The sequence below is a fragment of the Mobula hypostoma genome, chromosome 11 (assembly GCF_963921235.1).
Source record: "Mobula hypostoma chromosome 11, sMobHyp1.1, whole genome shotgun sequence".
NCBI classification, from domain to species: Eukaryota; Metazoa; Chordata; class Chondrichthyes; order Myliobatiformes; family Myliobatidae; genus Mobula; species Mobula hypostoma.
Genome location: NC_086107.1, coordinates 86,202,609 through 86,476,630, shown reverse-complemented (window position 1 = coordinate 86,476,630; position 274,022 = coordinate 86,202,609). Strand labels below are relative to the sequence as shown.

The 274,022-nt window shown below is 45.0% G+C and overlaps 8 protein-coding genes, 1 long non-coding RNA gene and 4 other non-coding genes across 19 annotated transcripts; 8 read left to right on the top strand and 5 right to left on the bottom strand.

Annotated features, from left to right (window-relative positions):
* Positions 1-26,960: 26,960 nt before the first annotated feature.
* On the top strand, positions 26,961-32,888 carry LOC134353896 (histone H1-like). The gene is made up of 2 exons (XM_063062413.1): positions 26,961-27,604; positions 31,914-32,888. The coding sequence occupies exons 1-2, from the start codon at positions 26,988-26,990 to the stop codon at positions 31,999-32,001; spliced, it is 705 nt and encodes a 234-aa protein (XP_062918483.1). The 5' UTR covers positions 26,961-26,987; the 3' UTR covers positions 32,002-32,888.
* Positions 27,607-29,573, top strand: LOC134353899 (histone H3). The gene is made up of 2 exons (XM_063062417.1): positions 27,607-28,144; positions 29,068-29,573. Exon 2 carries the CDS (start codon positions 29,093-29,095, stop codon positions 29,501-29,503), a length of 411 nt encoding a protein of 136 aa, XP_062918487.1. The 5' UTR covers positions 27,607-28,144; positions 29,068-29,092; the 3' UTR covers positions 29,504-29,573.
* A 12,793-nt stretch (positions 32,889-45,681) lies between the features above and the next one.
* Positions 45,682-46,790, top strand: LOC134353893 (histone H1-like). Its single transcript, XM_063062410.1, has one exon. The coding sequence runs from the start codon at positions 45,709-45,711 to the stop codon at positions 46,330-46,332; it is 624 nt and encodes a 207-aa protein (XP_062918480.1). The 5' UTR covers positions 45,682-45,708; the 3' UTR covers positions 46,333-46,790.
* Positions 46,791-47,026: 236 nt separating this feature from the next.
* LOC134353486 (uncharacterized) lies at positions 47,027-69,381 on the top strand. The gene is made up of 5 exons (XM_063061490.1): positions 47,027-47,723; positions 54,853-55,004; positions 66,048-66,699; positions 67,672-68,648; positions 69,260-69,381. Exons 1-4 carry the CDS (start codon positions 47,314-47,316, stop codon positions 68,087-68,089), a joined length of 1,632 nt encoding a protein of 543 aa, XP_062917560.1. The 5' UTR covers positions 47,027-47,313; the 3' UTR covers positions 68,090-68,648; positions 69,260-69,381.
* On the top strand, positions 66,055-67,186 carry LOC134353892 (histone H1-like). The gene has a single exon (XM_063062409.1). The coding sequence runs from the start codon at positions 66,080-66,082 to the stop codon at positions 66,701-66,703; it is 624 nt and encodes a 207-aa protein (XP_062918479.1). The 5' UTR covers positions 66,055-66,079; the 3' UTR covers positions 66,704-67,186.
* A 9,684-nt stretch (positions 69,382-79,065) lies between the features above and the next one.
* Positions 79,066-81,694, bottom strand: LOC134354340 (zinc finger protein 229-like). The gene has a single exon (XM_063063273.1). The coding sequence runs from the start codon at positions 81,298-81,300 to the stop codon at positions 80,107-80,109; it is 1,194 nt and encodes a 397-aa protein (XP_062919343.1). The 5' UTR covers positions 81,301-81,694; the 3' UTR covers positions 79,066-80,106.
* Positions 81,695-92,046: 10,352 nt separating this feature from the next.
* LOC134353895 (zinc finger protein 239-like) lies at positions 92,047-103,548 on the top strand. The gene is made up of 3 exons (XM_063062412.1): positions 92,047-92,070; positions 93,034-93,401; positions 94,676-103,548. The coding sequence occupies exon 3, from the start codon at positions 95,601-95,603 to the stop codon at positions 96,363-96,365; it is 765 nt and encodes a 254-aa protein (XP_062918482.1). The 5' UTR covers positions 92,047-92,070; positions 93,034-93,401; positions 94,676-95,600; the 3' UTR covers positions 96,366-103,548.
* Positions 103,549-112,422: 8,874 nt separating this feature from the next.
* trnat-cgu (transfer RNA threonine (anticodon CGU)) lies at positions 112,423-112,496 on the top strand. Its single transcript has one exon. It is a non-coding gene; the product is annotated as a tRNA-Thr (tRNA).
* A 558-nt stretch (positions 112,497-113,054) lies between these two features.
* Positions 113,055-113,136, bottom strand: trnal-aag (transfer RNA leucine (anticodon AAG)). Its single transcript has one exon. It is a non-coding gene; the product is annotated as a tRNA-Leu (tRNA).
* Positions 113,137-118,191: 5,055 nt separating this feature from the next.
* trnal-aag (transfer RNA leucine (anticodon AAG)) lies at positions 118,192-118,273 on the bottom strand. Its single transcript has one exon. It is a non-coding gene; the product is annotated as a tRNA-Leu (tRNA).
* Positions 118,274-138,275: 20,002 nt separating this feature from the next.
* Positions 138,276-138,349, bottom strand: trnat-cgu (transfer RNA threonine (anticodon CGU)). Its single transcript has one exon. It is a non-coding gene; the product is annotated as a tRNA-Thr (tRNA).
* A 7,644-nt stretch (positions 138,350-145,993) lies between these two features.
* On the top strand, positions 145,994-236,508 carry LOC134353890 (uncharacterized). Of its 6 annotated transcripts, none has more exons than XR_010019696.1 (3): positions 145,994-146,229; positions 203,652-203,912; positions 235,674-236,508. XR_010019696.1 is itself a non-coding variant. In XM_063062405.1 (3 exons), the coding sequence occupies exons 2-3, from the start codon at positions 173,800-173,802 to the stop codon at positions 190,204-190,206; spliced, it is 675 nt and encodes a 224-aa protein (XP_062918475.1). In that variant the 5' UTR covers positions 145,994-146,400; positions 172,100-173,799; the 3' UTR covers positions 190,207-192,748. The 6 variants fall into 6 exon arrangements, 3 of the variants coding, with proteins under 3 accessions (XP_062918475.1, XP_062918476.1, XP_062918477.1); XM_063062405.1 differs by lacking the exons at positions 203,652-203,912; positions 235,674-236,508 and adding exons at positions 172,100-174,081; positions 189,814-192,748 and having other exon boundaries at positions 145,994-146,400; XM_063062406.1 differs by lacking the exons at positions 203,652-203,912; positions 235,674-236,508 and adding exons at positions 172,100-174,081; positions 189,814-192,748 and having other exon boundaries at positions 146,087-146,117.
* Positions 193,632-207,694, bottom strand: LOC134353891 (uncharacterized). Of its 2 annotated transcripts, XR_010019699.1 has the most exons (4): positions 206,988-207,694; positions 203,117-203,254; positions 200,202-200,367; positions 193,632-197,865 (listed from the first exon to the last, which is right to left on the bottom strand). It is a non-coding gene; the product is annotated as an uncharacterized LOC134353891 (long non-coding RNA). The 2 variants fall into 2 exon arrangements; XR_010019700.1 differs by lacking the exon at positions 203,117-203,254.
* Positions 236,509-274,022: the final 37,514 nt, after the last annotated feature.

Here is a 274,022-nt window from a genome sequence, read left to right as displayed (position 1 = left end):
GATAGACTTATAAGCAACATTTTCACAAAGAGGCCAAAGATATATCCAACAAGGACGTTGTCAATGAGAGTACAATTACCACATTTAAAAGATATTTGGCTTTCCCCGAGCACAACAAATGATAGGAAGGAATGTAAAATAGTGGTGGGGTGTGTTGTACTGTTGTTTAAGCAGACCATCACAGCAGTAATGAGGTCGGGACTTTACGAGGTCATGTAGGTAGGGCTTAGAAATCAAACAAGGGACAATAATTTTGCTGGGATTATACTGCAGGACTTCCAACATTTGGTGGGAGATTGAGGACATAGAGGTGTAATGGGAACAGAGTTGCAGTGGTTCAACTTCCACAATATTAACCAAATCGTTTCCAACTGTTGTGAAGGTCTGTGTCCTTACAGTATGGTGCTGGCTGTTTATTTATATTAATTTGGCAATACAGCACAGTTACAGGCCCTTCCAGCCCAATGAGCCCACGCCACCCAATTACACCTTTGTGACCAATTAACCTACTAACCTGGCTTTCTGTCTTTGCAATGTGGGAGAAAGCTGGAGCACCTGGAGGAAACCCATGTTGTACAAACTCCTCAGGGACAGTGGCGGAAACTGAACCCAGGTCATTGCTGCTGTATTAGCTTTGTGCTAACCACTATGCTACTGTGCTGCCATTGTGGAGGGTATTAGATGGTATTTGAAAGGATCTGGCAAGTGTTGATTGGGATAGGTTGTTTTCTGGCAAAGGGATGCTTGTTAAGTGGGAGGCCTTCAAAAGTGAAATTTTGAGAGTGCAGAATTTGTCAAGACAAACAGCAAGGCTGACATGTTTCGGGAACTTTAGCTTTCAAGACAGAGGACCTGGTTAAGAAGAAGCCGCAGATGCAAAGCAAGTACAGGCAGGTAGAAACAAACGAGGGTTGTTCGCTTGGCACTCAGTATGAATTGGATTCGACATTGGATTGTGCGAGAAACCAGGGAGTGGTAGTAGATGGTTGCCTCTCTGACTGGAGGCCTGGGTCCATTGTTTTCCATCTATATCAACAATGCGGATGATAATGTGGTAAACTGGATCAACAAAATTGCAGGTGAAACCAGTGTTGAGGGTGTAGTGGACAGAAAGGAAGCCCATCAAAGCTTGCAGCGGGATCTGGACAAGTTAGAAAACTGGGCTGAATAATGGCAGATAGAATTTAATGCAGACAAGTGAGAGGTGTTGCACTTTAGGAGGACAAACCAAGATAGGACTTGCACGATGAGTGATAGGGCATTGAGGAATTTGGTAGAAGAGGGATCTGGGAACATAGATCCATAATTCCTCGAAAGTGGGGTCACAGGTAGATGGAATTGTAAAGAGAGCTTTTGGCACATAGGCCTTCATAAAGCAAAGTATTGAGTACAGGATATGGGATGTTATTTTGAAGTTGTATAAGATGTTAGTGAGGTCTGAATCTAGAGTATTGTGTACACTTCTGGTACCTACGTACAGGAAAAATACCCACTAAGATTGCATGGGTACAGAGAAAATTTACAAGAATGTTGCCAAAACCCGAGGACTTAAGTTACAGGGAAAAGTTGAATAGGTTAGCACTTGATTTCCAGGAACATAGGAGAATGAGAGGAGATTTGATAGGGGTATGCAAAACTATGAGGCGTATAGACAGGGTAAATGCAAGCAGGTATTTCCACTGAGTTTGCATGAAACTAGAGCTAGAGGTCAGAGGTTAAGGGTGTGTACGGGGTCTTTTTTTTTGTTAAATTTAAAATGGCTTCTCTTGTTATGTTATACTGAGGAATGCTGAGAAAGTCTCTAACTAGACATTTGCTTGGGTTATTATAGATAGCAGGGTGCTATTAACCAATGGGTGGTCATGTATCGTTTTGTTTTCGGATACAATGCTGTATCATATGACTGGGAACGGAGTTTTTGGCGGGGAGTCAGAGGAGAGACGGGGAGTCGGAGGAGAGACGAGGAGGAGGGCGGATGTGCAGAGGCTCCGGTCGATCACTTCGGGTGGTCCCGAGCCGTGAGTCGACAGGATTCGGGTGGTCGTCCGGATTCGATTGAGCTCCAACGGTTGCGCGCGAAGAACTTGGACATTGATAAGTGCTGGTGCCTTTTTTTTCATTACTTTCCTCTCTGTATCAAGTTTATATTAATGTCATAGAATTAGTAATATCTATAAAGTGTATTTGTTAAAATTTACTGGGTTTACTGATGATTGAGGTTTGGACTTGATTCGGGCTGCGACTGACCCTGTGGGGAGTGTTGAGGCAGATGCTGGGTGGGATTTCCCCTGGACATATACGAGCCAATATAACGGAACGTTACAAGTGGGGGCTACCGTCCTGGATTTGGATTTTCGGTAAAGTGGTAATAGTCGTCACGTTAAGTGGTGCGAAGATGGATCGAGATAAGATTGTAACTTGGTGTGAATTGGAGGAGGTACCGGTGAATCATGCGTGCGTGTTAAGTGGGGTCGATTATCGCATTCCGGAAGATGTACTGGTGCGAGGGTTGAGTTTGATTAAAAGTATACGGGGCCCAGTTTGAGGTGAGAACTGACAACAACCCCCTCACTTATATCCTGACCTCAGCAAAGCTGGACGCTACTGGGCACCGGTGGTTAGCAGCCTTGTCTCCCTATGAGTTCAGCTTGAAGTACCGCCCAGGGAGTCGGAATATCGATGCAGATGCCCTGTCTCATCGGGCATGGCAGAGGAGTGGAAGAGTGTCCCTGCCCCGGGAGTAAAGGCCATGTGTCAAGTTGGGAGCGACGGGGAAGTAGGAGCACAGATGGGAACGGATCGGGTAGTAGATCAACTGGGGGCTGACGATGACGCGCTACCCACTGTTTACTGTAATGTGACTGCTCTGAGGAGCAGGCAGCTGCCGGAGTTGAGTCCCCAGGAAGTGGAGGCGGCTCACTGTGATGACCCGAGCATTGGCACTATCTGGTACGCGGTTAGCCAGGGTGATATGGGGCAGGTGGAGAAGGCGAAACATGCCTCCGTTCCCCTACTACTGAAGGAGTGGCCCCGGTTGAAGCTGAAGAACCACGTCCTGTACCGGGTCACGTCGCCTCCGGACCACCCCCGGCACTGGCAGCTGGTCATGCCTGAGAAGTATCGGAAGACTGTGCTCCAGGCTCTACATGATGATTCCGGGCTCTTAGGGGTAGAGAAGATCTATGGATTACTCAAGGACCGGTTTTACTGGCCCCGGATGAGGGGGGAGGTGGAAGAATACTGTAAGACCTGTAGCCGTTGCGTCAGGAGGAAGACCCTGCCTGTGCAGGCGGCCCCGTTATCCCACTTGCAGAGTGCAGGACCCATGGACCTGGTGTGTATGGATTTCCTGTCTATTGAGCCAGACACCAGCAATACCGCGAATGTCTTGGTCCTCACGGATCACTACACTAGATATGCGCAGGCTTTTCCTACTAAGGACCAGAAAGCGACTACAGTGGCGAAGGTGTTGTGGGAGAAGTACTTTGTTCATTATGGCCTTCCCCGGTGGATCCATAGTGATCAGGGACGGGACTTCGAGAGCAGGCTTATCCATGAATTACTGGGTATGTTTGGGGTTGAGAAATCCAGAACCACCCCCTATCACCCGCAGGGTGATCCTCAGCCCGGGAGGTTTAACGGGACCCTGCTGGACATGCTCAGCACTTTGGAGATTGGACAGAAGAGTAAGTGGAGTCAGCACATCGCCCATTTGGTTCACTGTTACAATTGTACTCGCAATGATGCTACGGGGTACTCGCCCTACTATCTGATGTTCGGACAGGAAGCGAGGTTGCCCATTGATCTGTGTTTTGGGACTGAAGCGGGTGAAATACCTTCGAAGCCATGTCTGAAGTACGTGTCCGATATGAGGAGAGAGTTGAAAATGGCGTACGAGTTGGCTGAGGCGGCAGCCACCAAGCAGAACCAGCGGAATAAAAGGAGGTATGATCAGAAAGTAAAGTTCGTCCAGCTATTGCCGGGAGACCGAGTCCTTACCCAGAATTTAGGACTAACTGGTAAGCACAAGTTGGCGGACCGTTGGGCAGCCATCCCCTATGTGGTGGAGAGTCAGATGCCGAATCTCCCGGTTTACCGGGTGAGACCTGAGGGCAGGAAGGGGCCTGTCAAGGTATTCCATCAGAACCACCTGTTACCTCTGGGTCAAGAGGTGAAGGTAGACCCAGAGCCCAAATGGGACTTTACGCCTAGTACGAGGACTCTGCGAGGGCGCGGGGCGAGGGAAGAGCCCACTGCGAAGGAGACAGGGCCGGTCCCCACCTCAAAAAGGGATACGTCATTGGAAGACGATGATTCGGACGTGTGGTACCTGTTTCCATTCGCTGATTCCCCAGTGCTGGGAGAAGAGACTCCTGGCCCTTCCAACACTGAGTTAGGGGAACCGAGGGAGGGTGTTGCAGAGCCGCCTGTATTACAGCCGGGATTGGGGGAGGAGAGGGTGGAGGCAGAACCCGAGCCAGAGGGCTCACAGGGGCAGAGGGATCCCGGTGAGGGGGAAGGTCCGACAGATAGGCCCGGGGTGTCACCTGGGTGTCTAAACAGGGAGAGTCAGCAGAGGAAGTCCAGAGGCCTCAGAGGAGTAGACATCCCCCCGAGAGACTGACGTATACAGCGCCGGGAGAACAGGGTGTGATCTCTACTGCCCTGGAAAGTTATGTCACTGCTTTATACACCTGGGTTGGGTTTTGTGTTTTACAAGGAGCAATGGTGAACCCTGTTAACATCATGAGGGCATGACTTTTATTGGTAGGGGGAGAGTGTACGGGGTCTTTCTTTTTTGTTAAATTTAAAATGGCTTCTTTTGTTATGTTATACTGGGGAATGCTGAGAAAGTCTCTAACTAGACATTTGCTTGGGTTATTAGAGATAGCAGGGTGCTATTAACCAATGGGTGGTCATGTATCATTTTGTTTTCGGATATAATGCTGTATCATATGACTGTGGACGGGGTTTTTGGGGGGGGAGTCGCTGGAGAGACAGGGAGGACGGCGGACATGCGGGGGTTTTTGGTGGGGAGTCGGAGGAGAGACGAGGAGGACGGTGGACGGGGTTTTGGCGGGGAGTCAGAGGAGAGACGAGGAGGACGGCGGACATGCGGGGGTTTTTGGCGGGGAATCGGAGGAGAGATGGGGAGGACGGTGGACATGCGGGGGTTTTTGGGGGGAGTCGAAGGAGAGACGGGGAGGACGGTGGACGGGGTTTTTGGTGGGGAGTCAAAGGAGAGATGGGGAGGACGGGGGACGTGCGGGAGTTTTTGGGGGGAGTCCAAGCAGAGACGAGGAGGATGGTGGACGGGGTTTTTGACGGGGAGTCGGAGGAGAGACAGGGAGTCAGAGGAGAGACAGGGAGGACGGTGGATGGGGTTTTGGTGGGGAGTCGGAGGAGAGACGGGGAGTCAGAGGAGAGACGAGGAGGACGGCGGACATGCAGGGGTTTATGGGCAGGGAGTCGGTGGAGAGACGGGGAGTCGGAGGAGAGACGAGGAGGACGGTGGAGAGACGGGGAGTCGGAGGAGAGGTGGGGAGGACCGCGGACGTGCGGGGGTTATTGGCGGGGAGTCGGAGGAGAGATGGGGAGGACGGTGGACATGCGGGGGTTTTTGGGGGGAGTCGAAGGAGAGACGGGAAGGACGGTGGACGGGGTTTTTGGCGGGGAGTCGGAGGAGAGATGGGGAGGACGGTGGACATGCGGGAGTTTTTGGGGGGAGTCCGAGCAGAGACGAGGAGGACGGTGGACGGGGTTTTTGGCGGGGGGAGTCGGAGGAGAGACGGGGAGGACGGCGGACGGGGTTTTTGACGGGGAGTCGGAGGAGAGACGGAGAGTCAGAGGAGAGATGGGAGGATGGTGGATGGGGTTTTGGTGGGGAGTCGGAGGAGAGACGGGGAGTCAGAGGAGAGACGAGGAGGACGGCGGACGTGCAGGGGTTTATGGGCAGGGAGTCGGTGGAGAGACGGGGAGTCGGAGGAGATACGAGGAGGATGGTGGAGAGACGGGGAGTCGGAGGAGAGGTGGGGAGGACGGCGGGCGTGCGGGGGTTTTTGGCAGGGAGTCGGAGGAGAGATGGGGAGGACGGTGGACATGCGGGGGTTTTTGGGGGGAGTCGAAGGAGAGACGGGAAGGACGGTGGACGGGGTTTTTGGCGGGGAGTAGGAGGAGAGATGGGGAGGACGGTGGACGGGGTTTTTGGCGGGGAGTCGGAGGAGAGACGAGGAGGACGGTGGATGGGGTTTTGGTGGGGAGTCGGAGGAGAGATGGGGAGAACGGCGGACGGGGTTTTTGACGGGGAGTCGGAGGAGAGACGGGGAGGACGGTGGATGGGGTTTTGGTGGGGAGTCGGAGGAGAGACGGGGAGGACGGTGGATGGGGTTTTGGTGGGGAGTCGGAGGAGAGACGGGGAGTCAGAGGAGAGACAAGGAGGACGGCGGACGTGCAGGGGTTTATGGGCAGGGAGTCGGTGGAGAGACAGGGAGGACAGCGGATGTGCGGGGGTTTTTGGCGGGGAGGGAGTCGGAGCAGAGACGGTGAGGACGGTGGACGTGCGGGGGTTTTTGACGGAGAGTCGGGGGAGAGACGGGGAGTCGGAGGAGAGACGGGGAGGACGGCGGACGTGCGGAAAGGCTCCGGTCGATCACTTCGGGTGGTCCCGAGTCGTGAGTCGACAGGATTCGGGTGGTCGTCCGGAATCGATTGAGCTCCAACTGTAGCGCGCGAAGAACTTGGACTTTGATAAGTGTTGGCGCCTTTTTTTTTCATTACTTTCCTCTCTGTATCAAATTTATATTAATGTCATAGAATTAGTAATATCTATAAAGTGTACTTTGTTAAAATTTACTGGGTGTGCTGGCTGATGATTGATGTTTGGGATTGATTCGGGCGGCAACCGACACTGTGGGGAGTGTTGAGGCAGGTGCTGGGCTGGATTTCCCCTAGACAATACACGAGCCAATATAACGGAACGTTACAAGTGAAAGATGAAATATTTAAGGGTAACATAAGGGGGCACTTATTCGCTCAGAGAGTGGCAAGAGTGTAGAAAGAGCTGCCAGTAGAAGTGGTGGATAAGGGTTCAGTTTAACCATTTAGGAGTAAGTTGGATAAGTACATAAATGGGAGGGGTATGGAAGCTATGGTCTGGGGGCAGGTTGATGGGACTAGGCAGTATAATAGTTCAGTACAGACTCCATTGGCCAGAGAGTCTGTTTTTGTGTGGCAGTTTTCTATGACTCTGTTTGCTACTCCTTGTCCCACTTCTCCAACTGATCAAGATCACCTGTCATCTACGATAACTTTCTTCACTATCAACAAAACCTCATTTTGTGTCGTCCATAAACATACTGATGAAACCTTGTGCATTTACACCTAAATCATTTATACAAGTAATAAATAACAAAGGTCCCAACATCTTCCCCTGTGGCATACCACTAGTCACCCACCTCCACTCCAACAAACATGGTTAATAAGACTGTAGATTACATCAAAATTTGTGGCACTTTGTACCAATGTGGACCATGGCTTCTGGCTGTTCACCATCCCACCACCTTAAGAATGATCTAATAAGTCTCTGACCCTGGCACCTATAGAGTTAACATACAATCAGGAAGGCTTGTTTTCACCCACAGAATCTCCTGTCTGTTTCCGTAATCAGAGAATTCCCTATCACTACCACTCCTTTGTTCCCTTCTCCCTTCTGAACCAGAGACAGTCCCAGGGCCAAAGATCCACTAACCCACTTACCTAGAACAATTTCCAATGCACTTTTCCAAATATCTTTCAAATGTTGTTGTTGTGTCTGCCTCAACATTTCCCCTGGCAGCTTATTCCATGTACCCACATTAAGTCAAAATGTAGCTCGTTAGGCCCCATTTAAATCTTGCCCATCACCTTAAACTTCTAGTTTTTCTATCCCCCACCTGGAAAAAGACCATGCTAACATCCTCTATGTGCCCCTTGTTATTTTATGCACCTCAGTAAGACCCCCTCAGTCTCCTATGTTCCAAGCAATAAGTCCACCCCTGCCCAACCTCTCCCTAGGAATCAAGGCCCTCGAGTCCTAGTGAAATTCTGATCAATCTTCTTTGCACTCTTTCCAGCTTAATAACATCTTTCTTACAACAGGGCAACACAATACTCTAGATGTACAACTGCAGTGTAATGTAACAACACCTATACTCATACATAGTCCTGCGAGTATGAGGATTATAGTATGGGGTTGCTTATAACCAGTGATGTACCACCGGATGAGTGCTATATCCCTTGTTAATTGTCATCTAAATGAACAATTCAGATGTGAATGGGGGGCATGTTCTGAAAGTTTGCAGATGACACAAAATTAGTGATGGTGTTGCTGGTGAGGAGGGTGCTGTCAGACCACACAATGATATAAATCAGCAGGTAAATTGGGCACAGAGTTTAATCCAGATAACTGTGAGGTGATGCATCATGGAGAGTTAAAGGGATTATAGACAGTGAGGTCAATGGGATACTAGCCTTCATTAGCAGGGGCACAGGAAAGAAGCTTGGAAGAACTTTTTAAAGAATTAGTTAGGCCAGAGCTAGAGTCGTGTTCAGACTTCTGATGCCACACTGCAGGATGGATGTGCTTGCATGAAACATAGTTACTGTGGAGGAGAGCTTGGATTATAAATAGAGATTGAACAAATCGGACATATTATACCTGGACCATAGGGAATGAGGGCTTGGATTACAAGTAGACATTGGACAAATTAGGATTTTTAGCCCTGGACCATAGGGGACTGATGGATGAACTTCAAGATGTATATAAAGTCCTGAGGGTATAGATAGGTGAACAATCAAGGTCTCTTGTTGGCCACAGAGTAGGTGAGTATAATACTATGGAGAATAGGGTTAAGGTGAGAGGGGAAATATTTGAAGGGCATCTGGGGGACAATTCTGTTACACAGAGTGACAGTTATGTGGAACAGGCTGCCAAGGAAGCAGTTGAGATGGGGACAAATAGAATAATTTCAAAAGCATTTAGATTGGTACAGGGATAGGAAAAGATCAGTTGGATATGGGTTACATGCAGGCAAATGGGACCAGCTAATGTCGGCATTGGAGATCGAGGTTAAATGTCTTGTTTCTGTGCTGTAGAACTCTGACTGTAGAAAGAAGTGTGTCAGACAAGAGGTAGAGGTTTCAGGAGAGGATTAAGAGGTTTAGAGGGGATGTGATGAAGAATTTGTTCTTCACCCAAAGGGATGTTATAACCTAGAACATATTCCCTGAGGGGGTGTTGTAGGCACTTGTTTAAGGACCACCTTGAGCCAAGGCATGATAGATGAAAGGCCAAGTGCTGAACTAGTGAGGTCAGATACTCAGTCCCTACTACACAAACCTCTGACTGTGAAAGTGCAGTGGGAACCTGGTCAATCAGGATTCAGGAAAGATTCACAAAGATTCTGCCTGGATCAGGGGACTTGAGTTAAATGAGAAATTGGATAGGCTGGGTCTGTTTTTTCAAGATCAGGAGTGGAGAGGACTGAGAGGTGACATGGTAGAGCTGTATAAAATTATGAGAGGCAAAGATAGGACAGCCAGAGTCCTTTTCCCATGGTGTGGGTGTGTAAAGCTACAGGTTTCAGGGTTAAGATGACAGGTGGGGTGTTTAAAAGGGATCTAATGAGTAAATATTTCACCCAGAGAACAGATGGCATCTGGACTGAGCTGCCAGAGGAGGTGGCGGAGGCAGGAACCAAGAAAGTCTGCGTTCAACATCACTCCACAGGACTCTCCCATTCACTGCTCTGGTTTAACTAACCAAAGTGCAACATTTTGCATCTGTCTAACCTAAACAGCACCTCCCATTTCTTTGCCCACCTTCCTGGTTGATCAATATGGTATTTGTAACCTTGCCACCAAGTTTCATGTCATCTGTAAACTTGTCAATCATGCTACCCACATCATTAACAGAAATGACAAAATATGAGGGGATCAGTGTCAATCCCTGTGGTCACAGGCCTGCAGACAAACAAATCAGGGACATTAGGACACAAGCAGGACCACAAACAGTGGAGAGTAGAGTTGAGAGGGAGCCAGGGTAGAAGGAAGTTACAGAGAGAGCGAGGGGTGAGGACCAAGGAAGATGTGAACCCAAGGATGAGAACTGGACACCTGAGGGAGGGAGGCATTGCAGTAAGGCACTGACAGACACTCACTGTTCCCAGAGTGGCAGGCAGGAAGAGAAGAGACTAATGTCCACATTAGAGGAGCAACCGGGCCTACCAGATTCCACCAGTCCGTTCCTACATCCAAAGGTCAATAGAAAAGAGCAAGGAGCAGCTCATCTGCCTTCTCCGTATCTCCACGTCAACCTGCAAACCACAGGAGAAGCCCACTACAGCACCTCTCACCCTTCAAAACCACAGCAAGTATTGACCGACCCCACTTAAGTCCCTGCCTCACCTCCATCCCCGGCCCATGCCATTCCCCACTCCGAGGCCCTTTCCTCTGCCCCATGCCCACACCGGGCCTCCTCCTTCTTGTAATTTGTAATGGCATTTGGTAGACCAATGTAAGATGCATTACCACCACCCGAGCATCAGTCAAGCATCCCAAGCACTTTTCATCCAGAAAATCTTCCACCACCATCCTATTCATATCACTACAACCCAGATAGTACTATCAGCATTAACCACACCATATCACCTACTTAAGACCATAACATACATGAGCAGAATTGGGCTATTTGGCCCATCGAGTCTGCTCTGCCTGATCCATTTCCCTCTCAGCCCCAATCTCCTGCCTTCTTCCCATGTCCCTTCATGCCCTGACTAATCAAGGATTTATCAACCTCTGCCTTAAATATGACCAATGAATTGGTATCCATGGCCACCTCTGGCTCACCATTCTCTGACGAAAGAAATTCCTCATCTCCACTCTAGAAAGACATCGCTCTGTTCCGAGGCTGTGTCCTCTAGTCTTAGACTCCCCCACCACAGGAAATATCCTCTCCAAATCTACTCTAGTGAGGCCTTTCAACATTTGATAGGTTCCAATGAGATTACCTCCCCTCAATCTTCTGAATTCCAGTGAGTAAAGGACCAGAGCTATTAAACTCTCTACATATGACTGGCCTTTCAATCCCAGAATAATTTCTGTGGACCTCCTTTGAAACTTCTCCAATGTTAGCACATCCATTCTTACATAAGGGGCCCAAACCTGCTCACAATACAGTACTCCAGATGAGTCCTCACTAACCCCTTATAAAGCCTTAACGTTACATCCTTGCTTTTATATTCTAATCCTCTCAAAATGAATGCTAACATTGCATTTACCTTCATCATCACTGGCTCAATCTGCAAATTAACCTTTAGGAAATCCTGCACAAGGACTCCCAATCCTCAAATTTTTGAATTTTTTCTCCATTTAGGAAATAGTCTACTCTTTTATTTCTTCTACCAAAGTGCATAATCATACATTTCACGACACTGTATTCCATCCCCCACTCTGCACATTCTCCTAATCTTTTTAAGTCATTCTGTAGCCTCTCTGCTTCCTCAGCACTACCTGCCCCTCCACCTACCTTCGTACCATCTCCAAACTTGGCTACAAGGCTATCAATTCCTTCATCCAAATCATTACCATATAACATAAAAAGAAGCAGTCCAAACACAGATACCCGTGGAACACCACTAGTTACCGGTAGCCAGTCAGAAAAGAATCCCTTTGTTCTATTTGCCTACTGCCAACCTCCAATGCTCTATCCATACAAGTATCTTTCTTGTAATACCATGGGCTCTTAACTTGTTAAGCAGCTTCATATGTAGCACTGTGTCAAAGGACATCTGAAAATCAAAATAAACATCAACCAATTCTCCTTCGTCTTTCCTTCTTGTTTTTTTTCCAACAAATTCCAACAGATTTGTCGGCAAGATTTACCCTTAAGGAAACCATGCTGACAATGGCCTATTTTATCATCTGCCTTCACGTACCCCAAAACCACATGCTTACCAATCAACTCCAACATTTTCCCAACCGCTGAGGTCAGACCATCTAATTTCCTTTTTTCTGCCCCTCTCCCTTCTTGAAGAGTGGAGTGACATTTGCAATTTTCCATTCCATTGATCCTTGAAAGATTATTACAAATCCCTCCACATTCTCTCCAGCCACCTCTTTCAGAACCCTGGAATGTAGACCATCTGGTTCAGGTGAATTATCTACCTTCTGACGTTTTAGCTTCTCAGGGCAACTTCACTCACTTCTGCCCCGACACTCTCAAACTTGCGGCATACTGCTAGCATCCTCCACAGTGAAGAGTGATGCAAAATACTTATTCAGTTCATCCATCACTTCCTTGTACCCCATTACTATCTCCCCAGCATCATTTCCAGTGGTCCAATATACACTCTCACCACTCTCACACTTTATATATCTGAAGAAACTTATAGTATCCTCTTTAATATTATTGACTAGCTTACCTTCGTATTGCCTCTTTTCCTTCTTTATGACTTTTTAAAAATTTCCTTCTGTAACTTTTTAAAAACTTCCCAATCATCTAATATCCCACTAATCTTTGCTCTATTATATGCCCTCCCTTTAGCTTTTATGTTGACTTTGACTTCTTTTGTTAGCCACGGTTGTGTCATCTTGCCTTTAGAAAATTACTTCTTCTTTGGGATGTATACATCCTGCACCTTCCAATTTGCTCCCAGAAACTCCAGCCATTGCTCCACTGTCATCCCTGCTTGTGTTCCCTTTCAATCAATTTTGGACAGTTTTTCTCTCTCATGCCCCTTTACACCACTGTAATACTGATACTGTGGCGACCCACTTTCTACACAAGTGAACCGGCTCACAAAATATCCTGCGCGTGGGGAGAGACTTTTGTAATGCACTTTTGACGTCATTTCCGCCGGGAGAGGGCTGGAAGGCAACTGCTTAAAAGCCAGTGCCACAAAGTTTGAATAAAGTGGTCTCGAGTGCGACTTAGCAACTGCGTGTCATTATTGCTAGCTCTGTGTGTGGCACATCACTACAATACATCTGATTTTTGCTTCTCCTTCTCAATTTGCAGGGCAAGTTCTATCATATTATGATCACTGTCTCCTAAGAGTTCCTCTACCTTGAGCTCTCTAATTCCAATTTTTTTGCACAACACCTAATACAGAACAGTTGACCGACTAGTATGCTCTACCATGAGGTGCTCTAAAAAAGCCATCTCGTACACATTCTACAAATTCCCACTCCTGGCATCCAGCACCAACCTGATTTTCCCCAATCTAGCTGCATATTGAAACCCCCCATTACTATTGAAATACTGCCCTTTTGACATGAATTTTTATCTCCAGTTGTAAGACCACTTCTTTGCTACTATTTGGATGTCTGTATATAATTCCCATCAGGGTCTTTTTACCTTTGCAGTTTCTTAGCAAGACCCAGAACAATTCTACACCTTACAATTCTATGTCATTTCTTTCTAAAGATTTGATTCTTTTTTTTAAAAAACAGAGCCACCCACTCCTGCCTACCTGCCTATCTTTTCGATACAATGTGCATCTAGGACATTAAGCTGCCAGCTATAAACTTCTTTCAGCCACGATTCAGTGATGCCCATATCTACAGGACACCCTACACAAGCAGAGCTATGTTCCCCTGCATAATTACATTTTATACCATGCGACACAGAAGAATTAGGCCATTTGGCCCATCAAGTCTGAATGGCCATTTCATCATGGCTGATTGATTTTCCCTCTCAGCCCCAATCTCCTGCCTTCTTTCCATATCCCTTCATGCTCTGGCCAATCAAGAATTTGTCAGACTGTGCCTTAAATATACATGAAGACTTGACCACCACAGCCACCTGCGGCAACAAATTCCACATAATTCTCCATTCTGTCTAAAGAAATTCCTTCTCTTCTCCATTCTAAGAGGACACCCCTCTATTCTGAGGCTCTGTCTTCTGGTCCTAGACTCTTCCGCCATAGGAAACAAGCTTTCTACATTCACTCTATCAAGGCCTTTCAACATTCAAAGGGTTTCAATTACATCACCCCTCATTCTTCTGAATTCCAGTGAGTGCAGGCCCAGAGCCATCAAATGCTCTTCATATGTCAAGCCATTCAATCCAGGAATCATTTTCATGAATCTCCTTTGAACCCTCTCCAGTGTCTTAGATAAGGGGCCCAAATCAACTCAACACTCCAAATGAGGCCTCACCATTGCTTTATAAAGCCTCAACATTACATCCTTGCTTTTATATTCTAAGCCTCTTGAAATGAATTGTAACATCGCATTTGTCTTCCTCACCATAGGCTCAGACTGCAAATTAACCTTTAGGGAATTCAGCACAAGGACTCACATGTCCCTTTGCACCTCAGATTTTTTGAATTTTCTCTCCATTTAGAAAATAGTCTTCTACCCTTTTATTTCTTCTTCCAAAGTACAGGATCATACACCTCCCAACAGTGTATTCCATCTGCCACTTCTTTACCCATTCTTCTAATCTAAGTCCTTCTGCAGCCTCTCTACCACCTCAAAACTACCTGCCCCTCCACCTATCTTCATCTCGTCTGCAAACTTTGCAACAAATCCATCAATTCCATCATCCAAGTCATTAACATATAATATAAAAAGAAGCGGTCCCAACACAGACCCCTGGGGAACACCATTCGTCACCTGCAGCCAACCAGAAAAGGCCCCTTCATTCTTACTCATTGCCCTCTGCCAATCAGTCACTGCTTTATCAATGCTAGTATCTTCCCTGCAATACCATGAGCTCTTAACTTGTTAAGCAGCCTCACGTGTGGCACCTTATCAAAAGCCTTCTGAAAATCCAAGTACACAACATCCATCGATTCTCCTTTTGTCAATCCTGCTTATTATTTCTTCAAAGAATTCCAACTGATTTTTGCTTGAGAAAACCATGTTGACTTGGCCTATTTTATCATGTGCCTCCATGTACCGCTTAACTATCGACTCCAACATCTTCCCAACCACTGAGGTCATTCTAACTGGCCTATAGTTTCCTTTCTTCGTTTTCCAGTGGTTCGATATCCAATCTCGCCTCTCTTTTACACTTGATGTATCTGGAAAAACTTTTGGTATCCTCTTTAATATTATTGGCTAACTTATTTTTGTATAGTATTCCATCTTTTCCTTCTGTATGACTTGTTTTTTTAGTTGGTTTTTCAAAGCTTTCCAATCCACTACCTTCCCATTAAATTTTCCTCTTATTAGATGTTCTCTTATTAGCCATGGTTGTGTCAGCTTGGCTTTAGAATACTGCTTTCTCTTTGGGATATACATATCCTGTGCTTTCCGAATGCCTCATGTCTATTACCATAGTCATGTTCTCCACCATATCCACTGCACTGCATTTTACCCCTACACACAGCTGCAACATGGGCAAATGTCTGACACTGAAAACATCTTTATTTCCATTATGTTTAATCAAAAATTGCGCGGTTGCATACTGATGCAGAGGTTAGCACAATGTTTTACAGTACCAAGATCCAGGTTCAATTGCAGCTACTGTCTGTAAGGGGCCTCACCGTACGTAGTTGATCAGCACATTCTGCGTGGGTTTGCCCTGAGTGCTTCAGTTTCCTCCCACAGTCCAAAGGCCTACCAGTTGGTAGGTTCATTGGTCATTGGAAATGGTCCTGTCATTAGGTTCGGGTTAAAGCAGGCGTTGCTGGGCAGCACGGCTCAAAGTGCCAGAAGAGCCTATTCTGCACTGTAACTCAACAAATAAAATCTACCACAGATCATTTCACCCATACACACAGCTGCTGCATGACCAAACTCCTGACACTGAAAACATCCCACAGCAGCGGCACATAGACTTGAAACATAGAACTTATATAACCTAAATTAGCCTGATCCATCAAGCTTTTTTCCATCAAACTTAATCAATAAGCCATCAATAAGCTACCTATTCTAACCCACCAAGATACACTTTTAAACGTTCAGCATCCAGAACTTTTCCCCAAACTAAATTTCATAAACAAATCCAGAGGCACTCCTGGAATTACTCTCCAAGCCACTATCATTCAATAGAATTACTTGGTATTATTTTGCTTCCTCCCACAGCTTTTAGCCCCAGTGCTTTCTCACATTGCTTGCTATCTTTACAAAAAAACTAACAGTGCCCTGTCTCTTAAAGATTTTGTACCCACAATAACTCCTAACTCTTTTTCAAATCCTTAGTCTATCTAATTGGATTAATATCAGAAACAGGTCCATATTCAAAGCTCAGCACACATCCTCGCTGGTGCCCCAACTCCCATAGTCCACTTTCCTCTGCTATCAGATTCCTTCTTCTACAGCCCTTTTACCTTTTGCACATATCATCTCCCAGTTTCTTACTTCATCCACACCACCTGGTCTCACTTATCACCTTCTATCTTGTAATCATTCCCCGATATTTCCCCCTCCTTTCCAGACCTAATGAGGCGTCTCAACCTGGAACATTGGCTGTTTATTCATTTCTACAGACGGTGCCTGACCTGCTGAGTTCCTCCAGCACTTGGGTGTGTTGCTCTGGATGCCCAGCATCTGCAGAAACTCTTTTATGTTTTTAATCTCTTCCTTCCTTCGTTTATTTATATCCGGTCGACTGCCTTCAACACTTCCATCTTTTTTAAAGATTATCGTTATTTGGCACATGTACATTGAAACATACAGAGAAATATCTCATTTTTTAAAATTTAAAACCTGTCTACTTAACTTCATCACTGGATGATAAACCACTACAATCCTCAATCGCCCGCTGATTATTATTTCCATTTACCACAAACCTGCCATTCGCCTTCCTCCATACAACTCCTATCACCCAACACCACCTCCCGGTCACTACCTCCATCTTCTTGGCCATTTGCTGCCAAAGTGCTTCCTCTTCCTCCCCGCTGCGCGTTGCGAGGAAACGTTAGGTCGCTCTGTGACGTCAACACAAATTGTTCGGCAAATCGCAGCCCCGGGAGGAGGGGCAGAGAGAGCTGTCAATCAGAGGAGCCGCCGGGAAACCAGCTAAAGTTGCAAATCAATTACTGAAGATCTCTTGCAAAATAGGCCCTCCATGCGGAGATGTGTCCATGCGAAATCCTTAAATGTGAAAGTTAATCGAAATTTTAACCAAGCGTGAAGATGATTTCGATTTTATTTCTAATTGTGTTTTCTTGTACAGTATATTATTTAAATTTACTTTATTCTGCTGCCAAGTGTATTTTTTTAATTCGCCTGTGCACTTGACAATATGCTCACTTTGACTTTATAAAACAAAAGATAAGAAGGAGACCGAAAATTAGAATGGAAGAAGCAAACACGAGGAATTCTACAGATGCTGGAAATTCAAGCAACACACATCAAAGTTGCTGGTGAACGCCTGGCCTGGTGCGTTCACCAGCAACTTTGATGGAAGAAGCAGCTGGTCAGAAAGTTGAAAAATAAATAGGAAGAGTTTCCAGTGAGAATTCCTTTGGGGGGAGAAAAGAAAGTGAGTTTGAAGGGTTAATGATGGAAAAAACCATTGCGTGAGGTATAACTGGAGCTTTGGTCACCACGCAATAGGAAAGCGTGAATACACGGGAGGGAATGCAGAGGAAATTGACTCGGATTTTTTAATGAGATGGAAAGTTTCAGGTATTCAGAGAGACAGGCCATTAGGATGTTTTCCTTAGAGGTGGGTGGGGGAGAGGAGATGGAGGACGTTGTACAAGATTGAGAGGAGCATCAATATTGAGAATCATTACCCCATGGAGGACGGATATAAAAGTGAATGTCAGAGTTTTCAGGTGATGAGTCAGAGGGTTAGAAGGGAAACGATTACAATCAGTAATGGATTATATTCCATGTTTGGTGAAGCCAAGTATTCTCATACTTTTCAAAAATATCACATCTGAGAGTTGAAACACATCCAAGCTAACAGAACAAGAGCTGAGAAACTGCATTCAGGCTGCAAGATGCAAGATTTAAGATTGTTTATTGTCAGTTTTCAGTACTTAAGTGTAAAGGAGAACAAAATTATTGTTACCCCTAGTCCGATGCAGCATAAAAAACACAAAAAGCCTAAAGGACACAATAAAAATCAAAAAAAATCACAATAAATATAAATATAAAAGCAATCCTACCAAACACAATCTACAAGTAACTGATATATACGTACACTGTTGCATGTATATAAAGAGACACTAGGTGACATGTATATTGTAGTCATCATCATTTTGTGCCATGTTGTACGACGTGGGTTATCGTGGTCTACAGAAGTGGTTTGCCATTGCCTGCTTCTGGGCAATGTTTTTGCAAGAGATTGTCTGCCTGGCGTCAATGGTTGCATAACCAGGACTTATGATTTGCAACATCTGCTCCCATGGCTTCATATGACTATGATCGGGGGTGGCGGTGGTGGGCTAAATGGGTGCTATTCCTTGCCCAAGGGTGACCTGCTGGCTGGCAGAGGGATGGAGTGCCTTGCACCTTTTTTGGCAGTGGTGTTGGGTGGGTTAGTGGGTGGAGGAGTTGATCAACCTGGCAATTTGAGGGAAGTAACTGTTTTTGAGTCAGGTGGTCCTGGTGTGGATGCTGCGTAGCCTCCTCCCTGATTGGAGTGAACAATCAGTCCATAAACAGGATGGGTGGGATCCTTCATAATATTGCTGGCCTTTTTCTGGGACCTTTCTGTATATATGTCTTTGATGGTGGGTATGTTGGTGCCAGTGATGTATCGGGCAGTTTTAGCTAACTATTGTACTGCCCTCTTGTCTGATGCAGTGTGGCTTCTGTACTGCACAGTAATGCAAATTGTTAGGATGCTCTCCACTGCATCTGTAGAAGGCTATGAGTATTGATATGCATGGACCAGCTCTCTTCAGCCCCCTCACAAAGCAGAGGTATTGATAAGCTTTCTTGACTGTGGGGGTTCTGTTCTGAGTTTGAAACTGCATACACTTTCCTCTGCTGTGCCACCAATGTGAAAGGGGGTGTGAGAGATGCAAGTACTCCCGAAGTCGACAACCATCTCCTTTGTCTTGTTGACATTGAGGAAGAGGTTATTTGCCTGGCACCAGGCCCTCAACCTTTTTCACCTGCTCTCTGTATGCTGTCTCAGCATTGCTGGTGACGAGCCCCACGACTGTCCTGTCATCGGCAGTCTTGACAATGTGATTACTCAGGTGTTTGAGACTGCAGTCGTATGCGTAGTGGTAGTCAATAGCGTTAATCCTATGCCATCCAGTTAGCCACTCCCACATAGGGAGGAGTTCACATTCTGTACAAGCAAGGTTAACAATAGAGTTCAGCTGAATATCCTGCAGGTTGGTGTCCTGGTGTGCAGAGTCTGCACACTCCCTCAATAACAAACACAACACGGTGTCAGAAGTGGTTGATCGTCGATGAATTGGTAATGCAGACCAAGTGAGATCCCCAACAAGAAAGAATTAACAGTAAGGCTATGCAAACAAGCATATGACAATGAAAAATAGCCAGAGACTTGTTAACCTAATCTGTCCATGCTAGTTTGCTAACTGTGTGCACCATGAGACATGAGCTGAGAGCTGGCCAGAGTTGCTAGGCAATGCCTTCAAGCTACACCCAAAGTTGTATATATTGTAATAATCTGTGGGCCACTAGCCTGGGGAAATTCATAGAGACAGAGACACAGCACAGAAGACAATCAAACTCACAGGGAGAGACAAGAAGACTATTGCAATTGAAATAAATAAAGTAATAAATGAACAAACAGGAAAATGGAGCAAATACCTCCAGTACTAACATCTACTTACCTAATAAAGCCTCCGATACATTTGCTTTCTCTGAACCAGGGGACTTTGAAAGATATCTCAGACGCTTTGAGAGATTTAGAGTTGCAAACAATCTCACTTGGGCTTCAGAAAAGCTTCAAGTAACCACACTGATGCACAGCATGGGTGGCAAAGCAGAAGACATCATGGGTGGATCAGAACTGATAGATGCTCAGAAAAAGGAGTACAAAACAGTGCAGGATAAATTCAAAGAGTATTTCACAGGAAAGTAAAATGTGATATAGGAGAGGGCAAAGTTCAACTCCAGAAAACAGGAGCCAGATGAAAGTGTAAATGACTTCATCACAGCATTGTGTGCCCTCTCAGGTAACTGAAGATGAGATGAGATACTCTCTGATCACAGCTAGGCATATAGCAGACCCATTGATGAACAAAGTCAAAGCTGAACTTGAGCGAATGGAGGCACTTGACATCATAACTAGAGTGAATGGATCCACGGATTGGCGCCTGGGCATTGTTCCTGTTCCCAAGCCAGATGGAACAGTGACAATCTGTGTTGATCAAACAAAATCGAATAATGCAGTGTGGCGGGAGTTTACTCTGCCCTCTGCTGAGCACACATTGGGTGTGCTGGGTGGAGCTAAGTTCTTTATCAAATTAGATGCAAACTCATGGTTCTAGCAAATCTGTTTAGCTCCTGAGCCACAGAAGCTCACAACCTTTATTACACTATATGGATGCTATGCCTTCTAGAGGCTCTCTTTTGGTATCTCATCAGCCCCTGAACTCTTTCAGATGAGGATGAATTAGATTAGGGAGGGGCCGGAAGGAGTAGTCTGCCACATGGATAATATACTGATCTTCAGGCACTGGGGATTTAGCCCTGCGAATTTCACTTTCGAAGGCCTTCCTCTTACCAAGTACACTTTTGCCAGTAAACAGCCTGGCTCAATTCACACTTGGCAGATTCTTTCTGATACAATCAAATTTGGACTTCCTCCAACCTTCAGACCAGACCTGTCTTTTTCCATATTTACTTTGAAACTAATTTGATGCAAAGAATTCCCCTGCACAAACTTCTGTCACCCGCCTTGCCTCATTCCCTAATAGTAGATGAAGTATTACACACTCTCTCATTGGGACTTCTATGTACTGATTAATGTCCTCAACACATTTGACAAACTCTATCTAATCTCGTCCTTTTACACTACAAGATTCATCATCAATATGTGGGAATATAAAATCACCCACTATCACAGCCTTATGTTTCTTGCAACAGTGTACAATCTCTCTACAAACGCATTCCTTTACATCCCTCACACTGTTTGGTTGTCTATAACATAGCCCAATTAATGTGGTCATACATTTCTTATTCCTCTGTTCCACCTATAATGCCTCACTGGTTGAGTTCTCTCGTATGTCCTGATGGAGTACTATTGTGACATTTTCTCTGACTAGTAACACCACCTTTAATCCCTCCTGCTATGTCATGTCTAAAACAACAGAACCCTGGAATATTCGACTGCCGGTCCTGCTGCCTCTTGCAATGAAATCTCACTAATGGCTACGGTATCAAAATTCCATGTGTTGATCCATGCCCTGAACTCACCTCCCTTTCCTACAATACTTCTTGGATTGAAATATACACAGCTGAGGACGTTATTTGCACCGTGCTCAATCTTTTGATTCCTGATTTTGTCTGCAGTCTTACCAAGATCTGTCTCCACGACCTCTCCACTATCTGTTCTGGTACTCTGGTTCCAATTCAATTGCAGCTCTAGTTTAAACCCCACTGTTGCAGCACTGGAAACCCTTCCCGTTATGTTATTATTCTCCCTCCAGTTCAGGTGCCAACATTCTCTTCTGGGCATTCCTTGTAAGAGAAACCAAAGATCCAAAAATCTGATGCCCCCTGTCCTACACCAACTTTTTAGCCATGTCTTCTCATGCCTTGGATCTCCAGTTGGCCATGCTGTTGTTCATTGGGATCTCTTCTGGGGAAGGTATGGCCTGTACAAAAAGGGTGGGTTGCACTTGAACCTGAAGGGGACCTTACAGGCAAGTTTGCTAGAGTAGATGGAGAGGGTTTAAACTAATTTGTCAGGGGGATAAGAGCCTGAGTTATAGAACTGAGGATGGAGCAGTTGTTATACAGGTAGATGTACTTTATACTTTTATATAATTTATACTTTATTGTCGTCAAACCATTGATACTAGAGCGTACAATCATCACAGCGATATTTGATTCTGCTCTTCATGCTCCCTGGAGTGCATATCAATAGTAAATATTAAAAATTTAAATTATAAATCATAAATAGAAAATAGAAAAGGGAAAACAAGGTAGTGCAAAAAAAAACCGAGAGGCAGGTCCGGATATTTGGAGGGTACGGCCCAGATCCGGGTCAGCATCCATTCAGCAGTCTTATCACAGTTAGAAAGAAGCTGTTCCCAAATCTGGCCGTACGAGTCTTCAAGCTCCTGAGCCTTCTCCGGGAGGGAAGAGGTACGAAAAGTGTGTTGGCTGGGTGGGTCGTGTCCTTCATTATCCTGGCAGCACTGCTCCGACAGCGTGCGGTGTAAAGTGAGTCCAAGGATGGAAGATTGGTTTGTGTCCTGGGCTGTGTTCATGATCTTCTGCAGCTTCTTCCGGTTTTGGACAGGACAAATTCCATACCAGGTTGTGATGCACCCCAGAAGAGTGCTTTCTACGGTGCATCTATAAAAATTAGTGAGGGTTTTAGGGGACAGGCCAAATTTCCTTAGCTTCCTCAGGAAGTAAAGGCGCTGGTGGGCCTTCTTGGCAGTGGACTCTGTTTGGTTGGACCAAGTCAGGTCATTTGTGATATTGACCCCGTTGATGTGAGGAAGAACAGGCAGGTGATAGGGCAAAATTGTAGTAATGGGATGAGTTAGATTAGATTAGATTATGAGGACATGCAGTCCTCTTTTATTGTCATTTAGTAATGCATGTATTAAGAAATGATACAATGTTCCTCCGGTGTGATACCACAGAAACATAAGACAGACCAAGACTGAAAAACTGACAAAGACCACATAATTATAACATATAGTTACAACAGAGCAAGCAATACCGTAACTTGATGAAGAACAGGCCATGGACATGGTAAAAAACGTTCAAAGTCTTTCGAAAGTCCCACATCACATGCAGATGGGAGAAGGAAGAAAATTCTCCCATATCCGACCACAGTCCAACTCTGAGTCATCCGTAAACTTCAAGCCTCCGACACCGAGCACCGAACACCATCTCTGCCATGCAATTCGACCCCAGCCCCGGCCGCCAGCAGCAGGCAAAGCCGAGGATTTGGAGCCTTCCCTCCAGAGATTCTCAATTGCACAGTAGCAGCAGCAGCGAACCGAACATTACAGAACTTTCTCCAGATGTTCCTCTGTGCTTCTCACGGCTGTCTCCATCAAATCAGAATTGTGCACGGCCCCTATTTAACAGATACGATATCATTTCACCAGAGAGGCTGCGTGCGCTGCGTCGTGCCACCATCTTCTCCTCCATCCTATTGAAGTGTAATATGGAGGCAAATTGAAAATAGTGATGAACACAGGATTAAAGGTGTTATATTTGAATGCACACAGTATCCAGAATAAGATAGAAGGTTTCTGGTGCAGTTAGAGATTGGCAGTTACGATGTTGTGGGCATCAATGAGACATGGCTGAAAGAAGATCATAGTTGGGAGCTTAAAATCCTAGGATACACATTGTATCAAAAGGATGGGCAGTTAGGCAGAGAGGTTGGGGTGGCTGTATTGGTAATAAATTAAATTAAATCCTAGAAAGAGGTCACATAGAATTGGAAGATGCAGAGCCCTTGTGAGTAGAATTAAGAAACTACAGGGGTAAAAATACCCTGATGGGAGTTTTAGGCAGACCTCCAAATGGTAGTCAGGATGTGGGAAACAAATTATATTGGGAGATAGAAAAGGGATATAATAAGGGCAATGTTACAATAGTCATGTGGAAATTCAATATGCAGAGCGATTGGGAAAATCAGGTTGGTACTTCTTCCCAAGAGATGAGGGAGGATATTGCTCGATGGGAAAAAGACACAGGAGAGGTAGTAATGGGTGACAAAGAAATGGGAGGTGAACTTAATAAATATTTTGTGTTTGCTCCTCACTGCAATAGAGAACTAGAAGTCAGAAACAGTATGCCAGACATTCAAGACTGTTGGAGGCAGAGTGAGGGTAGTTGCTATGACTAAGGGGAAGGTACTTGGAACGTTGAAATATCTAAAGGTAGATCTGATAGCCAACACCCCAGAATTCTGCAGATTGACTGACAGGGAGAATAAAGGAGGTCTTTAAAGGAGACTGAACACAATGCCAAAGGAAACTGAATCTCTTCTGTCTGCATGTGATTCATATCTTTCCATTTCCTGTCTAAAGGCTTCTGAAATGTCATAATCATATCTGCTTTCACCATTCCCCATGGCATACTGTACCACTCTGTAAATAAAACCAAACTATTACTTACCCTGCATAACTCCGTTAACTTCTCGCCCTGTGATCTTAAAGCAATGTCTTCTCATGTTTGATATTTCCACCCTGGGAAAATGATCCTGATTCTCTATCCTATCTAGACCTCTCATAGTTTTATAAATTTCTATCAGATTTTTCTTCAGCTTCTTTCGCTTCAGGGAAAACAGTCCCAGTCCATCCAATCTTTCCTTGTAACTCAAGCCCTCCAGCACAGGCAATATTTCTGTGAATCTTTTCTGCATCTTTCCAGTTTAATCACATCCTTCCATTAGTGTGGTGTCGGAACTGCACAGGGAACTCTGGGTGTGGCCTAATGAATGATTTGTACAATATGATGTCCCAACTCCTCTCACAGCCTTTGCTGATGAAGGTAAACATGCTGTGCACCTTCGTCACTACCTTGTCTCCCGATGTTGCTACTTTCAGTGAACCAGGTACAATATCACTATCCGAAGATCTCGCTGTTCATTCACACTCCCCAGGACCCTGCCATTCACTGTGTATGCCCTGGCCTGTTTTAACTTCCCAAAATCTATCTCTTCACTTGTCTGACACTGTAACAACAGTTCTCCGTTTCTCTGCACCAACCATCCAACAATAAACATCAATGCACCATTCACCATTGGCCACTCACTGTACCTGTCTGCTGTTTGTATGTGACTTAACACCCAGACCCCATGTACTTCACTCATGTGCAGTCTCGCTCCACATAAATTATAGTCTCTCTTTTGATTCCTCCTACACGGGGCATAACCTCACATTTTCCCACATTAAACTCAATTTAATAAGTGTCCTCCCACTCACCCACCTCTCTGGTGGAGACACTGGCTTCATCATTAGCCACTGCTGAAGATGCTGAAGACCAGAATGTGCTATTGTCATTCAATTGTTTAAAAAATGCAGCAAGGATAAGCCAGGGAACGACAGGCCACTCAGACTGACATCAGGAGTGGGGCATTTACTGGAGGGGATTGTGAGGACAGAATCTACCAGTATTTGGGCAGATGGAGTCTGATTGTGAGTAGTTGGCATAGCTTTGTGTGTGTGAGGAATCGAGGCTGGGGTCTTGTGATGTACCACGGGTGTCAGTGTTGGCACCCTTGTTATTCTTTTGTAATATAAACGCTATATTACAGACGCTCAAGGTTTTTACCAGTAAGTTTGTGGAGGACACAAAATAAGGAGGTATTTTTGATAGTGAAGATGATTACAGGGAAATCTTGCTCAGTTACTGAAGTGTAACTGAGAATTGACAAACGGATTACAATTCAGATGACGTATTTTGGAAAGTCAAATCAAGACAGGGTTTATACATGGAATGGTGGGGAACTCGGGAGTGTCACGGGAAAGAGGGATTGAGGAGTACAAGAGAATTGTTCATTGAAAGTGGCGTCACCGGCAGACCGGGCCGTGAAAGACGTGTTTAGCATCAATCAGTCGGGGCATTTAATCCGGGAGTTGCGACGTTATGTCGACAATTTATCTGCGCTGTGTTGCTCTATGACTCTACCGCCTAGCTTAGTGTCATCTTCAAACTTTCCATCGGTGTGTTGTACACTCTCATCCAAATCCTTTATATGAATGATGAAAAGCAATGGGCCCAGCGCCGATCCTTGTGATACGTCACTACTCACTGATCTCCAGTCCCGTAAACAACCTTCGACCATCTTCCTCTGTCTCCTAACATCAAGCTGAGTATCTATCCACTTCTACCTCTCCCTGGATCATCTAACCTTCCAGACTCCAGTTCCATGGGGTCTTTGTCTAATTTATGTTTCATTGATGCTTTTCTTGTGATGATATAATACGATGTGGCTGTGATACCCTCATCAAATCTCTGGGTTACCTCTTCAAGGAACTAGAACAGATTTGGGAGATTAACTGAGGAATTGAACAGAAAAGTAGGCAGGTCAATTATATCCAAGATTGCTGATCAAACAGCTGGAGACCATAACGGCCTTGGTCTCCTGTTTGAGCCGAAAATGTAGCCCACGTAAAGAGGAGATGAATCCAACCCTAACCCAAGGTTTAGGGGCAGTGAGGAGCGCCGGCCTCGGGGTGTTACTGAGCTGGGAATCTACAAATAACACGCGATAATCCGGAGAGCAGGTCGAGCGGAGAGGAAAACCTGCGCTGGGAACGGTGCACCGGGCCAACAGTTGGTGCTGTGAATGTACAGATCTGAACGGTGTGTCAGGGAGAGTGTGCTAAGAGGCCTGACGGCTTAGACTGGTATCACTGTGTTTGTGAGTCCGGACACATCGCTGGATTTTTCATCCCCACCGAGAGAAAATAAAACAATTTGCCTGCTCCGGGATAGTACAGCTCCCCAGCTCAGTCCTGAAGTGGGAATTAACCGCGATTTTTTAGTTGATTTCAATATTTCAGTCGGAAAACAGAGAAAATGTCGCGATCCCGGGGAAGAATGAGGTCAGTGCAGCAGTGAAACGGGTTGATATAGAAACTGCTGCATTTAATTCGGACCAAACTTTCTTTACAGCAGGGAATCCGGCCTCGGGCACAGACAGAGAGCGGTCTGGGTCTTGGGGATGTCCTATTTTAATCGGAATCGGAGAGTTTTTCGGGAGAGAGAAACACAGAGAGACGGAGCGGCCGGGAGCTGACTGCAGGATGTCTCCGCCCCGTCCGCTCGCTGCCTTTAAATTGCTCAGCACCGCCGCCTCTCGCTTCATTTCTCACTCACTACAGAGTTCGAGAGAGTTTGTGCAGTTTCCGACGATGACCGAGACCGCAGAAGTGGCTCCACCAGCGGCACCCGCCACCACACCCAAGGCTGCCAAGAAGAAGAAGGCCGCCGTCCGGACAAAGTCAGCCGGTCCCAAACTGGGCGATCAAATCGACAAGATTGTGGCCGATTGCCGCAGTCAGCGAGGGGTGTCCGTAGCCGCGATAAAGAAGAGTTTGGCCAGCAGCGGCGTCGATGTACAAAAGCTGAAAGGTCAGATCAGGTTGACCATTAAAAGAAAATTGGATAAAGGCACCCTGGTTCACACTAAGGGCGCAGGTGCCTCCGGCTCCTTGAGAGCCGCTAAAAAAGAACATACCGGGAAAGTCGTGAAAAAAGCGAAGAAACCAGCGACCAAGGCACCTAAGACCAAGAAGGCAGTGACCAAGAAATCTGTGGCCAGGAAAACGGGTGCCAAGAAATCTCCCGCCAAGACCAAGGGGGTTAAGAAAACTGCGGTTAAAAAAGCGGCAGCTAAGAAAACAGCGACCAAGAAGACCGCGCAGAAGCCCAAGAGTCCGAAGAAAGTCGCAGCCCCCAAGGTGGCCAAGAAGTCGGCAAAACCCAAGCCGAAGGCAAAATCTGTGAAAGCCAAGACAGCGGCCAAAAAGTAAATACAGTAAAGACCCGAAACCAAAGGCTCTTTTAAGAGCCACCCACATCTCCCAGATAAGAGCTGATCCAGAATCGCGCGATTCCAGATCCTGGTCGGTTTAGATGTCAGTACCAACTACTTTCAGAAAACCCGGGATCCCCGGTGCCCCGCTGACATTCGGCGATACCGTCCCTTCCCTACTATCTGAAATAAAATACAGTATCGGATGGTCGGACCGAGACTCAGTCGGACACGGATGTGTTCCGCTTCAGTCTCCGTTCAAAGGCCGTTTCTTTCTCATTTGATGTCGGGAGATGGGAACACTGGCGGAGAATCCCTGTCTCACAGCTCAAAGCCCACCAGAGAAGTTCCCTAATTCATGGTTAATATGAATAAACTGCTGAACTATCTGTGAGGAGAGATTTAGGGAGAGGGATCGGCCTCTGGGAATGGACTGGAGAGGGATGAAACATACAGAAATTACCCGATGGCATGCTATGACTGTCTTTGTACTATTTGTACTTTAACTATTTAATATACATATCTATACTTACTGTAAGTATTTATTTACTTTTCCTATATTATCATTTCCTATATTGCATTGTACTGCTGCCCGTTAAGTTAATAAATCTCACGATATATGCCGGTGATATTAAACCCGATTCTGATTCAATAAAGAAATCGCGCATCTGAAGGATTGTGCGGAGCGCTGAATTTCCATTGTATGTTGGGATTAAGCGTTGGAAATTCGCGGTTGGGACGGAGCTGGAAGATGAGGGGCTTCTCTCTGCTCTATAACTCCGACTCTGTCTCTCTCCGGCAGGTCAGGTCGCATCAGTTTGCAGGGACTTGGTGCGAGACGAGATAAAGAATGTAATTATTTGTTTGCAATTATTTATATGTTTCTATAAATACTTCAGTTCAGTGTGGGCTCATGCAATCCTTTTGCGGCTTTGTTTTCTCCAAAAACTCTTCAGTAAACGCAATAAATATAATTGATCTCAATCCTCTGCCTGTCCTGTTTCCGGCAGAAGCGAATGCACTCACCTCGAGAAGCTATTCGCTGAATATGCAAACATTCGTTTCAGCGAATTGAAAGAAAACGATTCTTTAAATGAAAGTAATATTTGATAATTCATGATTTCTATTCATTGTAAGAAACTAGCTCCGGCTGCTTTAGAAATTGGCGGGCGATTTGAAATTGACCGGGGATCCAATCTGCAGCCAGATTGGTGGAATTCTGACCCTCAGTCACCAGTTTCCATATTTGGTAACAAGTAATAATTTCACCCCCACGCCCCCCCCACCCCGTCGGCCAGCTTCAAACTAATTAAGCAAAGGCATCCAATCGCACCGTTGGGACCCTATGATGGACATCTCCATTCCAACCAATCAGAAGGGGAGATGGGCGGCCCTTCATCAACTCTTTAAAAGCCAGACCCAGCGTCTGCTCTGACACTTCAATCCTGATATTTCAGGCTGTAATCGCACTGCTGAAGGAGAATGGCTCGGACCAAGCAAACAGCGCGTAAATCGACCGGTGGCAAAGCTCCCCGCAAACAACTGGCGACCAAAGCGGCGCGCAAGAGCGCTCCGGCAACAGGCGGAGTGAAGAAGCCCCATCGCTACCGGCCCGGCACCGTGGCTCTGAGGGAGATCCGGCGCTACCAGAAATCCACCGAGTTGCTCATCCGCAAACTGCCCTTCCAGCGCCTGGTGCGCGAAATCGCTCAGGACTTCAAAACCGATCTGCGCTTCCAGAGCTCGGCCGTCATGGCCCTGCAGGAGGCCAGCGAAGCTTACCTGGTGGGGCTCTTTGAGGACACCAACCTGTGCGCCATCCACGCCAAGCGAGTCACCATCATGCCCAAAGACATCCAGCTGGCCCGGCGTATCCGCGGCGAGCGCGCCTAAACCCGACCTCGGCACCAAGCACAACAAAAGGCTCTTTTCAGAGCCACTAATCCGGCAGAGAAAAGGGCTGTCAATTCCTGTTCACTGCCCTTTTGTTAATCACGCCATTCCCTTCTGTCCTTTCCCTGTGGGAGTTTTCTTCAATAAGACATTACAGCTGCTCACTAACCCTTCTAACACGGCCGACCACACTCAAAACAGAGAATCAGTAGTTGGGTGTCGCTGGGTTAACAGGAGTCATAACTGTTCGTGTGTCCCTGTCCCACACCCCAACCATGGTTATTGTGCGCAAGTGTTCCAGGTATTTGGGGCTGGAGAATGGGTTTTAATAATTGCAGTTCTTCCATTTGGTAACCAGTCCCATTTCTGACCAAGTCCATGATAGTTTCATGGGGATACGAGTCTGCAGATGTTGGAATTCCGGTTTTTTCACAGAAGGAAAATAGTCTCGTTGGAACCTCGCCTTCGCCCGCAGTTTGAGAAGAGACCGGTATACACGGACCCACCGCCAATATAAACTGTGGGTCGAATTTTCGAAACTCAATAACTAGAAACATTCCAATTGCTAAGTAAAATAAGTCTTCACCGAATTAGTGATTCAATGCATACTTTTCCAGACTACAGATCAATAAATAACTTTCGGCGGGCTTTTCAAATCTCGGGAGAACTGGCGGTTACTTTCGGCGCTTTCCTTTCTGCTCTCTGTTCATTGGTGAATAAGGCAGCTCTCTGATTGGCTTACTGGGCTCGTCAGCAGTGAATCGGAATTTCACCTGCAGACCCTTCATGTATCGGGTGCTCAAGGCCCGATACCACCCACCCTGGCCTATTTAGTCATGAGTCTCCAAATATCCCGAAACCACGTCCTTAACAATCGATGCTCAACAACTGAGGTCAAACTAACCGGCCTATAATTTCCTTTCTTCCTCTCTCCATTCTTGAAGAGTGGAGTGATATTTGCGATTTTCCAGTCCTCCAGAACCATGGCAAAATCCATTGACTCCTGAAAGATCATTACTCATGCCAGCTGGCCCTGTCTACCTTCTCCTCTTTCAGTTTCCGAAGTATCTTCTCCCTAGTAATAGCAATTGCACGCACGTCTGCTCCCTGACACTCTCGAATTTTAGGCATATTGCTCCTGTCTTCCACATGCAGAAAATTGAGGAGAAACCACTTCACCCACAGAATGGTGTCTGTTTGGAACCCACCACAGAGAGCGAGGGGGGAACAGCAGGGATGGATTCAAAAGGGCTGTTGTGAAACAGAAACGGTGGCAAGGACCAGCTCGGCCGATTTATATATATATATATATTCTCCGGACTGCACACAAGGTGTGTGTGCTGTAAATTCACTAGGTACCTGAGACAGAGTTTGAAATAGAACTGATTTATGTGTCAGAGATCCAGAACATTAAACTCCAGTCCCATTACAGGTGAACTTTAGTAGAAGCACCTCCCAGTCCCAGTGACCAGGGTGCAGAACTGGATGTGGTAAGCAGCAGCAATAATTGCAGAGTTCGACACCAACAGTCAATTGTGAACTTGCCTCTGGATTCAGCATGCAGCTTATTTAAACATTTTCCCCAGTGCGAGCTTGCTTGTGTGTCACAAGGTTGGATGACAGAGTGAATCGGTTCGGGCAGTCTGGGCAGGTGAATGGTCTCTCCTCGGTGTGAACTGACTGGTGTGCATGTAGGGTGCGTAACAGAGTGAGCACCTTTCCACAATCAGAGCATGTGATCACTCTCTCCTCAGTGTGAGGTGACTGGTGTGGTCGGTAGGTGGGATCAGTGAGTGTACCCCTTCCCCCACATTCTGAGCTGCTAAATAGGGGCCACTCATTTCAAACGGAGACGTGTGGAAATTTCTGGAATTCTATGTCTGAGTGTACAGTCTCTGGGATTCTCTACCCCTGTGGGTGGGGAGGCCTCATGTCTGGGTATATGTCAGGCAGAGATAGATAAATATTTAAAGAATTGAGGAACTGGCGGTTAGAGGAACAGGTACAGGAGCTGGGATCAGTGACAATTGTGTGAATAACCACAAGACTATAAGATACAGGAGCAGAATTAGGCCATTCAGCCCATTGAGCCTGTTCTGCCAATCCATCATGGCTGATTTGGCATCCTTATTGACACCATTCTCCCGTCTTCTCCCTGTTATTCTTCTCCCGGAGTTATTCATTATGGACTGTGCTTTCAAAGAGAGAGAGAGAGAGCATGCAGTTGTACAGCACAAACAGCTTATTATTGAGAGAGACAGAGAGGAAAAGGCTGCTCACAGTTTGTCTGGGATTTCAGCAAGGACACTGCCAGCTTCTGAGTTCCTACAGAGAGAAGGGAGGAGCTACTTGATGGACACTGGTGTTCAGCACAACAGTATTTAAACCAGTATAATTTTGTGTTTTGCAGGACACGCAGAAGTTACCACTATCCTGTTCAGGTGCCCACGAGTGTGGGACTGAGGATCAATTTTGAGGGATCAATCTGTAATTATTAGTGCATGAAAGAGCGACACTGTGGAGTCTACCCGTGTGTCTGTCTAACCTTTGCCTGGGTTGGTGGACTATCACTTGAAGACGTTGCTCTTAAGTTGGTCAAGTTTGGTTAACTTGGAAGTCTCGGAGGACAACGGGAAGATTGGCATCAGCTCACCTGAAGAACTAGACATCTCTCTCTCTCTCTCTCTCTCTCTCTCTCTCTCTCTCTCTCTCACTCTCTCTCACACTCTCTAACTCAACTCAGCTCAACTCAACACCACAAACAGAACTGATTTCATTTACCAATCATTGTAAGGCTGTATCCATTTACCTCCTAAGCTTGAAGAAGCTTGGCTTTTACATATTTCCACACTTATATATATATAAAATCATTGCTAATCTGTTTGATATCCAAGGTGTTTTCCATTTATGCTCATTCTTTAACCCGTTACAGGGTATGTAACAAAAATTGCAGCCTGCGTCTGGGATTTGAACAAATTGTTCGGGGCTTATTTGAAATGATTGGGGAAAATCCCTTTTGATTTGGTCACGTGGAAAAACGGCAGACATGGATGATCAGGATTTTCTGGCAGGGCCAGACCCTGTGGTTTTGAAGAGAGCTAGAAAGGATGAGTTGTGGAAAATTGTTGAGGAACTCGAACTTAAGGAGGTCAAGAAAGGTATGACTAAGGTAGAAATTCAAAGAAAAATAGTTGAATATTATATTTCGAAGAAGCAATTTACTGAGGATGTGTTGAAAATGTTCGCAGAAGGTAAACCTACCAAGGCTGAGCTTTTGCATTACATAAACACAAAATAATCTGCAGATGCTGGGATCAAAGCCACAGTCACAACACGCTGGAGGATCTCAGCAGGTCGGGCAGCATCCGTGGAAATGATGAGTCAACGTTTCAGGCCAGAACCCGAGTCCTGACAAAGGGTTCCAGCCCGAAGTGTTGACTCATTGTTTCCACGGATGCTGCTTGACCTGCTGAGTTCCTCCAGCATGTTGTGAGTGTTGCTGAGTTTTTGCTTTAGATGGCAAAATAAAGGATGAAGCATGAATTGCAATTAAAACGACTCGAGGCTAGGAAGGCAGCAAAACAGAGAAAGTTCGGGAGGGAGATGTGGCAGCTGGGAGGTCCAGTGTTGGATCCTGATGATATTTGCAGCTCGAAAGAGCTTGTCTTGATTGAAGAAGTTAAGAAGTGTGTCCCCGATGATGTAAGGGAATACCAAGATGAATACCAAGAGGATGCCGCTACCTTGCGGGGGTCTGCTAAGACAGCAGACAAAGTTGTTTTAACCCACAAGGTTGAGTTTACTCCAGATGAGTTTTCTGGAGAGTAGCTGGGAGGTTCAGGGTAACCTTGAATTTGAAACTGGCACAAGTGATGATAGCCTAGAAGAGGCAGCTGTCCCAATTGCCTGTGTTCAGGTTGTTGAAGTACCTGTGGATTCACAGGGTACTGAACCTTGTGTTGAAGCTCAGTTAGGGTCTGAGGTGTCTGATTCGGTTGACAAGGAATGCATTCCTTTTGTGTCAGGTGATCTTGGTTCAGTGAACAAGGGGCTAACCTTGGTACCAGTGGAAATTGAGGATTCTCCCAGTCACTTGTATTAGACTGTGTTCTAAAAGTTGGTGATGAGATGAAAATTGCTGAGGTAAATATTATTGAAGATATTGAGGAATATGTTTCTGGACTTTTGAATAAAGAACTTGTGAAGTTTGGATTGATTTCATGACCTTTGACCCTGCATTCCGGACAGCAGCCTGCTGAAGAAGTATGTGCCACTCTGCTGAATTTTGGTTTAACATTTGGATGTAAACACCTTCAAAGTTGTGGAGTTGCTTTTCACGATTGTGATGTGGAGAAAAAGGATTGTTTTGGTTTTGAGAGGCCATTTGAAGAGGTTACTATGGAGACGGATTGAGCTGAAGGTTGTAACAATGGAATAAATGGATTGTTTGGAATTTTCACAATATACAAATGGTTTTCGTAAGTCTGGTAATAGTGCTGAGTTTAGTAAACATTGGGGGTAGGTTGACGCTTATCCAGGGTGATGTTTATTCAGCAGTGCAGCTAACGAGCAAGCCTGCTGCTGAAGACCCAGCCATGGATACTGATGTTCACCCCGCACGCGCAGTAACTCGAAGCTTGTCAAAAAAGTCTGCTGATGCTCATGATGATTTATCAGAGACTTTCCTACTATCCCTATTCCAACAGGACTTAGAGGGTAGTAAGGCTGATGAGAAAGGCTTGTCCTTATCTAGAAAGGAATTCATAGACGAACAGAAGCGAGATTCTGAAGTTGTGGCTTTAAAGGAGACATCCCTCTCTGATGATGAAATTCAGAAAGAGTCAGTGGGATACTACCTTAAAGATGGGGTGTTACTGAGGAAGAGGAGACCAACCACTGTGCTTGAAATTGAGGATTGGGCTATTGTGAACCAAGTTGTGGTCCCAAATGTTTACGGAGCTGAAGTTTTAAACCTAGCCCATAATAACCCTTTAGGTGACATTTTGGGGTAAAGAAGACAGTGCACAGGATTATGAGGGAATTTTATTGGCCCAGTGTGAGGAAGGATACTGTGAATTATTGCAAAATTTGCCATATGTGCCAGGTGGTGGGAAAACCTAATCAGGCCATCCCAAAAGCTCCACTTTGGCTAATACCTGCTTTTGGTGAACCGTTTTCCCGAATCATAGGGAATTGTGTTGGCCCACTGCCAAAAACTGCAGCTGGCCATCAGTATGTGTTAACTAAAATGTGTGCCACTTCTAGGTTCCCCGAGGCAGTTCCTCTTCGAAATATTAGGCTAAAACAGTGGTGAAGGATCTCATGAAGTTTCTTACCATGGTTGGTTTGCCCAAAGAAATTCAATCCGGCCAGGGCAGTAACTTTACATCGGGAGTATTCCACCATATAGTTTCTGAGCTGGGGGCTAAACAAATTGTGTCATCTACATGCCACCCGGAGTCCCAAGGAGCCTTGGAACGGTTCCATTCCACTTTGAAGACAACGATTAAAACCTACTATTATGAGAATAACAGGGAGTGGGATGAAGGTATATACTTACTTCTCTTTGTTGTTAGAGACTCAATTCATGAATCATTAGGGTTTAGTCCGTTTGAGCTTGTTTTTCGTCACGGGCCCAGAGGATCTTTGACCTTGCTCAGAGAACAGTGGTCTGATCCGAAGGTATGTGTTAGTGTGCTGGATTATGTTTTGGAGTTTCGAGATAGGCTTAACAAGGCTTGTGACCTTGCAAAGCAGAATTTGCGAAACTCTCAAATTAAGATGAAGTTCTGGTATGATTGGAAAGCGAGGTTTAGAAAATACAGGGGCTTATAATGATGATTTGGTTGTATGGAATGACATGTGGGAAGAGCACATTGCGGCTGTAGAAAAGCTACTTGACAGCCTTTCTAAGGCCAATCTTACTGTTAACCTTGCCAATAGTGAGTTTGGTCATGCTACTGTTACTTATCTTAGCTACGTATTAGGCCAGGGCCAACTGGCTCCGGTACAGGCCAAGATTCAAGCTATTGCTGAGGTTCCCATTCTGACAGGCAAGAAAGCTTTAAGAAGGTTTTTAAGAATGGTTGGGTATTACTGTAAGTTTTGTAGGAACTTCGCAGATATCGCACTCCCCCTAACGAAACTACTTGTGAAGAGTGAAAGGTTTGTATGGAGTGAGCTTTGCCAGGAAGCCTTTGAACGACTAAAAACTATTGTGTTACCAACTTGTGCTAAAAGCACCTGATTTTTCAAAACCATTCTCTATAGCGACAGACGCTAGTGATGAAGCTTCTCGAAGAAATATAACGTGCACCAGAAAAATTATTCCACTGTTGAAAAGGAGTTGCTATCACTCATTCTGCCTTTACAACATTTTGAAGTCTGTTTGTCGTGCCCAGAAACCACTGGTGATTTACACGGATCGCAATCCATTAGTGTTTCTAACTAAGATGAAGGATAAGAGTAGAAGTTTATTAAACTGGAGTCTGATCTTGCATGAATACGACCTGAAAATAAAACATGTGAAAAGTACTGACAGCATTAGAGCTGATTGTTTATCCAGATGTTAAGTTAGAAGTTGTACACATATTACTCTGCTGTCTGATAATTATACATGTATTGTTTCAAACTTTGTAATCTACTTTTAAACCAAAAATTCTGCTCTTTGATCAAAATTTTTCACAAAAGGAGGGAACTGTGACGATATCCGGAGTTATTCATTATGGACTGTGCTTTTAAAATAAGAGAGAGAGCATGCAACTGTACAGCACAAACAACTTGTTATTGAGAGAGAGAGAGAGAGAGAGAGAGGGGCAAAGACTGCTCACGGTTTGTTTGGGATTTCTGCAAGGGCTGCCAGCTTCTGAATTCCTACACAGAGAGAGAAGGAAGGAGCTACTTGATGGACAGCTGGTGTTCAGCACAACAGTATTTAAACCAGTATAATTCCTTGTTTCGCAGGATACGCAGACGCACTAAGGTGTGGTGAAGTTACCACTATCCTGTTCAGGTACCCATGAATGTGGGACTGAGGAGCGATTGTGAGGGATTGATCTGTGATTATTAGTGCGTGAAAGAGCGACCCTGTGGAGTCTACCTGAGTGTCTAACCTTTGCCTGCGTTGGTAGACTATCACTTGAAGATGGTGCTCTTAAGTTGGTCAAGTTTGGCTAACTTGGAAGTCTCGGAGGACAATGGGAAGATCAATGGGATCAGCTCACCTGAAGAACTAGACACCTCCCTCTCTTTCCAACACTACTCAATTCAATACCATGAACGGAACTGATTTCATTTACCAATCATTGTAAGGCTGTATCCATTTACCTCCTAAGCTTGAAGAAGCTTGGCTTTTATATATTTCCACACTTATATATATAAAATCATTGCTAACCTGTTTGATATATCTGCATTTATATTACTGTATTGTGTAGTTACTAATAAACGAGCATTAGTTAACAGCAATACCAGACTCCAAGGTGTTTTCCATTTCCGCTGGTTATTTAACTCCTTCTGGGGTACGTAACACACCCTTCCTAATCAAGAACCTATCAATCTCCACTTTAAATATATCCAATGACATGGCCTCCATGGCCACCTGTAGCAAAGAATATCACAGATTCACCACCCACTGGCTAAAGAAATTCCACATCTCTGTTCCAAAAGCTGTGCCCTTTGGTCCTGGACTCTCATCTGTACGGAAACATCCATTCTATCGAGGTCTTTCAATATTCAAGATCCTTCTCATTCTTCTAAGCTCCAGCAGCTACACGCCCAGGGCCATCAAGCACTCCTTGTACATTGACCCTTTCAGTCCCAAAATCATTCTCACTAAGTTCCTCTGGACCCTCAAACTATCCACCACCACCACAAATCTGGAATAGTCCATCAATCCCACCCCCAAGTCTGCTACGCCTCCACCCCCTTGAAACTCTAACTGAGCTATATTTCCCTTTCTTTTGCCTCCCTCCTTTCTTAAAATGTGGAGTAAAATTTGCAGTTTTCCAGTCCTTCAGAATCATATCAGAATGCAGTGATTCTTGAGAGATCATTACTAATGCCTCCACAATCTCTTCCGCCTCCTGTTTCAGTACTCTGCGTACTAGTCCATCTGGTCCAGGTGGTTTGTCAACTTCTGCCCCCAACAGGTTCTGGCATATTCCTAGTTAGTCTCACTGAGTCGTGGCTGAAAGAAGATCATAGTTGAGAGCTTAAAATCCAAAGGTAGGCAGTTAGGCAGAGAGGATGGGGTGGCTCTGTTGGTAATAAATTAAATTAAATCCTAAAAAGAAGTCACATAGAATTGGAAGATGCAGAGCTCTTGTGAGTAGAATTAAGAAACTACAGGGGTAAAAATACCCTGATGGGAGTTTTAGACAGACCCCTGAACAGTAGTCAGGATGTGGGAAACAAATTATATTGGGAGATAGAAAAGGGATATAATAAGGGCAATGTTACAATAGTCATGTGGAAATTCAAAATGCAGAGCGATTGGGAAAATCAGGTTGGTACTTCATCCCAAGAGATGAGGGAGGATATTGCTCGATGGGAAAAAGACACAGGAGAGTTAGTAATGGGTGACAAAGAAATGGGAGATGAACTTAATCAATATTTTATGTTAGTCCTCACTGGTATAGACAACTAGAAGTCAGAAACAGTGTGCCAGAAATTCGAGAGTGTTGGAGGCAGAGTGAGGGTAGTTGCTATGACTAAGGGGAAGGTACTTGGAATGTTGAAACGTCTAAAGGTAGATAAATCAACCAATTTGATGGACAACACCCCAGAGTTCTGAAGATTGGTTGACAGGCAGAATAAAGGAGGTCCTTTGGCTGCTGATGTCTAGTGATTTTCCACAGGGTTCAGTATTAAGATCACTCCTTTTCATATTATAGGTCAATGATTAAGATGACAGTATTGATTGCTTAGTGGCTACGTTTGCAGACAGTACAAAGATAAGTGGAGGAGCAGTAAGTGTTGAGGAAGCAGAGAGTCTGTAGAAGGGTTTGGACAATTTGGAAGAAGGAGCAAAGGAGTGGCAGATGTAATATAGTGCAGGGAAGTGCATGCTCATGCACTTTGGGAGAAGGAATAAAGGTGTAGACTATTTCCTAAATGGGGAGAAAGTTCAAAAATCAAAGGTGCATAGAGACTTGGTAGTCCTTGTGCAGGATTCCCGAAAGGTTAACATGCAGGTTGAGTTGGTGGTAAGGAAGGCAAATGCAACGTTCGTATTCATTTCAAGAGGTCTAGAATATAAAAGCAAGGGTATAATTCTGAGGCTTTATAGTACATTGGTGAGATTACGCTTGGAATATTTTGAGCATTTTTGGCCCCTTATAAAGTCATAGAAAAGTACAGCACAGAAACAGGCCCATTGGCCTATCCTAGCCTGTGCCGAAACCAGTTAAACAGCTTATTCCGATCGACCTGCGCTGGGACCATAGTCCTTCATAACCCCACCATCCATGTACCTATCTAAACCTCTCTTAAACATTGAAATCAAGGTTGCAAGCACCACTTGCACTTGCAGCTCGATCCACACTCTACCAAACCTCTGAGTGAAGAGGTTCCTCCTCATGTTCCCATTAAACTTTTCACTTTTCACCTTTCACCCTAATCCATGATCCCTAGTTGTAATCCCACCCAACCTCAGTGGAAAAATCCTGCTTGCATTTATCCTGTCTATACCTCTCATAATTTGGTATACCTCTATCACATGTGACGAGAATACACATAAAATTAAGATGTTTGCTGGCCTGGGTTAGCATCAGTGGCATCAGCAGTTGGTCTGCCACCTGTCCTCAGGGGAAGGAGAGATAAGGAACAATGAAGCAGCATCTGGAGATGTGTAATGAAGGGACGGGAGAGAGAGAGCTGTCTGGAGCGGCTCCCCCCTTTGAACCCTGAACTGTTTGAAGTAATGGACAGGCGATCTGGAGATGTGTAATGAAGGGACGGGAGAGAGAGCTGTCTGGAGTGGCTCCCCCTTTGAACCCTGATCTGTTTGAAGTAATGGACAGGCGATACCCCAGCAGGGGGATAAAAAGGGACAGGTTCGCTAAGGCAGGACACACACACGACACCCGAGGTAACGAGACCCTGGAAGCGGTGCGCCTCTCACGAGTCGGTGGGAAGTACCGGGCCACAAACGCACAGGGTGGAAAGGTACGATCAGCGGGAACCCGGTGTGTGTCCACCCTCGCTTGGGTGCCGGGTTCACTGCAGAGGATTGACCGCATCTGGAGGAAGGGTCACAGTCGGTGACCTCAGGTGACATCACAAAGGACCCGCTCGAAAGCTGCTTATGAGCAATATCGCCGGTCTGTGAGTGGAAGCCGTTTCTGAATGATCAGTCGTTCCCGTTCTCTCTCTCTCTCTCTCTCCCCCACCACCACGTTGTCCATCGCCATGGCAACGATTACTGTGAACTGAACTATTAAATCGAACTGGACTTTTGTGTCACTTTGAAATTGGTCATTTACCCCTAGACAACGATAGAGCTTGATTGATGCTGTTATCTTAATTCTGTGCACATGTATGTTTATCATTGCTGAACTGTTGCATTTATTATCCTTTCGATTACTGTGTTGCTTGTTTCTTTAATAAAACTTTCTCTGTTCTAGTAATCCAGACTCCAACTGAGTGATCCATTTCTGCTGGTTTGGCAACCCAGTTACGGGGTACGCAACACACATCTCCTCTCATTCTTCTATGTTCCAAGGAATGAAATTCTAACCTATTCAATTTTCCTTTAACTCAGGTCCTGAAGACCTAGCACTGTCCTTGTAAATTTTCCTTTGAACTCTTTCAACCTTATTTACATTTTTCCTGAAGATAGGTGACCAAAACTGTACACAATACTCCAAATTAGGCCCCACCAATGTCTTTTCCAACTTCAACATAACATCCTATCTCCTGTACTCAATACTTCGGTTTATGAAGGCCAATGTGGCAAAAGTTTTCTTTACAAACCTATCCAAATATGATGCCACTTTCAATGGAATATAAACCTGCATTCCCAGATCCCTTTGTTCTACCACACTCCCAAGTGCCCTACCATTCACGTGTAAGACCTACCCGGGTTGGTCCTACCAAAGTGCAACACCTCACACGTGTCTGCATTAAATTCCATCTGACATTTTTCAGCCCATTTTTCCAGCTGGTCCAGATTCCGCTGCAAGCTCTGAAAGTCTTCCTCACAGTCCACTACACCCCCAGTCTTGGTGTCATCTGCAAATCTGCTATTCCAGTTAAACACATGTGTCATCCAGATCATTGATATAGATGACAAACAGCATCAGACCCAACATCAATCCCTGCAGCACATCATTAGTCACAGGCCTGCAGTCAGAGAGGCAACCGTCTACTACCACTCTCTTGCTTCTCCCACAAAACTAATGCCTAATCCAATTTACTACCTCATCTTGATTGCCAAGTGACTGAACCTTCCTGACCAGCCTCCCATGCTGGTCCTTGTCAAATGCCTTGCTAAAATCCAGGTAGACAACATCCACTGCTTTAACCTAATTTCCTGCTACTTCCTGAAGAAGGTATGCATGAAGTGATGCTGGTTCTCCTTAATTAGTCCATGTCTAGTCAAATACTCGTATATCTGGTCCCTTAGAATACCTTTCAATAATCTTCCCACTACTTCTGGCAAGATGCTGGTGTGACTGGTTGCAGCATCTTCTATGGGGTCAACAAAAGGTGCTAATGTTCTACTTAAACCTACTTCAAATGATCACAAGATATTGCTAAATGTTGAGATCTCAAAGTAGCTCAGGTGTGCAGCATCAGCGAGTTGCTCATTGGTGGAGATAATGAAGGAGCTGCTGCCCAAGTCGATGGAGGCTCACAGTCAAATAGCGAGTGGCCGTTATGGTCGATTTTCTTGTGATCACAAGACCCCTTTCCTTTCGACATTGTTAATCTGGTACACCGCAAGTTCAGTTCGCTGATTTATTGGATGAGAGCAGGGGCGGAGGCAGGGAATCTTGCTGACCTCAGTTGCAGCGAGGTCTCGGGCTGAAACCATGGTGTCACCTGTTTGCAGCCACAGGAGTGAAGGGACAAAGCCACGGTGCTTCACCGCGGGTGGTGTGGCACAGGATCCAGAATGAAGTTGGCACTGCCCTCCCAGGGCTTTACTCGGCAGAAGACAAGCTCTGTTGAGGTCTGCTGCAGATTTGTTGGCATCACTCAATGGAATTGGGCCTCAAGCTGCAAAGTCACTTGATTTTCAGCCACTGGGGGCATGCGCTACAGGTGGAAGAGTAGCACAGATGTGGTCAGCTGAAGATTTCAATTGGAGTGCGGGGTCTGGACTATATACAGATATATTTGTCTGGTTGTATTGGGCGTCAGGCATTGTGCCAGTCGAGAGATGATCTCAGAGGACTTGGAGGTCTGGATTATATACATACATATTCTGTGTTGTTGTATTTTTACTAATATTCTATATGTGCCTGTAGATGCCAGGAGTGGTCCTCTAACCCACAGTAACACCTAGTGGGTATTGGGGCAGATTGACAGATGATACTGAGGGGCTGTGGGGTCTGGACTATATACATGTGTAATCTGCATCGTATTTTACTGATATTCTAAACGAGTTTGTTGATTTGTATATACCAGGCATGGGCATCAAGCTGCAATGTTGTGGGTGTGGGGACCTTGGGATTCTTTTATTCCGTGAATGAGTTTTTGTATGTGACTGTTGTTAATGTGTTTTTAGCACCTTGACCTGCAGTAACGCTGTCTTGTTTGACTGTATTCATGAGTATTCATGTATGGTTGAGGACAATGAAACTTGAATTGACGTCTGGCTCACTGGCCTGTAATTCCTGCTTTATTTTCAGAACCTTTCTTAAACATAGGAAGAACGCTGGCTACCCTCCAGTCCTCTGGTGCCTCACTTATCCAAGAAAAGATGTGCTGGGCACTAAAGAGGATCGAGAGGAGGTTCACAGAAATTATCCCGGGCTTTAAAGTGTTAACATACGAGGAGCATTTGATTGGAAGAATTATGGGGTCTCATAGAAAACTTTTGAATATTGAAAAGCTTAGAGTGGTTGTGGAAAGGATGTTTCAATAGTGGGGCAGACTTGGACCAGAGGGCATGCCTCAGAATATGGGGACATCGATTTAAAACAGAGATGAATTCTTCAATACTCTTGAGGGCCCCACTCATTTCCACAGATATACCTGTGCTGTGCCTCCAGCTAAAGAGTTTTCTGTCACTGTTGCTCACCCAGAGCACAGAACAGTACAGCAGAGGAACAGGCCCTTCTTCCCACAACGTCTGTGCTGAACACAATGCCAAAGGAAACTGAATCTCTTCTGCCTGCATGTGATTCATATCTTTCCATTTCCCATCTAAAAGCTTTTGAAATGTCATAATCATATCTGCTTTCACCATTCCCCCATGGCAGGCCGTACCACTCTGTAAATAAAACCAAACTATTACTTACCCTGCATAACTCCTTTAACTTCTCGCCCTGTGATCTTAAAGCAATGTCTTCTCATGTTTGATATTTCCACCCTGGGAAAATGATCCTGATTCTCTATCCCATCTAGACCTCTCATAGTTTTATAAATTTCTATCAGATTTTTCTTCAGCGCTTTCGCTTCAGGGAAAACAGTCCCAGTCCATCCAATCTTTCCTTGTAACTCAAGCCCTCCAGCACAGGCAATATTTCTGTGAGTGTTTTCTACATCTTTCCAGTTTAATCACATCCTTCCATTAGTGTGGTGTTGGAACTGCACAGGGAACTCTGGGTGTGGCCCAGTGAATGATTTGTACAATATGATGTCCCAACTCCTCTCACAGCCTTTGCCCATGAAAGTAAACATACTGTGCACCTTCGTCACTACCTTGTCTCCCGATGTTGCTACTTTCAGTGAACCGAGTACAATATCAGTATCCGAAGAGCTTGCTGTTCATTCACACTCTCCCAGACCATGACATTCACTGTGTATGCCCTGGCCTGTTTTAACTTCCCAAAATCTATCTCTTCACTTGTCTGACACTGTAACAACAGTTCTCTGTTTCTCTGCACCAACCACCCAACAATCAACATCAATGCACCATTCACCATTGGCCACTCACTATACCTGTCTGCTGTTTGTATGTAACTTAACACCCAGGCCCTATGTACTTCATTCATGTGCAGTTTCTCTCCACATAAATTATAGTCTCTCTTTTGATTCCCCCTACACGGGGCATAACCTCACATTTTCCCACATTAAACTCAATTTACTAAGTATCCTCCCACTCACCCACCTCTCTGGTGGAGACACTGGCTTCATCATTAGCCACTGCTGAAGTTGCTGAAGACCAGAATGTGCTATTGTCATTCAATTGTTTAAAAAGTGCAGCAAGGATAAGCCAGGGAACGACAGGCCACTCAGACTGACATCAGGAGTGGGGCATTTACTGTAGGGGATTGTGAGGACAGAATCTACCAGTATTTGCACAGATGGAGTCTGATTGTGAGTAGTTGGCATAGCTTTGTGTGTGTGAGGAATCGAGGCTGGGGACTCGTGATGTACCACGGGTGTCAGTGTTGGCACCCTTGTTATTCTTTTGTAATATAAACGCTATATTACAGACGCTCAAGGTTTTTACCAGTAAGTTTGTGGAGGACACAAAATAAGGAAGTATTTTTGATAGTGAAGATGACTACAGGGAGATCTTGCTCAGTTACTGAAGTGTAAAGGAGAATTGACGAATGGATTACAATTCAGATGATGTATTTTGGAAAGTCAAACCAAGGCAGGGTTTATACATGGAATGGTGGGGAACTCGGGGGTGTCACGGGAGAGAGGGATTGAGGAGTACTAGAGCTTTGTTCATTGAAAGTGGCGTCACCAGCAGACTGGGCAGAGAAAGACGTGTTTAGCATCAGTCAGGGCGTTTAATCCGGGAGTTGCGACGTTATGTCGACAATTTATCTGCGCTGTGTTGCTCTGTGACTCTACCGGCTAGCTTAGTGTTATCTTCAAACTTACTACCCATGTCTTGTACACTCTCATCCAAATTCTTTATATAAAATGATGAAAAGCAATGGGCCCGGCACGTCACTACTCACTGATCTCCTGTCCCGTAAACAACCTTCGACCATCACCCCCGTCTCCTAACATCAAGCCGAGTATCTATCCACTTCTACCTCTCCCTGGATTCCCATGTCATCTAACCTTCCAGACTGCAGTTCCATGGGGTCTTTGTCTAACTTATGTTTCATTGTTGCTTTTCTTCTGAATGATATAATACGATGTGGCTGTGATACACTCATCAAATCTCTGGGTTACCTCTCCAAGGAACTAGAACAGATTTGTGAGATTAATTGAGGAATTGAACAGAAAAGTAGGGCGGTTTGTGTCAATTCTATCGAATTTTGTTGATCAAACAGCAGGACACAGCAAATGGTCTTCATCTCCTATTTAAACTGAACGTGCAGCCCACGTAAAGAGGAGATGAATCCAACCCAAACCAAGGGATCAGGGTGGTGAGGAGCGCCGGCCTCTGGGTATTACTGATCTGGGAATCTACAAATAACACGCGATAATCCGGAGAGCAGGTCGAGCGGAGAGGAAAACCTGCGCTGGGAACGGTGCACCGGGCCAACAGTTGGTGCTGTGAATGTACAGATCTGAACGGTGTGTCAGGGAGAGTGTGCTAAGAGGCCTGAGGGCTTAGACTGGTATCACTGTGTTTGTGAGTCCGAACACATCGCTGGATTTTTCATCCCCACCGAGAGAAAATAAAACAATTTGCCTGCTCCGGGATGGCACAGTTCCCCAGCTCAGTCCTGAAGTGGGAATTAACCGCGATTTTTTAGTTGATTTCAATATTTCAGTCGGGAAACAGAGAAAATGTCCCGATCCCGGGGAAGAATGAGGTCAGTGCAGCAGTGAAAGGGGTTGATATAGAAACTGCCGCGTTTAATTCGGACCAAACTTTCTTTACAGCAGAGAATCCGGCCTCGGGCACAGACAGAGAGCGGTCTGGGTCTCGGGGATGTCCTATTTTAATCGGAATCGGAGAGTTTTTCGGGAGAGAGAAACACAGAGAGACGGAGCGGCCGGGAGCTGACTGCAGGATGTCTCCGCCCCGTCCGCTCGCTGCCTTTAAATTGCTCAGCACCGCCGCCTCTCGCTTCATTTCTCACACACTTCAGAGTTCCAGAGAGTTTGTGCAGTTTCTGACCATGACCGAGACCGCAGAAGTGGCTCCACCAGCGGCACCCGCCTCTGCAACCAAGGCTGCCAAGAAGAAGAAGGCGGCCGTCCGGACAAAGTCAGCCGGTCCCAAACTGGGCGATCTAATCGACAAGATTGTGGCCGATTGCCGCAGTCAGCGAGGGGTGTCCGTAGCCGCGATAAAGAAGAATTTGGCCAGCAGCGGCGTCGATGTACAAAAGCTGAAAGGTCAGATCAGGTTGACCATTAAAAGGAAAGTGGATAAAGGCACCCTGGTTCACACTAAGGGCGCAGGTGCCTCCGGCTCCTTGAGAGCCGCTAAAAAAGAACATACCGGGAAAGTCGTGAAAAAAGCGAAGAAACCAGCGGCCAAGGCATCTAAGACCAAGAAGGCAGTGACCAAGAAATCTGTGGCCAGGAAAACAGGTGCCAAGAAATCTCCCGCCAAGACCAAAGGGGTTAAGAAAACTGCGGTTAAAAAAGCGGCAGCTAAGAAAACAGCGACCAAGAAGACCGCGCAGAAACCCAAGAGTCCGAAGAAAGTCGCAGCCCCCAAGGTGGCCAAGAAGTCGGCAAAACCCAAGCCGAAGGCAAAATCTGTGAAAGCCAAGAAGACAGCGGCCAAAAAGTAAATGCAGTAAAGACCCGAAACCAAAGGCTCTTTTAAGAGCCACCCACATCTCCCAGATAAGAGCTGATCCAGAATCGCGCGATTCCAGATCCTGGTCGGTTTAGATGTCAGTACCAACTACTTACTTTTCCTATATTATCATTTCCTATATTGCATAGTACTGCTGCCGCTAAGTTAATAAATTTCACGATATATGCCGGTAATATTTGACCTGATTCTGATTCAATAAAGAACTCGCGCTTCTGAAGGATTGCGCGGAGCGCTGTATTTCAATTCCATGTTCGACTCTGTCTCTCTCCGGCAGGTCAGGTCGCATCAGTTTGCAGGGACTTGGTGCGAGACGAGATAAAGAATGTAATTATTTGTTTGCAATTATTTATATGTTTCTACAAATATTTCAGTTCAGCGTGTTGTTCATGCAATCCTTTTGCGGCTTTGTTTTCTCCAAAAACTATTTTGTAAATGCAATAAATAAAATTGATCTCAATCCCCTGCCTGTCCTCCCGTTTCCGGCAGAAGCGAATGCACTCACCTCGAGAAGCTATTCGCTGAATATGCAAACATTCATTTCTCTAATTGAGAGAAGTAAAAACGATTCTTTCAATGAAAGTAAAATTTGATAATTCATGATTTCTATTCATTGTAAGAAACTAGCTCCGGCTGCTTTAGAAATTGGCGGGCGATTTGAAATTGACCGGACATCCAATCCCTGCAGTCGGATTGGCTGGATTCTGACCCTCAGTCACTAGTTTCCATATTTGGTCACAGATACTATTCCTCAACCCCCACGCCGGACAGCTTCAAACTGATTAAAGAAAGACAGCCAATCGCACTGCTGAGACCCTATGATGGACATCTCCATTCCAACCAATCAGAAGGGGAGCGGGGCGGCCCTTCATCAACTCTTTAAAAGCCAGACCCAGCGTCTGCTCTGACACTTCAATCCTGATATTTCAGGCTGTAATCGCACTGCTGAAGGAGAATGGCTCGGACCAAGCAAACAGCGCGTAAATCGACCGGTGGCAAAGCTCCCCGCAAACAACTGGCGACCAAAGCGGCGCGCAAGAGCGCTCCGGCAACAGGCGGAGTGAAGAAGCCCCATCGCTACCGGCCCGGCACCGTGGCTCTGAGGGAGATCCGGCGCTACCAGAAATCCACCGAATTGCTCATCCGCAAACTGCCCTTCCAGCGCCTGGTGCGCGAAATCGCACAGGACTTCAAAACCGATCTGCGCTTCCAGAGCTCGGCCGTCATGGCCCTGCAGGAGGCCAGCGAAGCTTACCTGGTGGGGCTCTTTGAGGACACCAACCTGTGCGCCATCCACGCCAAGCGAGTCACCATCATGCCCAAAGACATCCAGCTGGCCCGGCGTATCCGCGGCGAGCGCGCCTAAACCCGACCTCGGCACCAAGCACAACAAAAGGCTCTTTTCAGAGCCACTAATCCGGCAGAGAAAAGGGCTGTCAATTCCTGTTCACTACCCCTTTGTTAATCACGCCATTCTCTTCTGTCCTTTCCCCGTGGGAGTTTTATTGAATAAGACATTACAGCTTCTCACAAACCCCTCCTCCAACCCCCCACCACCACACACACACACACACACGGCCGACTCCCCTCAACACATAATCAGTAGTTCGGTGCAGCTGGATTAACGGGAGTCAGCTGTTAGTGTATTCCTGTCCCACACCCCATCCGTGTAGGGTTGGTTATTGTGGGCAAGTTTTCCAGGTATTTGGGGCTCGAGAATGAGTCTTAATAAATGCAGTTCTTCCATTTGGTAACCAGTCCCATTTCTGACCGAGTCCATAATAGGTTCACGGGGACGCAAGTCTGCAGATGCTGGAATTCCGGGTTTTTCACAGAAGGGAAAAAAGTGTCGTTGGAAACTCGCCTTAGACCGCAGTTTGAGAAGAGACCGGTACACACAGACCGACCGCCAATATCGACTTTTCGAAGTTCAATAACTAGAAACATTCAAATTGGTAAGTAAAATAACGTCCGGGTTGTTCTTGTAAAATAAATCTTCACCGAATTAGTGATTCAATGCATACTTTTCCAGACATCCCACCTCTCCGGAAGTTCCGGGAGTCTCCTGCATTATAATAGTCGCTCCCTGATGCCCACAAATTATATACAATATTCCCGAAATCATTTTTTTGAGAGCGACTACGAGAGAGAGAGAGCGCGTCATGGCGGAGTGTTCCAAAAAAAGGAAAATATAAAATGTACGTCACCCCAGACTACACTAAAGTGTACCCCTGCCTAATAGGGGTCAAAAATAATGAGTGTTGCTCGTTGCACTGTTTGCAACAGTGACTTTTCTATTGTCTATGGTGGGTTAAAATGTAAAAGACAAGTTGAGGTGAGTTTAACAGCTGTCATTCGTTCGTTAGCATAGCTAACGTTATTTAAACTAGCTGCTCTAGTTTTCCAGACTACAGATCAATAAATAACTTTCGGCGGGATTTTCACATTTCCGGGGAACTGGCGGTTACTTTCGGCGCTTTTCTTTCTGCTCTCTGTTCATTGGTGAATAAGGCAGCTCTCTGATTGGCTTACTGGGCTCGTCAGCAGTGAATCGGAATTTCACCTTCAGACCCTTCATGTATCGGGTGCTCAAGGCCCGATACCACCCACCCTGGTCTATTTAGTCATGAGTATCCAAATATCCCGAAACCACGTCCTTAACAATCGATGCTCAACAACTGAGGTCAAACTAACTGGCCTATAATTTCCTTTTTCTTCTTTTCTTCTTGTGTTGTTTATGAAGGTTGGCAAACCAGTTTTAGGTGCATTACCGCCACCTGCTAGACTGGAGTGTGGATTGTTGGATAAATAGGAGAAGGGAAAATAATTGCATTCCCTATGTTCTATATAATAAACCTGAGTCTTTCAGATACTTCATGATACGGATCTGTATTTCTCTTGAATTCCCACTTAAAATGTCTTCTATACCCACATCAGTTTTTTTGTTTATCTTTAGCGCTCCTATCATGTTCACTCTTTCTTTTTGAAACTTCTTACATGTTATCAATACATGTTCAACTGTTTCTGGTTGATTATAGTATTCACATAACCCAGTTGGATGTTTCCCTATTTTGTGTAATGTGTAATTAAGATTAGTGTGCCCAATTCTCAAACGACTGATGATCACTTCTGTCTTTCTATATCCACTTGACAATCTTTTGTATCTGACTTGCCTCTGTATTTTGTACAGTTGTCTCCCTGTTTCATTCTCATCGCAATGCTTCTGCCATGTCTCCTGGATCCTAGCTATGCCTGCCTTTTTGTTGGCTTTGTGGAACAATCTATGTTTCAAACCTATTCTGGTATCTGTCCCCCACTTTTCCTTCGCTACATCAACGACTGCATTGGTGCTGCTTCCTGCACGCATGCCGAGCTCGTTGACTTCATTAACTTTGCCTCCAACTTTCACCCTGCCCTCAAGTTTACTTGGTCCATTTCCGACACCTCCCTCCCCTTTCTAGATTTTTCTGTCTCCATCTCTGGAGACAGCTTATCTACTGATGTCTACTATAAGCCTACTGACTCTCACAGCTATCTGGGCTATTCCTCTTCTCACCCTGTCTCTTGCAAAAATGCCATCCCCTTCTCGCAATTCCTCCGTCTCCGCTGCATCTGCTCTCAGGATGAGGCTTTTCATTCCAGGACGAAGAAGATGTCCTCCTTTTTTAAAGAAAGGGGCTTCCCTTCCTCCGCCATGAACTCTGCTCTCAAATGCATCTCCCCCATTGCACGCACAATCTCACTCCATCCTCCCGCAACCCTAGGAATAGGGTTCCCCTGGTCCTCACCTACCACCCCACCAGCCTCCGGGTCCAACATATTGTCCGTAACTTCTGCCACCTCCACCAGGATCCCACCAATAAGCACATCTTTCCCTCCCACCCCTGCTTTCCATAGGGATCGCTCCCTATGCGACTCCCTTATCCATTCTTCACCCCCATCCCTCCCCACTGATCTCCTTCCTGGCACTTATCCTTGTAAGCGGAACAAGTGCTACACATGCCCTTACACTTCCTCCCTTACCACCATTCAGGGCCCCAGACAGTCCTTCCAGGTGAGGTGACACTTCACCTGTGAGTCAGCTGGGGTGATATACTGCGTCCGGTGCTCCCGATGTGGCCTTCTATATATTGGCGAGACCCGATGCAGACTGGGAGATCGTTTCGCTGAACACCTATGCTCTGTCCGCCAGAGAAAGCAGGATCTCCCAGTGGCCACACATTTTAATTCCACGTCCCATTCCCATTCTGATATGTCTATCCACTGCGTCCTCTAATGTAAAGATGAAGCCACACTAAGGTTGGAGGAACAACACCTTATATTCCATCTGGGTAGCCTCCAACCTGATGACATGAACATTGACTTCTCAAACTTCCACTAATGCCCCACCTCCCCCTCGTACCCCATCCGTTATTTATTTATATACACTCATTCTTTTTCTCTCTCTCCTTTTTCTCCCTCTGTCCCTCTCACTATACCCCTTGCCCATCCTCTGGGTTCCCGCCCCACCCTTTTCCTTCTCCCTGGGCCTCCTGTCCCATGATCCTCTCATATCCCTTTTGCCAATCACCTGTCCAGCTCTTGGCTCCATCCCTCCCCCTCCTGTCTTCTCCTATCATTTTGGATCCCCCCGCTCCCCCACCCACTTTCAAATCTCTTACTATCCCTTCTTTCAGTTAGTCCTGATGAAGGGTCTTGACCCGAAACGTCGACAGTACCGCTTCCTAGAGACGCTGCCTGGCCTGCTGCGTTCACCAGCAACTTTGACGTGTGTTCCCTGTAATACCAAGATATTTCTCTGCAGACTTGTCTATAATTTTAATTTTTTTCTGTTCTTTTGTCTGCTTGCACTGAACAGTTAATTGCATCTACCATAAACAGTACAAAATCTTTTCTTTTTATTATTAGTGTGTCCTTATTTATCATATTACAGCCCTCACAGTTCACTAGTTTATTATTCCCTGTATTTGTTTGCTTAGTAGCTTTCTCCTTTTCAGCGAAACCTTTCACTGCCTCAGCGTAACTAATCCCTTGAGTTACTTTAACATATTGTATCTCAGCTGCCTTCTTGCTAATAATGCACCCTCGATAAGCTGCACTGTGTTCCTCACCACAATTGCAACATTTCAGCCTAGCTCCCGCCTCACACTTTCCGTATTCATGTTCTCCAGCACATCTCCCACATCTTTGTTTCCCTCTGCAGACCGCTGCAATATGCCCAAATTTCTGACATTTAAAACATCTTAAAGGCAGTGGTGTATATATATATTTTGACCTCATAACACATATACCCTAAACAATCTCTCTTCATCAAAGTTAATCATCACCGATAAACTATCATACTTTTTTCCATCTCTTGTAACTTTCAAATGTTTGGTCTCAATAACCTTTGCTCCTTTTATGTTCTATTTAATCTCATCCATAGTAACTTTTGTTGCTATCTCTGAAATAACTCCTCTAGTCCACTTTCTATTGTCGAGTATTGAACATTGTACTATTTTGCGGTCTATTTTATTTAATCTTATCACTTTGCCTTGCTGAGCGCTATCCCGACATATCACTAATAGCAATCCATTTTGTAATACCTTGGTTCTTTTAACTTCACCTGTATATTTGTTGATTACTTTCATCAAATGAATTGGGTTCCAATCCCCGAAAGATGCTCTGTCTTCACTCAGTTTTATAATTGCTTTAGTCTCATCTTCTTCCATTCTTTTCAATCATCCCCTGGCCCCTCAGAATTTGGCTGCTCATACCTCTGTTTTCTTTTCTTACTCTTTACACTCCATTCCTCTTTCCCGCCATCTTCCATCTCTAACTCACTTCCCGAATTGTTACTTCCTCCTGCCATCATCTGTCCATTCACAGTCTAGTTGTTTAGCCAACCACCATCGTCCTCCGAAACACCAGCAAAAATCCAAAGCAAAACACTGCAGGCAAAACTCCAGTCGTCTCCCCTATAATTTCCTTTCTTCCTCTCTCCCTTCTTGAAGACTGGAGAGACATTTGCAATTTTCCAGTCCTCCAGAACCATGGCAGAATCCATTGATTCCTGAAAGATCATTACTCATGCCAGCTGGCCCTGTCTACCTTCTCCTCTTTCAGTTTCCTAAGTACTTCCACCATAGTAATAGCAATTGCACGCACTTCTGCTCCCTGACACTCTGGAATTTAATGCATCCTGCTCATGAGTTCCACAGGCAGAAAATTGAGGAGAAACCACTTCACCCACAGAATGGTGTCTCTTTGGACCCCACCACGGAGAGCGAGAGGGGAACAGCAGGGATGGATTTAAAATGGCTGTTGTGAAACAGAAACGGTAGCAAGGACCAGCTCAGCTGATTTATATAGATATAGATATATAGACACACACATATATATATATATAGAGAGAGAGAGAGATAGATATATAGACATATATATATATATATTTCTATCTCCTGACTGCACACAGGGTGTGTTGTAAATTCACTAGGTACCTGAGACAGAGTTTGAAATAGAACTGATTTATTTGTCAGAGATCCAGAACATCAAACTCTTGTCCCATTACAGGTGAACTTTAGTAGAAACACCTCCCAGTCCCAGTGACCAGGGTGCAGAACTGGATGTGGTGAGCAGCAGCAATAATTGCAGAGTTCGACACCAACAGTCAATTGTGAACTTGCCTCTGGATTCAGCATGCAGCTTATTTAAACATTGTCCCCAGTGCGAGCTTGCTTGTGTGTCACAAGGTTGGATGACAGAGTGAATCGGTTTGGGCAGTCTGGGCAGGTGAATGGTCTCTCCTCGGTGTGAACTGACTGGTGTGGTCGGTAGGTGGGATCAGTGAGTGTATCCTTTCCCCCACAGTCTGAGCTGCTAAATAAGGGCCGCTCATTTCAAACAGAGACGTGTGGAAATTTCTGGAATTCTATGTCTGAGTGTACAGTCTCTGGGATTCTCTACCCCTGTGAGTGGGGAGGCCTCATGTCTAGGTATATGTCAGACAGAGATAAATAAATATTTAAGGAATTGAGGAACTGGGGGTTATAGGAACAGGTATAGGAGCTGGGATCAGTGACAATTGTGTGAATAACCACAAGACTATAAGATACAGGAGCAGAATTAGGCCATTCAGCCCATTGAGCCTGTTCTGCCAATACACCATGGCTGATTTGGCATCCTTATTGACACCATTCTCCTGTCTTCTCCCGGAGTTATTCATTATGGACTGTGCTTCTAAAAAGAGATAGAGAGCGTGCCGCTGTACAGCACAAACAGCTTATTATTGAGAGAGACAGAGAGGAAAAGGCTGCTCACAGTTTGTCTGGGATTTCTGCAAGGACACTGCCAGCTTCTGAGTTCCTACAGAGAGAAGGGAGGAGCTACTTGATGGACAGCTGGTGTTCAGCACAACAGTATTTAAACCAGCGTAATTGCCTGTTTCACAGGACACGCAGACACACTAAGGTGTGGTGAGGTTACCACTATCCTGTTCAGGTACCCACGAGTGTGGGACTGAGGATCGATTTTGAGGGATCAACTGTGATTATTAGTGCATGAAAGAACGACCCTGTGGAGTCTACCCGAGTGTCTAACCTTTACCTGCATTGGTAGATTATCACTTGAAGATGGTGCTCTTAAGTTGATCAAGTTTGGCTAACTTGGAAGTCTCGGAGGGTAATGGGAAGATTGATGGCATCAACTCACCTGAAGAACTAGATCTCTCTCTCTCTCTCTCTCTCTCATTCTCTTTCTCTCTCCTCCCCCCCCCCAACAATACCACGAACGGAACTGATTTCATTTACCAATCATCGTAAGTCTGTATCCATTTACCTCCTAACCTTGAAGAAGCTTGGCTTTTATATATTTCCACATATATATATATATATAAAATCGTTGCTGACCTGTTTGATAGATCTGAATTTATATTACTGTATTGTGTAGTTACTAATAAATGAGCATTAGTTAACAGCAATACCAGACTCCAAGGTGTTTTCCATTACTGCTGGTATGTTAACCTGTTACAGGGTACATTACAAAAATTGTGGCCTGCGTCCAGGATTTAAACAAATTGTTTGGGGGCTTATTTGAGATGATTGGGGAAAATCCCTTTTGATTGGTCGTGTGGAAAAACGGCAGACATGGATGATCAGGATTTTCTGGCAGGGCCAGACCCTGTGGTTTTGAAGAGAGCTAAAAAGGATGAGTTGTGGAAAATTGTTGAGGAACTCGAACTTAAGGAGGTCAAGAAGGGTACGGCTAAGGTAGAAATTCAAAGAAAAGTAGTTGAATATTATATTTTGACAAAGCAATTTACTGAGGATGCGTTGAAAATGTTCGCGCAAGGTAAACCTACTAAGGCTGAGGTTCAGCTTCAGTTGGCAAAATTAAAGATGGAGCATGGATTTCAATTAGAAGGGCTTGAGGCTAGGGAGGCAGCAAAACAGAGACAGTTCGAGAGAGAGATGTGACAGCTGGGAGGTCCAGTGTTGGACCCTAATGATTTTTACAGCTTGAAAGAGCTTGTGTTGATTGAAGAATTTAAGAAGTGTGTCCCTGATGATGTAAAGGCATACCAAGATGAAGAGGGTGCCGACACCCTGCGGGGGTCTGCTAAGACAGCAGATGAGGTTGTTTTAACCCACAAGGTTGAGTTTACTCCAGGTGAGGGTTTCCCAGAGAGTAGCTGGGAGGTTCAGGGTAAACTTGAACTTGAAACTGGGACAATTGATGACAGCCTAGAAGAGGCAGCTGTCCCGATTGCCTGTGTTCAAGTTGTTGAAGTACTTGTGGATCCACAGGGTACTGAATTTTGTGTTAAAGCTCAGTTAAGGTCTGTGGTGTCTGACTCAGTTGACAAGGAATGCAGACCTTTTGTGTCAGATGGTCTTGGTTCAGTGAATAAGGGGTTAACCTTGATACCAGTGGAAATTGAGTATTCACAGTCACTTGTAATAGACAGTGTTCTAAAAGTTGGTGAGGAGATGAAAAGGTAAATGTTACTGAAGATATTGAAGAAAGTGTTGTTTCTGGACTTTTGAATAAAGTACTTGTGAAGTTTGGATTGATTTCATGACCTTTGACCCTGCATTCCGGACAGCGGCCTGCTGAAGAAGTATGTGCCACTCTGCTGAATTTTGGTTTAACATTTGGATGTAAACACCTTCAAAGTTGTGGAGTTGCTTTTCACGATTGTGATGTGGAGAAAAAGGATTGTTTTGGTTTTGAAAGGCCATTTGAAGAGGTTACTATGGAGACGGATTGAGCTGAAGGTTGTAACAATGGAATAAATGGATTGTTTGGAATTTTCACAATATACATATGGTTTTCGTAAGTCTGGTGATAGTGCTGAGTTTAGTAAACATTGGGGGTAGGTTGACGGCTATCCAGGGTGATTTTTATTCAGCAGTGCAGCTAACGAGCAAGCCTGCTGCTGAGGACCCAGCCATGGATACTGATGTTCACCCCGCACACGCAGTAACTCGAAGCATGTCAAAAAAGTCTGCTGATGCTCATGATGATTTATCAGAGACTTTCCTGCCATCCCTATTCCAATAGGACTTAGAGGGTAGTAAGGCTGATGAGAAAGGCTTGTCCTTATCTAGAAAGGAATTCATAGACGAACAGAAGCGAGATTCTGAAGTTGTGGCTTTAAAGGAGACATCCCTCTCTGATGATGAAATTCAGAAAGAGTCAGTGGGATACTACCTTAAAGATGGGGTGTTAATGAGGAAGTGGAGACCAACCACTGTGCTTGAAATTGAGGATTGGGCTATTGTGAACCAAGTTGTGGTCCCAAAAGTTTACAGGACTGAAATTTTAAACCTAGCCCATAATAACCCTTTAGGTGGACATTTTGGACTAAAGAAGACAGTGCACAGGATTATGAGGGAATTTTATTGGCCCAATATGAGGAAGGATACTGTGAATAATTGCAAAATTTGCCGTATGTGCCAGGTGGTGGCCATCCCAAAAGCTCCATTTTGGCCAATACCTACTTTTAGTGAACCGTATTCCCGAATCATAGTGGATTGTATTGGCCCACAGCCAAGAACTGCAGCTGGCCATCAGTATGTGTTAACTAAAATGTGTGCCACTTCTAGGTTCCCCGAGGCAGTTTCTTTTCGAAATATTAGACTAAAACAGTGGTGAAGGCTCTCCTCAAGTTTTTTTCCCATGGTTGGTTTGCTTAAAGAAATCCAGTCACATCAGGACAGTAACTTTACATCGGGAGTATTCCACCATATAGTTTCTGAGCTGGAGGCTAAACAAATTGTGTCATCTACATGCCACCTGGAGTCCCAAGGAGCCTTGGAACGGTTCCATTCCACTTTAAAGACAATGATTAAAACCTACTGTTATGAGAATAACAGGGACTGGGATGAAGGTATATACTTATTTCTCTTTGTTGTTAGAGACTCAATTCAAGAATCATTAGGGTTTAGTCCGTTTGAGCTTGTTTTTCATCACAGGCCCAGAGGACCTTTGACCTTGCTCACAGAACAGTGGTCTGATCCGAAGGTATGTGTCAGTGTGCTGGATTATGTTTTGGAGTTTTGGGATAGGCTTAACAAGGCTTGTGACAAAGCAGAATTTGCAACACTCTCAAATTAAGATGAAGCTCTGGTATGATCCGAAAGCGAGTGAACAGGTGTTTCAGCTTGGAGATAAATTCTTGGTTTTGTTTCCCCTTTTGACCAATCCCTCCAAGTGCAATTTCATGGACCGTACCAGATTATTAAGAATATTGACACTCTGAATTATGTTGTTGAGACTCCTGACTGGAGGAAAGCTACTCAAGTGGTACATGTAAACATAGTAAAGCCTTATTATTATGACTCGGAGATAGCACCTGTGAGTACTGTTATGAGAACAAATGGAGTCGTGGAGGCTGGTAATCAGATACCAGGTAATTTTAACAAGCTGAATATAGTCGCAACCAGGCTCGAGAATTCAATTGTCTTGAAAAATATTAATAACAAAGTTCATCATTTGGAGCCTGCACAGCAAAAACAATTGAAAGAATTAATTGGCAATTGTGAGGATTTGTTGTTTGATGGCCCCAGACGGTGCACAGCTGCAGTGCATGATGTCATTGTAGGCTCAGCCGAGTTGATCAAACAGCATCCTTACAGGCGCTCAGCAGAGGATGGTGCTCAGGAGGCTGTATCGGAGACGCCTGTCGGAAGCTTGAAGTTTTCGGATGGATGGACTCAGTGTCAGCTGCTTCTAAGGCATCGGCAAGTTGACGGTGCCTGGAGGTTTATGGCAGGGAGTTTCTCCCTTTTGCCGCCTGCTATCGGGGACTCAGGAGACAATCAACTCGGGACTTTGAGACTGTTTTTTACTGTGCCCATGGTCTGTACTTCATTAAATTATGGTATTGCTTTGCACTGCTGTAACTATATGTTATAATTATGTGGTTCTGTCAGTGTTGGTCTTTGGTTTGTCCTGTTTTCTGTGATGTCACTCCAGAGAAACATTGTATCATTTCTTAATGCATGTATGCATTTCTAAATGACAATAAAAAGAGGACTGAGTGTTCTCATAATCTAAATACTTGGGAAAAGTGAAAGATTTGTATGGAGTGAGCTTTGCCAGGAAGCCTTTTAACGACTAAAAACTATTCTGTGTTACCAATATGTGCTAAAAGCACCTGATTTTTCAAAACCATTCTCTATAGTGACAGACGCTAGTGATGAAGCTGCTGGATCAGTATTGTTACAGAAGAGTGAGGATGACATTGAACATCCTGTAGCATATTTCTCGAAGAAGTTTAATGTGCATCAGAAAAATTATTCCACTGTTGAAAAGGAGTTGCTATCACTTATTCTGGCTTTACAACATTTTGAAGTCTGTTTGTCCTGCCCAGAAACCATTGGTGATTTACACGGATCACAATCCGTTAGTGTTTCTAACTAAGATGAAGGATAAGAATAGAAGTTTGTTAAACTGGAGTCTGATCTTGCAAGAATACAACCTGAAAATAAAACATGTGAAAGGTACTGACAACATTAGAGCTGATTGGTTATCCAGATGCTGAGTTAGAAGTTGCACACGTTTTACTCTGTTATCTGATAATTGTACATGTATCGTTTCAAACATTGTAATCTACAGTTAAACCAAAACTTTTGCTCCTTGATCAAAATTTTTCCCAAAAGGAGGGAGGTGTGATGATATCCGGAATTATTTATTATGGACTGTGCTTTTAAAAAGAGAGAGAGAGCGAGCGTGCAGCTCTACAGCACAAATAACTTGTAATTGAGAGAAAGCGAGAGGCGAAGGCAGCTCACAGTTTGTGATTTCTGCAAGGACACTGCCATCTTCTGAATTCCTACAGAGAGAAGGGAGGAGCTACTTGATGGACAGCTGGTGTTCAGCACAACAGTATTTAAACCAGCGTAATTGCCTGTTTCACAGGATACGCAGACACACTAAGGTGTGGTGAAGTTACCACTATCCTGTTCAGGTACCCACGAGTGTGGGACTGAGGATTGATTTTGAGGGATCAATCTGTGATTATTAGTGCGTGAAAGAGCGACCCAGTGGAGTCTACCCGAGTGTCTAACCTTTGCCTGCATTGGTAGATTATCACTTGAAGATGGTGCTCTTAAGTTGGTCAAGTTTGGCTAACTTAGAAGTCTCAGAGGACAATGGGAAGATTGACAGCATCAGCTCACCTGAAGAACTAGACACCTCTCTCTCTCTCTGTCTTCAACACTACTCAACTCAATACCACAAACTGAACTGATTTCATTTACCAACCATTGTAAGACTGTATCCATTTACCTCCTAAGCTTGAAGAAGCTTGGCTTTTATATATTTCCACATATATAATCATCACTAACCTGTTTGATATATCTGAATTTATATTTCTGTATTGTATAGTTACTAATAAACTGTAGCAAAGAATATCACAGATTCACCACCCACTGGCTAAAGAAATTCCACATCTCAGTTCCATAGGCTGTGCCCTCTTGTCCTGGACTCTCACCTGTAGGGAAACATCCATTCTATTGAGGACTTTCAATATTCAAGGTCCTTCTCATTCTTCTAAGCTCCAGCAGATACATGCCCAGGGCCATCAAGCACTCCTTGTACATTGAACCTTTCAGTCCCAGAATCATTCTCATTAGGTTCCTCTGGATCCTCATACTATCTACCACCACCACAAATCTGGAATAGTCCATCAACCCCACCCCCAAGTCTGCTATGTCTCCACCCCCTGAAACTCTAACTGAACTATATTTTCCTTTCTTTTGCCTCTCTCCTTTCTTAAAAAGTGGAATAAAATTTGCAGTTTTACAGTCCTCCAGAATCATACCAGAATGCAGTGATTCTTGAGAGATCATTACTAATGCCTCCACAATCTCTTCAGCTTCCTGTTTCAGTACATCTGGTCCAGGTGACTTGTCTACTTCTGCCCCCAACAGTTTCTGGCATATTCCTAGTTAGTCTCACTGAGTCGTGGCTAAAAGAAGATCATAGTTGGGAGCTTAAAATCCAAAGATAGACATTGTATCGAAAGGAGGGGCAGTTAGGCAGAGAGGTTGGGGTGGCTCTATTGGTAATAAATTAAATTAAATCCTAGAAAGAGGGCACATAGAATTGGAAGATGTAGAGTCTTTGTAGGTAGAATTAAGAAACTACAGGGGTTAAAATACCCTGATGGGAGTTTTAGACAGACCTCCGAACGGTAGTCAAGATGTGGGATACAAATTACACCGGGAGATAGGAAAGGCATGTATTAAGGGCAATGTTACAATAGTCATATGGAATTTCAATCTGCAGAGCAAGTGGGAAAATCAGGTTGGTGCTCGATTTAAGAGATGAGAGAGGATATTGCTCGATGGGAAAAAGACACAGGAGAGTTAGTAATGGGTGACAAAGAAATGGGAGATGAACTTAATCAATATTTTGTGTTAGTCCTCACTGTTATAGACAACTAGAAGTCAGAAACAGTGTGCCAGAAATTCAAGAGTGTTGGAGGCAGAGTGAGGGTAGTTGCTATGACTAAGGGGAAGGTACTTGGAATGTTGAAACGTCTAAAGGTAGATAAATCAACCAATTTGATGGACAACACCCCAGAGTTCTGAAGATTGGTTGACAGGCAGAATAAAGGAGGTCCTTTGGCTGCTGATGTCTAGTGATGTTCCACAGGGTTCAGTATTAAGATCACTACATTTCACGTTATAGGTCAATGATTAAGATGACAGTATTGATTGCTTAGTGGCTACGTTTGCAGACAGTACAAAGATAAGTGGAGGAGCAGTAAGTGCTGAGGAAGCAGAGAGTCTGTAGAAGGGTTTGGACAATTTGGAAGAAGGAGCAAAGGAGTGGCAGATGTAATATAGTGCAGGGAAGTGCATGCTCATGCACTTTGGGAGAAGGAATAAAGGTGTAGACTATTTCCTAAATGGAGAGAAAGTTCAAAAATCAAAGGTACATAGAGACTTGGTAGTCCTTGTGCAGGATTCCCGAAAGGTTAACATGCAGGTTGAGTTGGTGGTAAGGAAGGCAAATGCAACGTTCGTATTCATTTCAAGTGGACTAGTATATAAAAGCAAGGATATAATTCTGAGGCTTTATAATGCATTGGTTAGGTTGCACTTGGAGTATTTTGAGCATTTTTGACCCCTTATAAAGTCATAGAAAAGTACAGCGCAGAAACAGGCCCATTGGCCCATCCTAGCCTGTGCTGAAACCAGTTAAACAGCTTATTCTGATCGACCTGCGTTGGGACCATAGACCTTCATACCCCTACCATTCATGTACCTATCCAAACCTCTCTTAAACATTGAAATCAAGCTCGCAAGCACTACTTGCACTTGCATCTCAATCCCCACTCTTCCGACCCTCTGAGTGAAGAGGTTCCTCCTCATGTTGCCATTAAACTTTTCACCTTTCACCCTAATCCATGACCCCTAGTTGTAATCCCACCCAACCTCAGTGGAAAAATCCTGCTTGCATTTATTCAGTCTTTACCCCTCACAATTTGGTATATCTCTATCACATCTCCCCTCATTCTTCTATGTTCCAAGGAATGAAGTTCTAACCTATTCAATCTTTCCTTTAACTCAGGTCCTGAAGACCCAGCACCATCCTTGTAAATTTTTCTTTGAACTCTTTCAACCTTATTTACGTTTTTCCTGAACATAGGTGACCAAAACTGTATGCAATACTCCAAATTAGGCCCCACCAATGACTTCTACAACTTCAACAAAACATCCCATCTCCTGTACTCAATACTTTGGTTTATGAAGGCCAATATGCCAAAAGTTTTCTGTACAATCCTATCTAAAATATGATACCAATTTCAATGAATTATAAACCTGTATTCCCAGATCTCTTTGTTCTACCACACTTTTCAGCCCATTTTTCCAGCTGGTCCAGATTCCGCTGCAAGCTCTGAAAGTCTTCCTCACAGTCCACTACACCCCCAGTCTTGGTGTCATCTGCAAATCTGCTATTCCAGTTAAACACGTTCATCCAGATCATTGATAGAGATGACAAACAGCATCAGACCCATCATCAATCCCTGCAGCACATCATTAGTCACAGGCCTGCAGTCAGAGAGGCAACCGTCTACTACCACTCTCTGGCTTCTCCCACAAAACCAATGTCTAATCCAACTTACTACCTCATCTTGATTGCCAAGTGACTGAACCTTCCTGACCAGCCTCCCATGCTGGTCCTTGTCAAATGCCTTGCTAAAATCCAGGTAGACAACATCCACTGCTTTAACCTAATTTCCTGCTACTTCCTGAAGAAGGTATGCATGAAGTGATGCTGGTTCTCCTTAATCAGTCCATGTCCAGTCAAATACTCGTATATCTGGTCCCTTAGAATACCTTTCAATAATCTTCGCACTACTTCTGGCAAGATGCTGGTGTGACTGGTTGCAGCATCTTCTACGGGGTCAACAAAAGGTGCTAATGTTCTACTTAAACCTACTTCAAATGATCACAAGATATTGCTAAATGTTGAGATCTCAAAGTAGCTCAGGTGTGCAGCATCAGCGAGTTGCTCATTGGTGGAGATAATGAAGGAGCTGCTGCCCAAGTCGATGGAGGCTCACAGTCAAATAGCGAGTGGCCGTTATGGTCGATTTTCTTGTGATCACAAGACCCCTTCCCTTTTGACATTGTTAATCTGGTACACCGCAAGTTCAGTTCGCTGATTTATTGGATGAGAGCAGGGGCGGAGGCAGGGAATCTTGCTGACCTCGGTCGCAGCGAGGACTCGGGCTGAAGCCATGGTGTCACCTGTTTGCAGCCACAGGAGTGAAGGGACAAAGCCACGGTGCTTCACCGCGGGTGGTGTGGCATGGGATCCAGAATGGAGTTGGCACTGCCCTCCCAGGGCTTTACTCAGCAGAAGACAAGCTCTGTTGAGGTCTGCTGCAGATTTGCTGGCATCACTCAATGGAATTGGGCCTCAAGCTGCAAAGTCACTTGATTTTCAGCCACTGGGGGCATGCGCTACAGGTGGAAGAGTAGCGCAGATGTGGTCAGCTGAAGATTTCAATTGGAGTGCGGGGTCTGGACTATATACAGATATATTTGTCTGGTTGTATTGGGCGTCAGGCATTGTGCCAGTCGAGAGATGATCTCAGAGGACTTGGAGGTCTGGATTATATACATACATATTCTGTATTGTTGTATTTTTACTAATCTTCTATATGTGCCTGTAGATGCCAGGAGTGGTCCTCTAACCCACAGTAACACCTAGTGGGTATTGGGGCAGATTGACAGATGATACTGAGGGGCTGTGGGGTCTGGACTATATACATGCGTAATCTGCATCATATTTTACTGATATTCTAAACGAGTTTGTTGATTTGTATATGCCAGGCATGGGCATCAAGCTGCAATGTTGTGGGTGTGGGGACCTTGGGATTCTTTTATTCCGTGAATGAGATTTTGTATGTGACTGTTGTTAATGTGTTTTTAGCACCTTGACCTGCAGTAACGCTGTCTTGTTTGACTGTATTCATGAGAATTCATGTATGGTTGAGGACAATGAAACTTGAATTGACGTCTGGCTCACTGGCCTGTAATTCCTGTTTTATTTTCAGAACCTTTCTTAAACATAGGAAGAACGCTGGCTACCCTCCAGTCCTCTGGTGCCTCACTTATCCAAGAAAAGATGTGCTGGGCACTAGAGAGGATCAAGAGGAGGTTCACAGAAATTATCCCGGGATTTAAAGTGTTAACATATGAGGAGCATTTGATGGCTCTGGGCCTGTATTCCGTGGAGTTTAGAAGAATGAGGGGGTCTCATAGAAAACTTTTGAATATTGAAAGGCTTAGAGTGGTTGTGGAAAGGATGTTTCAATAGTCGGGCAGACTTGGACCAGAGGGCATGCCTCAGAATATGGGGACATCGATTTAAAACAGAGATGAATTCTTCAATACCCTTGAGGGCCCCACTCATTTCCACAGATATACCTGTGCTGTGCCTCCAGCTAAAGAGTTTTCTGTCACTGTTGCTCACCCAGAGCACAGAACAGTACAGCAGAGGAACAGGCCCTTCTTCCCACAACGTCTGTGCTGAACACAATGCCAAAGGAAACTGAATCTCTTCTGTCTGCATGTGATTCATATCTTTCCATTTCCTGTCTAAAAGCCTCTGAAATGTCATAATCATATCTGCTTTCACCACTCCCCATGGCAGGCCGTACCACTCTGTAAATAAAACCAAACTATTACTTACCCTGCAGACCTCCTTTAACTTCTCACCCTGTGATCTTAAAGCAATGTCTTCTCATGTTTGATATTTCCACCCTGGGAAAATGATCCTGATTCTCTATCCTATCTAGACCCCTCATAGTTTTATAAATTTCTATCAGATTTCTTCAGCTTCTTTCGCTTCAGGGAAAACAGTCCCAGTCCATCCAATCTTTCCTTGTAACTCAAGCCCTCCAGCACAGGCAATATTTCTGTGAGTGTTTTCTGCATCTTTCCAGTTTAATCACATCCTTCCATTAGTGTGGTGTTGGAACTGCACAGGGAACTCTGGGTGTGGCCCAGTGAATGATTTGTACAATATGATGTCCCAACTCCTCTCACAGCCTTTGCCCATGAAAGTAAACATGCTGTGTACCTTCATCACTACCTTGTCTCCCGATGTTGCTACTTTCAGTGAACCGAGTACAATATCAGTATCCAAAGAGCTTACTGTTCATTCACACTCTCCCAGACCATGACATTCACTGTGTATGCCCTGGCCTGTTTTAACTTCCCAAAATCTATCTCTTCACTTGTCTGACACTGTAACAACAGTTCTCTGTTTCTCTGCACCAACCACCCAACAATCAACATCAATGCACCATTCACCATTGGCCACTCACTGTACCTGTCTGCTGTTTGTATGTAACTTAACACCCAGACCCTATGTACTTCACTCATGTGCAGTCTCGCTCCACATAAATTATAGTCTCTCTTTTGATTCCTCCTACACGGGGCATAACCTCACATTTTCCCACATTAAACTCAATTTACTAAGTGTCCTCCCACTCACCCACCTCTCTTGTGGAGACACTGGCTTCATCATTAGCCACTGCTGAAGATGCTGAAGACCAGAATGTGCTGTTGTCATTCAATTGTTTAAAAAGTGCAGCAAGGATAAGCCAGGGAACGACAGGCCACTCAGACTGACATCAGGAGTGGGGCATTTACTGGAGGGGATTGTGAGGACAGAATCTACCAGTATTTGCACAGATGGAGTCTGATTGTGAGTAGTTGGCATAGCTTTGCGTGTGTGAGGAATCGAGGCTGGGGACTCGTGATGTACCACGGGTGTCAGTGTTGGCACCCTTGTTATTCTTTTGTAATATAAACGCTATATTACAAACACACAAGGTTTTTACCAGTAAGTTTGTGGAGGACACAAAATAAGGAAGTATTTTTGATAGTGAAGATGATTACAGGGAAATCTCAGGACACAGCAAATGGTCTTCATCTCCTATTTAAACTGAACGTGCAGCCCACGTAAAGAGGAGATGAATCCAACCCAAACCAAGGGATCAGGGTGGTGAGGAGCGCCGGCCTCTGGGTATTACTGATCTGGGAATCTACAAATAACACCCGATAATCCGGAGAGCAGGTCGAGCGGAGAGGAAAACCTGCGCTGGGAACGGTGCACCGGGCCAACAGTTGGTGCTGTGAATGTACAGATCTGAACGGTGTGTCAGGGAGAGTGTGCTAAGAGGCCTGACGGCTTAGACTGGTATCACTGTGTTTGTGAGTCCGGACACATCGCTGGATTTTTCATCCCCACCGAGAGAAAATAAAGCAATTTCCCTGCTCCGGGATAGTACAGCTCCCCAGCTCAGTCCTGAAGTGGGAAATAACCGCGATTTTTTAGTTGATTTCAATATTTCAGTCGGGAAACAGAGAAAATGTCCCGATCCCGGGGAAGAATGAGGTCAGTGCAGCAGTGAAACGGGTTGATAAAGAAACTGCTGCGTTTAATTCGGACCAAACTTTCTTTCCAGCAGAGAATCCGGCCTCGGGCACAGACAGAGAGCGGTCTGGGTCTTGGGGATGTCCTATTTTAATCGGAATCGGAGAGTTTTTCGGGAGAGAGAAACACAGAGAGACGGAGCGGCCGGGAGCTGACTGCAGGATGTCTCCGCCCCGTCCGCTCGCTGCCTTTAAATTGCTCAGCACCGCCGCCTCTCGCTTCATTTCTCACACACTTCAGAGTTCGAGAGAATTTGTGCAGAGTTTCTGACCATGACCGAGACCGCAGAAGTGGCTCCACCAGCGGCACCCGCCACCACACCCAAGGCTGCCAAGAAGAAGAAGGCGGCCGTCCGGACAAAGTCAGCCGGTCCCAAACTGGGCGATCTAATCGACAAGATTGTGGCCGATTGCCGCAGTCAGCGAGGGGTGTCCGTAGCCGCGATAAAGAAGAATTTGGCCAGCAGCGGCGTCGATGTACAAAAGCTGAAAGGTCAGATCAGGTTGACCATTAAAAGGAAAGTGGATAAAGGCACCCTGGTTCACACTAAGGGCGCAGGTGCCTCCGGCTCCTTGAGGGCCGCTAAAAAAGAACATACCGGGAAAGTCGTGAAAAAAGCGAAGAAACCAGCGGCCAAGGCATCTAAGACCAAGAAGGCAGTGACCAAGAAATCTGTGGCCAGGAAAACAGGTGCCAAGAAATCTCCCGCCAAGACCAAAGGGGTTAAGAAAACTGCGGTTAAAAAAGCGGCAGCTAAGAAAACAGCGACCAAGAAGACCGCGCAGAAACCCAAGAGTCCGAAGAAAGTCGCAGCCCCCAAGGTGGCCAAGAAGTCGGCAAAACCCAAGCCGAAGGCAAAATCTGTGAAAGCCAAGAAGGCAGCGGCCAAAAAGTAAATGCCGTAAAGACCCGAAACCAAAGGCTCTTTTAAGAGCCACCCACATTTCCCAGATAAGAGCTGATCCAGAATCGCGCGATTCCAGATCCTAGTCGGTTTAGATGTCAGTACGAACTATTTACTTTTCCTATATTATCATTTCCTATATTGCATAGTACTGCTGCCGCTAAATTAATAAATTTCACGATATATGCCCGTAATATTAAACCTGATTCTGATTGAATAAAGAACTCGCGCTTCTGAAGGATTGCGCGGAGCGCTGTATTTCAATTCTATGTTCGACACTCCTCTCTCCGGCAGGTCAGGTCGCATCAGTTTGCAGGGACTTGGAGCGGGACGAGATTAAGAATGAAATTATATGTTTGCAATTATCCATATGATTCTGTAAATATTTCAGTTCAGCGTGGGTTCATGCAATCCTTTCGGGGCTTTATTTTCTCCAAAAACTAGTTTGTAAATGCAATAAATAAAATTGATCTCAACCCTCTACCTGTCCTCCTGTTTCCGGCAGAAGCGAATGCACTCACCTCGAGAAGCTATTCGGTTAATATGCAAACATTCATATAACTAATTGAGAGAAGTAAAAACGATTCTTTCAATGAAAGTAAAATTTGATAATTCATGATTTCTAGTTATTGTAAGAAACTAGCTCCGGCTGCTTTAGAAATTGGCGGGCGATTTGAAATTGACCGGGGATCCAACCTGCTGTCGGATTGGCTGAATAGTGACCCTCAGGCGCCAATTTCCATATTTGGTCACAGATACTATTCCCCGCCCCCACCGTCGGCCAGCTTCAAACTGATTAAGCAAAGACATCCAATCGCATCGCTGGGACCCTATGATGGACATCTCCATTCCAACCAATCAGAGGGAGCTGGGCGGCCCTTCATCAACTCTTTAAAAGCCAGACCCAGCGTCTGCTCTGACACTTCAATCCTGATATTTCAGGCTGTAATCGCACTGCTGAAGGAGAATGGCTCGGACCAAGCAAACAGCGCGTAAATCGACCGGTGGCAAAGCTCCCCGCAAACAACTGGCGACCAAAGCGGCGCGCAAGAGCGCTCCGGCAACAGGCGGAGTGAAGAAGCCCCATCGCTACCGGCCCGGCACCGTGGCTCTGAGGGAGATCCGGCGCTACCAGAAATCCACCGAATTGCTCATCCGCAAACTGCCCTTCCAGCGCCTGGTGCGCGAAATCGCTCAGGACTTCAAAACCGATCTGCGCTTCCAGAGCTCGGCCGTCATGGCCCTGCAGGAGGCCAGCGAAGCTTACCTGGTGGGGCTCTTTGAGGACACCAACCTGTGCGCCATCCACGCCAAGCGAGTCACCATCATGCCCAAAGACATCCAGCTGGCCCGGCGTATCCGCGGCGAGCGCGCCTAAACCCGACCTCGGCACCAAACACAACAAAAGGCTCTTTTCAGAGCCACTAATCCGGCAGAGAAAAGGGCTGTCAATTCCTGTTCACTACCCTTTTGTTAATCACGCCATTCCCTGTGGGAGTTTTGATCAATAAGACATTACAGCTTCTCACAAACCCCCCACACACACACGGCTGACTCCCCTCAACACAGAATCAGTCGTTCGGTGCAGCTGGATTAACTCGAGTCAGCTGTTAGTGTATCCCTGTCCCGCACCCCATCCGTGTACAGTTGGTTGTTGTGGGCAAGGTTTCCAGGTATTTGGGGCTGGAGAATGGGTTTTAATACATGCAGTTCTTCCATTTGGTAACCAGTCCCATTTCTGACCGAGTCCATGATAGGTTCACGGGGACACAAGTCTGCAGATGCTGGAATTCCGGTTTTTTCACAGAAGGAAAATAGTCTCGTTGGAACCTCGCCTTCGCCCGCAGTTTGAGAAGAGACCGGTATACACGGACCGACCGCCAATATAGACTGTGGATCGACTTTTCGAAGCTCAATAACTAGAAACATTCATATTGGTAAGTAAAATAACGCCCGGGTTGTTAATGTAAAATAAATCTTCACCGAATTAGTGATTCAATCCATACTTTTCCAGCCTACAGATCAATAAATAACTTTCGGCGGGCTTTTCAAATTTCGGGAGAACTGGCGGTTACTTTCGGCGCTTTCCTTTCTGCTCTCTGTTCATTGGTGAATAAGGCAGCTCTCTGATTGGCTTACTGGGCTCGTCAGCAGTGAATGGGAATTTCACCTGCAGACCCTTCATGTATCGGGTGCTCAAGGCCCGATACCACCCACCCTGGCCTATTTAGTCATGAGTCTCCAAATATCCCGAAACCACGTCCTTAACAATCGATGCTCAACAACTGAGGTCAAACTAACTGGCCTATAATTTCCTTTCTTCCTCTCTCCATTCTTGAAGAGTGGAGTGACATTTGCAAATTTCTAGTCCTCCAGAACCAGGGCAGAATCCATTGATTCCTGAAAGATCATTACTCATGCCAGCCGGCCCTGTCTACTTTCTCCTCTTCCAGTTTCCTAAGTATCTCCTCCCTAGTAATAGCAATTGCACGCACTTCTGCTCCCTGACACTCTCGAATTTAATGCATCCTGCTCATGTGTTCCACAGGCAGAAAATTGAGGAGAAACCACTTCACCCACAGAATGGTGTCTCTTTGGACCCCACCACGGAGAGCGAGAGGGGAACAGCAGGGATGGATTTAAAGTAGCTGTTGTGAAACAGAAACGGTAGCAAGGACCAACTCGGCTGATTATTTATATATATATATATATATATATATATATATATATACTCCTGACTGCACACAAGGTGTGTTGTAAATTCTCTAGATACCTGAGACAGAGTTTGAAATAGAACTGATTTATTTGTCAGAGATCCAGAACATCAAACTCCTGTCCCATTAAAGATAAACTTTAGAAGAAGCACCTCCCAGTCCCAGTGACCAGGGTGCAGAACTGGATGTGGTAAGCAGCAGCAATAATTGCAGAGTTCGACACCAACAGTCAATTGTGAACTTGCCTCTGGATTCAGCATGCAGCTTATTTAAACATTTTCCCCAGTGCGAGCTTGCTTGTGTGTCACAAGGTTGGGTGACAGAGTGAATCGGTTCTGGCGGTCTGGGCAGGTGAATGGTCTCTCCTCGGTGTGAACTGACTGGTGTCCATGTAGGGTGCGTAACAAAGTGAGCACCTTTCCACAATCAGAGCATGTGATCACTCTCTCCTCAGTGTGAGGTGACTGGTGTGGTCGGTAGGTGGGATCAGTGAGTGTACCCCTTCCCCTACAGTCTGAGCTGCTAAATAGGGGCCACGCATTTCAAACGGAGATGTGTGGAAACTTCTGGAATTCTATGTCTGTGTGTACAGTCTCTGGGATTCTCTGTCCCTGTGAGTGGGGAGGCCTCATGTCTGGGTATATGTCAGGCAGAGATAGATAAATATTTAAGGAATTGAGGAACTGGGGGTTATAGGAACAGGTACAGGAGCTGGGATCAGTGACAATTGTGTGAATAACCACAAGACTATAAGATACAGGAGCAGAATTAGGCCATTCAGCCCATTGAGCCTGTTCTGCCAATCCATCATGGCTGATTTGGTATCCTTGACACCATTCTCCTGTCCTCTCCCAGTAACCTTTGACACCCTTCCTAATCAAGAACCTATCAACCTCCACTTTAAATATATCCAATGACATGGCCTCCATGGCCACCTATAGCAAAGAATATCACAGATTCACCACCCACTGGCTAAAGAAATTCCACATCTCAGTTCCAAAGGCTGTGCCCTCTGGCCTTGGACACTCTCCAGTACGGAAACATCCATTCTATCGAGGTCTTTCAATATCCTAGATCCTTCTCATTCTTCTATGCTCCAGCAGCTACAAGCACAGGGTCATCAAGCACTCCTTGTACATTGGCCCTTTCAGTCCCAGAATCATTCTCATTAAGTTCCTCTGGACACAAACTATCCACCACCACCCCAACTCTGGAATAATCCATCAGCCCCACCCACAAGTCTGCTACACCTCCACCCCCCTGAAACTCTAACTGAACTATATTTTCCTTTCTTTTGCCTCCCTCCTTTCTTAAAAAGTGGAGTAAAATTTGCAATTTTCCAGTCCTCCAGAATCATACCAGAATGCAGTGATTCTTGAGAGATCATTACTAATGCCTCCACAATCTCTTCAGCTTCCTGTTTCAGTACCCTGCGTAGTAGTCCATCTGGTCCAGGTGGCTTGTCTACTTCTGCCCCCAGCAGTTTCAGCAATACTCTTAGTGACTTCTACGGTGAACAATGACACAAAATACTTAAGTTCACCCACCATTTCCTTGTCCCGTTGCTACCTCTACAGCATCATTTTTCAGCAGTCTGATATCCTCTCTTGCCTCTTATTTACTCTTGATATTTCTTTGGTGGGGGGGGGACTTTTGGTGTGCTTTCTCTGTATTATTGGCTAGTTTATCTTCCATCTTCATTATTGCTCTCTAGTTGCCTTCTGTTGCTTTTTAAAAGCCTCTCTGTCCTTTACTTTCCCACTATTTTCCTCCATTACATGCCCTCTCTTTTGCTTTTATTGTCTTTGACTTCCCTTGCCAGCTACGATTGCCTCATCCTTCCTTCAACCTACTATTTCTTCAGATGAAGCTATTCTGCACTTTGTGAACTGTTCAGAGAAATTCCAGCTATTGCTGCTCTGCCATAACCCTATTGATTGGAAGGGGAAAGCAGCTTTGGCCAGCTCCTCTCTCATGCCCCTATTATTCCCTTTACTCACTGTAATGCTGATACATCTGATTTTAGCTTCTGAAACAGCAGGGTGAACTCTATCGTATTTTGATCACTGGCTCCTGAGAGTTCCTTGTGTTAAGCTCCTTTATCAAGTTCAGCTCATTGCACAACACCCAATCCAGAATAGTTGATCCCCTAGAGGAATCAACCACAAGCTGCTCTAAAAAGCCATCTTGCAGGCATTCTAGAAATTTCCCTGTTGTGATCCGGCACCAATCTGATTTTGCCACTCTACATACATATTGAAATCCTCCATGACTTCCATACATGTGTCATAAGGTGGTTGCTGGGAATGGACCCAAGTGCAAGACACAGACACTGAAGTACTAGGGACAGGACTAGGATACAGGGCGATGGCAAGGACATGGACAGGAAAACCAGGAACCTGGAAGAGGACTAAACAAGAGAGTTAGGAGCCCGGGCTTGGACTCCGAGCCAGAGACTGTACAAGGACCCAGTACCTGGGTCTTGCCTCTGGCTTGGACCCCAGAACTAGGCAAGGACCAGGCTTGGCAGGCAGGCAGGACGAGGCTGGACTCTTCAGGCTAGAAGCTAGGGGCTAGAGACTTGGCTTGGCTTGGCAAGAGGCTAGAGACTTGGCTTGGCTAGAGGCTGGAGTTTACAGGCTCGAGGTTTGGCAGGAGGCTGGAGACTTGAGACTAGAGGTGAGGCTTCTCAGGAGGCAGGAGACTTGAGGTGAGGCAGTCTCCACCTGGGCAGGGTGCGGATCACCACCCGACAGAGGCAAGGGACAGAACCAACCCCATGTAACAGCAAGATGACCTGGCTTACCTGGGCGGAGGCAAGGGACAGAACCAACCCCAGGTAACGGCAAGATGGCCTGGCTTACCTGGGTGGAGGCAAGGGACAGAACCAACCCAGGTAACGGCAAGACGGCCTCACTTACCTGGGCAGAGGCAAGGGACAGAACCAACCCCAGGTAACGGCAAGACGGCCTGGCTTACCTGGGCAGAGGCAAGAGACAAGAAAGGAGCTAGGTACAGGGTGGCTCCAGGACCAGACAGCAAGAGAAGGCAGGCCTTCTGGCAAAGTAAGGTGAGACAAAACTTCAGGCGAGGCGAGAGTTACCGGCAAGACAAGGCACGGCTTCAGGTAAGGAAACAGAAGGCAGAGGAAGGGATCCCAGGAGTAAGAACAAGAACAATCCAGCGACCATGCCCTGGTCTCTGGAGGTATTTATGCAGCCAGCCCCAACGAGCATCAGCTGCCTCAATTAGCTCCACAAGGACAGAAACAAGGTAGATAGGAAAACCTGGAGCAAGGGTCGATGGACTGGACCGTGAACCGGAATACGGACTTCACGGACCGGACTATGACAACATGACCTTTCCACATCTTCTCTACATCATATCTTAATTTGTAATCCACATCGTGACTACTGTATATAACTCCCAACTTTTATCCTTGTAGTTTCTTAACTCTACCCACAATGATTCTACATCTTCCAATCCTATGTCACCTCTTTCTAAGAATTTGATTTCATCTTTTTAGCATAGAGCCATGCCACCCCCTCCGCCCAACTGACTCTTCTTTTGATACAATGTGTATCCTTGGATGTGAAGCTCCCAATTATGATCTTTTTTCTGCCATGACTCAGTAATGACCATAATGTCACACCTGCTAATCTCTAACTGCAGTATTAGATCATCCACCTTATTCTGTATAGTGTGTGCATTCAAATATAATAACTTCAGTCCTGTATTCATCACCCTTTTTGACTTTGCCCCCATGTTACACTTCAACTCATCCCACTGACTTCCAATTTACCCCATCGTTACCTCACTGCACACTGCATCTAATTGCATACCACCCTCCCCATCCTCAGCCATATCACTCTGGTTTCCAACCCCTGCAAAATTAGTTTAAACCCTACCCAAGAGCTTTAGCAATCTGCCTGCAAGGAAATTGGTCTCATTTAGGTTCAGGTGTGACCTGTCCTCATTTTGGCACAGGTCATACCCTCCCCAGAAGAGATCACAATGATGCAGAAAGTTGAAAACTCGCCCCCTCAACAAAAACTTGTGATATCTGCGCTACAAATTAAAATAATCAAAAAACAAGCAACACACACACAAAATGCTGGTGGAATGCAGCAGGCCAGACAGCATCCATAGGAAAAAGCACAGTCGACGTTTTGAGCCAAGACCCTTCGTCAGGACTAACTGAAAGAGAGAGAGTAAGAGATTTGAGAGGGGGAGGGGGAAATCCGAAATGATAGGAGAGGACAGGAGGGGGAGGGATGGAGCTAAGAGCTGGAAAGTTGATTGGCAAAAAGGGATACAAGGCTGGAGAAGGGAGAGGATCATGGGACGGGAGGCATAGGGAGAAAGAAAGGGGGAGGGGAGCAACAGAGGAAGATGAAGAGCAGGCAAGGAGTTATTGTGAGAGGGACAGAGAGAGAAAAAGAGGAAAAAATAATAATAAATGAATAAATAAGGGATGGCGTAAGAACAGGAGGAGGGGCATTAACAGAAGTTAGAGGTCAATGTTCATGCCATCATGTTGGAGGCTACCCAGACAGAATATAAGGTGTTGTTCCTCCAGCCTGAGTGTGGCTTCATCTTGAAGACATATCAGAATAGGAATGGGACGTGGAATTAAAATGTGTCACCACTGGGAGATCCTGCTTTCTATGGCGGACAGAGCGTAGGTGTTCAGCAAAACAGTCTCCCAGTCTGCGTCGGGTCTCACCAATATATGAAATATCAAAGTGTATATATTCTTCAGTCATAGGATTATGCCATAGTTAGGCAAATTAGTAGGCACACCTGAGTTTGAACTATTCTGTTAATGGTTGCCTTTAAACAAAAAATAAAGATGTAAATTACAAAAAGATTATATTAGTGTAAATAATATGACATAATATTGAATGACCCTGGTTTCCAAGACTTAAAAATGAATCCAAACAAAGAAATCCCATCCATCACTTCAAAATTCAAAGTTAAATTATTATCAAAGTACATTTTTGTCACCATATACAACTCAGATTGATTTTCTTGCAGGCATACGAAATAAATCCAATAACCATAATAGAATCAAGGACAGACAACACCAGCAGGGCAGACAACCTGTGTGCAAAAAAAAAAGAAACTGTGCACACAGATGTATTTTCAACTGATTCTTTACGAATGATCAGCCAAATTATTTACAGTTTGTCTTCAGACTCGTCAGGTATAGCACTGTGCAAAAGTCTTAAGCACATATTTAAGCTCTTAAACAAGAGAAAATCTGCAGATGCTGGAAATCTGAACAACACACCAAATGCTGGAGGAACTCAGCAGGCCAGGCAGCATCTATGGAAAAGAGTACAGCTGATGTTTTGGGCCGAAACCCTTTATAAAGCTAGGGCGCCCTAAGACTATTGCACAGTGCTTTATTTGTCAATGTAGAGTGGGAGCAAGGGATGTTGGGAATAGGGAAGGTGGAGTGCTGCAGGAGTTGGTGTGGGACAGGTGGCAGAGGAGGAGTGCCAGGGACGAAGCTTGGCATCGGCTGCAAACTCACTTGGTTCCTGAGACTCCAGGTAAGATAATTTCATTCCAATAGAGACAAATATCAGAATCAGTTTTATCATCACTAGTGTATGCCATGAAATCTTTTTTTGCAGCAGCAATGCAGTGCAATATATAAAATTACTACAGTACTGGGCAAAAGTCTTGGGCCTCCAAGCTCTATCTATCTATATATACGAGGGGTAATTGATAAGTTCATGGCCTAAGGTAGAAGGAGTCAATTTTAGAAAACCCAGCACATTTATTTTTCAACATAGTCCCCTCCTACATTTACACACTTAGTCCAGCAGTCGTGGAGCATACGAATCTTGGACCTCCAGAAAGTGTCCACAGCAGGGGTGATTGATAAGTTTGTGGCCTAAGGTAGGAGATGAGTTATACAGCTCTAGTTACATGCACATGCAGTTTAACTCTTTGAGTGATTATGCAGAAAGTTTAAGGTTAATAACTCACCAGGGGTGATTGATAAGTTAGTGGACTAGGGTAGAAGGGGTGAAGGCTCTATTCCCTCACAAATTAGGTATTGTTCCATGAACTTAGACCATTTCATATTACTTGACAAGGAGCTTTATTGAATTGTAATATTTTACTAATTTTTCAATAAAAATTCCAGAATGACTACCCCATTTAGGACATTATGACGTGTAATTGCACAAACTATTCCCTACTGGAATGGTAGCTTCTGAACTCAAGCAAGTTGTCGCTTAAATAGTAAACATATGAAAAGATTTAACAGCTTTGTCATGAACATTAGATGTGGCATATCACAGGGTAAGACATGAATCAGGTCAGATATGATATTCCCTCAATCACGCTGATTATATTTACATAAATGATCCTGTTTAATACGATATGAGGGAGCGTGATCATTGTATATTTATAAATACAAGAAATTCTGCAGGTGCTGGAAATCCAAAGCAATGCACTGGAGATCAAACAGCATCTATGGAAATTAATAAACAGTGAATCACAGGTATAATGTTTCCATTATCATTTCTGGAATGTCTAATAAAGGGGGCAAATGTTTGTTCTGGATCGTCAGGAAGCCCACACATTAAAGGCCCAGCACTAGTGAATATTTTGATGCGTGCGGTATATTATTTCATCACTGTCGTCCTCACTTGAGACACTAGAGGTCGCTGCAGAGTCCATGCATGTACATGCTGCAGTTCTCGTGTCTCTGTCTCGGACAGTCCAATGTCGGCTGTAATTCCTTGGAACACCACCCAATTCAATATGTCAGTCCATGGCCTCCTCTACTGCCATGAATGGGCCACACTCAGGTTGCATGAGTAACACCTCATATTCCGTATAAGTAGCCTATAACCTGATGGCATGAACATCGTTTTCTCGAACTTCCTGTTATTGCTACCCCTCTCCTCTCCTTCACCATTCCCCATTCCTGTTTCCCTCTCCCACCTTATCTCCTTACCTGCCCTCATCACCCTCTGACGCTCCTCCCCCTGTTCTTTTTTCCGTGGTCTTCAGTCCTCTCCCGGCTCTTTACTTCTCCCCCTCACCTGGTTTCAACTATCACCTACTACCATGTACTTCTTCCTCCCCTCCCCCCACCTTCTTACTCTGACCTCTATTCCTTTCCTGTCCTGATGATGGGTCTCAGCCCAAAACGTCTACTGTCTACTCTTTTAAATATATTCTTCCTGGCCTGCTGAGTTCGTCCAGCATTTTGTGTGTTTTGTATTAGATTTCCAGAATTTTCAGACTTTCTTGTGTTGGCAATTCTTTGGAGTTAGCAAAGAAAATCCTTTCCTCATGTGAGCAATTCTTTGGATGGTGTCGCTGTCTCAGACAGTCTAATATAGGTTGTAATTCTCTGGAGTTCAGTTGTGGCGCTGTACAGGGAGACTGTTCAATGTTAGCTCTCCCATTTCACGCACCCCATCCTCCCGCCACCCCACTAGGGATAGGTTTCCCCTTGTCCTCACCTACCACCCCACCAGCCTCCGGGTCCAACATATAATTCTCCATAACTTCCGCCACCTCCAACAGGATCCCAACACCAAGCACATCTTTCCCACCCACCCCCCTTTCTGCTTTCCGCAGGGATCACTCCCTACGTGATTCCCTTGTCCATTCGTCCCCCCATCCCTTCCCACCGATCTCCCTCCAGCACTTATCCTTGTAAGCGGAACAAGTGCTACACTTGCCCTTACACTTCCTCCCTCAACACCATTCAGGGCCCCAAACAGTCCTTCCAGGTGAGGCGACACTTCACCTGTGAGTCGGCTGGGGTGATATACTGCGTCCGGTGCTCCCGGTGTGGCCTTCTATATATTGGTGAGACCCGACGCAGATTGGGAGATTGTTTCGCTGAACACCTACGCTCTGTCTGCCAGAGAAAGCAGGATCTCCCAATGGCCACACATTTTAATTCCACGTCCCATTCCCATCCTGATATGTCTATCCACGGCCTCCTCTACTGTAAAGATGAAGCCACACTCAGGTTGGAGGAACAACACCTTATATTCCGTCTGGGTAGCCTTCAACCTGATGGCATGAACATTGACTTCTCTAACTTCCGTTAATGCCCCACCTCCCCTTCTTACCCCATCCGCTATTTATTTTGCCCCTTTTTTTGTCTCTCTCTGTCCCTCTCACAATAACTCCTTGCCTGCTCTCCATCTTCGTCTACTGCTCCCCTCCCCCTTTCTTTCTCCCTAGACCTCCCGTCCCATGATCATCTCCCTTCTCCAGCCTAGTATCCCTTTTTGCCTATCAACTTTCCAACTCTTAGCTTCATCCCTCCCCCTCCTGTCCTCTCCTATCATTTCAGATCTTCTCCCCCTCCCACTTTCAAATCTCTTACTATCTCTTCTTTCAGTTAGTCCTGACGAAGGGTCTCGGCCCGAAACGTCACTGTGCTTCTTCCTATGGATGCTGTCTGGCCTGCTGTGTTCCACCAGCATTTTGTGTGTGTTGTAATGTTAGCTTTAGTTCCTGGGGCAGGGTTTTAGAAGCAGCTGTTTCCCTGGGTGGAGCGCCAGGTAAGCATCTCAAGCAGGACTTGGTCGCAGCTACACGTTCTGACATTACATACACGAGGAAGTCTGCAGAAGCTGGAAAATGCAAAGCAGCACATAGCAAACTTCCTGACATTGTTTCAGTTTGTTTCTGAGCCCCGAATAATGCACAACTATTGATTTAAAAACACAAGAGATTTTGCAGATGCTGGAAATCCCAAGCAAAACACAAAAAGTTCCTCCAGCATTTTGTGTGTATGACTGATTGAATCACCGTCTTGTTTTTTCACTCATCAGGTTAATGTGAAGATTTACTCTTTAGACTTTGTACTGTCTCCATCATGCTGTTTTTGTAGTGTTTCTTCAGTAAAATACTTCCCCCATTCCGTTAACTCACTCACATTCCATTAAATCAACAGCAGCCAATTTCTATTTTTAACATGCATTCTTATTGTTAATAAACTTAACATTTTTAGTATTACTCAATGGACTTTTTCAATCATTTATCAAACTTAAATGTTTATTTAGGTAAAAGTTCTTTGTAGGTTTTATGACCTTAGCCATTTCCTTGATTCTATCTTGATTGGTACCTACTTTTTATTACTTTGACTGCAATCTCAAAATTTTAAGTTTGAAACTGAAATTTTAACAGGTTTCTTGCAACTCAAATTTATGTTTTTCCCCATTCCTCTGCTAGCTTATATTCAAGTTTTCTCACGCACTCCACTGGCTCACACAAATTTATTATAAATTAATCCATGCTCAACTGGTTGTACGAAGTTATTTTTTGACCGTCTACTGACTTGCATATTTAACTTGCGCTCTACTGTTTTGTATGTGGCTCTACAAATCTGTTTTTAAAAATAGCAAGGGAAGCAGTAATCAATCCTGATTTCCATCTGATGATGAAAAACTCAGAACTGCTTTTTGTTCCTCAGACAATTTGGAACATAAAATTAAGTTCTTACAACTTTTGTTGCACACTGAATATTCTCTCTCTCTTGGGTTGTTCCAAGCTGTAAATCCTGCCAACTACACCAAATGACGGATTTTGGTGTTTAAATCCAAAGTTCTTTTAGGAGTCAGGAACGAGGCATAAAACTTGTTGCTTCACGATGGTTTTATTCAAAGTTGATAGAACAAAGACAGGGGTCTGTTACTTGAAGAAGAGAGAGAAACTAAATATGGCACCTAGCATAAAACAGCTACTTTTTATATCCAGAGATAAGAAAAATTCCATTCAAATCTATAGATAATAATAAACCTGTTAGAAATCACTTGATCAAAACTGCAGTTAAAATTAACCAATAAGAAAACACTCATTTAATAAAGTACAAGCTTCAGAGTTATAGTTTGTACAGCCACAAGAGGAATATTAAACTCCTATGCACATAAAGACTACTTAAAATACAAGCAGATAATGAATTGTTAAACTGCAAAGAAAATGACCATTAAAATTTAACAGTTGGATCCAACAGACTCTCAGGCCCTGTGCACTCGATCCACAGAGATAATGCATTCTGAAGCTCAGATTTCTGGGTAAGAACAGTGCCACTGAAAGTGTTTACAAGCATTGCCTCCCCAGTCAACATATTTTATGAGAATTGAGTAGCCAGTTTAACACAGCAAGCTCCCAAAAGGAGTATCCTCAATGTAAACAGGCGTTGTGTTTGTGTGTCAACAGTCAAAGTCAACCCAATTGTTTTTTCTGTCATTCAGCTTCCAAATACTGCTACTCTGTCATTCATCGCCATCCACCCCACCCCTTGCTCTGATTGGCTGTTCCTGATCACATGCTCCTGTCCAGAGCCCCGAACTCTGCTCTCTGCCACTCATCACTGGTTTCTGACCCTGCTCCACACAACATCCAACTAGTGGTTCTCCTTTCAGACTTTAGAGGGCAGTGGTGTGTTCTAACAACCCAGCTCATTGGAAGCAGTGACAACGACCTATAACATTGATATTTGCAGGGAATAGGAGATGAACTACCAATGTCATTCTTTCTCAGCACAGACACACGAGGGATGAAGAACATGTCAGACATACCTGCAGTCAGTTTGGCTTCTTCAGTCAGCAGGAAATCCAACCAATAGTCACTTTTGAACTTTCCTCTGGATTCAGCAACTGTGATGTTTAAATATCCAGCTGCTTGTTTAAACATTTTCCCCAGTGTGAACTCGGTAGTGAGCCACAAGGGTGGATGACCGAGTGAATCCCTTCCCACATTCAGAGCAGGTAAACGGCCTCTCCCCAGTGTGAATTCTCTGATGTAGCTTCAGTTGAGATGACCGACTGAATCCCTTCCCACAGTCTGAGCAGGTGAATGGCCTCTCCCCACTGTGAATTGACTGGTGTGCATGTAGGGTGCATAACTGAGAGAATCCCTTCCTACACACAGAACAAGTGAATGGCCTCTCCCCAGTGTGAACTCGCTGGTGTGTCTGTAGGTTGGACAACACAGTAAATCCTTTCCCACATTCCGAGCAGGTGAACGGCCTCTCCCCAGTGTGAACACGCTGATGATCCTTCAGTTGAGATGACTGTGTGAATCCCTTCCCACATTCTGAGCAGGTGAACGGCTTCTCCCCTGTGTGAACTGACTGGTGTGTCCGTAGGTGAGATGACCAAGTGAATCTCTTCCCACAGTCTGAGCAGGTGAAAGGCTTCTCCCCAGAGTGAACTCGCTGGTGTACCTTCAGTTGGGATGACTGAGTGAATCGCTTCCCACAATCTGAGCAGACGTACGGCCTTTCTCCTGTGTGAAATCGCTGATGTGTCTGTAGATGGGATGACAGAGTGAATCCCTTCCCACAGTCTGAGCAGATATACGGCCTCTCCCCAGTGTGAACTCGCTGATGTACCTTCAGGTGTGAGGACTGAGTGAATCCCTTCCCACAGTCTGAGCAGGTGAACGGCATGTCCCCAGTGTGAACTCGTTGATGTACTTTCAGATTAGATGACCGAGTGAATCCCTTCCCGCAGTCTGAGCAGGTGAACGGCCTCTCCCCAGTGTGAACTCGCTGGTGTGCCAGTAGGTGGGATGACAGAGTAAATCCCTTCCCACAGTCTGAGCAGATGAATGGCCTATCCCCAGTGTGAAGTCGTTGATGTACCTTTAATTGAGATGACCAAGTGAATCCCTTCCCACAGTCTGAGCAGGTGAATGCCTTCTCCCCAGTGTGAACTCGCTGATGTGTCAGTAGGTGGGTCGACTGAGTAAATCCCTTCCCACATTCGGAACAGGTGTACGGCCTCTCCCCTGTGTGAACTCGCTGGTGTTTCAGCAAATCAGATGACCGAGTGAACCTCTTCCCACATGTGGAACAGTCGAAGTGTCTCTCTCCCATGTGAACTCACTGGTGAGTCTGCAGGCGGGCTGACTGAGTGAATCTCTTCCCACAGTCTGAGATGTACAGCCTCTCCCTAGTGTGAACTTCCTGTGTGTCAACAGATCAGATGACCAAATTAATCTCTTCCCACACAGGCAACAGATGAATGTTCTCTCCCTTGTGGAACTCACAAGTGTGTCTGTAGGTGAGATGACCAGTGAATTTTTTCCCACACACACAACACATGCACGGTCTCTCTCCCTTGTCAACTCACTGGTGTGTCTGCGCGTAGGATGACTGAGTGAATCTCCTCCCAGACACACAACAGGTAAGCGGCCTCTCTCCCCACGGTGAACTCACTGCTGGGTCTGTGCGTCAGCTGAGTGAGTAAATCCCTTGTTGTGCTTGAAACTCCTGTACATAATTTTTTTTTGTTGTTTCTAACCTGTAAAAAGAATTACAAAAGACATCAATGGGTGAAGTCAGAATTTCAGACAAGATCATTCTATGATCTCTGACATCACACCATTACAACAAGTTGGAGGAACAACTCCATCTTCTAACTGGGCCTGGATCAGGGATTTGGACTAACCATCAAATTCTCTATTTTGTCTGCATCACAATGGGACATTTCTACCCACCTTCAATCCATAACGTGGCTAAGTTTGGCTCCCTCCATTAATATTATTTCAAGATCTAGTCATGTCCCACAACGCTGCAAAGAGCACATGGTTGATCCTGGTGACTTTCTCATTACTCTGACCCCCTGGCCTCTCAGGTGATTGATGGTGGTGAATTCATCGATGGCAATGCCAATGAATATGAAGGGGAGGGTAGAGGCCTTTCTCATTGGAGTGTGGCACTTCTGTGATGTCAAAGCTACAGGTTACTTGTTACCCAGGACAAAGGTGTTTGATATCAATAGGTACCCAGAAAGAATGAGACAAAACATGCTCTCATAGGTAGAAAGGACCAGAACAAGAGAAGGTCGGACAAAGGTGATTTTCTCAAGAACTGAAACTGTTGGGAAGATTTTCTTTTTCCCATGCAGCACTAATTGGCGTTTTCATTGACTGGAAGGTGGACTCTTCATCCAAAATTAACTCGGAACTATATTTTTGTTCCGAATTCTATAATTCTTGGATTTAGATTGCTGGAGCTTTGTAGTGCCTGATAGATCCACCTGCACGTTTCCAATCTACACTTCAGACTAGCGGGGAAAGCGTTGGGAGTGTCACCCATGGCTGCTTCTATACCCAGAAACCCCCACGAACGAGAACCCCATCTATCCATCAATGTACCGGCGATGCGCATGCGCCACAGCCATGACGCGAGCGCTTTAGCCTATCAGCAGAAAACCTCCCCAGGGCCCGAGTACGGATCGTGGGGCTGACAGAGAGCAAAAAGACCACGACTGTCGAGGATTTGCGGTGCCACTTGGTGTCCACAGCTCACGACAATTGACCCTCAGTCACGGTGCGGACGCCGGCTCCAATGAACACGCACCGGAGCCCCGCTCCTACCTGCTGCCGATGCGCCAAAGCCTGTTTTCCACTACGCGCATGCGCGATATTCGGCGATATCAGCGACCTGCACGCTTGCGCAGTCGAGGGGCCACTGATGGTCAACTCTAAACGTGGAGGGGGCTGAGTTGATAATAGTGTCTACAAGCAACGGCTCCATGCCGCACGCTTCAAACACAGTCAAAACTGTTACTTTAATACAGCAAGCTCCCACAGTCCTACAGTCAACATCAACAGGCATTCCGTGTGTCACAAGCACGAGAAAATCTGCAGATGCTAGAAATCCAAAGCAACACATACAAAATGCTGGAGGAAATCAGCAGGGCCGACAGATTCTATGGAAAATAGAGTAAACAGCCGACGTTTCGCGCTGAGATCCCTTATCGCGACTGGAAAGGAGATAGGTGGAACCGGGGTGAAGTGAAGAGCTGGGAAGTTGATTGGTGAAAGAGATAAAGGGCTGGAAAGGGCGGGGGGGGGGGATCTGGTAGGAGAGGACTGACGACCATGGAGGAAAAGGAAGAGAGAGGAACACCAGAAGGAGATGATGGGCAAGTAAGGACATAAGGTGTGAGAGGGAAACAGGAATGGGGAAGTGAAAGAGAAGGGGGGGGCAGATACCCAAAGTTCGAGAAATCCATGCTCTTGCCATCAGTTTGGAGACTAACCAGATAGTAAGTAAGATGTTTCTCCTCCAACCTGATAGCATTGTCATCTGTTCTTATAATTTAGAGGAGAGTGGTTTAGAACAAACCAGCTGTGTGAAGTACAACCCTTTGAAATCAGTGAAAACAACCCATAACATCGAGGAGAGCAGGGAAGAAGTTGAACCACCCAGGATATTGTCCCTTCGCCCTGAGGGAAGAGGAATATTTGAGACAAAACCCCAGTGAAATTGTTTTCTGCTCTCTGCAGAAAGTCATAGAGGAAACTTTAGGGAAACCAACAGAGTGGAGACCAGTTGTAACCTGTCATCACAGGGAGAGTGAGAGGTGAACAGCAGGGGTGGGTTTGAAAGTACTGTTATGGAACAGAAACACAGACAGTGACCAGTTGGACTGAGTGGCCCCTCTACCGCACAATGGGTGTGTGACAAGAGACAGACAGTAAGCACCAGGTTAATTTAAGCCTGACATCAGCAGAGCAAACCCCTCCAATGCTCAGTGACCGGGGTTCAGTCCTGGATGTGATAAGCAGCCTGCAGAATCTGACATTAACGATCGGTCAGGAACTTGCAAGTGAATTCAGTCACTATGGTGGTTAAAAATGTTAACATGCATATTATTTGAACTTTCTCCCTGGTGTGAAGTTGCTGGTGGGACGAATGAGTAAATCTCTTTGCTCACTCACAGAAGTGTTGCCTCTACTTATTGCTGACTCACTGAAGCCTCACAAATGTGAACTGTCTGGTGCTTTTGCAGGTCAGATGCTGGGATGAATCCCTACCTACATGAAGCAGGTGAACGGCCTCCCCCCATTGCAAACTTGCTGGTGTTTCTGCTTGGATGAAAGCAGATGCATGTTTCCAGCTGGGATGAGATTTGACTTCTGTTCCAAGGATCGACAACTGTAGGAGCCATGGAGGTTAATTTCTGTCTGTCTGTATTGTATTTTGTGTTGCGTGTTTTTTTATGGGCATTTGTCACGTGGGTTGGGGTGCGATAGAAGCAAATGAGTATAGTTTCATATTCTTGCTTTCTCTCAGGTAGTCAGTTTAGTCTAGTTGAGAGTTAGAGGCAACCGGGGAATGGTCCCCCCACTGACTGTACGGAGGTTGTACGTTCTCCCTGTGGTTGCGTGGTTTCACCCTGGGTGCTCCGGTTCCCTCCCACAGTCAAAGCCGTACCAGTTGGTAGGTTAATTGCCCATTGTAAATTGTCCCGAGATTAGGCGAGGATTAAATTGTGGGATTGCTGGGCAAGGCAGCTCAAAGGGCCAGAGGGGCTAATCCACACTGAATCTCAATAAAAAAAAGTTTATTTTTGTTCTCTGCTAAGTACGCTTATTTATTACTTTCACTTAATTATACTAATTGGGACACGTCATTAATTTTAGTTTTGTTAGTTTTTGTCACTGCAGATTGCTCATTTTGGCTGGTTTGATAACAAAGGATCGATCATACCTTTTTTGACTTGGAACTCAGCGAACTGGGAGCACGTCACACAGTGCCAACTCCTGTACACCGTCTCAGCTGTTTTGGTTTGTTTTCAAGTAACCGCAGCACGTAGTTATTCCAAATGAATACCAGTCTCTGGCAAACGATTGCCCCGGACCCGTTGGAGAAATTGGAATCACAACACTGGGAAGACTGAATGCCAGCAACTGGAGCAGCTTGCTTTCAGATGTTCCTCAGACTTTTGTTCGTTCATGCTGTGTATTCATGGTTTGAACACAGTTTTGATTGGTCAGCGCTGCCTGTCCATTGGGGACCGTTGCTCGATTGCACGGAGTTTGCCTGAGGATTTTGTTGCTTCGCTGTATTGAAGTGCTGAAACCTGGTCCTGGTTGCCGATATTTGAAATAAACACTGTTTGTTTGCCCTGGTTTAAACTCTGTGGATGCGCGATCAGTCTGATTCCTAGGTTTATTGAACAGGATATCGCTGGTGTGTTTTGCAGATGCGCTGCAGGTGAACAAAGAGTTAATTGCAAGAGGCTCAATAGGGAGAAAGTAACATGAGTGCATAGAAGTGTGAAACTGTCGTCAGTGACCTTGAAGTTGGGGTTTGCAAAAGAGAAGTTAAACTTAATTTGAAAGCTTTAGCAAATAGAATCAAAAGTCTTCAAAAAGAGTATACATGTAAAACAAATGTGAACAAAATTAAAGGATGAAAATCACTAATTAAGGATTTTATGGGAAATAAGGAAAACAACTTACAAGTGCTAACTTGACTTGGGGATTTGACCAGTCACTGTGAAGCTGTTGTTAAGCAACATCACATGCTAATCCCATTATTTCCCAGGGACAAACAGGTGAAAGCAAAATAGTTGTTTTTCAAACATTTTTAGCCTTAGTACTGCTTTCATAGAACGTATGAAACAATGGTTGACTCAAATAAGTTGTATTGAAAGTCATGTTTCTTCAGATTTTAAACAGTAAAAGAGAGTCAAATGTCGATGTCAGACCACTAAAACATAATTCTGGAGAGGTAGTAATGAATGAGGAAATGGTGGATGAGCTGAATACTGTGAGTATTTTGCATCAGTCTTCATGGTAGAAGACACTAGCAGTATGCCTGAAGTTCGAAAGTGTCAAGGCAGAAGTGAGCAAAGTTGCCATTATTAGAGAGAAGCTGCTTGGGAAGGGTCTGCGCCCCAGGGTTCCAAAAGAGATGGCTGAAGAGATTGTGGAAGCACTAGTAAATGAACTTTTGAGAATCAATGGATTCTGGCGTTGTCCAGATCACAGGGAAATTGCAAATGTCTCTCCAAAAAGGGAGAGAGGCAGGAGAAAGGAAATTATGGGCCAATTTGGCCTGAAGTCAGTGGTTGGGAAGATATTGGAGTCAATTGTTAAGAATGATGTTTCAGGGTACTTGGAGGGAGATGATAACATGGGCCAAAGTCACATAGTTTTCTCCAAAGAAAATCTTGTCTGACACATCTTTGAAGAAATAACAAGCAGGATAGACAAACAATAACTGTTGTACGCTCATAATTTGTGTACTTGGATCTTCAGACAAAGTGCCACATATGAGGCTACTGAATAAGTTAAAGGTCCATGGTATTTCAGTAAAGGTCCTAGCATGGATAGAGCATTGGCTGATTGGCAAGAGGCAAAGAGTGTTAATAATAGGAGGCTTTTCTAGTTGGCTACTGGTGATTTATAGTATTCCACAGGGGTCCGTGTCGTGACCACTCTATGTTATATGTCAACAATTTGGATGATAGAATTGATGCCTTTGTGGCCAAGTTTGGGAATGGGGAATGGTGAAGGAGAAGAGGGGTTGTATTCCAACTAGGTAACCTCCAACCTGATGGGATGAACATCGATTTCTCGAACTTCTGGAAATTACTCCCCTCCTTTCCTTCACTATTTCCCATTCTTGTTTCCATGTCACACATTCTCTTCTCACCTGCCCATCACCTCCCTTCAGTGCTCCTCCCCTTTCCCTTTCTTCCATGGTCTTTTGTCCTCTTCTATCAGATTCCCCCTTCTCCAGCCTTCTAGCTCTTCCACCAATCAACTCCCAGGAAGAAGGATCATATTACTTCCACCAATCAACGCCCGGAAGAGGGACAATATTACTTCTATCCTGGCCTCTCTCCACTGGCTAGTACGGTTTAGAATTGATCTTAAGGTTCTCCTGTTTGTTTTTAAAGCCCTAAATGGGCTGGCTCCCCCTTATATCACAGACCTTCTGACCACTTACTCTACTTCCAAGTCCCTTAGGTCGGCTGACTTGGGGCTCCTGGCTGTCCCGCGATCTAAATGTAAGTGGAACAGCATTCCCCTCCCTATCAGATCTGCCCCCTCCCTTGACTCTTTTAAGTCCAGGCTCAAAACTTACTTTATTCACTGGCATTTGAATCTTCCTGATGTGGCTGAATTTTGGCTTGTACCCATAAGCTGTGTTCCTTCTTGTTTATATCTGTTTCTTGTATTTGTGATTTTAGCTACCTGTTATGGATTGTACAGCACTTTGGTCAACATGGGTTATTTCAAATGTGCTTTATAAATAAATTTGACTTGATTTGACTTGACTTTAATTCACCCCTCCTCCTCTCCCAATTTCGCCCATCACCGGTCACCTTGTACTTCTTCGTCCCCTCCTCCCACATTCCTATTTTGACTTCTCCCTTCCTTTCCAGTCTTGACGAATTGTCTTGGCCTGAAACGTCACTGTTTATTCCCATCCATAGATGGCATCTGACCTGCTGAGCTCCTCCGGTACATTGTGCGTATTGTTCTTTTAGTTCTTCTTTCAGATATGATTCTGCTACTAAGCTGTGTATGATTGAGACCTGTAATTTACATTTTAATGGTGTGTTTTTAGACTGGTTGAGTGTTCTGTTGCTTCGACGTCTCCGAGGGAGTTCAGTGAGAATTCGGAGTGGAGTTTGTGGCCTGGAGGCCTGTTAGCTTAGAGACGGGGCACAAACCCATGATGGGCTGCATTGCTTCTCTCTGACTGAGGCATCAAGCGAGGTTGAAGCTGACGAGGAGGAATGGGTGTTCAGTGCCGTCTGCTAGCATCTGACCAGCTTTCCTCTCCCCCTTGCCAGCTGCTGTCGAAGGAAAGTGTGGGAGTCTTGAAATCCATGTTGCAGCAATTGACCAGAGAGGCAGTGGACTCATTTTGGGGGACATGGGTGCTCATGTTACATTTTTCCCTGAATTCTGGTTATTTTTTTTGCTGTTTTTGAGCAGTTTGATTGGGGCGATAGGTACAGACAAAAGCCGTAAGACCTGCATTCGGCCCGTGGCATGATGCTGAACCGAACTAAACAGAATACTATAGAACTCCTGGTTTAACATTTGAAACTCTATGTGTTATCTGCTTGCTTTTTGCCATTTGCACAATTTATTCTTTTTCACGAGTTGGGTATTTGATGTTTTCTTCAATAGTTTCCATGGTATTCGTGGCTACCTGCAGGAGGACGAACCTCAGAGTTGTATTCTGTAAACGTAATTTGATAATAAATGTACTTTGAATCTTTGGTAAGAGCACTTTGTGACAAAGTATTATGACTTGGAATTTACCATGTAAAAAGGGATTCAGTGGGACCCTGCTGCACTACAAATTTAAACAAGTTAATATTGGAGGCCTGTCACATAATATGTTACATCTGGTCAATCTTGCTGTGTGCTTCCGAGACATGGACTATAACACCAGAACTCCAAAGAAACTTAGAAGCAACAGAAATGTAGCTTCTTAGAAGAATGGTGAAAATATCATATAGAGATAGGGTAACTAATGAGACTCCAACGTGCCCATACAAAAAGATCTTTAATGAGAACATCAAGTGAGAGGAAACTTAGATTCCTGGGCCATGTCATCAGAAAGGGAGAAATAGAATGCCTTACGTTATAAGGCTGTATACCTGGGAAACGCGGAAGAGGAAGGCAAAGAAGAAAATATTGTTGTTGTGGCTATCCCTCGAGGTCGGGGATGATGGTCTTCATTCCGTACAGAGCGAAGATGCCTGTGCATGTATTTGTTTAATGTGTACTTGATGTTGCACTCCAAGAAGCACACGATATTTCACAAATCAACCAACTGATTCCAATGACATGGAAACCACAACAATTGGAGCTGATGGATTTGTTGTAGCCTTCATCCGCCTTCACAGCCATTGAGTTCGAAGTAACTTCGCCTGCCTGTTCCACCGTTGAGGTCTTGGTTGGATTGTTCTTTGTCAGGGACCTCACCCTCGACCTTACCGCCATGGGTGACCCTACCAGGAGCATAGCTCCAGACGGCATCGCTCTCGGGATCTCAGGACCACACGAGCTTCTCCACCGCAACAAGGTGACAATCCACAGAGAAGAAAATATATGGACACTGTGAAAGAACTAATGGATCTAAGTGTGTGAGATATCATTGACACTGCATGGGATCATTCGACGTGGAAAGCCATGATCACCCAAGCATGTAACACACAAGGCACATGAAGAAGAAGAAGATTGGAGGCAAGACTCCAGTACAGCACCACAAGTCCAGATTGTAAAAGAGGAGGTTGCATCACTTATGATCAAAAATGTTCATATAACATTTAACAAAAAGAATATAAGATATAAATAGTGACAGGTCAGAACCCAGGAATAAATACTGCAAAGAATGACTAAGAGATTATTTTACTACATTTTAGAAATACATCGCAGAATAGGCCCTTCTGGCCTTCGAGCTGCACTGCCAGCAACCCACAGATTTAACCTTAGCCTAACCACAGGAGAGTTTACAATGAACAAATAACCAACTACCAACGAGGATGTCTTTGGACTGCGGGAGGAAACCATAGCACCCAGAGGAAACACACACACACACGGGCAGGAATGTACAGACTTGCTTACAGTGGACACCAGAATTGAACTCTGCCACCATAAGCTTTAATAGCATCACACTAACTGCTACGCTATTAGGCCACCAATTAGGAAGGGGAAAAAAATCACAAATCAGCTGGAAATGTAAAACATACTGTAAGTTTGTCTGTGGGTACTGCATTCTAAGTGAAAATAAAGGGAGGTGCAGAGGGATAAACAGATGTTCTGTATCAGTCTTACTGTAGAGAGTACAAGGAAAATCCCACAACATGCTGGAGGAACTCAGCAGGTCGGGCAGCATCCGTGGAAACGATCAGTTGATGTTTTGGGCCAGAACCCTTCGTCAGGACTGAAGAGGGAAGGGGCAGAGACCCCACCTTCTTTATAGGTCCTCTGCCCCTTCCCTCTTCAGTCCTGACGAAGGGTTCCAACCCTTTGGCTCTTCAAGGCTTCAGCAAGGATAGGCTTGAGTGAGAGAAAGTGAAAAGCTGCAGGTAGACTTTCTCCCCACAGCTTATTTCTTGTTATTTTTTTTTCCTTTTTTATGTATGCACAGATAGAACAGTAGAGATGCCAGGCAGGATAGTGTTATGTGGGAAGACAGGGAGACCTCCAGTGTCCCGGACGACTACACCTGTGAGGAGTATATTCAACTGCAGCTTCTAGCACTCTGTCAGGGAATTGGAGCTGAAACTGGATGAACTCCAGATCATTTGCGAGGCTGATGGGTTATAGATTGCAAAGAGGTAGTTACACCCAAGATGCAGGACACAAGACACTGGGTGATAGGAAGGGGAAAGGGTTAAAAGCCAGTGCAAAGTTACACAGTGGTCATCCTCCTTAGTAACAGGTGTACCAATCCGGATAGGTTTGTGGGGGGGGGGGATGAGGAGGGGTTGGGGCAGAAATGACCTATCAGAGGAAAGTCACAGCAGTCATGTCTCTGGCACCGAATATTGTTCTGTGACTCAGTGTGAAGGGAGGGGGGGAGAAGAGGTGAGCTGTAGTGATAGGGTATAAATTAGTTAGGAGATCAGAAAGGAGGTTTTCTAGATGAGAATGAGGTTCCTGGATGGTACGTTGTTACCATGTGGAAGGTCCAAGACATCGCCAGTCGAGTCCTCAGCATTCTTAAGTGGGAGGATTAACAGTCGGAGGTTGTTGTCCATGTAGGTACCAATGACATTGGTAGAGAGAATGACAAGGTTCTGTAAAATGAGTTCAGAGAGTTTGGTGCTAAGTTAAAGGGCAGGACCTCTAGGGCTGTAGTTGCACGATTGCTACCCATGCCGCATGCTAGTGAGGCCGGAAGTAGGAAGGTTATACACTTTAATACGTGGCTGAGGGTTTGGTGTAGAAGGGAAGGTGTCAGATTTTTGGATCACTGGGCTCTCACCCCGGGGAAAATGGGACCTGTACAGGAGAGGTGGTTTGCATCTGAAATTTAAACTGGAGTCGGGCTAACATCCTAGTGAGAATGTTTGCTAGTGCTGCACAGGTTGCGGGGGTTCAACTAGAGTTGCAGGGGATGGGAACCAGTGTGCTAAAACAGATAGTGTAGAGGTTGTGGAGACACAAACCTTAGACAAAGTCAGGAATCAAAAGATTGAGTATTATGCGTCTAATGTCCTGAGCTGCGTATCTTCAATGCAAGAAGTATCGTATGAAAGGCAGATGAGCTCAGGGCATGGATCAGCACGTGGAAACGGCTGGAAAGAAATAAAAAAGGTTGTTTATTTTTGAAGAAACGCTGGAGGAACTCGGTGGGTCAGGCAGCATCAATGGAGAAGAATAAACAGTCGAAGGTTTGGGTCAAGACCTTTCCTTCAACATGTTGGTGACTGGTGAAAGGGTTCGGATTGAGCCTCGGCTGTTTATTCTTCGGCATCGATGCTGCACAACCTGCTGAGTTCCTCCTGAATTTGTGTGTCACTTAATGTTTCGAGAATCTGCGGAATCTCGTGTTTTATATCTGCGTTTGTAAGTAGGGTCCGCATTGACAGTTGACACACAGAATACCTGTTGATATTGAGTATATTGTTTGTGGGACCTTGCTGCGTTAAAGTAGCTGCTGAGTTTTCTTCATAAAAGCATTGACTGTTCTTGAGGCGTGCGGCGTGGAACAGGTGCTTGCGGGCACTATTAATGGCATCTTGTTTACCCAAGAACCTCCGCGCTTCAGAATTCACCTTCGATCTAATACGCAAGCGTCAGGGTCGATACATTCCCGAATGTCGCGCATGCGCTCAGTGGCCACCAGGCTCAGGAGGATCCACCGCAGGTAAGGGCGAGGTTCCGGGCGATGGTTCAGTTGGCACTGGCGTTCGCACCGCGACTGGGGGACAATTGTTGCGATCTCCGAACACACCGTGGCCCTGCAAACCCGGGAGAGTCCTGGTCCTTTTTCCTCTCTCAGCCTCAAGATCCGTACCCGGGCCCCGGGGAGCTTTCCGCTGATGAGCGAAGCTGCTGGCGCCATTTCTGCAGCGCATGCGTATTGCTGGGACTGACTTTTGTTTCTTATTCAAAGTACATTTATTATCAAAGAATGCATGCAGTATACAACTCTGAGATTCTTCCCCACGATAACCATCGAACCCATTCAAAGAAAAAAAACATCAAGCCCACTCCACCCACGCGAAAAAGAAACAACGAATCGTGCAAAAAGCAACATAACGAGCTGGGAAACAGAATTAAAAGCCATAGTTCAGTTCAGCTCAGTGTTCATTATCTGCAGGCCACTCAGCTTCGAAATTGCCCAAACTAGCAACAAAAAGGGGCAACCAGAAAAGCTAGAAACACATCATACATGAATTAGAGTCCAAAGTCCACAAACTGCATTGATTAAACCTTGCTCCAGCACCGTCTTCTGACAGCATCGAGGGACAGAGGTCATTCAAATGCAAGGACCTTCCCTCTGGTGCATAAAGAGAGAGAGAGAGACCTTCCTTTGGCAGCAGCCAAAGATAGATGGTGCTGAACACTCGCTCGCCCTCTGCGTCCACTTCAATGATTATAATCTATCTCAGTGCGTTAATCAGTGGGAGATGGAGTCAGTCATGGGTCCACGCCCTGACTCCAGGCTGTACACTTCGCTGGAGACTTCAGCCAACTCCCTAAGAGGCAGCAAAGTGCTAGATCGCCCAGATCACCTTGTGGATGGCGCTAAACGGTGAATCCTTTGCTTGCATCTTCGAAAACAGCTCTATTTCTATCTTTAATATCTCTATTTTCTTCTTTCAAGGTACTTTTGAAGACCCTGACCTGCAGTTACATGCTGACTTTAGTTCTTTGAGAGAATGGGACCCGCTCTTGGAGTTTCATGACTGGCTGTTATTTGACACACCAAGGCGGCGGCCTGAGAGCTTTGCTCGCCTTCGTATGTCCAAGATCTCCTGGCTCTGGAGACAGGCGGATCGAAGGTCGGTGTCCCGGCAGGAGATCATGGGAGTCGGAAGATCTGTGGCTGTGTGCCCAGAGACCTGAGATCTTTGGACACAGAGCTCAGAAAAAGCAAAGCAACAGACTTTTAACATCATAAACCAGCAAGTTGTTTGTTATGTCTCCCCTCTCGCTGTGAAACGGGGACACCCCTTTCTCCCTTGTTAGATGGTATGTCGAATACTGGGTGAATGAGTAGTCCTTGGGGTACTGCAAGTCTGTGTCTTTGCTGTACGCTTGAGTGCTTGGTGGTGGGTGCTGATTTTTTTTTTGCTGATGGGGAAGGGGGGGTCGCTGCTGCTTACACACGGGAGGGAGGGGAGCCTGGGGGACTTTGGGGTTCTAACATTTAACTGTCATTCACTCTTTGGGGGCGCTCCTCTGCTTTTGTAGATGGTTGTGAAGAAAAAGCATTTCAGGATGTATATTGTATACATTTCTCTGACATTAAGTGTATCTTTGAAGGACACACCATCAGAATGTAAATAACAGGCTCCAATGGTAGCAGAATCACATCTGATAGGAAATGAAGGGACTTGCTTCATGACCCATCTTGTGGACTTCACTTTTGGTAGAGTTGTTCACAGGCAGTTCTAGTACAGAGGCAACTGTTGTTGACACTACCACGGCATTCACTGTCAGTCCATAGGGTGTGTTTGGAAGTGCAGGCAGGGGGAATAGGAGTGGATGGATCTCAGACACTGCTGAGCTCCGGTTATTTAATTCAAGGATTAGGAACTGGACAGAAATGTATCTCTGAGTTAGTCTCAAGTGAAGAGTCTACCATTCAGTCAATGAAAATGGCAATTAGTGTTGCATGGGAAACAAGCACAAAATCCTTCCATCAGATTTAGTTCTTGAGAAAATCAAGTGTGTTCCACCTCCTCTTGCTCTGGACCTTTGTACCTGTGAGGACATGTGTTGTCCCATTCTCTCTGGGTACATAATGATATCAATTATCTTGTCCTGGGTAACAAGTGACCTGTAGCTTTCACATGACAATAGTGCTACACTCCAATGAGAAAGACTGCTGCCCTCCCCTTCATATTCATTGGCATTGCCATCGATGAGTTCACCACCGTCAATCACCTGAGGGGGCAAGGGGTCAGAGTAATGAGAAAGTCTCCAGGATCAGCCATGTGCTCTTTGTACCGCTGTGGGACGTGACTAGAACTTGAAATAATACAAATGCAGAGAGACAAACTGAGTGACATCACAGATTGGGAGTGGGTAGAGATGTCCCATTGTGATATAGACAGGAAAATAGAGAATTTGATGGTCAGTCTGGACGCCTGATCAGGGCCCATTTAGAAGATGGAGTTGTTCCTCTAGTGTGGGTTGAACCTTGTAACAGTGTGATGTCAGATCTCATCATCGAGACTAAAATGATCTCATCCAAAATGCTGTCCTTCACCCACTGATGTCTTTTGTAAATCTTTCTACAGGTTAGAAACTGCAAAGAATTTGTGCACGGGAATTTCAAGCACAACAACAAGGGATTCGCTCACTCAGCTGACCCACAGACCCAGCAGTGAGTTCATTGTGGGGAGAGAGACCATTCACTTATTCTGTGTCTGGGAAGAGATTCACTCACTCAGCCAAACTACAGACACACCAATGAATTCACCATGGGAGAGGCCAGTTACCTGTTACCTGTCTGGGAAGAAATTCACTCACTCAACTGACCAGCAGACACGCTAGTGACTTCACTGTGGGGACAGAAGCCATTCACCTGTTGTGTGTCTGGGAAGGGATTCACTCACCCAGTCTACCCACAGTCACTCCAGGGAGTTTAGTGTGCAGATGCCATTCGCCTACTCTGTGTGTGAGAGAGGATTTACTTACTCATCCAGCCTGAAGGTACATCAAAAGTGAGAGGGTTCACCTGTTCTGATGTATTGGCGCGTGGCCAAGTGGTTAAGGCATTGGACTAGTAATCTGAAGGTCGCGAGTTTGAGCCTCAGCTGAGGCACCGTGTTGTGTCCTTGAGCAAGGCACTTAACCACACATTGCTCCTGCACGTTTATAGCCCAGTGGCAGCGGTTGGTGCAGTATGGACAAGACAAGATGGTGGGAAGCGAATCATTGGGTCATTCATGCTGAAGACACATCAGAAAATCCACTCCATTGAGAGACTGTTCGCCTGTTCCATATGTGGGACGAGATTCGCTCAGTCAGCCCACCTGCAGAGTTTACAAGGGAAAGAGACACTTCAGCTGTTGCGTGTGGGAAGCTATTTACTTGGTCATTTGATCTCCTGATCAAATGCGATTTCACACTGGGGAGAGGTTGTTCACCCGCTCAGATTGTGGGAAGGGATTTACGCAGTCATCCCACTGACAGACACACCAGTCAGTTCACACTGAGGAGATGCCGTTTACCTGCTCAGACTGTGGGAAGGGATTTCCTCACTCATCTCAACTGAGGGTACATCAGCGAGTTCACACCGGGGAGAGACCATTCACCTGCTCAGACTGTGGGAAGAGATTTACTCAGTCATCCCACCTACAGAGACACCAGCAAGTGCACACTGGGGAGAGGCCATTCACCTGTTCTGTGTGTGGGAAGAGATTCACTCAGTTAAGCAATCTACATGCACATCAGTCAGTTCACACTGGAGAGAGGCCATTCACCTGCTCAGATTGTGAGAAGGGATTCTCTCGGTCATCTCACCTACTGGCACACCAGTCAGTTCACACTGAGGAGAAACCATTCATCTGCTCAGACTGTGGAAAAAGATTCACACGGTCATCTCATCTGAAGGTACATCAGCAAGTTCACACTGGGGAGAGGCCATTCACCTGCTTGGACTGTGGGAAGGGATTCTCTCGGTCATCTGACCTACTGGCACACCAGTCAGTTCACACTGGAGAGATGCCTTTCATCTGCTCAGACTGTGGGAAGGGATTTCCTCGATCATTTCAATTGAAGCTACATCAGCGAATTCACACAGGGGAGCGGCCGTTCACCTGCTCTGAATGTGGGAAGGGATTCACTCAGTCATCTACCCTTGTGGTCCACTACCGAGTTCACACTGGAGAGAGGCCGTTCACCTGCTCCGAATGCGGGAAGGGATTCACTCACTCATCCAACCTCGTGGCACACTACCGAGTTCACACTGGGGAAAAAGTTTAAATAAGCTGCATGCTGGATCCAGAGGCAAGTTCAAAACTGACTGTTGGTGTCAAACTCTGTAATTATTGCTGCTGCTCATCACACCCAATCCTGCACCCTGGTCACTGGGCATGGGAGGAGTTTCTGCTGCTGATGTTCACCTTTAATGGGACTGGAGTTTAATATTCTGGATCTCTGACAAATAAATCAGTTCTATTTCAAACTCTGCCTCAGGTACCAAGTGAATCTACAACACACCTAATGTAGAGTAAGGTCAACTCAGCCCAGCTGTTCCCTACCAGTGTCTCTGTTCGATGACAGTCCTTCTAAATCCATCCCTGCAGTTCACCTCCTGCTCTTCCTGTGGCAGTGGGTTCCAAGCAGTCACTCTGTGGATGATGTGGTTTCCCTTGCATTTCCTGCAGGACTTTCTCCAGACTGAAAAAGATGAGGAGCTGACTGCAGTTATGTCTGACATGTTCTTTGCCCTCAAATCTCTGAGCTGAGGAAGAATGACACTGGTAGTTAATCTCTTTTTTCGGCTCATTTCAGTGTTATGCAGCATTTTCACTGCTTCTGAAGAACTGTGTCTCTCGCAGCTGGGTTGTTAGAATATACCACCATCATGTAAAGTCTGAAAACAGAATGGAGAATGATAGCTGGATGTTCAATGAAGCAGGGTCAGAAACCAGAGACAGGTCAGCGCAGGGCAGGGCTTGGGGCTCTGGACAGAGGTAATGGTAAGAGCATGTGATGAACAGCAGGGGCGCGGCAACGAATGACTGGGTAGCAACATTTGGAAGCTGATTGATAGAGAAAAAAATTAGATTGACTTTGTTGACACATACAGTACCTGTTTGTGAGGCTTTCGACTGGTTGAGAAACTCCTATGCTTTGATTGACTATGTCTGTTAAGTAAGTTGTTCTTGCTTCTTTATCCTGTAATATTAAATCCGGATGGTTGTCATCTCTATAGCAAAAGATTGGTGGTAATATAATTTGTAAGGCACTGTCTCTAAAACTGGACCAGGTTTATATTTATAGTAAGTTATGGTGTCTTTTATGAGTTTGTATTTTAAAGCAAGATTTTAGTGAATGATGTTTGCAACTTGATTGTGCCTATGTCAGTAATCAGGTTGAGTTAAACTGCTGCAGGATCCTGTAATGTGTTAGATTGTTTCTGTTGGCATTTTCTGCATTTATTATCTTGAATTTGTGGGTCTTTTATTATGTATATTTGATATTTTTTTTGTGGTAACCACCTGGTTCTGTATTGCCACAAGGGACCCTTCTGTTTCTGGGAAGAGGTTTCCAACACTGAGCCAGGCATTCTTGTCGACACCTAGTCTGTTCAGATTCTTGGGATGTCTTCCATGGAGGGTCGTGCTCTTCAGTTGGTTAACATTTTCTTCTATAGTGATAATTTCTTCATTTTTCTGGGTTCTCCTTTCACTTAAGTTTTGTGGTGTGTACTTCCTATCAGAAATACATACTTGTGTGGAGCGCTGATTCCTGTTTCCGTTGATGAAAATATATCTTCATAATTTTTTTCTGACTTCTATGTCTGTTACTCTTCTTGCTCCTCCTGTCCTAGGTTGTGTTAATCCAAGTGCATTCAAGTGTACAATGTTATTTAAAATTTGTCATTTCAGTCCTTATTTTATCTTATGTTAATATGGGTATAACAAACGTGTCTATTGCCTTTGTTAAGTTTTTACAATTGAGCTCTGTTTGGCAGCTTTTCTTAAGCCTTGAAGTAAATTCTGTCATGAGTTTTCCCTTTATCGCACTAAAATCAATTTTATAATCATCCATTGGTTGTATTGTATCATGTCGCTCTATTTTGTATTCTAATAGCTCTCTTACACTGATCTTTGTGTTTAAAATTCTGCACGTATCAATTCACATCAAGTCAAATTTATTGCCATTTAACTACTTGCATGTATACTGTCAAACAAGACGTTTCTCTGGACTAGAGTGTAAAGCATGGTAGTACACATAACACACAATAAGTTAGGAAAGCAAGGATAAAATCTGCAAATGAGTTATGCATAAATAAACAAAGTAAAGTGCATAAATTAAATATTGAGTACAGAACAGATTAACCGGTGACACTTCAAATACGATGCAGCAGGGAGTTCAGAAATCCAGCGGCCTGAGGGAAGAAACTGTTCCTCATCCTGACCGTTCTTGTCTTTATGCATCACAGTCTTCTGCCTGATGGTAGAAAGTCAGAGAGATTCTGGATATATGGGTGGGATCCTGAATAACATTAAGGGCCCTGTATACACAGCAATCCTAATAAATGTCCCTGATGGATGGTAAGGAGACCCCTATGATCCTCTCAGCTGTTCTCACAGTCCATTGTAGGGGCTTCTGGTTTGATGCTCGCTGCTCCCAGACCAGTTGGAGATGCAGCTTGTCAGGATGCTGTCAATGGTGCTCCTGTAAAATGCAGTTAAGATGGTGGGGGGGGGAGGGGGGGGGGAGAAGTCTCACTTTCCTCAATCTCCTCAGGAAGTGGAGGCAATTATACACCTTTTTAGGGACCAGGTGAGGTCACCCATGACGTAAACTCCCAGGAACTTGGTGCACTTAACTCTCTCTACGGAGAAGCCAAGTGTTTGCAGACAGAGTTGGTTCAACTGCACCTTCCTGAAGTCCACAGTGATTTCCTTGGTCTTCTCCATGGTCAGACTTGGGTTGTTCTCTCACACAGTCCATCAGCCGCCTCACTTCCTCTGTGTACTTTGACTCATCATTGTTGTTGATAAAACAATCCACTGTTGTATCACCTGAAAACTTACTGACACGGTTTGAGCTGAATCCTGCGACACAGTCATGCATCAGCAGCGGGCTGAGTTCACAGCCTTGGGGAGTGCCAGTGCTCAGCATAATGGGACTAGGGACATTGCTGACTACATGGATCGTGCTTTTTCTGTGAAGTTCAGGATTCAGTTGCAGAGGGAGGTGTTGAGACTCAGCAAGGATGGTTTCCCCACCAGTTTCTGGGGTATGATGCTGCTGAACACTGAAATGAAGTCTATAGAAAGCTGTCTGACATATGAGACCCCATTTTCCAGGTGAGACAGGACAGAGTGGAGAGCAGAGGCTATTGCAACATCAGTGGATCAATTCGAGTGATAGGCGAACTGGAAAGGTTCCAATGCAGCCGGGAGAAAGGCTTTAATGTGCTCTATGATAATTCGCTCAAAGCATTTCATAATGGTTGATGTCAATGCCACCAGACGATAGTCATTTAGACAGATCATTGTCACCTTCTTTGGCACTGGAATGATGGTTGCCACCTGGAAAACTGAGGGGACAATGGACTGTTGCAGAGAGGTATTGAATATATCTGTCTGCACATCAGTCAGCTGGGCTGTGCAGTATTCCAGAACCTGACACCACGACTTGGCATGGGTTGACTGTGACCTCACCTCAGCTTCAGCCGAACAGAGTGTCTGCTTCCTTGGAAGGGGTGAGAGGCCTTCCTCACCAGCACTTTGTTTTGTGCATCAAACCAGGCGTGAAAAATATTTAGCCTGTCGTGGAGTGAGATATCCTGGTCACCGATGTGCAAGGTAAACTCGTACTCCGTAATCCTCTGAATTCCCCACCGCAGGCGCAGTGTGTCTCTGGTATTGCAGAAGTGGTTGTATACTATATTCTCTGAGAATGCTTCCATTTTGCCGCCTTGATGGAGCGAGAAAGCACGGTTCTTGCTTTCCTGAGAGCTGTAAGGGCAGCATCACAATGTGTTTTGTGATGATAACACAAAATACACCAGTTCTTATTTATGTAAATACAGATACCGCCACCGCGGGTTTTGCCTGAGATCGCTAGATTCCCGTCAACCCGAAACCTTCCCGTTGGGTGGCCACATCCAGAATGGTGCCCTGAAGCCATGTTCCCGTGAGAATGAGTACACGGTTGTTCCTCATCTCTTGCTGATTCACAGTCTTAAGCCCAAGCTGTGGAGCTAGTCCAAAGTTCATGTTTATATCTTCAGAAAACAGTTGTACTGTTTGAATTAATGGCTTTAGCTGTACTGATGAAGGAGCATGTAGTTTCAAATCGTCCATGGGTAGAAGCTGTGTCAAGGTATTATTATACTTTTATTTTTTTCTCATCAAGCTGGTTAAAACTGAGGTATATGCATAGCCGAACGTGGCTTATTTCTCAATTGCTAGGAACTTTTTGACTATTCTAATGGTGTTTAGTATTGTAGCTTTCTGAGGATCTACATAAATATTGTGTGGCCTGATTGTTTAATGCTATTGTGTAGTGACTATGGGACGATAGTTGTATATATTACTGTTGGGACAATGTATACCCTGTTCATGTTCCATAGTGTTTCAATTCGCTCTTAATTCAGTATATTTCTGGTAGTTTTTCACGACTGATTTATTTATGTTATGTGTGTTTGGATCAGCTAAATCTATTAAGTAAGTTGTCTTTGCTTGTGTTTCCTGTAGTATTATATTTAGATTGGTATTATGGATTGCCCTATCTGTAACAATAGCTAGGTCGTAATATAATTTGTAGGGCCCTGACTCTAAAACTGGATTAGGCTTTAGTCATCAAAGATCTCACCGTTAAAGGAGTGGACATTGTCATTGGATTTCGATGGACAACCGGAGAGAGATAGTAAGGTATGGTGCCTTCTATGAGTTTGTATTTTAAAGCAAGATTTTGGTGAATGATATTTGCCACTTGATTGTACCCGTGTAAGTAATCAGATTGAGTTAAACTGCTGCAGGATCTTGTTATGTATTGGATTGTACCTGGCTTCTCTTGGCATTTTCTGCATTTATCATCTTGAATTTGTTGATCTTTTATTACGTATATTTTATAATTTTTTGTGTTAACTAACTAGTCCTGTCTTGCTGCAAGGAAGTATGATTATGCTTTTCTATTATCTTTTGCGTGTTGATTATTGTCCGTCTCATTCGGTCAGCTGTTTTGTGGATTCTGTTGTGTTTCTTGGATTTACTGTATATGCCCGCAAGATAACCGATCTCAGGGTTTTATATGGTGATATAAATGTACGTTCATAATAAATTTACTTTGATTTTTGAACTTTGCAGAGACACCCAAGATTTCATACTGAGGAGAGTCTGTTCACCTGCTCCATCTGTGGGATGGGATTCATTCAGTTATCTGGGCTACTGACACATCAGAGAGTTCACACTGGGGAGAGGCCATTCACCTGCTGGTTGTGTGAGAAGGAATTTCTTGTTCATCCCACCTGCAGGCATACCAGTGAGTTCACACCAGCTCAGACTGTGGGAAAGGATTCACTCAGTGATCCCACCTTGTGAGGCAATAGTGAGTTCACACCAAGAGACTGCACACTTGTCCTGTATGAGTAAAGAGGTTTACTCCATCATCTCACCTGCTCAAATACCAGCAAGTTCACACAGGGGAGGCAGTTTTAAAAACTCTTTGTTGAATTTTTAACCTTCACATTTGATGAATCCAGTTTCAAGTTGAAGAGTGACTGTTGGGGTCAGATTCTGCAGTTATTGCTGCTGTTCATCACACCTGGAACTGAACCTTGGTCACTGGGCATGGCACGGGCTTGTTCTGATGACATTAACCTTTAATTGGACTGGAGTTAAATATTGTGGATCTGTCAAAAATAAATTTAGTTCAAGTTTAAACATCATTTAGCCATACATGAATGTAGCCAAATAAAACAGCGTTCCTCCAGGGCCACATTACCAACAGTCATACACAGCCCAAGGTACATATAGCACATAAGCGATAGCAAGTAAAGATACAGTCACACAAGAACGTGTCTGTAGCTAAAGATCCTAAGAGACATCTCCTGTAAACTAATGTGCATGAGTGTTACCGACAAGAACGAGCAGTCATCTGCAGACAAATGTACACATGCTGTCAAGCTTGTCCTTCCACCAGCGAACATTGGATATGAAGATTGGTGCCATTGTGGATAGTGCAGGAGGCTGGCAAAGAATACAGCAGGATATAGATCAGTTGCAGATATGAACAGAGAAATGGCAAATGGAGTTTAACCTAGCCAAATGTAAAGTGTTGCAGCTTAGTGGGTCAAATGTAAAAAGGCAGTACACTATTAATGGCAAGACCCACAGCAGTGTTGAGAGAGATTTTGGGGTCCAAGTTCATAGCTCCCTGAAAGTGGCTGCATTGGTTGACAGGGTGGATTAGAAGGCTCATGGCGCACCTGCTTTTATGAAACATTGGGTTCAAACGTCAGGAAGTTGTGTTGCAGCTTTATAAAACTCTAGTTAGGCCACATCTGGAGTGTTGTGTACAGTCCTGGTCACCCCCATTTTAGGAGGGATGTGGAGGCTTTGGAGAAGATGCAGAAAAGGTTTCCCAGGATGCTGCCTGGCTTAGAGGGCATGTGCTAAAACAAGGAGTTGGACAAACTTGGGTTGTTTTCTCTAGAACAGCGGAGGCTGAGGGGAGATCTGATGGAGATTTATAAGATTATCAGAGAGTAAACAGGCTTATTTTTCCCAGGGTTGAAACGTCTAATATCAGGGGGCATTCATTTAAAGTGGGAGGTGGTAAGGGGCAAGTTTTATATACAGAGAGTGGTGGGTGGCTGGAACGCACTGCCTGGAGTGATGGTAGTGGCACTTTAAGAGGGGCTTTTAAGAGACATTTATGTAGACACGTGGGTGTGAGGATATGGACGTGTCAGCAAAAGAAATGAGTGTAGTTGATCATTTGGTCACTAATTGGTTCAGCACAACATTGCGGGCCGAAGTGCCTGTTGCTGTGCTGTACTGTTGAATGTTCTATCATTTCTTAGATAAGGGGTCTAAAAATGCTCTCAATATTCTAAGTACAATCTGATCATTGCCTTATAAAGCCTCAGCATTACATTCTTGATATAATGTCGAGTCCTTCAGAATGTCCAGTCCTTAACGTCAACTGTTTATCCCTTTCCATAGATGCCACCTGACCTGCTGAGATCCTCCAGCAATTTGTATGTGTAATTCTGGATTTGCAGAATCTCTTGTGTATGACATTACATACTACTCTATACTCTAGCCCAGGGTTTCTCAACCGGGGTTCCAGCGAGAGATCGTGATTAAAATAAAATAAACATTCTGTTTTTGAACTTAATGTAGCATGCGGTGCGAGCGCTCGTGGTGGTGGGCCATGACCGAGCAGCCCCATTAGCGGTCTCTCAGCTCAGTCAGGCAGTGTGCAGTAGGACCGTATTTATGTGGGTGAGTCCATTCTCAGTTTTTGAGATGAGATAGGGAGGCTGTTGACAATTGGTGAGCACTGTATTGCACGGAGGGGAGGGTAGTAGGCTGATAATTGGTGAGGGCTGTATTGCACACAGGAGAGGACGGTAGGCTGATGAGGAACATGAAGTGCATTGTCCGAGTATTGGATGGACTCGCCCATTTTTATATTTTATTAACCCATGTTTTACAGACATGTCTGACAGTCGGAAGTAGCTATTTTTGAATTACAATCTTCTGAGTCATTTCACTACAGTAGTGCAACAATGGATACAAAAAGTCTGACTACAATGAAAGCTACTTATCAGTGGGTTTTACATGGACTGGTGATCCAAGTTGTCCTATTCCATTGTGCCTAGTCTGTGGTAAACAACTTACAAATGCAGCAATGGTTCCAGCAACATTGAAAAGACACTTAACTACAAGTTACAGCCCTATGACTCATAAAAGTGCTGATTATTTTTAATGGCTATTTGAATCTTAAAGCAAACAGAGCAAAACTTTTGTTAATAAAGTTACTGTTAGTAAAAGCATAAAGGAAGCAAGTTATTTAGTAGCAATGCTTATTACCCAGAAAAGGAAAAGTGAGAACCTAATGATACCAGCATGTAAAATTACAGTGCATAAAATGCAGTACGAGAAATTGAAAAGGTTTCATGTTCAATGATGATGAGTCCTGGCCAGCGGAGCTGCCTGAGGAGCAAAGTGGCTTCAATGCTTGGAAGATGAGCCTTCTCCAGGACCTCGTTGTTGGAGACATGATCCTGCCATCTGAGCGGAGGCAATGCTGATAGAAGTGCAACCTGATTGCGGTACAAGACCTAGGGTTCAGAGCCGTACAGCAGTGTTGTAGCAATGGCAGCCCTGTACACCTGGATTTTTGTGGACAGACACAGCAGGTGGTTCTTCGCACACGTTTCTGAAGGCACTACTAGCTCTGGTGAGTCGATTGTCAACATCCCTTACAACTGTCGTGCTGTTGGAGACTACACTGCCCCGGTAGGTGAACTGCTCAACCATGGTGAGGGGGCCGTCATTAATGATGATCCAAGGTAGGTTGAAATGCCATGAGGGAGGATCTTTGTTTTCTTCAGACTGATTGCTATCTCAAAGCCCTTGTAGCCTTGGTAAACTGTGACTGCAGCCTGTAGCGCGTCTTCTGCATGAGAAGAGCACAGTCATCGAAATATAGTAGCTCAAGAATGGACTCTTGCGTGGTTTTTGGTCAGGCAAGAAGGCGGCCACTCAATATGATAAGTCAACGTATCGATGACATGTCATATGATGCTGAAGAAGTTTTGTGTGATAAGCTGGAGAAAAAAAAACAACAGTTTCTCTATCCAGGTTGATGAGTCAACAGACTTCACCAATAAATGTCATGTCATAGCATTTGTAAGGTTTGTAAATGACAGTGAAATTCAAAGAAACATTTTCTGTTGCAAAGAGCTGCCCAAAACAAGAAAAGGCCAAGGTATATTTAATGTATTGTCTTCATATCTGGAAACATCTTGAAGGAACTATGTTGGCATCTGTACTGATGGTGCCCCATCAATGGTTGGCTCCATGAGAGATTTTGTCTCTTGTAAAAAAAAAAAGAAAATCATGAGGGTGTCACTACACACTGCTTTCTTCATAGAGAAGTGCTGATGTCAAAAACTCTTGGAGATGAAATGAACTAAGTTCTGGATGATGCTACAAAAATGGTTGACTTTATTAAACAAAGACCAGATCAATCGAGAATGTTTTAAAAAAACTGAAAACCTGAGCAAAGAGCACACCAATCTTCTGCCACATACAGAAATCCATTGGCTTAATAGAGGAAGAGTTTTCAACAGGGTATTTGAGATGAAAGGTGAATTGCAAGAGTACTTTGAAGAAAATAAGCCAGATTTTGCTGAGTACTTTGAAGATGAAGAATGGCTGCAGAAACTAGCCTACTTAGCAGACATTTTCATCATATGAACCAGTTGGACAAGTCTGTGCAAGGCCCTGAAGAAAATAGTTTGACTTTGTAAAAAAATTATTGGATTTAAAAGGAAACTGAATCTTTGGAAAAATCATGTTGCAGAAGGAAATCTTGAATTGTTTCCACTGCTGCTTGGGCTTGAGAATAAGCAAGAATCAGAAAGTCTCGAGTCTTATTGAAAACCACCTGGAAGAACTGCAAAACAAAATTGAATAGTATTTTCCTACATTTGAAAGAAGAGAAAGAACTTTGTAAGATGCAGTTCTTGTGTACTCAAGATGAGATTTACTGACCTGGGCCTGGACAAGTTTTGGATTTCTGTGAAAGAAATGTATCCTGACATTCCTATTCATAGGAAAGCAATGAACATTTTGCTGCAGTTTTCAACTTCTTACATGTGTGAGCAAGCTTTTTCTTGATTAACAAGCATCAAGAGCAAGGCTAGAGATTGTCTCATTCCAGTTGAAGGTGAAATCTGTGTGTGCTTATTTCAAATTCGACCCAGAACTCAGTATTTGTTCAGTAAAAAGACAAGCACAGGTTTCACATGCTAGGCCTATATTTGAGCCTGATGATGTCACTTAGTAAGAAAATGGTTTTTAGTATTTTACTATTCAACATTGTCAATATTTTTTCATGTTGTAAATAGCATTAAATAAAATCAATTTACAACCTTAAATTAAATCTACCAAACCTACTTTTAGAAAAATTAAATCCCATTTTGGCTTAAGCCAGTTATTTAATAGATACTTATTATGTTTGCCTTATGAGTTTTTAAAATTCATGAAAGGGAAAGAAAGAGATTAATTTCAAGTAAGGCCACTGCAGACTGAACATAGGTACTCGCCAAACCTACCGCTTTCCCCCACCAGCATCTGGTTTCAGTACATCATTTTCACCATTATCTATTCCCAAGTCTGGAGGCTGCTGCTCACACTAAATTCCCAAAATATTGCTGTCAGCTGGTTCCTTTGTACACATTCCCACATCCCACATTAACACCACTTTGTCTTACAAACTTCCAGTTTATGGTGCACATTTTGGTTATGACAAGGAGGAATCAAATTTAAGTCCTTACAAGGACCAAAAGCATATGTTACAATAAATAAATTGTGTTATAGGGGAATTGTGAAGTCATGTTTATAGGTTTGTGGACCCTATAGAATCTGATGGCAGATGGAAAGAAGACTGCTGATGCGCATCGAGAATAACTTTGGATGATGAGCACAGTGCCAAGAACTCCAGTAAACAGGAACTATTGCCCTGGAGCCAGGAGGGAGGATGCGTCTGGGGGTAGATTATGAGTCCTGATAACAGGAACCAAAGATGACTATTAGACCCTCGCTGAGAGATAATTAACATGTCTTTTAAACGATTGATTATATACTGACTGTGGGATACTGAACAAAGTTATATGAAGTTGTTTGTCTTGCTCTATAAATCTGAGTGTAGTATAACCTAAATATCAGAACTCTGGTGGCGGTTTAGACTGACGCAGGCTCTCCGTGATATCATGTTAATAAACTTAAAACGAAACTCGAAGTCACTCTGGTGTTCTTAGTGTTTCCACGACAAACCTTCCTGGGAGTCAGCTGATATGACAGGCTCAAGGACAGCTTCTATCCTGCTGCTATCGGACTCTTGAACACATTTGTTATACACTAAAGGTGAACTCTCCATCACCGAATTGGCCCTTACATGATTTTATTTTATTTAGCGATACAGCTTGGTAATGACTTTTCCTGGCCTTCAAGCTGTGAAACGAGCAACCCACTGATTTAACCCTAGCCCAATCATGGCAGCCTCGGGGGAGACCCAGACAGCACATCCGGAGTGAAACCCCTAAGGAACCTGTTTGTCATTGAGCATCTTTCTGGCAGTTTCAACAGTCAAGCTGGTGCCAAATGTATTGCTTCATAAGCTTTCCTTTGGACTACACTGGTGAGGCCGAGAGGGGGATCTTGATAACTGGGCATCTCAGGATCTCCATACCTTCCGCCCAGGCTTGTGATGGTAATTATCATCACCCATTGTGCTTCGAGACAGACGGATGCCAACCAGTCATGGGACAATTTATAATGATCAATTAACTTCATAACCAGTACATCATTGGACTGTGGGAGGAATCTGGAAGATCTGGAGGAAACCCACAAATTTCATGGGGACGATGTACAAACTCCTTACAAAGGATCACAAACAGAATGCTGGAGGAACTCAACAGGTCAGGCAGCGTCTATAGAAATTAATAAACAGTCAACATTTCAGGCTGAGACCCTTCTTCGGGACTGAAAAGGGAGGCAGAAGATGATAGAATAAAAAGGTGGGGAGGAGGGGAAGGGGAGCTAAGCTGGAAGGTGATAGGTGAAGCTAGATGGGTTAGAAAGGAAAAGGGCTGGAGAAGGAGGAATCTGATAGGAGAAGAGAGTGGACCATAGGAAAAAGGGAAGGAGGAGGGAACTCAGGGGAGGTGAGCAGAGGTAAGAGGCCAGGGTGGAGAATAGAAGAGAGGAGGGGAAGAAAAGATTCTTTTACAGGAAGGCGAAATCGATTCACATGCCCTCGGATTGGAGGCTACCTAGACGGAATATAAGGTGTTGCTCTTCCACTCTATAGTTGCCTCAACTTTGGCACGAAAGGAGGCCACGGGTCCACATGTCGGAACAGGCATGGGAATGGGAATTACATACGATGTTTGGTCACCGCGAAATTCTACTTTTGGCTGATGAAGCGGAGGTGCTCGACGAAGCAGTGCCCCAGTTTATGACGGGTTTCACCAGTGTAAAGGAACCTCGATCGGGAGCACCCGACCTCAGAGATTAACAGGTGAGGTGTTGCCTCGCCCTGAAGGTAGTGTTTTGGGCTCTGAAGGGAAGTGAAGGAGGAGGTGAATGGGCAGGTGTAGTGTAACTGGTGGATCCATACAGAATTCGCAACCACCTACATTGAGTTGGGGTTCCCCTTAAGTGGCAGGTCTGACGTGCTGAGGTAGTTACGTAAAGGATTTTTACCGCGCTTCGTGTTCAGTTTTTGTTGTTCGATAGATAAGTTGCTATGATTTTTCTCATACATAAAATACTAATGCAGTTTTATTTGTGAAAATTGGCATTGGTGATCACGATGCGCTAGGACAATTCCAGAATTATTGAGAATGTCGGCCGACGCGGTCGCCTAGAAACTGCTGGATTTTTGGGAGCAAACTGCCGTTGCTCGGTTCGTACAAGCCAAAGCTCAATTTGCGCTGCAAGAAATCACCGCTGGCAAGACCATTTCTATGTGGTAGCATCGCTCAGTAACTCCACAGCTGCGAGAGTAGCGCGTCCACTGAACATGATAAATACAGATGGCTGAAAACTCACCTTTCGCAGACTTTTGGACTGTCGGAGTCTGAGCACACCACACAGCCTCTCTCCTTACCTGGTCTCGGCGATGCTAGGCCTTCAGAGCTAATGGACCACATGCTGTCCATCTGAAACAAAAGGTTTCAAAGGTACATTCAATGTCAGAGAAATGTATACAACATACATCCTGAAATGCTGCCCCAAAGAATGAATGACAGTTACATGTTTTCATGCAGCAGATTCCTGATCCAGTTCGAGTAGCCCTCGCTAATGCATCCAAGAAGTTTGCTAAAATGGCTGTTAGTCTACACTCAGCTAGGCAGCGGAGCATCATTCCTCCTCCTTTCTCTACTTCAATAAGCTTAGCCAGCAAGGCCCCTAACATAAGGACGCCCTTGGCTGCGAAACAGATAACACTTGTGTGTTTACCACGGTTGCTTTGGTACAAGCGCTAGGAAGTGTCAACCGCCTTGCAGCTACCACAGTGCCATTGCTTCGGGACATCAGAGGTCGGGGGACATCACGGATTCCAGCTGCCAGGTTTCACGGAGCACGGTTTCAGGGCAACACTTTTTATGTGACACGGGTGCTCAAGTGAGTGTGCTGCCAGCATTGCCTATTGAAGAGAAGGCAAACGGCGACAAAATCTCGCTGGAGGCCGCCAAGGGCAGCAGGATCCAGACCTAAGGGACACAACAGGTGATGGGCTGCTTCAGTGGGCGACATTATACGTGGGACTTCGTCTTGGCTGAAGTGGCTGCAACTGCTTGGTGCGGATTTCCTGTGTGTCAAAGGACTGTTAGTCGATCTTAAGAACTGCCAGCTTGTGTATGTCAAGGACTTCGGGTCATTACCAAGTAAGCTCCCCACAACGACTCTGTCAAACATATGCACCACCGCATGTGAGCTCACTCGACTGCTGGGCGAATTCCCAAACCTCACCAAGCCCACATTCTCCACTACAGTCACAAAACATGGGATCAAGCACCACATTCTCATAACTAGCCCACCAGTCCATGCCCGCGCACCCAGTCTGGACCCAGAAAAGTTGGCAACCGTGATGGCTAAGTTTGCCAACATGGAAAAACTTGGCATTGTAGGCCGGTTGAATTGCCCCTTGGGTTTGCCCCGCCATGTGGTCTCTAAGTCCACTGGTGGCTGCTGCCCAAGTGGCAATTACCGACACCTTAATGAGGCCACCAACCCAATTGTTACCCGATCCCACACTTTCAGGAATTTTCGACGCATTTAGCCGGAAAGTTAATTTTTTTCCTCAAGGCGGTCTAGTTAGGGGCTGCCATCAGGTGCCTGTGTGCTCGGAGGGCATTCCCAAAATGGCTGTGATAACCCCAGCCTCTTTGAGTTTCTGTGCATGTTGTTTGGCCTGATGGATTCTATTTTTTTACAATTTTTTAATTGAGCTTTCAAACTTGGTTACATAGAATAATAATATCTACCCTCCCCCTCCCTTTAACCCTTCCCCCCGATACATACCCCTACCTAAAAGAAAAAGAAAAAAAAGAAAGAAAGACTGCCTGGATATTGGAAGGCCTCCACATGCTCCATGGCATTGATTCTGTATTAAAATACTCAGATTTTCTTTTTGTTGATCTGGATGACATACAGTTCTCGTCACCAATGTACCCAAATGCGGGAACACGTATCTCACCTAAGCACATTTTTCGAGCACTGAAGCCAACACAGTTTGATTCTTAACCCTGCTAAGTGCCAGTTTGGGTTGTCAACCATTGTCTTTCTCGCCCATCGCACCTCTGCAGAAGGCGCGAAGCTCCTCCCATCAAAGGTAGCCGCTATTATGGATTTCCCACTGTCCCGAATCATGGACTAGACTGGTCAGCTGACATGACCAGGGCATTTGATGATACCAAACAAGCTCTTTCCAATGCGACCCTGCTGGCACACCTGCTCTCCACCGCACCTATAGCCATTACTACTGAAGCTTCAGACTATGCTGTGAGCTCTGTGAACAAACAGTTGGTCGAAGGCGTGTGGCAGCCGCTCGCCTTCTTCGGCCGGCAGCTTCGTCGGCCTGAAAGGAGTACGGCACGTTTGACCCTGATATGGTAGTATGGCGGCGCGATTTGTTGTACCAGTTTCTACAGGGTCAACAAAAGCTACTACCATTATACTTAAACGTACGTCTAATCATCGCAAGATCCTGCTATATGTTAAGAACTCTAAGTACCTCAGTTCTACACCGTCAGCGAGTTGCTGGCTGGCGGAGATAATGAAGGAGCTGCGCTAGGTGCTGCTGCCCGAATCGATGGGGGCTTACAGTCCACTAGCGAGTGGCCGTCATGCTCAAGGCTGATTGCGAGACCCTTTTGGACATCGTTAATCTGCTACACTGCAAGTTCAATTCGCTGATTTATTGGATGCGAATGCAGAGAGCCCAGTCCTCAGTCTTAGCGAGGGCGAGGCGTGAAATCACCGTGTCGCCCGTTTGCAACCTCTCGGAGAGAGGGGACGAAGTCGTTGCCGTGGTGCTATGTCCAGAACAGAGTCAGAGCTGCCCTCCCAGAGTTTTGCTCACCACAAGACAAGATGTTGCTGTCAACTGCAGAGTTTTTAGCGGCACTCAGTGGACTCGGCCTCAAGCTGCGGGGTCGCTTGCTTTTCAGCTGCCGGGGAAGCCTCCGAGCTATCACGCTCTAAACAGGGTGCTGACCGAACATTTAAAATGGGCTGAGGGGGCTGGAAAATGTATCTATATATATTTGGTTGTGTTTTTACTAATATTCTATATGTGCTTGTATATGTGAGTACTGGGGGATATGGACTGCATATATATATATATTCTGGGAAGTGGTGGGGGGCGTGTAGACGAGGAAGAGAAGGGTTCAAGACGGGAGAAGGGGCCATCCGTGCGCGACGTGGAATTCTTTCCAAAGAAGTGGGCGATGGAAGAAGAGCTCAGCGTCGTGATGGGCAGGGAACACGTTGGGTTGCGGGCAAAGTGGGGCGGGGGGAGAGAGATAACGCTTTTGCTAAGGACAGAGCGTTCTGCATCTGAGTCTCCAGGGCTGGTAGATCCATCACTGCCTTCCGGCTGAATGTCTGTAATTGGATCAATGTTCTGAAAACTAGTCAGCTGTGGTGAGGGTAGGAACCTATTTTATCCATGCAGACTACATAGGAGTGAGTCTCTCAATACGGTTCGCTTTGTTTTAACTTATCTTTACAGTCTGAGTCTGAAGAATTTGCCCCGCTAGTCGGCGAAGAAGAGATGTTAATGCAAGTGAACTGTCATTATTCCATACACGACAAAAGCAGCTGATGCTTGAAATCCAAGCAACACACACACACACACACACACACACACAAAATCCTGGAGGAACTCAGCAGGCCAGACAGCATCTATGGAAAAGAGTAAACAGTCGACGTTTCGGGCCGAGACCCTTCATCAGGACTGGAAAGGAAGGGGAGAAGTCAGTGTAAGAAGGTGTGGGGAGGAAGGGGTGAAGTACAAGGAGGTGGCTGAAGAACAAGGTACACGCGAGGGTTCCGTGGCTTAACTGGTCAAAGCGCCTGTCTCGTAAACAGGAGATCCTGGGTTCGACTCCCAGCGGAACCTTTAAGTTATGGGGTGAATTGAAGGCCGTTTCAGCAATCCAATACATACACTGCAAATTAAAGTTTACATTTCACAATGCGGAGCAAGACCGGCTAGCTTGTTTACGTTGTTATAGCGTTTTTACAGTGTAAGGTTGTTTTATGGTGACAATCGTTTACAAAATGTGGCCGTTTTCTGCTTAATGAACTTGTCCTGGTCTTACTGAGAAACGATCTCACGCTCTGTTTCAGAAGTCTTTCCAATCAAACTCTGACTAGTTCGCTACATAGATCAAGAAACTGGATAGACGACGTTACAGAAATGAGAGAGAATACATATAGATGTTAAATACGTTCATACCCGCTATTTTCGAAACACGGAGGCGACGAGCCCCACGTGCCGCAGCGCAATCTGAAGTGTTCTGCAGCCCACAGTAATATACTAAACCCTGACACCAATATTGCATTGTAGTCATGGTGATCTGTGATTCTTCGATTTTGTTCTGAAAAACGTTTCGGAATTCACTATAATAGTGCAACCAAAGTCCTCGTGGAAAAGAGAGAATACGTGTATACACGATGGCAGTGGTGGGATTCGAACCCACGCCTCCTTGGAGACTGGAGCCTTAATCCAGCGCCTTAGACCGCTCGGCCACACTACCACGCTATTTTATTCATTACACAATGGCAAGGATTGGTTGACCACGTTAATTTTGAAAGTGTTATACTTGTGGCGAATGCTTTGAAACATTCTCCCACACAATGTACTTGAGACTTGATGTTTTTCCTATTTTCCAACCCATTCAATATTTCTGCAAAATGCACCAGACAGAACGGTGCCACAGATTTCACGCTCCGTTTCAGAAGTCTTTCCAATCAAACTCTGACTAGTTCGCTGCATAGATGAAGAAACCGGATAGACGACGTTACAGAAATGAGATCGAATACGTATAGATGATAAATACATCCGCTATTTTCGAAACATGGAGGCCACGAGCCCCGCGCGCCACATCGCAATCTGAAGTCTTCTGCAGCCCACAGTAACGTACTAAACCCTGACACTTCAAACTGCCGGGTGGCAGACAATGCTTTTCCAGATGTCAGTGCAAGGACGCTAATTTTCTGACTATTCTCACTTTACACATGGGACATTAGGTTAAATGTTCACATTTCCAACAGATGCGAAGAGTAAAATTACCCCCTATCAGCCTATTGTCATGTTCAGCAACTATCGCACGTGTACTCCAAAGATTAAGAAACACGGGATAAAATGATAATATCCCTCGTACTAGTAGGTCGTGAGCACTCGTTCAAGGCTGCGTTGGTCTTGGGAGTGGCACAGGGTTAACACGCGGGGGTTTTCCTCTTTCCTCAATGTTTCATCGATTAGTCCACCACATCTCCGGAGGGCTCGACGATGAGTTTTGGCGTCCCAGAACCAACCCCACGCACCCCGCCCAGTTGTGTCTTTCCATTCTCTTGGTGCGCTATTAGAGCCTAGGAGAGTTTTTTTTTTCGCTTGATCCAAAGCCAGTGACTGCTTGTTTCCGCCACCTGTGATGGTTTGCAGTAGAGTCTGACCATAGATCCCTAGCTCCTTCAGCAATTTGACGGTGTATGTGGCTATAAAGGACCGACTTTGGTTCTCCAGCCCCGTCGCTGAGCTTTAACTCCTAGATCTGCATAGCGTAGCCTCTTGCGCTCATATGCTTCCGCCACTGAATCCTCCCACGGGACTGTGAGTTCCACGATGTAGACGATCCGCAATGAACTGGACCAGAGAAACAAGTCCGGTAGCAATCTCCGCTGGAAAGCTTAGTTGTTCATTGGCACCCACCAGCATTTTCCCCAGTCGCGGGTCATGTTCATCTGGCCTGTTTCTGGCTTAGGAGAGGGATTGGTTGGTCCTTTCCCTCCCTCCTGGATGAATGCTGCTGGTGTCAGAGCGTTAGTCGTTCTAGGGGGCAAGGAGCTGGTTGCTATCCTCTTGGTCTCGATTGCCGCTGTCAGACTCAGCAAGGCCTGGTTGGGACGCCAAGTGTATCTGCCTTGTGTGAGGCTGGTTTTGCAGCTTGCCGGGATATACGTGAGGGTTGCCGGAATCGTGCGCAGGGAACAAGCTGGGTATTCACCGAAACGCCGGTGGGGTTTATTTTTGTGAGGGAAGCATATCGGAGGTAAGTCTGATGAGAAAGACTTTGCTTCCATCTCCCATATGTCCTTCCAGATGATTTTCCTCTTCTTAATGCTTCCCGCCGCCCTTCATCGACCAACATCTTCCTCCGCTCTGGAATCGTGGCCTTGTGCCAAGTAGGTCCGCCTGCTGCCAGACCAAAGCCATCCCTGCCCTGTTGGACTTGCTCCACACTGTCTCCGGGACTAACGGCATCAGCTGGGGTCCATTTCCACCCAGTTGATAAGGTCCATGCAACGTTACTGATGGTCTTGTCGCGAGAGTCACCCGCAGACGCACCTTAGAAAACTTGAATCCCTCTGTAAGGCCAGTGAAAGGCAGTTTCCTTTACCAAAGAGACTGATGTTACTGATACACTTTGGGACACTGACACTTCTTTACGAACGACTTATGGTTCATTCGAGCTTCTTCACAGTGAGTGACCCCATCTCTCGCGATAGGAGTCCAAACTGTAAGCACTAGAGCATCAGTTTTCCTGGCAGCATGGTCTTGTCGATGTTATCCAGGCCGTTGGCGATGTGTTGCTTTAGTTGCTGCACCTGCTGTTTGTCCGTAAGGCTGGTGTTGTACCATCTACCCAGGCCTTTGACAAGCTGTTCAGACACTGTTGGAAATGGGTCATCGCCAATGAAGAACTTTATGTCTTTCAGCATTCCCTTGACCATGAGATGCTTCGTGACTTGCTGGGTTTGATTTTCATTTTGGCCCACTTGGTGTTTTCCTGCAGCTTTCCGGGTAGTCGCTTGGTGCATGCTGCAGTAGTAGTCAGTGTTGTTATATTCTCCATGTATGCCCTAACAGGGGGAAGACAAAGACCAGCGCCTGCTCCTTCACCGGCTACCATCCATTCTGAAGTCTGATAATGACCTCCATGGCCATTGTGAAGGCCAGGGGTTATATAGTGCACCCCACCATAATGCCTTCTTCCAGTCTCTGCCATGGTAGTATTTGCTGTTGTGAGGCACAATTGCAGGTCTTAAAAGTACAATTTCACCAGCGTTGTGATAGGCTCTGATATCTGGAAGAAGTCAAATGCTTCTCAGAGAGGTGAATGGGGAATTGAGCCAAATGCATTAGCGAAGTCCAGGAAGATCACATGGAGATTCCTTTTACCATTCCTAGCTGCTTGGATTTGGTGCCATGTCATGCTTACATGTTCCAAACACCGGGACAACCCTGGAATTCCTGCTTTCTTAATTATGTGGTTTTTGTCAGTTTCTCAGTCTTGGTCTGTCTTGTGTTTCTGTGATATCACACCGGAGGAACATTGTATCGTTTCTTAATCCATGCATTACTAAATGACAATAAAAGAGGACTGTGTGTCCTCATAATCTAATTAATTAATTCTGTACAGATGTATCAACGTACATCTTTCTCTCCAGGAAGCTGGCCAGCCTCTGTACTATTACAGTGAAGAAGATTTTCCCCTTGAAGTTCAGAGGGCAGAATGGTCGAAACTGACTTATGTTTTTCAGCATCCTTTTCTTTTGGAATCTGGACACCTCCGGCCCTTCGCCACGCGTTGGCTATTATTCGCTTCTGCCGACAACCCTCAGCCTTCAGAGAAACCGCAAAACGTCCGGTGTGTTATTTAAAAGGCTATATGGTACTCCATTAGGCCCGGGAGCAGACGCCGATCCTGCCCGTCGGACTGCCTTCGCCACTTCGCTCCATTTTGGAGGATCAAAATCCAGGTGGTAGGTAGGGGGTTGATTTGGCCGGATGTCGGATAGAATGGTCACATGTTCTTGTCTTTTCAAGTCAGTGCGAATCTTTTCCAGGTGCTCTTCTGGTGCCTGCTTAGATGTTTTCAAAGTTCCACTTTTTTTTCGGTCTGAAGAGATCTTTAATAAACTTAAAGGGTCTTTGTAGAACTGTGTTCTTGTTTGATCTTTCTTTCTGTGCTGCTTCCTTAGATTCTAAGCTCTTCTCAACTTCGTCAGCGGAATCTTAATGTCTGCTTGAAGTTGGCCGAGGCCTTCCCTTTCACTGTCTGGGGTTTTCTTCCACTGTTTCCTCGGCTGTCTCCTTTCTCGAACAAGTCAAATTCCTGCTGTCTCCAGTATTTATTTGTGGTGACGTCGTTCCAAAAGACTTCCCAATAGAACTCAGACTAGTTCGCTGCATAGATCAAGAAACCGGACAGACGACTCTACAGAAATGAGCTAGGATACATACAGATGTTAAATACTTTTACAACCACTACTTTCAATAAATGGAGGCCACGAGCCCTAAGCGTCCACAAGCAGCCCCAGCGCAATCTGAAGTGTTCTGCAGCCCACAGTAATATACTAAACCCTGACACCAATACTGGATCACCGTCATGATTTGTAATTCTTATTTTTTTCCTGCAAAGCATTTCGGAATTCTCTATAATAGTGCAACCAAAACCCTCGAGTGGGCAAACTCATGGCAGATGCAATTTAATGTGGATAAATGTGAAGTTATCCACTTTGGTGGCAAAAATAGGAAAACAGATTATTATCTGAATGGTGGCCGATTTGGAAAAGGGGAGGTGCAACGAGACCTGGGTGTCATTATAAACCAGTCATTGAAAGTGGGCATGCAGGTACAGCAGGCAGTGAAAAAGGCGAATGGTATGCTGGCATTTATAGCGAGAAGATTCGAGTACAGGAGCAGGGAGGTACTACTGCAGTTGTACAAGGCCTTGGTGAGACCACACCTGGAGTATTGTGTGCAGTTTTGGTCCCCTAATCTGAGGAAAGACATCTTTGCCATAGAGGGAGTACAAAGAAGGTTCACCAGATTGATTCCTGGGATGGCAGGTCTTTCATATGAAGAAAGACTGGATGAACTGGGCTTGTACTCGTTGGAATTTAGAAGATTGAGGGGGGATCTGATTGAAACGTATAAGATCCTAAAGGGATTGGACAGGCTAGATGCGGGAAGATTGTTCCCGATGTTGGGGAGGTCTAGAACGAGGGGTCACAGTTTGAGGATAGAGGGGAAGCCTTTTAGGACCGAGGTTAGGAAAAACTTCTTCACACAGAGAGTGGTGAATCTGTGGAATTCTCTGCCACAGCAAACTGTTGAGGCCAGTTCATTAGCTATGTTTAAAAGGAAGTTAGATATGGCCCTTGTGGCTACAGGGGTCAGGGGGTATGGAGGGAAGGCTGGGTTCTGAGTTGGATGATCAGCCATGATCATAATAAATGGCGGTGCAGGCTCGAAGGGCCGAATGGCCTACTCCTGCACCTATTTTCTATGTTTCTATGTTTCTATGACCGAGATTAGGAAAAACTTCTTCACACAGAGAGTGGTGAATCTGTGGAATTCTCTGCCACAGGAAACAGTTGAGGCCAGTTCATTGGCTATATTTAAGAGGGAGTTAGATATGGCCCTTGTGGCTACAGGGGTCAGGGGGTATGGAGGGAAGGCTGGGGCGGGGTTCTGAGTTGGATGATCAGCCATGATCATAATAAATGGCGGTGCAGGCTCGAAGGGCCGAATGGCCTACTCCTGCACCTATTTTCTATGTTTCTAAAAGAAAGTGGAGACACGTTGGCAGTGGTGGGATTCGAACCCACGCCTCCTGGGAGACTGGAGCCTTAATCCAGCGCCTTAGACCGCTCGGCCACACTACCGCGGTTTTAAATTTATTACACAATGATGTGAATTAGTTGATCGCTTTAGTCTTGAAGGTGTCCTATCATAAGCGTATGTTTTAAAATAATCTCCCACATACTGAGATTGAAGCTTGATACATTTTCTATTTTTCCAACCCACTATTTCTGCAAAACAAACCAGAAAGAACCGTGGCACCGAGTTGCCTCTTCACACTGCCGGGTGGCAGATAATGCTTTTCCAGATGTCAGTGCAAGGACGCTAATTTTAACGACTATTCTCAGTATATACGTGGGACATTAAGGTTAAGTGTTCATATTTACAGCGGATGCGAAGAGTAAAACCGCCCCCTATCGGCCTATGTTGTCATGTTCAGCGACCTTTGCGTGTGTACTCCAAAATGCACAGGTTTTCATTCGGATGAAGCGATCCCAGCTTCCGCAGCCTAACAATGCAGATTAAAACAATTATATTGACAAGAGTTCTGGAATATCTGTACTCAGCCCTTTCTGGGATTTTTAAAGCCGTTCTAAAATACAAACGCAAATCTCCGATATGAGCTAAAACTGTTTTTATGAAGTTATTTGATGATTAAATAGTATTAACTCGCACCAGGACCAGTCAGCGCTATTCTGCCGCTTGCCCTCCAAGTCCGGGTTTTTAATTATAAATAGTAATGAAGATACCTATCTTCAAACAGTGTTTATGCGGGCACTGGGTATCAGGTAAATTGGACACTTGGCTTTTTGGGAGGCGACAAATTCCGTGTTGTATCCTGAACCACAGAAAACGCAAAACATCTGTACGCATCAGCGGGAAGAAGACTACCCAGACCTGTCATTACATTATGTGATGGTTGATCAGATTGTCTGCACAACTCGTCACTTCCACCATTCTTGTTAATATATCACCTTCTTTTCGTTAATATCTTTTTCCATCTCATGAACAAACGAGCACGCGGTTCCGTCGCATTTTCTCCGATCATTTCCGAGACAACGACGCGCTGAGAGAAATGCAATCACCTGGTTGGCGTGTTGAGTGAATGATTCGATTACTCCAAACTATGGAAAGTGTACAGTCATTCCTTCTACCAAAGTGCATGACCATACACTTCCAAACACTGTATTCTATTTGCCATTTCTTTGCCCATTCTCCTAACCCGTCTGTCTTTCTGTAGCCTCTCTACTTCCTCAAAACTACCTGCCCCTCCACCTATCTTCATATCGTCTGCAAACGTTGCAACAAAGTAATCAATTCCATCATCCAAATGATTGACATATAACGTAAAAAAGAATCTGTCCCAACACAAACCCCAGTGGAACACCACCTGTCACCGGCAGCCAGCCAGAAAAGGCTCCCTTCATTTCCACTCTTTGCCTCCTGCCAATCAACCACTGCTTTATCTGTGCTAGTACATTTTCTGTAATACATGGGCTTCCAGCTTGTCAAGCAGCCTCATGTTTGACACCTTGTCAGAGGCTTTCTGAAAATCCAAATACACAACAGCAACCGATTCTCCTTTAACCATCTTGCTTGTTATTTTTTTCAAAGTATTCCAACAGATTTGTCAGGCCAGATTTTCCCTTGAGGAAACCATGCTGACTACATGTGCATTCAAGTACCCTGAGACCTCATCCTTAATAAACGACTCCAACATCCTCCCAACCACTGAGGTCAGACTAACTGGCCTATAGTTTACTTTCTTCTGCCTCTCTCCCTTCTTGAAGTGGAGTGATATTTGCAATCTTTAGACTTCCAGAACCATTCGAGAATCTAGTGATTCTTGAAAGATCATTACTATTGTCTCCACAATCTCTTCAGCCACCTCTTTCAGAACTCTGGGGTCCTGGTAACTTAACTACCTTCAGACCTTGCAGTTTCCCAAGAACGTTCTGTCTAGTTATGGTAATTTCACACACTCCATATCCCCTGACAGCTGGAACTTCCACAATACTGCTAATATCTTCCACAGTGAAGACTGATACAAAATACTTATTCATCCGCATCGTTTTCCAGTGGTCCGATATCCACTCTTGCCTTTCTTTTACACTTCATGTATCTCACGAAACTTTTGGTATTCTATATTATTATCTTGATTACTTTCATATTCCATCTTTATTTTCTTAATAACTTTTTCGTTGCCTTCTGTTAGTTTTTAAAAGCTTCCCAATCCTCCAACTTCCCGCTGATTTTTGCTCCGTTATATGCCCTCGCTTTGGCTTTTATGTTGGTTTTGACTTCTCTTGTTAGTCACGGTTGTGTCATCTTATCACCCATTTTTTTTTAATCCTTAGTTAATTTAATCGGATTGATATCAGAAACAGGCCTATATTCCAAACTCAGCAATATCTTAAATTCTGCCTTCCTTCTTTAATTTAAACCCTGTCTACTTGCCTTCACCACTGGACGATAAACCACTACAATCCTCAAGTAACACACACACACACACACACACACACACACACACACACACACAATGCTGGTGGAACGCAGCAGGCCAGGTGGCATCTACAGGAAGCAGTACAGTCGATGTTTCGGGCCGGGACCCTTCGTCAGGACTAACTGAAAGAAGAGATAGTAAGAGATTTGAAAGTAGGAGGGGGAGGGGGAGATCCGAAATGACAGGAGAAGACAGGAAGGGAGGGGTGGCATCTTTTCTGTGAGTCACCTAGTTGCCTGTTTCCTGCAACCGAGCGGTGACTACCTCCCTTCAGCTCCCATCTATCACCTCTTGTTTCTCCCAGATGAGCTAAGGGTCACTGAGCTGCATCTCCAGTTCCATAATATGTTCTCTCAGGAGACGAAGATCGGTGCACTTAGTGCAGATGTGGTTTCCGGGAGTCTGAGAATTCCCGCATCTCACACACAGAACAAAACACTGCCCCTGGCGCCATTCACACAACTCTACGGTGCCCTAACGGACGAGGAATTAACAAATAAGAACAAAAAGAGAAACTTGCCAAATATCTTACTTCACCCAAGCCTGATGAGCGAAAGCCACTCTAACCACTGGGACACTCAAAAGAATGGCCGCTCCACTTACACTTGCAGTTATTCTTATTCGCCATTGCTAATAAATCCCGATCGATGATTGTTTGCAGTGCCAAAAGAATCTGCCATGAAGCCCTGCCTTTTAAATCTTGATTGTGGACCTGATTGAAAAGGCAACTCTATTTGCGTAATCTTGCTTGGCGACTGGTGGCAGTGCAACACCCTGCACTCTTCTGCATTAAATTCTATCTGCCATGTTTTCAGCTGGTCCAGATCCTACTACAAGCCATGATAGTTTTCCTCGCTGTACACTACATCCCCCAATCTTGGTGTCATCGTCAAATTTGCTGATCCATTTAACCACATTACCATCCAGATCATTGATATAGATGACAAACAACAACGGACCCAGCACCAATCTCTGAGGCCTCCAGTCAGAGAGGCAACCATCTAGTACCACACTCTGTGGCTTCTCTCATAAAGCCAATGTGTAATCCAATTTACTACCTCATCTTAAATATCAAACGGCTGAACCTTCTTGACCAACCTCCAGGCAGAACCTTGTCAACTGCCCTGCTAAAGTCCATGTAGACCACATCCACTGCCTTGCCTTCATCAACATTCCTGATGGCATCCTTGAAAAACTCTGTAAGATTGGTTCGACATGACCTACCACACACGAAGTCATGCTGACTGTGCTTAATCAGTCCATGCCTATCCAAACACTTTTATATCTGGTCCCTTAAAATACTTTCCAATAACCGTCCCACTACTGATGTCAGGCTCGCCGGCCTATAGTTTCCCTGTTTATTTATAGAGACTTTCTTAAACGGCGGAATAACATTAAGTTTTCCTCCAATCCTCCTACACCTCACTTGTCGGCTAAGGATGATTTAAGTATCTCTGTCAGGGCCCCGATAATTTCTGCACTTGCCTCCTGCAGTGTGTCCGAGGGAAAACCTTGTCAGGCCCTGGGGATTTATCCACCTTAATTTGCTTCAAGGCAGCAAGCAACTCCACCTCTGTAATTCTTCGGCCTCACTTCTACAGACTCCGTGACCATCTCCTGAGTAAACACAGATGCAAAAAAAAAGTATTTCAGTTCAGTTCACAAAGCGGAATTCTGCAGATGCTGGAAATTCAAGCAACACACATAAAAGTTGCTGGTGAACGCAGCAGGCCAGGCAGCATCTCTAGGAAGAGGTACAGTCGACGTTTCAGGCCGAGACCCCCACCGTTTTATTCTGGCACATCTCCCCCTTCCTTGCCAGTGCTGGAGAAGGGGCTCGGCTCGAACCGTTGACTGTTTGACCTGCTGAGTTCCTCCAGCATTCTGTGTGTGACGGTTAGGAAAGATCTGCCGAAGTGGCCCTGTCATTTATCTACTGCCTTATCGGCCACGACATAAACCTGACGTAACTGCAAATGGGGCATTGAGATGACATTTTGCACCTTGCACCACCCAGCCCCTCTCCCCAAGCCCCGCCCCTTCAATTCAGACATCGGTAACAGCAGAACCTCGCCCTTTACTCACAGCCTCTGTCGTCCCGCTACACATCGGCAGCGGAGTCCGTTCACCACTTTAACAGCTTTCCCAAAGTTTCTCTCCATTTAGCAGCGCCCGATTGATAAAATAATCAGTTTCCAAGGCCATTCACTCAAACGGGTTGTACGTAAGTCGTACATTCGCAGCAATATTCAGAATTACCAGCTCGCCGAAGTTGAGGTGCGTCTCGGTTCGCCTTCCGACTGTCAGCAAATATGCCCCGCGCTGCGCTGACTGTCCATGTCGCAGATTTCTCCGATACGCTCCTGTTTCTGCACCCGATTCGTAACCATAGTGAGCTCAGCATCGAGGAAAGGAATATAGAAAATTCAAGACAAGAGTACAGATCAAGCTGTGAAAATGTAATGGAAACAGTCCCGTGTTCTGCTGAGACACAACGACTGCCCGTGTCCCACCCTATCAGAGGGAAGCTCCCCGACTCGGCCATTTGTCATCGCACACAGAAAGAAAAGAATACGAAATACAAGACGTACTGCAGATGCTGGAAATCTAGAACAAAACACAGAGTGCTTGGCAGCTCAGGCAGCATCTATGGATCGACGTTTCGAGCCGAGATCCTTCATCGGGACGAGAAGAAAGAATAAGCAGTCTGAACGGCCTCCAGCTGGAAAATCTGGCAAACGGCGCCAGCAATGCTTGTTTTTTTTTTAAATCAATAACTGTATGTAGATTCAGAAAGAGAGAGGGAAAGAGGGAATGGGAGAGATAGGGAGGCAAAGAGGGAGAGGGAGAGACGGAGGGTGAATGAGAGGGTGAGTGCCAGGGATAACGTGAAGGAGAGGTAGAAGAAGAGGGGGACAGAGTGGGGGAGAGGGGGAGAGAGTGAGAAATGGGGACGGGGAGTGGGAAAGAGGGGATAGCGAGAGGAAAACAAATCAGATTTAGAATCAAGTTTAATATCAAAGGGAGATGTCGTGAAATGTGTTAACTTTGCTGCAGCAGTACTATGCAATACATAATAGAGAAAAAAAAGAAAACTGCAAATTACAGTAAGTCCTATATTTAGTTAAATCAAATAAGTAGTAGACAAATAGGGAATTTAAAACAAAATCAGTGAGGTAGTGTTCATGGGTTCCATGTACGTTCAGAAATTGGATGGCAGAGAGGAAAAAGCTGTTCCTGAATTGTTGAGTGTGTGCCTTCAGGCTTCTGTACCTCCTACCTGACGGTAGTGTTGGCCAGAAGGAACTACAATCTTGAAATCAGTGGATTCGAGTGAATCAAGGACAGGGGAAGCAGACAAAGCAATTATCTCCTCCCCCACCCCCCCCCCCCACACTCCACTCTGCCATTTTGTGAACGCAGAACAGATACTTGCTCTGGGATAATCTAATCAGAGCCATCGAATATGGACACAAAGAGCTTCAACTAAATCTGACACCATTCTTAGTCGAGTTTATATTTATTATGTAAGTGACAGACTTTCTAAAGAAGTGATCTGTAATCTCGTTAGAGTCAGTGTCTGGGTCAACTAGTTTAACTAGTTTGGAGCAGTCAGTTGAAAGGTACAAAGGCGAGGGGCTAGGGGACAGAACCATAGAACAACGTTGGCTGTAGCCCTGGCCTAGAGCCAGTAAGAAGGTGACCTTGAGCCAGTGGGGTGGAGATCCATCAGTTCAACTGATGAGGAACATTATAGAGTCAGGAGCTCCAGATACGTAACGGCAGTAACCCTTCAGCAACCAGTAGGCTGCGGAGAAACCCCGGAAACGTGGTGATCAGGAGCACGATGAACGCCTGACCAGCATAGTCTCCACTCCCGGGTACTGTCACTTCCCTTCTTTGACTGTTCATGGAGGGTCAGGAAATTCTAGTGGGTGTGTACGCAGGTAGTTAGTTTGTGAACCCACGTGCGTTTTAGTTGAGACGGTAAAGGTAAATACAGATTCTGTCTGTGCCTGTCTGATCATTATTACTAAGGGGGCAGATCTTTATAACAGTAGCAATGAGAAGAGGCCATGTCCTGGACGGTGGGGGTCCTTAATGACGAACACCTCCTTTCTGAGGCACCGCTCCTTGAAGATGTCCTGGATACTACGGAGGCTAGTGCCCATGATGGAGCTAGCTAACTTTACAGCTCTCTGTAGCTCACTCCTATCCTGTGCAGTAGCAACCCCCACCCCCCGCGCCCCGCGATACCAGACGGTGATGGAGACAGTTCACGGTCATCTGTAGAAAAATTAGAGAGTTCTGGTGACATACCAAATCTTCTTGAAACTCGTAATGAAATAGTCGAGTCAACATACATTTACTATCAAAGTATATATACTTTATTCAACCTAGACTCGTCTTCTTACAGACAGCTACGAAACAAAGAAACCCAACAGAACCCATTAAAAGAAAAAAAAGATCGTCAAACACCCAAGACGCAGAGAAAAAAAAGTGCAAACAATAAAAGTAACCAACAGCTTTCAGAACTGAAGTTCACAAAAGCGATTTTACATCGTGATAGTTCCAAAGATGAGTAAATCTCGCGGTGTAACGTGTTGAAGTTCAGTGCGGAGACGGGTAAACCTCGCGGAGCAGCGACTTGAACTGGCCGGTGCCTCGCCCCCGGCCCCGACACACTGTCCTTTTCAACCTGGCCCTGCACTTAGGTAGGTCAGACCTCGCTCTCGGACCTGGACTCTGCCGCTGCGATACGCTCTCGGGCCGGTGGCCGCCACCTTAATTCGGTTCGGCGCTTAAATCGATCTTTCCTCGCTCTCATGCCCACCCCACCGCCTCGACTCTGCATCGCCTCTGTTGGCTTCGCCTCGTTCTGCCAAATCGAAATGCCTCCAAGTTGGTTCCAGGAATGGCCGAACATTGGCTCACTCACTTCCCGCTCTCCGACCCGGACCCCGCCGCCTCGATTCAGCCCGTGTACACAACGCCGCAGCCGTCCTGCTCCTTCGAGACTTCAGTTCCCACTGCAAAAATGCCAGGCGGTTTGAAAGCTCAACCCTGTCAGGGAAGTCTATCGTTTGCAGTGAACTTTTAGCAGCAGAAGTGTTTTTAATGAAGGGATTACTTGTTTTCTTTGTTTCATTTGCCACCAGCAAGTAGTCGCTGATCTTCACCAGCGCCATCATAAAACAGATCTGCTGTCTTATTGAGTGCATCGATATGTTGGGTTCAGATTCGGTCTTAAGAGAAATTAACATCCAGGAACTTGAAACTGCTTTCTCCAGTTCTGATCCCTCTACGAGGTTCCGACGCCTAACCATTTCTGAAGTCCACAATCAGTTCTTCGGTCTTACTGGCGTTGAGTGCAAGGTTGTTAGTAAGACACCACCCAACTAGCTGGTATATCTCGCTCCTGCATCCCCTCCGGTCGCTGAGATTCTGCCAACAATGGCTGGATCGTCAGCAAATTGATAGATGGCATTTGAGCTGTGCCTGGCCACATGGTCATGGGTGTAGAGAGAGTAGAGCAGTGGGCTGAGCACACATCCCTGAGCTGCGCCAGACTGTGCTCTTCCAGTTAGGAAGTCGAGGGTCCAGTTGCCGAGACCCAGTTCTGGAGAAGGAGAGGCAGAGAGGGGAGGGAGAGAGAAAGGGAGAGGGAGAGACTGAGAGCGGAAGGGGAGGAGAGTCGGAGAGAGGGGGTAGGAGGGGGAATTGGGAGAGAGAGAGAGAGAGAGGGAGAACAGAGAGGGCTGTAGAGAGGGAATGTGAGTTGGAGGGTGTTTGGGTGGGTGAATGGGAGGGTGAAAGTGAGTGTGAGTGAGAGGGTGTGGGAGAAGAAAATGGAGAATTCGTGCAAGAGGGAAAGGGTCACTGATGGGTGAGAAACTTTAGAACAGGGTTCAGAGAGACTCTCTTTAACTCTCCCAGATAAGGGAGGGAATCTCTCCTGGTAATCCAAAGACTCCTACGTTAACAGGATTTCCGAAGAGGGATTTCCTAACAGAGAAGGGACTCCCTCTTTATCAGGGGTCTCTGATGGAGGAGGGGGTCTCTCTTTAACAACAGTGTCTGATGAGGGTGAGACTCCCTCTTTAACAGGAGTCCCTGTTGGGGAGAGACCCCCTCTTCAACAGGAGTCTCTAATGGGGAAGAGGCTCTCTCTTTAACAGGATTCCCTGATACTTTATACTTTATTGTCGCCAAACCATTCATACTAGAACGTACAATCATCACAGCGATATTTGATTCTGTGCTTCCTGCTCCCTGGTTTACAAATATTAAATATTAAAAATAGTAAAACTTAGTAAATATTAAAAATTTAAATTATAAATCATAAATAGAAAATAGAAAAATGGAAAGTAAGGTAATACAAAAAAAAACCAGGAGGCAGGTCCAGATATTTGAAGTGTACGGCCCAGATCCCGGTCAGGATCCGTTCAGCAGTCTTATCACAGTTGGAAAGAAGCTGTTCCCAAATCTGGCCGTACGAGTCTTCAAGTCCCTGAGCCTTCTCCTGGCAGGAAGAGGGATGAAAAGTCTGTTGGCTGGTTGGGTCGTGTCCTTGATTATCCTGGCAGCACTGCTCCGACAGCATGCGGTGTAAAGTGAGTCCAAGGAGGGAAGATTGGTTTGTGTGATGTGCTGCGCCGTGTTCACCATCTTCTGCAGCTTCTTTCGGTCTTGGACAGGACAACTTCCATACCAGGTTGTGATGCACCCGAGGAGAATGCTTTCTACGGTGCATCTATAAAAATTAGTGAGGGTTTTAGGGGACAGGCCAAATTTCTTTAGTTTTCTCAGGAAGTAGAGGCGCTGGTGGGCCTTTTTGGCAGTGAACTCTGCTTGGTTGGACTAAGTCAGGTCATTTGTGATATTGACCCCGAGGAACTTAAAGCTTTTGACCTGTTCCACTTGCGCACCACCGATGTAAATTGGGTCGTGTGGTCTGCTACTCCTTCTGAAGTCAACAACCAATTCCTTCGTCTTGCTGACGTTGAGGGATAGGTTATTGTCTTCGCACCATGCCGCCAGGTTCTTAATTTGCTCTCTGTACTCAAACTCATCATTACCCGAGATACGGCCTACAATTGTTGTGTCATCAGCAAACTTATATATTGAGTTTGATGGAAACTTGGCTACATAATCATGGGTGTACAGTGAGTACAGCAGGGGGCTGAGTACACAGCCTTGTGGGGCACCGGTGCTCAGAGTGATTGTAGAGGTGAGCTTGTCCCCTATTTTTGCAGCCTGGGTTCTGTCTGTGAGGAAGTTGAAGATCCAGCTGCAGATCTGAGTGCTAAGGCCCAGGTTCTGGAGCTTAGGAATCAGCTTATTTGGAATGATAGTATTAAAGGCAGAGCTGTAGTTAATGAAAAGGAGCCTTACGTATGCAACTTTATTCTCCAGGTGTTCTAAGGAGGAATGTAGGGCCAGAGAGATGGCATCTGTCATTGGCCTGTTGCTCCGGTAGGCTATGGTTGATGTGTGCCATAACCAATCTCTCGAAGCACTTCATAGCAATTGATGTCAGAGCCACAGGTCGATAGTCATTCAGGCATGTCACCTTGCTCTTCTTCAGCACTGGGATTATCGTTGCCTTCTTAAAACACGAGTTGATCTTAGACTGAAGCAAGGAGCAGTTGAAGATGTCAGCAAACACTCCAACTAGCTCGCTTGCACAGGCCCGGAGAACCCGTCCTGGGACGCTATCTGGTCCCGTCGCCTTCCTTGGATTTATCTTCAGGAAGGCCCTTCTAACGTCCTCCTCGGTGACGATGAATCTCGATGCCACCAGGTCGGGTTCATCCGGAGGGAGCGGGACGCTCCTCTTCTGTTCGAATCTTGAGTAGAATAAGTTAAGATCGTCAGGAAGAGAAGCGCCACAGTTATTGATATTCCCAGCCTTTTCTTTGCGCCCAGTGATCTCATTTAGACCCTGCCATAGTCTACCGGCATCCCTCTGGTTAGCCTGGGCTTCCAACTTGGCTCGAGATTGCCCCTTCGCGCCCTTAATGGCTTTCCGGAGTTCACGCCTGGATTACGTGTAGCGACTGGTATCCCCGGACCTAAAAGCCGCAGCTCTAGCCTTTAAAAGGGTCTTGACTTCATAATTCATCCAAGGTTTCCGGTTAGGGAATACCAGGATCATCTTGCGAGACACACAGTCTTCCATGCATTTCCAAATAAAGTCCGCGACCGCTGAGGTATACTCATTGAGGTTAGCTGCTGAGTCCTTGAATACTAACCAGTCCACCGATTCAAAGCAGTCACGGAGGACCTCATCTGCTTCCTCCATCCAACTCGACACCACTTTTGACACCGTGACCTCCCGCTTCAGTTTCTGTTTGTAAGTCGGGAGGAGGAGTACGGCCTGATGATCCGATTTTCCGAAGTGAGGTCGTGGGAGGGAACGGTAGGCATCCTTGACTGCTGTGTAGCAGTGGTCAAGTATATTCGGGCCTCTAGTGAGGCAGGAGACATGTTGGTATTACTTTGGCAGCGCCTTTCTGAGGTTGGCCTGGTTAAAGTCCCCGGCTGTAATGAGCAAAGCCTCCGGATACCTGGTCTCAAGTTCACTGATGTTGGCATACAGTATGTTCAGAGCACACTCCACGTCCGCCTGGGGGGTGGGCGGGGGAATGTAGACCGCTGTCAGTATGACCGAGGTGAATTCCCGTGGCAGATAGTAGGGACGGCACTTCACCGACAGGTGTTCCAGGTCCGGGCTGCAGGAGCTTGTCAGTGCCACTGTCTTCGAGCACCACGTAGTGTTGATCAGTAGGCAGACACCACCTCCCCTCGTCTTGCCCGAAGACGCCGTGCGGTCCATCCGATGGATCGAAAATCCCTCCGGTCGGATGGCACAGTCTGGGGTGGCAGGGGAGAGCCAGGTCTCGGTGAAACAGAATACACAGCAGTTCTGCATCTCCTGATAGGGGAGAGTCTCACGCTTTAGAAAAGGCCGCGATGGATAATTGTTAAATTGTTACACCGGGCTACAGTGAAAAACTTTGTTTCCATGCTATCCATAGAGATTATTTCAACAGACCTCTACCTTCCGGTGGTACAAAGAAAACGAATAACAAAATGCAGAATGAAGTGAGACAGTTACAGCACACTGAGGGGATTTCATGTAGTGACGCTTCTTTCTGTGACGTCACAAACCATCCCCATCCTGCCGTTGAAGTGATATTTGGAATGAACATTATGACGTCAATGCTGTGACATTGCCCACTCTGTGACGTCACAGAGCTGTCCCACACGGCCGTTTGGGTGATGCGCCGGACAGACTCTCACTGGCCAAGCACATAGAGCATCGCGGATACTCTCGGTCGCTGTCACTTCCCGCGAAATCCTATGTCCAGACAGCTTCCAGTTTTGTCCGGTAGAGCGGAAAAAGTCCTCGCAATCGGAGAACGTGGGGAAGGTAAGGGAGCCAGAGACAGAAGGGACTGCGCCCAGTCAGTGAGCGAGAGCACGAGAAGCAGCGATTTCACTTGGCGTAGTGGCATCAGTGCCGGACTTCCCAAGGTCCCAAGTTCGAATCCAGCCGTCTCCCCTGCACGCTTTCCATCTGTGGGTTACGAGCTGGTGATCTCTTTGGAAACTCACCCGGCAGAAGGCAATGGCAAACCACTGCTGTAACTTGCTTCGTACGCAGTTCACCAGAAGGGAAATCGTCCGCTAACCGGAGAAACTCCAGATGCGACGCACCTTTCCTTTTCCTACTCGGCTTAAGATTTTAAAAAGCAGCGCTTCGCAGCAGTTTTCGGAGCTGAACTGCGCTCAATCAATGAACGGGATTTATTAGAAAAGAGGAATAAAAAATAAGGCAGGGGCAAGCGGAACGGCCTTAATTAGGGTGGGCCAGTCTAGATGTGGAATTGGTTCATCAGACTTGGGCAAGATCAGGCTTGGGCGAGGTAAATATCTAGAAAGTTTCTTTTTCTTATTCTTTATTCTCCCGGGGCTAACTGATGAAGGAGGAGGATAAGATGGCGGCGCGACCTAGCGCGCAGCGGCCACTCCGGTGAATGATGTCTGTTATTTGTCGTAGGGTGCCATGCACAATCCTGATTTGATGGAGACAGACGTGAGAGTACGGAGGAACATCTCGAGAAACTTCTGAAATGCCTGCTTCGCTGCTGCTGCTACTGTGTGATCCGGAATCTCCGGAGGAGAAGGCCCCGAGTCTTCGGCTTTCCTTGTTGCTCGGCGGCCGGGCAGCGTCGAAGCGCTCGGCAGAGAATGGTGCTCGGGAGGTTGTATCGGAGGGGCTGGTCGGACGGACTCAGAGTCGGCTGTGGTCGGGTGCTTCCAAAGCATTGGCAGTTGTCTGCGACTGGAGGTTTATAACAGGGAGAGTTTCTCCCTTTTGCCGTCTGCTATCGGGACTATCGGGAGTCGATCGGAACTTTGAGATTATTTTTTACCGTGCCCATGGTCTGCTCTTTATCAAATTATGGTATTGCTTTGCACTGCTGTAACTATATGTTATAATTATGTGGTTTTTGTCAGTTTTAGTCTTGGTTTGTCTTGTGTTTCTGTGACATCATACCGGAGGAACATTGTATCATTTTTTAATGCATGCATTTCTAAATGACAATAAACGAGGACTGAGTGTCCTCATAATCTAATCTAATCCCCCCGGATAACCACATCCGCACCAGGTGCACCGAGCTGCAGCTCTTCAGGGAACGTGTCAAGGTACTGGGGCCGCTGCTCGATGACCTTCGTCTCATACGGGAGAATGAGAAGGTGAGAAAAGCTATAAGGAGGTGGCCAGCCTCAGGTTGCAGGAGACAGGTAGCTGGTTGACGGTCAGGAGAAGGAAGCACAGAGGACCATTGTGGCTGTTCCCCTTAATATTAAGTATACAACTTCAGATACTGTTGAGGGAGACGGCCTACGGGGTGGGGGAGGGGGTAGCCATAGTGTGACCGGGTATCAGGGTATCAGGGTATCAGGCAATGAGTCTGTTGCTTGCCTCAGAAGAGGAGAGAGCTTAAGAGGATTCGAGTAGGAATAGGAGATTCCATAAGGAATAGAGAGCGTTGGAGAGAACCAGGTGCCAGGCTCAGCGATGTGTCAGATCGGGTCCACGGCATTATAAAGGGGGAGGGAGAGCAGCCAGAAGTCTTCGTATATATTGGCACCAATGACATAGATAGGAAAGATGAGGTAGTCCTAAAGAGAGATTTTGGGGAGCTGGGCAGAAAGCTGAAAAGCAGGACGTTCAGGGTAGTAATCTCTGCATTGCTACCTGGGCCACGCACCGATGAGGGTGATTTGGCCGATGAATGCGTGGCTGAGGAACTGGTGCAGGGGACAGGAGTTCAGTTGTCTGGATTATTGCGATCTCTTCTGGTGGAGGTTTGAACTGTACAAAGAGGGCGTTTGTTTGTCAGAAACTGTAATTTTCTCTTCAGTAAATTTATCTTTCTGCACAAAAGAGTGTTCCCGTGTGCTCTGCGGCGCAACGGCTAGCGTATTGGGCTTCTACTGATGAGTGACCAAGTACTGAGTAAAAAGGTTTTGAGTTCGAGTCCCACCAGAGACGGTATTTTCTCTGCACTCGTTACATTGATAAACATGGCCAGAAATCGAGTGGCTGATGACGTGGCATGATGGTGGAAATGACGAGTTGTGCAGACAATCTAATCAACGATGACATAATTTAATGACAAATCTGGGTAGTCTTCTTTCTGCTGATGGGTACAGATGTTTTGCGTTTTCTGTTGTTCAGGATACAACACGGAATTTGTCGCCTCCCAAAAAGCCAAGTGTCCAATTTACCTGGTACCCAATCCCCGCATACACACTGCTTGAGGACAGTAATCTTCATTACTTTTTAAATTACAAACCCGAACTTGGAGAGCAACCTGCAGAAGCGGGCTGTCGAACAGTTTCTGAAGCGGTGCAAATGCAGGTCAATGATGTTTAAATCATAAAACAACTTCATAGAAACTATTTCAGCTTGTATTGGAGGTTTGTGTCTGTATTTTAGAATGGCTTTAAATATCACAGAAAGGGTTGAGTACAGATATTCCAGAATTGCTGTCAATGTGATTGCTTCAATTTGCAGTGTTAGGTTGTGGAAGCTGGGATCGCTTCATCTGAATGAAAACCTGTGCATTTTGGAGTACACATGCAAAGGTCGCTGAACGTAACAACATAGGGGGTGATTTTACTCTCGCATCCGCTGAAAATGTGAACATTCAACCCTAATGTCCCAGGTGTATTAGAACATTAGAAAGTTTTTGACAGAAACGGGCATTCGGCCCAACAAAGCTTGCCAAATTCCTATTCACATAGTGTGTGAAAGTAACTATCGAGTTTAGATTTGAAAGTCTCTAAGGTAGTTCTCTCAACTACACAATTGGGTAGTTTGTTCCATTTGTCCACAACTTGCTGTGCAAAGAGATGCTCCCTTATGTTAGTATGAAATCTCCCTTTAACCATTCTCCATCTACAGCCCCGTGTCCTTGATGATGGATTAATTTTGAAGTAGTAGCTGGCATCCACCCGACTTATATCGTTAGTGATTTTGGACACTACTGCCATGTCTACTCTCATTCTGCATCTACTTAGGCTGAAAAGATTTAATTATTTCAATTTTTCTTCATAGTTCATAATCTTCGGACCTGGAATGAGTCTAGTCACCCTTCTCTGAACTCTCTCCAGTGCCTTCACATCCCTCACACAATATGGAGACCAAAATTGTACACCATATTCAAGGGGTGGCTTCACAAGCACATTCTGCAGCTTAAGGAGAACGTTTCTCGGAGTTCTAGACGCAAACTACTCTGAGCGCATTACATAGCCCAACAGCCTATTAGCCTTCCTAATCGTTCCTGTGCATTGTCTAGATGTCGTCTACCAGGACACCCAAATCCTTTACATAAAACACACTTTCTAACTCAAGAGCCCCCGATGTATATTCATATCTAATATTTCTACTTCCTATATGTAGTACTTTAAATTTACTTGCATTAAATTTCATGTGCCTACATCTCGCTTTTGTTTAGATCTAACTGTATTGATTTTGCTACCTGGATGTTACCAGCCCGACCCCCTAATTTTGTGTCATCGGCAAACTTTACAAGTTTATTTGTTATGTTTATCCAAATCATTTACTGTAAATTAAAAACAGCAGTGACCCCAAAACTGATCCCCGTAGAACTCTACTTTTAACATCTTCTAGGTCCTCTCACCATATCTTGGTGTTTTCTGTTTTTGAGCCAACCCTGTGCCCATTTGCACACCTTACTCGTGAATCGCTATCTCCTGTAATTTGATTATTAATCTTTTCGTGGGGTACCTTGTCAAAAGCCTTCTGAAAGTCAAAGTAAATATATCAACCGTTCTATTGTTGTCGTAAACTTTAGATGCATCTTCATAGAAGTTCAGCGTATTTGTAAAACATGATTTCCCCTTTCTGAACCCATACTGGCTTTCTGCTATTGTGCCTGTTCTTATCAGCTGCTTCACCATCTCATTCTTTACTATTGTTTCCATTATCTTGCCTGTGATATGCGTTAAGCTCATTGGTCAATAGTTACCAGGGTCAGTGCTGTCAGCCTTTTTATATACTGGGACAACATTAGCCCATTTCCAGTCCTAAGGGATTTCACCAGTTTTCACTGACTTTTGAAAAAAAACATGTTAGGGGTTTAAAAATATAATCACAGACCTCTAAGTACTGTTGGATATATGTTGTCTGCCCCTGGAGATTTTTTAACTTTCAGCCCTTTCAGCTGTAGCAGAACCTCGCTCTCTCAGTCACAGAACAGCCATTTTTTTCTCTACACTTCCTGGCATATTGCTAATATCTTCGCAGGTAAATAGTTGAGCAAAATATGAGTTGAGTTTCTGCTATGTCCTCTGCATAATTTAATTCCCCACTATTACTCCTAATACAGAAAGCTTTCTCCTTGTCTTTTATTTTACTAATGAAATATTGAAAGAAAAAATCCCTTAGCCCCAGTCTTAGCATTATCAGCAATATCCTTCTCAACCTACCTTTTGGCAATCCGAATTCCCGTCTTGACTATAGCGTTCACTTTTTCATGTGCCCTACAGTTAATATCATAGAACACAGAAGAACATAGAATAATACAGCACAGTACAGGCCCTTCGGCCCACATTGTTGTTCCGACCCTCAAACCCTGCCTCCTATATAACCCCCACCTTAAATTCCTCCATGTACCTGTCTAGTAGTCTGTTAAATTTCACTAGTATATCTGCCTCCACCACTGACTCAGGCAGTGCATTCCACGCACCAACCACTCTCTGAGTAAAAAACCTTCCTCTAATATTCCCCTTGAACTTCCTACCCCTTACCTTAAAGACATGTCCTCTTGTATAGAGCAGTGGTGCCCTGGGGAAGAGGCGCTGGCTATCCACTCTACCTATTCCTCTTAATATCTTGTACACCTCTATCATGTCTCTTCTTATCCTCCTTCTCTCCAGAGAGTAAAGCCCTAGCTCCCTTAATCTCTGATCATAATGCATACTCTCTAAACCAGGCAACATCTTGGTAAATCTCCTCTGTACCCTTTCCAATGCTTCCACATCCTTCCTATAGTAAGGCGACCAGAACTGGACACAATACTCCAAGTGTGGCCTAACCAGAGTTTTATAGAGCTGCATCATTACCTCGCGACTCTTAAACTCTATCCCTCGACTTATGAGAGCTAACACCCCATAAGCTTTCATAACTACCCTATCTACCTGTGAGGCATGTACCCCCAGATCCCTCTGCTCCTCCACACTACCAAGTATCCTGCCATTTACTTTGTACTCGGCCTTGGAGTTTGTCCTTCCAAAGTGTACCACCTCACACTTCTCCGGGTTGAACTCCATCTGCCACTTCTCAGCCCACTTCTGCAACCTATCAATGTCTCTCTGCAATCTTTGACAATCCTCTACACTATCTACAATACCACAAACCTTCGTGTCGTCTGCAAACTTGCCAACCCACCCTTCCACCCCCATACCCAGGTCGTTAATAAAAATCACGAAAAGTAGAGGTCCCAGAACCGATCCTTGTGGGACACCACTAGTCACAACCCTCCATTCCGAATGTACTCCCTCCACCACGACCCTCTGCCTTCTGCAAGCAAGCCAATTCTGAATCCACCTGGCCAAACTTGCCTGGATCCCATGCCTTCTGACTTTCTGAATAAGACTACCGTGTGGATCCTTGTCAATTGCCTTTCTAAAATCCATATAGGTCACACCCACTGCACTACCCTCATCTATATGCTTGGTCACCTCCTCAAAGAACTCTATCAGGCTTGTTAGACACGATCTGCCCTTCACAAAGCCATGCTGACTGTTCCTGATCAGACCATGATTCTCTAAATGACCATAGCCCCTATCTCTAAGAATCTTTTTCAACAGCTTTCCCACCACAGATGTAAGGCTCACTGGTCTATAATTACCCGGACTACCCCTACTACCATTTTTGAACAAGGGGACAACATTCGCCTCCCTCCAATCCTCCGGTACCATTCCCGTGGACAACAAGGACATAAAGATCCTGGTCAGAGGCTCAGCAATCTCTTCTTTCGTCTCGTGGAGCAGCCTGGGGAATATTCCGTCAGGCCCCGGGGACTTATCCGTCCTAATGTATTTTAACAACCACAACACCTCATCTCCCTTAATGTCAACATGCTCCAGAACATCAACCTCACTCACATTATCCTCACCGTCATCAAGTTCCCTCTCTATAATGGCTACTACATCATAATTCCATGTATGTATCCAAGCTCTCAGTTCATCACATTTGTTCCTGTTGATCTTGCATTGAAGTACACGCACTTTAGCCCTTCTACCTTCCTACCTTTACACCCTTTATTCTGCTTCTCTTTCCTCAAACCCTCTCTATATGTTAGATCTGGCTTTACTCCATGCACTCCTTTCACTGCTCTATCGCTCTGGGTCCCATCCCCCTTGCAAATTAGTTTAAACCCTCCCGAACCATGCTAGAAAACCTACCTGCAAGGATATCGCTCCCCGGAGTTCAGGTGCAATCCATCCAATCTGTACAGGTCCCACCTTCCCCAGAAGAGATCCCAATGATCCAAAAATCTAAAACCCTGCACCCTGCACCAACTCCTCAGCCACGCATTCAACTGCCATCTCCTCCATTCTTCCCATCACTGTCACGTAGCACTGGCAGCAATCCTGAGAACGCCGCCCTTGAGGTCCTGTTCTTCAGCCTTGTGCCTAGTTCCCGAAATTCACACTTCAGGACCTCATCCCTCTTCCTGCCTATGTTGTTGGTGCCAACATGTACAGTATTACGACTTCTGGTTGCTTTCCCTCTCGTACCAGGATGTCGTGCACCCGGTCAGAGACATCCCGGACCCTGGCACCCGGGAGGCAACAAACCATGCGGGTGTCCTTCTCACGTCCACAAAATCTCTGTCTGCTCCCCTGACTATAGAGTCTCCAATGACGACAGCTCTCCTCTGCTCTGTCCCACCCTTCTGCACCACAGGGTCAGACTCAGTGCCAGAGGCCCTGCCACCGTGGCTCATTACTACTTTTTCTGTATTCCTTATATAGTTAAGAATATTCGCGAAATTTGGCATCCTTGCATTGACATCTGGCAAACTATTGTCTGACACCCGGCAGTTTGAAGAGGCAGCACTGTGCCTCTGTTCTCCCTGGTCTGTTTTGCAGAGATACTGAATGGGTTAGAAAAATAGAAAACGCACAGTATGTGGGGAAATGTTTCAAAGCTTAGGCCAAAGGTCTAACACTTTCAAGATTAGCTGGTCAACCAGTCCACGCCATTGTGCAAAGAATAAAAAGCGTGGTAGCGCGGCCGAGCGGTCGAAGGTGCTGGATTAAGGCTCCAGCCTCCCAGGAGGCGTGTTCCACTGCCATCGTGTGAACGTGTATTCTTTCTTTTCCACGGGGATTTGGCTGCAGTATTAAAGTGAATTCTGAAATGTTTTGCAGAACAAAATATAAGAATCGCAGATCACCATGACTACGATCCAGTATTGGGGTCAGGATCAAGGATATAACTATGGGCTGCAGAACACTTCAGGTTGGGCGGGGGATGTTGTGGATGCGAGGGGTTCGGGGCCTCTACTTATCGAACGAAGTGTGTGTAAAGTTCTGAATATCTATATGTATTCTAGTTCATTTCTATAACGCCATCTGTCCCGTTTCTTGGACTATACAGCGAGTTAGTCGGAGTTCTTGGAGCGCAGTGTGAAATCGTTTCTCAGTAAGACCAGGTCAAGTTCATAAAGCGGATGATGGACGCATTTCGTAACCTTACACTGTAAAAACGAGGCAAACAAGCTAATCAGAAATGTCACTATCACAGAAACGTCCTGTTTCTTGCTCCGCACACACCGCCAGACTTGCAACGTTTTCGAGGAATCTTAACCTTCTCTGAAGTGTAATTTTGATTTGCAGGGTTTTTGGCGGTATTTGCTGACCACCCCCCCCCCCCGCCCCCATCACATGGCAATTCATCCCATAACTTACAACGTAATACGCAAAATACACTGTAATTCAATCACATGGTAATGCATCCCATATCTTAAAGGTTCCGCTGGGAGTTGAACCCAGACTCTCCTGTTTACGAGACAGGCGCTTTGACCAGTTAAGCCACGGAACCTTCGCTGAAATAATGATAGCTCACTTGCGTTAATTTTCCTCTTCGCCGACTGGCGGGGACAGTGCTTCAGATTCGGACTGTAAAGATGCGATAAAACAAAGTTTTATCCTCCCCTCCTCCCCCTAAATAATAGCAACTAATTCTGCTATATATATATATATATATACTGATAACTGATTAGTAAGATGTTTCTTTATTGTTACCTATATTTCAGGCAGAAAAACAGCCACACCAACATTCCTAGTTAAATGATCTTTTGATCCATCAGTAAAAATGGTTATCGTATCACAATAATTTTCCTTAACTTATTGATAAACTAACAGACCCTCAGGCATATCAGGATCCTTGGACTTCATTAAATCAACTACAATCAACTGTTGTTGTTGTTCGTCCTTCGTAGTCGAAGATGACCATGGCTTCAAAGTCAAATGGGAGATTGGTGGCTGTGGGTCCGGAGGTGACAGAAGGCTCTCCCACATGTGGGACACAAGTGGGTGGGTGCTGTCGTGGCAGTGGGTGCTGCTCGGGCCTTGCGCACAGCACGCTTTCGTTGCGCCTCGATGATGCGCCTGACTTCAGCTGCACGGGTTCCCGTGGTGATCTACTGCGCCAAGCTGGATGGTCGAGGGCAAGCGTCTCCCACGTGTTGATGTCGACACCCAGGCCTTTGAGGGACGCTTTGAGGCAGTCTTTGTAACGTTTCTTCTGCCCCCCGACTGAGCGCTTGCCCTGACGCAGTTCTCCGTACAGCAGCTGCTTAGGCAATCGGCTGTCTGGCATTCTGACCACATGTCCAGCCCACCTGGCTTGGGCTTTCAGCAGTAGGGTGTAGACGCTGCACAGCCCAGCTCGTTCCAGGATTTCCGTGTCGGGGACTTTGTCCTGCCACCTGATGTGGAGGAGTCTGCGGAGACAGCTCAGGTGAAAGTGGTTGAGCTGTTTGGCATGTCTGCTGTAGACAGTCCAGGTCTCGCTGGCGTAAAGGAGGGTGGTAAGGACCACTGCACAGTAGACCTTCAGCTTGGTGGTAAGGCTGAGGCCTCTCCGCTCCCAGACGTTCTCACGGAGTCTCCCAAAGGCGGTGCTGGCTTTGGCAATCCTGTTGTTGACCTCAGCGTCTATATTCACTGGCGAGAGAGTATGCTGCCCAGGTAGGTGAAGTTGTCGACTGCCTGGAGGTTCTGGCCCTTCACCGTGATGCGCGGCTCCTGGTATGGTTTTCCTGGGGCAGGCTGGTACATAACTTCGGTCTTTTTGGTGCTGATAGTGAGACCGAAGTTGTCGCAGGCTTGTGAGAAGCGGTCCATTTCACGCTGCATCTCCTGCTCTGTGCTGGCGTTGAGTGCGCAGTCATCAGCAAACAAGAAGTCTCTGATGACAGTCTCTCGCACCTTTGTAACTGCCTGCAGGCGCCTAAGGTTGAACAACCTGCCGTCAGTCCTGTATCTGACGTGGATTCCTTCTTCGTAGTTACGGAAGGCATCTGTCAGCATGGCAGAGAATACCATACTGAACAGAGTCGGGGCAAGAACGCAGCCTTGTTTGACGCCATTTGTCACTGGGAAGGCCTCCGACTCGTCGCCGTCATCCAGAACTTTCACCATCATACCGTCGTGGAACTGCCGGACGATTGTGATGAACTTGCTGGGGCAGCCAAACTTCTCCATGATCTTCCACAAGCCTTCTCTGCTGACCGTATCGAAAGCCTTGGTTAGATCGACAAAGGTCACGAAGAGGTCGCTGTGTTGCTCCTGGCATTTTTCCTGGAGATGGCGCGCAGCAAAAATCATGTCCGCGGTCCCACGTTCAGCAGCGAAGCCGCACTGGCTTTCTGGGAGCAGACCTTGCTCAAGATGTTGGAGAAGACGGTTGAGCAGGACGCGGACCAGAATCTTCTCCACAATGGACAAGAGGGAGATGCCTCAGTGGTTGTCGCAAGACTGGCGGTTGCCTTTCCTCTTGTAGATGTGGACTATCCTGGCATCTCTCAGCTGTTGCGGGACCTGTCCCTTTTTCCACATGGACTGGAAGAGAACAGTCAGCTTTTGCATCATGACAAGGCCTCCTGCTTTGTATACCTCAGCAGGGATTGCATCGGGTCCTGGCGCTTTGCCACAGGAGAGTTGCTTCACTGCCTTCCTGACTTCATCTACTGTGGGGAGGGTGTCGAGGTTCTTGTTGATCTCTACCTGGAGCAGGCGGGCAATGGCCTCGTCGTTGATGTCGGCAGGGCGGTTAAGGACGTTGTTAAAGTGCTCAGCCCACCGATCCAGAATCTGCTTCTTCTCTGTCAGCAGCTGCGTCTCATCTGCGTTGAGGAGAGGTGAGTAGCCGGAGGACTGGGGTCCGTATACAGCCTTAAGCGCATCGTAGAAGCGCTTTATGTCGTGGCTGTCTCGTCCTTCTTGCTGAACCAGCTGTCCTGCATCTCGCGAAGTTTTTTCTGCACCTTTCTTCTTGCGTTGGTAAAGGCATCTTTCTCGGCTAGCGACGTGGGGTCGTTCTGATGCGCTCTGTAATGTTGATGTTTCTCCGTTAGTAGTGCCTGTATTTCTTCATCATTCTCATCGAACCAGTCTTGGTTTCTTCGGGTTGCTGGTCCGAGATGTTCGAGGGCGGTAGTGTAGACAGCATCTCTGAACGCTGTCCACTGTTCCTCAACGCTGGTCCCGTCTTCCTGTGGTGTGTCTGGCAGTCTGCCTTCAAGGTCATCGACGAATTCTTCTGCAACCCTGCTGATTTTCAGCTTGGAGACATTCAGCCTCTTTGCAGTCTTCTGCCCTTGGGGTCTTCTCATGGGCAGAATGCGAAGCCTGAACTTGGACACAATGAGGCGACGAGCGCAGCCCGATCCTCGGCTTCCTCCGCAAGAACCCTGGCGGCTGCACCCACCACATTTGCCTGGAGGTGGACCACATGGCCGCCGTCCTTCAGCAGCTGTGGGCCCAGCAGGTGCGTACCCTGATGCCGTCTCTTGGTGAGGCCGAGGCCGGGGCCCGGCCCCGGGCCGCCCGCCGCCACCGCACCGTCGGCGGCCTGCAGCCAGTGCGAGGCGGCGGCGGGCGGAGGGGGCGAGGCCCGAGGCCTGGAGCTGGCCTGCCGCTCGTCGCGACCACCGCCGTCCGCCCCCGCCGCCTAGTACGGCCAGCGCGGCGGCGAGCTGCGAGCCCACTTCCATAGGCCAGTAACCAAGGTGATCATCCCAACGGCGGAGCAGGCGGAAGAGAAGACATCTCCCAGCGGCCGCAAAGGCGGATGAGGATGCCCAACAATGGGTCGGGAGACTTGCGAGCACGCCGCAAGAACTGCCGTAGACCCACAACACTCAGGGCTTGTCTACCTAGCGTGTGAAGCCTGGATTCGGTGGACTGCGCGGAAGAAACCATCACTGGTTCAACGGGCAGAAAGGCGATTCTCAGCAATGCGTCGTGGAGTGCTAAGAGGGCACAGTGAGACACACAGAACACTGCTGGCCATCCACTGCATCCTGACCTATCTCCAGCCATCTCGACTATGTCTTGCCACTGGGTCCAGATAGGTTGGGACGAGAGAGTGAGGCTGACGACCTGCGCAACTCTCCCTCACTTTAATCCAAGTCAAGCGCAAGTCATGACTTCAAACCCAACGCGCAACCTAAAGTCCTGTGGCGATGGGGGAGTGGCGAAGCAGCAGGTACGGATACACTGGAAGCTGTAGTCACAAACCTGCACACAGGCGGCCCAGGGCATAGGGTCGCTCTCTACTGGACTGAAGTAGCAGTTGAGTTCAGCAGCCCCCTGGGTGTCTGAGCAGCCCTCTTTAGGATCACTCTGCTCGCCTCCATGGAGGAATGGGCTGGAGAAGGTGCCTCAAACATAGTCTGCTTCACTTCACCCTGGCCAGCTTACCGCGGCTGGTGGGGATCCCTCATAGCGGTCGACCTACAACAGTGAAGAAGAAAGTGACGGTGCTCAACCTTGGCACATGGAACGTGAGAACTCTGCGAGATAACATCAAGGCAGACAGACCAGAGAGAAGAACTGCACTGGTTGCAAAAGAGCTAGCTCGCTACAACGTGGACATAGCAGCTCTCAGCAAAACCTGCCTAGCAGACAAGGGCCAGCTGACAGAACGTAGTGGTGGATACACGTTCTTCTGGAGCGGTCGCAGCAGCGCTGAACGATGAGAACCAGGCGTGGGATTTGCCATCAATTCTAACCTCGCCCGTAAACTCACCAAGCACCCAGAGAGCATCAATGACTGCCTGATGACACTTCAGCTCCCACTTGCAAACAAGAAGAGTGCTACGCTGATTAGTGCCTACGCTCCCACCATGACCAACCCAGATGACATTAAAGACAAGTTCTATGAAGAACTCGACGCCCTCATCTCAGCAATCCCACGGTCAGAGAAGCTCATGGTTCTCGGGGACTTCAATGCCAGAGTAGGGACAGACTACCAAACCTGGGAAGGGATCATTGGAAGACACGGCACTGGCAAGTGTAACGACACCGGCCTTCTGCTCCTCAAGACATGTGCCACACACGACCTTGTCATCACCAACACCCTGTTCCGCCTACCCACCCGTAAGAAGACGTCATGGATGCACCCACGCTCGAAGCACTGGCGTCTGATTGACTACAATCAACTAAACTCATTGGTAAATAACAAGGTGGGGTTACCGAGAACTCTGCAGTGGGCTAATCCAGCAAACCCATATTCCTAACGTGATAAGAATCCAGCCACTCAAAACTAAAAACACTCTTCATGTGATGTTCCCAGCGGTCCTCTACATCCCTTTAACAGGGTGGTTATTCTCTGCACCTCAAATTAATCCAGTGTGCAAACATCAACTTCACCTTCCGCAACTGTATGGGTAAAGCCAAACCAGGAGACGACCTTCCTGCACCACAACACAGTCTTAAAGCATGTGCTTGTATTACATCCAAACACTTTAAAATTGAAGATAAAGCTGATCCATAAGCAAGTACAAACAAATATAAATGATCAACTAAGATTTTCGTGTAGCACCCCAAGAATTTTTTAATATACAGTATTTCCTTTTTTGCACATTTCTTAAAATTTATTCAATATACATAATTGATTTGCTTGTTTATTTATTATTGTTTTATTTTATTATTATTATTTGTTCTCTCTGCTAGATTATGTATCGCATGAACTGCTGCTGCTAAGTTAACAAATTTCACGTCACATGCCGGTGATAATAAACCTGATTCTGACTCTGTATACTCACATAGACATCTGAGGACATTTAGTGCTCCTATATACTTATCAATTATTTTACTGGTATGGCGCTTCCATGTCAGCTTATTATCCAGCCACATGCCGAGAAATCTTACTACTGACACTTCAAAAGTTTGACCATATCATTTCAAATCAAGGGCAGATCTATTGATCCATTTTGTATAACACGTAACTTGTGTTTTAGCTACTGAAATCTTAAAACCCCACATACTTGCCCACTGTTCGACCTTATTAATTGTTAATTGCACCTTATATACAGTTACGTGGAAATTTCTACCTCTAATCCACAAAGCTCCATCATCTGCAAAAAGTGATTTACTCAACCCAGTATCTATCGCAGAGAAAATATCATGAATCATAATATAAAACAATAAAGGGCTACAAATACTCTATCTCATCATCATCATCAGGTGCCATGTCCAGTTTGAGTTTGACTGCCATGGCCCACACACTCCTGTTTCGGGTCAAGTGGGTCAGTTCATTGGTATTCATTTCCAGTTCTCTGGCTGCTGTCTCCATCATCATTTGTCTTTGTCTTCCTCTTGCTTTCTTCCCTTCAATCTTTCCTATAATTACCGTGTATTCTAACTCCTCTTTCCTAATCACATGTCCAATGAAGTTACGTTCCCTTTTCATGATCTCATACATTATTTCTCTTTTTGTGCTTGTTCTGTTCATGACATCCTCGTTAGATATTCGTTTCGTCCATGATATTCTTTGCATCCTCCTCAAAAACCACATCTCTGCTGCTTCAATTCGTTTCCTCATGTTACTAGATATTGTCCAGCATTCTGAGCCATATAACATAACTGGATAAACGTAACATTTCAATACTCTGAGGCGGGCTGTCATGCCTAGTTTAGTGTTGGTCAGTATACTCTTCATTCTCGTAAAGGTGTCTTTTGCCATCTCTATTCTTCTTTTGATGTCCAAGTCGCACCTGCCATCTGATGTCACCCAGCTTCCTAAGTAGCAAAAGTTCTGTACTTGTTTTATGTCTTTCCCCATTTATTCTCAGCTTGCAGATAGGATTCTCCTTTTTGGATATCACCATACATTCTGTCTTTTTGCAATTGATAGATAGACCCATTTTTGCACTTTCTATGTTACGTGACCACGGGTTTCGTTTACTGTGGGTGTCACTTTAAGCGCCTGGACGAGGCGGGAGTATGACGTCAGTATAACAAAAATGCGGACAGACTGCTGGGGGGGGAGGGGTGGAGAGCGAGAGAGAGATTCGGGTGTGTTATGTGGTATCCATTTGTGCTGAGGAATATTCCGTGACTGTCACCTTGTAATATCTCTACGTGGATTTCGGAGTACAACTCGACGCTGAGATCTCCTGTGACTGATACTTCGTTTTTCCAGCGTGGAAATGCTAATCACCTCTCCTTTCCAAACTAAATTCAAACGCTCTATTACCAAATTTTCCATAAGTTTACACAAACGGGATGTTAATGATATTGGTCTATAACTAGAAGGATCTGACTGGGGATTTCCCAGGTTTTAGAATAGGCCGTTTTCCATGAGGAAAAAGATGGTCCAATCGACAAATATGATCCAAAAATTCTAATATTCACAAGAGAGTTTTCAGTCATATGTTTAATTATAACATCCTTTCCTGGAGACATCGGACCTGCCTTCTTAAATTCACGCAAAGAAAACTCTACATCATTGCTTCAGCTGATTTCCAATACACTAGGGTATTCACTTAAAACCTCATCCCTATGTTGCTTAACCTCTTCACTTCAGTTCGGGTGCTCTTTGAAGATGGCAAGCCCGGCACCAAAACATGGCCGCCAATTAGCGGGGTGGGCCTGAATCTTTAAAGGGGCCGCACCAACTACCCATATTCCGTAAAGTCGGAGTCTCTAAACGCCGGGAGCTGGCGTGGTCGAAAGCATATCGTAACAGCTAACAAGTCTTCTTCTGGTCTCCCTCTGTGAGATTATTGAAGTGCCCTGAGCCCACCCCTAGGCTCTTACCAGTTTCTCCCACGTAGAAGATGAGGCATTATTTACGCTGAATTACTTACACTAAATTCAGCAACTTGCAAATTATCCTCTTCTCTGGGTCCACTTTTAAGTGGCGCTTGTTATTTACGCTTTTAGTATTTTCTAATATTTATTTGCCTGACATTGACTAAGAACCTTCCACTTCGTCTGGGACTTCCTCCAGTACCTTGTGTGTATTTTTGCGGCATCTGGAGGATCTCTTATGTTTTATATCCGCATTTTTAAGTGAGTTGGCTTTGACATTTCACACTCAGAATGTCTGTTGCTTGTGGGAGTTTGTTGCGTTAATATAGCTGCTGTTTTTTTCTACGTAAAAACGGTGACTATTTTTGAAGCATATGACTAGAAGCGATGCTTACGAACACTTTCAATGGGACTTTGCCTACCCAGAAACCTCGAGGACTTAGAATTCGCCGTCAGTGACCCAGCTATCAAATGCGCAGGCGTAAAGGTAGCAGAAAATCGCGCATGCGTTCGGTTGACAAGAGGCTCCAGAGGATCGACCGCAGGTAGGAGCAGACTCTGGGTGGGGATTTCTTCTCACCGGCGTCTTCACCGCGACTGAAGGACAATTGTTGTGAGATCCGGACACAACGTGGCAGCGCACCCCAGGACAGTCCGGTTCGTTTCCCTCTCTTTTGGACCCACACTCCGTACCCGGGCCCCCGAGAGCTTACTGTTGTTGTGCGAAGGTGCTGGCGCCATTTTGTGACGCAATGCGTATCGCTGGGTCCACGACGGATAGATGGGTCTCTCGCTCGTGGGGATTTCTGGGTAAAGGAGCAGCCATAGGTAACACTACTAGGGCTTTTCCCGTCAGTACTGGTAGAGAGCGGATGGACCTCTCAGACACTGCCGGGTTCCAGGTCTCGAACTCCAAGCATTAGGAACCCGGAACAAAACATAGTTCCAGGTTAATTGTTGATGAAGAATCAACCTTCTAGTCAATGAAAATGTCAATTAGTGCTGAATGGGGTGGGGGAGGGAAAGCAAAACCTTCCATCAGCTTTAGTTCTTGAGAAAATCAGCTTCGTTCAACCTCCTCTTGTTCTGGACCTTTCTACCAGCAAGAACATGTCTTGTTCCATTCTCTCTGGGTACATAATATCAAACACCTGTGTCCTGGGTGACAAGTGACCTGTAGCTTTCATGTTACAAATGTGCCGCTCTCCAATGAGGAAGACTTCTGCCCTCATATTCATTGTCATTGCTGTTAATGAGTTCACCACTGTAAATCACCTGGGTGGGTGGGGGGGTGTTGGAGTAATTAATCAGGAACCCGATACCCATTAATCTCCACCTTAATGACTTGGCCTCCTCAACTGTCTGTGGCAATGAATTCCACAAATTCATCATCTTCTGTTAAAGGATATTTTCCTATCTCTGTTCTAAATGGATATGTTTCAATTTTGAGATACAGCCCTCTGGTCCAGACTCTTCCCCCGCCCCCCCCCCCATAGGGAACATCCTCTCCACATCCACTGTATGGAGGCCTTTCAGTATTCAAAAGGATGCAATGGGATCGCTCTTCATTCTTCTAAACTCCAGCAAGTACAAGTATAGAGCCATCAAAATCTCCTCATGCATTTTAACCCCTTCATTCCTGAGATAATTCTCATGAAACACCCCTGGACCCTCTCCAATGCCAGCACATCTTTTATTAGTTGAGGGTCCAAAACTGCTCAGAATATCCGGATGCAGTCTGACCGATGCCTCAGCATAACATCCTTGCTTTTGTATCCTAATCTTCTCAAAATGAATGCTCACATTGCATTTGCCTTCCTTACCACTGACTCAACCTGCAAATTAACTTCTAGAAAATCCTGCACGAGGACTCCCAAGTTCCTTTGCACCTCTGATTTTTGAATTTTTCTCACTGTTTAGAAAATAGTCTATACTTCTATTTCTTCTACCAAAGTGCATGACCATTACTTCCCAACTCTATTCCATCCACCACTTTGTCTATTCTCCCAATCTGCAGACACCCTGCTTTCTCAGCACTACCTGCCAACCCCCGCCCACAGCTATCTTCATATCATCTGCCAGCTTGGCCATATCATGTAAAAAGAGGTCTCAACATAGACCCATCTGGAACACTACTAGTCGCTGGTAGCCAGCCAGAAAAGGCCCCCTTTATTCCCACTGTTTGCCTCCTGCCAGTCACCAAACCTTCTATCCGTGCTGGTGTCTCTCCTGCAATACCATGGCTGCTTCTTGTGTTTAGCAGCCTCGTGTGTGAATCCTTGTGAAGGGCCTTCTGAAAATCCAAATAAACAGCATATATTGACTCCTTTGTCTATCCTGCCAGTTATTTCCTCAAAGTATTCCAGTAGATTTATCAGGCAAGGTATCCCCTTGATGACTTTGGCCTATTTTATCATGTGCCTTCAAGTACCCCAAAACCTCATTCTTAATAATAATCCCCAACGTCTTCCCAACCACTGTGGTCAGACTAATTGGCCACTAATTTCCTTTCTTATTCTTCTCTCCCTTGAATAGTGGAATGACATTTGCAATTTACCAGTCCTCTGAGGATAAAGGGGAAGCCTTTTAGGACCGAAATTAGGAAAAACTTCTTCACACAGAGAGTGATGAATCTGTGGAATTCTCTGCCACAGGAAACAGTTGAGGCCAGTTCATTGGCTATATTTAAGAGGGAGTTAGATATGGCCCTCGTGGCTAAAGGGATCAGGGGGTATGGAGAGAAGGCAGGTACAGGGTTCTGAGTTGGATGATCAGCCATGATCATACTGAATGGCGGTGCAGGCTCGAAGGGCCGAATGGCCTACTCCTGCACCTATTTTCTATGTTTCTATGCCAGAATCCATTGCTTCTTGAAAGATCATTAATGCCTCCACAGTTACTTCAACCACCTTTTTCAGAACCCGGGCTGTAGTCCACCTGGTCCAGGTGACTTGTGTACATTCAGACTTTTCAGCTTCCCAGGCATGTTCTCTTTAGTAATAACAATGGCACTCACTTCTGGGCCCCCCCCCCCCCCGACACACTCATTTCTGGCATTTGGCTAGCTTCATCCACAGTGAAATAGTTAAGCTCCTCTGCTGTTATGTTGTTCCCCATTGCTACCTCTCCAGCGTCATTTTCCAGCAGTCCAATATCCACTCTCGTCACTCATTTACTGTTTATATATCTGAAAAAAACTTTGTATCATCTTTCATATTATTGACTAGCTCACCTTCATAATTCTCTTTTTATTCCCCTTTATGGCTTTTTTTTAGTTGCCTCTGTTAGTTCTTAAAAACTTCCCAGTCTTCTACCTTCCTCTCTTTTGCTTTTATGCTGTCTTTGACTTCCCTGGTCAACCAAAGTTGCCTCATCCTACCTTTAGAATACTTCAATTTGGGATGCATCTATCCTGCACCTTCTGAATTGCTCCCAGAAACTGCAGCTATTGCTCTTCTATCATTGTCTCTGCTAGTGTTCCCTTACAACCAACTTTGGCTGCCTCCTCTCTCATGCCTCTGCAATTCCCATTACTTCACTGTAATACTGAGCATCTGACTTTATCTTCTCCCTCCCAAACTGCAGGGTGAATTCTATCACATTATGATCACTGGCTCCTACTTTGTTTGCTTACCTAAGCTTCACAATCAAATCTGGGTCATTACATAACACCCAATCCACAAATGTGATTCCCCTTGTAGGCTCTACCAGAAGCTGCTCTCAAAAACCATCTCGTAGCCATTCTACAAATTCCTCCTCTTTCGAATCCAGCACCAACCTAATTTTCCCAATCCACCTGCATATTGAAATCCCCCATGACAATTGCAACATTGCTCCTTTTACATTCATTTGCTTGCATTATAATTTGTAGCCCACATCCTGGTTTCTCTCCAGAAGCCTGTATATAACTCGCATCAGAGTCTTTTTAGTCTTGCATTTTCTTAACTCTACCTGTAACGATTCTACATCAATTCTGATCCTATGTCACCTCTTTCTAATGATTTGATTTAACTTTTTGACAAAACAGCCACCCCTGTCTGCCCTTTTGATACAATGTGTATCCTTGGATGTTAAGCTGCCAACTATGATCTTCTTTCAGCCATGACCCAGCGATGCCTACAACATCAGGCCTGTCAATCTCCAACTGCGCTACAAAGTCATCTAACCTAATCCACATACTGTGTACATTGAAATATAACACCTTCAATCCTGTTTTCATCGCCACTTTCGATTTTGGTCCCCTGTTTCACTTTGACTGCAATTTTGCCCCAACATTAAATAGAGCTAAAGTCGCAGATTGAAGATGGGCAGAAATGGCCTCTTTGGATACTGTCTGTCTGTCTAGGTACCATATCCGATGTGGACGTTGGTGACCATGGTTTTCCATATAGATCTATCCCTCATCTTTGGATGCTTCCATTTCCTCGGTGTGTAGCCACCTGGCTATGCTTTTGATGTACATAAGCCAAGGTCTTCCTCTGGGTTTACTCCCATCAATCTTTCCAGAGAGTATGAGTTCTTCTAGTTCATCTTTCCACATGATGTGTCCTAGGAATCTGAGTTGTCTTTCTCTTATTGTTGGTATGAGTGATCGAACTGCTTGGGCTCTTCTGAGAACTTCTTCATTTGATGTGTGTGTGGTCCATGATATTTTTAACATTCTCCTGTAGAACCATAATTCAGCTGCTTCTAGTCTCTCTTCCATTGCTGGAGAAATGGTCCAGCATTCACTTCCATAAGTCAGGATAGAATAAATGTAGCACTGCAGTATTCTGTTTTTAGTGTACGTGCTCATCTTTGGTGTCTGTTAATATGGCCTTCATTCTTTGGATACAGACAAAAAAAAAGTCAGTGAATTTGATGAACACTAGAATGTCTGCAGATGCTGGAAATCCAGAGCAACACACACAAAATGCTGGAGGAACTCAGCAGGTCAGGCAGCCTCTATGGAAATAAATAAACAGTCAACATTTCCTCAACCAGTATCTTTCAGTCCTCTCTAGCACAGGTGAGGTTCCAGAGGACTGCCAATTCACTAATGTTGTACCTCTGTTTAAGAAGGAAATAAGGGAAAATCCTGGGAACTAAAGACTGTTGAGTCTCACATCAATTGCAGGGAAATTGCTGGAGAATGTTCTTAGGGATGGGGTAAATGAGCATTTGGAAATCCACTTGACTGAGTTTTTTGACAAGGTGACGAGAGAGATTGATGAGGGTAAGGTAGTGGACATTGGCTGTTTGGATCCAGAACTGGCTTGTGCATAGAAGTAGTGGTTCAAGGGACATTTTCAAACTGGACGTCTGTAATTACTGATGTCTCACAGGGATTTGTGCTGTCACTTTTGCTGTCTGTGATGTATATAAATGACTCGGATGAAAATGTAGAAGGATGGGTTACTAAGTTTTTGGATGACACCAAGATTGGTAGAGTTGTAGATGGTGTAGAAGACTGGCAGATATGGACAAAGAGTGTCGGGTGGAGTTTAACCCAGATAATTGTGAGGTAGAAAAACATAGAAAACCTACAGCACAATACAGGCCCTTCAGCCCATAAAGCTGTGCCGAACATGTCCTTACCTTAGAAATTACCTAGGTTTACGCATAGTCCTCTATTTTTTTAAAGCTCCATGTACCTATCCAAGAGTCTTAAAAGATCCTATCATTTCCGTGGGAAGGTGTTTACTCAGTCATCCCACCTACAGAGACACCAGCGAGTTCACACTGGGGAGAGGCCGTTCACCTGCTCTGAATGTGGGAAGGGATTCACTCGGTCGTCCAACCTTAAGGCACACTACCGAGTTCACACTGGGGAAAACACTTAAATAAGCTGCATGCTGGATTTTTAACCATCACAGTTGCTGAATCCAGAGGCAAGTTCACGAGTGATTGTTGGTGTCAAGCTTCGCAATTATTGCTGCTGTTCATCACATCCAGTTCTGCACCCTAGTCACTGGGACTGGGAGGAGTTTCTGCTGATGTTCACCTTCAATAGCACTGGAGTTTAATATTCTGGATCTCAATCATTCAATTTCAAACTCTTGTCTCAAGTACCGAGTAAATCTACAACACACACAGTGTAGGAACTCAGCAGGTCGGGCAGCATCCGTGGAAAAGCAGTCGACGTTATGGGCTGGAACCCTTCGTGATGAAGGGTTCCGGCCCGTAACGTCAACCAATCTTTTCCACGGATGCTGCCCGACCTGCTGAGTTCCTCCAGCGTGTTGTGAGTGTTGCTTTGACCCCAGCATCTGCAGATTATTTTGTGTTTACACCCAGTGTAGACTGGGAGTCAACTCATCCCAGCTGGTTCCTGCCAGTGTTTCTGTTCCACAACAGTCCATATAAATCCATCCCTGCTGTTCACCTCTTGCTCTCCCTGTGGTGATGGGTTCCAAACAGTCAGCACTCTGCGGGTAAAGAGGTTTCCCTTGAATTTCCTGCTGTCTGAAGTAGCCAAGCTGACTGCAGCTGTGTCTGACATTTTCTTCGTCCCTCAATTCTCTCGGCCAAGGAAGCATGACATTAACCTCCTTATTCCCTGCTCATTTTAATGTTACGGGTCATTTTCACTGCTTCTAAAGGGCCGTGTTAGAATATATTACTGTCCCTTCAAGTCTGAAAACAGAATGGAGAACCAGTAGTTGGATGTTCAATGAAGCAGAGTCAGAAACCAGAGATGGGTCAGCACAGGGCAGGGCTTGGGGCTCCAGATAGTGGTCAGGGTAGGAGCACGTGATGAGGAGTGGGGAAACCAAGCTTGGGGGGGGGGCAGCGTGGCGACAATGACAGAGTGGCAATATTTAGCAGCTGATTAACAGAGGGAAAATTTTAGGTTGACACACACAATCCCTGTTGACATTGAGGATATTGCTTGTGGGAGCTGGTTGTGTTGAACTGGCTACTGAGTTCTCATTAAAAATATTGACTAGATAGGTGCTATTTGGCTGAGGGGAGGTAATGCTTATAAGTGCTTTCAATGGCACCCGCTCTTGCCCAGAAATCTGTGACCTTCACTATGTACTATAACTGCGAGCCGAGTAAGGGTGCCGAGAGGCCAGAGTTGTGCCGAAACGCGTCTATGGGGTCAGTGGACACATGGCTCTGGGACGAAATGCACTGGACCTCAGGCACAGCTGGGATCTTTCTATCTAAATCCAAGGATCTGGGACTCGGGCAAAACATATAGTTCCCAGTTACTTATAATGTTTCTATAAGTAGATAAGCAATTTTCTACCAATTGAAGTGGAACTTTGAGATCAGGTCCAATGTCCAGAACTAGCTGATGTCCATACCTCAGCAGATAATAGGAATAGTTGAAAGAGGCCTAAAAGAAAGATCTAGGCCCAACTTGCAGTGAATTAAATACCATTTGGAGCTGAAAGGGATAAATAAACTATTTTCATCGCTTTTGGTTCTTTAACAGATGGACTCTGTTGAACATCATCTAGTTCTGGATCCTTCTACCAAGTGAGATCACGGTTTCTTCTCACTTGTCTGAGTGTATTATGATAATAAACACTTCTGCCTTGGGTAACGATTGACCTACAGCATTCACACCACAAAAATTCCACACACCAACAACTTCCAGCGAGAAAGTCGAATCACCTACCCTTGACATTAATGGGTATTGCCATTACTGAGTTCACCACTGTCAATCACCCCTTCACCCTCCACCTATCCTTGACACATTTTCCAACCTGACTCTGAGACACACCCTCTACCCCACACCCCCATTCCAGTACTCCCCCACCCCCAGCCTTCCAGTCTCTGCAACTGAACCAACCCCAACCCCCATCTTCGTTCCTGATATCCCCACTGTCATCCGAGTGATGCCCCCCTTCTGGGACTCTTCATACACACTCCGTGTCTCTGGGACGACACCTCCCCTTCCTCCTCCTTTTGCCCCAATTCCTGCCCCGGTCACGTCTCAGGATTGGCCCCCTCCTGTTTACTGGAGCACCCGCTCTTGGGACAACCACTCCCTCTCCATTTCCAGGATGCCTCCCTCCCCCCCACACACCCTGTCTTTGGCTCAGTACCATCAGTCCTTCCCCATGTATCTGGGATGCCCTCCACACCCCATCTCAGCAATACCCCCTTCCCTCCTACACGGCCCCATCTCTGGGATGCTCCCTTTGCTCTCCCCATCCCCTGTCTCTGGGGCACCATCTTTCCCCTCCTTATCCCCCATCTCTGGGATGCTCCCTTCCCCCTACCCATCTCCTGTTTCTGGCACGGCTACTTTTCCCATGACTTTGCCTGCTACCCTTATCCCAATCCCTGTCCTTGGACTGAAATAAACTTCCTTGCACCATCATGTTCCTGAACCTATCCCTGGAGTAACCTCTACCTTCCAGACAATCCCTGCATCTGCTGTTTGTATCCAGAACCTTTCCAACTCCCTCACACTCTAAACTCCGCCAACCAGGAACAGCACCAGCGAACCTTCCTGCAAGGATGTTGTTTCTCCTCCAGCTTAGGTGCAACCTGTCCCTCTGATACAGGTCCCACCTGGCCTTGAAAGGAGTCAGCAATACATGTACCTGAAGCCCTCTCTCCTGCACCAGCTACTAAACCACATATTCAACTGCACTATATTTATTTCTTGGTGAGGGCTACTGTAGGAGGTCCCTCCACCTGCCCCATCCCATGCTGGGATTGGTGGACAAGCTGTATAGTTGGTCAGAGTACAAGGAGTAGGACCAGCTCACATTTTAAGGGGGAAGAATTTTCAGACCCCTCCATCTTCATGACCTCTCAAATTGGATTATAAAACCATAACTTATGGGTGCAAAATTAGACAATTTGGCCCAACTATTTTGCTCTGCCATTTTATCAAAGCTGATCCATTACCCTTTCAGCCCCAACTCCCTGCCTTCTCCCCATATCATTTTGTACCCTGACTAATCAAACATCTATCAACCTCTGGCTTAAATATACCCGCTTACTTGGCCACCACTGCTGTCCGTGGCAACAAATTCCATAGATACACCACTCTCTGGCTGAAAAAAATTCCTTCTCCTCTCTGTTCAAAATGTACATTCCTTTATTCTGAAACTGTGTCCTCTGGTCTTAGATTCTCACACCATAAGAAATATCCTCTCTATACCCACTCTATCAAACCCTTTCAACACTCAGTGGATTTCAATGAGATCCCCTTTCATTCTTCTGAATTCCAGTGAGTACAGGACCAGAGCCATCAAACACTCTTCATATGATAAGCCTTTCAATCCTGGAACCATTTTTGTGAACTTCTTTGAACCCTCTCCAATGTCAGCACATCTTTTCTTAGATAAGGGACCAAAACTACTCTCAATAATCCAAGTGAGACCTCACCAGTGCTTTATAAAGCCTCATTATTGCATCCTTACTTCTATATTCTAGTCCCCTTGAAAGGAAAGCTAACATCGCATTTACCTTCCTCACCACAGACTTAACCTGCAAATTCACCTTCAGGGAATCCCGCACAGGGACTTCCAAGTCTCTTTGGACCTCAGTTTCTTGTATTTTCTCTCCATTTAGAAAATAGTCTACACTTTATTTCTTCTACGAAAGTGCATGACCATATACTTCCTGATGCTGCATTCCATATACCACTTTGCTCCTTCTCCTAATCTGTCTTAGTTGTTCTGTAGCCGCTCTGCTTCCTCATAACTACCTGCCCCTCTATATATCTTTGTATTGTCCAGAAACCTGGCCACAGAACCATTATTTCAATCATCGACACATAATGCAAAAAGAAGCAGTCCCAACACAGATCCCTGAGGAGCATCATTAGTTTGTCAGTCAACCAGAAAAGGCCTTTTATTCCCACTATTTGCCTCCTGTCCAACATCCAATGTTCTATCCATGTTGTTACCTTTCCAGTAATACCATGGGCTGTTAACTTGTTAAGCAGTTATCAAAGGCCTTCCGAAAATCCAGGTACCTCAACATACCCTGGTACCTTATCAAAGGCCTTCTGAAAATCCAAGTACCTCAACGTACCCTGAAACCACATCCTTAACAAACAATTCCAACATCTTCCCAACCACTGAGGTTAGGCTAACTGGCCTATAATTTCCTTTCTTCTGCCTCTCTCCCTCTTGAAGAGTGAAGTGACATTTGTAATTTTTTAGTCTTCCAGAACCATTCCAGAGCCAGCTAGAAAAGGCCCCCTTCATTCCCACTCTTTGCCTCCTGCCAATCAGCCACTGCTTTATCTGTGCTAAGAAATGCGCTCTTAGCTTGTTAAGCAGCCTCATGTGTGATACCTTGTCAAAGGCTTTCCGAAAATCCAAGTACACAACATCAGCTGATTCTCCTTTGTCTATCCTGCTTGTTATTTCTTCAAAGAATTCCAACAGATTTGTCAGGCCTGATTTTCCCTTGAGGAAACCATGCCGACTAAAGCCTATTTTATCAAGTGCATCCAAGTACCCTGAGACCTCATCCTTAATAAATGACTCCAACATCTTCCCAACCACTGAGGTCAGACTAACTGGCCTGTAATTTACTTTCTTCTGCCTCTCTTCCTTCTTGAAGAGTGGAGTGACATTTGCAATTTTCCATTCCTCTCAAACCATGGCAGAATCGACTGATTCCTGAAAGATCATTGCTAATGCCTCCACAATCTCTTCAGTCACCTTTTTCAGAGTCCTGGGTTGTAGACCATCTAATCCAGGTGACTTATCTACCTTCAGACCTTGCAGTTCCCCAAGCATCTTCTCACTAGTAGTAATGCAACTTCACTCGCTTCTGCTTCAGCACTCTCAAAATTCAAGCATATGGCTAGTGTCTTCCACAGTGAAGACCAGAAGACATAGGAGCAGAGTTTGGCCATCTGGCCCATTGAGTCTGCTCCGCCATTCAATCATGGCTGATCCTTTTTTTTGATCTCCACAACTCCAGTTCCTGGCCTTCTCCCCATAACCTTTGATGCCATGTCCAATCAAGAACTTAACCATCTCTGCCTTTAATATGCCTAACGACCTGGCCTCCACAGCTGTATGTGGCAACAAACTCACCACCCTTTGGCTAAAATAATTTTTCCGCATCTCTGTTTTGAAAGGGTGCCCCTCTATCCTGAGTCTGTGCCCTCTTGTTCTAGACTCTCCCACCATGAGAAACATCTTTTCCACATCTACTCTGTCTAGGCCCTTCAACATCCGAAAGATTTCAATGAGCTTCCCCTCATCCTTCCGAATTCCAGCAAGTACAGACCCAGAGCCATCAAACATTCCTCATACGATAACCCTTTCATTCCTGGAATCATCCTTGTGAACCTCCTCTGGACCTTCTCCAATGCCAGCACATCTTTTCTAAGATGAGGGGCCCAAAACTGTTCACAATACTCAAGGTGAGGCCTCACCAGTGCCTTATAAATCCTCAGCATCACGTCCTTGCTCCTGTATTCTAGTCCTCTTGAAATGAACACTAACATGGCATTTGCTTTCCTCACCACCAATTCAACCTGCAAGTTAACCTTCAGGGTGTTCTGCACAAGGATTCCCAAGTCCCTCTGCATCTCAGATTCCTGGATTTAGTCCCGTTTAGAAAATGGTCTGCACATTTATTTCTACTACCAAAGTGCATGACCATGCATTTTCCAACATTGTATTCCATTTGCCACTTTCTTGGCCATTCTCCTAATCTGTCTAAGTCCTTCTACATCCTACCTGTTTCCTCAACAGTACCTTTCCCTCCACCAATCCTTGTATCAAGTGCAAACTTGGCAACAAAGCCATCTATTCCATCATCTAAATCATTTATATACAGCATAAAAAGAAGTGGTCCCAACTAGCGGAACACCACTAGTCACTGGCAGCCAACCAGAAAAGGATCCTTTTATTTCAATTCGCTGCCTCCTACCAATCAGCCAATGCTCTCACCACGTTAGTAACTTTCCTGTAATACTATCGGTAACTTGGTAAGCAGCCTCATGTGTGACACCTTGTCAAAGGCCTTCTGAAAGTTCAAATATACAACATCCACTGCATCCCCTTTATATATCCTACTTGCAATCTCCTCAAGGAATTCCAACAGGTTTGCCAGGCAGGATTTTCCCTGAAGGAAACCATGCTGACTTTGTCCTATCTTGTCCTGTGTCACCAAGTACTCCACCTCATCCTTAACAATTGATTCTAACATCTTCCCAACCACTGAGGTCAGGCTAACTGGTCTATAATTTTCTTTCTGCTGCCTTCCTCCCTTCTTAAAGAGTGGAATAACATTTGCATAGACTAATCCAAAATACTGATTCAATTCATCCACCTGTTCCTTGTTGCCCATTATTACCTCTTCACCATCAGTTTCCAGTAATCCAATATTTACTCTTGCCTCTCTTTTACACTTTATATATCTGAAGAAACTTTTGGTATCCTCTTTTATATTATTGGCTAGTTTCCTTCTTTATGAAAGTGTGGGAGCGTTTGAACTAACTTGGCAGGAGGAAGGGAACTGGAGTGATAGTGCTGAAGATGAGGTAGTTGGTTTACAAATAGAGGCAGTGTACAGTGACACTGCTAGCAATGAGAGGCCTATGACAGGGAGAATTTGCAGTCAACCGTAAAGTGGACAAAATCAAAAAGAGTGAATACAGGAATGATGGTTTTATTTTTGAATGTGCACAGTACATGGAATAAGGTAAATGAACTTGTAGCACAGTTACAGATTGGCATGTCAGACGTTGTGGATATCACTGAATCACGGCTGAAAGAAGATTATAGCTGGGAGCTTAACATCCAAGGCTACAAATTGTACCAAAAGGACAAGCAGGTAGGCAGAGGAGGCTGGATGGCTCTGTTGGTAAAAATAAAGAAATCACATCATTAATTAGAAAGAGGTGATGTAGGGTTGGAAGGTATTGAATCAATATGGGTAGAACTAAGGAACTGCAAGCGTTTAAAAAAAACCCTGATGTGAGTTATATACAGATCCCCAAACAGTAGTAAAGATGTGTTCTACAAATTAAAACAGAAGATAAAAATTGCATGGCAAAAAGGTAATGTTATAATAGTCATGGGGGACTTCAGTATGCAGGCAGTTTGAGAAAAATCAGGTTGGTGCTAGATCCCAAGAGGGGGAATTTGTAGAATGCCTACGAGATGGCTTTTTGAAGCAGCTCGTAGTTGAGCCCACTATGGGATCAGCTTTCTGGATTGGGTGTTGTGCAACGAACCAGAATTGATTAGAGAGCTTAATGTAAAGGAACCCTTAGGGGGAATTGATCATAATATGACCGAATTTACCCTGCAATTTGGGAAGGAGCTGAAGTTAGATGTATCATTACTACAGTGGAGTAAAGGGAATTAGAGAGGCATGAGAGAGGAGTTGGCCCAAATTGATAGGAAAAGAACACTGGCATGGATGATGGCAGAGCAGCAGTGACTGGAATTTCTGGAAGCAATTAGGAAAGCATAGGATGTACACATCCCAAATAGTGAGAAGTATTCTAAAGGCAATATGACACAACTGTGGCTAACAAGAGAAGTCAAAGCCAACATAAACACCAAAGAGAGGGCATATAATAGAGCAAAAATTAGTGGGAAGTTAGAGGATTGGGAAGCAACAGAAGTCAACTGAAAAAAACATAAGAGAGAGAAAAGATGCTAGCCAATAATACAAGGGGTGATTGATAAGTTTGTGGCCTAAGGTAGAAGGAGCTGAGTTATTAACTTCAAACTTTCTGCATAATCACTCAAAGAGTTGACCTGCATGCGCATATAACTCACCTCCTTCTACCTTGGGCCACGAACTTATCAATCACCCATTTGTGGACACTTTCTGGTGGTCCAAGATCCGTATGCTGCACGACCACTGGACTAGGTGTGCAAATGTAGGAGGGGACTATATTGAAAAATAAATGTGCTAGGTTTTCTAAAATTGACTCCTTCTACTGTAGGCCACGAACTTATCAATCACCCCTCCTATAAAGGAGGATACCACACAATTTTTTTTCAGAAATATAAAGAGCAAAAGAGAGATGAGAATGGATGTCAGTCCATTTGAAAATGATACTGGAGAGGTACTAATGGGGGGCAAGAAATAACGGGTGAACTTAGGTCACCTGGCCTATATGGACTAAAGAAAGAAAATCAAAGGCTATTTTCTAAATGGGGGAAAAATCCAGAAAACAAAGCTGCATAGGCACTTCTCATTTCAAGGGGGCCAGAAGATTCAAGTTTCAAGACTGTTTATTGTCATTCTTCAGTAAACAAGTGTAAAAAGAGAGTGAAATGATTGTTGCTCCATATCTAATGCATCATGTAAACATGTAAATGCATAATGAAAACATTACATAAGATTGGCTTACATACATGGACTGATTACATGTCCATAAGTGACACAAATGTAATGTTAGCATTTATTCTGAGGGGACTAGAAGGATGTAATGCTGAAACTTTATAAGGCATTGGTCAGACTGCGCTCAGAATATTGTGAGCAAGTTTGGGCTGCTTAAGTGGATGTGGAGAGGATGTTTCCTATAGTGAGGGAATCTCGGATCACAGGGCAAAGCCTCAGAATAGAGAGACATCCCATTAGAACAGGAATGAGGAGGAATTCCTTTAGGCCAGAAAAGTGGTGAATGTGTGGAAGTCAGTGCCACAGGCAGCTGTGAAGGCCAAATCATTGGGTATATGAAAGTAGAGGTTGATAGGTTTTTGATTAGTGAGGGCATCAAAGGTTATGGGGAGAAGGCAGGAGAATTGGGTTGAGAGGGATAATAAATCAGCCAAGATAGAATAGTGGAGCAAACTTGATGGGCTGAATAATCAAATTCTGCTTGTATACCGCACAGTTTTATGGTTATATAGCAAGATTGGGGTTAATCTACAGCGATCCCAGCTCTTGTGCCTGTTCCCCTACCCCTCAGTTCCTTGCTCCCTTAAACTTTTATCTATCTCCGACCTCAAATATACCCAGTCACCTGGCCTCTCCTCCAACTGGAACAGAGAATCCCAGAGATCATACACTCGGACAGAATTGCAGAACTTTCCACGCGCCTCTGTTTGAAATGACTGACCCTTTATTTAGCAGCAATCGATCCCTGTCCATGGCTCTCTCACTGATGGAGGGATGCTCGATCAATTCCCCTCAGGATCGTATGTGAATATATTCTAAATTCGTGCCCAAATTGTCTCACCTCTGCTGATCAAACATCCCAGGAATTTCCGTGGTGAATCTCCTCAGGACTGCCTCCAATGTCACTCTTATTGTTTCTTTTAGGTCAGGGATTAAAAGCATGAGTGGCCTCACCAACACCGTGTACAATGGTAACTACACTGCCCCATTCCTAAACTCCACTCCCTGTGCAGTAAAGGCCAAGTGCCGTCTGTTTTCTTCATACAGAATCACAATGATTTCCTTCCTCTGTTTCTGTGTCAACAGTGGACTTAGAAATCTCGCATCCCATTCCCCCCTGGTCATCAAACAGTGAACCTCTGTGACTAGAACCAATCCCTGGGGTACTATAAAAGTTGCCTCTTTCCAGTCTGAAAATGACCCACTTATTCCAGCCACACACACAACACCAGAGGAACTCAAAAGTTCAGGCAGCTTCTATGGAGAGGAGTGGATATCGACAAAATCCTTGAGAAACCTTTGCTCGTTTAGGAAATCACCTCTGTTCAACATCCTGTGGTTCTGACTGTCCACCACTGACACCATGTTTCTCTTCTATTCTCTCTTGGAACATAATAATGTACTGGGTAACACGTGATGGGCAGCATTCACACCACGGAAGTGCCACACTGAGAAAACCAAATCTCCTACTCTTGAGGTTAATAGCATTGCTGGCTCTGAGTTTACCACCTTCAAATGCCAGGAGGGTCACAATAATCAGAAAGTCTCCAGAACCTGCTATGTAAATACAATGCACTCTTAGTAGGTCTATGGGATATACCCAGAATGTAAAACTAATGGAGAGAGGCAAACTGAGCCAAGTCACAGATTGATGAAGGGCAGAGATGATCCATTCTGATACAGACAGGAAGACAGAGAATTTGATGTTGTTCCTGGATCTCTGAACTGTGTCCAGTTAGAAAATGAGGTGTTTTTCCTCCAAATTCCTCACCGTAACAGTGCAATATCAGGGGTTACCATTGAGACTAAAGTTATCTTTGCTGAAATGGCTTTCGCCCATTTTTGTCCTTTGTTAAATTTTTACAAGGTAGAAAAGGCAAGAGATTTGTGTATGGGGATCTCAAACACAACAGCTTGTTACTTCTGCTGTCTTGTCAGTTCACCAGCATCTGAATGGCACCGATCCATGAATATGGAGGAGGAGATCCTTGAGAAGACGTCACACCAGTCGTAGCAAAGAGAACCAGAATACATGTACACTTCAGTGATCTGACCTGATAAATCACTGTAGAGTTGGTAGCAGTGAGATGTCATTCACTGGCTCTCATTTTGTCAGGGATTCACTAGGCCACTGCACCTGCAGATGCACCAGCAAGTTCACACCGGAGGAGAGACTGTTCACTTTCCCCATGTGTAGGAAGGGATTCGTCCAAGCATCCGATCTGCAGAAACAGCAGAGAGTTTACCCTGGGGAGTGACCATTCATCCAATCCAAGTGTGGGGTGAGATTCATTCAGTCACCTGAGCTACTGAAACACCAACCATATAATGCAGGGGAGTAGCTCTACACAGCCATAGAGTGGGAAGAAATTCATTCAGTTATCCCAGCTTGTGAGGCTCCAGTGAGTTAACAATAAGCAGAGGCAATACCTCTGTCCTGAGTGAGCAAAGAGATTTACTCAATCATCCCACCTGCTGAAACACCAGCAACTTCACTTCAGGGAGGAAGTTCAAATAAAATATATGTTTTTTTTTAACCACCAGTCACAGAATCCAGTTGCAAGTTCATGAAGGACCGTTAATGTCAGATTCTGCTGATCATCATACTCTGGAATGAATCAAATTCAGAATCAGAGAATCAGGTTTGATGTCACTGGCATATGTTGTGAAATTTGTTGTAATATGGCAACAGTACATTGCAATACATAAAAATAAAAGCTGCAACTTACAGTAACAAATGTATATATATATATTTAAAAAGGTAAATTAAATAAATAGTCCATAAAGGGGAAAAACAAATTAATGAGGTAGTGTTGATAGGTTCAATGTCCATTCAGAAATCTGATGGCAGAGGGGAATGAGCTGTTTCTGGATCATTATGTGTGTGCCTTTAGGCTACCTAATGGTAGCAACGAGAAGAGGTCATGTGCTGGATGATGGGGGTCCTAAATGATTGAAGCTGCCTTTTTGAGGCATTGCTCCTTGATGGCCTGGATGCTGGGGAGGCTAGTGCCCATGATGGAGCTGGCTGGGTTTATTCTGCAGCTTATCTCAATCCTGTACAATTCCCCCTCCCCATACCAGACTGAGTTTATTCTGCAGCATATCTTGATCCTGTGAAGTGCACCCTCCCCGCCCCATACCAGACAGTGATGCAGCCAGTTAGAATCTCCACAACACTTCTGTAGAAATTCACAAGTCTCTTTGCTGACATACCAAATCTCCTCAAATTCCTGCTGTAATATAGCCGCTGCTGTGCCTTTTTTGTAACTGCATTGTTATGTCGGGCCCAGGCTAGATTCTCAGAGATGTTGACACCCAGGAACTTGAAATTGCTCACTCTTTCTACTTCTGATCCGTTGATGAGGAATGGTGTGTGTTCCCTCATCTTACCCTTTCTGAAGTCTACAATCAATTCTTTTACACTGAGTGCAAGGTTGTTGTTCGATACTCAACCAGCTGATCTATTTTGCTATTGTATGCTTTCTTGTCACCATCTGAAATTCTGCCCTAATAGCTGAGTGTTGGAGGGGTTTGTTCTGATGATGTTACCATGAAATTAGACTGGTGTTTAATATTGTGGATCTGTGACAAATAAGTCAGTTCTATTCTGAATCATGTGTCTCAGGTGCTTACTGTCTCGGTTGCATGCCAAATGTACAGTAGAGAGGCCACTTGGATAAACTGGTACCTGCTTGTGTTCCTCTTCCACATCAGTGCTTTTAAATCCATCCCTGCTGTTCACCCCTCGCTCTCCCTGTGATGACAGGTTACAACTGGTCATCACACTGCAGATGAAGAGGTTTACCTTGAATCTTCTCTATGACTTTCTGCAGGCTGCAGTAGAAAACGGATGAACTGTTTTTTCTCCCAAATAATCCTCATTCCTCAAGGCATCATGGGCGATTAAACTCATTCTTCCCTGGTCTTTCCAACTATTTAAGTCCTTTTTACTGGTTTCGAAGGGCTGTGGCTCATACAGCTGGGTTATTGCAATAAACCACTCCCCTCTAAAGTGTAGCAGCAGAATATTGGGTATATCTTCCATGGAGCAGGGTCATAAATTTTCTTAAAAATCCAGAACGTGAAGGGGGTTAGGAGGAGGAGGGAATCAGACCAGAAGATGTGACTACAAATGAAAGATCAGCAACATTTGGAAACTAATTGACTGAAGGAACTCAGCGGGCCAGGCAGCATCTATGAAGATAACATTTCAGACCGATACCCTTCACAATGCCTTGAGTGTTTAGTCCTCTGCTTAGATGCCTCCTGATCTGCTGTGTTCCCCCAGCGCTTTGTGCGTATATTCTCAGTATCTGCGGAATATCTCGTGTTTTATATCAACATTTCATTTCTTGGACTTTGACACATAGAATGTCAGTTGATATTAATTACATAGATTGTTTGCGGGAGTTTGTTGCTTTAAAGTAGCTGCAGAGATTTCTGCTTAAAAACAGTAACTATTTTTGAGGCACATGGCTTGGAAGCGGTGCTTGCAGACAATTCTAATGGCACCCTGCTTACCCAGAAACGCCCGCGCTTCAGAATTCGCCTTCAGGGGCACAGCAACACACTCAAAATGACGCAGCCCGAAACGTCGACTGTACTCTTTTCCATAGATTCTACCTGCCCTGCTGAGTTCCTCCAGCATTTTGTATGTGTTGCTTTGGATTTCCAGCATCTACAGATTTTCTCATGTTTGCAATCAAATGCACAGGAATAAATTAAAGGGCGCAGAAAATTGCGCATGTGCTCTCGTGAATCAGCAGCAGTTAGGAGCGGAGCTCGGTGCGGGGGTTTCGTTAGCACCAGTGACTGAGGGACACATAACGTGAGCCCGGACATGCCATAGCTCTGCAAACTTGGAACATTTCCAGTCCTTCCCCTCTCTCTCTCAGCTCCACGTTCTGTTCCCGGGCCTCGGGGAGCTTTCTGCTGATGAGCGAGGCTGCCGGAACATTTCGAACCGTGGCGGAGAGACGTGTTTCACATTCGGAGCAAAAATAGTTCCGAGTAAATCTTTAATGATGAGTCTACCTTCTAGTCATGAAGCAGTCAATTACTGTTGCATGAGAAAATAAAAAGAATCCTCCCATCAGCTTTAGTTCTTGATAAAAATCACCTTTGTTCTACCTCCACTAACGTGAAAATCTGCAGATGCTGGAAATTCAAACAACACACACAAAATGTTGGAGGAACTCAGCAGGCCAAGAAGTATCTATGCAGAAGAGTAAATAGTCGACATTTCGGGCCGAAACCCTTCGTGGTGACTGGGCCCGAAACGTCGACTGTACTCTTTTCCATAGATGCTGCGTGGCCTGCTGAGTACCTCCAGCATTTTGTGTGTGTTGTTTGTTCTACCTCCTCAAGTTCTGGACCTTAGTACCTGTGAGGACATGTGTTGTCCCATTCTCTCTTTGTACATAATGATATCAATCACCTTTGTCCTGGGTAACAAATGACCTGTAGCTTTCACATCACTGGATTTTCAGAAGGCCTTTGACAAGGTGCCATGCATGAGGATGCTTAACAAATTATGAGCCGATGGCATTACAGGAAAGATTCTAGCATGGATAAAGCAGTGGCTGATTGGCAGGAGACAAAGAGTGGGAATAAAGGGCACTTTCATGGTTGGCTGCCAGTGATTACTGGTGTTCCACAGGGGTCTGTGTTGGGACCGATTATTTTTACATTAAATGTCAATGACTTGGATGATAGCTTTGTTGCAAAGTTTGCAGATGATATGAAAATAGGTAGAGGGGAGGATAGTTTTGAGGAAACATGGTATCTGCAGAAGGACTTAGACAGAATGGGAGAATGGGCCAAGAAATGGCAGATGGAAAAAAGTGTCGGAAAGTGTACAGTCATGCACTTTGAAACATAGAAACATAGAAAATAGGTGCAGGAGTAGGCCATTCGGCCCTTCGACCCTGCACCGCCATTTATTATGATCATGGCTGATCATCCAACTCAGAACCCAGCCTTCCCTCCATACCCCCTGACCCCTGTAGCCACAAGGGCCATATCTAACTTCCTCTTAAACACAGCCAATGAACCGGCCTCAACAGTTTGCTGTGGCAGAGAATTCCACAGATTCACCACTCTCTGTGTGAAGAAGTTTTTCCTAATCTCGGTCCTAAAAGGCTTCCCCTCTATCCTCAAACTGTGACCCCTCGTTCTGGACCTCCCCAACATCGGGAACAATCTTCCCGCATCTAGCCTGTCCAATCCCTTTAGGATCTTATACGTTTCAATCAGATCCCCCCTCAATCTTCTAAATTCCAACGAGTACAAGCCCAGTTCATCCAGTCTTTCTTCATATGAAAGACCTGCCATCCCAGGAATCAATCTGGTGAACCTTCTTTGTACTCCCTCTATGGCAAAGATGTCTTTCCTCAGATTAGGGGACCAAAACTGCACACAATACTCCAGGTGTGGTCTCACCAAGGCCTTGTACAACTGCAGTAGTACCTCCCTGCTCCTGTACTCGAATCCTCTCGCTATAAATGCCAGCATACCGTTCGCCTTTTTCACCGCCTGCTGTACCTGCATGCCCACTTTCAATGACTGGTGTATAATGACACCCAGGTCTCGTTGCACCTCCCCTTTTCCTAATCGGCCACCATTCAGATAATAATCTGTTTTCCTATTTTTGCCACCAAAGTGGATAACTTCACATTTATCCACATTAAATTGCATCTGCCATGAGTTTGCCCACTCACCCAACCTATCCAAGTCACCCTGCATCCTCTTAGCATCCTCCTCACTGCTAACACTGCCACCCAGCTTCGTGTCATCCGCAAACTTGGAGATGCTGCATTTAATTCCCTCATCCAAGTCATTAATATATATTGTAAACAACTGGGGTCCCAGCACTGAGCCTTGCGGTACCCCACTAGTCACCGCCTGCCATTCTGAAAAGGTCCCATTTATTCCCACTCTTTGCTTCCTGTCTGCTAACCAATTCTCCACCCACACCAATACCTTACCCCCAATACCGTGTGCTTTAAGTTTGCACACTAATCTCCTGTGTGGGACCTTGTCAAAAGCCTTTTGAAAATCTAAATATACCACATCCACTGGTTCTCCCCTATCCACTCTACTAGTTACATCCTCAAAAAATTCTATGAGATTCGTCAGACATGATTTTCCTTTCACAAATCCATGCTGACTTTGTCCGATCATTTCACCGCTTTCCAAATGTATAGGTATAGGAATATTTCCTTTGGTATAGGAAATGAAAGGGTTGACTATTTTTTAAATGGAGAGAAAATACAAAAAGCTGAGGTGCAAAAAGACTTGGGAGTCCTTGTGCAGGATTCTCTAAAGGTTAATTTGCAGGTTGAGTCTGTGGCGTGGAAGGCATTCCTACAATGTAGGCATTCTTTTCAAGAGGACTAGAATATAAAAACAAGGATGTAATGTTGAATCTTTATAAAACACTGGTGAAGCCTCACTTAGAGTATTGTGAGCAATTTTGGGCCCCTTATCTTAAGAAAAGATGTGCTGAAACTGGAGAGGGTTCAAAGGAGATTCACAAAAATGATTCCAGGATTGATTGGCTTGTCATATGAAAAGCATTTGATGGTTCTAGGCCTGTATTCACTAGAATTCAGAAAAATAAGGGGTGACCTCATTGAAACCTATCGAACGGTGTAAGGTCTTGATAGAGTGGATGTGGAGAGGAGGTTTCCTACGGTGGGAGCGTCTAAGACCAGAGGACATAAAATAAAGAGGTGTCCTCTTAGAATGGAAGTGGGGAGGATTTTCATCAGTCAGAGTGGTAAATCTGTGGAATTCGTTGCCACCAGCAGCTGTAGAGGCCAAGTCTTTTTGTATATTTAAGGCGGAGGCTGATCGGTTAGGGTATGAAGGGATATGGGGAGAAGGCAAGAGTTTGTGGCTGAGGGGAAAATGGATCAGCCATTATGAAATGGTGGAGCAGATTCAATGGATCAAATATCCTAATGCTGCTCCTATATCTTATGGTCTTATAAAGTGCCACACTCCAGTGAGAAAGACTTCTTCCCTCCCCTTCATATTCATTGGTGTTGCCATCGATGAGTTCACCACCATCAGTCACCTGAGGGGGCAAGGGATCAGAATAATGAGAAAGTCCGCAGGATCAGCCATGTGCTCTTTGTAGCGCTGTGGGACATGGCCAAAACTTAAAATAATACTGATGAAGAGGGTCCGTAAGACATAGAAACAGAACTAAGCTGTTCGGCCCATCCAGTCTGCTCTGCTATTCTATCATGGCTGATTTATTATCCCTCTCAGCCCCATTCTCCGTAACCTTTGACACCCTCATTAATCAAGAACTTATTAACGCCCACCTTAAATATACTTAATGACTTGGTCTGCACAACTGTCTGTGGCAATGAATTCCACACATTCGTCACCCTCTGGTTAAAGAAAATATTCCTCTTCATCTCTGTTCTAAATGGATACATTTCAATTCTGAGGCTGTGCTCTTGGGTTCTAGACTCCCCCACTGTAGTAAATATCTTCTCCACAACCAGACTATATGGGGCTTCCAACGTTTCATAGATTGCAATGAGGTTCCTTCCCCCTGACCCCCCCCCCCAATTCTTCTAGATCCTCTCCATTGCCAGCACATCTCTTCTTAGATAAGGGTTCAAAACTGCTCACAATACTCCAAGTGAAGCCTCACCAGTGGTTTATAAAGTGTCAGCATTACATTCTTGCTTTTGTATTTTAGTTCTCTCAAGATGAATGCTTACATTGCATTTGCCTTCACCGCATTGCACTGACTCAACCTGCAAGTTAACCTTTAGGGAATCCTGCTCATCCCTCCGCACCTCCAGTTTTTAAATTTTCTCCCCATTTAGAAAATAATGTATGCCTTTATTCCTTCTGCCAAAGTACACGACCATGCACATCCCTACACTATATTCCATCTGCCCATTCTCCCAATCTGTCTATGTCCTTCTGCAGACACCCTGCTTCCATCAACACTTCTACCTATCTTTATATTGACTGCAAACTTGGCCACTAAGCCATCAATTCTGTCATCCAAATCATTAACATAACACAAAAAGAAGCGGTCCCAACATCAACCTCTGCAGCACACCTTAATGAGTTCCAACAGATTTGTCAGGCAAGATTAACTCTTAAGGAAACCATAATGGCTTTGGCCTATTTTGTCATGTGCTTCTAAGTACCTTGAAACCACATCCTTAATAATCAACTCCCAACATCGTTCCAACCACTGAAGTCAGGCTAACTGGCCTAACTTGTCATGTGCCTTCAAGTACCCCAAAACCTCATTCTTAATAATAGACTCCAACATCTTCCCAACCACTAAGACTAATTGGCCTACAATTTCCTTTATTCTGCCTTTCTCCCTTCTTAAAGAGTGGAGTGACATTTGCAATTTTCCAGTTCTCTGGAACCATTCCAGAATCTAGTGATTCTTGAAGGATCATTACTAATGCCTCCACAATCTCTTCAGGTACCTCTTACAGAACTGTGGGCTGTAGTCCATCTAGTCCAGGTGATCTATCGACTTTCAGACTTTTCAGCTTCCCAAGCTCCTTTGTAATAAAAACAATACTTCTGCCCCGACACACTCACATTTCAGGCATGTGGCTAGTTTCTTCCACAGTGAAGACTGATGCAAAACACTGATCAGGTTCCTCTGCCATTATTTTGACCCCAGTACTACCTCTCCAGCGTCATTTTCCAGTGGTCCATATCTGCTGTTGTCTCTCGTTTACTCCTTATACATCTGAAAACAACTTTCTGTATCCTCTTTTAAATTATTGACTAGCTTACCTTCATATTTCTTCTTTTTTCTGTTTACAACTTTTTTTGTTGTCTTCTGTTGATTCTTAAGTTTCCCAGTCTTCTACCTTTGCACTATTTTTGCGATATTATATGCCTTCTCTTTTGCTTTTATGCTGTCTTTGACTTCCCTTATCAACCATAGTTACCTTATCGTCCCTTTTAAATACTTCATCTTTGGGATGCATCTATCCTGCATCTTACGAATTGCTCACAGAAACTCCAGCCACTGCTGTTCTGCCGTCTTCACTGCTAATGTCCTCTTCCAATCAACTTTGATCAGCTCCTCCCTCTCATTCCTCTGCTAATCCCTTTACTCCACTGTAATAATGGTACATCTGATTTTAACTTCTCCCTCTCAAAGTGCAGGGTGAATTCTAACACATTATGATCACTGGCTCCTATTTGGCTCGCTTACCTAAGCTTCCCAATCAAATCTGAGTCATTACATAACACCCAATCCACAAATGAGATTCCCCTAGTGGGCTCTACCAGAAGCTGCTCTCAAAAAACATCGTGTAGGCATTCTACAAATTCCCTCTCTTTCAGATCCAGCACCAATCTAATTTTCCTAATTGACCTGCATATTGAAATTCCCCCATGACAATCACAACATTGCTCTTTTTACACGTGTTTTCTATCTTGCATTATAATTTGAGTGGGTACGTGGCCAAGTGGTTAAGGCATTGGACTAGTGACCTGAAGGTCGTGAGTTCGAGCCCCAGCCGAGGGAATGTGTTGTGTCCTTGAGCAAGGCACTTAATCACACATTGCTCTGTGACGACACTGATGCCAAGCTGTATGGGTCCTAATGCCCTTCCCTTGGACAACATTGGTGTCATGGAGAGGGGAGACTTGCAGCATGGGCAACTGCTGGTCTTCCACCTTCCACTGCTGGGCAACCTTGCCCAGGCCTGCGCCCTGGAGAGTGAAGACTTTCCAGGCGGAGATCCATGGTCTCGCAAGACTAACAGGTGCCTTAATAATTATAATTTGTAGCCCACGTCCAGGTTCCTGTTCATTTTCTTTTACTCTTGCAGTTTCCTAACTCTTCTAATCCTATGTCACCTTTTTCTAAAGATTTGATCTCATTTTTTATGAACAGACTCATGCCACCCCCTCTTGCTATCTGCCTGTTCATTTGATACCATGTGTAACACTGCCAACTTAAGTTCCCAACTATATTCTTCTTTCAGCCACGACTCACGATGCCGACAACATCATACCTGCCAATCTCAAACTGCGCTACGCCATGTACCTTATTCCGGATACATTGAAATGTAACACTTTCAGTACAGTATTCATCACCCTTTTCAATTTTGCCCCCCCCCACAGTTCTCGTTAACTCACAGTGACAGTAATTTTGCCCTTTCATCAAACTGAGCTTAAGTCATCAATTGAAGATGGGCAGAAATTGCCCATTCTGATACACAGGAAGACAAAGAATTTGATAAACACTGGAGATTCTGCAGTTGCTGGGAAATCCAGAGTAACATACACAAAATGCTGGAGGAACTCAGCAGGTTAAGCAGCATCTATGGAAACGAATAAACAGTCGATGTCTCAGGCTGAGACCTTTCTTAAAGACTGAAAATCAAGGGGGGAGACACCAGAATAAATAGTTGGGGGGAGGGGAGGGAGTATAGCTAGAAGGATAGGTGAAGCCATGTGGATGTGAAAGAAGGAATCGGAGAGGAGAGTGGAACATAGGAGAAAAGGAAGGAGGAGGGTATCCAGGTGATAGAGAGGTGAAAAGAGGAAAGAGGCGAGAGTGGTGAATAGAAGAAGAGGGGTTGGAGGGGGAATATTTTTTACTGGAAGTAGAAATCAATATTCATACCATCAGGTTGGAGGCTACCAGACAGAATATAAGGTGTTGCTCCTCCACCCTGAGCGTGGCCTCATCTTGGCACGGGAATGGGAACAGGAATCTGAAATTAATATGTTTGGCCACTGGGAAGTTCTGCTTTGGTGGATGGAGCAGCGATACTCAACAAAGCTGTCCCATAATTTCAGAGTAGTCTCACAATGTAGGGAGGCTGCATTGGGAGCACTAGACACAATAGATAATCCCAGCAGATTCTCGGGTGAAGTGTTGCCTGACCTGGAAGGACTGTCTGGGGCTCTGAATGGAAGTGAATGGGCTGCTTGCACAGATAAGTGCTGGGAAGGATGAATGGACAAGGTTATCACAGAGGGAATGATCCCTGTGTGTGTGTGTGTTGGGGGGGGGAGGCGCACTAAAGATATGAAGATAATTTGATTATCAGTCTGGCTGCCTGAGATTCGAGCCCAGTTAGAAGATGGAGTTGTTCCTCCAACTTGGGTTGAACCTTACTGTAACAGTGTGATGTCAGAGTTCACCATTGAGACTAAAATGATCTCATCTGAAATGCTGTCCTTCACCCATTGATGTCTTTTGTAAATCTTTTTGCAGGTTAGAAATGGCAAAGAATTTGCTTACGGGAATCTCAAACACAACAACACATCAGATTTGCTGTCTCTGTCCAGATATTTAATGAGTGACCAGATATTCCCTTTATAACACCAGTATATCTTTTGTTGATCTTTGGGGATGAAGAAGTATCTGACTCTAGCTGGAAACGTGCTTTGTGTCTGAAATGAAGCTTTCTGGTGTAACTCAGCGAAATCCACTCGAACCGGCATTTGATCACTGGAGATCAGTTCTTCATCTGCATCAATTGTGCGAGGGATTCACTGTGACCAACATCTGACTTGAATTGCCAGAGAATTGATCGCAGGGAGATATCATTTATCTGCTGCCAGTGTGAGAAGGAATTCTCACTCAGCCAACCCACAGATAGAGTAAGTAGAGGCCTTTTACCTGCTGTGTGTGTGTGAGGGGATCTACTCAGTCATCCAGCTTTAAGAAACATCAGCAAACTTACACCATAGTGAGAGCGTTCACCTGTTTTGACTGCAGGAAGCGATTCATTCAGCCGTCCAAGATAAAGGTACAGATCAGAAAATGCACAGTGGTGCGAGGCTGTTCACTTGGTCCCTGTATAGGAAACGATTCACTCATTCCACCCACAGACACAGTGACCACTCAACTGTTCTGTGCGTGGGGAGATATTCACTCGCTCATCTGACCTGCTGACATACAAGTCCGTTCATACTCAGAGAGGTCTTACATCTTCTATGATTAGGGGAAGTGATTCACTCAGTTACCCCTCCTAGACACCCCAGTTGACTCACACTCAGGAGAGGCCGGACATCTGCTGAGACTGAGAAGAAATTTGCTTGGCCATCTAACCTACTGGCTTATCAGTCAGTTCACACTGGGAAGATAATATTCACCTGTTCAGATTGTGGAAAGGGTTTCACTCAATCATCTCAACTGATGAAACATCACCGAGTTCACACTGGGGAGAGACTGTTCACCTGCTCAGACTGTGATAAGGCATTTACTCAGTCATCCAGCCTACATTCACACCAGTGGGTTCACACTGGAGAGGGGCCGTTCATTTGCTCAGACTGTGGAAAGAGATTCACTCAGTCAGCTAACTTACTGGCACACCAGTCAATTCACACTGGGGAATCTGCCCAGACTGTGTGAAGGGATTCCCTCGGTCATATCAACTGAAGGTACATCAGCGAGTTCACGCTGGGGAGAGGCTGTTCACCTGGCCAAAATACGGAAAGAGTCATCAGTCATTCAGTCATCTAACCTAGTTTCACACTACCGAGTTCACATTGGGGAAAATGTTTAAATAACCTGCATACTGGAAAGCTAACCATCACAGTTTCTGAATGCAGAGGCAAGTTCAGAAGTGACTGTTGCTTTCGAACTCTGCAGTTAATGCTGCTGCTCTTCACACACAGTTCTGCACCCTGGTCACTGGGCATGAGAGGAGTTTCTTCTGATGTTCACCTTAAATAGCACTGGAGTTTAATATTCTAGATCAGTGACAAATAAATCAGTTCTATTTCAAACTGTCTCAGGTGTGTTCGTCTATCGTCAACGTCAATGAGGACCTCGACACCATTATGATGGTGTCGAGACTAGCGCTTGATTTGGATTTAAGTGACGGAGAGTTGCGCAGCGTCAACCTCACTCTCTCTTCCCAATTCCCATCTTGATCCAGTGGAAAGACAGAGTCGAGACGGCTGGAGATGGGACTAGGCGCAGTGGATGACCAGGACGTCATCTGTGTCTTGTCCTGCTCTACACGTTCCATGATGCTTGCAGAGACCGCCTTCTTGACCGTTGGACCTTCCATTGGTCTCGTCCGCTCAATCCGCCGGAGTCTGTCTTCACATGCTGGGATAGACAACTCCCTATCTCACCGAGGGTTTGAGACCCGTCGGCTACCCTCACCTGGTTTAGCCGGCTTGTTGAAGCCGTTGCCCGGGGTGTGGCCGCTGTCGCATGCAAACAGCTACAGGGAGCCACAGGTGAGAGCTGAGTGCCAGGTGGGGACCAAAGGTGGACAAACCACTTTGAAAAGGACGCGACATGTTCCCCCACCAGAGGTGCTACCCCTCCCTGACACCCATACATCCCATGTCTCAGGTACTTAGTGAAACTACAACACACCCAGTGTACATAAGGGAATCAACTCTCTGTTGCTGGTCCCTGCCAGTATTTCTGTTCCACAATAGTCCTTTTAAACCCAGCCCTCCTGTTTACCTCTCGCTCTCCCTGTGGTGATCGGTTCCAAACAGCCACCACTCTGCGGGTGAAGAGGTTTCCTTGAATTTCTTGCATGATTTCCTGCTGACCAAAGAAGACAAACTGACTTCAGTTGTGTCTGACGTGTTCTTCATCTCTCAAATCTCTGGGCTGAGGGAGATTGTCATTGGTCATTTCATCATTATAGGTTATTTTCACTGCTTCTAAAGAGCTGTGTCTCACACAGCTGGGTTGTTAGAATACACTACTATCCTCTAAATTCTGAAAGCAGAATGCAGACCCATATGTTGGATGTTCAGCGGAGCAGCAACAGAAACCAGAGACAGGTCAGCACAGGGCAGGGATTGGGGCTCTGGACAGTGGTAGAGGTAGGAGAATGTGATGAGGAGCTGGGGGGGGGCGGAGTGTGATGATGAACGATTGAGTAGCAAAATTTGGAAGAAGACTGACAGAAAAAAATTAGGTTGGCTTTGACTGTTGACACACACAATCCCTGTTGACATTGAGGATATGCTTATGGGAGCTGGTTCTGTTAAACCGGCTACTGAGTTCTCATAAAAAACATTGACTAGATTGATGCAATTTGGCAAAGGGGAGGCGATGCCTGTAAATGCTTTCAATGGCTCTGTTCTTACCTGGAAATCTGTGAGCTTCACAATTATCATCACAGCGAGTTGAGTGAGTAGGTGCTGAGAGTCCACAATTGTGCCAAAAAGCGCGCGTGCAGTCAGTGGACAAATGGTTCAGGGAATGGGTGCACTAGACCTCTTGGGCATAACTGAGATCCTGCTATCTAAATCTAAGGATCTTGGACAGATGAAAAATATAGTTCTGAGTTTATCTTGCATTAATAACTTGTGATGAATCTTCCAGATAAGTAGATAAGCAGTTTTCTACCAATTGAAGTGGAACATTGAGATCAGGTCCAATGTCCAGAACCAGCTGATGCCCATACCTCAGAAAATAATGGGAATATTGACACTGAGGACTAAAAGAAAGAACTGGGTCCAACTTCCAGTGAATTATAATGCAATTAGAGCCAAGCGCGACAAAGAAACTCATTGCCTCACTTTTGGTTCTGTAGCAGATCACCTTTGTTGAACATCATCTGGTTATGGATCCTGCTACCAAGAGGAACCATTGGTTCTTCTCACAAACAAGAGAAAATCTGCAGATGCTGGAAATCCAAGCCACACCCACAAAATGCTGGAGGAACTCAGAGGGCCAGGCAACATGGATGGAAAAAAGTAAACAGTCGTCGTTTCGGGCCGAGACCCTTTTCATAGATGCTACCTGGCCTGCTGAGTTCCTCCAGCTTTTTGTGGGTATTCCATTGTTACTTCTATTCTGTCTGGGTGTATAATGATAATATACACCTCTGCCTTGGGTAACAATTGACCTGTAGCATTCGCACCACAAAAATTCCATACATTAACAGTCTCCAGTGAGAAAGTCCAGTCACCTACCCTTGACATTCATTGGTAATGCCATTACTGAGTTCACCGCTGTCAATCACCTCAAGGTCACAGTGATCAATCAGGAAGTCTCCGGGAGCAACTGTGTAAATACCCTGTGCCCCTCGTCAGGCAGTGGCACATGTCCAGAATTGTTAAAGTATAGAGACACACTGAGCCAAATCATAGATAGATGACAGGTAGGATTGACCCACTATTATACAGACAGGTAGATGGCCAGGGAATGTGGTGCTGATTGCAGATGCCTGAGCCATGTCCAGAAAGAAGTTGAGGATTAGTTCTCTTAACTTGCACTGAGCTTCACTGTACGAGTGTGAGGATAGTGATCACCACAGAGACTGAAACTATCACCTGAACCCCACTCTCCTGCCTTCTCCCCACAACCTTTGACATCCTGATTAATCAAGACCTTATCAACCTCTGCCTTAAATATGTACCCAATCACTTGGCCTGCAGAGCTGTCTTTAGCAGTGAATTCCAGATTCACCACCCTCTGGTTACAGAAATTCCTCATTTTAAATAGAAACCCTCTATTCTGAGACTGTGCCCTCTGGTCCTAGACTCCCTTACCTTAGGAATCATCCTCCATAGGTTTCAATGAGATCCCTCCACCCCTCATTCTTCTAACCTCCTGCAGGTACAGGCACAGATTTATCATATGGTCCACATATGTTAAACCTTTCATTCCTAGGATCACTCTCATGAACCTCTTTGGACCCTCTCCAATGCCAGCACATCTTTTATGTAAGAGGCCCAAAACTGCTTAAATACTCCCAAGTGTGGTCTGACCAATGCCTTATAATGCCTCAGCGTTACATCCTTGCTTTTGTGTTCTAGTTGTCTTGAAATGAATTCAAACACTGCATTTGCCTTCCTTACAACTGCTGGAGTCCTGCTTGACGACTCCCAGGTTCCCCTGCATCTCTGATTTTTGAATTTTCTCCCCATTTAGAAAATAGTCCACACATTTATTCCTTCTGCTGAAGTACATGACCCATGAATTTAGAGAAATTATATTTCATTTGCCACTTCTTTGCCCATTCCCCAAATCTGTCTTAAGACCTTCTACAGATACCCTGCTTCCTCAACACTACCTGCCCTTCCAGCCATCTTCATATCATCTGCAAACTTGGCCACAAAACCAACAATTCCTTCATCCAAATCATTGACATACGACGTGAAAAGAAACAGTCCCAACATTGACCTCTGTAGCACACCACTAGTCACCGGCAGCCAACCAGAAAAGGCTCCCTTTATTCCACTCTTGGCCTCCTGCCAGTCAGCTGATCTTCACAGTGGGAAAAGGCCATTCGCCTGGTCTGTGTGTGGGAAGAGATTCACTCAGTCATCCAGCCTGAAGGTACATCAGAAGTTTACGCCACAGAGCAACTGTTCACCTGATCTGACTGCGGGAGTGGATTCTTTCTGTTGTCCAACCTGAAGACACATCAGAAAATTCACACCAGGGAGAGACCATTCACCTACTCCATGTGCAGGATGGGGTTCCCACTTTTTTTTGCTCTTTGGGGGTTTGATGTTTTTCCTCAAACAGGTTACATGCTTTTCTTTGTTTCATGGCTGTCTGGAAGATGAATCTCAGGGTTATATACAGCATAAATACTTGAATAATAAATGTACTTTGAATCTTTTAAAACAGTGCTTCTGCAGGGTGATTTAATATATTTCACAGCATTTTCAAACAATTGAAAATTTATCAAAAAATATAACTCATGTAAGAGACAGCTGAACAGAAACAGGCCCATGTTCAAAAACACAAGATATTCTGCAGATGATATTCTCAAGGTCAAAGTCACTTTCTGACTTGGTCGTTAATTATAAACAGCGTTTTAAATCATTGCTTCTGCAGGGTGATTTAATAGATATCACCTTATTTCAAACAATTGATAATTTATCAGAAAATATAACTCATGTTGACTGTCTCGAAGCAGTCTGCATTCTTGAACAAATACCTGTTCTTTAATCAGCAGGATAAAGAATGAGGAAGAGAGACAGTAGAGCAGAATCCTATGATTGCCCTTCTCTTTATGCACCTGAGAAAGTACAGGCCAGACCAGTGACCACAGGAGAGGACGACCAGGAACGTGTGAGGAGTTGTACAGTGGGCCCCTCAAAGATGACAGACGCCAGGAAGTTCTCCGTCAAGGAACTTGCTGGATTTAGGGCAAGGTACAGGCCAAAGCCAGGAGAACTTCTGACCACGTTGCTACCGAGCATTTGGAACCTGGGGGGAGAGTGGAGGGAATGCTGAAATGGTTTTATATCATAGATAGATGAGCACCTTTGGGGCGGGGCTGTCATCACATTGCATGATAAAGATTGTACTGAGAATGCTGCCTGCTTCCAAGGGGGTAACACATAATTATGCAATCAAGTGGCAATGACGGTCAATCCTTGAGTGGGATTAAAAGTACCAGGAGGAATAGAGCACAGTGCCTAATATTTTGGTAATGGTTTAAGAGCAAGTTATTTTCTGAAATGGTTTAAAGTATGAATCGCTTGTGTTTCAAATGTTGTGTGAGGTGTGGCCGTGTGTGGCTGTATTTAAGTTAGCAAGCACGAAGGCTCTCGTGTTTGCTCAGTCGATATTGGAAGTTTGAATTAATCCCATGCTTCAGTAGTAAAGGTGACCAAATGAAATATTTCGCAACTCGGTGAAGTGAATTTTCAGGAGCTCTTATCTTTTAAGAGGGCAATGTGAGTCAATGTGTCGGGGCCACCACCCATCAGACTTTACTTTGTTCTTTGAGAAATGTGTTAAGGTTTTGCAATTAATTGTTTGTTCTAAGTTTTGCAGTTACTTGTGAAGGTTCTTACCTTCGGTGAGTACTTATTGCAAGTACTTACTGTGGTAAACCACGTATATATGTTGTAACTGGGTTAACTGTCTGGACACGCCCCTCTGCTGACTGCCACTGTGGCTCCTTCCACAGAGCCCTGAATAAAGGTGATTTTGCCTTGCCCCTCCCCCTCAGACCAGGGACAGACATTCAGCATGGAGGTCACGTCTTACTGCGAATAAAACCCTTTCAGTATTTACCTTACTTCAGTCTTTTGGAATTATTGAAGGTGCTTCACTTACCAAATCCACAAATTTGTTTCCCCATAACAAAGCTATTTAGCAGTCTTTGGCCCACTTATGCAGCTGATCAAGAACCTCCTGTAACTTTCGATAGCATTCTTTACTGCCTTCAGAACCACTTATTTTAGATTCATCCACAAACTTACTATGCATTTTACATTCACACACAAATCGTTTATATCAATAATGAACAAAAAGTCACAGGATTCCAGTGTGAGTAACAAAATTTAAGCCATCACTCTACTTCCTACATTGATTCAAAGATTCAAAGTATATTTGTTATCAAAGAATTCAGCAACCTTGAGATTTGTCTACTTAGAGGCAGTTGCAAGGCACGAAACGTGAAAGAATGCAAGAAAAGACCAACACCCCCAATGCACAAAGAGTGAAAACCACAAATCATTTAAACAATAGAAGCAAGCAACATTCCAAACCAAACTGAGCCGATTATGAATCTAGTTAGCAATTTCTCCCTGGGTACCACGGGGTCTAACCTTCCACATTAGCCTGCCATGGACGACCTCGCTGAAATCCAAATAGAGTTATCCACCTTAATGCGCTTCAAAAGACCCAACAATATTTCCTCCATCTCAAAATATCCAATTTCAGCATCTTCCATGTCCTTGGTGAACACGTGCAAAGTGCTCATTTAGTACTTCGCCGACATCCTTGCACTCCAAGGATAAATTCCCTCATTTATCTTTGAATGGCCCTACACTTTGGCAACTTAACCTGTTTTTAATGCACATAAAATGATGGTGCATGGCCAAGTGGTTAAGGTGTTCATCTAGTGATCTGAAGGTCACTAGTTCGAGTCTTGGCTGAGGTAGCATGTTGTGTCCTTGATCAAGGCACTTAACCACACATTGCTCTGCGACGACACTGGTGCCAAGCTGAATGGGTCCTAATGCCCCTCCCTTGGACAACATCGGTGGCGTGGAGAGGGGAGACTTGCAGTATGGGCAACTGCCAGTCTTCCATACAACCTTGCCAAGGCCTGCACCCTGGAGACCTTCCAAGGTGCAAATCCATGGTCTCACGAGACTAACAGATGCATAAAAGAAAGAAAATGATAAAGTATGCAAAGAGTTAACACAGTCAGGTAAACACAGCAATCTGTTTTTCTGCAAGAAACGCTGATGATCAACAGATGTGCTAATCTTGCTATTCAATGCTGAGCCATACTTCTTCTTGCAGTTAGACAGTCAGTGCTTCAAGGTCCTTGTCTCTTTGTGCAGTCATGCGCATAGATAAGACCGGCTTTAGCCTGTCCTGTGTAAGTGAGCAACTATATCTATCCTGCAAGAGGAACTGCCAGTTAGTTGGTGGACCAAGCAGGAACAGTCACTGACTGTTCCTGTTTGAGCGACAATCCGAAGTGTCCCGGAGGCTTTGAATAAAGGGTTTATACTTTATTCTCTGAGTGAGTTTATCCGGATTTGACTTCCACAAAAATGCCTTGGGATTCTTATTTCATGCCCATTTTGGTCTTTCTAATTCCTTACTTGTGTTCTCAGCTTTCTTTATATTCTTCCACTGTCCATCCTAAACCTTATATGCTTCCTTTACTATTTTGACTAAATTCACTATTGCTGTCATGTTTCCTTTAACTTACTACCTTTGTCTGTCCTGAACCCTTGTCAAATGTTTTATTTTTAAATGATTCCACATGTCAGATGTGGACTTACCCAATAACAACTCTTCTTAATTTGCTCTGCCAAGGGACTGCCGAATAATTTGCAGGACTGTGATACAATACTCTTCCAATCCCCATCCAGACATTAACAATTATTGCAAACTTTAAAAGGTTGTGATCACTGTTTGCAATATAGTCTTCCACTGAAACCTGGCCAGGCTCATTTCCCAGTACAGCGTTCAATGTGGCCTCTCCTCTCGTTGGATTATTCACATACTATTTGAAGAAACCTTTTTGGATGTACTTAACAAACACTTCCCCATCTCTGCTGCTAACACTAAGGATGACCCAGTCAATATGAGGTTGTTAAAAATCTCCTGCTTCAACAATCTTGTTCCTTTTAGATTTTTCCATAATCTGCCTACATATCGGTTCCCCTCTCTCCCAGTGGTTCTCCACTCTTTAAGAAAGGAGGAAGGCAGCAGAAAGGAAATTATAGACCAGTTCGCCTGACCTCAGTGGTTGGGAAGATGTTGGAATCAACTGTTAAGGATTAAGTTATGGAGTACTTGGTGTCACAGGACAAGACGGGACAAAGTCAGCATAAGGGAACATCCTGTCTGATGAACCTGTTGGAATTCAATTCTTTGAGGAGATTACAGGTAGGATAGATAAAGGGAATGTAGTAGATGTTATATATTTAGACTTTCAGAAGGCCTTTGACAAGGTGCCACACATGAGGCTGCTTACCAAGTTAAGAGCCTATAGTATTGCTGGAAAGTTACTGGCACGGTTAGCACACTGGCTGATTTGTAGGAGGCAGTGAGTGGAAACAAAAGGGTCCTTTTCTGTTTGGCTGCCAAAGGTGTTCCGCAGGGGTCAGTGTTGGGACCGTTTCTTTTTATGCTGTATATTAATGACTTAGATGATAGAATAGATGGTTTTGTTGCCAAGTTTGCAGATGATACAAAGATTGGTGTAGTGTTGAGAAGACAGGTAGGCTGCAGAAGGACAGACAGAGCAGAAGAATGGGCAAGAAAGTGATAAATGAAATATAATGTTGGAAAATGCATGAACATGTACTTTGGTTGCAGATATGAAAGTGCAGACTATTTTCTAAATGGTGAGAAAATCCAAAAATCTGAGATGGAAAGAGACTTTGGAGTCCTTGTGCAAAACACCCTAAAGGTTAACTTGCAGGTAGAGTCAGTGGTAAGGAAGGCAAATGCAATCTAGCATTTATTTCAAGAGGTCTAGAATACAGGAGCGGGGATGTGATGCTGAGGGTTTATAAGGTATTGGTAAGGCCTCACCTTGAGTACTGTGAACAGTTTTGGGCTCCTCATCTAAGATAAGATAAGCTGGCATTGGAGAGGGTTCAGAGGAGGTTCACAAGGATGATTCTGGGAATGAAAGGGTTATCATATGAGGGACATTTGATAGCTCTGGGTCTGGACTCGCTGGAATATAAAAGGGGATCTCACTGATACTTTTCAAATGTTGAAAGGCCTAGACAGAGTGGATGTGGAAAAAATATTTCCCATGGTGGAGGAGTCTAAGACAAGGGGGCACAGCCTCTGGTTAGAGGGGCATCCATTTAAAACAGAGATGCGGAGAAATTTCTTTAGCCAGAGGTTGGTGAATTTGTGGAATTTATTACCACAGGTAGCTGTGGGGGCCATGTCATTGGGTGTATTTAAGGCGGATTGTTAGGTTCTTGATTGGTCACACTATACGGCCAGAAGGTGGAGGAGTGGGGCTGAGGAGGGGAAAGAAGGGTCATCCATGATTGAATGGCAGAGCAGAGCTGATGATGGCCTAATTCTGCTCCTATGTCTTATGGTCTTATCAGGAGGTTTGTAGTATAATCCCATAAGAGTGGTTACACCTTTCCTATTTTGAGCTCTACCCATATTGTCTCAGTGGATGAGTATCCTGTGTGTCCTGTCTGAGAACAACTGTGACGTCCTCCCTGGTGAGTAATGCAATTGTCCACTCTTTACCTCCTTTCTCCATCACATCTGAAACATTGGTATCTGAAATGTTGAGCTGTCTCCCTCACAACCATGTCTCTGTGATACCCATACCATCACAGTCCTGTTCACTGATACAGACACTTAAGTTCATCTGCCTCACCTCCACTACTCCTCGGACTGCAATAAACTTCCTTCCACCCATCAGTCCCACCAAGTTCCTAAACCCATTCCTGACCTAACTCTGCATACTATCAATCCTTACCTCTACTCATCTGCTGTTTGTTTCCCAGCACCTCCCCCAATTCCCTCACACTCCAATGTAAACTCTTCCTACCAGGAGTAGCTTCTGCGAGGATGTTGATTCTCCTTTAGTTTTGGTGCAGTCCGTCCCTCTGGTACTGGTCCCACCTGACTGGGAAGGGAGCTAGCAATATGTGTACCTCCTGTACCAGCTCCTAAATCACATAATCAACTGCACTGTGTTTATTTACTGCAAAGGGTAATAGTAGGTCCCTCTACCTGCCCTGTGCTGTGCAAGGGATTGGTGGACAAGCTGTGGGGGGTCAGGATGCAACGGGCAAGGCCAACCTACATTTTAAAGGGAAAAAGTTGCAAGCCCTCTCCCTCAAGCTCTCCCTCCCCTTGACCTCACAAAGGGAATTGTCTTGGGCCATCTCATAGTCTGTGACCTAACAGAGCTCCTGGCCCTGGCAACAGTTAGTGAGGTATGGGACCAACGTTAAAGAGTGAGCCCAGATAGTGAAAAGCATTGCAGAGCCTCTCTCTGTCCACTCCAGAAGTTCAGCCAACCTCGGACATCACTTTGTCCAACAGGAACACAACTCTTCTTTGGGTATTTAATTCCTGTCTGCCAGACAACAGAGGGAAGGGATCGTCAGAGGTCTGTGTGGTCATGGTTCAAGAACTACCCTCGGAGGCTAAAAATGTGATGTTGTGGGCAAGCCCCTCCTCTGGGGTTGGGCAAAAGCTCTAGCAAAACTGTCCACAAGGTTCAGGTGTAACCCATCCTTTTTATACCTTCTCCAAAAAAAGATCACAAATATCCAGAAATTTGAGACCCTGTGCCCTACACGAATTCTTCAGCAATAAATTCATCTGCCACATCATCCTACCTTACCCTTACTGGCACATGTTGAAAGCTTTACAAAATTCTATATAGACAACATCCACTGCCCCACCCTCAATTACCTTTGTCACCAATGCAAAAGATAACTAAATGCTGTCTCTAACTATTTCCTCCAGTAATTTCCAAATCGTTGATGCGAAGCTCACCACCTCAGATGCATGTCACTGTCTGTGAAAAAGAAAGAGGGCAAAGAATATTTAAAAAGGACTGGAGGGACAATGCTTTCATGTAGATGGTGATGAATATATGGAATGAGATAATGAAGAGAGACGAGCTTTATTTGTCACATGTACATTGAAATATCGAACATACGGTGAAATATGTCCTTTACAGCAAATCAAATCAGCAAGGATTGTGCTGGGGCAGCCCAGAAGTGTCAGCATGCTTCCCAATACAGCATTCCCACAATTCAGTCAACCTAGCCATAAGTTTTTGGAATATGTAAGGAAAACAGAGCACCTGAAGAAAAGCCACGCAATCATGGGGAGAACATACAAACTCCTTGCAGGCAGTGGCAGGAATTGAACTCTTGATCTGTGTTGCTGGTGCTTCAATAGCTTTACACTAATGCAAAACAGATGCCGGAGGAAGCAATTGAAGCAGATATTATGGGAAAAGAAAACACTCCTACAAATTTGCTGACGATACAACCATTGTTGGTGGAATCCCAGGTGGTGACGAGAGGGCGTACGGGAGTGCAATATGCCAGCTAGTGGAATGGTGCTGCAGCAACAACCTGGCACTCAGTGTCAGAAAGATGAAAGAGCTGATTGTGGACTTCAGGAAGGGTAGGACGGAGGAACACATACCAATCCTCATAGAGAGATCAGAAGTGGAAAGAGTAAGCAGTTTCAAGTTCCTGGGTGTTAAGATCTCGGAGGATCTAACCTGGTCCCAACACATTGATGTACTCATAAAGAAGGCAAAACAGCGGCTATACTTTATTAGGAGTTTGAAGCAACTTAGCATGTCAACAAATACACTCAAAAACTTCTATAGTTGTACCGTGGAGAGCATTCTGACAGGCTGCATCACTGTCTGGTATGGAGGAGCAACTGCACAGGACCGAAAGAAGCTGCAGAAGGTTGTAAATCTAGTCAGCTCCATCTTGGGCACTGGCCTACAAAGTACCCAGGACATCTTCAGGGAGCAGTGTCTGAGAAAGGTAGTGTCCATTATTGAGGACCTCCAGCACCCAGGGCATGCCCTTTTCTCACTGTTACCATCAGGTAGGAGATACAGAAGCCCGAAGGCACACACTCAGCAGTTCAGGAACAGCTTCTTCCCCTCTGCCATCCAATTCCTGAATGGACTTTGAAGCTTTGGACACTACCTCACTTTTTTAAATATACAGTATTTCTGTTTTTGCACATTTTTAAACTATCTATTCAATGTGTGATTTACTTATTTATTTATTATGTTTTATTATTTTTCTGTCTCTGCTAGTTTACGTATTGCATTGAACTGCTGCTGCCAAGTTAACAAATTTCACATCACATGCCGGTGATAATAAACCTGATTCTGATTCTGAGAGGGATATGGGTCAAATGCCAGAAATTGCGACTAGCTACGAGGGCACCATGGTCAGCAGGAACTGGTTGGGCCAAAGGTCTGTGTACTTGCTGTATTGCTCTATGACCGTATCTATACCCATCTAAGTCTTATACACTTCTTCCTGGTCACCCTGCATTCTCCTTCACTCCAGGGAAAACAAGACCAGCTTACCCATCACTTCCAAGAACTGAAGTTCTACAATCCAGGCAATGTCTTGGAAAATCTCATCAGCATTCTCCAGCACAGCCACACCTTCCTATAGAGTAGTGACCAGAAATGTACATGTACTCCAGGTGTGGTCAAAACAGTTTTTCAGGTAACATAATATCCCAATTCTCATAACCCATGCTGAGCTGCATATATATATCAATGCAAGAATTTCGCAGGAAAACCGGATGAGCTCACGGCATGGAATTATGATATATTGTAGCCTTTTTTTTTGTACGTGTGCCATACTCTGCCATAGTCTCAGCGATAACTTTTTCAAGTGGTTGTCTTGGAGGAAAGATTCTGTGAGTGGTCCCCCACATCCTTCTCACAGCGCAGTTTTTTTTAATGAGGCTGAGTTGTGAGCTCGACACTCAACCTGGCACGGATGGAAAGCGTGCCCGGGAGCAGCCTAACTGGGTTCGAACTCGGGAACCTTCACTCTGGTGTCCGGCGCTGATGTCACTGAGCCACCAGCCGGCCTATTGTAGCCATCAGTGAGACTATTGCAGGAGGGGCAGGACTGGCAGCCCAATATTCCATTGCTTTAGATACAACAGAGCAGGAGGGATTAAAGGAGGAGGGGTAGCATTACTAGTCAGGAAAAATATCAAGACAGTGCTCAGTCAGGATAGACTGGAAAACTCATCTAGTGAGGCATTATGGGTGAAACTGAGAAATAAAGGCATGACCGCATTAATAAGGCCATATTACAGACCACTCAGCAGTTTGAGGGACTTGAAGGAACAAATTTGCAGACGGATGCAAGAAGCATCTTAACTAGGAACCTCATGCTGTAAAAGGACTCAATGTGATGGAGTTTGTCAAATGTGTTCAGGAAAGTTTCCTTAATGAGTATGTAGAAGTCCCAACGAGTGTATGAAACTTGATATTAGGGAATGAAACCGGGAAGGTGACAGCAGTTTCTGTAGGGGAACACTTTGCATCTGGTGATAATTTTTTAAAGGCATCTGTTAGTCTCATGAGACCATGGATTTGCGCCTTGGAAAGTTTCCAGGGTGCAGGCCTGGGCAAGGTTGTATGGAAGACCAGCAGCTGCCTATGCTGCAATTCTCCTCTCCACACTATCGATGTTGTCCAAGGGGAGGGCATTAGGACCCATACAGCTTGGCAACGGTGTCATCACAGAGCAGTGTGTGGTTAAACGCCTTGCTCAAGGACACACACTCTGCCTCAGCCAAGGCTCGAAGTAGCGACCTTCAGATCACTAGATGAACGCCTAACTAGTGATCATTACTTTCAAAATAAATATGCAAAAAATTTCAATGGGTTGAGATTCTAAATTGGAGAAAGGCCAATTTTGGTAGTGTCAGAAAGGATCTGGCACGTGTGGATTGGAACTGGCAAAATTGTACTTGGTAAGTGGGAGGCCTTGAAAAGTGAAATTTTTAGAGTACAAAGCTTGTAGGTGCCTGTCAGAACAAAAGGTAAAGATAACAGGTGTAGGGAGACTTGGTTTTCAAGAGATAAATAGAACAATAGTACAGACTTATCTAAGTGGGGAAAAAATTCAAACATCAGAGGTGCAAAGGGACTTAGGAGCCCTTGTGCAAGACTTCCAGAAGGTTAATTCACAGGTTGAATCTGTGGTAAAGAAGGCAATGAGGTGCTTATAGAGTATTTAAGTGCCTCACATGAGGCTGCTTAACAAGATAAAATCCTGTGGTGTTACAGGTAATATATGCATGAAGAGAGGAATGGCTGACAGGCAGGAGGCAAATAAGTGGGAATAAAGGGGGCCTTTCTGGTTGGCTGCCAGTGAGTAATGGGGTTCCTCAGGGGTCCATATTGGGACCGCTACTTTTCACATTGTTTGTCAATGATTTAGATAGTGGAATTAATGGCTTTGTGGCAAAGTTTGCGGGTGGTATGAAGATAGCTGGAGGTAGGATGTGCTGAGGAAGCACTGCAATTGCAGCAGGACAAATTGGAAGAGTGGGCAAAAAAGTGGTAGATGGAATACAGTGTTGGGAAATGTATAATAACGCATTTTGGTAAAAAGAACAATAGTGTAGACTTATCTAAATGGGGAAAAAATTCAATCAGAGGTGCAAAGGGACTTAGGAGTCCTTGTGCAAGACTCCCAGAAGGTTAATTCACAGGTTGAATCTGTGGTAAAGAAGGCAAATGCAATGTTGATATTTATTTCAAGGGGAAAAACAAAAGATAATGCTGAAGCTTTAAAAGACACGAGTCAGGCTGCACTTGCAGCCTGTTTTGGGAGCCTGTCAACAGTTTTGGGCCCCTTATCTCAGAAAAGATGTATTGTCATTGGAGAGAGTCCAGAGGAGGTTCACAAGGATATTTCCAGAAATGAAGGGGTTAACATGAGGAGCATTTGGCAGCTTTGGGCCTGTACTCACTGGAATTTAGAAGAATGCAAGGAAATCTCAATGAAACCCACCGAATGTTGAAAGGACAAGATAAAGTGGATGTGGAGAGGATGTTTCCTCTGTTGGGGGTATCCAGAACTAGAAGGCACAGCCTCAAAATTGAGGGGTAACCTTTTAGAACAGAAGGAAAAATGATTTTTTTTTAGCCAAAGTTGTGAATCTATGGAATACTCTGCCACAGACTGCAGTAGAGACCAAGCCCGTGGGTTTTTTGCATCTGTATTTACTCAAGAGATGGACACTGTATCTATAGAAGAGAGGCAAAGTGGTATCAACTTCATGGACCCGCGGTGTTTGCTGTCCTGAGGGAAATTAGGGTGGATAAATCGCCAAGGCCTGACAAGGTATCCTTCAGACCCTGCAAAAGGCAAGTGCAGAAATTGCTGGGCCTTAGCAACAGGTGAGGATTGGAGGATAGCCAATGTTGTTCAGCTATTTAAAAAAAAACTCTAAAAATAAACCAGGAAATTATAAGCCATTATAATTTGCAGATATAAGGAACCAGATATACGAGTATGTGGATTTAAGAATAGTCAGCATGGTAGGTCATGTCTAACCAATCTTATATAGTTTTTTGAGGAAGTTACCAGGAAAGTTGGTGATGGCAAGGCAGTGGATGTTGTCTACATGGACTTTAGCAAGGCATTTGAAAGGGTCCTGCATAGGAGGTTGGTCAAGAGGGTTCAGTTACTCAATATTCAGGATGAGGAACTAAATTGGATTAGATATTGGCTTTGTAGGAGAAGCCAGAGAGTGGTAGATGGTTGCCTCTCTGAATGGAGGCGTATGACTAGTGGTTAACACAGGAATTGGTGCTGGGTCTGTGTTGTTTGTCATCTATATCAGTGATCTGGATGATAACGTGGTCAACTGGATCAGCAAATTTGTGGACAACTCCAAAATGGGAAGTATAGTGGACAGTGACAAAGGCTATCATGGCTTTCAGAGGGATCTGCATCAACTGGAAAAAATGGCAGATGGAACCTAATGCAGACAAGTGCGAGGTTTTGCACTTCAGTAGGTCTTACACAGTGAACAATGGGACATTGAGGAGTGTGTTACAACAAAGGAATCTGGGAATACAGGTACATAATTCATTGAAAGTGGTGTCACAGATAAAGGGTCATAAAGAAAGCTTTTGGCACATTGGCCTTCATAAATCAATGTATTGAGTACAGAAGATGTGATGTTATGATGAATTTGTATAAGATGTTGGGGAGGCTTAATTTGGAGTGTTGTGTCCAGTTTTGTTCACCTACAAGAAAAAAGTAAACAAGGTTGAAAGAGTACAGAGAAAATTTACAAGGATGTTGCCAGGTCTGGAAGACCTGAGTTATAAGGAAAGATTAAATAGATTAAGACTGTATTCTTTTGAACATAGATTAAGTGGAGATTTGATAGAGATATACAAAATTAATAAGGATATAGATACAGATGCATGCAAAAGTTTGGGCACCTCTGGTCAAAATTTCTATTACTGTGAATAGTTAAGTGAGTAGAAGATCTCCAAAAGTCGTGAAGTTAAAGAAGAAACATTCTTTTCAACATTTTAAGCAAGATTAGTGTATTATTTTTGTTTTGTACAATTTTAGAGTGAAAAAAAGGAAAGGAGCACCATGCAAAAGTTTGGGCATCCCAAGAGATTTGAACGCTCAGATAACTTTTACCAATGTCTCAGACCTTAATTAGCTTATTAGGGCTATGGTTTGTTCACAGTCATTGTTAGGAAAGGCCAGGTGATGCAAATTTCAAAGCTTTATAAATACCCTGACTCCTCAAACCTTGTCCCAACAATCAGCAGTCATGGGCTCCTCTAAGCAGCTGCTGAGCACTCTGCCCATAAAGTAGGAGAAGGCTGTAAGAAGATAGCAAAGTGTTTTCAGGTAGCTGTTTCCTCAGTTCATAATGTAATGGGAGGAGAAGATGGCGATGCAACGCAGTGCGTGCAGCCGTTCCGAATGAACATCAATATGTGTTAACTACAGGGCCATGCACAATCCGGATTTGATGGAGACAGCCGTAAGAAGCACAGAGGAACACCTGGAGTAACTCCTGAAATGCCTGCTTTGCTGCTGCTGCTACTGTGCAATCAAGAATCTCCCGAGGAGAAGGCCCTAGATCCTTGGCTTTGCCTATTGCCTGTTGCCAGGGCCGGGGTCGAAGCGCTCAGCAGAGATGGTGCTTGGTGCTCGGTGTCGGAGAGCTGGTCGGAGGCTCGAAGTTTTCAGATGGACTCGGAGTCGGACTGTGGTCGGATGCTTCCAGTATGCTGCATTGGCAAGTTGGCGGCACTGGAGGTTCACCGTCTGCGTGAGATGATGGGGCTTTCAAGAGGCTTTGAGACTTTTACCGTGCCATGGTCTGTTCCTATCAAATGACGGTATTGCTTTGCACTGTTGTAACTATATGTTATAATTATGTGTTTTTTGTTAGTTTTTAAGTCCGTTTGTCATGTGTTTCTGTGATATCATTCTGGAAAAATATTGTATCATTTCTTAATGCATGCATTACTAAATAACAATAAAAGAGGACTGCGTGTCCTCATAATCTAATAATTAAGAAATGGCAGTTAACAGGAACGGTGGAGGTCAAGTTGAGGTCTGGAAGACCAAGAAAACTTTCCGAGAGAACTGCTCGTAGGATTGCTAGAAAAGCAAATCAAAACCCCCGTTTGACTGCAAAAGACCTTCGGGAAGATTTAGCAGACTCTGGAGTGTTGGTGCACTCTTCCCCTGTGCAGCGACACCTGCACAAATATGACCTTCATGGAAGAGTCATCAGAAGAAAACCTTTCCTGCATCCTCACCACAAAATTCAGCATCAGAAGTTTGCAAAGGAACATCTAAACAAGCTTGAAGTTTTTTGAAAACAAGTCCTGTGGACCGATGAAGTTAAAATAGAACTTTTTGGCCGCAATGAGCAAAGGTATGTTTGGAGAAAAAAGGGTGCAGAATTTCATGAAAAGAACACCTCTCCAACTGTTAAGAACGGGGGTAGATTGATCATGCTTTGGTCTTGTGTTGCAGCCAGTGGCACAGGGAACATTTCACTTGTAGAGGGAAGAATGAATTCAATTGAATACCAGCAAATTCTGGAAACAAACATCACACCATCTGTAAAAAACTGATGAAAAGCAGATGGCTTCTACAACAGGATAATGATCCTAAACACACCTCAAAATCCACAATGGTGTACCTCAAGAGGCGCAAGCTGAAGGTTTTGCCATGGCCCTCACAGTTCCCCGACATCATCATCAAAAATCTGCAGATAAACCTCAAAAGAGCAGTGCATGCAAGATGGCCCAAGAATCTCTCAGAACTAGAAGCCTCTTAAATCCCCCAAACAGGAATTGAAAGACTCTTAGCTGGCTACAGAAAGCGTTTACAAGCTGTGATACTTGCCAAAGGGGGTGTTACTAAGTATTGACCATGCAGGGTGCCTAAACTTTTGCTTTGGGCCCTTTTCCTTTTTTGTTATTTTGAAACTGTAAAAGATGGAAATAAAAAAGTAATCTTGCTTAAAATATTAAAGAAATGTGTCATCTTTAACTTCATGCCTTTTGGAAATTAGGTCATCTTTTACTCGGCTATTCACAGTAGCAGAAATTTTGACCAGGGGTGCCCAAACTTTTGCATGCCACTGTAGGGTTAATGCAAGCAGGCTTTTTCCACTGAGGTTGGGTGGTATTACAATCAGAGGTCATGGGTTATGGGTGAAAGATGAAAAGTTTAAGGGGAACGTGAAGGGAAACTTGTTCACTCAGAGGGTTGTAAGCACATGGAATGAGTTGCCAACACAAGGGGTGTATGCGAGCTCAATTTCAACACTTAAGGGAAGTTTGGATATGTAAATGCATAGTAGGGAAATGGAGGGATATGGTCCCAGTGCAGGTTGATGGGAGTAGGCAGTTTAGATGGGCCAAAAGGCCTATTTCTGTACTGTACTCTATGACTCTAAGTTCTTGGATATCTGCAGGCTTCAGTTTAGTATATCTGAAATGCCATTCAAACTCATTTTGTGGAATGACAAACAGCTGAACCAGTATCTAATTCCACTTTAATTAATTTGAGGAAGTGCTAGATAGGAGCTACAGGGAGGGTAGTCACTCCGAGATTGCAGTAGGCAGTTAACTAACTGGTTGACTTTTAGGAGCAGGAAAGAAAATGCATAGCCAGTGCAGAGTACCTCTCTGGTCATTTCCCTCAATAATAAGCATACCACTTTGGATACTATTGAGGGGGGACCAACTGGGGGGAGCCACAGCCATCAAGTCTCTGGCATTGAGTCTTGTGCTGTGGTTCAGAAGAGAACAGAGGTGAAGAGGACTGCAGTGATACTAGAAAATTCCATTGTCAGAGGAATAGAGAAAGATCCTGTGTGCACAAGAGACACCCAGGTGCCAGTGCCAGGGGTCAGGGATGTGTTGGATCAGGTCACGGCATTCTAAAGGGGGAGGGTGAGTAACCAGAAGTCTTGGTACATATTGACACCAATGACATGGGTAGGGAAAGGTGAGACTTTGGTAGAAGAAAAGCAAAGACCATTTTCTAAATGTGGAGAACATTCAAAAATCCAGGGCAGAGAAACTTAGGGTCCTTGTGCAGGATTCCCTGAAGGTTGGGTTGGTAATGAAAAATGCAAATGCAATGTTAGCATTCATTTCGAGGGGACTAGAATCTAAGAAAAATAAGGATGTAATGCTGTGTCTTTATAAAGCACTGTTAAAGCTTCACTTGGGAGTACTGCGATCAGTTTTGGGCTCCTTATCTAAAAAAGGATGTGCTGACATTGGAGAGGATTCAAAGGAAGTTCATAAACATGATTCCAGGATTGAAAGGCTTATCATATGAGGAACATTTGATGGCTCTGGGCTTGTACTCAAATTTAAAAGAATGACAGGGATCTTATTGAAAACTATCAAATATTGAAATGCCTAGATAGAATGGATGTGGAGGCAAATCTTCCTATGGGGAAAGGTTGGGGGGGGGGGGGTGGAGTCCAGGACCAGAAGGCACAATCTCGGAATACAGTGATGTCCATATAGAATGAAGATTAGGAATTTTTAAGCTGGATGGTGGTGAATCTCCAGAATTCATTGCCACAGAGGGCTGTGGAGGGCAGGTCACTGGGTGTATTTAAGTTGGAGGTTGATATGTTCTTGATTAGTCAGGGTGTTAAAAGTTATGGGGAGAAGGCAAGAAAATGGAGTTGAGAGGGAAATGGATCAGACATGATCAAATGGCAGAGAAGACTCAATGGGCCAAATGGCCTAATTCTGCTCCTATGTCTTAATGATCACTATTGGATAAACATTAATACAATTTAACTATAAAAACACTTAATAACCTCTTCTGTTATTGTTGCTATCATTTCCATTTGCACTCCCTCAGTGTGCACTACAATCTCTGCATCTTTATTTTACTGTATTTATTATTACCATGTACACTTTAGTCTGAGCTCCACACAAGCAAGGAATTTCATTGCCTGCTGGAGTATGTCACAATAACTAATCTGACTTTAAATTCTTCCAATCCCTCCCCTTCTCCTGAGTTCCCATCCCCAAACTCCCCACAGCAATGTTCTAATTTTTTTTATTATATACACAGTAGCTTCGCAGACTAACCATTACTGAGCAGGAAATATTTACCAGGCCTCAACCTGTGCAACACTTAGGCTTATTTTGGTATAGGTTTATTTGTTATTATGAACATTAATGAAAATTTTAAAAAGTCTGTCTATTCGTTGAAAGGTATAATGAAATACAGCACAAAGAAAATCTTTCATGTTTTGTAAACTTTTCCTCGTCTGTCTTAATTACAAATCCATTGTTTATAAACACTGTCCAGGTGAAAGGTGCAACTTAATCCTCATTAGATCATAGAAATATTCCTGTTTCTGGTTTTACATTTAAATGAATTCATAAGACTGAATTAATGTTCTCAGTCAGCACTACAAGCTTGAAATGTTTCAACTATAGCAAGAAATTGATAGTTCTTCAAATTCTTCATTTCTAAGCATGTAGTTCATCATATCAGTGAATGTGTTAACTGAAAGTCTTAACTTTCTCAGAAATGACATTTGAAATCACAGCATTGCTGCAATATTTTTGTCGCAGTTTGCAATAGTGGCTTGAGTACAACATTCTCTTTTTGAAATGTAACACTCACTTTGCCTAGTGGCATAATCTCCAGGGTTATGATGCCCCTGCCCAGCCAAACTTTAGAATTCTTGTTTGGGTGGATGCTGCGTGATGTGTCCCATGTCAGATCAGTACCCCGAAATAACAGACAGTACATGATATGTGGTTAGACAAGTAAGATTTTATAACTAACAACATGCATCAAAGTTGCTGGTGAATGCAGCAGGCCAAGCAGCATCTATAGGAAGAGGTGCAGTCGACGTTTCAGGCCGAGACCCTTCGTCAGGACTAACTGAAGGAAGAGTGAGTAAGGGGTTTGAAAGCTGGAGGGGGAGGGGGAGATCCAAAATGATAGGAGAAGACAGGAGGGGGAGGGATAGAGCCGAGAGCTGGACAGGTGATAGGCAGAAGGGGATACGAGAGGATCATGGGACAGGAGGTCCGGGAAGAAAGACAAGGGGGGGGGTGACCCAGAGGATGGGCAAGAGGTATATTCAGAGGGACAGAGGGAGAAAAAGGAGAGTGAGAGAAAGAATGTGTGCATAAAAATGAGTAACAGATGGGGTACGAGGGGGAGGTGGGGCCTTAGCGGAAGTTAGAGAAGTCAATGTTCATGCCATCAGGTTGGAGGCTACCCAGACGGAATATAAGGTGTTGTTCCTCCAACCTGAGTGTGGCTTCATCTTTACAGTAGAGGAGGCCGTGGATAGACATGTCAGAATGGGAATGGGACGTGGAATTAAAATGTGTGGCCACTGGGAGATCCTGCTTTCTCTGGCGGACAGAGCGTAGATGTTCAGCAAAGCGGTCTCCCAGTCTGCGTCAGGTCTCACCAATACATAAAAGGCCACATCGGGAGCACCGGATGCAGTATATCACCCCAGTTGACTCACAGGTGAAGTGATGCCTCACCTGGAAGGACTGTTTGGGGCCTTGAATGGTGGCAAGGGAGGAAGTGTAAGGGCATGTGTTGCACTTGTTCCGCTTACACGGATAAGTGCCAGGAGGGAGATCAGTGGGGAGGGATGGGGGGGACGAATGGACAAGGGAGTTGTGTAGGGAGCGATCCCTGCGGAATGCAGGGGGGGGGAGGGAAAGATGTGCTAAGTGGTGGGATCCCGTTAGAGGTGGCAGAAGTTACGGAGAATAATATGTTGGACCCGGAGGCTGGTGGGGTAGTAGGTGAGGACCAGGGGAACCCTATTCCTAGTGGGGTGGTGGGAGGATGGAGTGAGAGCAGATGTACGTGAAATGGGGGAGATGCGTTTAAGAGCAGAATTGATAGTGGAGGAAGGGAAGCCCCTTTCTTTAAAAAATGAAGACATCTCCCTCATCCTAGAATGAAAAGCCTCATCCTGAGAGCAGATGCGGCGGAGACGGAGGAATTGCGAGAAGGGGATGGCGTTTTTGCAAGAGACAGGGTGAGAAGAGGAATAGTCCAGATAGCTGTGAGAGTCAGTAGGCTTATAGTAGACATCAGTGGATAAGCTGTCTCCAGAGACAGAGACGGAAAGATCTAGAAAGGGGAGGGAGGTGTCAGAAATGGACCCAGGTAAACTTGAGGGCAGGGTGAAAGTTGGAGGCAAAGTTAATAAAGTCAACGAGTTCTGCATGCGTGCAGGAAGCAGCGCCAATGCAGTTGTCGATGTAGCGAAGGAAAAGTGGGGGACAGATACCAGAATAGGCACGGAACATAGATTGTTCCACAAACCCAACAAAAAGGCAGGCATAGCTAGGACCCATACGGGTGCCCATAGCTACACCTTTAGTTTGGAGGAAATGGGAGGAGCAAAAGGAGAAATTATTAAGAGTAAGGACTAATTCCGCTAGACGGAGCAGAGTGGTGGTAGAGGGGAACTGATTAGGTCTGGAATCCAAAAAGAAGCGTAGAGCTTTGAGACCTTCCTGATGGGGGATGGAAGTATATAAGGACTGGACATTCATGGTGAAAATAAAGCGGTGGGGGCCAGGGAACTTAAAATCATCGAAAAGTTTAAGAGCGTGAGAAGTGTCACGAACATAGGTAGGAAGGGATTGAACAAGGGGTGATAAAACAGTGTCGAGGTATGCAGAAATGAGTTCGGTGGGGCAGGAGCAAGCTGAGACAATAGGTCGGCCAGGACAGGCAGGTTTGTGGATCTTGGGTAGGAGGTAGAAACGGGAAGTGCGGGGTGTGGGAACTATAAGGTTGGTAGCAGTGGATGGGAGATCCCCTGAGCGGATAAAGTCGGTGATGGTGTGGGAGACAATGGCCTGGTGCTCCTCAGTGGGGTCATGATTGAGGGGTAAATAAGAGGAGGTATCCGCGAGTTGTCGCTGCGCCTCGGCAAGGTAGAGGTCAGTACGCCAGACTACAACAGCACCCCCCTTATCAGCGGGTTTAATAATAATGTTAGGATTAGTGCGGAGGGAGTGGACAGCAGAGCGTTCCGAAGGAGTGAGGTTGGAATGGGGACAAGGTGCGGTGAAGTCGAGACAGTTGATGTCCCGTCGGCAGTTAGCAATAAAGAGATCCAGAGCAGGCAGAAGACCAGAGCGGGGTGTCCATGAAGAAGAGGAGGGTTGAAGACGGGAGAAGGGGTCATCGGTGGGGGTGGAAGAGTCCTTGCCGAAGAAGTAGGCTCGGAGACGGAGAAAGACAAGTTCCGCATCGTGGCGAACACGGAACTCGCTGAGGTGTAGGCGAAGGGGGACAAACGTGAGGCCCTTACTGAGAACAGAGCGTTCTGCCTCCAACAGTTGAAGGTCGGAGGGGATGGTAAAGACCCGGCACGGATGAGAGCTGGGATCAGAGGGGGGAGGGGGGAGGCTGGGGGTGTCAATGGAGAGGGGAGGGTTGGGGTGAGAGGAAGATGGAGCCTCTGAGGGCCCAGGAGCTGCCGGTGGGATCTGAGGAAGACGGGGCTGCGGAGTGGTGGTGGGGGAAGGGGAGACAGGAGTCACAATAGCAGCACGTAAAGACCCGGCCTGGAGTTCAAGGCTGGAATCTTGAGAGCTGGGATCAGAGGCGGGAGGGGGGAGGCTGGGGGTGTCAGTGGAGAGGGGAGGGTTGGGATGAGAGGAAGATGGAGCCTCTGAGGGCCCAGGAGCTGACGGTGGGATCTGAGGAAGACGGGGCTGCAGAGTGGTGGTGGGGGAAGGGGAGACAGGAGTCACAATAGCAGCACATAAAGACCCGGCCTGGAGTTCAAGGCTGGAGTCGCAGTTGGTGGTTGCGCAACACTTCAAATGTGTCCATGGTCGTTGCTGGAGTCCGGGTTTTGAATATGTCCTGAGGTGTTGGAGCCGCTGAGATCAATGGCAGGGGCCGCAATTTGAAGTTCATGCCTGCTAGCGTCGGGGCCGGCAGGCTCTGGAGTCCGTAGATGTAGGATCTTGCGATTTTTGCCTAACATGACAAAGTCAAAAAAACGGCGATTGCAGGCGTGAATCGGACGGAGGATGAAATAACGGGTAGGACCATTACAGACGGCGAAGAAAGTGTCCCGAAGGTGTGGAAGGGTCTGGGATAGGGACACCAAGTACCTCCTCATGGCGGAGAGCGTCGCCTTCAGAGCTTGACGGGAGAAGCGGCGAGAGGCAGAGTCAATAAAATGTGAGTACCTGGGATCCTCAGAAGGTCCAAATTGAGAGGCTTGGAAACGAATCCTAAAGCCAACTGGAGTAAGTTGGCGACGGAGGCACGTTCCAAGAAAGGATATATGGCTGTGATAGCGAGTTTGAGTCAAAGTGTGGTCGAAAAGTTGAAGAGCCGAAGAAATTACAGATGGGGAGCAGTGAGAGATGGTTTCACTGACCTCTCGTCGAAGACAGGATCTAAACTTCTTCGGTGTAGGCATCACCGGAAGAGGCTTCGCAGTAGTGAATTTAAATGCAAACAACAGGAATTCTGCAGATGCTGGAAATTCAAGCAACATACATCAAAGTTGCTGGTGAACGCAGCAGGCCAAGCAGCATCTATAGGAAGAGGTGCAGTTGACGTTTCAGGCCGAGACCCTTCGTCAGGACTAACTGAAGGAAGAGTGAGTAAGGGATTTGAAAGCTGGAGGGGGAGGGGGAGATGCAAAATGATAGGAGAAGACAGGAGGGGGAGGGATAGAGCCGAGAGCTGGACAGGTGATAGGCAAAAGGGGATACGAGAGGATCATGGGACAGGAGGTCCGGGAAGAAAGACAAGGTGGGGGGGGGTGACCCAGAGGATGGGCAAGAGGTATATTCAGAGGGACAGAGGGAGAAAAAGGAGAGTGAGAGAAAGAATGTGTGCATAAAAATGAGTAACAGATGGGGTACAAGGGGGAGGTGGGGCCTTAGCGGAAGTTAGAGAAGTCAATGTTCATGCCATCAGGTTGGAGGCTACCCAGACGGAATATAAGGTGTTGTTCCTCCAACCTGAGTGTGGCTTCATCTTTACAGTAGAGGAGGCCGTGGATAGACATGTCAGAATGGGAATGGGACGTGGAATTAAAATGTGTGGCCACTGGGAGATCCTGCTTTCTCTGGCGGACAGAGCGTAGATGTTCAGCAAAGCGGTCTCCCAGTCTGCGTCGGGTCTCACCAATATATAAAAGGCCACATCGGGAGCACCGGACGCAGTATATCACCCCAGTCGACTCACAGGTGAAGTGATGCCTCACCTGGAAGGACTGTTTGGGGCCCTGAATGGTGGTAAGGGAGGAAGTGTAAGGGCATGTGTGGCACTTGTTCCGCTTACACGGATAAGTGCCAGGAGGGAGATCAGTGGGGAGGGATGGGGGGGACGAATGGATAAGGGAGTTGCGTAGGGAGCGATCCCTGCAGAGAGGGGAGGGGGAGGGAAAGATGTGCTTAGTGGTGGGATCCCGTTAGAGGTGGCAGAAGTTACGGAGAATAATATGTTGGACCCGGAGGCTGGTAGGGTGGTAGGTGAGGACCAGGGGAACCCTATTCCTAGTGGGGTGGTGGGAGGATGGAGTGAGAGCAGATGTACGTGAAATGGGGGAGATGCGTTTAAGAGCAGAGTTGATAGTGGAGGAAGGGAAGCCCCTTTCTTTAAAAAATGAAGACATCTCCCTCGTCCTAGAATGAAAAGCCTCATCCTGAGAGCAGATGCGGCGGAGACGGAGGAATTGCGAGAAGGGGATGGCGTTTTTGCAAGAGACAGGGTGAGAAGAGGAATAGTCCAGATAGCTGTGAGAGTCAGTAGGCTTATAGTAGACATCAGTGGATAAGCTGTCTCCAGAGACAGAGACAGAAAGATCTAGGAAGGGGAGGGAGGTGTCGGAAATGGACCAGGTAAACTTGAGGGCAGGGTGAAAGTTGGAGTTAATAAAGTCAACGAGTTCTGCATGCGTGCAGGAAGCAGCGCCAATGCAGTCGTCGATGTAGCGAAGGAAAAGTGGGGGACAGATACCAGAATAGGCACGGAACATAGATTGTTCCACAAACCCAACAAAAAGGCAGGCATAGCTCGGACCCATACGGGTGCCCATAGCTACACCTTTAGTTTGGAGGAAATGGGAGGAGCAAAAGGAGAAATTATTAAGAGTAAGGACTAATTCCACTAGACGGAGCAGAGTGGTGGTAGAGGGGAACTGATTAGGTCTGGAATCCAAAAAGAAGCGTAGAGCTTTGAGACCTTCCTGATGGGGGATGGAAGTATATAAGGACTGGACATCCATGGTGAAAATAAAGCGGTGGGGACCAGGGAACTTAAAATCATCGAAAAGTTTAAGAGCGTGGGAAGTGTCACGAACAAGGTAGGAAGGGATTGAACAAGGGGTGATAAAACAGTGTCGAGGTATGCAGAAATGAGTTCGGTGGGGCAGGAGCAAGCTGAGACAATAGGTCGGCCAGGACAGGCAGGTTTGTGGATCTTGGGTAGGAGGTAGAAACGGGAAGTGTGGGGTGTGGGAACTATAAGGTTGGTAGCAGTGGATGGGAGATCCCCTGAGCGGATAAAGTCGGTGATGGTGTGGGAGACAATGGCCTGGTGCTCCTCAGTGGGGTCACGATCAAGGGGTAAATAAGAGGAGGTATCCGCGAGTTGTCGCTGCGCCTCGGCAAGGTAGAGGTCAGTACGCCAGACTACAACAGCACCCCCCTTATCAGCGGGTTTAATAATGTTAGGATTAGTGCGGAGGGAGTGGAGAGCAGAACGTTCCGAAGGAGTGAGGTTGGAATGGGGACAAGGTGCGGTGATTTTATAACTCTTACTTTGACTATGAGACTAATAGAGAAATAAAAGGTGCTAATAACCTTATTAAACAGTCCAGTGCACAAATCATTGGAGCTCATGGATTTTCCTTTGCTGATCCTCCTTCGATCGTTGTCAACCTCTGGGCTCCTGCCCAGAGGGTCGGGCAACCCACCAACTCAAGTCGCGTCTTCTCTCTTCATCCTCCTCGTGCCTTCTCCCTAACAGCTTTCACAGACAAGAAAGAATAACATCTCTTCCATTGGTTAGCACTGAATTCCAAAGTCCCATTATCCCTACCCAAACATGCTGCTACAGAAAACCCATTACCTCAGCAGTTATCATTATTAGAAAAGCCATTGTTTTATTACACTACAGAGAAGCCATTTTATTAGCCTTAGCAGTTAACATAAAAGAGAAACCCTTACATAAATTCAAAATTGTTTGCTTTTACAATGGCAACAGGGTCAGAAAGCTTGCCATTCCCTTAACTCCTCGTCAGGAAATCCCTTATCCAAGTGATTACACATACACTGAAAGAATCGAATTAATAGGCACAGTAACAACATAATTTACAGTATATGAATTCTCTGGTTAAGATGCTGTTTTAAGTAACCTGACTTCCATTTTACCCACTACTGAAGTTTCAACTAGGGAGGCCAGACAGTCCAGCTTTTGAATATTCTGTCCTCCATCTGGTGCCACCTTGAGCTGGATGTTAATTTGTCCTCCTTTTTTGGGTCTGACTAAAAAACTTATATAAATTACCTCAGATATACTTAAAACAGTGGGAACTGAAAGCTATAACAACCATTAACATATTCTTATTATATGTAGTTGCCGTTGTCAATACTGCTGATGAGCCGCAGTGTATAAGTCACGTCAGCATGTCTGAGAGGGTCAGTCTGCCCCGGGCCGCTGCAGTGGAGAGTGGTTGACTTTTTTGTTCTTATTTCAAGCCCCTGAAGAAATGCCGAAAAGAAAGACTACATTTAATCATGAATGGGCCAAAGAATTTGGATTTATTGCTAAAAGCAGAAAAGATGACTTTCATGTTTTTTGTACACTATGCCATTGTGATGTAGAGATTGGCAGTAAGGGAAAAAGTGCAGTTGAACAACACACTACCACAGATAAACATAAAGTCAACACTCATACTGCTGGTACGTCATCATTGTTATCATTTTTCTCCCCAGCTCGATCAACTCAAGGTGACAAAACCTTGGCTGCAGAACTGTGTAAAGTGTATCATGCTGTGAAGCATCATCAGTCATACAGAAGTGTTGATTGTGGAGTAGAAGTTGACAAAGAAATATACAGTGACTCATTGATAGTGAAAGGTGTAGCATGTGGGAAAACTAAAGCAAAAACTCTGTGAAAATATTCTGTACAAAAGCATGTGGAGGATATCAAAGAACATGGCTTGCCCTTTCACTGATGCTTCAAACAAAGGTGCAACAAAGTGTTTCCCAATACTTCTGAGATACTTTCCATTTTGAGAAGGGAGTGCAACATGTGTTACTTGACTTTTTACAGCTGTAACAATGAATCATCAGAACACATAACAATCAGCTACTGGTTAAACTAGAGACATCAAGTCTGGATCTGAATAAAGTGTCTGCATAAACTATGGAAAACACAACAGTGTTTATCAAAAACTGAAAATGGCTCAAAAGAACATTATTGCTGCAAATTATCTGGCCCACATTTTGTACAATGCAACAAAATTTGCTACAGGAAAACTGGAAATTGATGTTGAAAATATTGTGTACAACCATTTCAGCATCTCAGCTAAAAACAGCACAGTTAAAGGAATTCTGTGAATTCGTGGATGTTGATAATTGTAATCTGTTAGGGCATGTTGTGACTGGATGGTTTTCTCTTAAGTGCTGGAAAGTCCTAAAAAGTTATTTTCAGAGTCTAGGTGAAGAGGAGTGTCCCAAGATACTGTGGAAGTGCTTTGGAGGTGAAGGAATTGCCTGTGAATCCTCAGAGATCTATTTCTTCTTCCTCAGTCACACTCTTAAATTGTTCTCAGACACGATTGAAGCACTAGAAGCCAAGTCATTCAGCATAATTTCAGTATTTAAGCTAATGGCTGAACTGAAAAGCAAACTTGAGAGAAGAGTAAATTCTCCGTAACTTCCGCCACCTCCAACGGGATCCCACCACTAAGCACATCTTTCCCTCCCCCCCTCTCTCTGCATTCCGCAGGGATCGCTCCCTACACAACTCCCTTGTCCATTCGTCCCCCCCATCCCTCCCCACTGATCTCCCTCCTGGCACTTATCCGTGTAAGCAGAACAAGTGCTACACATGCCCTTACACTTCCTCCCTTACCACCATTCAGGGCCCCAAACAGTCCTTCCAGGTGAGGCATCACTTCACCTGTGAGTCGACTGGGGTGATATACTGCATCCGGTGCTCCCGATGTGGCCTTTTATATATTGGTGAGACCCGACGCAGACTGGGAGACCGCTTTGCTGAACATCTACGCTCTGTCCGCCAGAGAAAGCAGGATCTCCCAGTGGCCACACATTTTAATTCCACGTCCCATTCCCATTCTGACATGTCTATCCACGGCCTCCTCTACTGTAAAGATGAAGCCACACTCAGGTTGGAGGAACAACACCTTATATTCCGTCTGGGTAGCCTCCAACCTGATGGCATGAACATTGACTTCTCTAACTTCCGCTAGGCCCCACCTCCCCCTCGTACCCCATCTGTTACTCATTTTTATGCACACATTCTTTCTCTCACTCTCCTTTTTCTCCCTCTGTCCCTCTGAATATACCTCTTGCCCATCCTCTGGGTCACCCACCCCCCTTGTCTTTCTTCCCGGACCTCCTGTCCCATGATCCTCTCGTATCCCCTTTTGCCTATCACCTGTCCAGCTCTCGGCTCTATCCCTCCCCCTCCTGTCTTCTATCATTTTGCATCTCCCCTTCCCCCTCCAGCTTTCAAATCCCTTACTCACTCTTCCTTCAGTTAGTCCTGACGAAGGGTCTCGGCCTGAAACGTCGACTGCGCCTCTTCCTATAGATGCTGCTTGGCCTGCTGCGTTCACCAGCAACTTTGATGTGTGTTGCTTGAATTTCCAGCATCTGCAGAATTCCTGTTGTTTTAGAAGAGTAAAGGACTTTTTTTGGCTTTGCAGTGAACACCAAGCTTAGCCAGCTAACCTCTGATGTGTCTAAGAAATGTGAAGTACTTCATTGTTTTCTATGAAAGAGTCATAAAGTACTTAACTTCTCTGAAAACAGCTTTCATAACAGTGTCAAAATTGAGCCTAACAAGTGCCATACCTTTTGGAGAATTCTGTGATATTGAATTCAAAATATTGATATGGATGAATTATATGAAGAGTATGGGATTGTGGAAGCAATTATCAATCCTCCTGAGATGGTTGATAGCCATAGTGAAGAATGTTATCTTAAGTTGTTCAGTAAATCTGAGGTCTCTTTTACAAACCTGAAGGTGGTGAGTGCTTATATCTTCTCTATTCCATGCAGCAATGCTCACACAGAACGAGTTTTTTCAATGATGACCTCAGTTTGGAGAAACGAGAGAAACCGTCTGCAAGTGGACTCAGTCAAAGCAGAGCTCCAAATATGTAACAACTTCTCAGAAGAGTGCCCAGCCATGTACAGAAAACCCCCCGCCAACAGAAAACTCCTGGAGATGGCAAGTAAAGGGCAGAAATACAAAAAACAGACAACCATACCCGGCAGTCCATGGTAGGCCTAAGTAGGCTACTTCCTTTAGTTTGTGAAGTAAGTTAATTTTATTGACATCTTTCCTATAATTCAGTGACCAGAACTGTACACAATACTCCAAATTTGGCCTTACCAATGCCTTATACAATTTCAACATCACATTCCAACTCCGATACTCAATGCTCTGAATAAAGGCCAGCATACCAAAAGCTTTCTTCACCACCCTATCCACATGAGATTCCACCTTCAGGGAATTATGCACCATTATTCCTAGATCCCGCTGTTCTACAGCATTCTTCAATGCCCTACCATTTACCATGTATGTCCTATTTTGATTAATCCTGCCAAAATGTAGCATCTCACATTTTTCAGCATTAAACTCCATCTGCCATCCTTCAGCCCACACTTCTAACTGGCCTAAATCTCTCTGCAAGGTTTGAAAACCTACTTCATTATCCACAACGCCACCTATCTTAGTATCATCTGCATACTTACTAATCTAATTTACCACCCCATCATCCAGATCATTAATATATATGACAAACAACATTGGACCCAGTACAGATCCCTGAGGCACACCGCTACACACCGTCCTCCAATCTGACACAGAGTTATCCACCACTACTCCCTGGCGTCTCCCATCCAGCCGCTGCTGAATCCATTTTACTACTTCGATATTAATGCCTAACGATTGAACCTTCCTAACTAATCTTCCACGTGGAACCTTGTCAAAGACCTTACTAAAGTCCATATAGACAACATCCACCGCTTTACCCTCGTCAACTTTCCAAGTAACCTCATCAAAAACTTCAATAAGATTTGTCAAACATGACCTTCCCCGCACAAATTCATGTTGACTGTTCCAAATCAGACCCTGTCTATCCAGATAATTATATACACCATCTCAAAGAATACTTTCCATCAATTTACCCACCACTGACGTCAAACTCACAGGCCGATAATTGCTAGGTTTACTCTTAGAACCCTTTTTAAACAATGGAACCACATGAGCAATACGCCAATCCTCCGGTACCATCCCCGTTTCTAATGACATTTGAAATATTTCTGTCAGAACCCCTGCTATTTCCACACTAACTTCCCTCAAGGTCCTCGGGAATATCTTGTCTGGACCCGAAGACTTAACCACTTTTATATTCCTTAATAGCGCCAGTACATCCTCTTCTTTAATCGTCATACTTTCCATAACTACCCTTCTTGTTTCCTTTACCTTACACAATTCAATATCCTTCTCCTTAGTGAATACCGAAGAAAAGAAATTGTTCAAAATCTCCCCCATCTCTTTTGGCTCTGCACATAGCCATCCACTCTGATTCTCTAAGGGTCAAATTTTTATCCCTCACTACCCTTTTGCTATTAATATAACTGTAGAAACCCTTGGGATTTATTTTTACCTTACTTGCCAAAGCCTCGTATCTTCTTTTAGCTTTTCTAATTTCTTTCTTAAGATTCATTTTACATTCTTTATATTCCTCGAGCACCTCATTACCTCCAAGCTGCTTATATTTATTGTAGATCCCTCTCCTTTTCCGAACCAAGTTTCCTATACCCCTTGAAAACCATGGCTCTCTCAAACTTTTAAAGTCAAACTCTCCCTTTCAACCCAACAGGAACATACAGATTCCGTACCCTCAAAATTTCACCTTTAAATGACCTCCATTTCTCTATTACATCCTTCCCATAAAACAAGTTGTCCCAATCCACTCCTTCTAAGTCCTTTCGCATCTCCTCAAAGTTAGCCTTTCTCCAATCAAAAATCTCAATGCTGGGTCCAGTCCTATCCTTCTCCATAATTATATTGAAACTAATGGTATTGTGATCACTGGACCCGAAGTGCTCCCCAACACATACCTCTGTCACCTTCCCTATTTCATTCCCTAACAGGAGATCTAACACTGCCCCATCTCTAGTTGGTACCTCTATGTATTGCTGCATAAAAAAACTACCTTGCACACATTTGACAAACTCCAAACCATCCAGCCCTTTTACAGAATAGGCTTCCCAGCCTGTGTGGAAAATTAAAATCTCCCACAATCACAACCTTGTGATTACTACAAATATCTGCTATCTCCTTACAAATTTGCTCCTCCAATTCTCACTCCCCATTAGGTGGTCTATAATACACCCTTATAAGCGTCACTACACCTTTCCTATTCCTCAATTCCACCCAAATAGCCTCCCTAGACAAGTCCACTAATCTATCCTGCCAGAGCACCGGTTATATTTTCTCTGACAAACAATGCAACACCTCCACCTCTTGCTCCTCCTATTCTATCACACCTGAAGCAACAAAATCCTGGAATATTTAGTTTGCAATCACACCCCTCCTGCAACCACGTTTCACTGATAGCTACAACATCGTATTTCCAGTAATCAATCCATGCTCTAAGCTCATCCACCTTTCTTACAATGCTCTTAGCATTAAAATAGATGCATTTAAGAAACTCTCCACCTCTTACTCTATTTATCCTTAATGGAGCAAATCTGAGCTTATCTGACCCCCTAACTATTGAGTCCCCTGTTACTACTGCCCTCCTCTTCCTTTCCCTACCCTTCTGAGCTACAGGGCCGGACTCTGTGCCAGAGGCACGGCCACTGTTGCTTCCCCTGGTAAGCAGTCCCCCTTATCAGAATGGTGAACCTCGTTTAGCTAAATTATTTACTTGCTTAGTCAATTCACCATGTACTTGCTTTAGTTCACACACTTGATCTTCTAATTTGGCACGTTCACATTTAAATTAATTTATTTGACTTTCTAGCTTGGTACGCTCATGCTTTCTTAGCTCTGATAATATTGCCAGCATCCAGCCAGCCTTTTTATTTCCCAAAATTTTCTTCATCTTATTCCATATCTTCTCAATTTTGGCCATTGTTTTCAGTTCAATCTCAATGAGTACTCTTCACTTAGATATCAATCACAGTTATTAATAGAATTGCAACCCAAAATGTACGAGTTACGACCAAAAATAAAACACAAACCTTCAATAGTCACAAACCAAAATAAATATAAAATGGGAAGTAAAATAGAATTTTCTTCTCAAATTTCCTTCCATGGTGTACTGAAGCAAGATCAGGCAACTTCTCCAACAACTCGGGAATGAAGGACGTTCTTACCTCCTGTTAGGTGCACTCTAAAATTTCCTTCTTTGTCCAAGGAATTTTCAAACTGTTTTTCATAACCACCCAGTTCGTGAAACCAGAATTGTTGTAGCTGCTGATTTCTGATCCGCAGGTTCTTTTAGTAGGGGTCCAAGAATGAGTTGAAAACTTGTTGCTTCACGATCGCTTATTGAAAGCTTAAAAAGACAGGCACTTGAAACTAAGACAAAGACAAAATGGCAATTTTCGCAGGAACAGACACTTTTATACCAAAGGTCACATTCCTGAGATAAGCAAAGGCCTACAGAAAGATACACAAATGTAGCAAATTTAACACTTAGCCAATTAAAATGAAAAATAATAAACCGTTATGCATTTGTTATATCACTTTGCTACTGGTAGCTGGAGTCTAGTACCACATATTGTGAAAAATACATTTATGTTAGTGAATCTGCAATTTCAGTCTTGTAAAAACTCATTAATTAAATACCTTATTAAAGCATAAAGAACAACTGATTCTAACACCCAGTTACCCAAACTTAAGTCAGCTGCTCTTGTAAGCAGTTACCCCAGTCCAGTGAGAAAATAAATGTCATTCACTTCTACCACTTCTGCATGCCCTCTCTCTCAAGGCAGAACTAGTTGGGCTCCTTTTGGCAGGCCCCCACTCAAAGGAAGCATCTCTGGAAGTAAAAGTGGCCTTTAACCACACAGACAGAGCAAGGGGCAAAAAAGAGGTCTTGTTCACCTCCACTCACCCATTGCCTCAAACCTTCACTGCTAACCTGTGCAGTCTCTCCCCCCCACCCCATCCCTACCCTCACCTTCCATTGCCTCCTCCTCCCCACTCTCCAGACTGCTTCATTTCCACCTTCCACCTACCCCTAACAGTTTCTACAAAGGAACTTTGACCAGAAACATGGTTCTGTTTCCCCCACCGCAGAGGCTGACTGAGTGTTTCCAGCACTTCCTGCTTCCACTCTGATACTTCCGTCATCTGCAGTCTACGTCACCTGGCTTTTAGAAAATCTCTTGAGCGGTAGTCTGGCCCTGTGGCTCAGAGGGGTAGGGAAAGGAAGAGGATGGCAGCAGTGATAGGGGACTCTATAGTTAGGAGGTCAAACAAGCGATTCTGTGGATGCAGGAAAGAAGCAAGGATGGTAGTTTGCCTCCCAGGTGCCAGGGTCTGGAATGTCCACTATATCCTGAAGTGGAAAGACTAACAGCCAGAGGCCGTGGTACATATTGGTACCAACGACATAGGCAGGAAAAGGGAGGAGGTCCTGAAAACAAAAGAAGCAGGACCTCAAAGTTTGTAATCTCCGGACTACTGCCTGTACTATGCGACAGTGAGTATAGGAATAGAGTGAGGTGGAGGATAAATGTGTGGCTGAGGGATTGAAGCAGGGGGCAGGGATTCAGATTTCTGGATCATTGGGACCTCTGTTGGGGCAGGTGTAACCTGTACAAAAAGGACGGGTTGCACTTGAATCCCAGGGGGACCAACATCCTGGTGGGGAGGTTTGCTAAGGTTATTGGGGAGAGCTTAAACTAGGATTGCTGGGGGGGTGGGAACCAAACCGATGAGACGGAGGAAGAGGCGGTTGGCTCACAAGCAGAAAAAGCTTGGAGACAGTGCAAGATGGAGGATAGGCAGGTGATAGAGAAGGGACGCGCTCAGACCAATGGTTAGAGATGTGTCTATTTTAATGCAAGGAGTATTATGAACAAAGCGGATGAGCTTAGAGCATGGATCAGTACCTGGAGCTATGATGTTGTGGCTATTACAGAGACTTGGATGGCTCAGGGGCAGGAATGGTTAATTCGAGTGCCATACTTTAGAAGTTTCAGAAGGGACAGGGAGGGAGGCAAAAGAGGTGGCACTGTTAATCAGAGTTAGTGTCATGGGTGCAGAAAAGGAGGAAGACCTGGAGAGATTGTCTACAGAGTCTCTGTGGGTGGAACTTAGGAACAGGAAGGGGTCAATAACTCTAGTGGGTGTGCTTTTTTAAATATAGACATCGAGGAGCAGATAGAGACAGATTCTGGGAAGGTGTAACAACAACAGGGTTGTTGTAGTGGGATATTTTAATTTCCCAAATATCGATTGGCATGTCCCCAGAGTGAGGGGTTTAGATGGAGGGGAGTTTGTTAGGTGCATTCAAGAAGCCTACAAGAGGAAAGGCTGTACTTGCTCTGGCGTTGGGAAATGAAGCTGGTCACGTGTCAGATCTCTCAGTGGGAGAGCATTTCGGAGATAGTGATCACAATTTTATCTCCTTTACCATAGCATTGAAGAGGAATAGGAAAGCAAGTTAGGAAAGCATTTAATTGGAGTAAGGGGAAATATGAAGCTATCAGGCAGGATCTTGGAAGCATAAAATGGGAACAGATGTTCTCAGGGAAATGTACGGAAGAAATGTGGCATATATTCAGGGGATATTTGCGTGCAGTTCTCCATAGGTACGTTCCAATGAGACAGGGAAATGATGGTAGGGTACAGGAACTGTGGTGTACAAAGGCTGTTGTAAATCTAGTCAAGAAGAAAGGAGCTTACAAAGGATTCAAAAGCCTTGGTAATGATAGAGATCGAGAAGATTATAAGGCTAGCAGGACGGAACTTAAGACAAAAATTAGGAGAGCCTAAAGGGGCCATCAGCAGGCCTTGGCGGACAGGATTAGGGAGAACCCCAAGGCATTCTACAAGTATGTGAAGAGCAAGAGGGTAAAATGTGAGAGAATAGGACCAATCAAGCGTGACAGTGGAAAAGTCTGTATGGAACCAGAGTAGATAGCAGAGTACTTTGCATCAGTATTCACTACAGAAAAGGATCTTGGCGATTGTAGGGATGACATACAGCAGACTGAAAAAGCTTGAGCATGTAGATATTAAAAAAGAGTATGTGCTGGAGCTTTTGGAAAGCAGCAAGTTGTATAAGTCACCAGGAGCGGACGAGGTGTACCCCAGGCTTCTGTGGGAGGTGAGGATGGAGATTGCTGAGCCTCTGGCATTGATCTTTGATCATCAATGGGGACAAAAGAGGTTCCGGAGGATTGAAGATTGCATATGTTGTTCCATTATTCAAGAAAGGGAGTAGAGATAGCCCAGGAAATTAAGGACCAGTGAGCCTTACTTCAGTGGTTAGTAACTTGGATGGAGAAGATCCTGAGAGGCAGGATTTATGAACATTTGGAGAGGCGTGATATGATTAGGAATAGTTAGCATGGCTTTGTGAAAGGCAGGTCATGCCTTACGAGCCTGATTGAATTTTTTGAGGATGTCGTTAAACACATTGATGAAGGTAGAGCAGTAGATGTAGTGTATATGGTTTTCAGCAAGGCATTTGACAAGGTACACCATGCAAACCTTATTGAGAAAGTAAGGAGGCATGAGATCCAAGGGGCATTGCCTTGTGGATCCAGAACTGGTTTGTCCACAGAAGGCAAAGAGCAGTTGCAGATGGGTCATATTCTCCATGGAGGTCGATCACCAGTGGTGTACCTCAGCGATCTGTTCTGGGACCCCTGCTGCAAGGTGATGGGAAGAGAATGGTGTTGAGAGGGAAAATAAATCAGCCATGATGGATTGAGAGTAGACTCAATGAGCTGAATAGTCCAATGTGGCCATGTCTATACATATATTTATTAATATACATATTATGTATTTTTTCCTCACCTCTTTTTCTCTCAATCTCGGGTCCTCGACCAGAGGCCTGGGAGCTTGAGATTTCGGCGTAGCATCCTTGCGCTTCCTAGTAGTGCACTCTTATGGATCAAGATCGCAGATATTGTTTGAAATTTATTGAAGCCACTCTCCCAGTCTGTCTGCCCCTCTGTATGTACATACGTATATACACAATATTTGTTTCTTAATGTAATTTACAGTTATCTACTGCAATGTACTGCCGCTACATAACAACTTACTTTTACAGCATACGCCGGTGATATTAAACCCGATTCTGATTAACAGTTTTGAAAATCACTGACAATTATATGCAATTGGTCATTAAATAAACTGTTTTACATTTTATGAAAAAAAGACTGATGGGTTGCAACCTCTATTTAACTACGGACACAGTGGGGGATTTACTAGAAAGCTGGTCTCTTTTGTTGTAGACAGTAATAATCGTATTTTAATTTGAAACTGTACATTGTTTATGAAGCTCTGATTTATTCCATAGTATTTAGTTGATAAATAATTTTTGTAAAAGAATGATGGGCCCCAATCTCGGGGTTTGGGAGGGTGTGGTGACAGAAAGCGTAGTCCGTGCGACAGTTAAACAGCAGAGCAACAGGTTCTGTGCAGAAACTGCTGGAGGAACTGGTGGTGAGAACTGGTGGGCCGAGAGACTGTTTCTGTATTTTATGGCTCAGACCTGGAGAGATGGGCACATCTGAATAGCTCTCCTTTAAATGACAAGAGATGATGGAATGAATGGGCTGCTGTGAAAACAGGATTTATCCCCCAGGAACTTTCAGCAGTCCCACTAACCTGCCAACTGTGGAGAGGATGAGGGTGGGGGATCACCCCCTCTTCCCTCGGCCCCAAGGAGTTGGGCTCTGTGGTGCAGCTCTGGTGTTCACAGAAGATTTAACATTCTCCACCATGTGTGTTTAGGTAACCAACTATGAGCTACAACCCTCTTATGGACTGATGGTAAAAACTGAAAAAATCCACACCTTAAGAAGGTGGATGCAAGTCACAGGCAGATCTAAACAAGTAACACTGTCACCCACAGTCAGACAGCAGACAATGTTATCCCACTCACAAATGGCAGATCTGCGAGATGGACACCCAGTCCTTGGAGGCACTGAGAACAATCCAACACTGGTCTGAGCTCGTGTGAGGCTTAAACAACAGTGCACCGTAGGGTACGTACTGGTGAGACAACCACTGGAGCACCACTCTGTGCAACTTTTGCTGAACCTGCTCTGGGAGCAAGTAATGGGACTGTGTGATGGGATGGTGTAGAGAGAGATACTCTGTATCTTACCCTGGGTTTGGCTCTTTCATTCTTGCCCCTTGGGGCACCCTAGCACTCCACAGGCCTCCGGCTTCTTCCTTGCTACGGCTGTGTGCCAGTGAAACACTGCTGATTGACCTGTTGGAGATAGACAGAAAGGCGGAGGCTTTTAAGGAAAAGAGCAGATTTGTGCCAGGTCTCCAACATCAGGTAGCCAGGGCCTAGGACAGGGAAATCTGTTCTCGTACTTCCAACCTTCCGGCACCAACTCCTTGCTATCCTGAAATATAAAAAACAACAACTCACTGACATTGCGTACATTTATAAAACAAAGATTAACTTTACTTGCGTGTAGATTGACGCAGATCTGATCTAGCACCTGCCAGCTTATACTCCTTTCCCCTCCCCCTCCTCCTCCTCCTCCTCAATCTGGTTTTGACTGCCTTCCCGCTAGGTCCTTATGGTCTCAGCCTGAACCATTCCTCTCCATATACTGTTTGACTTGTTGAGTTCCTTGAACATTTTATGTGTGTTCCTCAACCTTTCCAGCATCTTCAGAATCTCTTATGTTTAGATCTGCTTCCACCACCAGCATTGGAAGCCCACCTCAGGCACCCACCCTGTTAATTTAAAGAGGCAAGAGAGGAAATGGGATAGAAGGGATTACTCCCACATGATTTTTCTGGCATCCCACATGGATGCAAGAGCCGAATGCCCTTCAACATCTTTCTCTCTGCTGTGTAGGATATAGTCAAAATCTAAAGTAACAAGCTGCCTACTGGAGGAACACAGCAGGTTCAGCGGCATAAAATACATGAGAAGCTGCAGACTCTGGAAATCATGAGCAACAAAATGCTGCAGGAACTCAACAGTCCAGGCAGCGTCTACCGAGGGCAATAGTCGATGTTTTGGACCAAGACTTTCCATAGATTGTGCCTGACTTGCTGAGTTCCAGCATCAGGATTTCCAGTGTCTGCAGAATCTTACACTTTTAAGTTGTAAAACTGTGCCAGTTCAGCAAAATGGTTTTCCATGAGAAACAGCAACTCAATCACATAATCAATTCAGACTCACAGGACACCATTTAAGGGGAGAGGGTGGAGTGCCCACTACCACGCCTCTGAACCATTACCACTAAATACTACACTGATAAATGTTTGGTGACTTCTGCATTACCCATGAAACCTAATTTTTCTAACCATAATACCATAAAACAGATTAGCAAAATTAAGCCATTTGGACCATCAAGAAAGGACAGTGAGGGAGGCAAGAGCTGGGGGCATGGCACGGCTGTCATGGCTGCAGAAAAAGATGAAGTCCTGGAGGGATTGTCTACAGAGTCACTGTGGGTGGAAGTGAGGAACAGGAAGGGGTCAATAACTCTACTGGGTGTTTTTTTTTATATAGACCATCCAATGGTAACAGGGACATTGAGGAGCAGATAGGGAGACAGGTTCTGGAAAGGTGCAAAAATAACAGGGTTGTCGTGGCAGGAAATTTTAATTTCCCCAATACTGATTGGCATCTCCCGAGAACCACAGGTTCAGATGGGATGGAGGTTGTTAAGTGTGTTTAGGAAGGTTTCCTGACATAATATGTAGATAAGCCTACAAGAGGAGAGGCTGTACTTGATCTGGTATTGGGAAATGAACCTGGTCAGATGTCAGGTCTCTCAGTGGGAGAACATTTTGGAGACAGCTGTCACAATTCTATCTCCTTTACCATAACATTGGAGAGGGATAGTAACAGACAAGTTAGCAAAGTGTTTAATTGGAGTAAGGGGGAATAATTACTTTGGTTCTGTCTTCACTAAGGAGGACATAAATAATCTTCCAGAAATAGTAAGGGACAGAGGGTCCAGTGAGATGGAGGAACTGAGCGAAATACATGTTAGTAGGGAAGTGGTGTTAGGTAAATTGAAGGGATTGAAGGCAGATAAATCCCCAGGGCCAGATGGTCTGCATCCCAGAGTGCTTAAGGAAGTGGCCCAAGAAATAGTGGATGCATTAGTGATAATTTTTCAAAACTCGTTAGATTCTGGACTAGTTCCTGAGGATTGGAGGGTGGCTAATGTAACCCCACTTTTTAAAAAAGGAGGGAGAGAGAAACCGGGGAATTATAGGCCGGTTAGCCTAACGTCGGTGGTGGGGAAACTGCTGGAGTCAGTTATCAAGGATGTGATAACAGCACATTTGGAAAGCGGTGAAATGATCGGACAAAGTCAGCATGGATTTGTGAAAGGAAAATCATGTCTGACGAATCTCATAGAATTTTTTGAGGATGTAACTAGTAGAGTGGATAGGGGAGAACCAGTGGATGTGGTATATTTGGATTTTCAAAAGGCTTTTGACAAGGTCCCACATAGGAGATTAGTGTGCAAACTTAAAGCACACGGTATTGGGGGTAAGGTATTGGTGTGGGTGGAGAATTGGTTAGCAGACAGGAAGCAAAGAGTGGGAATAAACGGGACCTTTTCAGAATGGCAGGCGGTGACTAGTGGGGTACCGCAAGGCTCAGTGCTGGGACCCCAGTTGTTTACAATATATATTAATGACTTGGATGAGGGAATTAAATGCAGCATCTCCAAGTTTGCGGATGACACGAAGCTGGGTGGCAGTGTTAGCAGTGAGGAGGATGCTAAGAGGATGCAGGGTGACTTGGATAGGTTGGGTGAGTGGGCAAACTCATGGCAGATGCAATTTAATGTGGATAAATGTGAAGTTATCCACTTTGGTGGCAAAAATAGGAAAACAGATTATTATCTGAATGGTGGCCGATTAGGAAAAGGGGAGGTGCAACGAGACCTGGGTGTCATTATACACCAGTCATTGAAAGTGGGCATGCAGGTACAGCAGGCGGTGAAAAAGGCGAATGGTATGCTGGCATTTATAGCGAGAGGATTCGAGTACAGGAGCAGGGAGGTACTACTGCAGTTGTACAAGGCCTTGGTGAGACCACACCTGGAGTATTGTGTGCAGTTTTGGTCCCCTAATCTGAGGAAAGACATCTTTGCCATAGAGGGAGTACAAAGAAGGTTCACCAGATTGATTCCTGGGATGGCAGGTCTTTCATATGAAGAAAGACTGGATGAACTGGGCTTGTACTCGTTGGAATTTAGAAGATTGAGGGGGGATCTGATTGAAACGTATAAGATCCTAAAGGGATTGGACAGGCTAGATGCAGGAAGATTGTTCCCGATGTTGGGGAGGTCTAGAACGAGGGGTCACAGTTTGAGGATAGAGGGGAAGCCTTTTAGGACCGAGGTTAGGAAAAACTTCTTCACACAGAGAGTGGTGAATCTGTGGAATTCTCTGCCACAGCAAACTGTTGAGGCCAGTTCATTAGCTATGTTTAAAAGGAAGTTAGATATGGCCCTTGTGGCTACAGGGGTCAGGGGGTATGGAGGGAAGGCTGGGTTCTGAGTTGGATGATCAGCCATGATCATAATAAATGGCGGTGCAGGCTCGAAGGGCCGAATGGCCTACTCCTGCACCTATTTTCTATGTTTCTATGTTTCTATGTTAATATGAAGCTATCAGGCAGAAACTTGGAAGCATAAATTGGGAACAGATGTTCTCAGGGACATGTTCGGCAGAAATGTGGCAAATGCTCAGGGCATATTTGCGTGGCATTCCGCATAGGCACGTTCCAATAGGACAAGGAAAGAATGGTTGGGTACAGGAACCAAGGTGTACATAGGATGTTGAAAATCTACTCCTGAAGAAAACCTTACGAAAGGTTCAAAAAAAAGAAAAAAAAAAACTAGGTAACAATAGAGATCTAAAAATAAGGCTAACAGGAGGGAGCATAAGAAAGAAATTAGGAGAGCCTGAAGTGGTCATGAGAGGGCCTTGGTGGACAGGATTAGGGAGAATCCCAAGGCATTCTACAAGTATGTGAAGAGCAGGAGGATAAGATGTGAGAGAATATGACCAATCAAGTGTGACAGTGGAAAAGTGTGTTTGGAATCAGAGTAGATAGCAGAGTACTTTGCTTCAGTATTGACTACAGAAAGGATCTTGGCGATTATTGGGATGATCTTAAAGGGAGATGCAGAACTTCCGGCAGCTGTGGATGGCCACTAACGGGGCTTTACATTGGTCACTCTGGGGAAGCGTCTGGGGCACCTTGAGGTCTCCCCCATTACTTCTGTGTGGTCATCTGCTCCGGAGAGGTGCTGGTCGGAATGGGCCATGTCTCCAAGCACTCCAGCACGGTAGCAGACCGCGGGTCTCCGGGAACATTGTGGGCCTCTTTGGTCAGGTCCATGTGCGGTCTCGAGTTTAAGAAGAAGTTCTGGTGTGGTGGTCTCCAGAGCTTGAGCATGTAGATATTAAGAAAGAGGATGTGCTGGAGCTTTTGGAAAGCGTCATGTTGGACAAGTCACCAGGACCGGACGAGGTATACCCCAGGCTACTGTGGGAGGTGAGGATGGAGATTGCTGAGCCTCTGGCATTGATCTTTGCATCATCAATGGGGACAGAAGAGGTACTGGAGGATTGGAGGGTTGCAGGTGTTGTTCCATTATTCAAGAACGGGAGGAGAGATAGCCCAGGAAATTAAGGACCAGTGAGTCTTACTTCAGTGGTTGGTAAGTTGATGGAGAAGATCCTGAGAGGCAGGATTTATGAACATCTGGAGAGGCATGATATGATTAGGAATACTTAGCATGGCTTTGTGAAAGGCAGGTCATGCCTTATGAGCCTGATTGAACTTATTGAGGATGTGGCTAAACACAATGATGAAGGTAGAGCAGTAATGTAGTGTATATGGTTTTCAGCAAGGCATTTGACAAGGTACCCCATGCAAGCCTTATTGAGAAAGTAAGGAGGCATGGGATCCAAGGGGCATTGCCTTGTGGATCCAGAACTGGTTTGTCCACAGAAGGCAAAGAGTGGTTGTAGACAGGTCATATTCTGCATGGAGGTCGATCACCAATGGTGTACCTCAGGAATCTGTTCTGGGACCCCTACTCTTCGTGATTTTATAAATGACCTGGATGAGGAAGTGGAAAGATAGGTTAGTAAGTTTACTGATGACACAGAAGTTGGAAGTGTTCTGGATGGTGTGGAGGGCTGTCAGAGGTTACAGAGGGACACTGTGAGCATGCAAAACTGGGCTTAGAAGTGGCAGATAAGTGTGAGGTGGCTCATGTTGGTAGGTCAAATATGAGGACAGAATATAGTATTAATGGTAAGACTCTTGATAGTGTGGAGGATCAGAGGGATCTTGGGGTCCGAGTCCATAGGACACTCAACGTTGCTGTGCAGGTTGACTCTGTGGTTAAGAAAGCATACGAAGCATTGGCATTCATCAATTGTGGGATTGAATTTAGGAGCCGAGAGGTAATGTTGTAGCTATCTAGGACCCTGGTCTTGGAGTACTGTGCTCAGTTCAGTTCATCTTACTATAGGAAGGATGTGGAAACCATAGGAATGGTGCAGAGGAGATTTACAAGGATGTTGCCTGGATTGGGGAGCATACCTTATGAAGAGAGTTGAGTGAACTCGGCCTTTTTTCCTTGGAGCAACAGAGGCGAGAAGTGACCTGAGAGAGGTGTATAAGATGATGAGAGGCATTGATCACGTGGATATTCAGAGGCACCAACGCCCCCCTCCCCCGCAAGGAAGAAATAGCTAGCACAAGAGGGCACAGTTTTAAGGTGCTTGGAAGTAGGAACAGCAGAGATGTCAGGGTAAGTTTTTTTTCCACGCAGAGTGGTGAGTGCGTGGAATGGGCTGCTGCTGATGGTGGTGGAGGCGGATACGATAAGGTCTTTTAAGAGACTCCTGGAGAGGGACATGGAGCTCAAAAAAAATTAGGGTGCTATGGGTAACCCTAGGTACTTTGTAATTAGCTTTGTGGGCCGAAGGGCCTGTCTTGTCCTGTACGTTTTCTATGTTTAGGGGAGATCTGAAAAAACTTTACTTTTGTCTATGTTTCTCAAACTTGTAAACAGCCAGTATTTTCCCCCCCAGAGTTGAAGTGCCTAACACAAAGGGCATGCACTTAAGGTGAGAAATTCAAAGAAGATGTGCGTACAAGACTTTTTTCAAGTAGGTGGGTGTCTGGGACACACTGCCTGGCATTGTGCTGGAGGCAGATACAATAGAGGCATCCAAGAGGCTCTTTGATAGGAAGATGAAATAAAAGAATATGGACATAGTGTAGGGAGAAGAGATTGGTTCAGTTGGGCATCTGATTGCCAATTTATTTAGTTTGGCCTAAATGACCTATTCCTATGCTATATCTATCTATCCTAAACATGCTATAAGATCTCAAAAATCAATTCCCTGCCGACCTTTAAAGTTAAGCCAAACCAAAATAAGCTGACAGGATTCTAACCGGCTCTCCATCCCTTGCAACAGAGCGAGGTACTGGCACTGAGGTACTCATCGTTGGACAGGGCAGACACCTCCTTCTCCATGGGGATGTGGTCACATAACAGGATATCTTTGCCTGGCATCTGACACGCATAGCTGTCGTCCACGAGTACCTTGTACCAGCTATCCCGAGTCACAGACCATGGACTCACATCGAGGCTGCTACCCTCGAAGGGTGGAGGCAGCTTTGAGGTGGCCGCTGCCTTGTCAGGGGGCCTTGCAGCGATGTGGATGTACTGCTGCTCCTCTGGGGATGTTAGTGGCACGAGAAGCGTCATACCCCACTCATGGTATATCATGCATGCATCATCTCCATGAGAAGGCGAGTGGAGAGCAAGCGGGGGGGGGGGTCCAACAGAGGACGGAGAAGGAAAGGAAGGGGCAAGGGAGAAGTGATGGAGAGGAAGGGGAGGGAAGGGGTGAGGGAGATGTGATGGAGTGGGAGGAGGAAGGGAGGTGTAGGAATGATCAGAGTGGAGGAGGGTGGGGGGGGGAATGGACTTGAGAGAAATGAATGAAACATTTCTCCCCACTCCCCTCTCCTCTAATGCCACAACCTCACATCATTTATATTTATTAATATACATATATTTTTTCCTCACCTCTTTTTGTCTCAATCTCGGGTCCTCGACCAGAGGCCTAGGAGCTTGAGATTTTGGCGTAGCATCCTTGCGCTTCCTAGTAGTGCACTCTTATGGATCAAGATCGCAGATATTGTTTGAAATTTATTGAAGCCACTCTCCCAGTCTGTCTGCCCCTCTGTATGTACATACGTATATACACAATATTTCTTAATGTAATTTACAGTTATCTATTGCAATGTACTGCTGCTACATAACAACTTATTTTTACAGCATATGCCGGTGATATTAAAACCGATTTTGATTAACAGTTTTGTAAATCACTGACCATTGTATGCAATTTGTCATTAAATAAACTTTTTTTACATTTTGTGAAAAAAAAGAGACTGATGGGTTGCAACCTCTATTTAACTACGGACACAATGGGGGATTTACTAGAACACTGGTATGTTTTGTTGTAGACGGTAATAATTTTATTTAAATTTGAAACTGTAAATTGTTTATGAAGCTCTGATTTATTCCATAGTATTTAGTTGATAAATAAATTTTGTAAAAGAATGATGGGCCCCAACCTCAGGGTATGGGAGGGTGTGGTGACAGAAAGCTTAGTCCGTGCAACGGTTAAACAGCAAAGCAACAGGTTCTGTGCAGAAACTGCCCGAGGAACTGGCGGTGAGACCTGGTGGGCCAAGAGACTGCTTCTGTATTTTATGGCTCAGACCTGGAGAGATGGGCACATCTGAATAGCTCTCCTTTAAATGACAAGAGATGATGGAATGAATGGGCTGCTCTGAAAACAGGATTTATCCCCCAGGAACTTTCAGCAGTCCCACTAACCTGCCAACTGTGGAGATGATGAGGGTGGAGGATCACCCCCTCTTCCCTCGGCCCCAAGGAGTTGGGCTCTGTGGTGCAGCTCTGGTGTTCACAGAAGATTTAACATTCTCCACCATCTGTGTTTAGGTAACCAACTATGAGCTACAACCCTCTATGGACTGATGGTAAAAACTAAAAAAAACCACACCTTAAGAAGGTGGATGCAAGTCACAGGCAGATCTAAACAAGTAACACTGTCACCCACAGTCAGACGGCAGACAATGTTATCCCTCCCACAAATGGCAGATCTGCGAGATGGACACCCAGTCCTTGGAGGCACTGAGAACAATCCAACAATGGTCTGAGCTCGTGTAAGGCTTAAACAACAGTGCACCGTAGGGTACGTACTGGTGAGACAACCACTGGAGCACCACTCTGTGCAACTTTTGCTGAGCCTGCTCTGGGAGCAAGTAATGGGACTGTGTGATGGGATGGTGTAGAGAGAAATACTCTGTATCTTACCCTGGGTTTGGCTCTTTCATTCTTGCCCCTTGGGGCACCCTAGCACTCCACAGGCCCCCGGCCTCTTCCTTGCTACGGCTGTGTGCCAGTGAAACACTGCTGATTGACCTGCTGGAGATAGACAGAAAGGCGGAGGCTTTTGAGGAAAAGAGCAGATTTGTGCCAGGTCTCCAACATCAGGTAGCCAGGGCCTAGGACAGGGAAATCTGTTCTCGTCTTCCAACCTTCCGGCACCAGCTCCTTGCTATCCTGAAATATAAAATAAAACAACTCACTGTCATTGGGTACATTTATAAAATAAAGATTAACTTTATTTGCGTGTAGATTAACGCAGATCTGATCTAGCACCTGCCAGCTTATACTCCTTTCCCCTCCCCCTCCTCCTCAATCTGGTTTTGACTGCCTTCCTGCCCAGTCCTAATGGTCTCAGCCTGAAACATTCCTCTCCATATACTGTTTGACTTGTTGAGTTCCTTGAACATTTTATGTGTGTTCCTCAACCTTTCCAGCATCTTCAGAATCCCTTATGTTTGGATCTGCTTCCACCACCAGCATTGGAAGCCCACCTCAGGCACCCATCCTGTTAATTTAAAGAGGCAAGAGAGGAAATGGGATAGAAGGGATTACTCCCACATGATTTTTCTGGCATCCCACATGGATGCAAGAGCTGAATGCCCTTCAACATCTTTCTCTCTGCTGTGTAGGATATAGTCAAAATCTAAAGTAACAAGCTGCCTACTGGAGGAACACAGCAGGTTCAACGGCATAAAATACATGAGAAGGTACAGACTCTGGAAATCATGAACAACAAAATGCTGCAGGAACTCAACAGTCCAGGCAGCGTCTACCGAGGGCAATAGTCGATGTTTTGGACCAAGGCTTTCCATAGATTGTGCCTGACTTGCTGAGTTCCAGCATCAGGATTTCCAACGTCTGCAGAACCTTATACTTTCAAGTTGTAAAACTATGCCAGTTCAGTAAAATGGTTTTCCATGAGAAAGAGCAACTCAACCGCATAATCAATTCAGACTCACAGGACACCATTTAAGGGGAGAGGGTGGAGTGCCAACTACCATGCCTCTGAACCATTACCACTAAATACTACACTGATAAATGTTTGGTGACTTCTGCATTAACCATGAAACCTAATTTTTTTTAGCCATAATACCATAGAACAGATTAGCAGAATTAAACCATTTGGACCATCAAGAAAGGAAAGGGAGGGAGGCAAGAGATTGGGGCATGGCACTGCTGATTATGGATAATGTCATGGCTGCAGAAAAAGATGAAGTCCTGGAGGGATTGTCTACAGAGTTTCTGTGGGTGGAAGTGAGGAACAGGAAGGGGTCAATAACTCTACTGGGTGTTTTTTTTTATATAGACCACCCAATAGTAATAGGGACATTGAGGAGCAGATAGGGAGACAGACTCTGGAAAGATGCAAAAATAACAGGGTTGTCGTGGCAGGAAATTTTAATTTCCCCAATACTGATTGGCATCTCCCGAGAACCAGAGGTTTAGATGGGATGGAGTTTGTTAAGTGTGTTTAGGAAGGTTTCCTGACATAATATGTAGATAAGCCTACAAGAGGAGAGGCTATACTTGATCTGGTATTGGGAAATGAACCTGGCTCGATGTCAGGTCTCTCAGTGGGAAAACATTTTGGAGATAGCTGTCACAATTCTATCTCCTTTACCATAACATTGGAAAGGGATAGTAACAGACAAGTGAGCAAAGTGTTTAATTGGAGTAAGGGGGAATATGAAGCTATTAGGCAGGAACTTGGAAGCATAAATTGGGAACAGATGTTCTCAGGGACATGTTCGGCAGAAATGTGGCAAATGCTCAGGGGATATTTGGGTGGCATTCTGCATAGGTACATTCCAATAGGACAAGGAAAGAATGGTTGGGTACAGGAACCAAGGTGTACATAGGATGTTGAAAATCTACTCCTGAAGAAAACCCTACGAAAGGTTCAAAAAAAAAACTAGGTAACAATAGAGATCTAAAAATTATAAGGTTAACAGGAAGGAGCATAAGAAAGAAATTAGGAGAGCCTGCAGGGGTCATGAGAGGGCCTTGGCAGACAGGATTAGGGAGAATCCCAAGGCATTCTACAACTATGTGAAGAGCAGGAGGATAAGATGTGAGAGAATATGACCAATCAAGTGTGACTGTGGAAAAGTGTGCATGGAATCAGAATAGATAGCAGAGTACTTTGCTTCAGTATTGACTACAGAAAGGATCTTGGCGATTATTGGGATGATCTTAAAGGGAGATGCAGAACTTCCGGCAGCTGTGGATGGCTACCAAGGGCGCTTTACAGTGGTCACTCTGGGGAAGCGTCTGGGGCACCTTGAGGTCTCCCCTGTCACTTCTGTGTGGTCGTCTGCTCCGGAGAGGTGCTGGTCGAAATGGGCCATGTCTCCAAGCACTCCAGCACGGTAGCAGACCGCGGGTCTCCGGGAACATTGTGGGCCTCTTTGGTCAGGTCCATGTGTGGTCCTGAGTTTAAGAAGAAGCTCTGGCGTGGTGGTCTCCAGAGCTTGAGTATGTAGATATTAAGAAAGAGGATGTGCTGGAGCTTCTGGAAAGCGTCATGTTGGATAAGTCACCAGGACCGGACAGGGTATACCCCAGGCTACTGTGGGAGGTGAGGATGGAGATTGCTGAGCCTCTGGCATTGATCTTTGCATCATCAATGGGGACAGAAGAGGTGCTGGAGGATTGGAGGGTTGCAGATGTTGTTCCATTATTCAAGAAAGGGAGTAGAGATAGTCCAGGAAATTAAGGACCAGTGAGTCTTACTTCAGTGGTTGGTAAGTTGATGGAGAAGATCCTGAGAGGCAGGATTTATGAACATTTGGAGAGGCATGATATGATTAGGAATAGTTAGCATGGCTTTGTGAAAGGCAGGTCATGCCTTACGAGCCTGATTGAATTTTTTGAGGATGTGGCTAAACACAATGATGAAGGTAGAGCAGTAGACCTTGCTATGGTTTTTAGCAAGGCATTTGACAAGGTACCCCATGCAAGCCTTATTGAGAAAGTAAGGAGGCATGGGATCCAAGGGGCATTGTCTTGTGGATCCAGAACTGGTTTGTCCACAGAAGGCAAAGAGTGGTTGTAGACAGGTCATATTCTGCATGGAGGTCGATCACCAGTGGTGTACCTCAGGAATCTGTTCTGGGACCCCTACTCTTCGTGATTTTATAAATGACCTGGATGAAGAAGTGGAAAGATAGGTTAGTAAGTTTGCTGATGACACAAAAGTTGGAGGTGTTCTGGATGGTGTGGAGGGCTGTCAGAGGTTACAGAGGGACACTGCTAGCATGCAAAACTGGGCTTAGAAGTGGCAGATAAGTGTGAGGTGGCTCATGTTGGTAGGTCAAATATGAGGACAGGATATAGTATTAATGGTAAAACTCTTGGTAGTGTGGAGGATCAGAGGGATCTTGGGGTCCGAGTCCATAGGACACTCAACGTTGCTGTGCAGGTTGACTCTGTGGTTAAGAAAGCATACGATGCATTGGCATTCATCAATTGTGGGATTGAATTTAGGAGCCGAGAGGTAATGTTGTAGCTATTTAGGACCCTGGTCTTGGAGTACTGTGCTCAGTTCAGTTCATCTTACTATAGGAAGGATGTGGAAACCATAGAAATGGTGCAGAGGAGATTTACAAGGATGTTGCCTGGATTGGGGAGCATACCTTATGAAAAGAGTTGAGTGAACTCGGCCTTTTTTCCTTGGAGCAACAGAGGCGAGAGGTGACCTGAGAGAGGTGTATAAGATGATGAAAGGCATTGATCATGTGGATATTCAGAGGCTCCTTACCCCCCCGCCACCAAGGAAGAAATGGCTAGCACAAGAGGGCACAGTGTTAAGGTGCTTGGAAGTAGGTACAGAGGAGACGTCAGGGGTAAGTTTTTTTTCCCACGCAGAATGGTGAGTGCGTGGAATGGGCTGCCACTGATGGTGGTGGAGGCGGATACGATAGGGTCTTTCAAGAGACTCCTGGACAGGTACATGCAGCTTAAAAAAAATAGGGGGCTGTGAGCTACCCTAAGTAATTTATAAGGTAAGGACATATTTGGCACAGCTTTGTGGGCCCAAGGGCTGTCTTGTGCCGTAGGTTTTCTATGTTTTGGGGGGAGATCTGAAAAAACTTTACAAGTTTGAGAAACATAGACAAAAGTAGACAGTATTCTTCCCCCGCAGAGTTGAAGTGCCTAACACGAAGGGCGTGCACGTAAGGTGAGAAATTCAAAGAAGATGTGCGTACAAGACTTTCTTTTAAAGAAACAGGTGGGTGTCTGGAACATATTGCCTGGCATTGTGCTGGTGGCAGATACAATGGAGGCATTCAAGAGGCTCTTTGATAGGAAGATGAAATAAAAGAATATGGACATAGTGTAGGGAGAAGGGATTGGTTTAGTTGGCCATCTGATTGCCAATTTATTTAGTTTGGGCCAAAGGACCTGTTCCTGTGCTATATCTATCCTAAACATGCTACAAGATCTCAAAAATCAATTCCCTGCCGACCTTTAATGTTAAACCAAACCAAGATGAGTTGTGACAGGATTCGAACCGGCTCTCCATCCCTTGGAACAGAGCGAGATACTGGCACTGAAGGTACCCGTCGTTGGACAGGGCAGACATCTCCTTCTCCATGGGGTGAGGTCACATAACAGGATATCTTTGCCTGGCATCTGACACGCATAGCTGTCGTCAACAAGTACTTTGTACCAGCTATCCCGAGTCACAGACCATGGACGCTGCCCTGGAAGGGTGGGGGCTGCTGCCTTGTCAGGGGGCCTTGCAGCGATGTGGATGTACTGCTACTCCTCTGGGGATGTTGGTGGCACTGGAAGCGTCATACCCCACTCATGGTATATCATGCATGCATCATTTCCATGGGAAGGCGAGTAGAGAGCAAGGCAGGGGGGTTCAACAGAGGACAGAGAAGGAAAGGAATGGGCAAGGGAGAAGTGATGGAGAGGAAGGTGAGGGAGATGTGATGGAGTGGGAGGAGGAAGGGAGGTGTAGTTAAGATCTGAGTGGAGGAGGGTGGGGGGGATGAAGAATGGACTTGAGAGAAATAAATGAAACATTTTTGCCCCCTCCCCTAATGCCACAACCTTACATCAGTGCCCCCTTTCTCCATTAGCTGCCAGTCACCACAAGACCAGAACACTTGGAACTGGAGCACATTCTCCATGGGAACTGACCTTCGGGTGTCTCCCCGGAATCCTGTGCCAGGTCAGGATGACAGCCCCTCCCACTTAGAGTACAACCACCCACTGCTGCAAAGTGATGGGAAGAGAATGGGGTTGAAAGGGAAAATAAATCAACCATGATGGATTGAGAGTAGACTCAATGAGCTGAATGGTCCAATGTGGCCATGTCTATACCTATATATATTTATTAATATACGTGTTGTATATGTTTTCCTCACCTCTTTTTCTCTCAATCGTGGGTCCTCAACCAGAGGTCTGGGAGCTTGAGATTTCGGTGTAGCATCCTTGCTCTTCCTAGTAGTGCACTCTTATGGATCAAGATCGCAGATATTGTTTGAAATTTATTGAAGCCACTCTCCCAGTCTGTCTGCCCCTCTGTATGTACATAGGTATATACACAGTATTTATTCCTTAAGTAATTTACAGTTATCTATTGCAATGTACTGCTGCTACATAACAACTTATTTTTACAGCATATGCCAGCGATATTAAACCCGATTCTGATTAACAGTTTTGTAAATCACTGACCATTGTATGCAATTTGTCATTAAATAAACTGTTTTACATTTTATGAAAAAAAAGAGACTGATGGGTTGCAACCTCTATTTAACTACGGACACAATGGGGGATTTACTAGAACGCTGGTCTCTTTTGTAGTAGACAGTAATAATTGTTTTAATTTGAAACTGTAAATTGTTTATGAAGCTCTGATTTATTCCATAGTATTTAGTTGATAAATAAATTTTGTAAAAGAATGACGGGCCCCAACTCCGGGGTTTGGGAGGGTGTGGTGACAGAAAGCGTAGTCTGCGCGACAGTTAAACAGCAGAGCAACAGGTTCTGTGCAGAAACTGCCCAAGGAACTGGCGGTGAGACCTGGTGGGCCGAGAAACCAGTTTCTGTATTTTATGGCTCAGACCTGGAGAGATGGGCACATCTGAATAGCTCTCCTTTAAATGACAAGAAATGATGGAATGAATGGGCTGCTGTGAAAACAGGATTTATCCCCCAGGAACTTTCAGCAGTCCCACTACCCTGCCAACTGTGGAGATGATGGGAGTGGGGGATCACCCCTTCTTCCCTCGGCCCCAAGGAGTTGGGCTCCGTGGTGCAGCTCTGGTGTTCACAGAAGATTTAACATTCTCCACCATGTGTGTTTAGGTAACCAACTATGAGCTACAACCCTCTATGGACTGATGGTAAAAACTGAAAAAATCCACACCTTAAGAAGGTGGATGCAAGTCACAGGCAGATCTAAACAAGTAACACTGTCACCCACAGTCAGACAGCAGACAATGTTATCCCTCCCACAAATAGCAGATCTGCGAGATGGACACCCAGTCCTCGGAGGCACTGAGAACAATCCAACACTGGTCTGAGCTCGTGTGAGGCTTAAACAACAGTACACTGTAGGGTACGTACTGGTGAGACAACCACTGGAGCACCACTCTGTGCAACTTTTGCTGAACCTGCTCTGGGAACAAGTAATGGGACTGTGTGATGGGATGGTGTAGAGAGAGATACTCTGTATCTTACAACATACATCAAAGTTGCTGGTGAACGCAGCAGGCCAGGCAGCATCTATAGGAAGAGGCGCAGTCGACGTTTCAGGCCGAGACCCTTCGTCAGGACTAACTGAAGGAAGAGTGAGTAAGGGATTTGAAAGCTGGAGGGGGAGGGGGAGATGCAAAATGATAGGAGAAGACAGGAGGGGGAGGGATGGAGCCGAGAGCTAGACAGGTGATAGGCAGAAGGGGATACGAGAGGATCATGGGACAGGAGGTCCGGGAAGAAAGACGGGCGGGGGGGGTGACCCAGAGGATGGGCAAGAGGTATATTCAGAGGGACAGAGGGAGAAAAAGGAGAGTGAGAGAAAGAATGTGTGCATTAAAAAGAGTAACAGATGGGGTACGAGGGGGAGGTGGGGCCTAGCGGAAGTTAGAGAAGTCAATGTTCATGCCATCAGGTTGGAGGCTACCCAGACGGAATATAAGGTGTTGTTCCTCCAACCTGAGTGTGGCTTCATCTTTACAGTAGAGGAGGCCGTGGATAGACATGTCAGAATGGGAATGGGATGTGGAATTAAAATGTGTGGCCACTGGGAGATCCTGCTTTCTCTGGCAGACAGAGCGTAGATGTTCAGCAAAGCGGTCTCCCAGTCTGCGTCGGGTCTCACCAATATATAAAAGGCCACATCGGGAGCACCGGACGCAGTATATCACCCCAGTCGACTCACAGGTGAAGTGATGCCTCACCTGGAAGGACTGTTTGGGGCCCTGAATGGTGGTAAGGGAGGAAGTGTAAGGGCATGTGTAGCACTTGTTCCGCTTACACGGATAAGTGCCAGGAGGGAGATCAGTGGGGAGGGATGGGGGGGACGAATGGACAAGGGAGTTGTGTAGGGAGCGATCCCTGCGGAATGCAGAGAGAGGCGGGGAGGGAAAGAAATGCTTAGTGGTGGGATCCCGTTGGAGGTGGCGGAAGTTACGGAGAATAATATGTTGGACCCGGAGGCTGGTGGGGTGGTAGGTGAGGACCAGGGGAACCCTATTCCTAGTGGGGTGGTGGGAGGATGGAGTGAGAGCAGATGTACGTGAAATGGGGGAGATGCGTTTAAGAGCAGAGTTGATAGTGGAGGAAGGGAAGCCCCTTTCTTTAAAAAATGAAGACATCTCCCTCGTCCTAGAATGAAAAGCCTCATCCTGAGAGCAGATGCGGCGGAGACGGAGGAATTGCGAGAAGGGGATGGCGTTTTTGCAAGAGACAGGGTGAGAAGAGGAATAGTCCAGATAGTTGTGAGAGTCAGTAGGCTTATAGTAGACATCAGTGGATAAGCTGTCTCCAGAGACAGAGACAGAAAGATCTAGAAAGGGGAGGGAGGTGTCAGAAATGGACCAGGTAAACTTGAGGGCAGGGTGAAAGTTGGAGGGAAAGTTAATAAAGTTAACGAGTTCTGCATGCGTGCAGGAAGCAGCGCCAATGCAGTCGTCGATGTAGCGAAGGAAAAGTGGGGGACAGATACCAGAATAGGCATGGAACATAGATTGTTCCACAAACCCAACAAAAAGGCAGGCATAGCTAGGACCCATACGGGTGCCCATAGCTACACCTTTAGTTTGGAGGAAATGGGAGGAGCAAAAGGAGAAACTATTAAGAGTAAGGACTAATTCTGCTAGACGGAGCAGAGTGGTGGTAGAGGGGAACTGATTAGGTCTGGAATCCAAAAAGAAGCGTAGAGCTTTGAGACCTTCCTGATGGGGGATGGAAGTATATAGGGACTGGACATCCAAGGTGAAAATAAAGCGGTGGGGGCCAGGGAACTTAAAATCATTGAAAAGTTTAAGAGCGTGAGAAGTGTCACGAACATAGGTCGGAAGGGATTGAACAAGGGGTGATAAAACAGTGTCGAGGTATGCAGAAACGAGTTCGGTGGGGCAGGAGCAAGCTGAGACAATAGGTCGGCCAGGACAGGCAGGTTTGTGGATCTTGGGTAGGAGGTAGAAACGGGAAGTGCGGGGTGTGGGAACTATAAGGTTGGTAGCAGTGGATGGGAGATCCCCTGAGCGGATAAAGTCGTTGATAGTGTGGGAGACAATGGCCTGGTGCTCCTTAGTGGGGTCACGATCGAGGGGTAAATAAGAGGAGGTATCCGCGAGTTGTCGCTGTGCCTCGGCAAGGTAGAGGTCAGTACGCCAGACTACAACAGCACCCCCCTTATCAGCGGGTTTAATAATAATGTTAGGATTAGTGCGGAGGGAGCGGAGAGCAGAGCGTTCCGAAGGAGTGAGGTTGGAATGGGGACAAGGTGCGGTGAAGTCGAGACGGTTGATGTCCCGTCGGCAGTTGGCAATAAAGAGATCCAGAGCAGGCAGAAGACCAGAGCGGGGTGTCCATGAAGAAGAGGAGGGATGAAGATGGGAGAAGGGGTCATCGGTGGGGGTGGAAGAGTCCTTGCCGAAGAAGTAGGCTCGGAGACGGAGAAAGAAAAGTTCCGCATCATGGCGAACACGGAACTCGCTGAGGTGTGGGCGAAGGGGGACAAACGTGAGGCCCTTACTGAGAACAGAGCGTTCTGCCTCCGACAGTTGAAGGTCGGAGGGGATGGTAAAGACCCGGCACGGATGAGAGCTGGGATCAGAGGGGGGAGGGGGGAGGCTGGGGGTGTCAGTGGAGAGGGGAGGGTTGGGGTGAGAGGAAGATGGAGCCTCTGAGGGCCCAGGAGTTGACGGTGGGATCTGAGGGAGACGGGGCTGCGGAGTGGTGGTGGGGGAAGGGGAGACGGAAGTCACAACAGCAGCACATAAAGACCCAGCCTGGAGTTCAAGGCTGGAGTCGCAGTTGGTGGTTGCGCGATCGCTTTGAATGTCTCCATGGTCGTTGCTGGAGTCCGGGTTTTGAATATGTCCTGAGGTGTTGGAGCCGCCGAGACCAACGGCAGAGGCCGCAACCGAAAGTTCATGCCTGCTAGCGTCGGGGCCGGCAGGCTCTGCAGTCCGTAGATGTAAGATCTTGCGATCTTTGCCTAACATGACAAAGTCAAAGAAACGGCGATTGCAGGCGTGGATCCGACGGAGGATGAAATAGCGGGTAGGACCATTACAGACGGCGAAGAAAGTGTCCCGAAGGTGTGGAAGGGTCTGGGATAGGGACACCAAGTACCTCCTCATGGCGGAGAGCGTCGCCTTCAGAGCTTGACGGGAGAAGTGGCGAGAGGCAGAGTCAATGAAATGTGAGTACCTGAGATCCTCAGAAGGTCCAAATTGAGAGGCTTGGAAACGAATCCTAAAGCCAACTGGAGTAAGTTGGCGACGGAGGCACGTTCCAAGAAAGGATACATGGCAGTGATAGCGAGTCTGAGTCAAAGTCTGGTCGAAAAGTTGAAGAGCCGAAGAAATCACAGATGGGGAGCAGTGAGAGATGGTTTCACTGAACTCCCGTCGAAGAGAGGATCTAAACTTCTTCGGTGTAGGCATCACCGGAAGAGGCTTCGCAGTAGTGAATTTAAACGCAAACAACAGGAATTCTGCAGATGCTGGAAATTCAAGCAACATACATCAAAGTTGCTGGTGAACGCAGCAGGCCAGGCAGCATCTATAGGAAGAGGCGCAGTCGACGTTTCAGGCCGAGACCCTTCGTCAGGACTAACTGAAGGAAGAGTGAGTAAGGGATTTGAAAGCTGGAGGGGGAGGGGGAGATGCAAAATGATAGGAGAAGACAGGAGGGGGAGGGATGGAGCCGAGAGCTAGACAGGTGATAGGCAGAAGGGGATACGAGAGGATCATGGGACAGGAGGTCCGGGAAGAAAGACGGGGGGGGGGGTGACCCAGAGGATGGGCAAGAGGTATATTCAGAGGGACAGAGGGAGAAAAAGGAGAGTGAGAGAAAGAATGTGTGCATTAAAAAGAGTAACAGATGGGGTACGAGGGGGAGGTGGGGCCTAGCGGAAGTTAGAGAAGTCAATGTTCATGCCATCAGGTTGGAGGCTACCCAGACGGAATATAAGGTGTTGTTCCTCCAACCTGAGTGTGGCTTCATCTTTACAGTAGAGGAGGCCGTGGATAGACATGTCAGAATGGGAATGGGATGTGGAATTAAAATGTGTGGCCACTGGGAGATCCTGCTTTCTCTGGCGGAAAGAGCGTAGATGTTCAGCAAAGCGGTCTCCCAGTCTGCGTCGGGTCTCACCAATATATAAAAGGCCACATCGGGAGCACCGGACGCAGTATATCACCCCAGTCGACTCACAGGTGAAGTGATGCCTCACCTGGAAGGACTGTTTGGGGCCCTGAATGGTGGTAAGGGAGGAAGTGTAAGGGCATGTGTAGCACTTGTTCCGCTTACACGGATAAGTGCCAGGAGGGAGATCAGTGGGGAGGGATGGGGGGGACGAATGGACAAGGGAGTTGTGTAGGGAGCGATCCCTGCGGAATGCAGAGAGAGGCGGGGAGGGAAAGATATGCTTAGTGGTGGGATCCCGTTGGAGGTGGCGGAAGTTACGGAGAATAATATGTTGGACCCGGAGGCTGGTGGGGTGGTAGGTGAGGACCAGGGGAACCCTATTCCTAGTGGGGTGGTGGGAGGATGGAGTGAGAGCAGATGTACGTGAAATGGGGGAGATGCGTTTAAGAGCAGAGTTGATAGTGGAGGAAGGGAAGCCCCTTTCTTTAAAAAATGAAGACATCTCCCTCGTCCTAGAATGAAAAGCCTGATGAAGAGCAGATGCGGCGGAGACGGAGGAATTGCGAGAAGGGGATGGCGTTTTTGCAAGAGAAGCTCTGTATCTTACCCTGGGTTTGGCTCTTTCATTCTTGCCCCTTGGGGCACCCTGGCACTACACAGGCCCCCGGCCTCTTCCTTGCTACGGCTGTGTGCCAGTGAAACACTGCTGATTGGCCTGCTGGAGATAGACAGAAAGGCGGAGGCTTTTGAGGAAAAGAGCAGATTTGTGCCAGGTCTCCAAGATCAGGGAGCCAGGGCCGAGGACAGGGAAATCTGTTCTCGTACTTCCAACCTTCCGGCACCAACTCCTTGCTAACCGGAAATATTAAAAAAAAAACTCACTGTCATTGGGTACATTTATAAAATAAAGATTAACTTTATTTGCGTGTAGATTGACGCAGATCTGATCTAGCACCTGCCAGCTTATACTCCTTTCCCCTCCCCCTCTTCCTCCTCCTCAATCTGATTTTGACTGCCTTCCCGCCCGGTCCTAATGGTCTCAGCCTGAAACATTCCTCTCCATATACTGTTTGACTTGTTGAGTTCCTCGAACATTTTATGTGTGTTCCTCAACCTTTCCAGCATCTTCAGAATCCCTTATGTTTGGATCTGCTTCCACCACCAGCATTGGAAGCCCACCTCAGGCACCCACCCTGTTAATTTAAAGAGGCAAGAGGGGAAATGGGATAGAAGGGATTACTCCCACATGATTTTTCTGGCATTCCACATGGATGCAAGAGCTGAATGCCCTTCAACATCTTTCTCTCTGCTGTGTAGGATATAGTCAAAATCTAAAGCAACAAGCTGCCTACTGGAGGAACACAGCAGGTTCAGCGGCATAAAATACATGAGAAGTTACAGATACTGGAAATCATGAGCAACAAAATGCTGCAGGAACTCAACAGACAAGGCAGCGTCTACCGAGGGCAATAGTCGATGTTTTGGACCAAGACTTTCCATAGATTGTGCTTGACTTGCTGAGTTCCAGCATCAGGATTTCCAGCTTCTGCAGAATCTTATACTCTTAAGTTGTAAAACTGCACCAGTTCAGTAAAATGGTTTTCCATGAGAAATAGCAACTCAATCACATAATCAATTCAGACTCACAGGACACCATTTAAGGGGAGAGGGTGGAGTGCCAACTACCGTGCCTCTGAACCATTACCACTAAATACTACACTAATAAATGTTTGGTGACTTCTGCATTAACCATGAAACCTAATTTTTCTAACCATAATACCATAAAATAGAACAGCAGGATTAAGACCATTTGGACCATCAAGAAAGGACAGGGAGGGAGGCAAGAGATTGGGGCGTGGCACTGCTGATTAGAGATAATGTCATGGCTGCAGAAAAAGATCAAGTCCTGGAGGGATTGTCTACAGAGTCTCTGTGGGTGGAAGTAAGGAACAGGAAGGAGTCAATAACTCTACTGGGTGCTTTTTTTTTTATATTTATATAGACCACCCAATTGTAAGAGGGACATTGAGGAGCAGATAGGGAGACAGATTCTGGAAAGGTGCAAAAATAACAGGGTTGTCGTGGTGGGAAATTCTAATTTCCCCAATATTGATTGGCATCTCCCGAGAACAAGAGATTTAGATGGGTTGGAGTTTGTTAAGTGTGTTCAGGAATGTTTCCTGACATAATATGTAGATAAGCCTACAAGAGGAGAGGCTGTACTTGATCTGGTATTGGGAAATGAACCTGGTCACGTGTCAGGTCTCTCAGTGGGAGAACATTTTGGAGATAGAATTGTGACCGCTATCTCCTTTACCATAACATTGGAGAGGGATAGTAACAGACAAGTTAGCAAAGTGTTTAATTGGAGTAAGGGGGAATATGAAGCCATCAGGCAGAAACTTGGAAGCATAAATTGGGAACGGATGTTCTCAGGGACAAGTACGGCAGAAATGTGGCAAATGCTCAGGGGATATTTGCGTGGCATTCTGCATAGATACGTTCCAATAGGACAAGGTAAGGATGGTTGGGTACAGGAACCATGGTGTACAAAGGATGTTGAAAATCTAGTCATGAAGAAAAGCTAAGCTTACGAAAGGTTAAAAAAAACTAGGTAATGATAGAGATCTAAAAATCATAAGGCTAGCAGGAAGGACTTTAAGAATGAAATTAGGAGAGCCAGAAGGGGCCATACAGCCTTGGCGAGCAGGATTAAGGAAAACCCCAAGGCACTCTACAAGTACGTGAAGAGCAGGAGAATACGACATGACAGAATAGGACCTAACAAATGTGACAGTGGAAAAGTGTGTATGGAACTGGAGGAGACAGCAGAGGTACTTAATGAATACTTTGCTTCAGTTTTCACTATAGAAAAGGACCTTGGCGATTCTAGGGATGAGCTACAGCGGACTGAAAAACTTGAGCATATAGACATTAAGAAAGGGGATGTGCTGGAGGTTTTGGAAAGCATCAAGTTGGATAAGTCACTGGGACCGGACGAGATGTACCCCAGGCCACCGTGGGAGGCGAGGGATGAGATTGTTGAGCCTCTGGTGATAATCTTTGCATCATCAATGGGGACGGGAGAGGTTCTGGAAGATTGGAGGGTTGTAGATTTTGTTCTTTTATTCAAGAAAGGGAGTGGAGATAGCCCAGGAAATTATAGGCCAGTGAGTCTTACTTCAGTGGTTGGTAAGTTGATAGAGAAGATCCTGAGAGGCAGGATTTATGAACGTTTGGAGAGGTACAATATGATTTGGAATAGTCAGCATGGCTTTGTCTAAGGCAGGTTGTGCCTTACGAGCCTAATTGAATTTTTTGAGGAAGTAGCTGAACACATTGATGAAGGTAGAGTAGTGGATGTAGTGGATATAGATTTCAGCAAGGCATTTGATAAGCTACCCCATGCAAAGCTTATTGAGAAAGTAAGGAGGCATGGGATCCAAGGGGTCCTTGCTTTGTCGATCCAGAATTGGCTTCGCCACAGAAGGCAAAGAGTGGTTGTAGACGGGTCATATTCTTCATGGAGGTTGGTCACCAGTGGTGTGCCTCAGGGATCTGTTCTGGGTCTCTTTCTCTTTGTGATTTTTATAACTGACCTGGATAAGGAAGTGGAGGGATGGGTTAGTAAATTTGCTGGGGACATAAAGGTTGGGGGTACTGTGGATAGTGTGGAGGGCTGTCAGAGGTTACAACAGGACAATGACAGAATACAAAAAAAAATGGGCTGAGAAGTGGCAGATGGAGCTCAACCTAGATAAGTGTGAGGTGGCTCATTTTGGTAGGTCAAATATGATGGCAGAATATAGTATCAATCGTAATTCTCTTGGCAGTGTGGAGGATCAGAGGGATCTTGGGGTCTGAGTGCATTGGAAACTCAAAGCTGCTGCACTGGTTGACTGTGTGGTGCACTGGCCTTCATCGATTGTGGGATTGAGTTTAGGAGCCAAGAGATAATGTTGCAGCTGTATGGGGCCCTGCTCAGACCCCACTTGGAGTACTGCGCTCATTTCTGGTTGCCTCACTACAGGAAGGATGTGGAAACCAAAGAAAGGGTGCAGAGGAAATTTACAAGAATGTTGCCTGGATGGGGAGCATGCCTTATGAGAATAGGTTGAGTGAACTTGGCCTTTTCTCTTTGGAGCCATGGAGGATGAGAGGTGACCTGATAGAGGTTTCTAAAATGATGAGAGGCATTGATTGTGTGGATAGTCAGAGGCTTTTTCCTCAGGCCTGAAATGGCTAACATGAGAGGGCACAGCTTTAAGGTGCTTGGAAGTTGGTACTGAGGAGATGTCAGGGGTAGTTGTTTTTTTTTAAAAACGCAGAAAGTGGCGAGTGCGTGGAATGGGCTGCCGGTGACGGTGGTGGAGGCGGATACAATAGGGTCTTTTCAGAGACTCCTGGATAGGTACATGGAGCTTAAAAAAATAGAGGGCTACAGCCCTGCTGGCAGCCGATGGGGTAACATCTTTTTGAACTTGCTCCTACCTTACTTATCTTTTTGTTTCCTCCTAGTTTTTTGAAACCTTATTATAAATTTCAATATTGCTGTATTATGTCTTTGAGAAAGACTAAAGCCTCTGCAAAAGAAAATGATTCACCAATCACTTTGGAATCAATTGGAGATTTTCTTAAAAAAGCAAAGAACAGAACTTTCTGACGAATTTCAACAGCTGAACATCAAGTTGGATACTATTCAACAAACTCTAACCGAATATGATAAGCGAATTAAGGAGAACAAAGAAACTTTGTCGATACTGGAAGCGGGCTTAGAAGACATGAGTAAGCTCTGTAAAAAACTATTATCCAATGAAAAGTTAACAAAGAAGATTACCCACCTGGAAAGCAGAAGCAGAAGGAACAATCTATGTATTGTGTGTCTTGAAGAATCAACTGAAGGTGCCCAGCCCACTGAGTTTTTGCAAGCTTTCTGAAGCAGCTATCCCCTGATTTATTGCCGTCTGTGCCAAAGTTGGACCGTGCCCACCGGTCACTGGCCCCAAAGCCAAAGTCGGGGGAGCGACCTAGGGCAGGTTATTCTGTGTTTCATGAATTTCATATTAAGAAGTTTTTAGTCCGTCATACCTGTCGAGTAGGAATGATCAATTACAACGGGAAAATGATCAGATTTGTGGAAGGTTATACACCGGAGGTTATGGCTGAACGTGCCAAATATAAAGAGGTTATGTCGCTGCTTTATAACAAAGGATTTAAGTCCTCCCTTTCCTTCCCCGTACGTCCTAGAATCGCTCAGAAAAATGGTGTGCAGAAATAGCTGGGATCGGTTGAAGACGCACAGAAGGTTTTGAAAGCAGATTAATTGAGTTATATCTCTTACAAGAGCATTTATCTTTTTAATGTTGGATAGAATAAGGTTTTAATAAACTTACATTTTGACCATTTATATATCTTGCTTTTTGATTTTTTTTATTACTTTACTCTTTTTCTGATGTATATATATATTTGTATGGTTATATTAATCCTCGTATGTTTTGGATTTCTGATATAAGTTTATTTTGTCTGCTTTCTCTTGGTAGGAACATAATATCCTTGAATGATTGGAGTTTTGCCAGCAGGATTTCTTTGGGAGGTTGTCTTTAGGGTTTAGCATGCCGTCTGTTCTGTGGCTGGCTTTTTTGGCTTTGGGAGGGGGATGAGCGGGTGGGGTTTCTTTTCTCTGGAAGCTGGGTTGGGCTACCATCCAAATTTTCTGTTTGAGTACCTTACTTTATGCTTCGTTCTCTGGTTCTAATAATCTATGGTCAGATCTTTTAACTCTTCTGTTAATTAGTATTTAAAATGGATCGAAATATTAATTTACTTAGTTTTAATGTGAAAGGGTTAAATCATCCTGTGAAACGGAATAAGATTTTTGCTTATATTAAAAAGTTAAGGACCCCCATTATTTTTCTACAAGAAACACATATACGTAGTTGTGGCAACGCACACCTTTTTAAATCGGTTTTTATAGACAATACAATTTCTTTTGTTCAACATGAAGTTGTCCCTGACCCTAATGGGCACAGTGTCAGGGAAACTAGATAATAAATTAATTGCATTTGCTAATGTGTACGGCCCAATCTGGATGACCCTGGATTTTTTTTTTGAGTGTTTCTTTTCATTCCTCCCAGATCTGAGTCTTCATTCTTTAGTGATGGGAGGAGATTTTAATTGTTGTCTAGACCCAGTATTAGATCGTTCTTCTCCTGCATCAGCCACATCTAATACAATCGGCTTTATTTACTCAATCCTTTCTGATGGAATGTGATATTGTTGATGTCTGGTGTTTTTTTTACCCAGCAGACAGGTAGTATTCATTCTTCTCTCATGTCCATCATTCCTATAACAGGATTAATTTTTTTGATAGTCAAATGATTCCATTAGTTCGATCCATTGAATATAAAGAAATAGCTGTATCCAACCATTCTCCTGTATTTCTATCTTTAAATCTTCCTGATTTCACTCATATGAACAGATCCTGGCATTTTAATTTAACTTCGTTATCTGATAAGGACTTTCTAAAATTTCTGGAGAATCAAACTACTCTTTATTTTGAAGAAAATACATTGGAAGAAACTTCTAGTCTTATCATCTGGGACACTTTTAAGGCATATATTAGAGGACAAATTATCTCCTATACTGCAGAAATTAAGAAAAAAGCTAATAAATAGAGAACTGACTTTGTTAATCAATTAAAACAATGAGACTAGAAATATGCTTTTGCACCAGACCCTGAACTATACAAAAGACATACTGAAATTAAAACTAAATATGATCTTCTTATAACATGTCCAATTGAAAGCCAACTTTTAAAAGATAGAAGCCAATTCTATATATATGGAGAAAAAAAACTAGTAAACTATTGGCTAATCAATTGAAGACCTTTATAGCCAAGTGGTAGATTAAAGAAATCCGTAAAACCAATAGTGATTTGACAACTGACCATTTTGAAATAAATGACACTATTAGAGAATTTTATTCTAAACTGTATAATTCTGATTTTGTTAAAGATAATACTGCAATGAACAATTTTTAGACCAATTAAATATTTTTGGACTTTCGGTTGATAATCGAAAGCAGTTGGATCAACTTATTTCTCAGGAGGAAATCACTGAGGTTATACATTCATTGCATTCTGGGAAATCTCCAGGACCTGACGGATTCTTTGGAGAATTTTATGAGGCTTTTTCTTCATTGCTTACATCTCATTTATGTTCTGCCCTTACTGATTCCTTCAAGGTGGGTAGGTTGCCACGGTCTTTTTATGAAGCTTCCATTTCCCTTATTCTTAAAAAGAATAAGAATCCAACTGAATGCTCTTCATATAGAAGAATTTCTTTACTCAGTGTTGATGCTAAGATCCTATCTAAAGTTTTGGCCCATAGACGCGAGAATATTATACCTTCTATAATATCTGATGATCAGACAGGATTTATTAAAAATTGATATTCCCATTTTAACATACAGCGATTGTTAAATGTTATGCATTCTCCATCCAAAGAAATATCGGAATGTGTGATTTCTCTAGATGCGGAGAAGGCTTTTGACTGAGTTGAATGGAATGACCTATTTAAAACCTTAGAAAAATTTAATTTTGGGCCCAATTTTATTTTTTGGATTAAATTACTTCTAAACCAATTAAACTCCAACGTGGAACCAGACAAGGATGTCCGTTGAGCCCTTTGCTTTTTGATTTGGTATTAGAACCTTTAGCAATTGCCTTTCGAGAGTCTAAAGATATCACCGGTATCTTAAGGAAAGGTACTACTCATAAAGTTTCGCTTTATGCTGATGACCTATTGCTTTTTACATCTAATGTTACAACTTCTTTACCCTCTATGTTTCTTTTACTGACTAATTTTAGTCAATTTTCAGGATATAAATTGAATTTACATAAGAGTGATTTGTTTCCTTTAAATAATTTGATACCATTCAATATTAACCTTCCTTTCAAAATTGTCAGAAAAAAAATTTACATATTTGGGTGTAACAATCACTAAGAATTATAAAGATCTATTCAAAGAAAAATTTCTAATCTTAATGAATTACGTGAAAAACATTTTCTAATTGGTCACCTCTCTCTTTATCATTGATTGGTCAAATTAATTCTATTAAAATGAATATTTTACCTAAATTTGTATACCTTTTTCAAGCCGTACCTGTTTATATTCCTGTCTTTTTTTGAATCTTTAGATTCAATTCTTTCTTCCTATATGTGAAAGAACAGAAAACACCAATTAAATAAAGCTCACCTTCAAAAAATTTAAAAGAATGGAGGCCTTGCTCTACCCAATTTTAGGTTATATTATTGGACAATTAACATACAAAATCTCACGTTCTGGTTATATTATATATATTAATCATGAGGATTGTCCAATATGGGTCTTTTTGGAAGCCAACTCTGTTACAAAATTTTCTATTATTTCTCTTCTCAGATCCTTTTTTCCTCTATCTTTAAATAAATTAACTGACAGTTTGGTGGTTAAATACACTTTGAGGATCTGGCTACAGTTTAGAAAACATTTCTGTTTACTGAGATTTTCTCTTTCTAGTCCTATTTTTTCTAATTTATTTTTTAAACCATCTATGACCGATCTATTTTTTAGAGAATGGGATAGATTAGGCATTAAACGATTTCAGGATCTATTTGTTGGAGGGATCTTTCTTCTTTTGAGCAGCTCTTAGTGAAATATAACTTATCAAATACCCACTTTTTTCTATATCTACAGATTAGAGATTTTTTAAGATCTAAACGACATATATTTTCTACCAGCCTGGAAAATAATATAATACATGTAATTTTTAATTTGAAACCTTTTGATAATGGCTCAATACCTTATATTTTGGTCTGTTGTTGGGACTGAGAATGGGTCCTTTAGACAAAATTAAAAAAGATTGGGCAAAGGATTCACAGACTTCATTATCTGATGAGACCTGGAGGGCTATTTTCAAAATGGTTAATTCTTCATCATTATGTGCTCGTCATTCCCTCCTACAATTTAAAGGGGCACGTAGGGCTCATATGTCTGAAGACAAGCTCTCTCGTTTTTTTGCACATCTCTCCTTATTGTGACAGATGTAATAATGGAGACGCTTCATTAATTCATATGTTTTGGTCATGTTCAAGCCTTGAAAAGTATTGGAAAGATGTATTCCAAACTTTTTCTGTACTTTTTAAAGTTAATTTTAAGCCCAGTCCTTTGACTGCCTTATTTGGTATTATTGAGGAAAGAGCTGAAATTTTGGAGCCTTCTCATTTGCAGGTACTGGCTTTTATTTCCCTTATGGCTAGGAGGGCAATCTTTGCTCCCCCCACCCCCACATGCTCAATGGTTATGCAATGTTATGTCATGTTTAAATTTAGAGAAGATTTGTTGTTCGATTTCTGATTCTAATCAAGATTTTCAAATGTTGTGGGGACCTTTTCTGAACTACTTTAAAAAACTTTGAATTGTTATTGTTATTAAAATATAGATCTGGGCTATTATTATAAAACACTATATGGTACTTTTTTTTTACCAACCAGCTTTGTCTTGGTAGTGGGTGTAGATTTTTTTAATATTATAATTAACCATACTATTGTATTTCATAATTCAATTTATTTTATTTGATTGATCATGAACATGGGATACTGTGATTGTATCAGTATGATTTATATATAGTGTATTATGTGCTACCTTATTTGATTTATAATAAGTATCCTTATGAATTCTGTATTTATGTATATGAAATTTAATAAATTTAATCTATTGGAAAAAGAAAGAAAAATAGAGGGCTATGGGTAACCCTAGGTAATTTCTAAAGAAAGTACATGTCCAGCACAGCATTGTGGCTGAAGGGCCTGTATTGTACTGTAGGTTTTCTACATTTCTCTGTTTCTACATGGAGCACTGCCACAAGAAAGCAGCATCACTGCAGTGGTGATAGGACATTCCACAGTCAAAAGAACAGTAGAGATTCTGTGGGCACAACAGGGACCCCCAAACGTAGAAACCCTACAGCACAATACAGGCCCTTCAGCCCTTCTACATGGAGTGATAGGGCCAAGGATGAAACAGTTGGTTTACAAACTGAGGCAGAGTGTAGTGAGACTGCTAGTAAAGACAGGGTGATTGTAGGACAAAATTGCAGTCAACAGGATAAGCTGCAATGTAAAAGGGGGACAAAATCAAAAAGGATGCAGAACTGAAGATATTATATTTGAATGCATGCAGCATTGAGAACTTATGGCATGTATGATGTTGTGGGCATGACTGAATCGTGGCTGAAAGAAGATTATAAATGGGGGCTTGATGTCCAAGGATACACATTGTATCAAAAGGACAGGCAGGTAAGCACAGGAGGTAAAAAATGAAATCAAATCACTAGAAAGTGATGACATAGGATCGGAAGGTGCGTTACAGCTAAGAAACTGCAAGGATAAAATACCCTCATGGGAGTTGCATACAGTAACTCCAAACAGTAGCAAAGATGTGGTTTACAAATTACAGCAGGAGATAAAAAATGCATGTCAAACAGCAACATTACAATAGTCATAGAGGATTTCAATATGCTAGTAGATTGGGAAAATCAGATTGGTGCTGGTTTCCAGCAGGGGAATTTCTAGACTGCCTACAAGATGACTTTTTGGAGCAACTAGTGGTTTAACCCACTACGGGATCAGCTATTCTGGAAGAATTGATTAGAGAGTATAAGGTAAAAAATCCTTAGTAGGCAGTGATCATATTATGATAGAATTCACCCTGAAATTTGAGGAGAAGCTAAAGTCAGATGTATCAGTATTACAGTGAAACAAAGGGAATCACAGAGGCATGAGAGAGGAGCTGGCCAAAACTGTTTGGAAGAGAACACTAGCAGAGACGACAGCAGAGCAGCAATTCAGAAGGTGGAGGAGAGACGCATTCCAAAGTAATATTCTAAAGGCAGGATGACACAACTGTGGCTAACAAGACAAGTTAAAGCCAAAATATAGGTCAAAAGGAATATAACAGAGCAAATATTAGTGGGAAGTTAGAGAATTGGGAAGCTTTTAAAAACCAATTGAAGGCAAATAAAAATGCCATAAAGAATAAAAAGATGGCATATTAAGGTACGTTAGCTAGTTATATTGAAGAGGATACCAAAAATTTCTACAGGTACATAAAGAGTAAAAGAGGCAGGAGTAGATATCAATCTGCTGGAAAATAATGCCGGACAGGTAGTAATGGGGGATAAGTGAGCCTATAGGCTGGTCCAAGATTTATTTCATAACTTACTGGCATAATTTACATATTACTATTTAACTATTTATGGTTCTATTACTACTTATTATTTATGGTGCAACTGTAACGAAAACCAATTTCCCCCGGGATCAATAAAGTATGACTATGACTAAAGAACTGGCGGACTAACTGATTAAGTATTTTGCATCTGTCTTCACTGTGGAAGACACCAGCAATATGCCAGAAATTCAAAGGTGCCGGGGGTAGAAATGTGTGAAGATGCCATTGCTAGGGAGAAGGTGCTTAAGAAACTGCAAGGTCTGAAGGTAGATAAGTCAACTGGACGAGGTGGTGTACACCCCAGGATTCTGAAAAAGGTGACTGAAAAGATTGTGGAGGCATTAATGATCTTTCAAGAATCAATGGATTCTGGCGTAGATTTGGAGGGCTGGAAAATTGCAAATGTCACTTAAGCCATTTAGTCCGACCTCAGTGGTTGGGAAGATGTTTCAGTTGATTGTTATGGATCAGGTTTCAGGGTACTTGGGATACACGATAAAATACGGAAAAGTCAGCATGATTTCTTTAAGGAAAATTCTTACCTGAAACCTGTTGGAATTCTTTGAAGAAATAACAAGCAGGATAGACAAAGGAGAATCCGTGGATGTTGTGTACTTGGACTTTCAGAAGGCCTTTGACAAGGTGCTTAACAAGTTAGAATAAGTATTACAGGAAAGAGAAAGAAAAGAAGTATTACAGAAAGTATTACAGAAAGTATTACAGGCTTAGAGCATTGGCTGATTAACAGAAGGCAAAGAGTGGAAATAAAGGGAGCCTTTCTAGTTGGCTGCCGATGACTAGCTCTTTTAACACTGTACTTCAATGAGGGGCAGGTAGTGTTGAGGATACAGATGACTACTGAAGGACTTTAGATAGATTAGGAGAATGGGCAAAGTGGCAGATGGAATACAGTGGTGGGAAGTGCATGGGTTTGCACTTTGGTTGAAGAAATAAAAGCAGAGACTATTGTCTAAATGGAGAGAAAACTCAAAAATCTGAGGGGCAAAGGGACTTGAGAGTCCTCATGCACAATTCCCTGAAGGTTAACTTGTAGGTTGAGTCTGTGGTGAGGAAGGCAAATGCAATGTTAACAGTCATTTTGAAATGTTGAGACTTCATAAAGGACTGGTGAGACCTCACTTAGAATATTTTGAGCAGTTCTGGGCCCATCATCTAAGAAAGGATGTGCACACTGGAGAGGGTTCAAAGGAGGCTCACAACAATGATTCTAGAATTGAAAGGCTCATCATGAGGTCTGATGCCTCTGGGCCTCTACTCACGGTAATTCATTAGAATGGGGGGGGGAGAGAGAAAGAATCTCTTTGAAACTTATCGAATGCTTAGTGGACGTTTCCTATGGTGGGGGAAGCTAAGAACAGAGTACACAACCTTAGAATAAAAAGACATCCATTTAGAACAAAGTTGAGGAATATCTTTAGCCAGAGAATGGTGAGTCTGTGGAATTCTTTACCACAGGGAGCTGTGGAGACCGCGTCTTTATGCATATTTAAGGCAGAGGTTAATAGATTCTTGATTGGTCAGGGCATGGAGATGGGGAGAAGGTAGGAGATTGGGACTGAGAGGGAAAATGGATCAACCATGATGAAATGGCTGAGAAAAGCAGATGGGGCAAACGGTCTCATTCTGCTCCTACATCTTACAGCGTTAGGCGGAGTAGTCATTCCTGGACTGCGGGCCCATCCATTATTACATTACACTGTGCTGCATCAGGGAGACTGTCGGCTCCCCTCATTTCACTTGGATTTTGCTCTCACCTCAGCCACGGTACAGCGGGAGCGGCCAGGGCTCCGCCTGCCTACCTGCGCGGGTGCAACGACGGGTTAGGGTCTCTACAGCGACTTTATCCAGGGCAAGGCTTCTCGTCGACGAGTCCGGAGCTCCTCCTCGGAGACCTCACCCACAGGAAGCTGGCACCGTCCCTTCCGAACCCCCTGCGTATTGGAGAGTCATAGCAGAGGCTTCAGTACCGACCGGCGGCTACCCGAAGTCCCACTGTTACTGACGTAGTCTGCCATGATCGCCGAGGGTAACGGCGGTGGACTCCCCCAGCCAAAGCGATCGAGAGCCCCGGACAAAACCGTCCGCCCTCCGCTAACGAGCGCACAGGCTTCCCGCCTCCCGCGACTGCGACCCACGTGACGCCCTCATCACCAGCACGCGGCTGCCCACGTGACGCGCTCGCGCTTCCCTCCTCCCGCGACTGCGACCCACGTGACGCCCTCACCACCAGCACGCGGCTGCCCACGTGACGCGCTCGCGCTTCCCTCCTCCCGCGACTGCGACCCACATGACGCCCTCACCACCAGCACGTGGCTGCCCACGTGACACGCTCGCGCTTCCCGCCTCCCGCGAGTGCGACCCACGTGACGCGCTCACCACCAGTCACAGGCAGCCCACGTGCCACATCGCCATCAAACACGGCCACCAGCGAAGCTGCTGTTTGACTGTCGGGAGGAGGGAGTTCCGGGGTCGGGGCCGAGGATTGAGCTGATGTCGGGAGTTTCCTGTCGGGTAGGAATCGATGAGGGTACAAAACGGGAAATGTTATATCGCGATAGGAGTTGTATGGAGGAAGGCGAATGACAGGCTTCTGGGAAATGGAAAAATAAGCGGCCGATTGAGGATTGTGGTGCTTTATCGTCCATTGCTGAATGCAAATAGACAGGGTTCAAATACAAGAAAGAAGGAAGACTTTAACCAAATCATAAACACGAGAAAGTCTGCAGATGCTGGAAATCCGAAAACCTGCTGAGTTCCTCCAGCACTTTGTCTGTTTCAGGTCTTGTTGAGTTTTAAATGTGGATCAGTTTCTGATATCAATTTAATTAGACTAAGGATTTGGAAAAAAATAGATATCCCAAACAAGAGAAAATCTTGTTGTTGAGTGGCTCGACGAGCTGGCTTGTTAGCTTGCAGACGTTTCGTTACTCAGCTAGGCAACATCATCAGTGCAACTTCGAATGAGATGTTGGTGATCTACATACTGGGTTATATAGTTGGAGTCTATGTGCTGCGGCCTCTCAGATGTTTTCAATGCCACTAGAACGGTAAAATGCGGTTTAGTAGATGTAGTGGAGAACATGACTATGTCAATGGTGGAGAAGGCGTTGGGCTGAATAGTAGCAACTGTGGTGGGGAACACAGTTCTGCTTATGCAGAGTGGAAGTATTTATGTGGCAGTGTAGCGTGTTCAAGTGGAAATGGACATGTATGCAGAAGCTCTACAGAAACTACAGTTTCTCACTTTCATGGTAGATATACAGTGTAAACTAAAAGTAGGACAGCAAACATTAAAATTATATTAAAAGCGGAGGAAAACACTGGTCAGAGAAGTACAGTACAGAAACAGGCCGACTGAACTATTTAAACTGCCTAAACAACTGGAATTCTGCAGATGCTGGAAATTCAAGCAACACACATCAAAGTTGCTGGTGAACGCAGCAGGCCAAGCAGCATCTGTAGGAAGAGGTGCAGTCGACGTTTCAGGCCGAAACCCTTCGTCAGGACTAACTGAAGGAAGAGTGAGTAAGGGATTTGAAAGTTGGAGGGGGAGGGGGAGATCCAACATGATAGGAGAAGACAGGAGGGGGAGGGATAGAGCCGAGAGCTGGACAGGTGATAGGCAAAAGGGGATACGAGAGGATCATGGGACAGGAGGTCCGGGAAGAAAGACAAGGGGGGGGGGACCCAGAGGATGGGCAAGAGGTATATTCAGAGGGACAGAGGGAGAAAAAGGAGAGTGAGAGAAAGAATGTGTGCATAAAAATGAGTAACAGATGGGGTACAAGGGGGAGGTGGGGCCTTAGCGGAAGTTAGAGAAGTCGATGTTCATGCCATCAGGTTGGAGGCTACCCAGACGGAATATAAGGTGTTGTTCCTCCAACCTGAGTGTGGCTTCATCTTTAGAGTAGAGGAGGCCGTGGATAGACATGTCAGAATGGGAATGGGATGTGGAATTAAGATGTGTGGCCACTGGGAGATCCTGCTTTCTCTGGCAGACAGAGCGTAGATGTTCAGCAAAGCGGTCTCCCAGTCTGCGTTGGGTCTCGCCAATATATAAAAGGCCACATCGGGAGCACCGGACGCAGTATATCACCCCAGTCGACTCACAGGTGAAGTGTTGCCTCACCTGGAAGGACTGTTTGGGGCCCTGAATGGTGGTAAGGGAGGAAGTGTAAGGGCATGTGTAGCACTTGTTCCGCTTACACGGATAAGTGCCAGGAGGGAGATCAGTGGGGAGGGATGGGGGGGACGAATGGACAAGGGAGTTGTGTAGGGAGCGATCCCTGCGGAATGCAGAGAGAGGCGGGGAGGGAAAGATGTGCTTAGTGGTGGGATCCCGTTGGAGGTGGCGGAAGTTACGGAGAATAATATGTTGGACCCGGAGGCTGGTGGGGTGGTAGATGAGGAAAGAGTAAGAGGTGGAGAGTTTCTTAAATTAATCTATTTTAATGCTAGGAGCATTGTAAGAAAGGTGGATGAGCTTAGAGCATGGATTGATACCTGGAAATATGATGTTGTAGCTATTAGTGAAACATGGTTGCAGGAAGGGTGTGATTGGCAACTAAATATTCCTGGATTTCATTGCTTCAGGTGTGATAGAATTGAGGGGCAAGAGGGGGAGGTGTTGCATTGCCTGTCAGAGAAAACATTACAGCGGTGCTTTGGCAGGATAGATTAGAGGGCTCGTCTAGGGAGGTTTTTTAGGTGGAATTGAGGAATGGGAAAGGTGTAGTAACACTTACAGAGGTGTATTATAGACCACCTAATGGGGAGCGAGAATTGGAGGAGCAAATTTGTAAGGAGATAGCAGATATTTGTAGTAAGCACAAGATTGTGATTGTGGGAGATTTTAATTTTCCACACATAGACTGGGAAACCCATTCTGTAAAGGGGCTGGATGGTTTGGAGTTTGTAAAATGTGTGCAAGATAGTTTTTTGCAGCAATACATAGAGGTACCAACTAGAGAAGGGGCAGTGTTGGATCTCCTGTTAGGGAATGAGATAGGTCAGGTGACAGAGGTATGTGTTGGGGAGCACTTCGGATCCAGTGATCACAATGCCATTAGTTTCAATATAATTATGGAGAAGGATAGGACTGGACCCAGGGTTGAGATTTTTGATTGGAAAAGGGCTAATTTTGAGGAGACCTGAAAGGATTTAGAAGCAACATACATCAAAGTTGCTGGTGAACGCAGCAGGCCAAGCAGCATCTATAGGAAGAGGTGCAGTCGACGTTTCAGGCCGAGACCCTTCGTCAGGACTAACTGAAGGAAGTCTTCCTTCAATTAGTCCTGACGAAGGGTCTCGGCCTGAAACGTCGACTGCACCTCTTCCTATAGATGCTGCTTGGCCTGCTGCATTCACCAGCAACTTTGATGTATGTTGCTTGAATTTCCAGCATCTGCAGAATTCCTGTTGTTTAGGATTTAGAAGGAGTGGATTGGGACAATTTGTTTTATGGGAAGGATGTAATAGAGAAATGGAGGTCATTTAAAGGTGAAATTTTGAGAGTACGGAATCTGTATGTTCCTGTTAGGTTGAAAGGAAAGGGAGAGTTTGACTTTAAAAGTTTGAGAGAGCCATGGTTTTCAAGGGATATTGGAAACTTGGTTCGGAAAAAGAGAGAGATCTACAATAAATATAGGCAGCTTGGAGTAAATGAGGTGCTCGAGGAATATAAAGAATGTAAACAGAATCTTAAGAAAGAAATTAGAAAAGCTAAAAGAAGATATGAGGTTGCTTTGGCAAGTAAGGTGAAAATAAATCCAAAGGGTTTCTACAGTTATATTAATAGCAAAAGGATAGTGAGGGATAAAATTGGTCCCTTAGAGAATCAGAGTGGACTGCTATGTGCGGAGCCAAAAGAGATGGGGGAGATTTTGAACAATTTCTTTTCTTCAGTATTCACTAAGGAGAAGGATATTGAATTGTGTGAGGTAAGGGAAACAAGTAGGGTAGTTATGGAAACTGATGATTAAAGAAGAGGAAGTACTGGTGCTTTTAAGAAATATGAAAGTAGATAAGTCTCCAAGTCCTGACAGGATATTCCCTCGGACCTTGAGGGAGTTAGTGTGGAAATAGCAGGGGCTCTGACAGAAATATTTCAAATATCATTAGAAACGGGGATGGTGTCGGAGGATTGGCGTATTGCTCATGTTCCCATTGTTTAAAAAGGGTTCTAAGAGTAAACCTAGCAATTTCGGCCTGTGAGTTTGACGTCAGTGGTGGGCAAATTGATGGCAAGTATTCCTAGAGATTGTATATATAATTATCTGGATAGAGAGGGTCTGATTAGGAACAGTCAACATGGATTTGTGCGTGGAAAGTCATGTTTGACAAATCTTACTGAATTTTTTGAAGAGGGTACTAGGAAAGTTGACGAGGGTAAAGCGGTGGATGTTGTCTATATGGACTTCAGTAAGGCGTTTGACAAGGTTCCACATGGAAGGTTAGTTAGGAAGGTTCAATTGTTAGGTATTAATATTGAAGTAGTAAAATGGATTCAGCAGTGGCTGGATGGGAGACACCAGAGAGTAGTGGTGGATAACTGTTTGTCAGATTGGAGGCCAGTGACTAGTGGTGTGCCTCAGGGATCTGTACTGGGTCCAATGTTGTTTATCATATATATTAATGATCTGGATGATGGGGTGGTAAATTGGATTAGTAGGTATGCAGATGATACTAAGATAGGTGGAGGTGTGGGTAATGAAGTAGGTTTTCAAAGCTTGCAGAGAGATTTAGGCCAGTTAGAAAAGTGGGCTGAAGGATGGCAGATGGAGTTTAATGCTGATAAATGTGAGGTGCTACATTTTGGTAGGACTAGTCAAAATAGGACATACATAGTAAATGGTAGGGCATTGAAGAATGCAGTAGACCAGAGGGATCTAGGAATAATGGTGCATAGTTCCCTGAAGGTGGAATCTCATGTGGATAGGGTGGTGAAGAAAGCTTTTGGTATGCTGGCCTTTATAAATCAGAGCATTGAGTATAGGAGTTGGAATGTAATGTTGAAATTGTATAAGGCATTGGTAAGGCCAAATTTGGAGTATTGTGTACAGTCCTGGTCACTGAATTATAGGAAAGATGTCAATAAAATTGAGAGAGTACAGGGAAGATTTACTAGAATGTTAAGCAACACACATCAAAGTTGCTGGTAGACGCAGCAGGCCAGGCAGCATCTATTGGAAGAGTTTCAGTCAACGTTTCAGGCCGAGACCCTTCGTCAGGACTTGGGTCTCAGCCTGAAACGTCGACTGAAACTCTTCCAATAGATGCTGCCTGGCCTGCTGCGTTTACCAGCAACTTTGATGTGTGTTGCTTGAATTTCCAGCATCTGCAGAATTCCTGTTGTTACTAGAGTGTTATCTGGGTTTCATCTCCTAAGTTACAGGGAAAGGTTGAACAAGTTGGGTCTTTATTCTTTGGAGCATAGAAGGTTGAGGGGGGACTTGATAGAGGTTTTTTTAAATTATGAGGGGGATAGATAGAATTGACGTGGATAGGCTTTTTCCATTGAGAGTGGGGGAGATTCAGACAAGAGGACATGAGTTGAAAGTTAAAGGGCAAAAGTTTAGGGGTAACATGAGGGGGGAACTTCTTTACTCAGAGAGTGGTAGCTGTGTGGAACAAGCTTCCAGCAGAAGTGGTTGAGGCAAGTTCGATTTGTCATTTAAAGTTAAATTGGATAGCTATATGGACAGGAAAGGAATGGAGGGTTATGGGCTGAGTGCAGGTCGGTGGGACTAGGTGAGAAGGTGAGGGTAAGAGTTCGGCACAGATTAGAAGGGCCGAGATGGCCTGTTTCCGTGCTGAAATTCTTATATGGTTATATAGATGGACCCAGACTCGATATTTCCTTCAAAACCCACTTTATTGTTAATACAGAGAAGAAAATAGAGAGTTGCGAGAAATGCTTTATATTGTACACTACCTACACCACTAATAGGTAGGGTTAACTTAAGCGACCCCTAGTAGTCCACACCGTCAAGTATACTTCGCAACGTCTGTGTGGTCCTTGAAGCAGACAATCGACCGTGGACTGGCTAGGGTGGAGGTCATTGGCGCCGGTTCAGCTGTTCAGCCTGAAGGTGGGACCCAGGTGAGTGGTCTGCGCAAGAAAGAACTTGCCCACCTTTTATAGCTCTATCGCCACCTCCCAGTCCAGCTGGAAGGGGCCAAGCATCCGATCCAACACTTACTCGACCCCAACTTGGGCCAATTCCAAGTCCTGGTCAAGTATTAAGCCAACATACATCCTCCACACCTGCACGTACTGCAATTGGGTGGCCTTCAACAGTCAGCCTCTGCCTCCCCAAGGACAATGCATCCTATTAAGCTTACAATCAAACAATATAAAAAACATTTTTAGAGACAAGGTAATTGATTGCTTTTACACAAATCAACATTTTTAGCTTGTTTTCATGTATTGTCATCTGGTATACCAGGGGTATATGTATTGTTCTTCCCTTATTTAGTATCAAGGGTCAATCTGCCCAACAACATAAATTCCTACTTGTTGACCATTTCTTTACCATACCCATTTTCATACCCACTCTACCCATACACTACACTTACCTATACAGGAAGTCACTGGAGAGAATTCTTAAGGATAAGATTCATGAGCATTTGGAAACTCTTAGCCTAATTAGGGAGAGCTAGCATAGCTTTGTGTGGAGCAAATTGCGTCTTACTAACTTGATTGAGTTTTTGATGAAGTGACATGGGCGATTGTTAAAGGTAGAGCTGTGGATTTTGTCTACATGGATTTAGTAAGGTGTTCGACAAAGTCCCTCATGGGAAGATTGAGATGCATGGGATCCGTGTATATAAATGACCCAAATCAAAGAGTAGATGAGTAGTTAGTAAGTTTGTATACCATACACAGGTGTTAAAGGTAGCATAGAACACAGTGGAATACAGATCAGTTGCGGGTATGGGTGGAGAAATGGCAGATGGAGTTTAACCTGGTCAAATGTGAAGTGTTCCACCTTAACAGGTCAAATGTAAAGAAACAGTACATGGTTAAGGGCAAGACCCATAAGCGTTGATGAGCAGAGGGCTCTTAGGGTCCAAGTTCATAGCTCCTCAAAAGTGGCTACACAGGTTGTTATGGTGGTGAAGAAGGTATGTGGCATGCTTCTCTTTGAACCTTAACTCTTCTGAAGGCACTGCCCACCACTCCCGCACCAATCCCAACCTCACCATCAAACCCACAGACAAAGGCTTGCCGTTGTAGTGTGGTGGACTGGCCTCTACTTTGCTGAGTTCCCTTATCCCGCACAGCTTGCTTCTACCTCCTATCCAAGATCCACAATCCTGACTGTCCAGTTAGTTCCATTGTTTCTGCATGCTCCTGCTCCACTGAACTTGTCTCCGCATACTTTGACTCCATTTTAACCTCCTTAGTTCAATCCCTTCCCACCTATATCCACATATCCACGGCATGTCACATGCCTTTGATCACCTCAACACTTCAAATTCCCTGTTCCCGATCACCTCATTTTCATCATAGATGTCCAGTCCATATCCCCGTCAAGAAGGCCTTAAAGCTCTCTGGTTCTTTCTTGACAACAGACCCGACCAGTTTCCCTCCACCAGCTGTTTGAACTGGTCGTCACCCTCAACAATTCTTCTTTCGGCTCCTCCCACTTTCTCCAAACTCAAGGTGTGACCATGGGCACCCATCTGGGCCCCAGTAATGCCTGCCTTTTCTTCGGCTATGTGAAGCAGTCCGTATACCAAGCCTTCTCTGATAATGCTCCCCACCTCTTCCTGTGCTACATTGATGACTGAATTGGTGCTGCTTTATGCGCCCATGGTGAGCTCATCAATTTCATCAACTTTGCCTCCAACTTCCACCCTGCTTAGTCACTTAGTCCATTTCTGACACCTCCCTCCCCTTTCTCGATCTCTTTGGTTCCATCACTGGAGCTAAGCTGTGTACCAAAATCTTGTATAAACCCCTGTGATTTCCTACGGCCATCTTGATTATACCATCTCCCATAAAAAATTCCATTCCCTTTTCTCAGTTTCTTCATCTCCACCGCATCTGTTCTTAGGACGAGGCTTTTGTTTCCAGGACATAAGAGATATCCTCCTTTAGAGAACAATGTTTCCCTTCATCCACCATTGCTCTGCCCACACTTTAACAGGACTAGAGCAATGCAAACAAAATGCTGGAGGAACTTAGTAGGGCAGGCAGCATTTATGGAAATGAATAAACAGTCAGTGTTTCGGACCATGACACTTCTTTAGGACTGGAAAGATGCCAGAATAAGAAAGTTGGGGGAGGGGAATGGAGGATAGTTATAAGGTAATAGGTGATAGTCAGGTGAGTGGGAAACATAAATGGCTAGAGAGGAAGGAATTTGATAGGGGAGGAGAATGGATCATGGGAAAAGGGAAAATGAGGAGGAGCACCAGGGGAGGGTGATAGGCAGGTAAGAAGAGGCCAGAGTAGGGAATACAAGAGAGGGGGACGGAAAAATACAAGGAGAAATTGATGTTCATGCAATAATGTTGGAGGCAACCTAGGCATAATGAGGTGTTGCCCCTCCCCTCTGAGCGTGTTCTCAATGTGGCAAAAGAAGAAGCCATGGGCTGACATGTTGGAACAGGAATGGGGATAGGAAGTAAAATGGTTGGCCACTGGGAAATTCTGCTTTTGGGGGTGCTTGACAAAGCAGTTCCCCAATTTACTTTGGGTCTCACCAATGCAGAGGAGGCTGCATCAGGAGCACCAGATACAATAGACAACCCCAACAGATTCACAAGTGACGTGTCGTGTCACCTGGAAGGAATGTTTGCGCCCTGAATGGAGGTAAGGGAGGCAGTAAATGGGCAGATGTAGCATCTCTGTCACTTGCAGGGATATGTGCCAGGAGGGAGATTAGTGGGGAGGGATGAATAGACAAGGGAATTGCGGAGGGAGCAATCTCTGTGGAAAGCCAAAAAGGCAGAGGGAGGTAAAGCAACACACATCAAAGTTGCTGGTGAACGCAACAGGCCAGGCAGCATCTCTAGGAAGAGGTACAGTGGACGTTTCGGGCCAAGATCCTTCGTCAGGACAGACCCTAGTCCTGATCAAGGGTCTCGGCCCGAAACGTCGACTGTACCTCTTCCTAGAGATGCTGCCTGGCCTGCTGCGTTCACCAGCAACTTTGATGTGTGTTGCTTGAATTTCCAGCATCTGCAGAATTCCTCCTGTTTAGGAGGGAGGTAAAGATGTGTTTGGTGATAGTGTCTTGTTGAAGATCGGGGAAGTTGCAGAGAATGATGTGTTGGATGTGGAGGCTCGTGGTGTGATAGGTGAGGACAAGAGAAACTCAATCCCTGTTAATATTGTGAGACAATGGGGTGAGCGCAGATGTCCGGAAATGGAGGAGATGCAGATGAGTGCAGCATCAATGATGGAGTAAGGGAAGCCATATTATTTAAAGGAGGAGGACCTCTCTGATGTCCTGAAAAGGAAAGCCTCATTCTGGGAACAGTGATAGAGTTCCTCTTGTCCTCACCTACCACCCCATGAGTCTTTGCATCCAAAACATCATTCACCACAACTTCCGCCATCTTCAATGGGGATCTAATGCCAGACACATCTTTACCAACCCCTCACCCTCACTCTCCACTTTCTGCAGGGTGTCGCTCTCTCCATGATTCCCTTGTTCAATCGGCCCTCCCCATTAATCTCCCTCCTGGCACTTATTCCTACAAGAGGCAGAATTACTACACCTGCCCAGTCACCACCTCTATCAGCTCCATCCAGGGCCCCATGCAGTCCTTCCAAGTGAGGCAACACTTCACCTGAAAATCTATTAGGGTTGTCTACTATATCCGGTTCTCCTGATGTGGTCTCGTCTACATTAATGGGACCTGATGTAGATTGGGGGACCACTTTGTCGAGCACCTCAGCTCCATCTGCAAGAAGCAGAATTTCCCAGTGACCAACCATTTAAATTCCTATCCCCCTTCCCGTTCCGACATCTCAGCCCATGGCCTTCTCTTCTGTCACAATGAGGCTACCCTCAGCTTGGAAGAACGAAACTTCAAGACCATAGGACATAGGAGCAGAGTTAGGCCATTCGGCCCATTGCATTTGCTCTGCCATTTTATCACAGCTGATCAATTTCCCTCTCAACCCCATTCTCATTCCTTCTTCCAGTAACCTTTTACGCTCTGACTAATCAACCTCTACCTTTAACATACCCAGTGACCTGGCCTGGAGCAACGAATTCCACAGATTCACTACTGTCTTGGTAAAGAAATTCTAAATGGATATCCTCATCACCATTCTAAATGGATATCCCTCTATTCTGAAACTGTGCCTCTGGTCCTATAGGAAGCATCCTTTCCACGTCCATTCTATCTAGAGTTTTCAACATTAGATAAGTTTTAGTGAGATCTCCCCACATCTAAATTCCAGCTAGTAGAGGCCCAGAGTCATCAAACGCTGCTCATATGATAAACCTTTCATTCCCAAGATCGATCTCGTGAATCTCCTCTGAGCCCTCTCCAATGTCAGCACATCCTTTCTTAAATAAGGGGCCTAAAATTTCTCACAATACTCCAAGTGAGGCTTCACCAGTACTTTATAAAGCCTCAGCATTGATTCCCTGCTTTTCTATTCTAGTCCTCTCAAATGAATGCTAACGTTGCATTTGCCTTCCTCAATATTGACTCAACCTGAAAATTAAGCTTAAAAGAATCATGCATGAGGTCTCCCAAGTACCTTTACACCTCAGATTTTTGAACTTCCTCCCATTTAGAAAATAGCTTATGCTTCTATTCCTTCTACCAAAATGCATGACCACACTGCTCGGCACTGTATTCTATCTGCCACTTCTTTGCCCATTCTCCTAATCTAAGTCCTTCTGCAGCTTCCCTGTTGCCTCAACACTACTTGCCCCTCAACCTATCTTTGTGACCATAAACTTGGTCACAAAGCCATTAATTTTGTCATCCAAATAATTGACATAAAATGCAAAAAGAAGCGGTCCCAACATCAACTCCTGTGGAACACCAATAGTCATTGGCAGCCAAACGGAAAAGGCTCTCTTTATTTCCGTCTATGCCTCCTGCCAGTGAATTCTCTATCCATGATAGTATCTTTCCTGTAATACCATGGGCTCTTATTAGCAGCCTCATGCATGTCACCTTGTCAAAGGTCTTCTGGAAATCCAAGTACATATATCCACTGATTCTCCTTTGTCTTTCCTGCTTGTTATTTCCTCAAAGAATTCTAACAGATTTGTCAAGCGAGATCTTCCTTGAAGGAAACTATGTTGACTTTGGCCTATTTTATCATGTTCCTCCAAGTACCCCGAAAGCACATCCTTAACAATTGACTCCGACATCTTCCCAACCACTACATCAGGCTAACAGGCTAATTTCCTTTTGGCTGCCTCCCTCCTTTCTTGAAGAGAGAAGCGACATTTGTAATCTTCCAGTTGTCTGAAACCATTCCAGAATGTGGCGATTCTTGAAAGATCATTACTAATCTCTCCACACCTACCTCTTTCAGAACCCTAGAGTGTACTCCATCTGATGCAGGTGACTTATCTATCTTAAGACCTTTCAGTTTTCTAAGCCCCTTCTCCATAGTAATGATAACTGCACTTACTTCTGCACCCAGACACTCTTGAACTTCTGGCAAATTGCTAATGTCTTCCACAGTGAAGACTGGGGCAAAATACTTACTCACTTCGTCCACCATTTCCTAGACCCATATTACTACCTCTTCAGTGTCATTTTCTAGTGATCCAATATCTACTCTTGCCTCTCTTTTACACTTTATATCTGTAAAAGCTTTTGGTATCCCCCTTTGAAATTGTTAGCTAGCTGTTAAAGTCGAATCTGAATAAAACTCGGGAGACCAGCTTCTTATAGTTACAGCAGTTTACTGCTCACCTTCCTTAAGGAGTTTAAGACCCAGTTGTCAAAGGGAAGGCATGTAAATACTGCCACCATTTGACAAGTCAATCTTAGTCAGGTTACAGCCGTATATTTATACATAGTAAGTCCCATACATTACTGTTGCAGATGTTATTAGAACTGGTATGCCCACCAAGTATGGTGCAAAACTTAATTACTTAGATAAGAGAGTCCGCAAAATCAAGGTTTTAATTACAGATGGATGTACTGTCCAGTCCTTATCCTTTACAAGGCCCTGACTTAATTACAGATGAATGTTCATTCCTGTCCGTATCAGTGAGTCCTCCTCCCTGTACTCAAACGAGGGTACAATGTATAATGTTATCAACTCTCAATGTCTCTCTCAGCATACCAAAGGAGAACTAGTATAAGCCAGTTTTTTAGCCAACTGCTGAAGACAGAGTTTACTTCAGTTCAAAAATTCCTATTCAGTCCCAATTATTCTTTTAGCCAGAGGTTACATAGGTTCAAAATGATTTTTTATATCCTCAATCCCTCAAGCTTATCTTCATATTTAATCTTACCCCCACATGCGCACACTATACATTTTTCAGTTGCCTTCTCCCTTGTCCATTCATCCCCCCCATCCCTCCCCACTGATCTCCCTCCTGGTACTTATCCTTGTAAGCGGAACAAGTGCTACACATGCCCTTACACTTCCTCCCTTACCACCATTCAGGGCCCCAGACAGTCCTTCCAGGTGAGGCGACACTTCACCTGTGAGTCGGCTGGGGTGATATACTGCGTCCGGTGCTCCCAATGTGGCCTTCTATATATTGGTGAGACCCGACGCAGACTGGGAGATCATTTTGCTGAACATCTACGCTCTGTCCGCCAGAGAAAGCAGGATCTCCCAGTGGCCACACACTTTAATTCCACATCCCATTCCCATTCTGACATGTCTATCCACGGCCTCCTCTACTGTAAAGATGAAGCCACACTCAGGTTGGAGGAACAACACCTTATATTTCATCTGGGTAGCCTCCAACCTGATGGCATGAACATTGACTTCTCTAACTTCCGCTAATGCCCCACCTCCCCCTCGTACCCCATCCGTTATTTATATACACATATTCTTTCTCTCACTCTCCTTTTTCTCCCTCTGTCCCTCTGACTATACCCCTTGCCCATCTTCTGGTCTCCCCCCCCCCCCCCTTTTCCTTCTCCCTGGGCCTCCTGTCTCATGATCCTCTCATATCCCTTTTGCGAATCACCTGTCCAGTTCTTGGCTCCATCCCTCCCCCTCCTGTCTTCTCCTATCATTTTGGATCTCCCCCTCCCCCTCCCACTTTCAAATCTCTTACTAGCTCTTCCTTCAGTTAGTCCTGACGAAGGGTCTCGGCCTGAAATGTCGACTGTCCCTCTTCCTAGAGATGCTGTCTGGCCTGCTGCGTTTACCAGCAACTTTGATGTGTGTTGCTTGAATTTCCAGCATCTGCAGAACTCCTCGTGTTCAGTTGCCTTCTGTTGGTTTCTAAGTTTCCCAATCCTCTACCTTCTCACTAAGTTTTGCTCTATTATATGTTCTTTCTTTTGTTTTTGCTTCAATTTCCCTTGTCAGCCATAGTTGCATCATCTGCCTTTAGGATACTTCTTTTGGGATGTAACTATACTGCGCCTTCCTAATTGCTCCCAAAAACTCCAGTCATTGCTGCTCGTGCCTCCTTCCAATCAACTTTGACCAGCTCCTCTCTCATGCCTCTATAGTTCCCTTCACTCCACTGTAATAGTCATACTTCTGGCTTCTTCCTCTCAAATTGCAAGGTGAATTCTATCACTGCCTCTTAAGGGGTTCTTTAGCCTAAGCTCCCTAATCAAATCCAGTCCATTACATAACACTCAATCCAGACTAGCTGATCCGCTATTGGGCTCAACAACAAGCTGCTCTAAAAAGCCAACATGTAGACATCCTACAAATTTTCTCTTGGGATCCAACACCAACATGATTTTCCCAATCTTCCCGCATATTGAAATCCCCCTGACTATCGTAATGTTGCTCTTTTGACATGCTTTTTCAATCTCCCGTTATAATTTGTAGTCCACATCCTGGCTACTGTTCAGAGGCTTCTATTTAACTTCCCTCAGGGTCTTTTTACCCTGTGTGTAATCCCTAAACCTATTACACACATAGATATGACCCCAGTGTGTGATTCCTGAAATGTTCCTGAAACAATCTGCACCAGATATCCTTGCAGAGGGCTGACACCAGTGTGTGACCACTGACCCCATTGCACCCTGAATCTCGAGAACAGTGTGTGATGCTAGACCACATACATGATGAATTCTGAAAATAGTCAGTGACCCCTGATGCCATTACACGCTAAGACCTGACTACGGTGTGAATCCTAACCCCATTAAACCCTGAGACCTGACTACACTGATTAATGACCCTATTACATCCCGAGACCTGACTACAGTGTGATTGCTGACCCTATGACAATCTGAGACCTGACTAATCTGTGATTCCTGACACTGAGACAGGATTATTGTGTGATTCTGGAACATAAAGCCTGACTACAGTGTGATTCCTGACCATATTGTACTGACCTGACTATACTGTGATTCCTGACACTACGACCTGACTACACTGTGATTCTTAACCCTATTACACCCTGAGACCAGGCAACATTATGATTCCTGAAGCTATTACACTCTTTGAACTGACTACTGTCAGATTCCTGACCCTATCGCTGAACCTTTTACACCCTGAGACCTGACTATATATGAACATAAGACATAGGAGAATTAGGCCATTTGGCCTATCAAGTCTGCTCCACCATTCAATCATGGCTGATCTCTTTTCCCCCTCCTCAGCCCCATTCCCCAGCTTTCTGCCCATAATCCTTAATGCCATGGCCAATCAAGAACCTAGCAGTCTTTGCCATAAATACAGCCAATGTCCTGGCCTGCACAGCTGCCTGTGGTAACAAGTTCACCACTCTTTGACTAAAGAAATTTCTCCACATAATGGATGCCTCTCTATCCTGAGACTGTGCCCTCTTGTCCTAGACTCCCCTACCATGGGAAACATCCTTGCCACATCTACTCTGTCCAGGCCTTTCGAAAGGTTTCAATGAGATCCCATCATCCTTCTAAATTCCAGTGAGTACAGGCCCAGAGCCCACAAATGTTCCTCATATGATAACTCTTTCCTTCCCAGAAACACCCTTGTGAACCTCCTCTGAACCCTTTCCAGTGCCAACACATTTTTTCTTGGATGAGGAGCTCTAAACAGTTCACAATACTCAAGGTGAGGCCTCACCAGTGCCTTATAAAGCCTCATCATCACATCCCTGTCTTGTATTCTAGACCTCTTGAACTGAATGCTAACATTGCATTTGCCTTCCTCACCACCAACTCAGCCTGCAAGTTAACTTTCAGGGTGATCTACACAAGGACTCCCAAGCTATGTTCCCTCTAAGCTGTGTGCGTACACACATTTTCCAACCAGCACACAGAGGAAATTAATGTGTGCACAAAAGGTTAGTTACCTAAAATAATGTAGTAATTAATAATTATACTTACTGAAAATAATCTTTTGGCTAAATATTTCTGATAACTAGTTAGTTGGTTTTTCAAATACCACAATGCAAGTCACTAATTTACGTCACCTCGACCTTTCCTGTTCCAGTTTGTACAGCTGCATCGCGGCAGCAGCCATCTTTTTATCATAAAGTTTTCAAAGATCTGTTTCAAATCCTGTAGATAGCTTACTAAGTTTTTATTGAAAAAGATCAATCAAATGACCATGTGGCTAAATACTGTCACAAGAAATTGATAAACATCACATACAAAGTAGCTTTATAGGTTTTAAATGATGTCTTTGATGAAGTGGCTGCACTGTGCAATATTTTGCAGAAGAGTGGCCTGACACCGATTGATTCACTTCATTTTGCGTGAGGCAAAATTAACAAGATAAGAAAGCAGTATCTGGGAGACAATGTTTCGTGGAGTGACAAAGTTAAAGTTTTGCTAAGCCAACAACGTGAAGAAAACACAGTAGATACAAATTTGCTGTTGACTTTTATAAATAGTCTTTGTGTTCATTTAGAAGAAAGGTTTCCTGAAGATGAGGTACAAGAATGGTCAGCTTTTGATTTCTCCGTAATTGCAGATTATGACTTCACATTTGGTGATGAACAAGTTAATGCCTTATGTCTAAAATATCATGACTTTCTAGCTGAAAATACTGTAACAGACGGTTTAATGATTTCAAATTTTCCGTGCAAGAAAAAATTAAATCCAAACTGATTTCAAACTTTGCTGAAATGTGGCATTTGTACTTCAAAATGAACAGTTTTGCGACTTTGCACTGTTGATGGACATTGGGGGAACCTTGCGTCTAATGCGGACTGTGAGCGAGGTTTTAGCCAAGTGAATCAACTCAAAAACAAGCTGAGAAACTGTTTAGGTGAATGTCATTTGGATATGTTAATAAGAATCAAAAGCTATCAATTGGATGGAAGTTCTATTAGTCTAGGTAAAGTTTACAAAGAATGGGTAAATGCTAAAGACAGGAGAGAGAAAAAATAACTGAGTGACTTAAATATGTATGTTATTTTGTTGTTATTCTGTGCAGTTTTATGTCAAATATTTTGTATACCTACATAAACTGTGCCATGTGTGCACATACTTTTGTCACAGGAAAAAAATTTGCACAACATAAGATTTTTGCTCACACTGACTACTAAAAATTAGAGGGAACATTGCTCCCAAGTCCCTTTGCATCTCAGATTTTTGGATTTTATCTCCGTTTAGAAAATAGGCCGCTCTTTTTTTTCTTCTACCAAAGTGCATGACTATGCATTTTCAAACATTGTATTTCATTTGCCACTTTCTTGCCCATTCTCCGAATCTGTCTTAAGTCCTTCTGCAGTTTTCTTGTTTCCTCAACACTACCTGTCCCTCCACCAATCTTCATATTATCTACAAACTTGGCAACAAAGCCATCTATTCCATCATCTAAACCATTGATATACAGCATAAAAAGAAGTGATCCCAACACCAATCCCTGCAGAACACCACTGGTCACTGACAACCAATCAGAAAAGGATCCTTTTATTCCGACTCACTGCCTCCTACCAATCAGCCAATGCTCTAACCATGCTAGTAACTTTCTTGTAATAGCATGGGCTCTTAACTTGGTTTAACAGACTCGTGTGACACCTTGTCAAAGGCCTGCTAAAAATCCAAATATACAACATCCACTGCATCCCCTTTACCCTACTTATAATCTCCTCAAAGAATTCCAACGGGTTCATCAGGTAAGGTTATCCCTTAAGGAAACCATGCTAACTTTGTCCTGTCTTGGCCTGTGTTACCAAGTACTCCATAACCTCATCCTTAAAAATTGACTCCAACATCCTGACCCCATTACACCCTGAAACAGTCTGATTCTTGACATTATTACATCCTGATACTTGATTACAATGTGACTCTTGACCCTATTACACTCTGAGACCAGACTACGCTGAGATTCATGACCCTATTACACCCTGAGGACTGACTATAAGACCATACGACATGGGAGCAGAATTAGGCCATTTGGCCCATTGAGAATGCACCTTCACTTCATCGCTGATCCATTTACCTCTGGGCCCCAATTTCTTGCCTTCTCACTGTATTTCTTCATGCCCTGACTAATCAAGAATCTATCAACATCTGTATTTACTATATCCAATTACATGTCCTCCACAGCAGCCTGTGGCAATGAATTCCATAGATACACCACCCTCTGGCTAAAGAAATTCCTCCTCATCTCCATTCTAAAAGGATTCCCCTCTATTATCCCCAGGTCCTGAATTCTCCCAAGACAGTAAATATCCTCTCCAAATCCACTTTATTGATGCCCTTCAATGAGGTCACCACTCATTCTTCTAAATTCCAGTGAATGCAGGCACAGAGCCATAAAATGCTTGTCATATGACAAGCCTTTCAACACCAGATTTAATTTCATAAACCTCCTCTGAGCACCCTCCAATGAAAGTACATCCTTTCTCACATCAGGGGCCAAACCTACTCTCAGTACTCCAATTGAGCCCTCAGCAGTGGCTGCTAAAGCCTCAACATTACATCATGACCCTATTACACACTGAGATCTGACTACAATGTGACACCTGACTGCAGTGTGATACCTGACTCTATTAAACCCTGAGACCTGAATACAGTGCAATTCCTGACCCTATTACACCCTGACACCTGAATACAGTGCGATTCCTGACCCTATTACACCCTGTGACCTGACTACAGAAGAGCATAAGACGCAGGATCGGTATTATGCAATTCAGCCCATCAAGTCTGGCTCTGCCATTCTATCAGGGCTGATCTATTATCACTCTCAACCCCAGTGATAATAGATCAGCTCTGATAGAATGGCAGAGCCAGACTATCCATCCTTGCTTTAAATATACTCAATGACTTGGCCCTCACAGCTGTCTGTGGCTATGAATTCACCATATTCACCGTTCCCTGGCTAAAGAAACTCCTCCCCAGCACTGTTCTAATTAGACATTCCTTTCGTCTGAGTCTATGCTCACCCACTATAGACAACATCATCTCAACATCCACTCCATCTAAGCCTTTCAACATTCAATAGGTTTCAGTGAGATCCCCCTCACTCTTCTAAACTCCAGTGAGTACAGGCCCAGAGCCATCAAACTCTCTTCATCCATCAACACTTACATTCCTGAAATCATTCTTGTGAACTTCCTCTGTGCCCTCTCCAGACACTTGAGGCTTTGGCAATGAGAGGCACAGGCCATCGTTAGATTTCTTTTATTGTTATTTATTATTTATTTCTTTCTATTGCACGTTTTTGAACTGTGGGGCCACCAGCTGCATACTGGAATGCTCCTCTTGTGAGATGTGGAAAAGCAGGAAGATCTCTAGTGTCCCTGATGATGAAAACTGCAAGATGTGCATCCTGCTGCAGTTTCTAACAGACCACATTATGGAGTTGGAGCTGGAACTGGATGAACTCAGGATCATTAGGAAAGCTGAGGGGTTGATTGACAGGACATTTAGAGAAGTAATTACAACCAAGGTGCAGGACACATGTAACTGGGTGACTGTCAGGTTGGGAAAGGGGTTGAACAGCCAGTGCAGAGTATCCCTGTGGCTGCTCCCCTTAACAACAGTTATACCACTTTGGACACTGTTGGGAAGAATGACCTAGCGGGGAAAGCCACGGTAGTCAGGGCTCTAGCACTGAGTATGGCTCTGTGGGCTCAGAGTAACATAGTGTCAAGAAGGAAGTAGGAGAAGAGACAAGTTGTTGTTGGTTAGGGGGAACAGAAAGGAGATTCTGTGGACAAGAGCGAAATTCCCAAATGGTTTGTTGCCTTCCAGGGCCAGGGACATATTGGACCGAGTCCTTAGCATTCTTAAGTGAGAGGGTGAACACTCAGAAGTCGTGGTCCATATCAGTATCAATGACATGGGTAGGATGGGTGATGAAGTCCTGCAAAGTGAGTTTAGTGAGTTAGGTGCTAAGTTAAAGGACAGGATCCCAGGGTTGCTAGTGAGGCCAGAACCTGAACTGGAGGGGGAATAATCCTAGCAGGGAGGTTTGCTAATACTACACAGGGATTGGGGGGCTGGTGTTGGGGAGGCAACCTCCATCAAGGGTGGGTTCATCCCAGCACTGGTAAAACTGGGGGAACTGGAGTTTCTGTTCTGTTGTCTTGTCTTGATCTTTTCTGGTTTCCCTTTGGATCATCTCTGCCATTATAGGGAGACTTTCAAGTTCAAGTTCAACCACACATGAATGCCCATTAATACAGCAAAACAAAACAGCGATATTCAAGGCCAAGGTGTGAAACACAATATCAACAGTTATACACAGCACAAACCACATATAGCACATGTAAGATATCAGTAAAATACAGTCACATAAAGAAAATATATTGCAAGACCCTGAGTCCATGAATGTTGCAGCTGAACAGAATATGACTTGTTTTCTGCCGAGCAAACACTGGGGGGGGGGGGGCAGCACCGACTCCAGCTTGGATGCCGTACTACACTACCTCCGGCACTCCAGTGGAGCACACCGACTCCAACACCTCTCTCCTGGGTGGCAGGAACCAGGTGACTCCGCAGTTTGGGGCCTGGTCCTCGCTGAGAAAGAGGCCACACGGCTCCTCTTTTGTACATTTTTTCAGGCATTTCCTTTTCCAATCCATCAGCACTTTCATGATTAGTTGTCCTCTTGAATTTGATTTTGCAATCGTGTCCTCCAAAAAACAGAGCCTATCTCTGCATTTGAGCTGCTGCTATTAGTGGAACACCCTTCTGTGGATTGAAAATGAACATTAAAGGTTGATCACTGACCATTAGTAACCTCTCTCTCATACAGGTATTGGTTGAAACAGTTTCTCTCCAAACCAGACTCAAGGCCTCTCTGTCAATCTGTCAGTAACTTTTCTCTGCAGTGGTAAGGGAATGTGATGCAAAGGCTATGTGGGTGTTCACTTCCATCACTCATAACATGCGATATGACTGCACCTGTACCATAGGACGAAACATCACAGACAAGCTTCACTGGACGATATGGATCAAAATGTGTGAGTACAGTGTCTGACGTCACTGCTTCCCTTGCTTTTGGGAAAGCCACCTCACTCTGCTTTGTCCATTGCCATTTCTTCCCCATGAGTTCAAGTGGTGGAGCACAGAAGTAGGGTTTGGCAGGAACCTATTATAATTGACAAATCCAAAAAAGGACCAGGACTGTGACATATCCTTTGGCCTTGGAGCATCCACCACTGCTTGAATTTTCTCAGCAACTTGTGTAATACTTGCGTGTCAATGGTGTGACCACAGTATTTGATACTTGGTTTAAAGAAATCACAATTGTTGCATCATGCTCTGAGCCCATAATCTTCTGATCTTTCTAACTAACACTGTCTTGAGATTCTGGAGAAGTTCCTGGTCTTCCTCACTGGTAACAGTTATGTTTTCCAGGTAACAGTGAGCAGCCTTGCAGCACCTACTCCATAGCTCACTGCCAGAGTAGGTGCAGATGCTATTCCAAAAATAAGCCTATTATAGCGATAAAGTCTTGTGTGAGTGTTTATGGTGATAAGCACTTTAGACCAGGGTTTCTCAACATTTTAATGCCTTGGAGCCTCACCATTAATCAAGAGGTCTACAGACCCCAGTGTGACGAAGGCCCGTCACTGATTACGTGGCACATGGCTCACTCGGTAAAACACTCATCCCCAGCAGTAATAGTGACTGGGTCTGAACCAGAGCTGCTGTATAGAGCTGTCTTATATAGAGGCAGCAGCAACCTGCTCAGGTGTGCTGAAGGTGGAAGATACCATCTTTAATTGGATAATTGAGTTAATTAGCTTTTGGTTGGTCTAGGGGGAGGGGCTTAGCAGTTATAAGCCTCAGGTTACCAAGGCTTTGGGGTTAGTTTTCTTTTGTGTTTAGTCTGAGGGTGGCTATATATATTGTTTTGTCCATTTTTTGGCTTGTTTTGAGGTAAATAAAAGCACCTCAATCTAGTTTTGCGACTCAAGCCATCTTGTTATTTTTCTTGAGCAACTAACCCACAGTTTTTTGTGACACCCAGGTTGGGAACCCATGCTTTCGACTCTTCTTCAAAGTTCAAAGTGCATTTATTATCAAAGTATGTATGCAGATAACAACCCTGAGGTTCGTCTTTCCACTAAACAAAGAAAGAAAACCATGGAACCTGTTCAAAGAAAAATATCAAATCCCCCATGCGCAAAAAAAAATCATGCGAACGGCAAAAAAAACAAGTGAAAAACACAGAATTTAAACACCAAACCACAAACCATCGTAACAGTCCAGGTTTAGGGTAACATAATTGGGAGAAATGTACATAATTCACAACCACCAACATTGAGTTGGGGTTTTGCTTTTAAGGACTGGTCTGACGTGATGACATTATTATATAAAAGGTTTTTAGCGTGTTTTTGTTGTGTAAATTTTGGAGTTCAATAAAATATGTTACAGGGTTTGTTAAACATAATACGCCTCTGGCCGTTTTATTTGTGAAAACCTACATTGGTGACCCCGATGCTCTAGGACGGTTCCAGAGTGATTGAGTATGTCAGCCAACACAGTCGCTTTGAAACTGCTGGAATTTTGGGAGCAAACTGCCGTCATTGGTTTTATTTGTAGAAACCTACACAGGCATATTCAGTTTGTTAACTTCAAGCTGCTGAGCCAGATGCCCTGATCAAATTTGCACAAAATAGCAACGAAAAAGGAGTGATCAGAAACCAGAAAAACATTATAACATGAAGTACAGAGCCAATCCACAAACCACATTGATTCAACCATGCCCAAGACCCAGGACTCTGGCAGCATCGAGTGAGAGGAAGAGAGACCACTTGAACACAGGGACCTTCCTCCGGGAGCAGCAGACAAGAGGGGGAGCCTGATCAGTCACCTGCAGGTAGATGGCACTGAGCACCAGCTCACCACCTGCTCTCATCCTCGATGTTTCTCTATCTCCCTCGACACTTTAATCAGCGAGAAATGGAGGCAATCATTTGCTCGTGCCATCTCCAGGTTTCTTGGCCTCCAGCCACTCAATCACCCCGTAAACACCCCACCAAAATGTAGATCAGAACCTTCAACAGTAGCGGAACCACATTGAAAGAAAAAGTAGAAAGTGAAAGCTGAAGGGTTTCGGCCCAAAACATCGACTGTATTCTTTTCCATACTTGCTGCCTGGTCTGCTGAGTTCCTCCAGCATTTTGTGTGTGTTGCACATATTTCCAGCATCTGTAGATCTTTGTGTTTGTAGAAAGTGAAAGTTGTAGTTTTGTCTGAAGGATATCACCCTTGGTTCGCTGGCACCAACTAGGCTTCATTTCGAAGTAGACGCATCTTCTTTCTAGTTTTCTCTGACTTCTATTTTGTATCTGGGTGTTTGGGGGTCCCTAGGATTAAATTAACAGGGAACAATTCTATTGTATCTGTGTGATCTCCATCTGTAGGTAGGCTTCAGCTAAGTCCACTTTGCTGAAGTGTTTCTCTCCAGAAAGATTTGCAATGATATCCTCTGTCCTGGGCAGGGGGTATTGATCTACTTTCAGTACTGGGTTGATAGTGATCTTAAAATCATCACAGATTCAGACAGACCCATTCTTCTTGGCTACTGAGACCACTGGCATTGACTGTGGGCTCCAGTCAACCTTGGAAAGAATTCCTTCACCCTCTGTGTGATCTAGCTCACTGGTTTCTTTATTACAGATGGCATAAGGAACCGGATGTGCTTTGTAAAACTTGAATGTGGCATTTTCATTTAACACTGTTTTACCCTTGATGTGTTTGAGTTTTCCGATGCCATCCTTGAACTCTGCTGTGGCATCATTCATATCTTTCTTAATTCACTTTAAAAGTCCTAGCAGAGATATTTAAAACATCCTTAGCCTCAGGTGAGGTCTCAAAGGACTGGAGGAATCCTAATGTTCTGTTGTTTAAGGAAGATATTCTAAGGGACCGGATATGAGTATTTGGATAAACAAGGACTGATTGGAGATAGTCAACAGTTCTTTGTGCATGGCAATTCATGTCTAACCAATCGTTTTTTTTTTGTGGAAGTTATCAGGAAAGTTGATAAAGGGAAAGCAGTGGATGTTCTCTACATGGACTTTAGCAAGGCATTTGACAAGGTCCCACATGGGAGGTTAGTCAAGAAGGCATTCAAGATGAAGTAGTAAATCGGATTAGACATTGGCTTTGTGGGAGAAGCCAGAAAGTGGTAGCAGATGATTGCCTCTCTGACTGGAGGCCTGTGTCTAGTGGAGTGCTGCAGGGATTCATACTGGGTCTAGTGCTGTTTGTCATCAATATCAATGATTTGGATGATAATGTGGTAATTGGATCAGCAAATTTGCAGATGGCACCAAGGTTGGGGAAAGTGGATAGTGAGGATGACTATCAAAGCTTGCAGTAGGATCTCAACCAGCTGCAAAAGTGCTGAACAGTGGCAGATGATATTTAATGCAGACAAGTATGAGGTGTTGCACTTTGGGAGGACCAACCAGGGTAGGTCTTATGCAGTGAACGGTAAGGCGGGTGGGGGGAGAGAAATCTGGGAATATAGGTACATAATTCATTGAAAGTGGCATCATAGGTAGACAGGGTCATAAGTGCGGCTTTTGGCACATTGGCCTTCATAAATCAGTGAATTGAGTGCAGATGATGGGATGTTATGTTGAATTTGTATAAGACATTGGTGAGGCCTAATTTGGAGTATTGTGTGCAGTTTTGATCACCTACCTGCAGGAAAGATGTAAATAAGATTGAAAGAGTACAGAGAAAATTTACAAGGATCTTGCTGGGACTGGAGGCCCTGAGTTATAGGGAAAGATTGAATAGGTTCGGACTTCACTCCCTACAATGCAGGGAGATTTGACAGAGATATGCAAAATTGGGTTGGGTCGATAGGGTAAAAGCAAACAGACTTTTTACTCTGACGTTGGGTGAGAATTGAACTAGAGGTCATGGGTTAAAAGTGAAAGGTGAAATATTTAAAAGGAACAATGAGAGGGAACTTCTTCCCTCAGAAGGTCATGAGAATGTGGAATGAGCTGCCTGAGGGAGACATGGATGTGGGGTTGAGGGGTCTAAGGAGTATGATCTGAGTGCAGGTCAATGGAACTAGGCAGATTAGTAGTTCAACACAGACCAGATGAGCCAAAGGGCCCATTTCTCTGGTGTAATGATCTGTGACTCTCTTTGATGGCAGTAGACTGGTGATGTGTAGGGTAGTTTTTACTGCCCATTGTAGAGCCTTCCTCTCTGCCACAATGCAGTTTCCATATCATGTAGTGATGCAGCTTGTTAGGATGCTCTCTATCTGTAGTGAATATAGATATGCACAGTCTGGCTCTCTTCCACCTTCTCAGAAAGTAGAGGCATTGGTGATCTTTCCTGCTTGTGTAGGATGTGTTCCAGGACCATGAGGGGTTGTGCAAGATTGCACTGCCAGGAGTTTGAACCTGTTTGCAGTTTCCACTGACTGCTGCGAAGAGGGATGTGAGTGATGGGAGTTTTGCCAAATTTCAGAACCATCTACTTGGTCTTGTTGACATTAAGGAAGAGGTTATTTGCCTGGTTTCAGGCCCCAAGCTCTTCCACCTCCTCTCTGTAGATCATCTCATCGTTGTGGATGAGCCCCACCACTGTCATGTCATCGGTGAACTTGCCATCGGTGTTTGGTCTACAGTCCTGTGTGAGCAGAGTGTACAGCAGTGGGCTCTGTGCACAGCCCAGGGGAGCACCATGTTGAGGGTGATGGGGAGAGAGGTGCGGATGTGCATCCCAACTATCTGAAGTCTGTTGGTTAGGAAGTCTAATACCCTGTTGCACAGTGTTCACCACGGCACCCCATTATCTAGCTCGGCTTACTGAGCAATTCCTTTCCTCTGCTAATGTTCTTGTGACTCACACTCTCCACCCCCATCCAAATCACGTGCACACTAGGAATTACTTGCAGCGGCCACTTAACTTACCAACCTGCATGTCTTTGGGATGTGGGAGAAAGACTAGCTCCAAGACACCTCCAACCCAGTTACAAAAGCAACCAGAAAAATAAATTGTTATAAGATCTTTTATTAATTTTTATAGAGGAGAAACATCACAAGAACCAAAATAGAAGCAGTTTCCTTGAGCTCATATACACAAACAACAGCTAAAGATACAAAACTAGGTGTTTCTGTCATCTTTATATCATACATTATTTCAATATATATATAATTATGTACATTATCACACCATAATGCCATAAATACACATTTTCATCCCTCTCTGTCCCATCCCCATCATCCCCAGAGACACCAGCCTCTGAGCTATCTTTGGGACCCTGTAGAAAAATTTGGAAAGGACCAGTTACCCCACAGGGTCTCCATGGAAACCAGGAGGTCCAAGCTGGACCCTTTAAATATACAAAACAATGATAGTTACCCCCAAAAATGGAGAGTTACTGCAAAGTGAGAGGAGAACAGCTCTTAATTGTCCACAGAGCAACCAAGCCTCTTCTCATCTGTGCAAGACCGTACCCCGATGCACAGCGTGGAGTGGACCATCCATTTACATCCAAAGAATGGGGCAAGAGGGTGACTATTTAAAAAGGGTACCTCAACTTGCACAGGAACATTGTTACAGACAAGACTACTAAAGGCACAGCATTTCTCTTCAAACCATTGCCTTACTCAAGCAGAACAGCTAAAAGAAATAAAAAAAAATCAGGAATCTCTCGTGTTTAACATTGAGGGGCAACATTGCTTTTCACATTGGAACTTGGACCAGGAAGATGCTCCCTGTGAAGGCAGTCAGGACAGAAAATATCCTTGTTCATAAAACAAAAAAACCTACATTGCAAGATAGTTGTCTGTGGATAACTGGAGCGCTATATGATCTGAGGACATTCTGATGGTGATGGGGAAGCAGACTGTCAGAGATCCATATTCAGAGTGGACATAAGGGGAAATAATGGGCTCAAAGGATGATTGAGGCTTTGGTTTCACACTCACTCAGATTTACTGAACTCAGTAAGGACTCAAAGGACTCGGTAGCTTGTCATGGTGAATGGGGAGCCCACATACTTACGATGGATAACTCTGCCATGGTCTCAATATGGGCAAGAAATACTTGACAACCTTGATTCTAATACTCCACTGAGGATTTATCTACCCTCTTACAAGCAATGAACAAAATAAAATCTAGTTTAGTGTAAAAAGAATATGTTAAACCAGGGTAACACACACATTCTGGAGGAACTCAGGTCAGGCAGCATCTTTGGAAAGGAATAAAGGAGAGGTACATCGCATTAGTGAATGATTCCCTGCACGCCCCTCTGACATAGTGGGGAACCGCATGGTTTGCCATTGCCTTCTGCTGGTGAGTTTCCAAACAGACCACCAGCTCGTAACCCAGCACTGATGGAAAGTATGCAGGGTAGCCGGCTGGATTCGAACTTGGGACCTTTCGTCCCAAAGTCCGACGCTGATGCCACTACGCCATCAGCCAGGTCATGGAAAGCGTCGATATTCCAGACTTTGGGGTCAGGGTTAACCCTTCATCAGAACTGGAGAGGAAGGGGGAAAACAAAAAAATGGGGGCTGGGAGGTGATGCCTGTGATGGGTGAAGCTAGGTGAAGGAGAAGGTAGCTGGGTGGGGGAGGGGGATGAAGTGAGAAGTTGGGAGGTGACAAAAATTAGTCAAGATTGGATCCATTTTACCTCACAGTGGAAGATTACTTGCTCCTGAAACCATCAACCTGGCAACATTTGCCTTCGAGAAGCATATTTCAGCAGAGCCATGGGATGAGCTATCCTAGGTAGAAAAATTGGTTTGATTGGGTCAGTAATTGACTGGCTACTGTAAATACCCCAGAGTAGGCATGTGGGATAATGATTCAAAGGGAGCTTTCTGGTTAAAGAGGGTATGTTGTACCAGCCCAATGAGGTGTGCTGCCCAGCAAGCCTCTGCTTTAACCCAAGCCTAATCACAGGACACTTTACAATGACTAATTAACCTACCAACAGTACGTCTTTAGACCGTGGGATGTAACCAAACCACCTGGAGAAAACCAACACAGTCAAGGAGAGAAGGTGCAAACTTTCTTAGAGGATGTTAGAACTGACCTCCGAACACTGGCACCCCAAGCTGTGATAGTGTCACACTAACACGATGGGAAAATGCATCTGGTAGGTTGCTCTCCTGGGAATTGACATGGATGCAGTAGGCTCAAATAGCAGCCTTCTGTTTAAAAAGGAGAAATTTAAATTCTCAGATTGACTACTGGAGATTAGGACGATACGTGACTTGAATATTACCCCCTCCGGGGAAGGGGAGGGGTCGATGAAACATACATTTTACACGAGGGTTACCCAAACTCACAAGGTGGAAGTCCAAAAAATAATGGGCAAGGGTAAGAAAGCAATGAAGCGTTCAGTTCCTGAAAAGGAAAAAAAAATCCCTTCTTTCCAGCTTTCAACTAAGGTACATGATGCCAGAATCTAAATTTGTAAAGGAAAGGAAACTCCATCTCTGTGGAGAATGAGGTCAGGCCAACATGTAGCACAGATGAGATATCTGGGGGTTGGAAGTAAGATGGGATACTGCAGTGAGGCAGGAAGGAGCGCTGAACTGACTTGGCAAGCATGTGGACTCACTTTTGGGGTTTCTGCAGCTCATGTTTGTGTTATTGTTCACTTATTTGCATGATTTGTCCTCCCTTGTGCACTGCATGTTATGTGTGGCTTTTCATGGATTCTATTACATTTCTTTGTTTCCCTCTGTGGTGCCTGCAAGAAAATGAATTTCAAGGTTGTATAATAAATTTATTTTGACCTTTGAATTCCTGTGGCTTCTGAAGGGCATGATCAAGGGCAAATTTTTTTTGGGGGGGGGTGAAAACACACCCAGGACAATGGGTAGTAGGTGCTCTGTAAGCCTAGAATGGTCAGTTGAGTCGCGAGGGACCCTGAGGCTTCGCCCTGGGACACCCATGTGGAATCTGGTCCTGCATTCCACAGACCAACAAATCTGGCCCGGAGATAGAGATCTCCCATCACCAATCCTGTGCCATCTGTTCCCTACAAGACAAACATAGAGCCCACTGCGTTTGCTTATTGACTGACTACATTAAAAAACAGAACAATCCCAAAACGTTTAAAAAAAGAAATGCTTAAAAATTAGCAGTAGAAATTCTGGCCGCATTTCACAAATGAGTCAGATTAAAGAGAAGAGTAGGGGGCTTCTGATATACAAATACCCCAGTGTTACAGTGTTCAGAACACCAGTAGTGGGTGATGCTGGATGAAAATTTGCTAGTTAATGGTTTAGTAATTCAAATCCATACTGGGCAGCCAAGTACTGTGGGGCAAACAAGCAACTGCCCAAACCTGCATTGCCATAGCCTCATTCACATCCCTCTTGTACCACCTCCAAAACACTTCACAGCCAATCAGGTGCTTAGTGCAAATGGGTGTGGTGTACATAACTCTTCAATACGTCCAACTTCCGGCACTCTCTCAACAAGCAACAGATCCATCTACGGGGTATTTTCTTTTTAATTTGCCTCATTTTTGGAAAGGGGAGAAAGGCTGCTGGGATCTGACTACTACTAGCCTCTTGCCACAGAACAAATACACCTGGACTTTCCCTTGGGTTGCCACTGCATCCCAACTCACTGCCTGCAGAAAGCAGGAGCATCAAAGCATTCCAGTTTAAACCCTTGAAGAGAGAATGGCTCAGAAGTGGGTAGAAAGCCAGATTGCAAGAGGAATGGTGACCTCAGCAGACAGCTGACTGAGGCCCATCACACGATTGCTGGGAAGGAAGCCAAATGAAAGGGACCAGACTGGACACAGTAGTCTCAGCCATCTCCCAACAGGTGCACATTCAGCCAAGTGGATGCTTATGCCTAGACAGGAGGACGAGCCATATCCCAAGCAATGTTTGTGGGGAATGGATCACGTGGTGTTGGGAGGTGTTTGCTGGGGCACAGAGGGGAGATGATCATCAGATACAGCACCGCTCATGGAAAGCAATCTTGAGGTCCAAATGACAATAATGCCCTGTGTCCTACCTCACTTGGTGCAGAGGAAGGAATCTCTGGGAACTTCCAGTTAAATCCCTTGGAGAGAAAGTCACAATGCA

Coding starts and splice junctions, on each gene's coding strand:
- LOC134354340 (XM_063063273.1), bottom strand. CDS start 81,300: ATGGGAGAGAGACACTTCGACTGTTCCACATGTGGGAAGAGGTTCACT.
- LOC134353893 (XM_063062410.1), top strand. CDS start 45,709: ATGACCGAGACCGCAGAAGTGGCTCCACCAGCGGCACCCGCCTCTGCA.
- LOC134353890 (XM_063062405.1), top strand. CDS start 173,800: ATGGGACTAGGCGCAGTGGATGACCAGGACGTCATCTGTGTCTTGTCC. Junction 174,082..189,813: donor ACAGCTACAGGGAGCCACAG/GTGAGAGCTGAG, acceptor TGTTAACTACAG/GGCCATGCACAATCCGGATT.
- LOC134353895 (XM_063062412.1), top strand. CDS start 95,601: ATGCCGTTTACCTGCTCAGACTGTGGGAAGGGATTTCCTCACTCATCT.
- LOC134353896 (XM_063062413.1), top strand. CDS start 26,988: ATGACCGAGACCGCAGAAGTGGCTCCACCAGCGGCACCCGCCACCACA. Junction 27,605..31,913: donor GCCAAGACAGCGGCCAAAAA/GTAAATACAGTA, acceptor TGTGTTTTGCAG/GACACGCAGAAGTTACCACT.
- LOC134353486 (XM_063061490.1), top strand. CDS start 47,314: ATGGCTCGGACCAAGCAAACAGCGCGTAAATCGACCGGTGGCAAAGCT. Junction 47,724..54,852: donor ATCCGCGGCGAGCGCGCCTA/AACCCGACCTCG, acceptor TGATTTTTACAG/CTTGAAAGAGCTTGTGTTGA. Junction 66,700..67,671: donor AAGAAGGCAGCGGCCAAAAA/GTAAATGCCGTA, acceptor ATCGCACTGCTG/AAGGAGAATGGCTCGGACCA.
- LOC134353892 (XM_063062409.1), top strand. CDS start 66,080: ATGACCGAGACCGCAGAAGTGGCTCCACCAGCGGCACCCGCCACCACA.
- LOC134353899 (XM_063062417.1), top strand. CDS start 29,093: ATGGCTCGGACCAAGCAAACAGCGCGTAAATCGACCGGTGGCAAAGCT.